The following is a 288,358-nucleotide window of genomic DNA, read 5'->3' on the forward strand; positions in this document are numbered from 1 at the left end:
ATTTAGATTTTAAATTATAATGTTTTAATTTTATTCATGAATTTCAGATTATCAGTTTAAATTGTTAAGCAATTCATCCAAAGAAATTGATTTTGTTCTGAATTTGCAAAAGTAACTCCTCAAGCTAAAGTCATAATAATAGACTTTATGGAGTAATTGCTAAATGTAAACACTATGTTAAATATTTTATATCATACAATTTTAATAAAATATTTCAATTTAGTTTATTCATATTAGTAATACCAGTAATTCTGTTATAGATGTAAAAATGAAATGTAACAATATAAAATATATTTATTCATAGTGCAGACAGAAAGTGGTTTGCAACTTCTAGTTTGTCATACAAACCACTGTTCTGAGTGTTATCCAGTTTCATTCTTGAGTTTGTCTTTTTCTGTGATCTCATCTGAAAGATTAACTGAATATATTAGTATTCATGTACTGCAATTATCTTTTAGCCACAAAATGGGCACGGATTATTCTATTAGGGACTTCGAGTCTGTTGCCTTTCACAGAACCCCTTTTTTCACAGACTTAAAGCCAAGTATAGATAGGACAGAAGCAAGTTAAGGAAGACCCAATATTCAGTATGATGAGAGACAAAGTCAGTTTGAAAAGAGAATAACTTCATCAGTTTTATACAGAGGTGATTCAGAAGTCTTCCAAAATGCACTAACTTTTCAGCAAAGTTTTTACAGATAACTATAATTTAAGCAAACAAATAGTGGGAAGAAAATTCTAGGTAAACATGAAGTGATGTCTGCTGAATTCCATACACTCACTCACCTGAGTACACCAGAGGAATATTAGTGCTTTGGTTTGTATCCTATCATCTTAAACTTCTACCAATGCCATGCATGAAACACTTTCTAAATCCAAGCATGAGTTAAAACTGAGAAGTATAGTTTCCACTGCCTGAGGTACATAGAAAAGTTTAAAAGGGTGAGGAAGATTCAGAGTCAACACAGACACCCTCCAGTACAGAAATCAGAGGGCATGGTGGGAAGTGTTGGAAATAGAGGAGGAGTTGCACCGACTTAGGTAAGGGATCCACCCACTTACACACATAGGGGATAGGTTTTTTTTTATCATAGGAAATTGTAAAAAAATCCCTTAAAAATTCTGTGCAAGAAAGTGCCTGATCTGATGCACATTTTTAAAAAATCAGTGTAGAAACAGATTTGAAAAGGAATTGATTTAGAAAGAGGGTAGGATTTGGAAAAGAGAACAGATGGGAGGTAGGAGCATTAGTAAAGACTCCGTTTTGATAATTTAATAGATATGAAGCTGAAATAAATTATCATTCGTGATAATATAGAAAAACAAGATTATTCTGGATTATATCAAGGAAGAATATGTTGACGTAGGGATCGGAGAATGAAAGGAAGAGTCTGACAGTCACTGCTGTTAAGCCTGTGGGTGGGGTTTCTGTGTGCTCTGTGTTGCTGTCACCAAGGTGCAGTTATTGTGTGGACCACGCTTTCTTTACACAAGAAAAAGGTGACATCAAGAAGTCAATTTCAGTCATACCAGTTCGCTTTAAATCTTTTCCTGTGCCAGTTTCACTCGTATCAGTTTGGTTAGATTGAAGCACTTGATCAAGGCCTCATCAATGGTTTGGTAATGTATATCACTCCTGTCTAAGGGGAGGCACTGCGAAATCACAGGATTGAGATTTGTGCATGTATGGTGTAAGATCAAAAACACACGTTTTACATTTTAGGGTCACTTTGGCTTTGGGGAAGAGCCAGAAGTCTCTCACTGACAGATCAGGTGAACAAAATGGAAAAGGAAACACTGTAATGGTTTTATTTGACAGAATTTGCAGGAAATGTTTTGAATTGATTCAGGACATTGAATCAATGTAACTAAAGATATGAAAAAGAACTGCAACAGCTGCCTCAGAAAATCGCAAGTACTGCAAGATAAGTGTGTTCAAAGCAAGGGGTAGTATTTTCAGGGGGAATTAATGGAAATGTATCTTTTACTGTAACAATTTTTAAAATTTTTATTTAAACATTAACCACTTTTTTGTAATCACATCTCATAATTTTGAGACAAGGGGAAAAAAAGAGGTTTACTGTACAACAATCTAGGCCTCTTTATGTCACAGCCAGCAGTCCTGGGGCTACCATTGTGCTACATTTTCTAACAGGAACTGGAATACCAATTACCATTTTTTAAACAATTTGAAATGTATTAATTGAGATTAATAATTTAACAAGCATTTGTTGAGCAAAAACTACTTAGAATGACCTTCATTTCCTTTTCAATCATTTAGAATCACCCCATGTGTCAATTTAGCTCCCCTTCTTATGAATTTAGAGGACTCAGTTTCATATTACACTGCAGCTATTAGCCATTCTTTGGCGTGTGTATACATACACATACAGAGGGCAACTTATAAATTAACTTTGTCTATATTGTATTTTTAAAGAGAAGACTTTAATTCTGATATAATTAAATACAGCCACCAGTTCATATCCACATCTATGCATCATCGAATTCAACCAACATATTGAAAATAATATTTTTAAAAATATATCTGTATTGAGCAGAGACATTTTCATTTCCATTTACCCTACACAATACAGTATACCTGGAGCTGGGCGTGTTGGCCCATGCCTGTCATCCCAGCACTAAGGTGTCTGAGGCAGGATGATCTGAGTGAGTTCAAGGCCAGCCTGGACTGCATATTGAGACCCTGTCTCAAAACACCAAAAATAAAACAAAATAAAAACCTGGTTATAGAAAGTCGTGCTGTATTAGGTATATGTAATCTACAGATGACAAAGTATAAGGGAGGATGTGAATAGATCATTTGCAAATACTATGCCACTTTGTACAAGAATGTGGAGGAGAATATCCTGGAATACATATCCCATTGGTACCAGGGATGATTTTAGAGTAATTTTTTTCCTTTATGACTTGGGTATTTGTTGGTTGTTTTTTGAAGACTCCAGTTTTTTACTATATAAAACACAATAGTATTCTTTTAGAAGTGATATTACTCTTGTATAGTAATACTTTTCACAATGAGATTTTTAATCTATCAGGTGTCAAAAGAAAGGTATTTGTTTTATTTTTCTTTTCATAAATCAATTTTCTCCACACATTCAAGAGTTCATTCTTTTCTCTTGATTTTGCAGTCACTTTGTCATAAACTAAGTTTTTATAAAGTTATATTTCCAAATCATATGTGTGGCTTTTCTGATTAGAACCTTGGAAGCTTTTATATAAATTAAATTGCAATTTTTTTTCTTTTGCTTAAATTTGATTAAATGAATAATTGATCATTTGAAATAATTGTAAATTTTTAACATGAAGTTTATTATTTTATATTTTTTCATAAAATACCTATTAAGCTTATACTGTGTGTCAAAACTATACCATCTCTGCCTTCATGTATTTTTAGTTCAATTACTTGTCCACTGCCACTCACTGAACAAATTATTATAGATGGATAAAAGTATGAAAGAGGCAAAAGAGAATTCTATCAGAATGCCCTAAGCTCCCTCCTGAGGGTAGGACAGGGCTCACTGCAGAATGGCTTTGCACATGGGAGGGTGAGTAGGATGTAGTCAAATGAGGGGCAGAAAACACAAGAAACAGGTTTTCAGCAAATGAAATACTATTTTGAAGGCCCTGGATTGTATGAAGCTTTTGGGTTCCTTTAACTCTGGGCTAAGTCTCTAATATAGTTGAAACAAAGAAAATGAGGGGAAATCAATTTTAGTGACACACTAGGGGTGAAATTCCGAAGATGCTTGTAAACATTAAAAAGAAAAACTTCACTATTTACCTTCTGCCTAGACTGAGCTTTATTTCCCTTACTTTCCTTAACATCCTTGATATTCTCAAAACATACCATGTATCTCCTTATGTTCTTGCTTCTTACTAATTCCTCTTTCCCCTTTTTCCCCTCATACTTCTCCCCAGTAAAATCTCAACACATCTACTTTCATTTAGTTCAACCTTTACTTTGGTCCTTAAACTTGGGATATTGTTTGCCATCAAATGGGTGTCACATGTAAGAGGACACATTATTTATCACCTCCACTAATATAACTTTCCCAAAGTTAGGTTTATTTCCTACTCATAATCTACCCAAATGCTATGCTTTATAAAAACACATTTTCTCATCTTTTTAAAATAACCGCCTAGGGCCGGGGATTTAGCTCAGTGGTTTCACCGCCTGCTACGCAAGCTCAAGGACACGAGTTCGATCCCCAGTACCAAAATAAATAAATAAATAAATAAATAACTGCCTAAACCATGGGCTGGCTCTAAGGACAAAGCAAGGTTACTCAGGTAGAGCACTTGGCATACTGGGTCCACTTCCTATGATATTACACCTTACTGAACTTCATGATCTTTTTATGATTATGTGATGAGGATCATCATCATCAACACCACCATCCTGTCATTTTTGTGAGGCTCTTTCCCAGGGTTTCCCTCTCTAGAAGAAGATACTTAACATCTCCAAAACTGTTTCTATCCATATGCACTTTCTTGTCTGTTTTTAAAATCATTCTTTGGTTGCAGAAAACAAATACAGTGATTAATCTCATGTTAGTAAAAAGATAGGAGGAGCATTTGTTCTGGATAAGGGGAGTGAGCGAGAGATCAGATCATAGTTAGACTTTCTCCAATATTTCTGAACTTTCTCTAACATTTTTTATTGTAGATATGATAAAAATATATAATGAATGTTTAAATTTAAAAAATAGTTTACGGTAAGAGACACAATGCCCCTAATGCCCCTCAAAATACTCTCCCTTGCTTTGAATGCATTCAGCCCACTCTTTTGCCACTTTCTGAAGTAGTCCTAGAACTGTGTTTTATAATTGTTTTTAGTTACATTGTGTAATTGACATGATGATCTGTATCAACTTAGAACATTTACTTTTCTCATCATTTTTATTAGGGAGGAGCCGGAAGTCTCATCAGGCTAGATCTGGTGAAAAATGTGGATGAGGATATACAATAATGTTGCTATGCACATGTCTTCTGGTGCAAGACACCCTGGAACAACATTCACTGTGTTTTTTAATCACATTTCTCAAAGACACGAAATAGGGCTTTCAGAACTGCTTCAAAAAGCAGCAAGAATGATGAAATAAGTGTGTATGAAATAAGTGGTTCTATTTTCAGGGGAGTTAATGGTGATGCATCTATCACTGTAGTAAATTTTAAATTTTAAAAATTTACCATATATTTTGATAGTACCACAAATATATCAAGATTTCTTAACAGAAACAACTAAAATTGTAGGAATAAAAAATTAGAACTCAATGTGATTTACTCACATGCAAAAGATATCCATGTAGATATGTATGTATACAAAAAGTAATACCAAGTTTACAGATGTCTTCTGTCATTAATGATTTTTGGCAGTTGAGATTTACTTTAAACTACAGGCATCATGACTCATGAGGTGTCTAGCTTTCCAGTTACAGAAACAAGGTCATAATAATGGAGGTCAAATGCACGAATTATGCTAAATTATAATCTAATATTATCTTAAAACCTCTATGTAGTTGTTTCTCAGTGTCATAGGAAATAGGTTCCAGAAAAACTTCCCAGTCAATACCAAAATCAGTGAAACCTAACATTCCTCATGTAAAATGAAAGTACTTCACTCAATCCTTCCATATGCTTTAAATCATCTGTAAATGAATTATAACACCAAATATGTAAACGCTATGTAAATAATTGTTAAACTATGCTGTTTAGAGAAGAACGACAAGAAAAAGTATCTATGTTCATTGCAAATGTAATTATTAAAATAAAAAATACTTACAACAGATTGACTCCAAGTCTGCAGAGCCCAAAGATATATAACTATATCTAGTTATATATTCCATGCTTGGGTAAATCCACACTTGTTTTGACATTTGATTCAGAAAGAATCTAAAAATTTTAGTTTTAATTGTTAAATTATAAGAATACATGGAAGTAAAAAATAAATTTATGAAAAACAAATTCTAAAATTGAATCATTTTAAAATTAAGCTTAAGAATGATTACTAGTCTTTAATAAATTAGTATACTAATAATGTATATTAAGTTAAATTTATAGTTCTGATATCAAAAATATTGTGTGTATAAGGTTAAAAAACATTTTTATCTCATGCTATTAATAGTATTTTATAGCCACATATAAATTATTATTAGTCAGAAATCATTGCTCAGATCAATACACAATGCATTTCTTGTTTAATTTCTAAAAAGAAACTTAGATAAGAGTAAGCCATACACAACCCTTTAACATGCTCTTCACCTTCTTTCATTTCTATTTCCTCTGCTTAGTGATAAATTGATTGCTCACTTCAGACACAGAATTGAGAACCAAGGGAATATGCCTAAGAAGTGATGTTAGAAGGTCAGCATGAATCATAGCAGCTAATTCAGACCTCTACACATGAAACAAGATAAAATAAACCACCTGTCCATAATTTTCATATTATATCAGAGTGAAGGACTAACAAATCTAGGCAATTATTTGATGTTGTGCTGAACATTGATTTTTCCAAAGCATGAAAGTTCATATGAGCATAAGTTATCATTTTATGTTGCTATGGCAGTACATAGAGAACTGCACACAAATTTGCTGCCAAGCCAAACACAGGAGGATTAAACCTGTGTCTTTAGGAGATGAGGAAATAGGAAATGTGGCAGGTGGCCAGAAGTAACTGTGTATGTGATTAAATATGAAAATAAAAGTTTATAATAAAGAGATTTAAGCATTAACAAAATATTGACAGTCTTAATTAGTAAAGCAAGAGACTGAAGGAGAATCCATTCTGCTCACAGTATTCAGATTTCACTTGAATAAACATATTTCAGCAATTAAAAGACTATTTTGCCCAAAGTCAAATATGAAAATCAAAGACCACAGACTATCAATAGGATGAGTGCTAAGGGGATATGAATATTTTTTTTCTTTTAGAATGGGAGCAGTCACCCTGAAAAGTAAGTGACTAAGAGAAGCACTTAGCATAAAGGGTTTTCAAATATTGTTAAAAGATCATATAACTTGAAAGAGTCAAAAGGTTCCAACATTTTAAAGACTATATACAGCACTTACATATTTTTCAATGCACTTTATGATAATTAACAGAAAAAAATTTCTAACTCCAGGGAAATAAATGAAAATACATTCTTTGCCCTCTATACCATATAAAACCTCCTTAGTAGCTTTATTTAGCTTTAGTGGATTTCACTTCTTTTTTCTCAGCATGTACCAGAGGTCTAAACCTCTATGATTTGTACCAGTGTGTTTACAGAATGATTTAAAACCTCTTTACACAGTTAGTATTCAAACATCATTAAATATTTAATACTGAAGGGATGCTAAAACTTATCTTCTTTTCTCTGAATAATATTAAAGAATAGAGCAGAAACTTATTAAAACTGCAGAATTGAAGGAGTAGCAACCAAAATAACCAGAAATTAAAATCATAGTTTGAGAAAAACTATGACTAATTAAAATGTACTGATATTTACTTTGCAAGTTAGCTGTTTTTATTGACAACTACATAAAGTCACCACAGGAGGTATTGAGTGGTATATGAGGGTAATAAACAAACATAAACATTAAATCTCATAATAGCCACTTTAAGTAATATTCTATTTTAGAGATGAATAAACTGCAACTAAGAGGGGAAAATTTTAAAGGCCCTAACAATAGTGTGAATGTGACTTACTCCAAGTATAACTGATTCAAAGACTTTTCATCTCCTTTTCCAATTTTCATTACTTTAACTGCACCATTGCATACTTAAACAGCATCTAAAACTGAGACCTGTACTAAGGATTGTGTTTCCTAAAAATTATGGCATCTATCCATGTGCCTGTGGTGGGGCTTCAACAATGCTATTTTCTGAAGTGAGTAGAGTAATGGGATAAGGAAAGAAAATGATTCATTTACTTTGGAAAATGCTACTTTGAGGTGAGCCACAGTGCTTTTCATACTCCATCTTGTGTTATCTCTACAGATAGGTTACAGAGTCGTGCTGAAATAGAAAACTGGAACATTATATGATGCTTTGAAAATGACAGAGCAGCTGCCATGAGTAATTCTGATCTATTAATTTTTGAAGTTCTTCTGACATCATTTAATTCATACTGCTTTCTCATAGATTCTTGATCAGTTTGTGCATCAAAGGAAGTATTCTGTTATATTGTTCTTAGTTCCAATTTGTACAGCTATTAGTTCTCAGTGTATTGAAACCTGTTAATATTGGAATCAACTGTACTGATTTACTATTTCATTACAGTAAATTAAATAAGATTTTTGAGAATATGTTCTCCAAACAGTAAAAAGAATAAATATAAATTATGTCTAACAGGTAAATAAAAGATGAATAGCATCAATAGCATCTTAAAATGTCTTTGATTTAAGCTGTTGTAACATAAAATGTTATAGAATAATTTAGACATGCCACTATCACTGGATAGTTTCTTTTTAGTAGTGTCAATTTTTAGAATATATTTATATATATAATATTTTAAATGGAACAATTTTTACCATTAGAAGTATTTATAAATCCAAAATTGAATATATGTATAAAGTTGATAAGCAAGAATATAAATTAATTTTCAAGAAAAAACAGATTTTCTTGCCCATTCTTTTAAGTGACCTTTCCAATTCTTAAAAATTTCAGATAAATATTTAAGTTCACAATAAAAATCAAGATATTTTGTTGTATCATTATGTGCCTATCCTAAATTTGGTATCCTACAACTTCATGTTTATAAAAATCTCTTTCAATTATGTCCTTAAAATTGGTTTGATAAAATAAATATTGCATGTAGCATCAGTTGCACAGATGAAATAAAATTTGCATTTGAATAAAAGTAGGTAAAATGATATCCCCTGAGTACTTCATTTTATAACAGTCACAGTCATTTTCAATAACAAGGTAATATTATCTCTGGCAGTGTTTCTCAGACTTTAGCATGCTTAGAATTACTTGAAAGGCTTACTTAATGTCTGGTTGGCCCTACTTCCAGAGTTTTGAGGAAGTCAGTCTAGGTCAGGAGAAAGGTTCAGGGTAAAGGCTAAAGACAAAAGTTTTGAACCTGTAATAGGTTCCTGAAAAGTGCTGGTGCTTCTGCCCAGATACCATCCCTTGAGAATCATTATGATAGACAAAGTTCCTAAAAGTGTTTAGCCACCACAGGATGGACACTAAGAATATGCAATCAGAAATATGGCTGAATTGATCAGATCGATGTTAATAACTCATTCTAGAAAACTCATAGTAGAAAGTGATTTAATTTTAAGAACCATTACTGATGTAATTATTTCACTCACCACAATTAGGTGAAGAACTTTTATGATATAAATATACTACTTAATATTTCTTTGGGTTGACCAGTTAGATTAATGTTCATCAAGATGTCTTTTCAGGTCATGAGTGGACTCTTTCCTCTAAGCCAGACCTAATTTTTTTAAAAAAATTTAAGCAATGAGAAAAAGTCATCAGAATGCTCAGAAACCAAACTCAGAAACCAACACTGCACTCTCCTGAGCATCTAGTCACTGTGACAGAAGGTGATGAAAAGAAAACAAACATGACAGTTATTTGTGTCACCACTCTCTGATAATTTCTAAGCTTATAACCTGACTGATTTTAGTGTTCTGTAAACTGTTGCAGTAGCTACTCACATAGAGCAATTCCTTTTAGAAGAAAAAACATTATTGAATATAAAATATAAGTCAGGTAAAGGTGATCAATCATTTGTTTCATTTTACACATTCGACCTTGATCATCATGGAGGGATATTAGGAAATAAGACTTTTATAGCTTATTTGTATTGCTGGATGTAGAATGGAATAAAAATATATATGTCTTTTTCTTTTACATTTTAATCTTTTTATTAAGTTTATTTATGCATTTTAGGTACACACATTCATCATAGATATGATCACATTCATCATAGTTTGTACCTGTACATGATATATCTTAATTCTTTTTTTCCCATTTTCCTACCCTTCCTTTAACCCCTTCTCCTCCTTATTTACCAAAACTTTGTTTCTAGTTTTTCCTTCTTTTCTTCTTTTTTCCCCTTTCTTTCTCCCTTCCTCCCCCTAGGTTTTCTTCCCATTTGAGCATTTTCTTCTTATTTTATAATATCTAGTATATATTTTGGTCTTTATTTACACTTTTGTTTTCTCACACCAGAGGAATGAGGCAATATTTACACATGTGTTCAGTTTATTTCTCGTAAGAGTATGATCTCAAGGTGTATCCATTTAGCTATAAATGTCTCCAACTTATACTTTATGGTTGATTAGTATTCTTTTGTATAAAAATACCACATCTTTTTATCCATTCATCAGTTGATGGGCATTGGGCTGTTTCCAAGATTGAGCTATTACATGCTGTGCTGCTACAATCATGGGTGTGCATATATAGCTGTGGTATGATGCTTTTAGTTCTTTTAGGAAGATATCCAGAAGGGAAATAAATGGAACCTCTAGTTTTAGGTTTTTGAGAAATCTACAAACTGATTTCAACAATGGTTGCACCAGTCTACATTCACACCAAGAGTGGAGAAGGGTTCCTTTTCCCACCACAGTCCACCCAGCATTAGTTATTGGCTAATTTCTTCATAATTGCCATCTTTCTGGAATGAAATGGAATCTCAGTATTATTTTAATTTGCATCTCTAGAATTACCAGTGATGTTGAACACTTTTTATATATTTATTTTCCATTTCTACTTCATCTGAGAAATGTCTATTCATTTCAGATGCCCATTTTTGGATTGAGTATTTAAGCTTTGGGGGTCTGATTGTTTTTTGAGTTCTCTATATATTCTAGATATTAGTTCTTTGTCTGAGGAACAGCTGGCAAATTTTTTTTCCCACTCTGAAGGCTGTCTCTTCACTTTGTTGATGATTTCTTTTCTGTGCAAAAGCTTGGTAGTAAAATGAGATCACAGTTGTTGATTCTTTGTAATCTTCCCTGTGTGATTGGAGTGTTATTATACAGATTTAATGCAAAGCAAATCAAAATAGCAATAAAGATACCTAACAGAATAAGAGAAAACAATCCTAAAATTTATTTGGAACGAGAAGAGACCTACAATAGCAAAAAATATTCTGGGCAACAAAAGTAAGGCAGAGAGCATCATAATCCCTAATTTTAAATTATACTACCAAGTTACTATTATAAAAATAGCATGGTACTAGCAAAAAATGGGCCCATGGATCAATGGAGTAGATTAGAAGATGCAGAAACAACTCCAAACACACTCAACCACCCTATTTTTGACAATGGGGCCAAACACCTTTACTGGCAAAAAGACAGCCTGTTTAATAAACTGTGACAGAAAAACTGGCTTTCCTCATGCCAAACACTAAAACTGGTCCTGTATTTCTCACTACACACTAAAATAAAACCCAAATGGATCAACGATCTAAAGAGAAACATTAAATCTGCTGTAAGAGAGAATAGGTTGAACTCTTGAAGGCAAAAGGGTGGGCAAAGACTTTATTAATATGCATCATTCTTTAAAGAAAAATATTGTGTTTGTTAATTTAAAGTAAACTATTATAATGTATTTTTGTTTATAAAGTCTGGGCTAGCAAATTAATGAAGGAAAACAGAAACTGTGATTCAAAAGTTGAGTAGAAAAAATGAAAATCTCCTTTAATAATATAAAAGCTAAATTGCAGGTTGATTATTGAGAAAGACCCAAAGTAGAGAAATATTTAGGCTCCCTAACATATTTCATATATAGCTGATCAGGATTTCGGAGAATCTCCAAACTGATTTTCATAGCGATTGTACTAGTTTACATTCCCACCAACACTATAGCAGAGTTCCTTTTTACCCTCATCCTCAGCAGCATTTCTTATTATGAGATGTTTCAGTGTTAGCCATTCTTTGTTGAATAAATTGGTATCTCAATGTAGTTTTTCTTTTTCTCTTTTTTTGGTAATGGGGATTGTACTCAGGACCTTGCGCTTGTGAGGCAGGTGCCGGAACCACTGAGCTAAATCCCCAGCCCTCTCAATGTAGTTTTAAATTGCATTTCTCTGAAGGTCAGTACTGTTGAGCTTTTTTTGTGTATATTTTCATTATTTGTTCTTCTTCTGAGAAGTAACTGTTCATTTCATTGCCCAAGGTCTAAGTTCAATACTTCCCAAATTCTATACTCCATTTTTTAAAAATATTCCTACATATGATAATTGGCTTCATTTATTCTACAAGTTTATCTTAGCTCTTGAAAAGAAAATTTTGTTTATTTTCAAGGGCTTTTTTGTAAGAATCTTTTTTATTTATGTCTTGTATGCTGAGTAACTAAAGATACCAATTCATAACTATTGTTATTCTCTAATTGGATATAAAAATGTGTTTTATTTTTCACAAAAGAAAAATATTTTAAAAGGTGGGGAATATGAAGAATACAACTTAAAATCCTAAAACCTGTAAGATTAGGAAACTTATAGTTGATACTCTTCCATAATTATTTTACTCTCTTCCTACTCCTTGTGATAGTTTATGTCATTTAAAATAAACCTATAATTCAGGCATTGTGGTGCATTCATGTAATCTCAGTGCTTGAGAGGCTGAGGCATGAAGATTGCTGCAAGTTCAAGGCCAGCCTGGTCTACATATTGAATTCAATGCTGGTCTGAACTACATATCAAGAACTTGCCTCAAAAACACACACAGAAAAGCAAATAGCAGTCCCAGCACCAGGAAGGAGGCTCCCCCGCTGCCACTCCATGCTCCTGGGGCAGAGAAGGTGAGCCAGTCCCAGCACCTGGAAGGAGGTTCCCCCCCCCACCATTCCACACTCCTGGGGCAGAGAAGGTGAGTCAGTCCCAGCACCCGGAAGGAGGCGCCACCGCCTCCATGCCACACTCCTAGGGCAGAGAAGGTGAGCTGCACGGGTGCCAGAAGCACCCCCCTCCCCGTGGAAATGAGAAGACACATAAACAAGCCTCAAAAACAGACTTCCAGGTCACCTACAGCAATCCCAAAGGGAAACAAGGTGGAACACTCTGATACCCAACCACCTGGACTCCCTGAACTAGCACCAAAAGAGGATCTGGAAAAAATGAAATAAAAATAATATCTCACATAACAGCAGGGATTGTGCCCATAGTGCAAGGCATGATTAATAAATCTAGAGAGGACATAGCTAAAAAAAATAGAGGAGCTGAGGAACATGATGGAATAACAACATAAGAAAAAAATTGAATCCATAAAACAAATGCAAACAGATTTCCAGGAGATTAAAAACTCCATTAAAAGTCTACATAGCAGAATGAATCAATGTGAGGATAGAATTTCAGATATAGAAGATAAGATTGCAATTAGTGACCAGGAAAAGAAAAAAATGCTTTAAAATTGTAAGGGAACATGGGAAATCAATCCAGCAGCTGCTACATGTTGCAAAGAAGAATAACATAACACTGATTAGAGTCAATGAAGAAACAGGAGAGAGTGCAGATGACATAAAAAACTCTTCACAGAAATGATGGCAGAAAACTTCCCAAGCAGGAGAAAAGAACTTGACATTCAGATAAGTGAGGCATATAGGACTCCAGCTAGCCTTGATCAAAAAAATTCTACACATAGACATATAATAGTTAGGATTCCAGAAATCCAACAGAAGAATAAAATTCTACAAGCAGTTAGAGAAAAGAAACAAATCACATACAAAGGAAAGCCCATCAAAATCACAGCAGACTTCTCAGTGCAAACCCTCAAGGCAAGAAGTTTGGAGTGATGTGTTTCAAGCCCTAGAGGAAAACAGCCTCCAACCCAGATTGAAAAAATCTGCAAAACTGTCTTTCAAAATTGATGAAGAAATAAGATATTTTCATGATAAAGAGCACCTCAGGAACTCATGAATACCAAACCAGCACTCCAAAAAATTTTAGACAATATCCTAGGAAAAGACAGTGAGGATCACAACCCCAGGAAGACCAGCAAAATGAATCCATTGGATGTGACAAATTAAATGCAAAGGGGGAGAATCAACAAAAAGAAAAAGTTATGACAAGGCTTTTAAAGCATTTAACTTCGTCTGCCTAATGAGTGTATAATTCAATCTTGTTATTGTTCATGATTAGCATTTTTCTGATTCTAGAGTTGCATACCTTTCCTTATGTTGTACTGGCTATTTATCGTCTTCTTATATCTACATTTTCATTGGGTTGTCTATTAATGAGCTGTAAGAGTTCTTTATATATTCTGGCCACAGTTTATATGCATTGTAAATGTGGTCTAAGTACTACTTTTCATTTTAATGATGTCATTTACAGTTCTAAATTTTGATGGAATCTCATTTATCAATTTTTTTTCTTTTATACATCATGTTTTTTGCATCCTAGGTAGTTCTTGCCTACCCTGAATTCATAAACGTTTTCCTTTATAATTTATCCTTAAAGTTTTATACTTTTAGGCTTTCATATTTAGGTTCATAGATCCATTCAAGTTATTTTTATGTATGGAAATGAAGGGTGGAGGTTAATATTTTATATACGGATACCAGATGTTCTAGTGTCATTTGCTGAAAACACTATTTTTCCTTGGCCCTTGAATTGAGTTTATATTCTATAAAATATTAATGTTAAATAATCTTTCAAAACTCAGTAGACCATACATGTGTGGTTCTATTTCTAGATTCTATGCTTTATTCCAATGATCTATATGTCTTTCCTTTCAGCAACACTGCCTTGATTACTGTAGCTTTAGAAGAAGTCTTAAAATTAGGTACTAAACGTCTTCCAACACTGTTTTTTCTTTTTATTTTTCTAGGCCCTTTGTACTCCTACATAACTTTTACATTTCAATATCCAATTCTTCATTTATAGCAATTATACATAGATCTGAATTTTTATATATACTTTGTGTTTTCTAATCCTGCTAAACTCAAATACAAGTTCTAGGGGCGCCGAGAGATTTCTTAGCAATTTCTCTGTAGATAATCATTTTATTGACATGTAAAAATTTTGCTTCTACCTTGCCAATCCTATCCTAATTGTGTCATTTTATTGCCAGACTACTTTTGGTTTGGGCCTAGGTTTCAAAGTTTAATGGACAGATGAGGAGTAAGCATATCTGCCCTTGTTCCCCACCTTAAGGAGAAAGCATTGTATCTTCTCCATTCATATAAGGCATTCTCGCTGGAAGTATGGAGTACATGTCTTTAATCTGTTGAGAAGATTCTGTTCTCCTTCTAGTATCCTCATGGCTTTTGCCATGGACAGCTGTGGAATTTAGTCCAACACTTTTTCTCCAACTAGTGACAGGATCATATGGCTTTTTCCTTTCCTCTGTTAAAATGATGACTTTTGGGGGTGGATCTTCCAATGCTGAACCAACACTGCCATCCCTATAATAAAACCACTTTCTACATACTGCCAGATCTGACTTCTAATAGTTTGTTTTGTTAAACAAATTTCTATCTATGTTCATACTTTTTTCTTCTATTACCTTTATCCAGTTTTAGTATTAGCACAATGTTGATTTCCTAAAATGAGGGGAGAAGAGTTCCTTCTTTTTTCAGCTTTAAATGTTTGATATAATTTATCAGTTAAAATGTATACAAGCCTGTAGTTCTCATATAAGTAGGTTTTCAAGCTAGGAATATACTTTCTTTAATAGGTGCTATTCAAATTTTTTATTTCCAGAGTCATTTTTATTAATTTGTATTCCAAGGTACTTCTTAGAAGTTGTCAAATGTATTTCAAAACAGATTTTTGAAATATGCTTTCTATAGCCTTTGAAATTCTGTAAAATCTGTGATAATGTCTCCTAGGTCTTGATATTTTAATTTTAAAAAAGTATAATTGATATTGTATAATAGGAAGCAAAGGTCTAAAGGAGCAGGGGAAATTGGAGGGGTAGGGGAAAGGAAAGAAAGGAAAAGAAAAAATAGGAGAAAAAGAAAAAAATGGAAACAAAATCTTTGCAAATAGGGAAGGGTGAAGGGAGTGAAGGGAGGGCAGGGGAAGGGGAAAAAAATAAGAACCAAGATATTCATGTAATCGTACACTATCTCAATAATGAATGTAACTGTATTTTATACCCAAAATGTACCAATAAACTTAATGGGGAAAAATAAAAATAAAAAACAGCAAATAAATAAAAATATAAAGCTATAAATTAATCTCAAGAGATTGACTCAGAAAACATTTAATACATTTCAAGATTATGAAAAGTTTTGCAATGACATCTTGATAGTGAAAATGCTTTGCAACACATCAAACAACCTTAATGTGTTGTCTGGGACTCACAGGACTAGTATTGTCTTCCACTAATGAGATAGGTCATAAGTATGGGTATTAATTATCTTTTTTTAAAAATTAATTTTATTAATTCATTATAGGTATACAATATAATGGCATTCATAATTGGAAATTTGCACCTTTACATAATCTCTATTGGTTCTTATTTTTCCCCATTCCCCTGCCCTCCCTTTAACCCCTTAACCTCTCCCTATTTACAAAGGCATTCTTCCTATTTTTTCTTTTTCTCAGATTAATTCCATTTCCTTTTTCTTTTCCCCTATCTCTCCAAGTTCCCCTTCCCCTTTGCACTTTTTCTTCCTATTTCACATTATCCATTATATCTTTTAGTCCTTATTTACACTTTCAGTTTCTCACACTAGACAAATTTTTCAGTATTTACACATGTGTGTTCTTTTTATTTCACTTAAGAGTATGCCCTCAATGTGCATCCATTTAGCTATAAATGTCTTTAATTTCTCATTTTTTATGGCTAAGTAGTACTCTATTTTATTAAAAAAACACATTTTCTTTATCCAGTCTCCAGTCGATGGGCGATTGGGCTGGTTCCAAGTTTTAGTTATTAAAAATTGTGCTGCTATGAACATGGGTGCACATAAATCACTGTGGTATGATTCTTTTAATTTCTTGGGGAAGATACCCAGCAAGGGTATCTTCTATACCCATCAAGGGTAGCTAGGTCAAATGGGACATCCAGTCTTAGTTCTTTGAGGTATCTCCCTACTGATTTCCACAGCGGTTGCATCAGTCTACACTCCCACCAGCAGTGGAATAGGGTTCCTCTTTCCCTGCAGCCCTGTCAGCACATGTTATTGGTTGATTTCTTGATAGCAGCCTTTCTTTTTGGGATAAGGTGGAATTGCAGTGTTGTTTTCTTTTGCATCTCTCCAATGATCAGTGATGTTGAACATTTTGTCATAGATTTATTTACTATTTCTACTTCTTTTTCTGAGAAATGTCTGTTCATATCACATGCCCATTTTTGTATTGGGTCTTTAAATTTGTGAGGTCTGATTTTTTAAAGTTCTTTATAGATTCTAGATAGTAAACTTTGTCTGAAGAAAGGCTAGTGAAAAGTTTTTCCCAAATTTTATATAGTATAAAAATAGGGAAATTGAACTTATGTACCATAACTTAGAAATTTTTTCTTACTCAAGTATTATACACTGAAGTATGCACCTTGAATATCATTTAGATTAAAAAAAGAAAGTCTTTTTAAATTTTATTCTGTATTTTTTGTACAAAATGGATTATTTTGTTTATTGCAAAGCACAGAACACACAAACCTTGTCAGGAAATTCTCTGTGTAAAACTTCCCTATCTTCAGAATCTTTAGTTTCAAAGAAAGATGACAAAATTTTTATGTTTGCAGGCATGATAATGCACATAAAATGAAGTCTTTTTTTCCCATATATTTATTATGTCATAGATTTGCAAGCAGTATCATTTATATACTTAAAATTAGAAATTTATTTTTTTTAAATTTTATTTTATTGGTAGAATTTAGGTATACAATATAATGACATTCATCATTGGAAATTTGTACCTTTACATAACCTCTCTTGTTTCTTATTTTCCCCCTTCCCCTACTCTTCCTTCAACCCCTCCATCCCTCCCTATTACAAAGACTTTGTTTCCATTTTTGCATTTTCTCATATTAATTCCATTACCTTCTTTCCTTTCCCCTACCCCTCCCACTTCATCTTCCTCTTTGCCCCTTTTGTTCCTATTTCACATTATCTATTATACCATTTGGTCCTGATTTACACTTTCAGTTTCTCACACTAGAGAAACTATTCGGTATTTACACATGTGTGTCTTGTTTATTCCACTTAAGAGTATGGCCTCAATGTACATCCATTTAGCTATAAATGTCTCTAATTTCTCATTTTCTATGGCTGAGAAGTACTCCATTTTATAAAAAACAAAACAAAACACATTTTTTTATCCAGTCTCCAGTTGATGGGAATTTGGGCTGGTTCCAAGTTTTAGCTATTACATATTGTGCTGCTATGAACATGGGTACACATATATCACTGTGATATGATTCTTTTAATTATTTAGGAAGATATCCAACAGGGGAAGAGCTGCGTCAAATGGTATTTCAAGTCCTAGTTCTTTGAGGGATCTCCACACTGATTTCCACAGTGGTTGCACCAGTCTACACTCCCAGAAACAGTGGAGCATTGTTCCTCTTTCCCTACAGCCCTGCCCGCATTTGTTATTGGTTGATTTCATAATAGTAGCTGTTCTTTCTGGAGTGAGGTGGAATTTGAGCATTGCTTTCATTTGCATCTCTCAAATGACCAGTGATGTTGAACACTTTTTCTTATGTTTATTTGCTATTTCTACTACTATGTCTGAGATATGTCTGTTTGTTTCAGATGCCCATTTTTGGACTGGGTCTTTAAATTTGGGAGGTCTGATTTTTTTAAGTTCTTTATAGATCCTAGATAGTAGACTTTGTCTGAGGAAAGGCTGGTGAAAAGTTTTTCCCACATTGTGGGTTGTCTCTTCACTCTGTTGGTGGTTTCTCTTGCTGTGCGGAAGATTTTAATAAGAGATACCCCTTGTTGATTGTGCTAGTTCACAGGCAAAAGAGGTTTTGTTAGTGTCTAAGAGTGTCTAAGTTAGTGTCTTCAAGAGTTCTACCTACCCTCTCTTCCAGCCAATTTAGTGTTTCTGTTTTAATATTTAGATCTTTAATCCATTTTCATTTTAGTTTACTGCATGGTGAGAGACATAGGTCTAATTTTAATCTTTGGCAAGTTGAAACCCAATTTTTCCAACATCATTTATTAAATAGGCTATCTTTCCTCCAATGATGGTGGTTGGCTCCTTTGTCAAAGATGAGGTGGCTGAGTGTGTCTGGAGTTGTTTATGCATATTCTGATCTGTTCCAATGGTCTTCAGCTCAGTTGCTTTGCCAGTACCATGTTGTATTTATGACAGTAGCTTTGTAATATAGTTTCAAATTGGGGACTGTGATACTCCCTACCTTGAGTCTGTTGCCTAAAGTTGCTTTTGCTCTTCTACATCTCTTCTTGTTCCAAATGAATTTGTGCATTGTTTTCTCAAGGTCCATGAAGTATGCTGCTGGAATTTCAATTGGGATTGCATTGAATCTATATAGCAGTTTTGGAAGGATGGCCATTTTCACTATGTTGATTCTTCCTACCCAGGAGCAAGGAATGTCTGTCCATTTTCTGACATCCTCTTCAATCTCTTTTTTTTCATAGTGCTATAGTTTTCAGAGAAGAGGTCTTTGATTTCTTTTGTTAGGTTTATTCCTAGGTCTTTCAGGATTTTGGATGCTATTGTGAAAGAATGGTTTGCCCTATATTTCTCTCTCAATGAGTCTGTTGTTCACGTACAGCAAAGCTATTGATTTTTGTGTGTTGACCTTATATCCAGCTACTTTACTGAATTTGGTTATTGAGTCTAGAAGACATTTGGTGGAGTTCGTGGGGTCTTCTATATAGAGTATCATGTCATCTGCAAATAATGAAATTTTGACTTTTTCATTTCCTATCTGTATTCTTTTTATTTCTTTCTCTTAACTAATTGTTGTGGCTAATGTTTCCAAAATTATATTGAACAGGAGTGGTGATAGTGGATATCCTTTTCTTGTTCTTGATTTTAGTATGCAGGATTTCAATTTTTGACCATTTTGTACAATGTTGGTTGTTGGTTTTACATAGATGGATTTTATCAGATTGAGGTGGACACAGTCTATTCCAATTTTTGTATAGTTTTTATCATAAATGCATGTTAGGTTTTGTCAAATCCTTTTTCTGCATATATTGAGATGATTATATGGTTTTTGTCATTTGCTCTATTGATACAGTGTATTACATTTATTGATTATTGTACGTTGAAACATCCCTGCATTTCTGGGATGAATCCCACTTGGTCAGAGTATATGAATTTCTTTGTGATCTTCTTCATTATCTTATTAAGGGTTTTTGCATCTGTGTTCATTAGTGAGATTGGCCTATAATTCTCTTTTTTGGTTGGATCTTTTCTGCTTTGGGGATCAAGGTGATGCTTGCTTCCAGGAATGAATTTGGTAGTATTGCTTCCCTTTCAATTACATTGAAGAGTTTACACAGTAATGACAGTAGTTCCTCTCAAAATGTCTTTTAGAATTCAGCAGTGAAGACATCAGGGCCCAAGATTTTCTTAGTTGGTAAGTTTTTAGTTATTTTTTCAATTTCATTGATTGATATTGGGTTGTTTAGAATTTTTAGGTCTTCTTGGTTCAACTTCAGTAATTCATACTTATCTAGGAATCTGACCATTCATTCTGTATTTTCCATCTTACTGACGTATATATTCTTGAACTAGGTATAGATGATCCTCTGGATTTCTGCTGGGTCCATTGTAATTTCATCCTTTTCATTCCTAATTGCATGAATTTGGGCCTTTTTTTTTACTTTTTTGATAAGGTTGGCTAAGATTTGACAATTTTTATTATTCTTTCAAAAAACCAATTCTTTGTTTCTTTGAGTTTTTGTATCATTCTTAGTTTCCATTGCATTGATTTCTGCTCTGATCATTATAATTTCCTCCCTTGTATGAGCTTTGGGTTTGTCCTGCTCTTCTTTTTCTAGAAGTTTGAGGTTCAACATCAGGTTGTATAATTGAGTTCACTCCTTTTTCCTAATATGAGTATTCACTGCTATGAATTTCCCGTGTAATACTGCTTTCATAGATTCTGATATGTTGTATTGTCATTGTCCTTTAATTGTAGGAATTCTTCTTTAATTTCCTCTGTGACCCATTGGTAATTCAGAAGTTTGTTGTTTAATTTCCATGTGTTCCTGAAATTCTTGCAGATTTCTTTTGCTATTGATCTCCAATTTCATGGCACTAAGGTCTGATAATATATGGGGAACATCTTCAATTCCTTTGCACTTACTTAGACATGTTCTGTGAGGGATTATTTGGTCTATTTTGTAGAACAATCCATGTGGAGCTGAAAAGAAAGTGTATTGTGATTTTGTGGGGTGGGACACTATGTAAACATCTGTTAAGTTCATTTGTTCAGGAGCTTGATTGAGTTTCAGTATTTCATTGTTTATTTTTTTGTCTAGTTGATCTATCTGTTTGGGACAATGGGGTATTGAGCCCCCCCCCCACTACTACTGTGTTAGTGCTTACTTGAATTTTCATTCCCATTACTATTTGTTTTATAGAGTTGGGTGCACTAGTGTTTCATGCATATATATTAAGGATTGTCATCTCTTCCTCTTGGATTGTTCCCTTTACATGGATGTAGTATCCTTCTTTGTCTTTTAATCAGCATTGGTTTGAAATCCACTTGATCTGCAAAGAGGATAGCTACTCCTGCTTATTTGGGGGTCCTATCACATGGAGTATTATTTTCCACCCTTTAACTTTCAGTCTAGGTGTTTTTTTTTTTTTTTAATTGTGTTTCTTTTATGCAGCATATTGTTGGATGTTGCGTCTTGGCCCCGTCTGTCAGTCTATCTCTTTTGATTGGTGAATTGTCACCATTAACATTGATGGCTATAATTGATACATATTGACTTATTATTGTCATGACTCTTTTTGTTGTAGTCTCTCGCTTTGTGTTTAATTTCTTTTCATGCCCAATGGATTCATTCTGCTGGGGTTCCTGGGATTGTGATCCTCATTGTCTTTTCCTAGGATATTGTCCAAAATATTTTTGTAGTGATGGTTTGGTATTTATGAACTTCCTAAGGTGCTCTTTGTCATGAAAGTGTCTTATTTCTCCATCAATTTTGAAGGATAGTTTTGCAGGGTACAAAAATCTGGGTTGGGGGCTGTTTTCCTTTAGTGCTTGAAATACATCACTTCACACGCTTCTTGCCTTGATGGTTTGTGTTGAGAAGTCTGCTGTGATTTTGATGGGCTTTCCCTTGTATGCGATTTGTTTCTTTTCTCTCACTGCTTGTAGAATTTTGTTCTTCTGTTGGGTTTCTGGAATCTTAACTATTATAAGTCTATGTGTAGATTTTTTTTTGATCAAGGCTAGTTGGAATCCTATATGCCTCACTTATCTGTATGTCAATTTCTTTTCCCCTGCTTGGGAGGTTTTCTGCCATAACATCTGTGAACAGTATTTTTATGTCATCTGCACACTCTTGTTTCTTCACGGACTCCAATCAGTCTGATGGTATTCTTCTTTGCAACATCTAGCAGCTTCTGGATTGATTTCTTGTGGTCTCTTACTATTTTAAAGCAATTTTTCTTTTCCTGGTCACTAATTGCAATCTTATCTTCTATATCTGAAATTCTATCCTCACATTGGTCCATTCTGCTATGTAGACTTTCAATGGAGTTTTTAATCTCCTGAAAATCTGTTTGCATCTGTTTTATGGATTCCATTTTTTCCCTATCTTGGGATTCCATCATGCTCCTCAGCTCCTCTATTTTCTTATCTGTGTCCTCTCTAGATTTATTAATCATGTCTTGCACTATGGGCACAATCTCTACTGTTATATGAGAAATTATTTCTGATTTCATTTTACCCAGATCCACTTTTGTTTCCAGTTCAGGGAGTTCAGGTGATTGAGTATCACATTATTCCATCTTGTTTCCCTTTGGAGTTGCCTTAGGTGTTCTGGATGTCTGGTTTTGAGAATTGTTTAAGAGTCTTCTCATTTCAACATATCCATCCTGCTGTGCCTTTTTTGGGTAACTTTTTGCTCACCCAGTGGTCTTCAATTCTCAGCAAGCCACCGAGCAGCCTTTTCTCTGCTGCTCATCACTACACTAATTCGTGGGTTCATAATGGTGCCCTTCTGGATCCCTGAGCTGACCTGTTGTCTGGGCAGGCTTCTGGCTGGGCCCTGTGCACAATTGGTATGGTATCTAGGTGTGCTTCTGGCTAGGGCCCCTATGTACCTGTTGTGTGGGAGACCTTTTGGCTAGGAGTTGTGCACCCCAGTTCCTGTTGTTTGAGCAAGCTTCTGGCTACAGTCTCTTCTACTTACTGATCATATTAGGGTGAACCTCTGGCTGTTGCTCGTGCACCTGTGCAGCTCTTTTCCAGGCAGGCCCTTGGCTTGGGCCAGTGTGCTTGAGTCTCTGGGGTTGGAATGAAGCCTCGGCTGGGATCTGCTTGAAGCCATACCACTCTGGTCCACACTGCTGGTCCCACAACTAAGGTGGTCTGATGTGCCTTTATTGCAGAGATTTTCTTCACTTTTCCAGTGGGCTTCAATTTTCAACAAGGAGCCTCAGAGAGGCTCTCTTTCTATTTTTCAGAAGGTCTATCTTCTGGAGCTCAGAACAATGTCCTTTATGACCCCTTCAACTCTGCAGTGTGGATCCAGGTAATGGTTCAGCACAGCTGCTGCTGGGGGGTGTGGTGTGTGTGCTGCTGTTGCTTGAGAGGCTCACCTCCTTGGTGCTGCAGCGGGCTCTTCTCTTCAGCACTTGATAGCAGTGGAATGGTGGCCCAAGATGCTCACCTCCTCCTAATTTTCAATTCCTAATTATTTGGTTAGCCCATATAGGAGTGCATTCCACTATGGAAAGCAACAAACACTTCTACTGTAGTAGAGAAAATAATTGATACATTCATATAAATGCTAATGATACTTCTGTGCACAGGTCCAAAGCTGTCACCTTCAGAAAAATGCATAGATGCAGAAAAAATATATACTATAACAACCATGGAAATATTTTATGATAAATTTAATATCTCCAGTCATACAACAGTATATCTAACCAATCATTAAGAATCAGAATTCAACACCTGATGATTTTATTTAATTATAGGTGAGCAAATCAGAATAAAAATAGAATATAATGTGTAAAAATGTATGGTCCAAGGAATACCAGTGAGGGAAAAACAGAAGTATAAAAGGGAGAAAGATAATATACTGAAACCGTTACTTTGTTTTAAATGAATGTTCTGTAAGTAATACATACATGGTTACATGAGAAGACTAGAAGTCTAATTGTGTGGGTAGCAATTTCTACTTCTGAAAAAGATGTAGCGCAAGAGATTGGATTTAATCTCATAGTTGATATAATTACAAAGCAAGGCTAAGTATATGAAACAACATGTCTTACAACATTAGACATCAGACAATGAAGCAAATTTCTTAATGCTAGATAACACATTAGGTAAACCTTAAAATTGAGTCCAGATATTTTATCAAAGAAAATATATGAATAGCAAAGCACATTTTAAGCATGCAAGTTCATTTGTCTTTATAGAAGTGCAAATTAAAGTCACTAGATGAAACTACACATTTAAATTTCAAAAACTAAAAAAGATTGAATGTATAAAATGTTGGTGAGGACATGAGGCCCTTCCAAAACTGTTACATTAATGATGGTTGTGATAATATTCTTTGTACTTATGTGACAAAATAACACATATTGGGTAATTTATAATTAAAACATATTTTTGAGTCATTGTTCTGGAGTCTTGAATCTCCAAGACTCAGTGACCAGCAACTATAGTGGTATGTTGATTAATGAACTTAATTCATTCCACAGTTCTGGCTGAGAACAGAGATGGTCATGAACTAAATAAAATTTTCCAATAAGGTGCAACAAGATTAATGTATTCCGAATCATATGTATTTTAGCCTAAAATATGAAAAAAGTACAGTACAGTATGAAGAGATAGAACATTAACCTTGCTTGAGGTAACTTCTGGCATGGAGGACTGGAATTTGGGTGGGGAGGAGGTTATTGTTTGGAAGGAGAGTCACCCCCACCCCATAAGGACATCAGGGAGACCTCCTTCATGGATTTCCTCTCTTCTTTGTCATTTAGTGGCAGATCACTTTTATTGAAAAATCTGTCTGATGTCATTTGTTTTTCCCATGCTGCATAACCCTCCAGAAATGAGAGACCATATTATCATCATCATATTCAACACTCTGTTTATTACAGTTATTTTGGAGCAGTGTTTCTCAAAGAAATCCTGATAACTCATTCCATTTTTTCACAATGGATTTTATCACATCACTGCTAACCTCCTCCCAGTCTTTCTCTGGTTCAGTGGAATGCCCTTCAAGAAGGGTCTTCTGCTGCTGACTCAAATTCAGCAAATTCTTCCATCACCAGCTGCTCCTCATGGTCCTCAACAAGCTTCTTTATATCTGCACTATCAATGTCCAGATCCATACTCTCAGCCACGAACACAGTTTCCTCCACTCCCTGTGTATCAGAACCTTCAAAGTCCCATTCAGTGACACATTCTAGCCACAGTTTCCTCCAGGCTGAGTTTATGGTCTGATATGTGACATCTTCCCAGGTTTTTTCAATGAGGTTGATGCAGTACAGGAGACTGAAATGTTTCTCCCATAGCTCTTTCAGAGTCAAGGATGTCTCTTCAGTGACATTAAAACAACTGGTGAAGAGCACCTTTGTGTACAGCTCCTTGAAGTTGCAGATCACTTGCTGGTCCATGGGCTGCAGAAGACTTGTCATGTTGTGGAGCAGGAGATTGACTTTTATGAAATCATACTCAGAGTACATATCATTCACCAAGTCTGGCAAGTGTGCTGGGGCACTGTCCATTAGAAGAAGACACATTTCAAGCAGTTGGTTGCCAGAAAGATGTTTCTTAATGGTGAGTACGAACTCCTCATCCATCCATTCCATGATCAATTGCCTTGTGACCCAAGCTCTTCCATTTGCCCTCCACATGACTGTTAGTCTGGCCTGATATACATTCTGTTCTTTGGATGGATGAAGGGATTGTTTATGGTGCTCAGTTAATCCTGAGATCAGTGTTTGCATTCACACACAACAAACAGTTCAGTCTATCTTTCATGGTCTTGTGCCCTGGCAGTGCCATTTCTTCCTGCTTGATATAGATTCTGTTTGCCATCTTCTTCCAAAAAAGCGCTTTTCATCACAGTTGAACACTTGTTGAGAGAGTATCATTCTGCCTTCATGAATTCCATTAATTCTTTCTGTAGGTTTCTGCAGCAGCCTTCTCAGAACTGGAAGCCTCATCATATCTTATCACACTGTGGATGCCACTTCTCTAGTAAAATTTATCAAACCACCTTTTACTGGCTTTCAGTTCCTCACTTGTTGCACTTGTAGAGATTTTGTTGTTGTTGTTGCTTGTTGTTGTTGCTTTTGTTTTCATTCATTTGTTTTTTCAGTCAATCACTGTGCAATTTCTTGTCTTTTTCACAGATCGTAACTTCACTAGTGCTATCAGCTGCAATACTAACAAATTTTTTTCCAACTCTTCCAGTACTTGTGTTTTCTGCTTGGTTAACACTGTTACTCCTTTTGCCACATCAGATCCTTTGATGGGATCTTAATTTTTCAAAATAGTCAAAAGTATCAATTTTCCCTCTTATACCTTAGGCCAGATCCATTACATGAATATCATTTGTATGCATTTCTGTAATTTCTTTCTTTAATTCAATGGTTATTTTCTTTAAAATCTCCCTCTTCTCACTCTTACCATTTCTGCCATGTGTGTTCTTGTTACTTTCTGTTTTGTTTTGGGTTTTTTTTTTTGGTGCAAGGGATTGAACTCAGGACCTTGCATTTGCAAGGCAGGTGTGGTGCCTCTGAGGTAAATCCCCAGCCCTGTTCTTGTTACCTTCAATATGACTCTGCACATTCTTTACAACTTTGTTACTTCTCTGCACATTTTACTTTCATTACCTTTCTGCACATTCTTGTATCCTTGATTTCCACTCTGCACTTTCTTTCTACCACCATGCTTGTTCTGCACTCTCTTTAGATCCATGCTTGGTTGAGTAATACTGTACAGTAGTATATGTGCCAAAAAGCACACAAAACATCTTCACAACAAGTGTGCCATTTCTATGACCATAACCTTGACTAGAGGAAGCCATGACCTCATGTCAGAGCAGGACACTGGCTGCATTCTGTGTTTGTGCAGAGAAAATGGCCATAGTTGTGTTCAGCATCCAATGGAGAGTTCATGAATGGAAGCCAAATTTTGCTGAAAGCTCATGTTTATGAACTGAATTTTTTAGGGACAGAAGCATTCATAAACCAAGGTTTTACTGTAATGAGAACTTCCTCCATGGGTAAAAGGCAAAGAAATGGTGAAAAAGAGAGCAAAAGGGACAAAACTCCTCCTTTAATAAGAAACTATTTCTATGATAAAAGCACTACTCATTCATAAGGGTAGAATTTCCATGGCCTAATGACCTCTGAAATTTCCACCTCTTAAAATCATCGCTGCCTTGGTGTATTAGTCTTTCATCACCTATGTATACAACTTAAAGGAGGAGATTTGTTTTCTTTTTTTTTTTTTTTTTTTTTTTTTTTTTGAGACAGGGTCTCACTATGTATTTCAGGTTGGCCTTAAAGTCACTATGCAGCCCAGGCTTGCCTGAAATTCACAATGATCCTCATCCCTCAGCTTCTCAAATGCTAGGATTACAGGCATACACCACCATACACAGCTTCACTCATTCTTTTAGAAGTTTCAGTCCATGAATGGTTGGCTTTATGGCAGAAATATCAGGCAGAAGGATATGTAAGAAGAAAGATGCCCACCTTATTGTAACCAAGAATCAGATAAAGAGCAAGGAGACCCAGAGAGAAAGGGGCTGGGGACAAGAATATCTTCTTCCATGTTACACCCACAGTAATCTACTTCATCCAACAAGGCTCCATCTCCTAATAGTATTTGCAGTATTAATCCACTGTTGAGTATAACATCCCCATGATCTAATCATCTTTGAAAAGTACCACCAGTGAACATGTGAGACTTTGGAGAAAATCTTAGAAATAAACATAATACCCGGCCTCTGGCCTCCAAAAGATTCATGCCCCCCATTTTATGCAAATTGCATTTAGCACATTTCCAAGTGTTTCCAAACTCTCAATACTATCAGTGTTGTTCAAAAGTCCCAACCCAAAGATTTCTTTGAGATTGAAGACAAACTCATATCTCTGAGGCACATTAAAAATTAAAAACAAATCACATATATCCAAGACTCAATGGCACAGGATTAGTAATCTCACCTCAAAAGGGAGGAATTGGCAAGTAGAAGAAATAAAACAAAATCAAGCAGGACAAGCTTTAAATTCCATACATTCATGCACAGCATGTAGGGTATATGATAGCAAAACATGAGCTCAGGACAGCTTGGGCAACTTCTCCCCTCCAGTCTTGCCTGTTGCAGTACTCATGGCATTTCTCTCAGGCTAGCTCTGCTCAATGACTACAGCTTTTCTCAGAAGATGTTTCATAGCCCTGTCATCTCCAGCTTTGTGGGTTATCCATTGCAGCTTCAGCTTCATGTATCACCCTCTCAGGGGATCCTCACAGGGACTTTGATCCTGTCACACATTGCCTAACCTCCCAGGGATTCCTTTGAAATATAGATGAAAGTCTCAGTAACTCCTGATATTTGCATTATGTATAACTGCAAAATCATCATCATGTGGATGATACCAAGGTCTGTCACCCAGCTGTGCAGAAGCCTGACCCCCTAGTAATATGACTGCAGTGGCCTTTGAGAGACCAGAAGGCTAAATGCAGAGAAATACATCTTTAGGCAGCCTTCAGTAAGCAGGGGAATCTTGGACTTTCATTTCAAAGCAAAGTATTTCAAAGCAGTTTACATCTCTACCACTTTGAACCATAAATGAGTGAAATCTAGCCAATTTTCTGGGATGCCCTCAAGGCATCTTTCCTATTGTACTGGTGCAAAGTACTCTTCTTCATTTAAATGACCCTTAACTCCTTAAAAATCACACTTCCTTTGGCTCCATCTTTACACATTGTTCTTTTCAAGCCACATTGCAAGTTCTTAAAAAATCTTTCAATTGTGCTTTTTGCTCCTAGTTCTCATCATAAATCTGCCTAAAACAAGCCAGCAAAATGCCCATGGCATAGGCTGAATATTACACTGCCTCGAGTTTTTTCTAACAGGTAAGTTAGTCCACCATCTATAAATTCAGCCTCTCATAAAGTCTTAGGCATAAACAAAATGTAGACAGAGTTTGTGGTTTTTTTCCAGAATGTTAAGATAGTAGCCACTAATCCAACTCCAGTACATTCTTCATTTCCATCTGAAACCTTGTAAACATAGTGTTTACTATCTGCACTCTTATGAACACTTTGGTCTCTGGAAGTGAAGTCATGCCAGAGTCATCCAGTAAGCTCTGTTTACAACATTCTAAGCTTTGTACAGCTCTAAACCGAGCTCTAAACCAAAGTTCTAAACCAAGTTCAAAGACTTCCGAACCAAATAGGTATAGTCACAGCAGCAGCCCACTTCTTGATGTCAGTTTTCTGTACCTATCAGCCTTTTATTGCTGTTCATCACCCAGTCCCTGAAATATATCACTTAAAACAATGTAAAGGTGGAGATGATTTTATTGATTCATGGTTTTAGAGGTTTGTGTCCAAGGCAGAAATGTGATCCCAAGGCAGAAATATCAAGGTGGAAGGGCATGAGAGAGGAAAGCTTCCCACTTGTTGGCAGCTAGGAAGCAGAGAGAGCAAGATAAAGCAAGAAAGCAAGGAAGGAAAAATGGACAACTATATACTCCTCCATGTTGTGTCCTTTGTTATGTACTCCTTAGAACTAGGTCCCACCTGATAATAGCACATTCAGCTATGAATATATCAATGGATTATTTCATTAAGAAAATAAATGTCACTACAATCTAATCACGTTCCAAAAGCCCCACCTCTAAAATCATTAGAATTTTTATGTTATTTTTGATGTAAACATAACCAATAATGATTAAATTTTCAGCACCTGATAATCAGAAGACACATTAAAGCATAGAAACAATAATATAAAATTTTTAGTTTGTGAAAACATTAGAAGATTCATACAAATTTCAATATGAATACATTAAACTATGCAGTCACTCTCTAGAGAATATGAATTCATATATCCGTACAAAATCTTTATTTTTACACAGATGTTAACAGCAGCTTTATTTGAAATAGCTAAAAACTGGTAGTAACTCAAATGTCTTCCCATAGAATTGTGGAATAACCATAAAATGAGATAATGCTTAACACATAGAGGAAGAAATTATATACCCAGGAAGATGGATGAGTTAATAATATTTATGATAAATGAAAGAAACAATATGAATGCAGACTATATCAAATACTTTCACATAAAATTCTGGAATTCCAAACTAGTCTATAGGAACTGCAATAATATCAGCAGCTGCCTATGGATGGTAAACACATAAAAGGATGAGAGACTAGGATTACAAAAGACATGGAGAAATTTTGGACCATTATGTATATTTGCACTTTTTGTTGTGATACATATATAAACATATATTAATTGTGCAATTTAAATATAAAATATATTATAGTTGAATTACACCTCAATAAAAGATTTAAATATAAAAAATTTGACAATATGAAGCATTTAGGATATGATCTGCATGTATTGGAAAAAGTCAAACACAGTGTGATGGAAAAGGAGAAATTTGGGGGAATTTAAAGCATCACAACCACAAGCTACAATGTGAGATCCTGGAAACCTTTGCTTCTACTTTTCTCCAAAAAAGGCCAGTGCCCAAAGTATTACACTTTGGAATTCATTAGAATAAAATTATTATTCAAGGGATATAAATACATTTGAAAATGATATTATACAATTGAAGTCTTTTCAAGGAAAAGAATTAGCAATAACTTGAACGTTAAGAGAATTATGTCAGATTTCTCTTCTGATTCTTTAGTATGACAGAGTTTACAATTCAGCAGTCTGAAGATAAGTGATATATGCTGGAGAATTTGCAACTTCTAATCATAAATCCCAGTGAAATTTATTTCCTTTGGTTACTTTAAACTAATACACGAAATGTGTAATTGCTGAAATACCACCGTCTCTTACTTTGCAGCATTTAGTCAGGAGTTTGGCTTTGCTGATCACATTGAAAGTCTAAGAACCCTGTACCTTGTAGGATTTATGTGACTGTTAAGCTTAATACCAAATTCATTGGCTTAAAAAATATATAGGAGATTAGAAAAGTATACTTCTAGCCATGTCTGGGGCAGATGGGAATGTGACCTTCATGATATATTTGCATCCTCCTCCTTTCGTCTTTGACACTGTTCCCATTCTCTGCTTCGTGGAATCATGAACTGAGCAGCATTGTTTCACCTTTTTACCATGGTGTTCCTGTATCAGAGTCAGAAAATCACAGGGGAAATGTCTAAAACTCTGAACCAAATAAACTATTTCTTTCTTTATGTAGTGTGTGCAAAACATTTATTTCCAGTGATTGCCTTGATGACTGATACAGAAAATTAGTGCTGAGAGTGTGGTCATTGTTATGACTGTACCTGCTCATGTTTCAGAAGTCTTTGTACTGATTTGAATGACGAGTTGTGAGATGTGGAATAGAATGCTATAAACAAAGCTTGATGGGGAACTCTGGTCAAAGACCAGAAGACCAGAATGCTGACATGGATATGAATAGTAAAACCTGTGCTCATGACATCATAGTTGGGAAAGCAAGCTCCACTGGGAATTGAGCTATAGGACATGTCTACACTTTACATGTGTCCTGCATCTGCAGGAGGCTGAATTTAAGCACTGTGGACTAAGTTAAGTGCTCTGGAAATTTTATGGCAACTACGTGCTCAGGTGTGGCATGAGTAGTTCTGGCTCTCTTAGTCATATTATAAAGAAAACTAGGAACATATAGCAAAGTAGAAATGTTTGAAAATTTTAAATTTGGGCCAAAAAATAAAACATATGTAAAATTGGGGTCAAAGGAAGTGTGGGTGCTGAAAAGATTAACTCCAGTAAAAAGAAACCAAGTATTTTGAACCAGGACATGAAGAAAGATTCATTGAAGGCATGACAGTAATTAGCAAGACCCCACACACGACAGGGTCAAGAGTGCAAAGCTCTCATTTGAAAAGACACCTTGACACCTTTTGTTCAAGAAGAGTCTCCTAAGTATGTGGTTCCCTAGGATCACCTTCCAAGCACTCACAGGCTGCTGGAGCTGTGGCCCAAGTGGGCTTGGCTACTGCTCACATTGATAGCAGACCTTGACATTATTCACATGATGCTGGTGTTTTAGGGATGCATATTACAGCAATTATGGGGTCATGAATGTTTCTACAGATATTTCAAATGAAGACTTGAATGGAAAGGAATATGTGCCTTGGAGGACAGTATCTGAAACTGTAGGATTAAAGCTGAAATTTCAGTGGTGAATCCAGGAATTTTGAGATGCCAGAAACCTGGAAAATCATCTGAAGAAAGATGCAAGAGCTGAGCAAATTCAACCCAAGAAAGAGGCCATTTGGGCTGCAACTGACAAGGACATGTGTATGAGGCCACCAAAGTCTCTGGGATTCGCATATCACTACCCTGTACCCTGGATGCTAAACACAAAACCATAGGGCTTAACGTTGTCCTGATGAGTTTTAGTCTTGCTTTGGCTAAGTTTCTTTTTAATCCCTTTACTCTTTCAATTTATAAGAGGAATGTTTGTCTTATGCCATTATATCAGAGATGTGCACTTTGCTTTTGGGATTTTAGAGGGGTTCATAGCTAAGAGTTTAATTTAAGACCTAGAAGACTCAGAAGAGACTTTGCAGTTGTATTTTGAGCAACATTAGAACTCTTGAAGCTTTGAGAAGGGATTATTGCACTTTTACTCACGCACAGGACAGTTGTATCATGTCAGGAAGAACTATTCACTTGTTGATTATTTGGAGATCAAGCACGGTTTAAGGAGATGTCTTTCAGTAACAAGTTGACATAGGTGAAATATGACAATTAAATTTAATCATCAACTAGATTGGTTCAATAGATACCTAAGTACTCAGTAAAACATGCATCTGGATGTATCTATGTTGCTCATTTGGGCATGACAATGAGTAGCACACGTTATCCCTGGCATTCTGTGGTACTGTTTCCTGTGTTTCTTCCAGGTCACCAAAAAGTGAAGACTTTGGATCTACTGTACTCCTCTGCTGTGATGCTCTTCCTTTTGAGCTATCCTGTCCTAGACTAAACCTCTGAAACCATGAACCAAATAAACCATTTCCTCTTTTAAATTGTGTGTGTCAGATACTTGGTCCCAACAATAGAAGAGTGACTGACAAAATTCGTAACAAAATCAATTATTGCTGTTAGGAACAGTTTGCAATATATATGACAGTGGCTGAGAAATAGAAGAAAATTCTTATGTTAGATGATTTCTTTGCCGTGAAAAATTACTTGAAAGTTATCTGTGAAGATCATAACCTATAATGCTAATTAAGTGCCTAATCAATAGCATACACTAATTAAAGACACTGATGGTCTTCAGGAGTTTTAAATATCTGTGCTAACACTTTTCTAGAATTTAAAATTATAGTGATCCCTAAAAGTTGAACTGAGATGTGCAGATATTTTAAATCAAGGTAATTTGGATAAAACTAAATGATGCAATCACAAGTTACTATAAGAGATTATAGATTTGAAAATTATGAAATTCTAACAGGAATATAATAAATTAATAGGAATTTTAAGGGAGCATCTGATGTGAAAGCAGCCCATTGTGCGAGGCCATCTTAAACTCAGTTCAGAAAAATTGTCATTCTTTTAGTAGTCACATGCTATTGAATCAGCACTCTCTTTAATTTTTCTTTAGGTTAAGGCTCATAGTTTATTACAAAGTATAGAAAAAAACAAATAAAAATGAAAAGAAAGGTATAATATTCAAACTTTCTAAATAATCAGGGAATATTTCAGAAATTAACAGAAAACATATAAAGGATACATTAATTCACAAAATATTGATATACATGTACTTCTGAGAAATTTTTGTAATGTGACTATAACATGTTCATGCTACTGTAAAAAGGAAGGAAGTTTCTCAATATACCCCAAAGATGAATTGAAGTTATTTTTATCTTCATTGCTAAAGAGAGAATCCAGCCACCTGAGATGAATGGGAACCTATTTATTAGTACATGTTTGCTATATATAATGATTGCATTCATTGTGAGAAAATGTGAACTTGTAAAAAATACATCTTAATTCTTTTTATTTCCTCTTCCTATCCTCTACTTCCTTCCTCCCTCTCTCTATAGATTCCCCTTCTAATTTCTAATGATTTATCTCCCTGTTTCCTATTACCTATCTCTTATTTGATCAGGGAGTAATTTGAATCCATGGAGCATGACAATAGGCCAAGCTCCTTCTGTTAGTATTTCTAAGACAGAGTTCTGGAACAAAAACACTAACACATTCATCATTAATTATACTGTTTGGAGCAAAATATTTTTTTAAATGTACCTGAAATAGTGTCAATATAGATCCAAGTTCTTTTTGCAATTTTTAAAAAATCTTGACACTGAATCTTTCCTGTATATCTTATAAAATAATGAATTAAATATTTTAAAAGATGGCAGAGAAAGATGAATTACATAGGTTGTTTTCCAATTAATCACTTTGATATAGCTATATAAATGAATGTATTTTAGAAGAGAAAAATAATTTTTCTTCTAATAACAAATCTTTTTAGATTACACTCTTGATATGGGGCAAATATAATTTTCAACTTGCTAGATGTCACCAAGTTTGTGTCCCCCCAAATTAAAGAATTAATTCTAGGTAATCCAGGAATATACACATTCACATTCTGTACTTGAACTAAATCTTAATCATTTTCATTATTATCATTATTATTTTAAGTTACACTAATTATGTTACTAATACCATTGGATTTATTATTCAATAAGCTGTTTTCTTTACTACATCCATAGGTGATTTGGGGATTCACTAGAATATATCGTTAATGTTGAAAAATAGAAATTTAAGAAAGATAAAAATGACTATTGTGTTTAAAAACTTCATTTTTAAACTGCTTCTGTTGAAAATTCAACAAGGCAAGCCCTAGTGTCATCAGAGGTTCTTTGAGCTGAAATTAGGTAGCTACTTCACCCTACACATAGAATATATAAGAAGGCTGTAATTGCCCCTACTCCAGTGACAGAAAAAGAACTTTCAGGACATGTGAGTAAGAAGCATAGGAAAGAAGTTTTAGGAAGAGAGTTAAATGCACACTGAAGAGTGGAGTGTAGTCATTCAGAGAAATGAATGGCATTACACTTTAAAGTTAAGAATAATTATGTGGCTTTTATTTTTTTATGTAATAAAAATCTTTGGAATTTGTGACTATATAGTGTTGGTCTTGGTTTAAGAGTTAAAGAATGGCCCACTCATAGGATGATAATGATTCATTCCAAGTGATTCTCTATGGTTGCTTTCAAATACAGTAATTAAGTGAAATTTTTTCCAGTTGTTTTTTGTTACAAGATAACTGAAAATTTCGAATAACATTTTATCTCAAAATACTTTCTCTGGGGCAGAGGGGAAAATCTCAGACGTTATATTGTAATCACATCCCACCCATGGTATAGTAAAACATGCCTGCTAAGAACATATAGAGGTCATAGTCACATATTTGAGTTCAAAAATATTTGAAGCTTACAAATCCAGATTCATAAGTATTATTAAAGACATAAACAAATACTTTATTTTATTAAAAAATATTTTCTCTTAAAATACTTATGTAAAAAGCCCTAAATGAAAGTCCCAACAAAATATCTCCTTTAACTACTAGTTAACCATATTAATAAAATGCCATATTATCTATTTTAGAAATCACAACTATTTAGAAATACTGTCAATTTGATTTGCAAAACTTCCAGACTCAGGTCACAACTCGTACATCAAAGCAATATTTGCATTCCACTTGTGGTCTAAAGTTTTTCATTCTGAACAATATTCCTCCAAGTGGTGCCTTTAGTGACAAGCAAAGAAAAAAGATAGTCAAAGCTATAACTAATAGTTTATATACTAATTTTCTACATAACTTGTTTGAACTTAATTTCTTTTAAAATACATGCTAAGTATTGTTGCTATCACTATTTCTGAAGTATACTCTTTCATCCATTCTTTGCCTGGCAATTTTTGACATATAAAAATACACATAGACACATGTATTTTTTAAATCATATTTTCAACCATTAAAACTTTCCCAGTCCTAGGATATTTCTTACGTAGTACAATTATATACCATCTGTGGCCATAACAATAAAATAAAAATACCAAAACATAAATCTTAGTGATATAGGGAAAAATGTAACTCCCAATCTAGTAGATGTCAGATATGCAGGGTCTGTACCCCCCAAAATAGAAGAATGAATTCTAAAGAACAGTGGAAGTTAAGAGTAGGAAAAATTTATGCAGTTACAAGCTCCTTAGAGACAAGAGGGTAATTGAAAGTGGGTTGCCACTGAGGTCATTTCTCTAATAACATTTTACAGAACAAAATTGCAAGGTGGGTAAAAAATCACAAAGTGAGTACAATGTATTGTCAAACAATAATCAATCAGTAAGATGACAAGGATAGCCTGCTTGGCCAATGTTGATCCATTAGGGAAGCAGGTCATGTGGCAAATGTACATGGAAAGAACAAAGGCATTTTTGGGAAACGATGGATTCTGATGCTTTGGTCAACTACTTGGGTGACTGATGTCTATCTGGACTTTATTAGACTAAGTGATACCAATTATAGTATAATTCCAAGTTACTGCTTGTTCCTTAGAGAGACATGTAAGACTGGATATATCTCTTTATCTTGAGGCCCAGTCTTCTTCAGATGTGCCTTCAGCCACAATTTTCATGACTTTATTTTTTCTGCTGACTTTCTGAAGGGCCAGTCCCTCTCTGACTGTGTATTAATTTTCATCTAATTTATCTTCCTATAATACTAGGATTGAATTTAAGAAATATTAACTCATTTTTATAAGGTGCTGTCACCAAGAAACTGGATCTTGATCCAGTGAGGAAGCAAACATTTACTTCCTTGGTCCCTGAATTATGCTCTTGATGAAATAACTCAGTCAATACACACAGGTCATGGAGAAGTAGACAGAATATATTATAAAGCAGATATAGGGGAGTTACACCTTCAAGTAAGAAAGTTGTCAGTGGCATGAAGGCATCTGTTCTAAGTTGAGTTTGGGTATCCTTTATGTACACAAAGGTTACTCTGAGTGTTTAAGGAACTAGGAAGATTATGATCCTCATCAACATTTTTACTTCAAAGTTACTTGGGAAATGCAAAATGCCTTTCTGTTCCTTTTATATGGTCAGTGTCTAAAAGGACAATCAAAAAGGAACAGAAAGGCATTTTGCAATTCCTCATCTCAGGGCTTTAATTATTTAAGGAATTTAGGAAATGGAGGTTGAGAAAGATTAGTTCTTAATTTAAGCCAGGCCCTAGACTAAGACAGGGGGAACATTAAAGAACACTTCCCTTCTTTATATAGCAGAGCTATAGGCTATTGCAAGTACAAAATAAGTAGACCTTGTTCTGGAGTTACCTGGCTAGGTTGTGGGCGGAGTTTAGGGATGACACAAACTGCTTAAACAATAGAGTATAATGTGTTAAAGTCATGGAGACCCAGATTACATCACAGGATCCAGCACTGTTCCTGGACTTTGGACTGATGAATTTACCTCTTGGAGGTGGAGTCTAGGTTCTTTCTGTCCTAAACAAAGAAGTGGTTAAGACAAGAACAACAGGTAGAAAAGTATTATTAAAGTTAGACAAAAGAAGCAAGCTCTGCAGATTGAGTTTGAGCTAAGTAAGAGCAAGAAAAGAAGTACACACTACAGCATGAGAGTGGGCTACCATGCAAGAGAGAACACACTGGCCAACTCAATGTGGAATTTACTTTTGTATCACCCACTCCTCAAGCTGATGTCAGGTGTAGGTCATTAAAAAATCTGCTCGGGTTCTCACAAGAATTCCACATGGAAGACTTTGGGAATTGTTCTGTGGACACATTGGGGGATCTCATCACATCTCCTTTCCCTGCCAGTTTTAACCATGCCCTACACTCTTGTCTTATTTCCCCTGAGAGACACATATCTCCCATGGGGTGCTGAGGAAGTGGTGATCTCTGTCTTTTATAGCTTCTTTTGGCTAGAAGGGGCTGTAGGCTCTACTTACTGTTGATTATGTGCTGTCAAAATACCTTGAGGTTTTATGGCTCACTGGCTAGGTTGGAGAAAACCTGTTAGAGGACAACGAGAAAAAAATTAGTGACATTGAGGTGTCTGTTTGATCAGAGAAAAAAACTTACTATCATCTGGGATGTAGAACCCAAAATTGAGGAGCAGGTCAGATTTTCACACTTCTTGTAGAGGACAAAGTATGGCAAAGAGAGAGATTTGATAAATTATTGAGAGCCTGAAAGCTATAGCCTTAGCAAGATTGTCCACATAATGGATCTAATTAAAAACTAGACCCTCAATATAGGTGCATATTTAAGTTGTGATGAGTTAGATCCATTAGTATCTCTACTTATCTGTGCCCAGAGAAATATGGGAGTCATGTTTACTGAAGACAAGCCTCAGATCTCCCAGAGGTTCTCAGGAATAGCTTTCTTCATAGTCCTGTGAAAATTTTACATACCATTTCTCACATAGGATTTTTATACCTTGCCACTTTTTATACTTGTCATTTGAGAAAAGACTAAAATGGTTCCTCAGAAACTGGGAATAAAGTTAAGGTCTTGAGGGGATGTAGTGCTGCTTCCTGCCTCCCAATCAGCTTTCTGATTTTCCAAGGAGACTACAGACCTATCACTTTGGGATCTCTTGCAGTGAATGAGAACAACCAGTTTGGGAAGATGGACTTTCTTTAAATGTTGTAAAATTTCTTCCTTGTTTTATAGATGATTGTTTATTCATCAACAAATTCCTTCTTTTGAGATTTCTGCATGTACCACCAGAAAGGGGTACTTGGGGTTAGTATAAAAATATACCTTCTTGTCTTTTCCTAATATCAATGCCAAAATAAGAGCTATTAGCTCTGACATTTTGAGCAGAAGTCCATGGGGGAAATTGGCCTCAATGACTGTTGAAAACTAACAACTGCATACTTCCATTAGTGAACCACAATTCTCCATGGTCTCAGAGGGGCAGATCATTGACATGCTGCCTACTAGCATAAATCTGGAAGAGTGGACAACTTACAGTGGACAACTTAAGGGCCTGTTGGCATCATAGAAGCAGGATTAAGAGTAGTGAAAGTTTTATAAAAATGTCATGGGTGTTTAAGACCATGGTTTGATACTTGGCAAGCCATTCCCCTATTAAGGACAAGTAACATTTAGTCTCATTTGGTTTTGATCTGATGAGGAGTCAGAACTTCTAGTTTCTGTCCTAAAATCTTCCTCTTTTAGCACAGCTGTAGCTGGTACTACTTTCAGAGAGGGTGGCCATCTAGCAGCCATTCCATCTAACTTTTTGAAAATTATTCCACTAGGCATTGTTCATGTTCTTGTTTTGAAGTCAAGACACCTAAAGGAATACCTCTCTTTTCTGACTTGTACAGGAAGAAGCATTTTCTTAAGTCAGGTATTTTATTATACCATGGAGCAGGAGCTATCTGTTGGTTAATTAGGTCAGGGAGACTTGGTGTAGTACCAACAAGCAAAATCCATTTTTACCTTTGCCAGAATTTGAGAATTACCCCCAGTTTTGTTAATAAATCTCATCCCAGCAAGAGAGTAGGACACCGTGACACAATTAGAAACTCATAGACATTGGCCTTCAAAGTGACAATTCTGAGCAGTAGTAAAGAATCTCCAAGTAGCATTCTCTTTGACTCCAGCTATGGCTACAGACCTAGAGGAGGGTTTTCAAGAGAAGTTAATCAAAACAGAATTCATTGAATTGGCTCACGCATAATATTCAGCATTACCTGGGATTCCTCACAGGAAATGTTGACATCCATTAACACAGGCATTGTAGGTTCCCTTGGGCCTCTTCAAATCAGGAAATAAGAGTTTTGGCTGGCCATTCCTCTGTCTAGGAGGAGAAAAAAATAAACCTTCCAGTCCCATGAGTCAGGCATATTGACTCCCTCACACTCACATCAGGGCGCAGGCAGTGGCTCGGTGCAATTGTCTTCCCAGTGTCCAGACTCCTTTAATTTGATCATCCTTGGGTTTTTCCCTTAGATGATTTTGGTGAGTTTAAACCATTGCCAATTGTGACACTATAATTCTAGCTTCTATGTTTTGATCTTTCTTCAGATGCCAATTGTTGAACATAGAAAAGGCCATGTCCAGCAATTGGGTCATAGATATCTAGAGTTGCATGTGAAATTTCTTCATTAAACAGATGGGAGAGATCCATATCTCTTTTAGAGACCGATGGGGATTTGAGGAGAAGCTCATAAAAGATATTAGTCTCTTCCTTGGGAGCCACTCTGAATACCATAATTTCTGGGCTTTTCCTGAGATAAAAGGTCACAAAATGCTGAACATAAGGCATTTCACTCCACCTTCTATGTTTTAAACAGAAATGCTTTAAATGATAGTCTCAAAACTTAAGATGCTGTCTTACTTACTTTTCTCATTGCTGAGACAAAATATTCAACACTCAAGGTAAAGAAAGAAAGCTGTATTTGGCTCACAGTTTGTAGAGGTTTCACTCCATAATTAGTTAGCTTCAAGGCTGGGTGCCATTACAGGTATAGCAGAAGGCAGACAGTTCAGGGTGGGAAAAAGGTAGCAAAATAAGCAAGGAGTGACTACAGCTCTTTCTATCCCTTATATATTCTCCAGACTAATTAGGTCAGGTAGCACTCACACCCTTAATCCTTGTGCCCTTGATTCTAGCATTGCACCATGAATCAATTCCAGCATCAAACACTCCAGACCCAGCCACCTCTGAAAAATCCCCACCTATGTCTGCATGAGGAAAAGGGAGGACATGTAGACACAAGCCATAACATTCCCCTCATCCCCTTCCCCAAGACTCATGTCCATTGTTTTACTCAAAAGGCATTCAGTCCATCTCTGAGAGTGGCCAAAGTCCTAACAGTTTCAGCACTGCTGAAGAATCCAAGTCCAAAGTCTCCTCTGAGATTTAAGGCAAACTCTTAGGGGCAAGGCCCTGTAGCAATGAAAAGAAAATTAAACACTTCCAACATTCAACAGCACAAGATAGACGTCTCCTTTCCAAAAGTTAGAAACAGAGAGATATCAAGAAATGCTACAACATGGAGAAAGCAAGACCAAAATCCAGCAGGGAAAATATTAAATCCCAAAGTTCTACTTCCAAATTCCCAGGGAATCTGTGGCAAGTTGTGAACTCGAAAGGCCTTGGGAAGCTCTGCCCCCATGGCACTTCTGGTGGTTGTAGCTCTCACGCCTTCTTTCTAGGGCTGACTCTGCTCTTGCCTTGGAGTTTTCCTCAGAAGTTCCACAACCCTGTCTTCTCTAAACTTCTGCACTTTCAGCTTCACACTCACAGCTTTTCCCCCTCCCAGGGGCACACTGCCTGGCCTCCCAGGCTTTCTTCTGAAATCTGGGTGTAAGCCTTCCTGACCCACACCTCTTGCATTCTGTATGCACCTAAAACCAGCACCTCATTGATGATCGCAGTGCCTGCTGGCAGCTGGAGCAGTAGCCAGGCTTCTTTTGCTCTTGGCTGCAGGGGTTGAGTACCTATGAACCAAATTCTGAGGAACAACTTTGCTAGGCCACTGCCATTCTAAAACATGGTGCTCTGGGGCTCTCTTTTTGAGGCTACAAAGTGTGAAGTCCTGCTGCTTCTTATAATATCTTTGGGGCATTTTTTGTGTATTCCTGTTCCTTCTCAGCAATCAGTATCTTCTCTGCTCTATCTTTGCAGTCCACAGCTTCACTGGAGCTTCTTTCCTGGCCAAACTCAAATTGTTTTAAATCATTCTGCTTGGCTTTCAGCTCTTGATTCTCAACATAAATCTGGCTAAAATCCCCCAACAGTAGCCATGCCACTGCCTCAACCTTAGACTCCCTTGAAATTTCTTCTGCCACATTAATTAGTCACCAACCCTCAATGTCAGTCTCAGGCAAAGTCTATGAACAAGAAGAAATTGCAGACAAACTTTCTGCCAAGGCATAACACACATCATCTGGAATCCAACAGCAATACAGTCCTTCTTTCCAGCAGAAACCTCTGGAGCTTGGTCTTTAGGGGCAGAGTTTTATCAGCTTTCTGGTCTTCTGACCTCTGAGCTAAGGCATTCCAGCTCTATTTTTTCATCCAACATCTCTGATCCTTTCCAGACTCTTCCAACAAGCCAGGCTCAAAAGCTTCTGAACTACATGGTCAGGTATAGTCACTGCAATGACACTGCTTTTCTGGTACCAAATTCTGTCCTAGTTATTTTTCTCATTGCTGAGACAAAATACCTGACACCTAAAGTTAAAAAAGGAAAGCTATATTTAGTTCACAGTTTGTAAAGGTTACAGTTCATAATTGACTGGCTCCAAGGCAGGGTGGCCTAACAGACAGGCATAGCACAAGAGAAACAGTTCATTGTAGGCAGAGGGTAGCAATATAAGTAAGGGGCAACCATAGCTCTTTCTATCCCTTATGTCTTATACAGGCTACCTAGGGTGGGTAGTACTCACATCCTTAATCCTAGTGCTCTTTACCCTAGCTAGCATGCAAAATGAATCAATTCTAGTGGCAAATGCTCTAGAGCCATCCACTTCTGAAAAAGCCTTACCTATGACCACATGAGGCTTGGGGTGGGGGGCACCTAGACACAAACCATAACAGCTGCTATCCCATACTTTTTGCTTGCCATTTCCTATTTCTTATTGAACACAAATCTTATTGCAATAGTAGATAAGCTATTCCTTTTTTTTTTCTTTTATTGGTCAAGATCAAATATTACCCACTGATCAAGGATATGGCCTACTGGTGAAATCAGTCGTATCAGTGGGACATTGTTCATGAGGTTTCCCATGGCTCATCTTGGAGCCTATATAGAGAAAAAAAACTAGGTCTTGGCTCCTTATGATGGTATCCCATGCAGAAGGAGACCCAATTTAAGCCCGCATAGTATACCTTGTGAAACTCAAGAATTTACTAGACAGACAGCACTATCTGAAACTAAGACGATTTGGCCTTAAGTCTCTTCAACCCAGGCTCACTAACTGGGTTGAAGAGGCTGGAGGCCTATAAAGCTACTTGAAAAATGATATACCTTGCATTAATATGATAGTAAAATTTTAGGTACTTTATTTACATCTGTAGAAATGAAAACCTCTATTTAAAAAAAATTAAATATCCCAAGAATGATTTAAAACTATACTAGCTATTCTTTGGTTCTCCATAGGCCATCAGACATATGTTTCTAAATTACCTGTATTTTGTTAGAAGACACAAGGAAAGGAAACAAACATGGTGGAACACACATGGCTGATTGAAAACAAGAAGGCAGACACATGACAAGGCAAGATGGCAGCCAGTCAAGTGATGAGACAAAATGGTGACCTTGACTAAGATAGCACCCAGAGAAAGAAAAAAACATCTAGGGGAAAAGCATGTGGTAGGCAGCTATTCAGGCAGGCTACCAAATTACCAACAGCTATTTTACCTCCCAAAGAATGAGAAACCTGAGCAAAACATCATGGGGAGAACAGAAACATAAGCTCAAAAACTCTATCTAAACTCTAGGTCACATACATGTTACTTGAATGATCTGTTCTGAAATTGATTTAACAGACTTTCTGGCTGTTCTTTACTAATTTTTATCTGCAACGAGTGATGAAAAAGGAGAGAAAGCAAAAAGGGGAGAAAATTTTAAAAACCTTCATGGCATCTTACAAAGAGAGAAAAATGTGCCTCAAAAGCCCTATATGCTTTCCTGGCTGTCTAAACCAAATATGTTACCACATTTGGGGTATGTTACTCCTTGAGGCAGAGCAGTTGATAGATAGACAGAGCACGTGAATTGCTTTTCTTCTAGGGGTAATTTCTATGTTTCTTCTCTCCTGAGAAAAGAATTGGTCAAGACAATTAAAACTGATAGCAAAGTTTTATTCAAATTTAGAAATGAACAAACTCTGCAGAGCAAGTTTGGGCCAAGTAAGAGTAGGAAAAGAAATACACCCTATAGTGTGATGGCTGACCACCATGGAAGAGAGAACACAGTGGCAAAACTTCAATGTGGACTGCCCTTTTTGTATCACCAGCTCTTTAGGCTGATACCGAGTCTAGGCAATCAAAAACCTACTTAAGCTCTCACAAGAAATACACATCCATGGCACTGGGAACTATTCTGCACATGTGTTCAGGGGTAATTTTATGCCTCTTTTCCCATCCAGTTTTAAACATATCCTACCTTCTTGTCTCAGCATGAGCAGATAGTCCTGTGGACTATATATGGATCCAATCAGAATAGTGTTTTTTTTTTTTAATTCTTCACTACATCTGGCCAGAAAACTGAGTCTCCCATTAGTCCAGTTTAAATCTAGTGCAAGGCCAAGTGAGTTTCTGATAGAACAATATTCCTAATTTTTTGAAGAAGGAGCCACTCCCTGAATTCCAGAGATTTAAAAAAAAAATCTTTTCCTTTATGCTCAGGTTGGCTGTGATTCTGTTCACTACCTTGTTCTTGTTCTTGCTCTGCAGAGGATACTTGTTTCCTATGTTCAATAAATGTATTTCCCAACTTCCTTTCCTGTGTGACATCCAATTCTTCGTTTAGGACACCAAAAACCTTAAAAGTATTTCCCTGGGATTCACAGTTAGGAAACATGGTGGCAAGATATCAGAATGAATGTATATAATGTGTAAGCTTAAAATGTTATTGTGCTCTATGGGATTGCTCTAGGTCTGAGAGCTAATGTTACCATAAGAACCAAACTCATTATCTCATAATATTGAAAAATGAAGTTGGAAACCAAAAAGAGGACATTAGGAGAATATTTAATGCAAATAAAATGAAGAAGAATAGCATCTTCGTTTTCAGGTAGGGTTCTTAGGGTGTGCTTATAAGGCTCCTTGATCGAGAGGAGAGTTTTTATAGATAAGCAGAGTACAGGAATTGCTAAATCGTCTAGTTGCCACCATCACAGGTAGATTTGTGGATTTAAAGTGTTTAATTGGAACTCAGGCTCTCTAATCCAGTTCCTCAGCAGGTACGGTTTAAAGAAAACTGAAGTTTCAAAGAAAAAAACTGGTTATTTTGGATTTTAAATTCCTCAAAACTCAGAAGCTTACTAGGAAATACCTTTACCTCCCTTTAGTAGGGAGTGCGCTCTGTTCCACTTCAGCTGGGCCTGTAGGTCTCTTATAGCTAGAAGAACAACACAGAGGCTGTGCATTGCCCCTCCCCAATCTCACATAGCGGAACGTACCAGAAAGCTCTGCCCAGCACCATGGGAGAAGTCTCTGGGTTTCCTAACCTAGAGAAGAGAGACAGGGGAAAGAAAGAAAAAAAAAAACAAAAAAAAAAAAACCTTTGTGACCTTTTAGAGAGAAAAAAAGACAACAAAAAATGTGCCCAAAGGGCCTTACCTGTTCTCCTGATTGGCTTGCCAAAAATGTTACTTGTTTCAGGGTGCTGGAGTATCCTTCTGGAGGTGGTTTCTAGGTTCTTTCTGTCCTGAGCAAAGAATTGGTCAAGACAAATGCAAACAGTAGTAAACTTTTATTAAAGATAGGAAAATAAACTGCCTCTACAGAGAGAGTTTGGACCAAGGAAAATTAGGAAAAGAAGTGTATCTGATGGTATGAGGGCTGCAAACAGGCACAAGAGAGCACAATGACAAAAGCTCAATTTGGACTGTCCTTTTGTTATCACCAACTCCTCAGGCTGACAAGTCTAGGCCAGTCTATCAAAAATATGGTCAAGTTCTCACAAGAAGTCCATGTCCAAGGCTTTGGGAAGTGTTCTGCATATATGTCCTGGGATTTTGAAATTAACAGGTCACACTTGCTTCCCCAGTGTTTTCTGCCATGCCCTAATCTCTTGTCTCAAAATCTTTCTCAATTTTCATTTATGTTTCTACCCACTTCTTGGAAAGGCCCCTTCTCCTTTGTGTATTTTTTAAAAAATTGTAAAACATTGTTTGCTTAGCAATTATCTAGTCCTCACATCTCATTCTGGAACTTTCTGGATGAAGGTCTCTTTTTGTTGTTAAGATTGAAATGACTGCCTTAACCGTGAATCCATCAGTTAATATATATATATAATATATATATAATATATATATAAACTGATATATATAATATATATAATATATATAATATATATATAAACTGATATATAATATATATATGAACTGATATATATATATATATATATATATATAAACTGATATCATTTCATTTAGAGAGAATTGTTTGCTTATTGCCAGAAGGCCTTTAGCTTCCTCCCATTCTATACAGTAGACAGGCTTCTCCCTGACTGTAGACTTTGACCTTTATTTCTTCAGAACCTTCATTGTAGAAAATTTATCAGTGTTAATGTTTTCTCTGCCCCTTTGAAATTTAATATCTTAAAGGGTGCTTCTCAGATTTACCATGCAGGAATGTCTTTCTCAAAGACCTGAGAGCCATTGATATTGACATTGCTGTAAGAAGGGAAGGGACCCATCCCCTAGTCTCTATAGGAGTGAGGGAGAAGCCTTACTACACAGTCCCAAGCTGTGAAAACTAAGTCTTGTCAAGAAGAAAGGAAACAGTTTTCTATTTGGGGGGGTAAAGTTAATTGGCAAACTCAGGTCCTCCTACCTCAGCTACTAAGGATTTGCCTGCTCTCTTTGTTTGGGGGGTATTATAAGATTAAACTTCTAACATCTGTCTAGCACAGCAAAGAGCCTTGAATAGAGTCTTGCTTTTGTAAATGTATTGTGCAGATTTTCTTTGAGAATAGTGTTAATAAGTCTGCAAATGATTAGTACTTTCACTTAATACCTCTGTACAAAGCTCTAAAATATTTTTGATATACATTTCCTAATAGGGTAGGAAAAGTTCTTTGAAGAGTCTAACTTTTAAATGTTATTATGCTTTCCTTAAAATGCAAAGATAACTATGGTTTTTTCAGACTTTTTAAAAATTACTGAAAATGTTAATGTATTGCATATATAGATTAATTCATGTAACTTCCTTACCATGTGGAAAGAGGAGAATCATGCCTCTAGGAAGGGCATATTTAAGCAGTGCAGGAGCAGTAGAGAGTATACTGCACAGTGTTTTGGGACGATACTTTTCGGATTTTTCCTTTTGTATACCAGTAATTTCAAAGAAAGTAGATCAGCACAGTGTTGTCAGTTTTCTTTTAAGGAATAACACTATAAAAACAACACCAACAAATTTAATATAATTCTCATTATAAAGGGAAGAACTTCTTAAAATCCCGAATTAGAAAGGCTATTATCTGAGAGTTAGGATCATTCTTTGAGTAAAGTTAAATGCATGCAGGCAATCATTTCATTGTTCTTATTACCTCATTTATAAGATAGTCACTTAGGATGCAAAACAATACATAAACTTTGAAATGAAAATTGCAAAAGTTATGCCAGGAAGAATTATGGGGAAAGAAAGTGATGAGATATGGCATTTGAAATGGAACTGTCAAGGAAGATAGGGCTCCCCTCCCTAAGTCTCTGCAGGAGAAGGGGTATGGGCTTAATTCTACTGGTACTTTGAACCAAGTGCTGAAAACTATCTCTTGTCATGAATATAGGAGAAAATTTAAAAAAGTTGAGCATTGGCAATATTAAAAGCAGTGAAGAATGATGAAGGATTACACAGTTATTGTAGACAATATTTTATTTATTTAGTTAGCTTATGAGTGAAGTAGTTATCTAGGGGAAGGGTCTGACATGGAGTTGAGTAACCAACCATAATAACAAAAATTTAAATAAAAATAGTCAACTAGGACTTTAGACCAAAAATAACCTCCTCAAACAATGTGAAATATAGCTACCCCTACTAAAGTTGCAAGTTTTTAAAAAATGATAATATAAAATGACCTTTTTTAAAAGAAAAGATTCCATTTTGTTATAAACATCATATGAAAAAACTGGGTTAAAGAACCTGAGTTCTAATTCGATTTTTTTTAACTTCGCAGAGCCTCCCATGATAGGTGTCCACTAAATGAGTAAGCAAATCCCTATTCCCTGCTTACAAGTGACTCTAGATTGAGAGGTCAAAGTGGCAACCCTCTTGGACCCCTTCTTGAATCCAGGAGCTTTTCTCTTCTTATTTCCAACAAAAACTCTTCAAACATCCTCCTTTGATTCTGAAATTAATTCTTCTACGTTTGCAAATCCATGAGCCTAATACACATAATAACAGTATGACTTAAGTGGCACTGAAATTGTTCTAATACATAGAGAGGAGATTATCCCTTTTCCAGTTTAGTAAGAATTTTACACTAATTTGAAAACTGACATCTCAGAAGACACTGAGTGTGGTGTCTTAACCAAGTTCTTGTGCACAAATAGTTGTAGTAATTTTATAAGTGACAATATAGGAGAAATGTAGCTCCCAACTTGCTAGATGTCAAATGTCCAAGTTCATGTCCCCTGAAAATTGAAAAATGAATTCTAAGGGATAATGGAGGTAAAGAGTAGGAAATGTTTATTGAGTGATAGTTCCTGAGAGACAGGAGGGTCCCAAAAGTGGGCTACTATTGAGGCACTTTGTCAGGGGTAATTTATACAGTAAAGTCACAATGTGGATACAATGTAAGTCAAACTGCAATCAGTCTATAGGATTACAAGTAGAGCTGCTTAGCTAATATTGATCCAAAAGGGAAATAAGAAAATAAGTCATGTAGCAATGGTACATGGGAAGAACAAAGACATTTCTGAAAGGGTTAGGTACAGATGCTCTGGTCACCCACTTGGCCAACTGAAGCCTATCTGGACTGACTGGACCAAGTGATACTAGTTATAGTATGATCTCAAGTTATGTTTATTCCTTAGGGAGGCATGTAGGCCTGGGCATTGCGTCTTTATCTTCAAGCCTGGCCTTCTTCAGGTGTGCTTCTAGTCATAATTCTGTGAATAGACTATAATTCCACTATTATAAAATTCTAGAAATGGTAAACAAGTACATAGTGACAGAAAAATCATTAGTTTACTAAGGTGGGCGCAGGCAGTGGGGAAGAGAGAGTGATTAGAAAAGATTTAATCGTTTATAAAATCTTAGCAGTCAATTTTTCTCTGGGTTTTGGTTTAACTGTACTTTCTAAATTTTGAAATTTTATTATTTCATTATCATTTACCTTTAATATTCTCTAATTTCTCTTTTGACTTGGTAACATTTCTAATTATAGGATGCTTTTCCTGATATCTTTTTATTCCTAATTTAATATTGTCACAGTCAGGGAATGTATAAAATTTTCACTATTTTGAAATATATTGGTCTTTATTTTATGACCAAATATATCCTCCAGCTTAATGAATAATAAGTTGAAATTTATAAAAAAAATTCCTGTTTATTTTTAAAATTTCTGAGTACAATTTTCTTTGGAGTCATTTAGGTTATTTTGGATTTTATTGTTGTTTATATTGATTATTGATTTTTAATTGTTAAAATCTGTATAAAGAAAGAGGTTTTTTTTTATAAAATGGAGTACTACTCAGCCATAAAGAATGAAAAACTAGAGTCATTTGTAGCTAAATGGATGCATATCGAGCCCATACTATTAAGTGAAATAAATAAGACTCATGTGTAAATACCAGATAGTTTTACTAGTGTGAGAAACTGATAGTGTAAACAAGGGTTAAAATGATTAAAATGAATAATTGATAATATGAAATAGGAAAAAAGGTCCAAAGACGAAGGAGTGAAGGGAGTGGAAGGGGAAAGGAAAAGAGGGAAAGGGAAAACTATGAGAAAAGGAAAAAAAAATGGAAATGAAATCTTGGTAAATAGGGAAGGGCAGAGGGGGTGAAGGGCACACAGGTAATAGGAAAAAAAAAAGAAGAACCAAGATACATCATGTACAGGTACAAACACCCAATGATAAATGTAAATGAATTGTATACCTAAAATGTACCAATAAAAGAACTAAAAAAAAAAAAAATCTGTATCTATTTCTCTAAACTTGTCCTTTGCTTACTGATACGGCATAGTAAAACCTCATGAATTCTAGGCTCTTGTGTACTTTCAGCAAAAAATCATAAGTGTACTCCTAATGATAAAAGAAAAAGTAGCTACATTTACTGAAGATAGTGAGAAAATGTGCTAAGAGCAGGTCTGTGTCAACAGAAACAAGAATGTGGCACAAACAGAAAAGTGGTGTTGGGAGTGACAGGAAAATAGAAAGCACACACAGATAAATCAGGCTTTTGGGTTGTAAAATACATGTACCCCAGCCCATGTACCTCTCCTGCGGTCTCTGGTTAAGATTGACAGGAATGACTGAAGTCTACTGAAAGTCAGGCCACAAGATCTAATAAGCATTTGGTCCATCTTGGAACTTTAAAGATTTCCTGGGTCTTTGTTATTTTTATTTCTGGTTATCTTAAAACAAGGAAATGGAGAAATGGCCCTTGGGTTTTGCCCAAACTCAGGTGAGTGGAGAGGAAGTGGTCTCCCTGTCCCAGTTGTGCTACCTGTACTAATTTCAGACTTTTTCTTTATATATTATTTATTTTAAAGTTCTGAATGATACATATTTTTGATCTTTTAATTTCTGGATGAATTAATATTTTGTTATAAGAAAATAGCACTCTATCTCGAGTAAGATTTATTCTTTGAAGTCTATATTTTTTGGTATTGAAATAATTGCATAAGCTTTAAAAGCAGACAATTTGCATATTATATCTTATCCATATTTTTAATTTGAAGCTATACTTGTTTTCATTCTTATTATGTAACTTTTATACACAGGATATAACTTATAGTTGCTTTTCCTATAAAACTTTCCCTTTTAGGATTTTTTCTAATCATATTTAAAGTATGATAATATTCAATTTAAATCAATTATTTTAGAATTGTATTCAGTTTATCAGTCTTTTTATTTTTCCTTTGTTGCTCCTTCTTCCCATTACACTGGCTTAACTGGCATCTTTTGTATTTCATTTTTTCTTCTTTGAGATTTTTATTTTTATCTACTTTTATCTTGTCAGAGATTGCATAAGTTCAATTATATTCAAATTTAATTAATCAGATTGCTACATTTCAAAATCTAAGCTCTACACACATTACACATAGCCCCTGATTGCCATTTCACACCTTATTCATGATGCTTCTTTTCCTTCAATAGATGACTCTCACCTGCTTTCACCCACTTTATTTCCGGCCGGGACCAAATCCCCTGCAAGGAGACTTGCCTTGGACTGAACTTTTGGTCAGTTCTTATAAAGAAAATCCTTTCCTCCTTCCCCCCTCCCTAGCCCTGCAGTAAGCTTATCTACAGAAGAGAGAAAGAATGCGTGGTTAGCACCTCTGGGTTACCAGATATATATTGTAAAACCAGCCCTTATAAAATGTAAACACACATCCCCTTATTTACTAAGGGTGGGTTCCATATGCGCTCTTGTGGTTGTTTGTCTAAACCCTTAAACATCAATCAAAAGCAGGAGTATAGGCATGAGATAAGAACATCTGGTGTGCTGAGACATCACACAGGAGTACAAATTTGAGATAAGACCCCCCCCCCCCCAGAGTTCACACACAGGACAGTTGCCCATCAGGACTGGGGCAGTTCAGACAAAATAGAGTCTGTTTTTTTTTTCTTTCTTTCTTTTTTTTTTTTTTTTTTGGTACCAGGGATCAAACTCAGGTCCTTGCCCTTGCGCAGCAGGCGGCGAAACCACTGAGCTAAATCCGCGGCCCAAAATGGAGTCTCTTAAGCTAATTTAGGCCTCTCAATGATATTAGCTGGATCAGAAGTTCACTGCTTTGATATTAGGAAGTAAATAGATTTTAAATCAATTGTGATGAGGTTTATTGAAATTTTGTTAATAGTGTCACCTCTTTTTATTCTAGATGCCTTAATTAAAACTATGTATTTGAAGTGTATGCTGGGTAATATTTATTGATTGGAAGAACAAATAAGACCAGTAATTTACTCTTCCTTCAAGAAATTTCTCATGTGCTTGAGTACAACAAACATCTGAAATTAACTTCTAAGTTTGTCATAATTGCAGTAAATGTATAATGAGAGTATAGATGTATTGGTCATAAACTTTAAGAGGGGATAATTTATACTTTAAACATGTTGTTCTATGTTTTCTAACTCTAAATATTATTTTTAAATTTTTTTATTCATTAAGTTTATTGGTACATTTTAGTTATACAGTACGATGACATTTAACATGGGGAATTTGTACCTTTACATGATGTGTCTTGGTTCTTGCTTGTCCCCATTCCCCTGCTCTCCCTTCAACCCCTCCACTCCTTCTTATTTACAAAGACTTTGTTTGCATTTTTTCCTTCTTTTCTCATAATTTCTCTTTCTCTTCTTTCCTTTCCCCTAAAACCCCCTGCAAAAAAAAGAAACCCAAAATACAAAAAACTTCCCCCCTTTGGACCTTTTCTTCCTATTTCGCATTATCTATTATACATTTTGGTCCTCATGCTTTCAGTTTCTCCCACCATAATATGTCTTAATCCTTTTTTCCTCCCTTAACCCTCCCATTCATCCTTCCACCTTCCATTTCGTGGTCCCCCTCATATTTGAAAAAAATCTCTTTTCATTTTTGTTTCAACTATCTTTTAAAATCATCTTTACTTCCCCTCCCTCTGTTTCTTGTTTCCCTTCCCATTTGAAAAAGATCTCTCTACTTCTTATTATCTCACTTTTATTTTGTACTTTATTTATATTTTGGATTTCTTTTTTAAATTTTAAAAGTATAACTTTAGTATCGAACATACATATACAAAAATTAAAATTATTCAAAGAAAAACAATGAAAGGGGAAAAACTATAATAATATTCAAATATAGTAGAACTCAACCAAAGCAAAACTGAAAAGTACTTAAACATTTTTCCATATAATTTTTAAAAAAATCTCAAGCATTAACAAGGCATCAGAGGATGGGGTGTGTTTTAGAAAGATTTTCAAAACTAATATTGTACAAATAGTGGTCTGGAAAAAAATTCTAATTAGCTAGAACACTCCACATAGGCCAAATTTATTTTTAATTTAAATTTCAATACAGTCATATGACACATGATGGAAGTATAATCTGAGAAATGTGTTATTAGGGAATTTCATCCGTGTATAGCAAAGTACTACACAGAGTGCCAGCTTCTAAGTTCAAACTGAGAAGGTATACGTCAATCATCTGTGAAGGCCCCTTGATATTATCCAAATATGCAGTTAAACGTGAGATACGTGAGGCTACCACTGGCACAGCAGCACAGTTTTACAGTAAACTTTTATATGAGTAGGATTATGCTCTAAAGGATGAAAAGCACAGCCTGCTATGGTAAGTACCTAAAATAGTAACAGTCATTTATCACACTATTGAGTACTGTTTACTATACATAGGTGTATGTGCTTCTTCTGGAAACACACCCTTCTCTCCTTTGATCTCAGTGACTCTTCCTTCCCCACCGACTGATGAGCTCCAGCCTAGTCTCTATCTACATCTCTTCCTACAGTTTCAAACACAATCTATATATGGATTCTTTTCAGATTTCAGCCTGTAACTCTGATCTCTCCCCTTCCTCTCCTGCTACCTCTACCCCTTTGAACCTTTACTTCCTATTTCAAATTATCAAATATTCATTTTAATCATTTTAATCCTTAATTACACTTCCAGTTTCTCACACCAGAGAAACTATTCTGTATTTACACGTGTGTCCTATTCATTTTACTTAAGAGAATGGCCCTCAGTATGCATCCATTTAGTTATAAATGTCTCTAGTCTCTTGTTCTTTATGGCTGAGTAGTACTCCATTTTATAAAAAAAACCACGTCTTCTTTATTCAGTCTCCAGTTGATGGGCACGTGGGCTGTTTCCAAGCTTTAGCTATTACAAACTGTGCCGCTATAAACATGGGTGCACATATATCGCTGTGGTATGATTTTTTAAAAATTCTTTTGGGAAGATACCCAGCAGGGTGATAGCTGGGTCGAATGGGAACTCTAAGCCTAGTTCTTTGAGGTATCTCCATACTGATTTCCATGGTGGTTGCACCAGTCTGCCCTCCCGCCAACAATGGAGAAGGGTTCCTTTCTCCCCACACCCCTGATAGCATTTGTCATTGGATGAATTCTTTACAACAGCCATTCTTTCTGGGGTGAGATGGAATCTCAGTGTTGTTTTCATCTGCATCTCTCAAATAACCAGTGATTTTGAACATTTTTTTATATATTTATTTGCTGCGTTTACTTCTTTTTCTGAGAAATGTCTGTTCATTTCAAATGTCTGTTCATTCTCTTGTATAAGAGAAATCATGTGATGTTTAAGCTTGCATGTCTTATTTATTTTACTTAATATTATTTTCTTTAGGTTCTTCTTTTACTTATGAATGTCTCAAATTTATCCTTCTTTATGAGAGAGTAATAATCCATTTGGTATAAAAACCACCTTTCCTTTATCTCTTCTGTTGATGTACATTAGGCTGTTTCCAAGATTTAACTATTATAAATTGTGCTGCTATCAATATGGGTATACATATATTTCTTCAATATGATGATTTAAACTCTTTTGGGAAGATATCTGGAAGGAGAATAGCTAGGTCAAATGAAATTTCTTTTTTAGTTTTCTGAGAACTCTCTATACTGATTTCCATCATAATTGCACTAGTTTACATTCCCACCAATAATTTAGAAGACTTGTTTTTCCCCATAGCCTCTCCAGCATTTGTTATTATTTGGTTTCTTGATGACAGCAATTGCATCTGGTATAAGATGAAATCTCAGTGCTGTTTTCATTGTCATTTGAGGTTGAACTTTTCAATGTATTTATTAGTCATTTGTACTCTTTCTGAGAAGTATCAATTCAATTTCAGTAGACCAGTTTGATCAGATTTTGGAGGGTCTAAATTTTTGAGATATTTACATACTCTAGATGCTAGCCTTCTGTCTGAAGAATAACTGGCATATTTTTCCAATTCTGTAAGTTTATTCTTCACTGTGTTTGTAGTTTCCTTTGCTGTACCAAAGATTTTGATATGATACCATTTGTTAATTTTCAGTATTGTCTTATGCTGTAGAGGTTTTGTTTACTAAGTCCTTGCTTATGCCTATGTCTTCAAGAATTTTACATATTTTATTTTCCACTAAATTGTTTGTTTTTACATGTATGTCTTTGATCCATTTTTATTTTAATTTAATACATCATGAGATGTATGGGTTGACTCACCCTTCTGCATGTGAATATCCAATTTTCTAAGCACCATTTGTCTTTACTCTAGTGTACGTTTTTGGTCCTCTTGTCAAACATCAGTATGCATAGGGTTGTTTCTTCTTCCACTCTTCTGTTCCATTGATCCACTTGTCAGTTTTGGTAAAAATATCATGCTGTTTTTAGCACATAGCTTTGTTATATAACTTCAGATCTGGGATTGTGATGCCTCTTGTTTTGCTTTTATTACTCAGGATTTTGCTATTCTAGGTCTCTTCTAATTCTCTATAAAATTTTTTGATTGTTTTCTCTACATCTTTGAGTAATTCTATTGGTATTTTTATTGGGATTACACTAAATCTATAAATTAGTTATTGAGGAATAACCAGTTTGATTTTATTGGTTTTGCCTATCCAGGAACATGGGCTATCTTTCCATTTCCATGATGTCTTCTTTAATCTCCTTTTCAGAATGATGTAATTGTCACCATAGAGTTCTTTCACTTCCTTGGTTAAGCTGATTTTTAAATATTTAATTTTTCTGGATACCATTGTGAATGGTACTGATTTCCTGTTTGCCTAATTTCTTTCTCAATAAGCTCATTATTTATGTCATGGAATAGTATTTGTCTTTGTATATTGATTTTTTTTTCCTCTTTATTGCTGAATTTGGTTATTCTAGTTTTTTGGTGGAATTTTCTAAATAAAGTTTTTAATGCTAGAACTTTTAAAGACTATTCACTACAGACTTGACAAAGATTTAGAATCTAAGTGAAAGGCATATTTAAAAATGGTTTACAAAGTGACATAGGATGAGCTCTTTCACAGTGATTCATAGAATACATCAAAAGTCAGTGAACCAAAATCTCACACATTTCAACATTCTACTTCTCCTTTGTTTTGCAAGTTGATTACTGATGTACATTTATTTTTGGAAGCAGTGTGATTCAGTTTTTAGCCTCTGGATTTTTCTGTTAAATTTACCAAATTATTTCTATCTGTTAGTATTAATATGATAAAAGAAATAAGAAAAGTACTCAGTGCATTTACTATGTGTTTTTCTTGCACTATATCTGGATAGTCAAATATCATTACATAGTGATTTTAGGAGAGAGTTAAAGTGTTTGTATGGACAAATAAATTTTAAAAAATATTTCACCCACAATTGCAATAGGAAGCCTTAATCTGAAAACTCAGTTATCTATACTAAAATAGGTGCAATGTCTGGATATTTCTGAATTACTCTTTTCAGAGTTTGTAAGTGATCTACAGGTTGATATGTATTTCTTTTACATGATTATTTGATTTTCTTACACTATTACATCATAATATTGGAAGTGTAGTTGCAGAATAAAATTTCCATGATGCACCAAACTCAGTTTATCTTTCATATATTTTAAAGAATGAATGTCAAACTTATTTCAAATTAACTTAGCTCTTCACTGGGGCTTGAGTGGGCGTATCCCATATGAAACATCAAAGAATGCAAGACAGCAAAAAGATCATGAGCCATGTAAATAATTTTATATGTCATGTTGCTATAAGCCAACATGTGAAATGCTCAGGGCCTACTAGAAATTGTCCTCTTATCTTATCTACTTTTTATCTCTTTACATACTTTATATTTAGGTTAAGCTTCAAAAAAGCAAGATTTTTTTGCATAATACAATTTATATTTTAGCTTCTTGTGTTCAACTTTACATTTTTTCAAAGTGTACTAAATGTAATAAAGCTAAGTTAACAGTTGTAAAATGAAAATAACAAATTGTCAACACAGTACACAGTTTTCTTAGCTATTCAGAAGTTATGGCACATACTCTATAATCATGAACCTGTGGTTATACAAAACATATTATTCAAAATGTGTTTTTGTTGCTTCTAAATTATGTGCAATTTGAAAAGAAGCTATTTTATCTTATTTAAGCTTCAAGTATAAAGTTTAAAAAACACATATAACATTTTGAAATTGAAATTCCAAGATTAAGCATAGGTGCAGAAAAAATATATTAATCAATCTTCCAATAGTTCTATTTTATGTATTCCTGTTGCCTCTTATGAAAGTAATTAGTATAATATGCAAAACCATATTCACTTTCTACAAACTAGTTGTCTTTTTTTTTGGTACCTGGGATGGAACTCGGGACCTTGCACTTGTGAGGCAGGCGGTGGAACCACTGAGCTAAATCCCCAGCCCCAAACTAGATGTCTTAAAGAGCAAGTCATATGTACAACTTCAAAAAAAGTTTAAAAATTGAATATAAGGAATTTCTTTCATATTAAATTCAGTATGTACTCAGAGAAACATGTATTTATGTGTTTTTGATGTGATGCAAAATTTAATCTGCAATACTATAAAAAGCTATAGTAAAATCATATGAATTTCATGGGTTACATCAGATTTAATATTTCCTAATAGTGAAAAAGTTAAGAATTTTAGAAGCTATTTGACAAATATGTTCATAGTAGCACAACTCATAACAGCTAAATCTTGTAAGCAGTTTATGTGTCCATCAATGTATGAATGGATAAAGAAAATGGTATTTCTATACAATGTAGTTCTACCTGCCATAAAGAAGGAAAAACTTGAATAATCTGTAGGAGAATGAATGCACCTTGAGACCATAATGTTAAACAAAATAGATCAGACACAAAAGTTTATATAGTGCATGATTTGAATTATATAAGAAACCCAAAATATAAATAAATTTCAAAGCAAAATAAGTGAAAATAGGAAAAAGGGTAATAGATTTTATGTGAAAGGGAAGGAGAGCAAGAGATGTAGAGATGGAGGATGGAGAAAAGGGGAAGGAGATAAAGAAAAAGAAATAAAAGGTTTTAGGTTCATATGCTCACTCCTCACAATGAACAAAATCATTTTTGTACTGCAAACATGTCCTAACACACCTTAAAAATAAATATTGTTTATTTAGAGTCATTTTCACTCATTTGACCAATTTTGGTTGAAAACACTTTATTTTTCCTGAATTATATGTAAACAAATTACCTTGGAAGACTGCAAAGGAGAAATCTCACACTGCAAAATATTTTATTACAGCCTCTGTTATTTTTATAACAATCTAGGGAAAATATCTACAAGTATCAATAATTATATCACTGAGAATAAAATCAGAAGTGGATTTTCCAAAGACATTCTTTAAGTATTCTTTAACTTACAAATGCAACACAAGCTGGTAGAGTCAGGACTGGCTCTTGGATTTCAACTTGTGTAAATGGCAAAATATATACATATACACATTCATGGAGAGATGCAAAGACTTGCATGTACACTTAAATGTATACATCCGTGTGTGTGTATATATATATACACACATACATGAGATAAACATTTGACATATACTTTCTTTTATTGGTAATTTTATTGGTGTTAAATATCTAAATAAATTCTAAATCCCAGTGGTTTGCATTATTTTAATAAGTAAAATAGTTCATTGAATTTCAATATCTGCAAGTTGCAGAAATAAAAAAGAAATTCTCAATATTATTTGAAATAACCCTTTAAATTGCCTTTAATGTCTGGGTTCAGGTGTTATTTTCTAACTTTTTAATGTTCACTTTTGTTTGCTTCTCAATTGTTTTAATATTTTAGTTTATTAGTACATGTGTCTAGGACACAATGTTTACATTCCTTGTAAAGTTGATAGGTGTACATAACACATCTTAATTTCTTTCTTCATCCTCTTTCCTTTCTCTCCCTTCCCCCTTCACCCATCTCTTGATCCTTTTTTATGTATATGTTTATAGTACATGATATTTATCTTACTTGGGTGGAGTTGGTACCTGTATGTCTATTTTAAATATAATTACTTTATAGAAAAATAATTTCTATAGCTTAGAAAATATATTTATTCTTATAGGCAATATTCCCAGCTCACATATTCTCAAATGCTTTCACTTGTTAAATTTTTTTTGTATATTTAATTTTGTTATCTAAATAATCTACATTTAATCAATAACACAAAAAATAAATGAACAAGTAATGAGAAGTTTAAAATAATGTCTTCTTAATTTACTTGCTATCATCTCTAACCTTGGCAGGGGTGTATATGTAAAAAAGAGAAAGAGGCAGATATTGTTCAAGTTTTTATTTTTCCTCAGATTAAAAAAAGTTTAAATTTATATTTAATCCACAAGTACTTACAGTGTCCTTGAATGTAAAATGAAATGTAATATCACACAAAGTAACTTATATTTCTCTGTGAGTATTCCCTGTAAAGAATGGCAAAATTTTTTGAGAAGCAAAAAAAAGCTTTGAACAGCATTTTTTAAAGTAAAAAGAACTCCATCACTAACTTCTCATTGAACCGGTCTGCAAAGAGACACAAGGATCCGTGCAGTTAAATACTCTGTTGTGTTTTAAGAGAAATTTAGTTCTCCTGGGTGATCTCAACTCCTCTTTTGAAGCAAGTGTGGTTCTTAGGCACCAGATCATTGTGTCAATGCTTTGCTTCTGAAATAGGTGGACTCTGAATTCTTTTGATTATTGCTGTTTCCAGAAAATTACTTTCTTGATATAATTGCCACACAATGCTTTCACTTCTTTCAAGACATTATAGATACTTAGAATGCCAGAGTCAATAAAATCTCTAAGAGAATGTAATTCTTTTAGAAGTCTCATTATTTGAATTTTTAAAGATTTGAGAAAGAATTTCATTCAATAGACCTAGTCCTTTCAGATTTTTTTAGAATCTGTGACACTGAGGGTTTGTAAATCTCCAGATATATAAAAATAAATAGTTAAGCATTAATTAAATATCTCCAAACTGAAAAAAAATATTAAAGGTGGATCAATTGAATGATGATGAAAAGTAATTCAAGTTTTCTCATTGTGCCTATCTATTGGTATATCAAAATTATCCTCAAAGACAATGTGATTTAAATGGACACATTCAAAACAAAAGATTTTGTTTTTAAAGAGTATTTTTAGACTAAAACTTGAATAGAAAGTTATTGGACAGTACTTTCTTTTGATCTTTCTTTCTCTCCATAGAAATAATGCAATTAAGTAGAGAAAGATGCTTTTTACTCTTAAAATTGGTTAATTTAACAGTGTATTAATAACTCATCTTTTAGTTTTAACTGGAAATCAAATTTTTGTCAAGTTACAGAAATGTGATACTATTGTCCCATCTTTGAAAAGCTCTCCTTTTGCCCTACACTCCCTTCTGGCTACTTCTTCTCATCAGCCTCTGAAATACAAATATAAGAACTGTAAACATCTACTGGAAAAGCCCAGTAGTAGTAGACTGGTCATTCAGCAATGCTGAGTTCAACTGTTCATTTAAAAAAGGAGAAAACACAACACATTTTTTTTTCGCACCAGGGATCGAACTCTGGACCTCTCGTGCTTGAGAGGCAGGAGGAGGCACTACTGAGCTAAATCCGCGCCCCAATACAAAAATTTTTAGGATGCACAATAAGCAGACATTAGATAAGACATATTATTGGAACTTGTTTTAAATGATGTGGGGAAATGTTGAAAAGAAGTTTTGATTTGAATTAGATGTTGTTAAGAAGGAAGATAAGAGGGAATAGTTGTGCGCACCGTAATTCCACCGTTTAGGAGGCCGAACAAGGAGGATGACCATGGATTCAAGACCAGCCTGAACTAGATACTGAGACTCTGTCTCAAAAAAAAAAAAAATAGTAAAGATAATTTACTTCTTGAATATCTTAATAAATCTTTTGTAGAATGCAGGATAAAGGGATGATATCAGCTCTAAGTGTGTTATAAACACTGATCATTAAATAATTGTTAAGAAATGATTTCAACTCTTTCAGTGAAAGACAGTAAAGATTTTAGTAGCAATAACTATATATTAAAATTTAAATCTCATATTTTGCTAGCCTTTAATATAGATAAAGTAAGCCTCTTTATGGCTTTATTTTGTGAAAGAACATCACATCGTTTAAAACTTTGCTAATATATAGTTTAAATTTCTTTAAGATATTTTAATAAAATATTATAAAATATTCCCAGGTGAGTTATTGATAAGAAACATTAAACATTTATTAATTGCTTAAATTATTGGGGCTTTTATCATTTCTTAATGAATAAACAAATGAGAAATAGGCCACTGAAAATTGCTATAATGCTTGTTACAGCAGCCATAGTTCTACAATTAATATTTTCTAAAGCACATTTTAAAAAATGTTTAATAAGTATATGTTTGTGGTGCATAGTAATTTCATTCAGCTCTGATACATATACAAATTGTACCTTCATCTGTTTTACTCCATCTCTTACTCCATATTTTCTTCACTCACCAGATCCCCTTTCTTTCTCTACAGTCTACCTATCTGTTTCTTAACATGGTTCTTTTAGTTATCCCTTTAAATTATTTATATTTAGGGTCTTTTGTATTAGAGAAATGATGCAATATTTAAACCTATCATAACTTATTTATTTCAATCAGTTCTATAAATAACTCAAATTTATCCTTTTTAATGGCTGACTAGTTCTTTGTTGTGTATATAGATCACATTTTATTTATTTCTTCACCTATTGATAGGTGTATATAGTCCCTTCCATGAGTTAATTATTGTGGCATGCTGCTATAAGCATGGTTACGTAGGTAGCACTGTAGTATGATGGCTTTAGCTCTTTGGGGAAGATAATCAGGAGAGGTTAAATGGAATTTCTATTTTTTGTTTTTTGAAGAATTTCTATACTGATTTCCAAAGTGCTTGTAGTAATTTACCTTCCCACCAACAATGTACACAGGATTTTTCCCCCCACATCTTCATAAGCAGTTGTTATTTCTTGACCCTTTGATTGTGGCCATTCTAATTGGAATAAGTTGGAAATCTCAGTGTTGTTTTGATTTGCATTTTTCTAATGGCAAAGGGACTCAATGTTTTTTTGCATTAATTGACCACTTGTATTTCTTCTGAGAAAAGTCTATTCATTTAGAAAATTTCTTACTTTAAATTATTACATATATTTTTACTAAGTGAATCTATATCAAATCAACAGATCCTCTATAGCAAAAGTAATAATATTTGTTATAAGCTTTAAAGATACTAATGACTGATTGATTTTTAAGATAATTATCTATTGCCAATTCATGTTCCATTATTGAATATGTATACCTGATGAGTCATCTTTTAGAATTTTACATAAAAAGTCATTAGCATATAGAAGAAAAAAGAAATGGTGGTTAACAGCTCTTCTGTAAACACCATACAAGCTACTTCAGGTCTGGATTGCATTCAACATCACTGCCAAGTCCAACTGTCTTACTTAGCTTTGTTTAATTACTTATTTTGATTTATCTTGGGAACTAAGATAATACCGACTAATATTCTATTTCCACTCTGGTTAAAGATTCCATTTGTTATTCATTAAATACTAAGAATATATTCTCTTCTTAGAAGAGGCTAAGTTGGCCTTCAGGTTGTATATTCATAAAGCATTTCAAAAAATTGCTTTCTAACTTTGGAAATAACTGCATTAGATTTATTTCTCAAATTTCTTTTTTTTTCATTAAGTTTATTGGTACATTTTAGGTATACAATACAGTTACATTCATCATTGGGAACTTGTACCTTTACATGATGTATCTTGGTTCTTACTTTTTCCCATTCCCTTGCCCTCCCTTCAACCCCTCCACGTTTCTCTATTTACAAAGACTTTGTTCTCATTTTTTCCTTTTCTCATAGTTTTTCCTGTCCCCTAACTGGCACATTCCTTAGCATTTTCTTTCATTTCTTGAAATTGCCATTTTTTACAAAATGCAGACTTATTACATGTATAACATTCTTCAGTTTGTGTTTGCAGTTTATGTCCTCCTTACTAGAGGCAGGTTATATACACGTGAGTCAGAAACAACACAACAGTGATGCAGTGTCCTCACTATACCTTATCAGCCAGCATTTGACAGTGGGTTTTGTTAATCATAGTGATCAACTGATATAATGGTTAAGATAATGCCTGCTGAATTTCTCTACTGTAAAAATATTCTTTTCTCTTTATAATTAATAAATATCCTGTTGGAATCAATCTTCAACACATATAAATAATTTGTTCAACTCAAAAAATTATACATATATTTTAATATTCTTTCAAGTCTTCCTATAATAATTATTTGTTCAGTATTTATTGGCTGTCATGCTATTAAAGGGAAAGACTTTTATTGATTCATGAAGTAAGTTCTTATTCATGTATATCAGCATGGATTCATGAATTTTTATTTAGTAGTTTAAAATCTACAGAATTGATATTCATTTTGAGATTCTAGTTGCAAAAGACAATCTGAAGTGTTTCAAAATTTTTGATAAGTATTCAATTTTCCTTACCTGATGTAACTACCAGTTGAATTCCTGGATATTTCTGAGTTAACATGTAAAGAATCTTGGTTGTTCTTTTCTATGGTAGAAAATGTGATTGAGGCACATTTCTATAGTAGCTGTTAGTGATTGAATGATGGGTACACTCTGACATATAAACTTTCCTACTCCAGAAAATTTGAATACAATGTACAGTATGATGTCTTCAGGAATATGCTTTTCTAACAAAAATGTTATTACTTGGCAACTATTTCTATGTAATATGGAAGCACTTCTCAAGAATATTGGCTAGTAGGTGTGTGTCATCCAGCAGTATAAATGCCACAGCCTGAACATTGGGCTGTTTTGAAATTTCCTCTGCCAGATAAATTCGTCTAAATCCTTAAATCTCACTCTCCTCCATTCTCAGAACAAGGGAAAAATACAGGCAAAAGTTTTTGCCAGAGGATAAGACACATGGCCTCTACTCCAGTTGTCAATGGGATTCATTATCAGATGAAACCTTCTGAGCTTGGTCTTTACTGCCTGAATTTCTATCAACATTCTTGTCTCCTGAGGTCTGACCAGCCTCTTCCATCAAGCTCATTTTATAACATTTTAGGGCTTCTCTGGACAGTATCTCAAAACCTTTCCAAACTACTCTTCAGAAATATTCCAGAGGATTTTGGAACACATGATCAGGTAGAGACACATCAATAGCCCCATTTTCAGTACCCAAATCAGTCTCCATCACTTTTCCTTTACTAGAATGAAATAATCAATATTCACAATTATAATTAGGAGAGGTAAATTTTGGTTAACAATGTTAACAATGGCCAATTGGCTCTGAGGTAGAATGACACAGTGAAGTAAAATGTGCTTAACCCATGGTGGCTAGGAAACAGAGAATGAAAGAATAAACCAGAAACATAAATATACTCTTCCAACTTTTGCCCCAGTGATCCAACTCCTATAAGACCTCACCTCTTGGCTCTATATTTGGCAATGGATTCATCTCCTGATGACTACACCAATTCCATGATCCAACCACCTTCCATGCAAACAAGAATTTTGGGGCACATGCTACATTTAAACCATAACAAACTGTGAAATAAAAGTGTTTCAGAACTCACTTTTGTGTGATGAGCACTTATCTCTTGATTGATGCTTTATAAAAACTTCAAAAATGAATGAGTGAATGGCTGAATTGATGTGGAAGAAGGGTTGTGACATGAATTATCACTAAATTGAATAATAATTTTCAACAAATAGACTACTTTCAACCTACATTTACTGAAATTCACATTAACAGTTTGAGTGGATTCAAGAACTAGAGACAAAGATATCTTTTTCTATTTTTTTCATATCAATAATTCACAGGATATATGTTATGGCAATTAATATAAGAAAACTTTCTTGCCTGTTATTGGCAGGTACATTTTTAGTTCTGTATTCAATTCAGAATATTCATTTTTAAATCATTACTTCTAATTCCGCCATCACTAACACTTCAGTCCCTCCTAAGCGTACATGTCTGAAAATTTATTTGATTTTTATATGCATCAATTAGTATGAAGGTGAGCAATATTTAAAACTTATCAAAGGTTTACCTATATCCATGTGATTATTTTAAGGGGTACAATGTGATATTTCCATACATATATAAAGCATGTAATGATCAATTCAGGGTAATTAGTACACTCATCACCTTTCTTGGTTCTCTGTGGTAAACTACTCAGTATCTTTTCATTGCTAGTTTTTAATATGTGATACATTGCACCCTATAAATTTGTAAATATTGTCAGTTACAATAAAAGTTTAAAAAAGATAAAAAATGTGACCATAACCCGACTTCACATATTTTCTCACCTAAACACATTAGAGCTTAAAAGATCATCTTTTTAAAGAATATTTTCTTCCCTGAGCACATATTAATCTGGAGGAAAAACAGAATTCTTTAATTACTCTTAACTACCTACATGACGGTCAATTCATACATACTTAGAGGGCAAAATTATAATATCATGACATTAAGCTGAAAATTCTGAATGATCATAATAATGTTAGGAGAAAAATGAACTTTGCCTGGTTCATGACCTTGCTAATCAGTTAATGTCTGTCTACTGAACACTGACCAATTCATCAAGTATCATTGTGGGTGAAATGCTGATAATAAGATGTGTCCTTAGAATATATGTGTAATAATGGTAAAATATACTTCACATAAATAAGATTTTTAAAATTTCCCTTAAGTAGTATTTCCATGATTTAAGACTTTTTGGTGATGTAATTATATATAATAAATGTAATAATGTATTTTAAGAACAAGAAACACTCATTTTAAAAAGTGCACACTTTCACTAATTACATTTATTTTATAGGCTATCTATTAATGTAAGTTCTTAGACCAAGGAAAATAGAACATGACCTTTTAAGACACTTTAAATTACTCTCATAGGCTTATAGGCACAAGCACACTCTACTGCTCCACCATGAACTAGGAGAGTAAGTTTTATCATTCTAATAAGGGAAGCAAGTGACTTTAGATACAAAAGCTGCACATGTATTATAAAATCCGGCCATGTTAAAAATAATTTTAGAATAAATCCCAGTGACACTATGCTCACTGATGTCTCTTCTTTTGTGAATCAAAAGGCAAAAAAACCCAAAAACCAAAAGTCAATAATCCTAGTCATGAACTAGAGCAAGAGCACTTCTCCTCACTACTAGAATATGAAGATACAAAGCACATCTTATCTATCTTTATGAAATTTACAAAGTTAGCAAAAGTCACCATAAATGGTATACGTGGTATCCACATTAATTCAAGAACTGAAGGATTGAGCCTATCCTCAACTCACTATAATTTATAACTGTAAGTCAAATTAATGAAATTATTTTATGAGGTTTAGGTTATAGGAAGAAAGTAGTGGTACCTCAGTTCATGAACTTCTCTCCACCATTCTGGGGGAAGAACTTGTCCCATGCTTCTGGTTGCAGCTGAATTGTAAGCATAGTATGCAGATATACTTGAAAGAGAAAAGAATTCTCACCATTATAATTTATGTCACATCCTTATCTTACTGTATCTTTCCAATCTAGATGAACCTCTCTTATATTAGAGGGGAAAAAAAGCCAGGGGTTTATTTTGATCTTCAATGTCCAAAAAAGAAATCCTCCAAAAGAAATCCTCCAAAAGAAACTAGAAAGAAAAGATTAAAAGCAGAGCTTATATTTAATTATCTTGCATTAATTCAAATTGCTTGGGTTTCCTGTCGCCTTTTCATATGTGTTCCACAAGTTTGGTAAAAGTACAAAATTAATTTTTAGTAGAAATGAAGCCTCACATATTCTTAACAGTATTTGCTAAACTGATCAATAAATTTAATAAATCAATAGAAAAAGGTACAGTTTGGTGTAAGGATAGGAATATAAGAGAACTGGACCAAGTAAAAGTGAGACAAATAAGACAATGAAACATGGTTAGAGGGAGCCTGACTGTCACGTTCTATTCTTGTTATTTATTTTCTTGTAGAGTGTATCTTTTAAAAACTATTTACATAGAAGGCTGTTTAGTTTCATCCAGTCTAGCTCTGAGGCTAACAGGTCTTTTGCATCGTGTCTAAAACTATATATATATATATATATATATATATATATATATATATATATGCTCTTCACTGCATTTGTATCTTCACAAATTAAATTTTTCTTTTCTAAATATGCTATTTTGTTCTATTGCCATTATACCACATCAGGGATAATCTATCTTTATTCCTCATGTATTAATCTATCTTCTATCTCTTTAAACTTCTAGATGTAGCTTTTTATGTTTCTGATACAATATTTGAAGTTTTTGTAGATTTCTGCCAACTGTCTCCATGATGGTTTGCCTTGTGTGCTTAGTGATTTTTGATGATACATTCATATTTGACTGAAAATAATATATGTTTACTAGGGATTGGTTTTTCTTTAAAATGACATTAGCATCTTCATGGGTCTTGGCTTAATGCATGGGTCTTCATGCTTTCTGGGCCCCAATTTATTGATACCTCAACTTCAAACTTCTTTTTCTGCTCTGTTCTGCTTTCCTTTTATTTAGAAAATGTTTTCTTTGGTAAAGGCACATGTCATCTTGTTGTTTTCATTCTTTGAGTCGAGAATTTAATTGAAGTACATGAACTTGCAGAAACCCTAAGAACATGCAGTTGACATATTGTGACATGGTCCTCAAATTGGTAGTAAATTATAAAATACTATTCATTAACAGTATAACTATTTCCAATTTCTCAGTAATTTTAAATACAGATTTTGTTATTATTTTCCCATTTAGAATTTTGAAAAAGAATAAATGAAAAATTCTGATACTCTTTTAAGGAAGCTAAACCCTAACTAAATTAGAGAGTGCAAATTTGTAATGAGGTGCAACTTCTTATTATTTACCCAAATGAAAACATCATTTATGGAAGGTTTAAATAGAAAAGACAATGGACAAAATGTCTTACTTGTTTTCTTCTTTCATTTCTACCATTTACATATTTACTTGGATAACAATTATACAACTACTCTGGGCTTCGACTGGGTATGCCCTTCTGGCCAAAATGATGCCTAAGCGAGGCACATTACTGGTTTATAAGAAAATTGAGAGTACCTACATTAGGACTTCCTGGCTCTTAAAATGATAAGTACATGGCGATTTTTGTTATGATAATTTTATATAAATATCAGTTACTCAGAATAACACGTCAAACTTTCATTACAATAATACTCATTTAATTTCATGTGCCAAGTTATGAAGAGGTTTAAATTAGAAGCCAATTAGACACCACTATTACAACTGAGAATGGTGACAATAGAAGTTGTCCTTGTATGTCGCAGATATTTTTGGTTATCCGAATTTGGGGAAATTATTTTTTCTATAGTATCTTAATATGTGTCAGTTTTTATATTCCAAAAATACAACACAACACACAACAATAAAACATGGCGATAAACAGCTCTCACATTATCACTGCTTGTTTTCCTACATCTGATTCATGTTAATTGTATACTTTATTCATGTTATTGTATACCTCTACATTTCTAAAGCTCTGAAATTTAATTTCCTGTATCTGCTTTAAAAATCTCGAATTCTTGAGAATTGATAGGTACAGCATGATTTGAAAAGAATCTCTTCAGATTCTGACCTATATTCAATCCATATTTTATACATCATATTTACTTCCATAGTTAATTGGGACTGGATTTTCAAAATTGATTGAGTGGTCAATCAAATTAGCATTTTTGAAGTCTTTTCATATCTATTTATTCAAGCGATTCAAGTAAGTAAAAGCTTTTCAATTTTTTTCTAGTGGAATTATACTGATATTTCAAATATGAATTAATAGTTTAAATTCAATTTATATTGTAAGTATATGAAGTATTTTAAGTGTATGAAGTTGTAATTTCTCTGCATTTTGAGGAATTCTGAAATCTGTAACAAAGAGAAACTCTGCAAACATCCATTTTTTTGGTACCATTTTCACTCTATTTAACTGTGCAGGTTGGATCTGATAGCTATAATTATCTTTGAAGCTACAAACAAACATGAAAAGTAATTTACTTCAATGTAACATTTAGCTTCAAATTGTGTGTGTATGCATTTACCTATATACGCACACATATAAATGTGTATACACACAGAATTGGAGGTTCTCTATGTATGTGTGCATATTATATACATATATGCAAATGCCATGTACTTATTAGATGTATTATTTTTAAAAGATGATTACTTTTATACTGATCAGGTACAATGTGAAACAAATTCCTGGTCTTAATACAGTAAACATATTTCTTGTACTCACAAAAGTTCAGCATGAAGCAGTAGGATAGTGTATTATATAATTTTTCCTGTTTATAGAAATGTAAATTCTTAGCACAAATTACATCAATTAATGAAATCATAGTGCAAGCATCAATGGATTTGAATGAGCATATATATGAACAAGTATTTCTAAACTTTGTCTTCATATAGATATCAATGTATTTTTAAATAGTTATTTTTGGTTTGACCATAAAACAGCCAGATAACTAATGGTTGAGAAGAGGTTTTATTGACAATCATTTAATGAGTAGAGAATCACTGACAAATAATAGACTTCAGTATATATTTATCTTTTGTTTTCTATAATTGTTTCATTTATAAAAGGCTAAGATATATCATTGTAAGATATTAGAATCAAAACAATAGTATATTGCACTCAGAATGTTTTTAATGATAAATCATAATTTTACTGTATTTTAGTACATTGAAGTATATGAATTAATAATTATGTCAGTTATTGATAAAATTATCAAATTGCCTACATAATCACTTATTTTTCTCTATTCTCAATGTCTGTATAGCTACCTATTCTACTCAATATTTTATTTTAATAATGTTATTTGGGTGTATTTTTATTTCTGCAGTGAGTCTGGAATCATCTAAAACTCTTTCTCTTCCATTCAGTCATCACAATGAATAGAAAGAATTGTTCTTTATTTGTAATTCCTTGGCATTGATCTCTAATTCTTTTAAATAATTGAATCAGCTCATGTTAGACCCTAAACTTTAAACACTTAAAGGTTTTAAAGTCAGATTTCAATTAATTATACCAATTGTCTCTCTTTCAATAATTTTTCCTAGTTTAAGGTTCTAATTGCATGTATTCTTCATCAGTGCATATTTCCTCCAAAAGAAATTATCAGTGCTTACCATATAATAATAAATACAATCAACCTTTTAACATAATTTTCATAATGTTTCATAAGAAGTCCTTGCATTTTCACAGTGTTTTACAGATTACAGAGTACAGTACCTTCACTTAATCATCTCACAAGCCTCAGAAATAGACAAAATAGTCATTAACTCAGTTTTAATCATGAATATATAAAAGTTTAGCAAAACAGAATAATGTATTAGGCTCAGCAAAAACAAGCCTGCATTGAGCCTCTGACCTAGATTCTGTAACCACAAACCAGGGTAATTTTTAGTACACAGCACTGATACTAAGAAGGTGACGTTCCATGGTAATTCGCAAATGATTGTCTGTGTTAGTCTTGAGTTCATATTCACACAATAAAAATAAAATGTGGCAATTACATTAACCAGTAAGTCATTTTCTGTTAGCTACCAAAATCCTTCTCCAAATATATATTAGATTGTCAAAAAAATAAAATACTTCTCCGTTTAGTCAGTACCAGATTTTCTAGGAAAATGATAATTACATACTGGTGTTAGATGATATTAGACTTATTTTATTAAGGTTGATTAAGACATACTTTGCAATATCTCCCACACACACACACACAGGCACGCACACAGGCACGCACACACACACAGCACAGAAGCACATATCCTTTTCCATTAAATCTGAGCCAGTAGCATTTATCATTACAATGAAAAAGTGTCAGAAGATTACATGTACATATGATCTTCTTTTGCTTAAAAAAGTATCCATAGAATTATACACTGCAGCGTTTGCCCAATTATAGCCTCATATACTTTCCATTTGGTCTAGGGGTGATCCCATTTTGAAAAAAAATCATTGAATTATATTAAAAATGCAAATGCTATTAGTTCTTTGTTACTCTTTATTATATCTAGACAGCTAATATGATTATACTACCTTTCCTCGCTAAGCTTTCATACACTGTTGTATATCTCACAATAAACATTATTAGTGATTAAAAGTACCTGCATATGTAAGATCAAAAACATAGATTAACAGAAAATAATTTGGCTTCTCTATTACCATACATATTCCACCTGCCTCCTGCCATGTCTTTCCAAAAATGGTTACAAGAGTAAGTTGAAGCTTTAATCAACTATAATTACATTAACTCTAAGTAAACTCTTAAATGATTATTTAAAAAAAACAATTATGGTAATTAGAACAGATTCTAAGTCAATAGATGTCAAATTAAAATGAAAATATAAAGATTAATATTTATAGCCGGTGCTTAAGCACTTTAAAATACTGAAGCTTAATTGTTTTGCCTCTTGCAATATATTTAAAAGTTTAAGTTCTTTTAGATTTTATATTTGAATATAAATGCTGACACTCTATTAGCTTTTGCATTTTTTAAGTATGTGGGTCTTATTACCAATACTACTCATATCATGTACAACTATTACATATGCTTGAGAATAATTGCCTATGTCTGCTCATCATCCAGTGTAGTAAATGTAATTGTGCATGAAGTTAAAATAATTTAAAACCTTCTCAGAGTGCAGAGTGAAAAGGCAGCTATCATCGCTTGCACACTCTTACTTCCTGTACATATCTTGTTATCAAACCACAACTGCAGACAGCCTTATGGAGCTTCATGGCAAAGAAAAAGAAAAAAAAAAACAAAACTTTACTAGGTCCACATAGTATTTGCTTGCCGAAAATCTACACATTGTTTACATTTGGCTAATGTTTCCTTAATGTCTCTGATTTGGGTCTGTTGCTGATCTTGAAATATTGCTTTATAAGAGAGACTGATCTGGGAATCAAGATTATAATTGACCTGAGACTTTTTCAGTAAGATTTGGTTTCCTTATTTTATGCTGGGTTACAATTATGCAAAAATAACAACCCACAATTGGTGTTTGGGAGTAGTTTCTTGACATAAAAAAGTAAAAACTGAAATGTAATTAATTTTTAAAGAAATACATTTTTCAAAATGCACATTATTTTGTGCATAATGAGTACATCTTAGTACCTCTGTATAGATTAAATAGACAATATTTAAATTAATTGATGTCCTAAATTATTGTTTGAACTTAAAGTTGTTAAGCTATATCTCTTCATAATATAATCATCCCTTTTTTAAAAAAATACATCCAAAGATTTTTTATGAGGAAATCACTTACTTGTGCATCCATATTTATAAGATAGTATAAGTTTCCTGCAAGTCATTGTTTTTTATTCTGTTCATTCATACTGTATCTATGACCATGAGGTCACTTTTTATAAAATAACTTAAGAACAACAGTTTTGATAAGCATCAACAAGTGATTAATTGAGAAAAAAATGGGTAGTGTGTGGTGATTACCATGGAGGTCTAGACATTCTCAACATGGCTGACATCAACCTACTCAAAAGGATTACCCTAAGTGGTCATGGAAAGAGATGTACATGAATGAATCTTGAGAGCTGGTTCTGACTGCTTCTCATCTAAATGATTATTTGGAGAAAAACAATTAGTTTAAAGATAGATTTCATCAATCATCTAATCCAATACCTTTTTTAAAAGAAATGAAAGCCTATCTCTGAAGGATTACATAAAATATTTAACATTAAATTTTAGAAAAAAAAGAAAAGCTAAAACCAAATTTTAAAAAATTTAATTCTACTGTAATTAATCCTAAAGTACTTTGGATAAATGCTATTGTAGTAGGGACTTTCAGACTTCTCAAGCAAGTATTGAACCAAGTTCAATACTATGTTGCAATATTTTACACAGAAATAACAATTGAATATATGCCAAAATTTCAAACTTGAATCTTTCTTTTCTCAATCTACTACTGGGAAATAAAATAAAAGGAGAATATGCATACATTTTAAAAGAAGAGACAATGTGGTGTATAATGTGACATGCTTTTTCTACAGTATTTCCAAACCTTTATTCAGTGATGTATGCAACAATCAGCATTTTTGAAACCATAATCTAAATGTACTAAACTATTTTATCTTCTTTCAGACAACAAGGGAATTATTAGAAAACTGTTTTCTCAGCACCTTGCTGATTTAGCAACTATATAATTCCTGAACCACAGCCTGGTTTTATTGAACTGGGTAAGTGTACTATTTTTTTTAATGTGGAAAACTTGCTCATATGACTAAATGAGAGAAACAGTTTCTTTTACACTGTTATAAAATTATTTTTATATATGCATATTCATAGAACAAGAAGCATATCTATCTTGTCATGAATCATCTAGAAAACTTTATTTAAATTAAAGGACTCTTTGTACATAGTCAAATTTATTGAATTATTTATTTTTATGAAGCTGAAGGCCACTTTCACATACTGCACTTCTAAATATGGACTTTAAATTCACATAATCCTACGTAGCTTCTCTTTATGTAATCAGCATATTAATATTCTGGTTCCAGAGCTTCCTTTTAGAATGAAGTACTTATAGAACACAATTTCCTACACAGCGTTCATTATCTGTAAAGTTGTTAGGAGCCCAACAATGAATTGTGTTGGTTTTTTTTAGCAGAATATAAGGGAAAAATAAATCCATTCTTACTTGATTAGAAGCACATTAAACAAGTACTAATCTCAGAAAAAATAAGTAGAAATATTATTTTGGTTAAAAAAAAGTCTTACACTGAGATATTCATCTCAAATTTAAGCACAAATGATTACTTGCAATTACTCTCTTCACTTTGGCACATTTAAAGCACAAGAGAAACTATACAACACTTGGCTAGTTCTTGAGGGAAACCTTTGCATTAGAATTTAAGATAAATTTAAAATTTCTGTTATATTGTTTAAAAATCCAGTCTTTTACTTAATATGTTTACAACAAAAGAGGTTGGGAAACCAATACTTGAACATCTTTGGAACGTACAGAACTTAATGGTCTTGGAAAATAAATCTTGCATTAAAGAAAATCCCAATTCCTTCTGAAGTCTTTCTAAAACACAAATACTATATTTCAATGGTTTGTACATTCTAATGGCTCAGAAAAACAATTTGTACGTCCTTGTGGCTGTGCTCCTCTTTGAGATGTGAATTGTGACAGGGCTCAATTGCTGTATGATTATTTCTCCATTCCATGCTTCATCTCCTTCATGTAGCTCGGGCTGGAGAAAAACCAGCAGGTTCAGATGAAATTCATACTATGAGGCAGTAAGATGGACCTGAATTTAGTGAAGATTGGAGCTCCAAAATAAATATAACACCATGTGTCAAATAAAAAATGAAAGATACTCTCCTGTACAAATCAGAAGAGATAATAAAAAAGTGATGAATAGACAGCAACTTCTTTTGAAAAAAATACCTACACAAGCATCTCAAAGCTATTACCAACTTGAAGAATCATCTGCCTTTTTTTGTTTGGGACATTCCATTAGTTATTTTGCCAAACAATGGCTTTTGTTGATTTACACAAAATTTCTACTGGCTTTTATTGCAGGGTTTTCATTTGGTAATGATATTCTGATAATTTATGTATTGCTAAATAGAATATTTTTTCTAACCAACAGCAATCAAATTCTGCAGAATTCTGTCATATTAGCAAGCTAAAAGCATTGCTATAAATTAAATTGTGCCAAGTTTTGAAATGTAAGAAATTTCAGGACTTTTTGACGGCACATTCCTCTCACAGAAATAATTCTATTCCTCCTTGCTGACAGTACCATGAAGGTATGTCTGGGGCACCATTGGCTCACTGGTAACACAGGCCACTATCTACTCATGGACGTTAAGTGCCTTTGCAGGTATATTAGAGTTGCTATCTATTCACAAACTGCTGAGAATTTCTTTTTATTAAAAAACCTTCAAATGCTCAGAGTCTGTGGTCAGTGCAGTCCCTTGGATAAGTCTAATGAAGATATGCTTCACCAAGGCAGAAACCTAAACAGTTAAAAATGGAGACATATTTACAACCATTTTCTTCCAACTCATGGAGTTCTTGCTTTCTGTGTGTAGTGTTTTTTGATGTTACCTTTTTTTCAGTACATTTCAAATTAAGGTTCTAGGGCTATGAGTACAAACTCTCTTGGCCAGGTCCATACATGTCTGCGAGACGTTTAAAGCGAGGTCCCCAGTCACTTAGGTAGTCATAATTCTGGTCAGAGTTTGAGCTGATGGAATCTAAAGAGCTGAGCGATTCTGCTACTGAGCCATTTCCTTCAAAGGCGTATGTCTGCAAAGAGTCGTATGGGGGAGCACCCGGATCAACGTCGGCTTCTTTCAGTCTTTCCCAGATAAATTCCCGAAAAATGACGTTATCTGGGATGCTTTTGAAAGTCGGCCGACTCAAGAACTGAATCTCTGGAGTCACATCCCTCCGGGTCTTGGTATCTCTGACGACGTTAAGGTTTCTCAGAGCGGCCATATCGAACGCTTCAGTGTCTTCCTCTCCCCCACCTTCGTCATCATATCTAACAATATTTTCTCTGATATCTCTCTCTTCATCAAAAATGAGGGTCTCTTTTTTCCGTCTTCTCATGGTGACGATGAGGAGGATCAACACTAGAACAATGAAACATAGAAGGGAAAATTTCAGTAAAATCACCAGCTGTCTCTCGTCATGGTGCTATTAGCTCTGATTTTGACTCACATATTTTCTTGCCTTTAAAAGAAAATGAATTTGCTTTCTACTTATATGGGTTTTCACAGCAGTGGATGCACTAAAATTGCTAAAAGCGCTTTAAAATAGAACACTTTTATACATCAAGAAACTTTTCCACACCTGTTCAGGATTGATGTCTTGCTCTAACCTCCAAAGTATTTAATAGAACAAATTGAAGGGCCAGTTCAGGATAAATATAATAATTTCAAAGACATGCAGCATGAAGCAATTTTTTGAACACCTTAATTGATGGAAAGGCAAAGTGACATTCATAATGTTTTGTGTCTAATTCAACCACTGTAATTTCAGAAGAAAACGGATTACAGTATTTGCTCAGGTTCTTTGAAGAAATGTCTAGTTCTTGTCTATGAAATTCAGCTGTCAAATAAAATCTAGCATGTCAGGCCATATACAAAGATGAAAAACTTCCCTATAATAAATTGAGTTGCACTTTCATGTATGAAATTCTCCACTTCGTTTTTGTGCATTTTACCTAGAGACAAAATATAGTTGGTGAGATTTTCCACATCAGTCAAAATCAGATTTAGGAAATAAACCACCCATATAGCATTAGGAGGTTTTTTTGTACATAGAAATTGACATTCAATCATTAAGCATGTATTTGCCTGAAAAAAATGGAGAATAACTACATTGACTATTCTTTGGCCTTACTGAACTGAATGCATTCTGAATTTTTTATAAAGTATATCATAATGATAAAGAGCCATCTCTTGGTACAAGTTAATAGATTATCTCTGAATTGAGAACATCAAGTTTCAAGGCTCCCTGACCTAAATTAAAATGGAATATAAAAGGAGTTCATGAATTTTGAAATTCAAAAATATAAAAAATATTAATTATCTTTAGTATATGTCTGTAATTATTTGTATAAAGTTAAATCTTTTTCAAAAATTTTTTTTTGCTTCCAACAGTGTAAGCTGTTGGAAGGTCTGGAGTGCCTAAAATGCATATGAAATGTATTATTGTTGAGGTTCATTATTCTCAGCAACTTTTTAAATGGAGACTTGAAGGACTGAAAGTGTAGCTCAGTGGTAGAGAGCTCCCATAGAGTGTATGATTCTGCTTTCTATGTCCTGTATCACACAAGCCAAAACCAAATAAATAATGGTGACATGGAATATTTACATTTAAAGTAGCTCACAAAATTTATACTTTAGCATTAAGAAGATATTTAATAGTAAAAATAAAAAACAAAAACCCCAGTAAAATTATAGAAAATCATGGATGGTGATGCATCCTTTTACCTGCATGTCAGTTTCCTTTCAAAAATGAAAAAGCCAAGTTCTCACAGTAATACCTCAGTTCACAAATGCTTCTGTTTACACACAATCTGGTTTTCAAACAAAAGCATTCAACAAAATTGTGTTTCTGTTCAGAAACTCCACATGGAGTGACAAATGCAACTACAGCTATCTTTCCCACACTAACACAAACACAGCCATTTTCCCCCAAATAGTAAATCTAATTATGTTTGTGCCCCTGAGGTACCACTATGTTAAATTTTAAATGAGATAAATGTATTAACTTCAATGAAGATTATACATTTTAAGTATTTGTCTGATATCTGCTTTTTCTTCATCAAAAGAATATAACTGATCGAATTTTTATTAGAAATATTTGGGAATACATGTGAAAACTTTTGTTTTTGATGGAACTTTCTTTTTCTTTCCCCTTTCATCCTGGACTACTCTTCTCTAAGTTTTATACTTTGCTGACAGTCTTCAGCTTAGTGATTGAGAAACATTTCTGAGTTTCTCTGTTCCTTCTCATTGCTATGATTTTTACTACATTTTCATGTTCTCAACTGCCTTCAAGGAAAGAGAAGATATGTAGTTCAAAAGCTATTGCTTCTATATCTTTGTGTCCCCTGTCATAATCTGGTACTTACCTTTCTTTCTATTAAGTTTATTATCCCTTCTTGTCTACTGATTATTAGGATTTCCACTGCTCCAAAGCTCTGTGGTTTTCAAAGCCTATGCTAGAACACAACAGAACGGGCTGCATCTTTGTTGTCAAGAAGGCCTAGAATAAATGTCCAGCCTTTCACATATCTGCTGGGGCAAGTAAATTTAACTGATCCTACAAGTATATAATAACAATCAATATCAATGTCCTTAGAGTAAATTAAAATGATAAAGGGATTTAGAAATTTAGAAATTTAGAATTTAGAGATTTAGAAATTTAGAAACCAGAGGTGGTAGAATTCCAAACATTTGCAGGTGTGCAATGGAAAAATGCTCATTGCAATTATTCAGCCTGCTAACAATATTCATTTAAATTTCTATGAAATCAGCATGCAAAATATTTTATTTTTCTCTAACAATAAATGAAGAATGAAATAACATAATAACTACCAAATACATGACTAGATATGTCTATTAAAGGCTAAATAGGAGGCAGAAAAGGTGATGTGAGAAATAAAGATCTACATATATGTGACCTTAACACCAGTTCTCTGGGGTATTTTGATGGTTGTCTTAGACAAATGAAACAACCTGTCTACAGTCAATGTAACTAAGTGCAATAACTAGGGATAAGTTGTGTCAACCTTGGCTTGCCTCCAAAGTCTTTGAACATCCTAGATCACATATGCTTAGAGCTTTCATGGAAGGTAAATGAAACAAAGCTCATTGGTTAAAAAACAAGAGTATACATTCCACTTACTCCAAGAAAGAGATGTCGGTAAATTTAAGACTCATGGATAAATAAAATATTTATTTTAGATTTACATACTACTTTAGTTTCAGAAAATTTTCACACAGTTTCCTCTAAATAAAGGAAATTCCAACACAAAGGAAGTGACATCAATTAAGATTTCTTAGTGGGAAATTTAAAAAAAAGTAGAGAAGAGAGCCATGAATAAGAAAGTGGTGATGGAGTAAACAGGGAAGGAATTTAAGAGTGAAAGATCTGATACACGTATTGGACAGCAAAATTGAAAGGGAGAAATGTAAAATTGAGGGGAAATGTGTGTACAAAATGGATGAACACACAAGCAGGGGGGGAGGTTTGAAGTGAAAGTTGTGTAATAATTAAATTCTCTTCAAATTCAGATCAATATCTAATTAGTCAAAACATTACAAAATTATAAATTTTATCTGTAATGCTGTAACAGTGAACTTTGTCATATGTTGTTATACGTAGGCATTATGAAGTACTTCTTTCTCATATTGGATTGTAAATATTTCCCATACTACTGAGAAACTTGTCTGCTGTCACTCTTCAGTACAAGAGAAACCTGAGTTATGTTAAGAAAAATTCCTTACGACATTAATATCCTTCTATCCTTGCACCACATACAAGACATATCAAAGATATTAATATCTTATGTTTTCCTTATTTTTCAATTGACCCTGAAGAAAAGAAGAGTATGAAGTGTTTTGGAAGGTTAGATGATGTAACATTTCAATGATGGTGAGAATATTACTTTCTAAATACTCAACCATATAAAAAAATAAATTTTATCCTTATTTACACTTTCAGTTTCTCACACTAGAGATACTATTCAGTATTTACACATATGTGTCCTATTTATTTCACTTCAGAGTATGGCCTCAATATGCATCCATTTAGCTATAAATGACTCTAGTTTCTCATTCTTTATGGCTGAGTAGTACTCCATTTTATGAAAAAACCACATCTTCTTCATCCAGTTCCCAGTTGATGGGCACTTGGGCTGTTTCCAAATCTTAGCTATTACAAACTGTGCTGCTATAAACATAGGTGCACATATATCACTGCGGTATGATTCTTTTAATTCTTTGGGGGAACATACCCAGTAGGGGAATAGCTGGGTCAAATGGGACCTCTAGTCCTAGTTCTTTGAGGTATCTCCATAAAGATTTCCACAGTGGTTGCACCAGTCTGCACTCCCACCATAATGGAGAAGGGTTCCTTTCTCCCCACACCCCTGCCAGCATTTGTTATTTGTTGATTTCTTGATAGCAGCCATTCATTCTGGGGTGAGGTGGAATCTCAGTGTTGTTTTCATCTGCATCTCTTGAACAAGCAGTGATTTTGAACATTTTTTCATATATTTATTTGCTGTTTTTACTTCTTTGGGAAACATCTGTTCATTTCAGAAGGCTATTTTTGAATTGGATCTTTGAATTTGGAGGGTCTGATTTTTTTCAATTCTTTATATAGTCTAGATAGTAGACCTTTGTCTGAGGTACAACTGATAAAAATTTCTTCCCATATTGTAGGTTGTCTCTTAGCTCTGTTGGTAGTTTCTCTTGCAGTGCAGAAGCTTTTTAATAAGATGAGATCCCAGTTGTTGAGTCTTTGTGTTTGGAAACAAAGTCTATGTAAATAGAGAAAGGTGGTGGGGGTGAAGGGCTCACAGGTAAGGGGAAAAATATAAGAGCTAAGACACATCATGTTCAGGTACAAACACCCAATGATAAATGTAAATGTATTGTATGTCTAAAATGTACCAATTAATATATAAATAAAAAATAAATAAATAAATAAATTTTAACCTTTAGATAAATCAAGTATTAACTGCTTTTGTGGGGTGTGAAGATAATCCCTGTAGTAAAAATATTTTCTGCCTAAGTAAGCAAAAGATCTTATATTTGAGGAGTCTTTGTCATTTATCTTTTCTGTCATGCAGACTGCACTTCTGAGTAGAGACAAAACAAAAGTTAGGCCTAGTAGTCTGGTTGTGATGAACTTATATTGTGCTGTTTGTTCATGAGTTTATACATCCATTCAGCAAAATTATATTACTTATTATAAATACTAAGTATGGTGATAAGTATAAAATTGCACAGAGTATCAAATATATTTCCATGTGAAAGTTACAATTCACTGGGGCAGATATTAATCAAATAGTAAAAATAAACAAATTAGAACTGTGATAATTATACCAAAAAGAAAACAAATCTTATGAAGATAAAAAAATTATGTTAAGGGAAGCATCCAGATAAGGATGACTGAATTGAGGATGACTGAAGGCTGACAGCCATGAGAGGGGTAGAGAAGGAATACAGTGAGCAAAGGTTTGAGGCCAACGTGTCTGGAGGGGAAAGAAATAAGGTCAGACAGGTAGGCAGAGCCTATGGTCCCAGGCTCAGCACCTTTGAAGGACTGCACGTTATATTCAGATTTTTACAAACATTATTAATTTGTACTAAAGATAGGAATTAGGGGAAAACATATGTGAGAAAAGAACTGAGAGAACTGTTATAAGTGAAAGTATAATGCTGACCTAAATATCTACATTTAGAATCCAGGTTTATAATAGTCAACATTTTCTAAGTGTCTGAAATATGTAAAAAATAATGCCAGATAGAGGAACAATAGTAATAAGAGATTGTAAGCAGGTCGAACAGTGCCGGTTAGGTGCACTCAGTTAAATATAGCAGAATTGTAATGGATTTCACTGTAGTAATAGACATGCATGAATGCAGAGAAGCATGCAGACCAGAGAGTATCATTCTCCCCAAAGGAATCAAAATACAAGAACTAAACTATGGGAAAAAATAGAAATCTAAAATCTGCACCATAATAGAAGTTAGTATTAATTTACATACAACTTACTTAAAATCTGTCACATTGTCTCTATTGGGCATTAGTGAAGTTTTACTAATTTTCTATTAATCTTTAATTGCATTTGAGTTTTATTAGTTTCAAATCAGAAACAACCACCATGAAGAAACATTCTTTCATAGCTCTCTTCAGGATCAATCTCAAACCTTCTCCTCTATCCCCCACTCATTAAAAAGCACAGAAACCATGAACTGGAAACAGTTTTCTGACATTTTCCAACCAATAATTATCTTCATCAGTACTCATTTTATTAGTATTTCCTTTTTGTGAAGTTAGCTTACAATACATGCCATATTCCTACTTTCTTATATGATGATTATTTTTAAGCCAGAGCAATTCTGTATTATTCTCAGAGACTAAAAAAACCAAAAACTTTAATGTTCTCCAACAGATACTTCTTAGTCTTTTTTTATATGCTGTATCTGTTGTATTTGACAGAGAACTCCACCCAGCAAGTTCAGCGTGGGTCAATCATCTTGAAATCATTCAGTGGCCTCTGGGATCCAGTTTGGAAGAAGGAGGAGGAGGAGGAAGAGAAGGAGGAGAAGGATGAAAAGTTGTTTTGATCTCTCTTCTCCAACAGTGGTTTGTTTTGTGGTTACTCTTCTCTGAGAAACACAGGACATCTTCATCAAGTTCTGTACTTGACTTTTTCCCTTCTCTCTTCACATTCTTCCTAGATGAGGCTAGGTGAGAGATCCTGCTACCTCTTGTATGGCAAGTGCTAATATGTCTGGCATCTTATTCTCCCATCTATCTCTCTGCACAACCAAGCCATGTTCTGAAATTTCTGCCCAAATATTTATTGATAATGAAATATACGAGCTTATTAAAACATACATTTTTTAAAGATGTTATTTTTCATTTTTATTTTATGTTACTACCACTTCTGTTTCTAATACAATTTTCTGCCCCAGTAACTATCACCCATTACTTTCAAAGTGTCTAGATTTAAGCTCTCTAACTTATAATTTGTTGCATACCTTGCCCTGTCATTATGGTTTAGATCTAAATATCTCCCCAGATCCTCATGTGTTTGGAAGGTGATTGGATCATGAGGATGCTATATTCATTGGTGGATGCATCCACTGTTGAGTTCAGTAGCTGAATGTGCTATTAGGAGGTGCTCACTGGATGTATCACCTGGGTGGATGTATTCTTGCCCTTGGCTCCTCTCTTCTCTCTCTCCTTTTTGAATCCCATAGATTGAACTTTTTTCCTCTGCCATGATCCTCTGAATCCTGTTTCTGCCTTAGCGCAAAAAAACATTCTCCTACTTTAAGTTGTGGGTATATAGTATTTTGTCCCAGTGATAGGAAATTGACTAACACACCTGCTTCCCCAAATAGGAAATAACAGAACCAGAAGCTTTCAGGTCATCTATGACTCTAACTTCTTCACTTTTTCTTTGTCTGAAACATTCGCTTATACCATATTTCAATCAAGCAATTTTTACATATTATGGCCCTGAAATATACTGCAAATACTGTCCCTCAGCTTACTACTCCTTCCTATGCAAAGTCCTCATCTACTTTGAATTCCTGACACTCCATTTACTGGACATGTGAACCTAAGCATGGTATCTTACCTCCCTCTTCTCCAAAATGGACATAATATTAATCTTTACCATAAGTACATTTCATCATAATTTTATGAACATTGAGTTTATATTCATAAAGTGCATAACCAAATAGTAAGCACTATTTCTGTAAAATAATAATTCATAAGAAGTATACTTGTACATCATCTTCAGTTCAGTTCCTATTTCCATGTGTCTGGTAATTGGTCCATAGAAAGAGACAGATTTTACCATCCACTCACATATGATTATGACAACACATTAATTAAATTGATGTATCTAATATTAATCTATTCTATCTGTTGGTTGAAAGAATAATGAATTAATAGAAATAATGAATCTTAAAATATGTAGCAAAGGTTGTAAAGAACAGACTATGGTAAATGGCATTTATGGGTTCACTCAGAAATTCTTTGTTTCCTATGTGCCCTGTGCTAGGGCCTGAGAATGCAGTGGCTAAAGAGAGACAGAGACATAGGTATATTTCACAAAAACATTGAAGCTGGGGTATAAGGAAAAATATGAATCTGAAGAGATGCAAGGAGACTATGGCAAGAAAAAGAGTGATTTGTTTGAAAATAATGGAAAACAAGGCTGCGCATCTCTTCCTACTGAGTGAGTGAAGTATCAGACAGCCTGATAACTTACAGTGGTGAGCAAGTGACAGAGCGTGGATTGCTTTTGGAACTTGAGAAACATTTGAGTTTTATGTCACTAAAGTCAATGCATCTGAAGTGTTTCAAGCAAAGAAAAATTAATTTGTTTTAAGAAGTGAAATGATAAAAAATATAGAAATACTGGTTGTGTTTGGAAAAGGATATCATCAGAAGTGACATCTGGGTTAAGTTCTCAAAGTTGAATAGAAGTCAACATGTCATTTTGTTCCAATCTATGTGTTTAGAATCAGAGATAAATGCAAATTCCCAGTAACAAAAAGCCAACATTTTAAGCACGTTTGAACTCTCTCTACCACTTATACTCACAGGGGATAAGTGAAGTTTTGTAATTGATATAATCTGACTGATAAAGTAGATGCTAACTGTAACATTTTAAAATGATAATAAATAAAATATCCTTGACATTTACTGATATGCTTCTTCTGTCTTTAGTCATACAGTTTTCATTTTTTTCTTAAGTACATATACGGCTACATCACTACTAGCCTGAAAATATAATTTAAGTACTTTTAACCTGTGCCATATCGATTTTCCAGAAAAGTTGAAAAGATGAACTGAATCTCGGATGAATATCCTAAAAATGCAGACTGTTAGGATAAGAGAAAATCAGCACCCAATAGCAATATCACTTATGAGTAACAACAAAAATAAAATCAAGCCAGGTTTGGTGGCACGCACCTGTAATCTGGGAGACATAGGCAGGAGGGTTGCAATTTCAAGCTCAACCTGGATAACTTAGTAAAACCAAATCTCAAAATATCTCAAAAATCTCAAAACATCTTTTAGATATTCTGGAAAGAATTATTTTGGGCAGAAGAAGTAAAGCAGGTTAGATCATGGAAGATAAAGCAGAATAAGTCTGAGAAAAAGCAAAGTATACAGTTTGGCTAAAGTACATAGTATGAGTAGAGAGAAATAGGGTTGAAGTAGGAGAACACGATCTGCATGATTGTGGTTTCCATATGTAGATGGTGGGGAGTCATAGAAGTATTATTTTAAGCTAAGGTGTGTCACAGTCACATTTGCTTTCAAGAAGCTTACCCTGCCTGCAGTACTGACAGAATGAATCTGATGGTGACTGAGGTCGTTTCCATAATTCGGGAGAGCAAAGATGGACACTGGAAAAGCAGCAGCAAAGGCAAAAATGGATTGATAAAAGAACTACAAAATAAAAATCAAGGATTTGTTAACTCTGGGAGATGGAGTGGAGAGAAGAAAAGGCTAACTGATTCGACTCAGAAGATCACATGAGTGAATCTAAACCATGTAAAGTGTCAGGGATGTATGAGAATTGTTCAGGATTTGAATTTTTCTTGAGATCGCTAATTTTAGCCATCCAATAGAACAAGGATTTTAAGGGTTAGCCTTGCTCGACAATGTTCTAGAGATTTGTGAATGATGAGCATAAAAGAGATAATTCTTCCATGTCTCAAGATAAGGAAAAGTTTAATTATATTTGAACTGAATCTTTTGTTTCCCGAAAACAAGTATTACAAAGATCTTCTCTGATAGTGAATGATTTCATTAGAGTCTGAGTTAAGACACAAAAAAATTTCCTGTAAGTACAATGAATATTTTATGCAAAAAGATAGTTTGTGTGTTGTTTTTACAGTTATATTTATATGTAAGCTCAGGTTTTAAATATAATTCTGTCTGTTTTCTTGAGGTTGGAAGTAATAGGAGGATACTATTAAATTGAACAGTCAGAGTTAATGGAACAAATGATAAAATCACTATGTGAAGCTGATAAAAGACAGTGCTGTCTGTGTATTTTCTGACAATGTGCAGGCTTATGGTACTCAGGGTCATTTAGGGATTTCTCAGAGACACATGGGTCATTCCTATTGGAAAACATATGGTAAAATACCAGGAACATTTACATGGCAGTCGTTCCTGTGTTTGGGTTCTGACTCTGATATTCATTCAACCTGCAATTTTGTGCATTTCTTCTAAACAGTAGTTTTATTATAGAAAAAGTGCATGACAGTGGTTGCACAGAAAAATTTTATGAAAATAAGATGATATAATTCTTGTACTTAAGCTAATGCCTATCTCATATATGAACTTACGAAATAAATTAGTTTTTTACTTGTCTTTCAAGCTTGTTATTTGCTACCATAAATTAGCTAACAATAGCCATAGCAATAATATCTGTATAACAATTATTATTTGTAGGACTACCTTGAGAATTATATTCTATCATTATAGATTACAGTAAGGAACAATGTATTACATAGTTCTGCCATTATTTTTCTCAGGAATTTAATGCATTTTTTTACATCAGTAACATTTATCACTTACATACTGAGCCAGAAAAATGTTTTTCTGTTGTTCAAAATCATAAGCAGCTATGTAACATGAGGCCAAATATAGTTTGGTATTTTGTAGGTCAGGAAAGAAAAATGAAAAGATGCATGACAAGTAAAATTTAAACTTCCCATACTAGACACATTAAAAAAGATTGAATTTTGTGCAGTGAATGGTGAGTTTTTTACAAACACCTTATACACCTCAGTTAAAGAAGCTGAGCCAGTCTAACTAATCCAAGATGTGTCTGAAGAGCAAAAATTGGGAAGAAATGTTATAGGACTTTGATTACTTGGAACCTAAGATCCAAATATGGAAAAAATCTGTAATTTAATTTAGTAAATTCAGTGGTGGCTTCAGTTTGCAGGAAAAAATATTTTAAGAGTAGAGTAATAGAAACTAAGTAAAATAGTCTCCAAATAGATTAACAATATTCGATATTAAAACCTATTTTTTTGAGACATGTTCTTCCTGTGTAGTGAAGGCTTTCCTGGACCTCACTATGTATCTCAGGCTGGCCTCAAACTCACAGTAACCTCCTGCCTCAGCCTCTCAAGTTCTGGGATTACAAACTTGAACCACCACACCCAGCTTGAAACCTAGTTTAAAACAAATCAGATGAAATTCTCTCTTAATTTCTTAAGAATCTATCAAAGTAATAATTTAATGTAACAACCATACAATTATTTTCTTTAAAGTGCTTTTGGTCTAGTAGAAAAACTATATATATATCAACAGATACAAATTTAACTATGAAAATTCATAATTAAATTTGTGTTGGTACTAGAAGTGAAGCATCATTTTTATTAAAGTTTTAGAATACTAGGACATCTTGCCATATATTATTAAATATTTCTGCATTAACAATAAAGCACCTGGTCGATCACTATGTTATGGAATTTGAATCTGGCAATTCTGTCTCCCATTTAGGTTGTGCTCAGTGTAAATGAAGGAAACCCCATTTCTAATTTTTTGGATTATCTCATTTAAAGAATTTAGATGTCAAAAATTCATTAAAACAGTAAGAGCAAGAGAGAATGGAGGAGAAATCAGGAAAAAAATTCTTCCATACAGTAAGAAAAATACAGATAAAGGTAAAGATTGACAAATCCAATTTCACTTAACATGAATTTTATATCTTGAGAAAGGATTATATATAAGCAATGATTTTTGTATTTTCATGAAGCATTTCTTTATCTATTTAACATTTAATTTTAATATTCATTTTATTTAATATTTATTTAATATAAAAGACTGATTGAGATTAGGGAAGTCTAGAATCTTACGCCTTCTGCGCCTCTAACTTGTTCTATGAACGCTTGCAGACCCTGATGTAACTGTGCTGCAGACTCCCCTCTGTAAAGCACAGGGGTTTGGGCTAGAATCAATTTCTAGGATATCTCCCAATGGTAATATGCTGGGAGATTCAGTATATCACCTCTGTAATGTTACAAGTCACTTTAATTTGTCACATAACTGCAACACACACCTGAGAAGTAATAAAATATGCTCTTTTTAGATTCCAAAGCCCAGAGGCTCCTATACTTTGATTTTTAATTGAACTTGATTCTCATTTCTCATCACCCCTCCTACAGCTTCATCTTGTTACTTTTTGTAGAAAAATATTTATAAGTTTGAAAATGTTTGTTACAAATAATGATCCTAGTGTCTAGAAACAATGTTTACACCATTTATTGAGCTGTTGTAAAGAATGTGTCATTTGTCCAGCAGAAACCAAGCATATCATACCCTAAACCCCATGTTTAGCCCCTATAAATACTGGATTTCATTGTCTTTAGCACTTATTGTGTGAAAATAGTCTATGACAGTGAAGAAAAAACAAAAAGAGTAAAAAGCCATAATCATCTGCTTTCACCAAATTAGAAAACAATGTACAAGAAGATTAAAATTCTGAGCTAAAATGCTACTGAGCAAAAGATACTGATTATTATATTGTGCCTCAATAATAATGAAAGCTTGCAGGCAGAACCTCCTGATTTAAAACTGTAGTGCAGTATAAGTATCTGTTTTTACTTACATTTTTAGACATTGAGAAAATTTTATAAAAAAACAAGTAAAATAAGGCATAAAATCTTGATTGTCAGAATAGAATAAGAACTGTTTATTGCTATCTTCCTGAAAGAATTAAAAGGATTATCCCATAGTGATATATGCACACCCATGTTTGTAGCAGCACAGTTTGTAATAGATAAATCTTGGAAACAGCCCAAATGTCCATCAACTGATGAATGAAGGTATAGATAGATAGATACATAGATAGACAGATATAATGGAATACTACTCTAGCATAAAGAAAGATAAACTTGGGACGTTTACAGCTAAGTGGATGTACCTTAAGACCATACTCTTAAGTGAAATAAATTGGACAAACATGTGTAAATATTGCATTGTTTCTTTAGTGTGAGAAATTGAAAGTATAAAAAGGACCAAAATGTGTAGTAAATATTGTGAAATAAGAAGAAAATGTTCAAATGGGAAGGGGCACAAGGGAAGGCAGAAAAGGAAAGGAAGGAAGGGAAAAGAATAAAAAGAGAAAATAAAGATACAATGGAAACAAAGCTCTTATAAATTAGAGGAAGAGGGGAAGAAGGGAGGGAATGGGAAAAATAAAAATCAAGATATATCATGTACAGGTACAAAAACCATATGATGAGTGTGATCATTATGTTTATCTAAAGTTATTGTACTAATAAAATCTTCATGATAAAAAGGCCATCCATTGGAAATAGAGAAGCTATGGTGTTTTCCCCCTGGCAGTTAAAGGGCCTTCCATTAGATGGCATGTACGACCATCAAGGTGACTTACTCAAGTTATTACACATGTGTTCCACCCAAGGAGCTTAGATATCTTTCTTCAAAAGTATGCAAGATTATGTAAAGCACACATTGTGAAGGAAGCAAATCTTGTCCTGGGTTGAAATGCTCATCAATCAAGGAGCCCCTGGCAAGCAGGATATACATGAAAGGCAAGGTCACTGCTTTGATTAAAGGATGTCAATGCCACATCCCCCTAATATTTTCATTAAAAACATCTAAACATTTATCAAGAATTTCTTAATGTACAACAGAGAAATTTATAGACCTTTATGAACCTAACTGGTGCTTAATGGTACAGTGCATACATTATCTACATTTTCTCATTCCATTCTGCAACCACATTTGGAATTGATAATCACATTTTGCAAGTAGACACTGTTAGAACAATCAGAAAGAAACTGGGTGTTAGAAGACAGATTATACAACTGAATTGTCCTAAAATCCTTTTATTGTGCTTATTAAATGGGCACAAATAAAATATTTCTCCTGAAACTAACATTTTAAGTAGAATATGACATTTCAGTCCTCTATAGGTTTTCATTTGTTCTATTTCATTAATGTTAGTGTTAACATTGCAAATGGGAAGGAATTAAAGAGAAGCTGGTGTCCCCCTTCCCATGAAAAGAATAGGATAAGGCATTTCTAACCGCTTAATAGTTAAGAAATATACTCAAAATTAAGAGCAGTCAAACTTACCTAAATTTTGACAAAATTTGACAACCCTACATGCACACACACAGTAATATTATATATATAATATATAAAATATATATATATATATATAATACCCAAGAATGGAGAATAAAATCAAATGAAATAGAATGAAAACCAAACTCTTATTTTAGTTACTTTGAATAACAGCTCGATGATTCTTAACGAATTAGAATTTTCAAGCAACCGCAAATGCTAAAAAGTCTAAAATAACAGACAAAAAGATTTATCTAATGTCAAAGAGGAAGAGAGAGTCTAAATAAAAGTCAGTATACAATTGGTGATAATCAAATATGGGGGAATATAGTTTTATCTTATTCCTTTTTTGCTATAGTTTAATGTATATTGTTTGTGATACACTAGTTAAATTTAAAAAATCTTCCACTCACTATGTACCTATTTTCTTGCTCTTCTTTTGAATCTGAATTTGCAAGCTAAAGACATTGGCATCTTCAACACATAAGGAATTTTTAAACATTCTTATGCAGGTTATTCTACTACTATAAAGTAAATATTTAATTTACATCTTCATTATTATGTTTTGGAACCCAGTAGAGCAATAAAAAGTTGTTTGCAATGGCTCCATTTTTTTTCAAATTTATTCTAGTCTTTTATATTCTAATCAGACTTTAACTGGGAATTATATGCCATTTCTAATAAATTTCTGAAAGTTTCTGCTACCTGTGTGAAGCTTTGTGAAAAAAATAGTTTAATTATTTCCTTCTAGATTTATTTGTTTAGCTGAAGTTATTGAAGATAATAACTTCTGCTTTTATGAGACTGTTTACATTGTATTAGTAAGTAGGTCCTAGCATGGTTAATAGAGTGATGAGTTTAGCTTCATCAATAACACTTAAAATAGATTGAATGTTCACTATATGGTAGACATTCTGTTCTCTACATGAATTATCTCATTTAATTCTCATAACCACCTCATGAGACCAGTTCTATTGTTTTCTTCTTTCATATTAGGATGCTATTAAAAGAGAATCATGACTCCCCTTGTGAACAACCAGTGTATGTTGGAGGCAGAAAGAGGAGTTAGTCTTATCTTGCTCCACAAGTCTAGTTTTTAAACAATGCTGAATTTCATTGTAAGTGCTGCTTTTATGATGATATATTATAAATGGATTTAGTAATTATATTATACCCCAAGAAAACATGCAGCACAATTTGATGTGCAAGAGTAATTTCTCACTGTCCTTGTTGTAGTAAGTTAAAATTTGAAGGAGAAAGTTCCTCTGAAATAAACCCATTACCCAATGGCCTTGTTGGATGCTTCCCAATTTTTAAAAGGATTCAGACTTCTCTTTTATGAACCTGCACTGCTAATATGAGTTATAAATCAAATTTAACTAAGTGATAAAATAATCACAGAAAATTAGAATTAAATATGCTAATAATTTTCTAGGAAAGTAGAACTTTTGCATTGTTTAAATTTCAGCATTTTAAATTTTGCAAATAATTTAAGAAAGCTACTTTAAATTTTTTGGAAAAAGTTGACTAATAAAGCCATAATTCTAAAATAAGCACATTTTCAAAACAACATAGAAAATGTTCTTTCTGAAGCCTTAGTCAAGTCTCGGGTACATTCTTTGCTGTATATTTTAATATGAATAAATGGCATAAGCTAAGCTTTTTAAAAAAAAATCTTGAAAAATATCACTTCTATCCATAAGGCATTTATCTTTGCTGTCTTTTGGAAAATGAAATTGACAACTATTTGGACTGTGTTATACTTTAAATATACTACTAGGGGCCGGGGATTTAGCTCAGTGGTTACGCTGATTGCCTTGCAAGCACACGGACCTGAGTTCGATCCCTGGTATCCAAAAAATAAAAATAAATAAATAAATAAATAAACAAACAAACAAACTACTAGGCAGTATGATCATCGAGTGTGTGTTATTTAATGAACAAATACCATCCAGTAGAATATTTTTATATGTTCTTAAAACGATAATCTAAAGGAAGGGTGAAAAAAAGAAGCGAGAAGCATGGTTCTTGCAACTGCTCCTCTAGAGCAAGCACTGAAAACAGTACTTACCCAACAATGTCAAGACACAGGCAAGTATCGCTATTAGGGCTCCTGTACTGAGGCCAGCAGGTAAGACATAGGCCTCTGCATTGCAGGTCTGGGCTATGCCATCTGCGTCACAGTCGCACACACGGATGGTCAGGGTGTTGGTGCTGCTGAGTGAGGGGGATCCACTGTCCACAATGAAAATTGGCAGATAGTAAACAGATTGCTCCTGTCTCCGGAAGCCACTTCTCTGGGTTAGTATTGAGGCTGTGTTGTCTAGGATAAAGAAAGCAAATGTATATAGCAAGATTTCTAATGGGATCAGTCTTCAAATTTTAAGTGCTTATGTTTACTTTTATTCCTTAGCGGGATAATGTCCTGGAATTGCAGATATTTATTCAACAATTCTCTTTGTGATTCATTGGAGAAAGACATATTTCTGATGTAATACATTTAAAGACATTTATATTATTCAGCACATAGCCAAATAAATAGATATGAAGTAGAGCTGAATATGAAGATGCTTGTATGTCATTTATTTTATTAAATGTAACTCTGTCAAAACTACATATAATACATCTTTTTACTTAAATATTAAACCATGTAATTACAGAGATGGAGACAAGAGGTAACAGATTAAATATTTCTGGCACATAATCATGTAGCACAAAAGAAATTTCCAATTCATTCTTTGCCAAGTTCCAAGCTCAAATAGGGAAATTAAAAAGTGTCACTGTGGATTTATTTAAATTAAGTCACAGTCTCATGTCATTTAATGATGACATATGTTCTGGGAACTGTGTAAGGACATCTGACCTTTGTGGGGGCACTTGTACATACAGTAACTGAGGTGGTCACACCTCCTAGGTGACATAATCTTATACAGCCATCATCATATATGTGTTCCATAATTTACTGAACTATTGTGCAGCACATGACTGTACATAGATATTCTGATTAAGAATCATTGTATAGCTTGTGAAAATTTTATATTTTTAAAATTTATATTTTATATTTTTACTCACCCAAATGGTGTGTGTGTGTGTGTGTGTCAGTGATAACACAGGTCTTTTGTGTTCAATTTATATTCAGTATTCTATTCAATCTGAAGATTACAAAAATTATGAAGATTTAAAAAGTGATCAACACATGCAATAACATAACTGAAATTTTTTATGAGAAATATACTTTAAAAAAGTCTGTTAGTAATTGCTCCAGATAACTTGTCTTAATTAACTGGAGAATTTATGATATTTTTAGAATTTATAGCAATTAATGAAAATACAAAGCACTAGAGGGGTGATTAGGACCATAACTTCATCTACTGTGCATCCTCCCCTCCCAAATAGTTTCAAAGGGTGTTTATCCAATGTTAGCATGACAAGATTAACATTACTGTGGATAAAAAGAATTCATTCTTCTCAAGCAGCACAAAATAGCAAGCTCACACTTAGATTGCAGAAAAATATTAACCCAGTTATTAATGAGACAGAAATAAAAATTTGATGATCATTTTCCTTCTGGTAGATTTTTAGGGGAACAAATATTTTACTTTAAAATATATAAATCTGAAAAAGTAAACATGGAGTTGTTGAGGAATACTTCTTTTTTATGTTCTTACACACTTACGAGCAACGCACTGATCTTTGCCTTTGCATCTTACCAATGTAGATGTTACATATATTTATAACTTAATAGAAAAAGTTTTATAAAGTTGTTGATTTGTAACCTAATGTGACTGATATCAAAGTAATACACATCCACACAATAAATTCGGAGCATAAGCTGAAATGGCTAATATGTGAGTTTATAAAAGAAAGAGTTTATAAAACTTTAATATTCTATACTTGCTCCCCCTACCATTGAAAAAAACATAAGAATTGGTTTTTCCTCCTGCTTATGTCTCCTTTCAAGATCAGGATTGGGAGCTCTAGTATGAATGTCCTTGAAACTCAGATATTTCTATACAACAACCATGGAGGAACAGGATCATGACACATGAATATATTCATATTCTTCTTATAAAGGTCATATATTCTCCATATTGTATTGACTGCTCCAAGAGCCAAGGATGATCCTTTCCAACCAAAATTAAGTAAGAGAGATTGAGATTATCCACATAGGAAACTACTTTCTTTTATAGAGTGACAACAGAGTTTTCAATAAGTAGAGAATGTGATAAGGAAAAAGTTATTATTTTCAGATTAAATTTTTGAGGCTATGGTTGGATTTTCTGCAGTAAAGCTGATTGTGGCCTCAGGCAAAAGCCCTCATAATATTCACCTTTTGAAAGTAAGTCTTTCCACTAAGCCAGCATATGTTAATCTACATAGTTCTATATTTTTTCTAATGAAACCAGATATGGAAAGTTGCAACATAGAAGAAAGTTCACATGCTTCCTTTAAAAGTTATAATTGTCAAAATACATTAACAAACAAAACCAGAATCGACTCAAAGTATTGGCAGAAATGTTTTTATAATAACGATTAGGAAGTTGCTAAAGCATTATTTTTTATTTAGCAGGGACATGTAATGTGGCAATAGAGAGAATTCTTTTATAAAACTGTATTTTTAGCATAATTAATATATTATTATTTTCATAGATTATCTTTATTTTTATGTAAAAATATTATGTTTGAAAGTATCAAGCCAAAATTGATTTAGTGGAACTTATTTTCCTAATGTCTCAAGTTGGATCTATGCAGCACAATCCTTATCAAGGTATTTGGTCCTTAACAGATCATTTAGTTAAAGTATTTGGTAAGGAAGAAAATGTCTAGTAGAAAAGAAAAAGTAAATAAATAGATCTGACTTTCCTCACTTGGCTTTAAGCAGAAAATGACTGAACTAGCAGCTTCTCCGTCATGATAGCAAATCTGTGTTAAAATTACTTGAGGTCTACATTGCCGTTTAATTAAATGTCCTTGCTGCTTTTATTTTTTTCTTTAAATACATAGTCAGCATTCCTGAGACAGAAAAACTATTTGCTTAGAGAGGCTGTACTTGCTGCCTCTGCAGGTGACAATATCTACCTTTGTTATCTTTCAAGGAAAAGTTGTGATTATTTGTTGCATCCATCGTTAAACTGAAGTAGAACTGGTGTCCATTGGATGGCTCATCTTTATCAATGGCACTGATTTTCTGGATGACCTAGGAAAAGAAAATGTAAAGCAGGAAGACATATTGCTGTGTTCTGCTAAGTATTCTGAGCCAAGACAGAGCAATTTTCTCCCATATAATAATTGCTGTCTTCCTGAATGAAGTGGAGGAATGGATCAGATGTGCCAATAGGAACCCAATCTAAACAGGGCTCTGGGAAACAAATCATGTCCTCTGTAAGGTGCACATTTAAACTTACTTTTGTGATTCTCATAAATAAGCTGTGCAAATTGATTAGACATTTTATTAAGCATCACAAGACACAGAACAACAGGAATGATCAAGACCTGGGATTTAGCTCAGTGGTGCAGTCACATGCCTTGCAAGGGCAAAGTCCTGTGTTCGATCCCAGGTACAAAAAAAAAAAAAAAAGAGCACTGAATAAGGAATGAACAAACCAAACTGAGATGGAGCTGCATTTCATTCTTAGAACCTCGGGTACTTACGCTGCCTGTAATATGGACAGAGCCAAAATAAGTTTAATGTATTTCTCCTTGAAAGAGTCTAAGCCCTGAACCATTTAAAAGCCTTTTATAATGTTTCCCTTTTCTTCCTGAGAAATTTTCATCACCCAATTAAACCAAGATTTGAAAGTCCTTTTAATATTAATTCATGCTGTATATCAAAGTATAAGTTTTGCTAAAACAAGCTGATTATGTGTTATCTTAACCTGGAAGATTTCAAAGGCATTGCTACTGGATATTTTTAAAGACATCACAAATGAGGAGTAAAGTGTTTTGAAGACTCACCTGGCCAGGTTGTGCATTTTCACAAACCATGGTCTCATAGTCCATGGCAAACTCTGGGGCATTGTCATTGATGTCAAGAATGGTGATGGCCACATAACCTCTTCCTACCTGAGATGGATTCTCTAACAAATAAGAAAATGTGTATCAGGCACTTTTATACAAATTTTATTATTTTTCTGTTATTTTACTAATAAAACTTACATGAACAGCAGGCAAAAATATACTAAAAATCAAACAAAAATTTTTGCATCTCTAAAAAAAGGATACATCTCAAATGAATTCTAGAATCATACCCTATATTCTTTCAAGGATTCACAGATATCCTGATCCACATGTGTGCATGTATGAATATTTATAGTATGTATACACATACATACTATACATATATGTATTTGTATATACATGGTATGTGTGTGTATATGGGTTTATATATTTGTACATGTTTTGCTATATGTTTATGTGATATTTTATGTATATGTATGCTTTTAGTCTTTGATAAAACCACTGTTGAAAGAATGAAGAATAAACCAAAAAATTCAATATTCTTTGATAACAGCTCATAATTTTATGGACATGCATTCATATTATATATACATGTATTGTAGCTGCATGTCTATAACTAATATATAATATATAATATGTGCATATGCATATGGTTATGCATTTTTGAATGAAGTTTTTATCAATGACTAAAATAAGATCAACACCAGATATTCAAATTTATTTGTCTTGGTAGGAATCAAGTTATTAGTTTTTGTGTGTTATTTTGCAAATTCCTCATCACCATAAATGAAATAAATAAACTGTGACCATAGAACCACAAATAGTTCTTGAAAGGTAATGTAGACCTATTATTTTATTCTGTTTTCATTAATTTGTGAAAATATTATCATATGGGGCAAATTAATATGCGCTTTTTCTTTAAAGCCTGGACATTTTGGACATTCATATTTTTTGTTCAAATCAATTAAGCAGTTGTTACAATTCACATTGACTTTGCAATCTCGCAACAATCTGTCTTCCACTCTCATTGTCCTCCATCCTAATACAATTTTAAACCTTACAACTTACGGCTCTCCATTGCAAGGACTGTGATGTTATGAACAGCATTTGTCTCTCGATCCAAAGATTTTGCAGTTGTAATAACTCCACTGTTGGCATCAATATTGAAGTATCTCTCCAAGTCTGTATTTCTGTCAATTGAATACCTAATTGAAAATTAAAGAAAAAATAACATTTATGTTTGATAAATTTTTGCTAAAATTATATTATTAATGGCATAGCTAGACACCAAATCTTGCTGACTCCATGATGTATCATGGTAGTAATGTAATACATACCTTATTTTAAAACTTCTGTATAGTTGTTCATTCATATTGTTAGAAATAGCCTTGCTTTTAGTCAAACAGTTCAAAATAAATATCATAGTATAGTTACATTTGCAGTGACTTTGCATAAGTCATTATAACTTCAAATTCATCATCATCATCATTATTATTGCTCCCAAAGTGTATTTATAATAGATGCCAGCCCTGGTCATGGTTACCTCCCTCTAAAATCATCATATGTAGATATATTCCCTTTAGCATATGCTTAGCAACATGTTTTGACAATAACAAGAACATACTAGCCCCCTTTTATTTAGTTAGACATATTTCCTTTTGCATATGCTTACTAACATTTTATGTTTGATATTACCAACCTGATATTAACCCCTTTTTATTTTGTATTTCTCACTCAAGGGTTTGACCAGGGTTTCAAAGACATGTTTCAAAATAGAAATCCCGTAACTAATTACACGACTATTTGATATGTAAAACTTTTTCTCAAAATATCCAAAATCCAAACATAAGTGAAAAATTACTGTTGCATTCTTTTTCTTATTCCATTTTATTATTTGTTCCATGCACAGAAATCACCCTCCACTAATAAGTCACCATTTCATACTGTTTTCACAGTCTTTCTAGTTGGGTGATAGGAAGGCAGTCATTTATAATGAAATGATTAAATGAACTAAAGAACAAACAGAAACAAAACATACATGCGCTTTCTGCATGATGATTAATAACTGATTCAATTACACTGTGAGCCTTCATACATTTGCCTCTGGCTAGGTCTTCTTGATCCACAGCCTAGGTTCAGTCATAGTTTCTTATATGCATACTCCTGGCTAATCTCTCTCACACATGCAGTACTGTTGAAAATTCTACGTCATGCAAGTTACTCTCTCCTCCCTCCTCCCTCTCTAGCAGTTCTGCATCTTGATGAAGGCTTATAACTCCTGCTACCAACATCTTTTTCAATTTAATTTGCCTTTCTTTATTTCCTCACTTCTTTCTTAATAATTCATATATCACTGGTCCTCATGACTTTCAATACTGTGTATATATAACACAAGTTGCACTTCTAGCCTAAGAAAATAATAATCATTTACTACACCTCATTTTGTGAGTTAAGAATATGAGAGTGTATTGATGGGGAAGACTTTTGTTCCTTATCTTCTAGGTGGGTGCAGTCAAATGTTGGTGGGGCCTGCAGTTATTTGATGATGAGGCTGTATAATCTCATTCCTGAGTGGATGGCATGTGAATGGCACAGATGGAAGATTGGTGCTGGAAAATTGGCTTCTCTTCATGTCACTGCCTGGGTGTCCTTACTGCAAAAGAGCTGGCTACTCCAGAGGAATCAATCCAAAAAATAGAAGAAGGTAGTGGCTGCAGTATGTTTATGACCCAGCCTTGGAAGTAATGTATCACTGCTTCTGTAGCTCATAAATTATGAGCCACATAAGCCACTAGAACCCAACTTGAAAGCTAAATAGACCAATACTGGTAGGTTTTTTTAATTCAATTACATTGGGTAAAGAAGTGATATGCTGGATGGTTTCCTTGATGTACTTTTTTAACATAGACTAACAATGAATGAAAGGCTATTAGTGAGTTTTATCAAGCTGTTCGACATGGTATTTCTGAAACTAATTTTGAACATAAGAACACAAAAGTACTGGCCTACCAAAGAATTTTTCTAATATTCCTTCTTGATTTTGGGATTAAAGCTCGAGTAAAGGATTTTATACATTATTTCAAACAATTCACAAAGGACAAAATTCACAAATTATTTATTTATACATTTATACAGTGTCTTGCTATGTAGCTCAGGCTGGTCTCTAACTCTCAGTGTTATTTAAATAATTTTATTTTTATATTATTATTAACATCAAACTAATAAGAATTTTTATTTTTGTTGTCCAGCTCTATGGATTTTAACACGCTGTGAATGATGCAAACACCACTGAAATAGGGATGCAAAACAGGCCCATAGCCTCAAAGCTCCCTTGTGTTTTCTCTTTGTAGTTACAAACACTTCTACCAGGAAGCTTTGGCCAACACTGATATACATGTTTCACATCATAGTAATTTAGCCTTTTCTGAGAGTATCACTGAATAAGAATTCTATAGAATGGAACCTTTTGGGCCTGGCTCCTTGCACTCAGACAGAAGACTAAGACTCACCCAACTTAGGTGACTGTCTCTTACTGTTATTATTATCATTTTAATTTAAGTGTCCATTCACTTTTCATGCTTGCTAGTGATCCAATAAATAGATCTATGACAGCATGTTTTCAGATTCATGTACTAAAATATATTTGGTTGGTACCAATTGTGACAAATAGAGCTACTGTAAGAATTCATACTTTTTGTTTCAACATATTTTCTTTTCTCTAGGGTGTGGAATCACTGGATTATGTTTTAAGTGTATGCTCATAAAAAAACTGAATACTCTTTTCTAACTTAGCTGTCCCATTCAGCATTCCCATTAGAAATAGATGACAGTTCTAGGTATTCTCACCAGACTGGGCTCTATAATTTGCATTTTTCTAGTAATAAACTATGTTAATTTTCTTGTGATTATCTGCCATATGCATCTCCTATTTTTAAGTGGACTGTTTAAGTAGGCTGTCCATTTTTAATTCAGTTGTTTCCAAAAAAATGTCGAGAGCTCTTCATGTATACTGAATACAAGACTTGTGCTGGATAAGTGATTTTAAATATTTTTCCTAATATGTAGCTTGTCCTTTTCTATTCTAATGTTACTCTTCAAAGAGCTCAAAGTTTTAATCATGATGAATTTTATTTTAATTAAAAAAAATTTTATTTATTTTTTTTCTGGTACCGCGGATCCAACTCAGAACCTTATGCTTGCCAGGCAGACACAACACCAATGAACTAAATCTCGGGCCCTCATGATGAATTTTAATGTTTTGAAGTCACATATAAAAATGTATGTGTGTATATTTTTTCTTTTAAGGGTGTTTTGCATAACCGTTGGTCATTAATACATTCACATGTAATCTCTTCTAAAATGTTCCATATTTGGCATTTTAAATATATGATCCATTTTAAATTTTGTTTAATATATGAAATATAGATAACAGTTTATCTGTATAAATTTGTCCAATTGTTACAGAGTCTCTTGAAAGCCTATTGTCTTTTATTAAATTTCCCTTGTAAATTTGTCAAAAATCAACTGACCATATGTATATAGATCTACCTAGAATATCTATTCCATTCCATTGAATTATGTGTGTTCTGCCTCACTTTGCCAATACCATAAATTTTGATTACTATAGCTATAACAAATCTTGCAATCCGATAGATTTCTCCATAATATCTCTTTTTTAGAATTATTTGGATATCTAATAGGCTTTGTACTTCCATAAAACGTTTAGGTTCATCTTGTCTATATCATTAAAATTAACTTCTGGGATTTAATTCTAATTCATTAAATTTAATTGTAATGAATCTGTGGATTAATTTGGAAACAAGTGACAATTTTACTACATTGACCCTTCCAAACAACGTATGTTTGTCTGCTAGGCTTTCTTTAATTTCTTTCATCAATAATTTGTATTCTTCACCATAGAGGATCTGTACAAATTTTGCTAACTGTATAAGCAGTTTTTTTTTTTGTTTGGACCCATTTGGATGATGGTTTTATTCATGCTGTTTCCAGGAAGGGATGTCAGAGCTGGACCAGTCGAGACCCTTGGAGGCTTCTCAATTGGCCACAGGGGTGCTGGTGGCCTCTTAAGGGTCCTCCATGTCAAGAAACTCCTGCTTGGGGGCCGCCGCCCCATAGTACCATGCGCAGGAGCCATCACTCCTCTTGTTACAGGCGAAGAACTTGGTTTTGTGGCCACTGAAGTTTTTCTCTGTGACCCAGTCCGTCCCGAGGCACTCGCCCGGGAAGAGATGTAGCATGGGATCATGGGACAGCATATGATCTTGCATTCACAGCCCATCTGGTTCCTGTGGTTCAGGCTCTTCTGGGCCGTGCTCAGAATGTCCTAGGACACCGTGAAGTCACAGAGGGTGATGTGCCTCTTGCCATCCCCCTCGGACTTTCCTGCAATGAGATACTCCTTCTTCCTGCCAACATCCAGTGAGACCCCACACACTGCCCAGGAGGGGGCCTTGTAGATAAAGTCTATGTCTTTCTCCGGTCCTTTGAACATCTTTATCTGCTTGATCTCATCCTGAATACTCTTGATGGGATTGTCATAGATGTCGTTCCCGGAGTCCACCCTCTTCTCACTGACAGCTTTGGCCCTGATCACTACGTTTGCATTGTCCTAGGTTTCGAATTACTGCGTGCTAATATGTAAAAATACAATAGATTTTTCTAAGTTGAGTTTGTATTTTGCAACGTGGCAAATCACTTATTGTTCAAGGAGAATTTTTAAAAATTTCTTGTCATTTTCTATGTGCACAACAATCATGTCTTTTAGAAATCAGGACAAACATTTCTTCCATGGCTTTTATTTATTTTTATTGCATTACTGCACTAGAAAATCACATTATGACAGTGATTACAAGTACTAAATGGATACTATTTTTTTTGTTTTTTGAATTGTGAAGAGCAAGCACTGATTTGTTCACCATTGGCTATAATATGAGCTGTAAAAATTTTTAGATAACTTTAATTAGGATGAAGAGATTTTATTCCTAATTTATTAAGAATTTGTTTTTATTCAAGAATTAATTTTGAATTTGGCCAAATATTTTTTCTGCCTCTATTTATGTAATCATTCTTTTTTTAATGTAGTTTATTACATTGAGGAAATATGAATGTATGAATGTTTTGCCAACTTTATGCCTTTTCATTGTGTGAAATAATTTTATAATATTTTGTTGCAAATGATTACATGAAGGTTTCTAATCTAACGTGATTTTGTTAGTGGGCATAATGTTGGACTCATAAAAATGATGGGATGCAGTTCCTGTTTTTCTATTTTCTAAAAAACAATGCATGGACTTTGCAATAATTCTTTTTTTTTATCCTTAGTAGAATTTACTAGTGAAACCATAATGAAATGGGTATTTCTTTTTCAGGAAGGTTGTAACTATAGACATAACTTTATGAAATAAACACAGGACTATTCAGGCTATTTTATTTTAAGCAATTTTTAAAGTTTACTGATTTTGAAGAATTGATTTATTGTACCTGGGCAGAAGTACTCATAGTATTCTCTTATGTTGGCAGGATGTCATGATATCTAACCTTTTTTTATAAAATTTATAATTTGTTCTCTTTTTCACTTATGTCAATGTTGATAGAGGATAATCAATGTTCTTAATCTATTTAAAGTAAAGTCTTCTGATATTATTAATTTCTCTATTATTTTTTATGTTTATATATTAATTTTTACTCTTACAATTATTATTTTATTTCTTCAGTTTGCTTTATGTTTATTTGGCTAATATGTTTCTAGTTTTTAGTCTAGGCCAAGGAATGATACAAGGAAAACTTGGTAAACTCACCACAAGTTTGGAAATAATTTTAATAGTAGTCTTCTCCAAAGCATATATTACTATTTGCTTTGCACTAGAATCCTGCATTTTTTCAATATTTTATATCTGTGTTCATTGTGAGAAACAGGGTGGAATATGTTTACCTAGAAGAGTATTATTTTCATTTATGTTTGTACATACATATCACACATATACATAAACACATAGAGATACTATATATAAATATTTATGCAACCAATGTATATATAGAGATAGATATCTCCTTTTCTCAACATGAATAAAATAAATACCTATGCACTCATATATCAAGTCAATACTAAAACCTTTTGTTACTCATGCTGTTAAATTTCTTAATCTCTAAGATAATACTTGCATTATTTTTATGAGCAAAAAATTCATATACATGTATATAAATGAATTTATATATTTTCCTATATGGCTAAAACCAATGTCAAAAACATTTGTTTATATTATCAGTAGTTTCAAGATCCTTGTTTTGGAGTAAAGAACATTAAAGTTGAGAATTCATTTAACAGTTAAATGCCTTCAGTCATTATTCTAGTCAGGGAGAAAACATTAATCATTAATAGATATAGAAATAATCTAGGCCTCTGTATATTTTTAAAGAAGCATGGGAAATCAGTTTCTATCATCCAAGTATTTCTTATTTGTAAACTACAAACTCTGAAGCTACCATTTATAGCTTATAAATATCTGTTCAAAGTTATAATTTGCATTTAGATATCATTAAAATATACAACCATGTGTATTTACATATATACAAAATGCATATATACACTTTGTAAGTTGACTTATTATGATTTCCTTATGTTATATCTTCTTTTCATTTATACATACATTCAATAATTGTTCTTCAGTACCAGGAAATAATTACAAAAATTAAAAAAAATACTAACCTAAATGACAAATCTTTATTAGGAATCCAGGAAGTTGTCATGGTAAAGGACAATGGAAAGAGTATGGGAAGGTGTGGGGAAAGAATGAATTGGCTTGAGGAGAGACAGCAAACTTTGACCACGTCAAGGAATAGGCAGACTGTCCAACAGTCCTGATGGTCATTAGATTTCTAAATGACAGGGCTTGGAATGATTCAGTATTATAAAGCCATTGTCTAGCAGCACTTGCAGACATGCCAAAAATTGGAGCTAAGGTATGAAATGTCTGTAAACTAATGACAATGTCTGAGAAAAATAATACCTTAGACAAGAGAAATAAGGAAAATATCAGCAGTTTTTAGAAGGAGCAGAGTAAAATACCTCTATCTCTGCTTTAGAATCCAGAAGGGCAGACTTAACCAAAAGAGAAGAAAGGCTAACAAACTGTTTTGAGAAGTATACTATTTGCATATCTGTATCCACTGCCCTGAAGACTGAGTAATGCAGTTGCAGAGTGAATTGGAGGCTGTACCTCAGGTAGAGCACAGGAGCTTTCCTAGTTAGGAACCAAAGTTAACTTCAATGAAATTTCTGATGTTGTTAGTGTATGTGAACTCACAGTAGTTCCTGTACTTTCTGCAAATTAACAGGCTAAAACTTGGCCTCCTTTGCTGTATGTTGGGGGCAACCAATTAGAGAGATCACTCTCATATTTTTGCAGCAACAGCAGTTAAGCTGCCTTATGTACTTATTATGCAGACATATCTATAACTCAATAGTCGCACTCAAACCTGTTACTGATATGTTGCAAACTGCTCTACAAGCCTGCACTATATTGTATTAATGCTCAATATATCTCAAGGCAGATTGATCAGCCTTTACTAAGCCTATCCTACCTTCTAAACTATCTTGTTTTCAGAATGTATTGAATATTTGAAAAATAGCTTAACATTTCTCCTCACTTTTCAACAAATATTTCAGGTCATGTGTGGCAGAGAATTTTAACGGCATGCCTAAAACACATTTTCCTTAATTCTTGTTAAGAGAGCCCTGTTTTTGTTAGAGGCAGTAATGTGTTCAGCTGAAAAACTACATTTTACAAGGGATTCTTACAGATGTGGTGCCCTTATTTCTAGCCTTTAAGAAATGAAATGTGAAAGACATTGTTGAGTAGTTCCTCATTATAAAACAAAAATGAGAGAGAGCTAATATTTTACCTGATATTTGATCATTGTCCTTTCCTGTTTTCTCTCACATAGGACATAAACACATTGCAAGAGAACCAAAGGTCGTCTTGTAAGCATAAGGTAAAAATGGCTTCATAAAAGAAGATAAGGCCCTTGGTAACATTATAGTGGCATATTATCAGTCCTTGAGTTCAGAGCTCCAGACTTCTCATTAAGTCATCAATGTTAAACTTTGTTTCTACTTGACAAGCACAATTTCTAACTATTGTGGGCTGGAATTATTATTGTCATATTTTGGTATTGAACACTAAATTATCACTTTTTTTTTGTACCGGGGATGGAATTTGGGTCCTTGTGCTTGTAAGGCAGGTGCAGTGCCACTGGGCTAAATCACTAGCCCAAATTTCACTATTAGTAGTTGCTAAGGCCAAGACTCAGCCAGGTATATCTGATCTATCTCTCCAGTATACCTATAAAATGCTTCCCAGGATGCTTATAAAAGAGGTGTTTACATTTTGTTTTGTTTTATTTTGTCTCTGCAATCTATAACTCTATCATTCAACTTCTTATTTCTTCCCTGTCTGTTCTGTTATCTAAACTCCTTACCATCTAAATTCATATATTAATTGATCAATGAAAATATTATAAGCATCCTAATTTATATGCCTTTCCTCATGTTGGTCACCCTATTCTTCTGTCCTTCCTCCTTTTAAATTATTTTAGTTCTATTATATATTGAGAAGAAGCTAATAGCATTGAAGCAACAAGCAATTTCAATTATAATAGAAGTCATGTGTTTTTTAAATAAACCCTGCAGCAAGGGTAATACACACATTTTTATCAAAGCTTCTTGCTCCATACTACCCGAAAACATAAAATTGAAAACTGAAGGGCAATATTCTAGTTATGAGCCTGCCACGAACATCCTTTACCGATTGCGGTGTTTATTCATCATTTGTATTGTATTTTGTCATCAGTAAAATGACAAAGCTATAAATTATTTCTCATATCCAGATTTAATATGTATTTTTCTGAATTTTCATGTGCAAGCTCTTCTATGGCTAAATAACAAGGGCTCTGGGAAAAACATTTATGCATGTGTATATCTTAAGTGTTTTGCACATCTGATACAAAGCGAATTCTGAATAAATGCTTTTTGTTATCACTGATGTTATTTGATAACCTATTGAGATCAATTAAAATGTTCTTCATATTCACAGGTGACATTCTTATCATCAACTATAAATTTGCATGCCAATGATCACAAACAGAATGTACAGGTTAGTAGGCTAGTTTAACCCATATATGTCAGCAGTATTCCAAAAATGGCGAAGAATAATGTAACCCATAATCATAGACAAATTTGAACAACAAAATTAAATGTACCATTTTAACTAGAGTTGTAATCTGTTATGAAGTTGGTTGTGTGTGTGTACGTGTGTGTGCATGAGTGTATGTGTGTGCACATGTGTGCATCAGAGTATAAGGCTAAGTATTGTACAGGTTTGATATACATCCCACTAAAATTTTGAAGGCACTTTTTTGCGGGGGGATTTTTTTTTTTGGTACCGGGGATCGAACTCAGGTCCTTGGGCTTGCAAGGCAGGCACTGGAACCACTGAGCTAAATCCCCAGCCCTAGGCACATTTTTCTAACTGTGTTTCCACAGGTATGTTTACTTAAAATGTAGAAATAATAAGCCCTGCCATTTAGTGATTTAATGAAAATTAAACTACTTCAAAATAAACTGCTGAATTCTGTACACAATGATAGGAGTTACTGTAACCTGCTTGTATCTTTATCCTCTCTCGTAAAACTCAGTTTTCCTTTGGGGACTTAAATCTCAATTTCACACACCTCGATGTAACAATCGAGATACTAAAACTATTTTGGTTTAGAGACAGCACATATGTCAAGTTAAGACAAAAACTCTTCAGGAAGCATGAATATTACACAGCCACAAGGGAAGGGTTGCAGCTGATTCATTCTACGTCGTTGCCTCCTGAAGACACTGCTTATTCTTTCTACTCATATTTATAGAGTACTCTTACTTCTCTTTTTGCCGAGGATTGGCTATTCAACTTTCCTTTGGTTTCATGAGGTTTGCCCAATTATTTTAATAAATTCCCTTTTTTCCCAGTTAAACACAGCCAATTTCTGATGCAATTAAAGGATGTTCAGAGGACAATTAAAGGTAAATAAATATGAGTTCCCCAAACTTGCAGCCTTAAATATAACTTCCCTTGATTTACATGAGAAACTTTGTATTTTCTGCTTTTTTATTAATCTGATCTTGTAGTACAAATCAGGAAGCACATAATTTTCAGGAAATTAATTGTATTTAGAATATTCTAAATACAATTCTAACTCAGAAAATCCTTTCTGAGAGCTGGCTATAACAGCATAATTCTGTAACATTGTACATAATGAAAATGGAAAATGGCTCAAATAAATTAAGTATTTCCTACTTAATGTTTTGAGAATTATCTCTGCATAGTAAATACAATATTATAAGAAAACACATTTTTTTCACATTACCTGAAGTTTTTTTTAACTTGTAGTTACAGTTATGTTAAAATGAACACCATTTGATATATAGCATGTAGCATGACTCACTGATTTCTGCAACTTTTCAAATTAACTGTTTTTATTGCTAACACTATTTTCCCATCTGTTACAAGCACACTATGTGTTTTAGAAAAAGTATACATTCATAAATTATTTAGCACAATATGTACAAATGTATGCATGCATACAAGTCACATAAAATACACACTAAATTATTCAAATGCTGCAATTGTGTCCATAAGACTTTATGATTTATCTGAAACATTATAAATGTCAAAAAGCCTACAGTTAACTATTATTCAACTATTTTTGAACATAAATATACATACAGTTCTATATTTAAATTGTTAAATATGCCAAAAATGATGCCTATTACTTTTTATTCAACTATCTTCACATCTGATCTTATTTGTAACAAGATCGTGTTTGGATTCATAGATTATTTTTAGCATTAGGCATTTGAGTTTTCTCAGTAGCCTCCAGAAATGAATTGGCTGATTTCATAGTTTAGCACTAGGGTCTTAGGAAATATCTAAATAGAGCATAAACAGATTTTGCATTATATTTTCTTGGCTTATCCACATCATGCCATCCCTCAAAACTCTACTTATGCTATCCCTTCTTCAATTGAAGTCTAATGTCTAGCCAACTTAGTGATTGTGATTTATCTATAGTTTTCCATTTTACAGCACTAACAGTTTTTTTATACTCATATTGTTTAATTTTATGGGTTTATGGGTTAATTTTATGGGTTACTACTTCGTCCAGACTGTCAGTTCCTGGGGAAAAATGTTTTAAGTTTTAAATGTTAAATGTTTTATTCATGTTTGTTTCCTATAAGCATTTTTCTCAGTGTCTTCCTGGACAGAGCAGGTTCTTAATAAATGTTTGTTGAGTCACTGATCAGTCTGCCAGTGCTGACATAAAGAATGGGTCCACAGGTCTCTAATATCTAGGCTGCTCTTGCATTTCTTACGAGCTTGGCTAAGAAACATAGAAGTCAAATTTCTGTAGTTCAAAAAGATGATCACAGGGGCCTGGGATTTAGCTCAGTGGCACCACATCTGCCTCACAAGTGCAAGGTCCTGAGTTTGATCCCCAGTACCGCAAAAAAAAAAAATAAATAAAAGACAATCAGAATCAACAGACTGTATCCTGTCCTTTTAATTTTAATAAGTATAAGCACATATTTAGTATTTAGGGCCAAACTTGACATGAGATGGTAATCAGCTTGTTAAACATAACAAGCCAAATATATTTGCCCTCAATCACCTTCATTTGCTCTAAATTTTTTTCTAAGCAATTTCATTTATCATCTAATTTTCACCTTTACATTTGAGTGCAGTTTTAAATTCCATAGGAGAAGAAGGAAACTAAGTGTACAGTCTAGCTGGATAGTGGGAAAACTAGAAAAGAAAAGGACTTAACATTTCCTGATCTTACTATGTGCTGCCAGCCAACCACTGGGTCCCAGGTTCACTTAAGATTTGTTCGATTCACGGTTTAAAGCATTATTTATATTATCTTTTTATTTAATGATAAAAACCTCCCAGTAATAAAGTAAGCATCACAATTATTTTTTTTCTTTTTTGCTATCTTATAAACTTAGAAATCTAAATGGCATCCTCTGATGATTGCAAAACTTCTAGAGCTTTCCATGACAACAAACAGCCTGCTGCACAACTGTGTCATTGGTTTGACACTACGTCCCTAGGACATTCAAAACTGCAGCACTGAGAAGAGAAAAAAGTCTTCAGAAAATTGAACAAGTATTAGCTCACATGCAGCAATCTAAAATGAGGACACTGGCTTTTTAAAATATATCATAAATGGGTATGAAAGGAAGAATAAGCAAGATAAAAGTTCAGAAAAAAGAAATATAATCTATGGAAGATTGCACTGCCCTTAATGAAAATAATGCAAAACAAAGAGATAGAACAAATATACTAGCATTAAACATGTGAAAAGCCAAAATAATGTTTACACATACCAATAATTTAATCCACTGGAGATAAATTTTATCTATTGGTGTGAAACTTATGTAAGCTAGTAACAAACTATAGTTTCAGGTCACCTTTAATACTTTTAAGAAAATGAAAACAAGGTAAATAAACAAAGTAAATAAACTAATGAAAACAAGGTAAATAAACTTTATGACTTTCATAAAGGTCACAGAGAGCTTTACTTCTGAAACCAATAGAATTTGGCCTTTGAGCAATCTGTCTCTAACAACAGTAACTACCCATTTGGGCCTAGTCTTTTTTTTCCCCTCAGATTTGTATATAGTATTACTGTTCCTTTTTCCAAACAAAATATTTTTAAAAATGCAATGGTTTCTCAGAACCAGTAAGATGACATGTACAGAGTGAAAAAAGGAAAATTTAGAACAAGTTATGAAATACCAATGCAATCAATCAAAATGTTTTTAAATCTCTCGATTTATTTTAGCACTAATGTATGATATATTTACTGTGCATCTTTGTCCATATCCTCAACTTCAGGCGAACATATTTTTCTTTCTACACATTAAATGAAATGATTGAAGCAGAAGTCATCCTGCCATATGTATCTGATTTATGCCTGTAAATTTACTGTTATTGATTGTTCATCAGGGTGGAGGCTTAAATGTTCTATCAAGACACGCATCAAGAATTCCTATGAATTCTTTTATTGCTCTATTTTTATAATAGCTTTTAGGCACCCATTCATCATATGTAACACTGTCTTTTTACCTGACTTGATAGCATGCAGATATCTATACCCTGGACAACAAAAAAGTTCAAGATTTTCCAGGTCAGTATGACTGATGGAAAAGTGCAAACATGAGTTAAGTAGCTTTTTTTTTTTTTTTTTACAGTGAAAGTTGAATTATTTCAAGGAAAAAGCAAAAAATTATTCTGTGTAGTGCATTTGTGACACAGCTAGCACACAGATCATATACTTAGATATGGTTAATAATGACTGCATAAAATGTAGTTCTTCATTCATTCCAAATTTATCATAAAGATAAAGAAATAATGTGCATGAATTCACACTACCACTTTACTAATTTCTACTAATGTTAAAGAAAAGAGAAGAAAAGGAGAGAATTAACATATCTTATAATAAATTTATTATATGAGGGGCAAAAACACATGAGATGTTCTTAACTGAGAATCACTGTCTAAATTTAAAATATTCAAATATCGTTATAACCCTTTTTAGTTAATGTCCAGATTTAGCTTCTAAGGATGAACTATTTTAACATATTATTTATGAGGTTAGCTTATAGTTTGAATTTAATTGAATTTATGACAATATGATTTTCCCTTATAGTCTTTATATTAAAACCAGACATTCATATTTAAAAGTGAAGTGTTTAACAAACTCAAATCAAGTAATACAATATTCATATTTTCAAGTAATGTTTATTTATAATATTTCACCCCAAATATAAGAAATATTTATCACACACACAAGCAAAAAACACATGTACACACACAAACAGACAGGCAGATCTAAGACTATGAACTATAGGTAAAGGTAAAAAATGGAATTCTGAAATGCTTACATGTTATAATTGTGTTAGTCCTAAAGAGACTATTTGGCTATAACTATCTTTCTAGTCTAAATATAGGGTTGCAAAAAGGGTATTTTACATAGTCTGTAGAAATAGGTGATGTATTCTTTAATTTTTATAAGTAAGTACAATGAACCAAGCAAATATATACTATTCTAACAGATCAATATGATCAATGTTTTTTTTGGGGGGGTGGTACCTGGGATTGAACTCAGGACTTTGTGTTTGCAAGGCAAGCGCAGAGCCACTGAGCTAAATCCCTAGCCCTGATCAATGTAATTTTAAATTAATCCCTGGTGTAATTTATACAATTACTATTTTAATACATGACTTTACCCTAAAATTAGGAGATGCATCACTTCATTTCTGGTCACAATTTGCTTGGAAAGAGTCTCAGGATAATTGATTGAATAGAAACACTGGCTAAGGGGTAGTGGATAACAATGATGACTAAAAATATTTCTACATAACAGTGGTCTTGGATAATTGAGTGAAATTTTGAATTAGCAAAATGTTGAACTGCTTGGGTCCTATTTTACTTCTACTGCTTTTGGTCAATATAAATAAAGTGGGTTATTATTTTCAATGAACAAAAAAGCCTCATAATATAGACACATGAGTTGTGAATAGAGGCATATTGATATAAAATTACAGAAAAAGAGAGCAATGTGCTTTTACCTCACAGGGCTGTTGGCAGAATCTGGGTCGTGAGCTGCCACAGTGCCAATGATATTCCCAACTTGGGTCGCTTCTGACACCTCCATGGGATACAAAGGTGAAGAAAACACTGGGGGCTCATCCACATCTTCTACAATTATCTTCACGGTGGTTGTGTCACTAAATGGCCCCAAGCTTACAAAGCGGAAATCTGCATCTTTATTTGCAGCTTCTATCCGTAGTGTATAACTTGTTTTGGCTTCAAAATCCAGTTCCTGTAAAGAAAGTTATTAGAGAAATCAAATTACCAATTAGATAGTCAGCAAAGCAGTGCCTTTCATTTATGAATGTCAATAGGCACAGAAGGAACCCTGCCATGAAAATGCACCATCAGCATTCAATACTACTACTACTACTACTACTACTAATAATAATGCCAATCAAGATCCTCCTCACTGAATTTTTGGCTCATTGACAATGTTAAGTGCTTTTGAAGTGAGTTGGAAGCCATATGTTGAATGGGGACATGCAAGCCTTCACAACAAAATTCGGAAGATATCTGACCAGGTTTAAAAGTATTTTCCAACAGAATGTCAAAGCAATAATACTCTCCAACCCTGTCATTCAACTCCCCTATTCATTGTCACACATTTAGAAGGAAAGAAAAGCATAGCTTCCCACAGGTTTTCTTATTTAAATGGCAAGTGGCTTGGGGAACTTCATTAGGATCCTGAGCTATCAGAGGCTCAGAATGCAGCTTTCAAAGCAGGGAAGGCATCCTTGGATTATCCTGCCTGAAAACACAGCTGACTCTTCTCCATGAAGCACCTGTCATTTCTACCACCATCATGTACTCCATCTTTCTTTATATTAGGCAACTGGCAATTATATTTTAGAATTTTTTTTGTTTCTAATTTTCTACGATGTTTAACATGCTAAAAAGTTTCTCAAAAAGAGTGACCTGGTCAAATCATAGGTTAAAACAGTGGTAAGGGCAATTAAATGCTGTACTACTTAAGCATATGTGGAAAAAAATAAGCTTTATATATATAATGCATAGAAGATGTGATCATCACATGCTTCTTTCTCTAGCAGAGAAGTCAAACCTTTCTTCAGTCTCAATCATGTCACTGAAAACTCTAGATTTAATGATTTAAAGCAAAAGCATTGAAATAAGAAGAATTTGACAGAAATACTTTCACATATTTTACTTAACTGTAAGTTGTTAAATTATTAAGAAAAATAAGCTAATGTGTAATGCTGAGAATTGTAATTCAAATTTACCCTTGCATATATGAGCAAATGTTTGTCCACGTATGAAGGCATATGTATATTCCAATTCATCCCTAGAAGGGTGTAATGTTAGTCAAAATGAATAAAAACATAGTAATATTAAACAGGAAACATATAAAACTACAGTCCATATTATGTCCTGTAAAACACAAAGTATAGCATACAATATAAATAACTATATATACTGTTATGTATAATATATACTACTTTATATAAAATATATCACACATATACATATACACATATACAGAGTTGTAATATCATAAATTCTACCTAAAGAGATGACATGGCTCATCTCTGGTTAAAACAAGAGTAAAATACATACATCAATATAGTAAAATAGGTTTGCAATCTCTAGATCAAAGTCCTTACTGAAATGTTTATTTAATATTTGCCTCATCCACTAGATTGCATGCTCAGAAACTTTCCTTATGATTATGATTCCCAGCACCTATCATGGTTTGGGGACAAGAAAGAGGCTCAATAAATTCTTCTTGAATTAGAGAAGACAAATTGAACTATACCCTTGACCTAAAGAATCCTCTCTGTCAAAGCAGGACATACAAGAAGAAAAATAATCAAGTTTATTTTTGTTCTTGAGCACAAAACCACTTCATAGAATTGTTCATGCGAAGTTTCATCTGAGGTCCCATACAAAGATGCTGGAGAACATAGTAAACAGTATTGTAAACATCTTGCTAACAAATTAAGTGATGTTTTATGAGGCAGCCTTTTTTGTTTGCTCATAAGGAAAGACTGTGTTCAGACCATCGGCTCTCAAGTGCAGAGAATCAGAAAGATGCAGGGGAATTTTCTAATAGCTCTGGCACCTCCCATGGGGACTTGAGTCAGCAGATCCAGGGTGAGACATGAGCAAGTGTATTTTTAAAAGCTGCATCAGGTAATTCTGATGCAAATCCTCTTTTAAAAACAACTTAGTAATTAAAATTTTCTTGAGCCTATACATAAAATCCAACTATTTGGGAAAAAAGACTAAAACAAATTATACTCATTTACCTCAAAGCATTTACTGAGATATCTTAATGTACTTGTGAATAGTTTGGGTAACAATTGTAGTTTGTTCTCATATTTTTATAAAGTAAATAATTATAATGGAAAACTTGTATTCAAATTAATAATAATAATATTAATAACAATAATAAGTATAGTAGGCTAAATTAAAAACCATAGTTATTTATTTTCAAATCAATGTGAACACACAACAACTGTTTATGTTTTCAATATTAACAATAAGTATACCAACTATTTCTATATTCAAGGAAATTATTCTCACTTATGAAAGAATAATTTAAAACGTATTACAGAAGTGAGTGCAACCATTTCATGGAAACTGGAAACTTTTTGTAAACATGTCTGAAAGGCAGAAACATGAGGTATAGACCTCTGGATGCTACAAAGACATGTAAAGAGACAGTGTTATGTATGATGATTGGGTGCCTAAAAGTTATTATGAAAATAGAGAAATAAAAGAATTCATATGAAAAGCTATGAATCAAGAATACAGAAAAAAGGAATTGCTACATAAAAAGTATTTTCAAGCATATCAGAATAAACTAGCAATTCCAGTTTTCAAAAAAAGGGAATGATATGATGGAGAGGATTGTTAAGCAAATTGAAGAAAATGTTCTTGCAATAAAATTTTTAATTTCTGTTTTTCTTTCTCATTATTGTTTTCTACATGCATAATACATTCTTCAGCTTTTAGATTTAATTATAAGGGTTATACTTGAAGAAACTGAAATAACAAAAGAAGATAAAGAGAGAAAATAAAGATAATATCTAAACAGCCTCTTTTCAATGTTTGATACAATATGTAATTGAAAACCATATACTTGGAAATTTAGCCCAAACACTGCCACACTGTAGTAAATAATAACAAATAATAACGAGAGTTAATGTGACCCAGGAATCAAAGCCACACAGAGACAGAAAAATACATGTTTCAATCACATGTAGGAAAAAGAAGTCCAAAAGTTGAACAAGAACTATTAGAGAAGGGGAAGATGACAGTGGGGAAGGGAGAGAGAGGAGAAGCATAGAGAGGGGAAGGTAAGGAAGAGTAAAAGAAGGTTGGACACAAGGCCTGATGTGTATGACATAGAAATGTCACAGGGAAACCTACGCATTTGGATAATTAATATACAGTAATCATAATTGCTGAAAACTTTAAAATAGGAACCATCTAGTAAGCACTCAGTTAATGTCTGAATATTTAATTTAAAAAGAACTATGTTACCTAGTTTTTTAAAAGTCCCCCAAATAAAATATAAATCACAGAAAATCCAAACTGCCAAAGCCACAGAATGATGCTGCCACTGATACGTGCTATTTTTTTCATCTGTCCATTGACAACAATGTCAGAGACACTAGAAGAGAGAAGCAACTATTTTGGTATATTTGAATTCAAACTATGTAGTGAAATTCTTTAAATTTATTATGACCAAGATGATGAAATTTCCTATTAAAATTATATCTAAATGAAGGGTCTAAAAATTTTCCTTCTTTTGTGTATTGTTTCTTGTGACATGGTCTCACTACATAGTTCAGCTGGCATTGAACTCACTATGTAGCCCAGGCTGGCCTGGACCTTGCAGGAATCCACCTGGCTCAGCTTCCCAAGTGCTGGGAGTATAGGCATACGCCCTCATGCTCGCTCAAGGGTCTGAAAGTTTTGTGTAAAGGGGGAGACAATGAATGTTAGATTTTGTAGGCCATATCTTTTATACTGCATATAAAGAATGAGCACAGGGCTGGGGATTTTGTTTCACCCCCTGATGCGCAAGCACAAGGATCCGAGTTCGATCTCTGGTACCAAAAAAAAAAAAAAAAAAAAGAATGAGCACAAATACCTGCCAATAATACTTAATTTATGAACAAAGAGGTTTAAATTATATATCACTTTCACAGATCCCAACACATTCTTCCTTTGATTGTTATCAATGATTTTTAAAATGTAAACTATTCTTAGTTCATGTGTTGAAAAAAACAGGAAGACAGTAGTTTGCCAACTCTTGATGGATGGACCCTAAAAGAGCGAGGCTAACATTTAAGGACGGCGGTGATTGATAACCATAGTATCCCTTCGGACTAACTGTTCATCTCTCTTCCTTTCCCTCCTTTGACACAATTAAAATGAACTATTCACTAAAAGAGCACATCATCTACTCCAGCATATATCACCTTGTGTCCCTCTTTCTTCTATAACTTTGTAATTACTCTTACTGAAGTCTTTTAGAGAACATTGTCTTTATGAATGTTTCCATATCCCCCATATAAGTAATAATAGAATCACTTTAAAGTAAGAGCCACCAATGAAGTATTTTTGTTTACATCTTTTACATAAATTTTGAAAAGGCAAAGTTAATATTTGCTTGAATTGAATATTTATATTTACTCAAAAATTTTTCTGTGGCAATCCTTATCCCCAAGGGAACAGTTTTTTAGTAAGGCCTTTCTTAAGTTTGGAGAGCAGAGGAATCATGATCGGTAAGAGCATCCTCATAATTGACAGGCCAGATAACTCTCTCCTTATGTATGTGAGGACACAGAGAGAAAATAGCTTTATATTAGCAGAAAGAAAGCTGTCACTGTAACATGAATCTGCCTTGATTTTGGATTTTTCATCCTTCAGATCTCTAAGAAATATATATATATATATATATATATATATATTTTAAAGTCAATCAACAAGAATTGATTGAAATACATGGTGAATGTTTAAATGAAAAGAAAAAAAATTACAGAAAGGACATATTCCCAAGAATGTTGTGATAATTGTGTTTGAAACAAGGGGATATATTTTCATTATCCTGAGGGGCATAAATGACAGTTTTTTTAGTGTAATAATTTTTTTATTTAAACATTTACTGTGTCGATCATCTCTCAGTGATCAAACATTTATCAACTTTTATCAAATAAACTATTACGTTGTCTTTATCTGCTTTATTCACCTAATCTGACACCAAGCAAATTCTGGCTGTTCCCCAAAGTCAAAATATTGTAGTCAGTTAAATTAGATAGAAATTAATATACAGTCAGAGAAAGATTGGGGCCTCAAAGAAGTCAGCACAGAAAATAAAGAAATCAGAATTGTGACTAGAGGCAAATCTGGAGAGACAGGCTTCCGGATGGAGAGGCAATAGCCAGGACTGCTAGGCAAACAGCAACTTGAGATCATATTGTAATTACCAGCACCTGGCTCAGTGGGCCCAGACAGACATCAAGTGCATAGGGAGGTGACCAGAGCAATCAGATTTATATTCACCTTTGTTCCCCAAATCCCTCTGTTCTTTCCATGTGCCCTTGTTACTTGACTATTTTCCTTATTGGATCAACATTGGCTAAAGGGACTATACTTGTAACCCTATGAATTGACTGTAGTTTGACCCATGATGTAATCACATTGAGATTTTGCTATATAAATTATTTCTGTAAAAGGGCTTCAGTGGCTACCCATTCAAGACCTCTCCTGGATATCCAGAAGTTATTCTTCTCTCCCTTACTGCCAATAAAACTCTCCTACCTGCCTCCTTTGGTTCAATTCTCAATGCTGTGAGAACATGAACTTGGAACATTTTCCACCTTATAGATCAGGAGTTATACTTTTCCTACATCAAAAACCCGGTGAAAGGTAAATGTTGGATAATAAAGAGGACTTAAAGAACTGGTTTAGAAAGTGGTAAGAATAATGGGATAAGTGTGTTTGAAGCCAGGGGAGAGTTTTGAGGATGATTAATGGCAATGTATCATTTATTTATTATGTTTTTAAATATTCACCTTATATTCTGATGATATCTTGTACATTATTTTTGTTATAGCAGCCTGACTGCACTAATACAGTGCTCCTAATTGATCTGACAACTAAATAGCAAAAAGTCCTGGAGAAAGTTCAGAAAGTTCATGTTTAAGAGATACAGAGATACTGTGTGAACTCGTAGGCATGTGTTTGCACTGTCTATTCCTTTTCTGCTTTAATAAGCAGACATACTTCATTCTCTAAGAGCCGGTTGGGCCATATGTCATTATGTCTAGGCACTTGTTAGCTCACCAAGCTGAAAGGATTATTATAAGTTATCAAGAAATGTTTACTGGCCTGGGATTTAGCTCACAGTTTTTGCAGCCTGCTGCGCAAGCACAAGAACCCGAGTTCAATCCATGGTACCAAAAAAAAGGAAAGAAATATTTATTACAGTGACTGGCAGAGTAATCACTGCATAAAGATTTGTCATATAGTTACTATATTCTTGTGCGGTTAGAAAAGTTATTACTATCATTTCTGCTACACTATGGGAAAATGGGAAATAAAGATTACATCTTTGATGAATAAGATTCTCATTATCTCTATGCACCATCCAGTGAAAGTACAGTCAAAATGAAATTTTTAAAAAATGAGAGATGAAAAAAGGACTACATCTTTCTCAACTCTTTCTTTTCTGGTACATAGGTCTATGATGGGAAAAGTCAGTTAAAATACTCAATATTGAACTTAAAAAATCTGTCAAAATAGTAGAGTCTTTATCAACTTTAGGTTTTCCAATTTTTAAAGCTAGGTGAAAATATAATCTTGAATTTGGGTAATGAGATCACTGCACTGTAATTTTCTTCTTCCATATAGCTGTGTGTCTGGTCTAGAGCCAAAGATGTTCTCATGAAGCTCAGTGACCTCCTTTTACATCTGCACTTTTGGCCAATGCCGTTGTTGATGTTTTAGGAATTCATCCAAGTTAAATCCTTCTGGAAATTTTCCATTCTGTTCTGTTTAACCACAGAATGGTGCCATCAGGACTGCTTAGTATGTATGTAAGTGTCTATGCATTCAATGTCTTATGCTTTATGTTGATTTTGTACAAAAGCTCATCTTTCTTGAAAACATTTCCCCCCTCTAGAGACTCCAGATGTCTTTTAGATCAAGCATATTCTGCAGCATTCAAGAGCTTCCCTACTTCTTGATCAAATGAATGTAAATCTTATGTTTTTCTAAGTGGCCTTAGATGTGACCATACAGCGAGAAAAATAACACTATACTATAACTATACTTCTATGATAGATTTATTCTAAGTTAAATTACTACTCAACAACTTAAAAGTGATCTACAACCTTGGATAAGGAATATCATCAAAAATAATTGTGTGCATTTACTTAAAACAAGATTTCTAAACTCATTCTCCAAGTATTTTCCAAAAGCAAAACACTCACTCTATTATGTAAAACTGCACTACTGTTCTTATTTTATTCCTTCTCTGGATTGCAACCAAGAAGCCTTTAGTGTTCCTCTGTTTGGACAAATTTAGACAGGCTTCCTCTGATCTCCCTTTTCTTAGAACATTTACTTTAGACAACTTGTCATTATAAATTCTTTCTCTGCCCCTTTGAGATGTAAATCTTAAAAGACCCTTGTCATTTTTACAACCTAGGACTCTCTTCCTCAAGGACCCAGGTGCAGTCATTTGGAAATGTAACCACCAAAGAAGGAAACCTTACAGCTCCCAGTTCCCATAGAAGGCAAGTGCCTGACTTCAGAGGGCTCCTGCTCCACCCTGTAAAACCATCGGGAATTACTGCTCATCTGGGTAAAGTCACTTACCAGACGCAGGTGGCCTGTTATTCCGGCTGCTCTCTCAATCTCAGCTATGAAAAGCTCACCAGCTCTTGTTTCACCAGTGTCAGATGTAGACTGGATCTTCTCTCTCTCTTCTAATATAATAACCTGGAATAAAGTCTTTCTTCTTCATCTAATTTTGTCTAGTGTAATTTTTGCTTTGACAAATCTAAATAATTTTGTCTTGAGTTTTTGTGAATCATGAAAACTACATCCAAATTTGGAAAATAAATTAATTTTATGGCAAAGGTAATAAAAAGATAGTACATGAAGAATAAATTCCATGCATCTATTTGGATTCATGCTGTTGATACACTCAGAGAGTTCTATGAATTGTGGAGCAGAAGAGATCTGGAGTCTAGCCAGATCTGCCTGTGTTTTTCCAGGGGGACTGACCCTTTCATCTCTGTGTCATTATACTAGACCTCAGATGCCTAAGACAGGGCACCAAAATTATTTATCTAACATTGCCTTGAATGCAATAGAAATTCACTGATTGTTGAATGAAAGAGAAAAATTAAAGCCAAATAAATTATCTGAAACATATCAAAATAGATCATAAAAAATTTACAATAGTCAAAAAAGATTAATGGGTATCTCTAGGTCCTTTTTATAATTTTTAAAGGCTCAATACTTTGTATACTTTAGCACAACTAATATGAGGACAGTACATAAAAAAATTCACATTTTGCAGACTATTTTCAGTACAGATAGTGTGGTCAATACTATATCATTAAAGTGAAATAAAGGTATTATAAGTAATTGCAGGAATGTTTTGAACTTAAAGCATTAAATTAGATCATGATAATACAAATAAAATTATATAAATGTCAGGAAGTATAATTTCCATCACTTAGCTACACAAGTTTCCCTTGACTTTAATAAGTACTTAAATTAACTTTTAATCTAGCCATAGATATATTTTAAAAATATATTCAAATAGGTATCAACACACTATATTCCCATTTGATGAAATTATTTTTTTTCTAAATCTTTCACTAATAATAAAATCTAGGCCATGCTTCAAATTGGTATATGGGCTTATTTACAAAGTGGTGGTATCATAAACTGCTAAATAATGTATTTTCCATTAACAGTACTTTTTTATCATTTTAACATGTTTAGACAATTGTAGGAGTTTTATAGTGTTAACACATAAACTACTCACAACTCACTAATTCTCACAATTACAATATAATATAAGATTTTTTATGTGGCCTGTTTCTAAAAATCTTTTAGACAGATCTGGTTATACAGTTAAGAAGAATTTAAGTATCTTTCTTACAAATATACAAGTATTAACATTGGCAGTGTGACTTTTACAGCAGTGGCCCCAGTTAAGTAAAAACAATCAGAATGAATTGGAAGGACAAAGCTGAAAGTATAGATGAGTAGATGAGAATGACAGAAAGTTAACAATGAAGGAAAGGAGAATAATCTCTATAAACCTGTTATAGGCAATAAGTCATGTATGTAGGAAATGTGATCTCAAGAAACAAACAGGGCTGTTAGCACCAAAGTATCTACTGCCATCATATGTTATTTTAAATTAAGTATAGAATGTGTGTTTCAGTCTTCCCAGATTCTAAACCATATTTATTTAATGAGTGACTTCTTTTTATGTTCTGTTGTCTGGATTAGCTTTCTCCCCCACAGAAATGTTTCCTGTATTAATTCCCTATACCTATGACAATAAATCCCCACAAACATAGTGGCTTAAAAATACAAATTTGTTATTTAATAGTTTTGGAGGTTGAAGTTGAAAATCAAAGTATGAACAGTGTGCATTCCTTCTACAGAGTCCAGGGGGAAATCTCTCCTGTTTCTAGAGGCTGTCTGTAAGAATTCTTGGGGCATAGCCCCTTTCTTCACCTTGGAAACTTAGCTCTCCAACCTTTGGTTCTGTTACCATATTTCTTTTTTCTATTTCTGACTCATGTTGGAACCCTCTTTTTAAAGACCTTTTGGTTAAACTGGGAAAAATCAGATCCACAAAAGTCTTCTTAGCATAAGCCCCTTAACTTAATCACATCTGCAAGTTTTCTTTTGCCAATCTAGGTGAAATAATCACATCCACTTATTATGCTACAGATATGCATTTCCCAGCATGTCCTACTGACTGTGTCCAATGATTTTCATAGAAGAGGTTTAGACATTGTCAGAGAAGCTGCCTACAAATTATGACCCAAAGAAGTTCCACATATTTCCTGGAAACTTTCATTAAATGGTGGTAAATATGAACTGGTCCTGACACATACTTTGTGTTTTAGGCTAATTGAGGAGAGAGGAAAATCATGGAAGTTAGCTGATGTGAGATGTGGTCTTGCCTTTGATATTTCATGCACATGTAACCTGAAGGTCATTTAGTGCCACCAAAGTAAAGCTGTGATTCAAAATGTTTCTCTGTTGTTTCTGTGGCCACAATAGTTTATAGCTTCTCTCTTATTATGTATTTTCCCCTCATTTCTTGAGCCTGAACTGTTCTTTTTCTAGCTTTGATCACTATAATGTGGCTGGAATTTTGTTACATCATGTCTTTTTTACTTTCTCACCACTGGATCACAATATCCAACACTCACTGTTTAAAGAAGGAAAGGTTAATTTTGGCTCAAAGTTCATGGAGGTTTCAGTCCATAGACTCCAAGGCAGTGTGTCACAGCAAGAGATGGCTGCTCATAGCAAAGCAAAGAGGAAGCAGAGGGATCAAGGGAAGAAAGAAGGAGATAGATCCTTTTAGGCCATACCCCCAGTTACTCACCTCGCCCAATCAGGTTTCACCTCCCAACATCATATTTAGCTATCACCTCATCGATGGACTAATCCACTGATAAGTATTATGCTCCCATGTCCAATCACTCCCTCCAAGACCAACCTATGAGCACACATGAATCTTTGGCAGGACTTCTGATATAACCTATAACATATTAATTGTGCATATCTACTTCTGGAGACCACACAGCTTGTTATTCCTTGTGTCTAGATGTCCCCCACAAAGCCTCATGCAGTCGTAGGTGGGGTTTTTCAGAGGTGGTTGGTTCTAGAGTGTGTGATGCTAGGATCTAGAGTGTGTGATTGCTAACTTTGACCACTGATAGATTTGGCATAGTTCTGGGTGTGGATAATGGAAAGGCCCACCCTGAGTGTGAATGCTGCCTGACCTAAAAGTGTGTAGCCTGGTCAGAATATAAGGGACAGAAAAAGGGCTACTCACTACTTTACTGCTTGCTGACTTGTTGTCTTCTGCTTGCCATGAACTGTTTCTCCTCTGCCATGCCACCCTGCTTTGGAGTCAGCCAACTATCAACTGAAACCTCTACACACTGTGAGCTGCAAAAACCTATACTCCTTTAACTTTGGATGTTGGTGATTTTGTCTCAGCAATAATAAAAGTAACCAAGATGTAGCTTCTGTAATTGCCTTTCTTGGCACAAACCCAGGTTAACCACGGACTGATGAGAGATATATTCCCACTGTCTCCTGGTGCTCCATCAAATAGACAGCCATCTGCATAGGGCAGAGCTACCAAACTGCACAGTAGCTGATTACTGATGCATATATGAGCCCACCTAAAATCAGCATAAAAATCACTCTGCTGAGCCATGGTCAATTTATCGATACACACAATAATGAGCTAAAGAAATGCTGTTATTTTTAAGCACTAGGCTTTGGGGCAGTTTATTAAGCAGCAGTATACAGTCAGTACCACTGTGGAGAGAAATTAGGTAATAATTGATGGCTTCATTTGTGGCATGTGATTGTAGCATACCCAAGGAAAATGAAATACAATAAAACAGTCTTGAAATGACAAATTCAGAAGTTAGATTTAGACATGGAAATTGTTTTGAACTCATCAAAAGCTCAAATCCCTTAATTCATTTTCTTAAATGCTATGTCTTATCTCTATTATCTAACATAGATGCTAGAACCCTTCAATCATATCTTCTACTGATTATATATTCAATTTATTTTTTATTTATCTGAATATTAATTTCATCAATATTTATGTTATAAATTTTTCTTTAAGCCTAAAAGATATAGGCTTACATAAATTTAAGATATCTTTAAAATATATTAATTCTAGAACAAAAAAACAATTTGCATTTTCTGAGTTTTTCTCTGCCTTAAATGCTTAACTTTTTCAGTTTTGACAAGGAATGTCTTCCCCTCACATTATGTATATGCTCCAAGGATATTTTCCATTGTTCCTTTAATTTTGACTGTTATCCAGGTGACTCCTAACTCTAGGTTTGTATTCTCGACCTTAACTTCCACTTCATTCATAATATACTTACCTGTGTAATACTCGTATGTCCAAAATAATATATTGCCAACCATACCATTTTTCTTCATATCCTCATTCTAAAGGAACAACATAATTACTTATTTAAGTACTAACAAGAAACATTGGTTTTATCTCTAAATTTTCCCTCCTATTTTCCTTTTGCAATCCCTAACTCTTGTCAGGTCTATTTCTTAGAATTTCTTGGAATTCTACCCATTGAAGCTGATTTAGAAATCAATATGCCATAGCAAAAGACAGAGGTAAGGAAAACTTATATATTATCTCTAACTTGTATTCTACCTAATAAATTTCATGATAAACTCACTGGAAAATGTCTTCAACACACACATGTTCTGAGAACACTGCTTCGATAACTGTCAAACTCAAAGAAAGTACAAAATATTTCCAAGTTAACAGAGTTTTTCTCTTTTGATCACTGTTTCTCATTTATTGAGATTTAGATTAATGTTAACTTTTTTAAGAGTGTTGATTCATCAATTTTCTTTATAAAACTTGAAATTCATCCCTAATTTGAACTCTCAAACATGTAAAATTTAACCAGATGATAAGCCTACATATATGAACGTAATACATGTGTAATGATGAAAATGATACAAAGATGTACTTTTTGTACAGAGTAAAAATGGCTGGAGTAGAGTGGAAATACAGTCTGAAACTCAGCAATCCATCAAATGGGAGTAAGTGTATTAATCTTTCATACCTCATTCCTTAAGCAAAAATAATCCAAATTTTATTCCATTTCACAGTCAAATGAGAGCAGTATCTTTGATCTGTTTTTGATAAATATGCATCTGTAGCATCTGAGTTTATTGAATAAAACCTTTGAAAAAAATTTAATGACAGGAAGAAATATAAACTGGAAATATCAGAGGTTTAAATTTCCTTTAAAATACATCAACAACATTTTAGGAAATAGTGAAATGCAATATTGGGTTTGGGATTCAACCTCTCAGTACTTCACAGAGCAAGTGAAGGATGCATTTTACCACAGAAAAGTTCATGCCATATTACAGGCCTGGACAGCTGTGCTGAAGGGTGAAAAAACATTGCAAGTTCTATCTGCTGCTTACCCACAGAGGACAAAGAAGACAGCCTTAACAACACCTCCACAATGAAACTTCATTATTTTCACTTCATTCAGCCTATTTTAGTGTGAGACGTGAGAAGATTATGAAGAAAACATAGCAGAATTGTCCCAAGGAAGCTTAAATATAATATCTATTTTAAAAATTCTAGTTTTTGTTTACTTATTTGTTTGTTTTTATGGTATTAAGAATTGAACTCAGGGCCTTTGCACTGAACTATATCCCCATCCTTTTCTTTTTTTTTTTTTTCATTTAGACATGGTCTTGCTAAGTCTCTTTGTTTCCCAGTCTGGGCTCTAATTTCTAATCCTTCTGCTTCAGCCTCTCAGAATGCTAAGATTACAGGGATGTACTACCACACTTAATCAATATGTTATCTTAATAGTGTGATATGTATTCCAGAGATTGGATATGTATTTATCCTTCATAGGAAATGCATTTTGAAAATGCTAGTTTGTTACTGTAGTGTAGCTCTATAATAATGCATTTTATAGGAGAAAAGTCTATATTCAATGCCAACTGAGATTTTGCATTACAAGGTGAAATACATTAAAGGAAGAATTGGCATATCACAAAGGAAATAAAAACCCTAAACTTTCTAAGTTGTAAATTATCATAGAGATGTATAAAAAGAAGGGATTCTAGGTGGAATGAAAAACAGAGTTTTCCCTCAAGTGGTATAATTTTTGTTTATACTCTGTGAATGTCAAATCCCTCTGCAACTGGTTATAAATATTATCATAGAAGCATTCATAAATGACCATGAAACAGCATATACATTGCTTTAACTGTCTGATACTGCTGTCTCATTATCATTTTTCATATTTATACTGTATAACTGTGTTTACTTGTAGTGTGTAGAAGTGATTAAATTATGAATAAATTTATAGGAACATCTATGCAAATCTTTAGTCATACTGATTCTACACATTTGATCATATTAAAATTTTTCTGTCAAACACTGGAGCTGTAATAGCATAACTGAAGGTAATATTTCATAGTTCTTTTCTAAATATTCTTTTTGGGAAAAATACCTTTTTAAAAAAATAGCTTGTTTTGCTGTTCTTTTTCCTGCTTCTAAGTGCATCCTATGTTTAATACAGCATTATATAAATGTTTCAAAATATGACTAATGATTTGCCCATATAAAAACAAATCTAATTATATATATTATTATGATTTAGATCTAAAATGTCCCCCAAAAGACCCATCTTTCCAAGGCGGTTGGGTCATGGGGATGCTACACTTGTCTGTGGATTCATCCGCTGATGATTTCATAGCGAATGTGCTGTTGGGAGTTGGGGCTTGGTTGGTGGAGGTGGGTCACTGGGGTGTCTTTTCAGAGCACATTTCTTTCTCTCTTCCTTGCTCTGTTTCTTTCCAGGTGGACATAAATGGAGCAGCCCTCCCATGCCAAGCCCTTCTGCCGTGTCACTTGTGTCTTGGAGCCAGCTGACCATGAACTAAAACTTCTGAAGCTGATCTAAAGTAAACCTCTCCTTGTTTAAATTGTGGGTGTCAGGTACTTTTGTCTAGTGATAGAAAAGCTGAACAACACACTTATGATAACACATCTCTTATGAAAAGGAAATGGACTATAATTGTATTACAGTATACAGTATAGAAAGGCAAGTTCAAATGTTTATTGAGGATGTGCCCAAGGTAAAACGTAATGTAATTCCAATAGAAATTACTTATCTAAACAGACACAGCAACTCTGTTATTCAAATGCCAAGTAATATTTACATGTTTAACAAAAAATTTGTCAACATTCTACATACCTGTCAACATTTATTTATTAAATGCTATATCCAGGTAGGTCCTCCAAGACCCAGCCACACGTTTGATTTTGTTTTACTTATTACAGTATTCTATTTTTTATTTTAGAAAAAAATTTAAATATAGTCAGGATGATAGGAATCCTCATTTGATCTTTCTTTCTTTCTTTCTTTCTTTCTTTTTGTTTTTAGACAGGATGCTTGTATGTTCTATTCAAAGATCCATTTTATTTTTCACAGATAATTTTACTGCTTTACACTGCAGAAACAGCACTGAAATTAGCTGGCTCATATACAGTTTGGCAGACTTCACTGATCGTAAAGGTTCTCTGGAAATGTTTTATTGAGGATGTAACATGGGTCCAAGGTTTACTGAAAGCCATATTAAAAAAACCTGAAAATCAAAATCCTGTCCCTTTAGGGCCGCTATTGGATGTTAGTTCAGACTGAGAAAAATTTGAGGCCAAGTTTTAATTCTGAGAAATTCACACTAAAGAAATTAGTTACTTGGCCAGGGATGTAACTCAGTGGCACTGCGCCTGCCTGGCAAGAGCAAGGTCCTGAGTTCAATTCCCAGTGTCTTTAAAAAAAGAGAAAAGAAATACATTAGTTACAAAAAAGTGAGCAGGAAATCAATTCTCAGGACATAGAAACCTGGCATGAACTTGGATTCGAGAGAAAAGTCTGGCTTTGTCAGGCTAGTAGATGTCACAGCATTAAGACAGAAGATTTCCGGGATGTGAAAGAAAGAGGGGTGATATGCTTTACACAACCACTAGTGGGCTGCTGCTCCTAGGGTTAGAAGTAAGGCCAAACGTTCACACAAACATCCTTATAGAATGACCATCCTGAAGCTATCCATTTAAACTTACCTTTAGAGCTGTCATTAATATCTTATTAATTTCAAAAAATTGTAATGAATTGTCTTAGAATTCCTAACTATATATTATCATTCTACAATAAATATTTCACTACTTCTTTTCAATTGGCTGTATCACTGCTTTATTCCCTTAGTAACGGTTAGGTTATTTTTAAAATAGTTGAAATCACAAAATAGTATTGAGTGTTGAACAGCAATTTATTGTATGTCAGAGGGATATAAGGATTGAGAAGCTAAGAGCAGGCTATGAGGTCAGGAGCCATTAAATTACTTAGGACTGAAGCAATGATGACCAACTTATAAGAAGACTGAAGGGGAAGAAACTACACAGCTCTGAGCTGTTACAAATCAAGAAGAAGCCAAAAAGAAACTGTTACGGGGAAGTCCTTGCCCAGTTATCTCACGGAGAAAGTGCCTTGTTTCCTCGCCTACCCGAGGAAAAGTGCTGTGCTTTCACTACACAACTCCTTGTCCAGCACAAACTGAAATCCTTGAGCCCCTTGGTAGACTGACCACTTAGCTGGCAGATGGAGTTGGAGTTCTCTAAAACAGTTTTACAAAGCCTTTGATATTGCCCCAAGTCGTTGTGGTCACAGCTAGGTTCATGAAAAAAACCACAGTATTTACAAAAATGAGATAGCATTACATTATTAGAGTCATTTCCCTTGTTAAAAGTACACCCGCACACACAAACATTTCCTTTCTTGTCAAAAACTTCTTGCACAAGAAATTTTATTGCCTTTCTTTATCTGTTTACTTTAAAGAAGGAAGAATGGGAGCTACTTTATGAACCTGAAAGACAAGTAACACAGAAAAGTTGGAGAGGAAAAGAGAATGTTTGAAGAGATGGAAAAGTGTGTTGCAGGAATTAAAAGTAGTTTAGTGTTTACTACTCTGTATCTTTTAATGCAAATAGGGAACAGTAAAACATGTAATACAGAAGAGTTAGACATTCAACACTTTGGCGTACCAGGAATATCTTTAAAATTCCTGTATGTAATGAAATGTGATTTTTTGGCTAGTTTCCAAATAATTTTGGCTAATTTCCAAGTAATTGTTTATGTTTTTATATTATATATTAGGATTAAATTTCTACTTTTCATTTTTTCATGGATTTTGTTTTTAGAATAAATTATTTTATCTTGTTTTTTATATGGTTCACTTTTTACAATTTTCTAAAACTTCTACAAAGTGTATCCAGGAATAGAGGACAAAATTTATTTTTCTATTACTGAATTAACTATTTCATACCAACTATATATTTTCTAATTTTTCATGACACCTCCATTATAATAGATATGCATTGAATAAAATTATTTTTAATTTTTATTGAATACTCTTAGTTCACTGTATATGTATCTTTAAATTTGAGCTTCAGTGTACTTTATTCCATTCCTTTTATTTTACACAACAAAACAAAATGTTTTGCCAACAGTTGGCCTATCCTACTTATTAAAACTTTTGTACAAAGTCAGTTACCAGCTGAGCTAAAACAGCAGCTGTCCACTGGAAATAATTGCAGAAATGTTTTGCTCATTGGCCTGAAATCAAACATATGTCTTACTATAACAACTAAATTATAACTTTCTTTATTGATGTGTTAATTAATGAGGAATGTTAATTAAAGTGTTATACACCTGGATTTGTATAACTGGTAAAACATCCCAGTTTTGGGAGAGGTACAGGTTTTTATAATTTTAGTATTTCAAATATTTCATATAATAAGAGTGTATTTTCATTTGATACCTTTTGACATGTCTTATTTTATCTGAACTCTTGACAAAAATCAGGTATAAACACTGAGTAAAGAGCTCATTTTCTCCATATGTAATTAATGTTAGAAACTAATTGTGTTAGAAACAATTTAAATAGCAAATAACTCTCGCTTTCAATGGTACTTTTTATTTAGGAAATTATCATAAACTTTGTATTTTTATTTAGGAGATTATGATAAGCTTCAGAGTTTTCCATGTTTTACCAGTGTGAATTTTTCAAAAATGTAGAAAATAATGTCTAGTTTACATCCAAATGCTTTGAGTTGAATTTAGGACTTCATTAGTAGAATAGTTAGGGAACAAACACCTTTCCAATAAGTCTCCAAAACAGCACATTTCATAATGCATCTAGTTACAGTGCTGTAGATAAGGGCTATAGGTTTATTCAGGGAATAAAATTGAAGGGTATTATTAGAAATGTTGCTCAAGTTTCCCTAGGATTGAGACCTAATAATAAATGCAGGGTTTTTTCTTTAAAAATACTACAGTGCTCACATATTACAATACTGCAGTGCTTCCATATAGCCACTCAGTGTGTCCAGTACATTGTTCTATCAATGTATTACAGACAGCTAAGTTAGGTAGAACTATTTTAGGCAGTCAGACAGGGCTTAGCCCTCGAGAGAGTCAGTGCAGAAGATGAGAACAATTACAATTGTGGCTAGGGGCACGTCTGCAAGGTCTGGAAGGCCAGCCCTCAAGACAAAGACGAAATGACCAAGCCTACATGCTTCCTGAGGTATAAGCAATAAATTACAGATTATACTATACTTGATATCACTTGGTCAATAAAGTCTAATAGATATCAGTCACCCAGGTGGGTGACCAGGACCTCCTAATCCATCCCTTCCTAGAAAGGTCTTTCTTCTTTCCATGTATACTTACAAAGTGATCTGCTTCCCCATTGGATCAATATTACCTAAGCAGCTATTTTCATAATTTTATTGGTTGATCATATCTTTAACACATTTTACCCACCTCATGATTCTGTCCTCACCTTGTGATTATGTTCTGACTTCTTCCTTTGAGAAGTAAGTTTTTCTTCTTTGCCAACTCACTTCCGGATCCCATCCTGTCTCTCAGGAACTATCTCTCAATAAAGTTCTTCTACTCTTAACCTCTTTTGTTCCTTACAATTCATTTTTTTGATTTTAGGGAACACAAACAGTATATCTGACATCTAGCAGATTGGGAGTTATAATATTTCCCTTATATCAAAACCAGAATGATTTTTTGGCAGTCTGGATGTTACCCCAATTGAAAGAAAAATGACAATAAAGAAAGCATTACCTTCTGTATAGTAATGATTCCTTCCTGTGTATCTTTGTCAACAGATATCTTGAAAATTCCCAATCCATCACCGTCAACAATTTTGTATTCCATTTCAGCATTTGCTCCTATATCTGCATCAGCAGCTTTAATTCGGGCCACAACTGAGGCTACTGGTAATGATTCTGGGACGTTATATTGGTAAGACCCTGTAAAATTCAAAATAAGGAATGAACAAAACTTTACCCTAAGGTAACCAAACAGACAGACACACAGACAAGGATTTGGTGCTTTTGTATCAATGTTGCTTAATTCATTTTTATTTTTCAATAGAGTAGATGCTAAAACTATGAAAGAAGATAGTAAGGCAATGTGAGACAAATGACAGAACTCATATAGCCTCAAGAAATGTGATTGTTCTGACTCAATAATAACTCTGTGACAGCAGAAACAGATGGCCTAAGGAAAAACAAGAGAAAATTCACTTTTCCTGTAGTTCTCCATTGTTGAAAAATATGCTGCCTTTAATAATAAAAAAGTTAAAATAAAATGTAACCAATATAGAACCACCAAATATAACTAATTGAATTAATTCATATAATATACACAAACAACAAGAGACTAGCTCAGATGTCTGTTGGACAAATAAAGCCTAAATATTTTTGACAGCTTAATCTTGGCATTTACTTAATGTCTTTAACAAAGGCATTTTCAGAAAACTGGAAAAGGAGGTATGAGTAGGACAGTATTAGTCTTCTTTTAGCTCATAAATTTGCCAGGTATAAGGATTGTGTGTGTGTGTGTGTGTGTGTGTGTGTGTGTGTGTGTGTGTGTGAGAGGATTTTATCTAGAACCTAGTTAGGGGACAATAGTCCACGAGCATAGGCAATATTATTGAAACAGAAATAATGAGAAGTAAAAAGAAAGAAAATCTATAAAAATTGTTCTCTTTAACCTTTGTAATAATTTCTTTGCAACTCTTCAACAAAAACTAAAGCAAAACAACAACAAAAATGTAGTTTGAAAGAAAGGTAAAGAAGGCAGGAAATGTCTCAGAATACATTCCTTAACCATTTTTCTCTAATCATGTACTTTGTCCTGTGTCCTGCATCTAATTCCATTTCCCTTTGGTGGTTAAATTGTGGTGCATTTGTTCTTTTGTATGAGGAGAGAAAAAGAGATTCTCTTTGAGAGGAATATATAGAAAGGATATTCATATTTATAGAAAGAAAATACATATTTATATGAAGGCACTATTTAGGTTTAGGCTGGCACTTGTTTGCTTTTATCTAAAGATTGTGAGTAGATATTGTCATTTTTTAAGTTCCTGCAATATATGCTTACCACTTCTTTTGTGTTTTCTTTCAAACATTTAGTAGTGACCTTAGTAAAAGTCAAACAATTTAAAGGTCAGAATAGTTTTTAAATTGTAGAGAATATCTCAGCAAAAATTAAAAATTCAATGGTATATCATGGTCTTTCCTCTTTCCTCACTTTAACAAGTAAAATAGTATCTAATAAATTGGAAACTATCTTAGCAAAACATGATAACTGAAGCTACTAAAATTCTCAGTACCAATTCTTATCATGCTAGGTTTAAAGAAAAGGGAAAGAGTTAATTTTATCATGAGCCCAAGATAACACATTTTCCTTAAAATCCCTTCCTTTTCCTCCATATTAAGCTATCATGAACACAATTAAGAATAGCACCCCATCACGAGTTGAATAAGAAGCCTTGAATTATTTTTGATATTTCCATGTTTGTTGTCCCAAACAAATAAGCATTAAAATATGTTAAAGATGAAATATCTAAAGAAGCATTCCTGAAGGAAAAAAGTAGTGGGTCTCATTGATCATAAAGAATACTTGCTTGATATTATTTGCTTCTTCCTGTTAGTAAGAAATTTAGTTTTACATTTTTATTGGATAGGTATCTTAGAGACACTTTAAAGACACCACAGCCTGTAAAATATTTTTTAAGTTTTCTTTAGAATTCTTAAAAAATGCCACATGAACAACAATTATATAAAAGAACAAATTTTTTAAAAGGCTATTAAAAAGAGACTGAGATGAAAGGCTTTCTTGCAAACAGAACACTTCTTCCTTGAGAATATTTTTTCCTTCTTGGATGAGTCAAAGCCACTTTGGTCAAAGAAGCTTAAATGAAGGCATGTGGTTCTAGTGCTTTAGATTTATTTCTTTTGAAACAGTCAATGGTTTCACAGGAAACAAGGTAGAACTATCAAAGGAATACTCAGTATGCATGAATTGGTTAATATAAGAAATGAAAAATAAAATTTTTATTGCTCTTCTTTAAGTCCTCAAAAATTAAGTAGTATTTTTTTCATTAAGTTTATTGGTACCTTTTAGGTATACAATACAGTTACATTCATCATTGAGAACTTGTACCTTTACATGATGTATGTATCTTGGTTCTTATTTTTTCCCCATTCGCCTGCCCTCTCTTCAATACCTCCACCCTTCCCTATTTGAAAAGACTTTGTTTCCATTTTTTCCTTTTCTCATATTTTTCCTTTCCCTTCTTTCCTTTTCCCTACCCCTCCCACCTCCCTTACCCTTTTAGACCTTTTCCTTCTATTTCACAATATGAATTATACATTTTGATCCTTATTTACACTTTTAGTTTCTCACACCAGAGAGACTATTCAGTATTTGCATGTGTGTCCTATTTATTTCACTTAAGAGTATCACCTCAATGTGCATTTATTTAGCTATAAATGTCTCTAGTTTCTCATTCTTTATGGCTGAGTGGTACACCATTTTACATATAAAAAACCCCCACATCTCTATCCAGTCTCCAGTTGATGGGCAATTCGAGAGAGATGCAGATGAAAACAATACTGAGATTCCACCTCACTCCAGAAAGAATGGCTGCTATCAAGAAATCAACAAATAAAAAATGCTGACAGGATTGTGGGAGAAAGAACGCTTCTCTGTTGTTGGTGGGACTGCAGACTGGTGCAACCACTGTGGAAAGCAGTATGTTTTGTGTGAGTTGATAGTGTATTACTAATGGGCAACAAGCCCAAAATTTAAAGAACATGCATGAAGAGGAGTCTTAGATTAAAAGAGTACTACACAAACATAATTAACAGTTTTGTAATATTCAAAAAGTGAATGAAAGAAAAAATGTATTATATTTAAGATAGAAATTTATATGATGGTTGTATTTTTCTTTGCTATGCTTATTCCATGGAGTGAGTTAATACTATGTCCCTATAAAGTAGTTCTGGTTGAATGCAGTAACAAAATGATATCTTTGAAAAATATTTGACAAAAAATCTTTTAAAAATTTTTTGGTTTTTGGGCCAGGGATTTAGCTCAGTGGTTCTGCCCCCTGCCTCGCAAGTGCAAGGTCCTGAGTTCGATCTATGGTACCAAAAAAAAAATTTTAATGGTTTTATTTTTGTTTTGGTAGGCTAACAAGAAAAGTGAATTAACAAAAAGAATAACTTACTTCGAGGAAAACGAGGTGGATTATCATTGACATCAGTTAGGGTCACAGTGACTGATGTAGTTCCTGACAGTCCGCCATTTTGACCAACCATATCCTTTGCCTGAATGACAAGCAAATACTGGTCTTTAGCCTCTCTATCCATGTTTGGAAGGGCAGTCTTGATGATGCCTGTAAGATTTCAAATCCCATTAAAGTGCAACATGTACCACTCCATTATAATAGCAATAAACACTTAATAGCAAGCCTTTCTTCAGTTGTCTTATGTTGTTATATTTACTTTAATTTTAATGTGTATAAAAGACTAAAGGGATATTATAGTTGTATATAGTACTACAAAACAGAAAAAAATAATGTAATGTATTCTTAATATTGTATGGAAAAATTATTTTTACATTTCATGGAAATACACGGAAATAACAACTTATTAATAAATAAAAGTAACCCCTTCTATAGACCTATGAAACATTATAAATTGCATAGCAATGAACTTATCCTTTCTTTTTCATGCTTTCCAATTAATAACGATTTATTATTGATTCCCAAGATACTAAGTTTCCAAGATAAGTAACATTTCTATGTTAAGCAACCATTTTTTCTTTAGATCTGAGTATTCTCAGACACATACACACACACATACACACACACACACACACACACACATACACATCAGCAACACATCCTTATGTTATACATTTTTTTTTATTTTTTTAATTAAATTCTTTAATTGGTACATTTTAGGTATACAACACAATCACGTTCCTCATTGGGAAGTGTACCTTTACATAATGCACCTTGGTTCTTATTTTTTCCCCATTCCTAGACCTCCCTTCACCCCCTCCACCCTTCCCTATTTACAAAGACTTTATTTCCATTTTTTCCATTTCTCAGCATTTTTCCTTTCCCTTCTTTCCTTTCCCCTGCCACTCCCACTACCCCTACCCCTTTGGACCTTTCCTTCCTAGTTTGCGTTATTGATTATTCATTCTAATCATTGGTACCTTTTAGGTATACAATACAATGACATTCATCATTGGAAATTTGCACCTTTACATAGTCTCCCTTGGTTTTTATTTTTCACCCTTGCCCAGCCCTCCCTTCTACCCCTCCATCCCTCCCTATTTACAAAGATTTTGTTCCTATTTTTCCATTTTCTCATATTAATCCAATTCCCTTCCATCCTTTCCCCTACCCCTCCCACTTCCTTCCCCTTTGCCCCTTTTCTTCCTATTTCACATGACCTATTATACGTTTAGTCCATATTTACACTTTCAGTTTCTCACACCAGAGAAACGAATCTGTATTTATACATGTGTGTCCTATGCACATCGAGGCGATACTCTTAAGTGAAATAAATGGGACACACTTATATTATACATTTAAATTATAGTTCTCTGAGTAGGACAATTTTTTGAGGCCTATCCTATTACCCTGTCTATAATTGGGAGCTGTTGCTACAATCACAACATTACAGAATTTAAGTAACACCTTCTTTGAATATTTTTGGCTTTTCACACTCCATTTATAATTATTCTTTGAATATTACAATGAAAATTAAAAAGTCATACCCTATGAGTTTTTTTGATAACTCTCTAAGACATCAATACTTTTCTAAGGATCATAATTTTTCCAGAAATATTTTATGTTTGTTCTTCAATACTTACAACTCTAATCTGTAGCAAAATAAGCTCTGACTTCACTAACACTCATTGACCACAAGCCTAAATAACCTTTGACTAGGAGTGGTAGAATTTAAATACCTCCACCTTTTTCTGTTTTCTGTTATGTGCAAATTTATTTATCATTCTTGTTAATCATCTTTTTGCACTCATTTTTTATTGATTATATAGGTTAATGGTTTTATTTTGGCAGATTTGTACCTACATATAAGATATATAAGATATTTTAATCATTTCTCTTTTTTTTTTTTTTTTTTTTGTATTGGGTATCAAACTGCGGGCCTTGCGCTTGCCAGGCAGGTGCTTGCTGTGCTGCTGAGCTACAACCTGGGCCTTATTTTAATAATTTCTTGTGTAACATTTTTAAAACTATCTTCAACATTTGCCCAATAAGCAAGTTTCATCTATATGAAAAAATATTAATATGATGAATTATTTTTGAAAAATGACCTATTCATTTCTCTTTGTCTCTCACTTGTCCTTCCAATATTAGTGAATATCAGAGAGCTACCTACCATCTTTGAAAATTTATTGGGGCGAGAAGGTCATAGGATCTCAACAAGCAAGGAAATGAATCATTGCAGCCTCATTCCCTTCTGGTTTGGGTTAGAGGTATTATATTTGAAAGGATCATTAGAATAGAAATCAGGGAGTTATCCACTTATTTTTCACACTTCTAATTCTCTCTTTGTAAGAGATCCCATAATCAATATTTTCCAAAGCTAAAATCATCACAAAATTTTCAAATTAATACATGTGGTAATGCAAAGATAATTTCCAAATGGCTCAACTTTAAACACATTTTCAACAATGGTAAAATAATTGAGAAAAATTGAAATTAAATAAGAGTATTCAGAAACTATAGTTGTATTAATTTTTCTAGACTTTACATTTAAAACTGTCTACATTGCAAAAAGAGTCACCTTACATTGAATTTTATTTTTATTTTTCCATACATTAAATAGAAAGATATTTATACACTCACAGAGAGCTCATTGCTAACACTGTGTTTCTCAACTGGTAAACATGAGTGTTTTCTAATTGGATCCCTATAATTCCTACAATCTGTGAGATTTTCAAGAAAGATAAAAATCATAAAATAATAACAATCAATTATTATATAAATCGGCCCAGGGATTTAGCTCAGTGGTTCCGGCGCCCGCCTCGCAAGCGCAAGGTCCCGAGTTCGATCCCCGGCACACACACACACACAAAAATATTATATAAATAAACTAAAATATTACATGAATTTAAATAATTATTAAAAAATTTAAATAATTTATAATGAGAAAAATATCTATCCATTAGGTCTTCAAAAAACAAAATGGCTTAGATGACAGATGTCTGAATAAAATTTTTCCCGTAAATATATCATCTCACTCAGTAATTCAAAACTTCTCATTTTCTTTTAATTAATGTTCATAAAAACATTGTGTACAGTAATTCAGAACTTCTCATTTTCTTTTAATTAATGTTCATAAAAACATTGTGTACATAAAACATTGGTATTTTGGTATTGTTCAACAATTGTCTTGTTTTTAGTCTGGGAAAACAATTCTTATGATACCTGAACGTCTTGTCAAGTGCTGCTGATTTCTTTAAAGTATATTTGGTTATGTTGGAATTGTCTTAAAATTTTGAAGTGTATACCATATAAGACAGATAAGAATCATTTCTGAAATTTATCACAATAAAGGCAACCACTTTCAGAGACTGAATTCTGCATACTTGGGCTTTGAATTAGCTTCAGCTGTCTGAATGAACTGAAGAGACCCAGGACTGGAGAGTACTCCTGCTGGGAAGCTCAACTGAATGCATCTACATCAAAACACTGATACTAGGTTGAGTGAATTAATATCCAAAATAAAACCTCAGTACTAAAAACCTGCCTTCTCAGAGATCTAATTAACTCTGGAAAATTCTTGTGTTAACTATTACCTGGGTTGAATGCATTCAATCTTCCAAACCTTTTAGGTCCTCCAATCTGTTCATTACAATGTTTAATTTCTATGAAGATTAGAGACATCAATTTCTTCATAACTTCTATTTAGTAATACAAATCAGGAGATCAGGACCATGAGTAAACTACAGCTATTTCTTGAGCCTATTGTAAAAAGTGAATAGATAACCCTTAAGATAGCACTACATTGAACAGGAGGCTCACTATACAATTATAAAATGGTGAAGAATCCATGTATTCTGTCCACTTGCTTTGCTTCTAACAAGATTAATCAGATGTCATGTCAGCTCCACTTTAAAGTACTTCAAAGATGGTAGATTTGTTTCAATAAGAACTTGTTAATGAGAATAGTAGATGTAACTGGTAATGAGTTGAATATGCATGTAATACATCAGTCTCTGGCAAAATGTAGTATTAATTCTTTAAAATAGCTCAATGAAACATAATTAAACTCTGGTTTCATGTTAAATCAATGACTGTGATGTTATTTATTTACAAATATGGTTCATGTTCAGGAAAGAATCCAAATGAAATGTTTTCCAAGTAAAGATACAGCTTCATATTTGAATACAATGGATTCAGCTGCTATTTTACAAATGAGAGCTAAGCACTCCTCTACACATATTTGGCCTGTGTAACAAAGATCATGTGTGAAAATTCATTCTGAGACTTAAATGCTACCTTTCCTATGAGAGCCTCTGCTTAATCTTTCACTAAGCATACTAAATGCAACAAATTATATATATTATATTATATCTTGATAACCATTGAAATTATTTAAATTGAAAAAAATGAAAACCTTAGCGTGTGGAGTTGATTAATAATAAAATGGTGGCAAATATATATATATATATATCTGAGATTGAATTGGATTGGGAAGATAAATACAGTTGTTCAAATAAAAAAGCTATTGGACCTAACACTTTGTGACTTACTTTTGTGTCACATATTCTCTTACATATTTGTAAATTGACAGAAAGGAATACAGACTAGAGTCAAGCAATACTCTTTATTACAAATATAGAAACTGGGGCATGATGAAATAGATCATGGACAAAGCAGTTTTAGCTTTTTAGGATAATAAATATTCAGGAAACTTGAAACTGTTTTCAAAAGAACTTAGAAAATAGAATGAACATAAATGTTTAAGGTATGCTTTCTTCTTTGAAATATACTCTTTAATGAGAGAGTTTATATATGAGAATATTAATTATAAATGAATTTAATAAAATGGGTTATAAAATAAAGTATTATTCAAATTAATCAGTGGTCCTCACCAAATATGAAGAAAATGCATATGCCTGGCTCTTTTGAGAAGAATATTGCTATTTACCTGAAAAAAATCTACTAGGGGGAAATATTTACTAAAATAATTACAATTTTTGGATACACATTTTATTTTACATAAGAGGTAAAAAATGAATATCTTCTTATTAAATTTATATTTCTAAATTTTGAATCTAAGTTTTGTATTATTTGGTTTGCCTATTTGTAAGTACATCATTTAATGGAATAATAAAAAAGATGGAGAAGTGCCAATAATGTCAAGGTTGGAAGCTTTTGGAAATCCAAAGGATGCCAGAGCTGGCAACAAATGAAAAGTCACTGAGCAAGAACTCTTCTTGCCATCTGTGAGGGAACTACTGAGAAAGCTTTGACAGGAGCCAAGGCCCTTCCGTGAAATGAGTCAAACTATAGAATGGAACACAAGCAAAAAGCCTTTGTGGATGTAACTAGTTATAATGGTACCAGTCGTATAAAGCTATGATAAAGAAAATATGTATGCAATTTAAATGCGGGACCATGAAGTCACAGTCCTTCTGTTTGAGAGAGAACTCTTAAATGACCAATGATTTTAGGACTCAATTCATTTTTCAAAACTGGCTTCATGGCTTGGAATTTGTTCAGTCAGTCTGACAACGGTAGTTGGTTTAACTTCTGAGGATATCTTGAAATCCATAATAATTTTAGAATATGGGTTCTGCTTTTCATTTTGAATTGCAAATTATTTAACTTGTCTTGCTCCATATCAAATAGGACCATAAATGAATCTATTTGCTTTCAAGTTACAGAACAGAAAATGCACCTTACGATAATCTTGTCTCTTGGTAATTTTGTGAATATTATGAAGATAGAGGATGCGAATCTCCTGTCTTTTTTTTTTCTCCTGTCTTTTTAATAGTGTGTTATCTGCTTCTAGTGCCATTTTATTGGCTTGTTGAAGTAAATTGTCCATGTTGCTTTTTGCAACTACACACATTCTGGTTTTGTAGTAGGAGAAATTAAGGTAGAAAATACAGTTACAGGTCATGTGGCCTGTAAACACTGCCACAGATAGAATATATGCTCTGAGATTTTAACTATGCTTTTTCTAAGCAGTTAAGCAAACATAAAAATGCATGTACTCAGTGATTGTCTAGCCCTATTTTTATTTTTCTTTATTTAGTATATTTTCAGGATTTGTTTTTCTGTCAAAAATTTTATTTTCATCTCCAGAACCCCTAGATTTGTCTGGAGAATACTATCATTTCTCACATAGACAAGAATCAGATTGACATCCCATAAGGAAGAATAACTGAAACTTTAGTTACAGCTCTATAAGCCCTGAAGGACTAAATACTTTCCACTTTTTTGTTAAAAACATGTAGCTTTATTTTTTTCTTTAAAAACTATGTTCTACACAGTATGATTTGAGAAGATAAAAATGCTCACAGTATCTCTGCACTAACTGTAGAAAGATGAGTTCCATTACTTACAATGATTTCTGTACTACAAAATAAAATTTCTCCATCTCACATTATTTATATCTGTAATAGATAACAGTAATATATCCTGTAACATATGATTTATTTAATACAGATCCTGAAATTAAAATTGAATTTACTTATTAAAGTATTAATGTATTCCTATGATGTATTCAGTTGGTCAACTCACTAGTTTTTCATCCTCAGAGCTCTAAGAAAATTCCATTATCTTACAGTAAAACAAAAAATCCCAAGCCAATCAGTAGCAACAAAGTGTTTAACTATTGGAATTACTACATGCTATTTTTGGACAGGGCACATAATACAGAGTTATAATTTTTGAGGAAATTTTCAGAAACTTCTCAATGTCTTTCTAGCCTGAAAGAAGCAGATATATAAGGGAAGGTGAGGGTTTGAATTTAGGTTTCTGAGATCTATCATTAAATCAAAGGAGCACACTTTCTACATTCATAGAATTCGTATCATAAATCACATACTTCCACTTACTCTTCCTTCATCCAATACTTGCTTAATCATAACTGTTTATTTTCTATTAGACTTTCCAAGGAGTTTCCAAACTCTACCATTATACTTCTACAAAATATGCAATGAGTGAGACTGAATTTACTTCTGCTGATGGATGTTACAATTGTTATTTCCAAAAGGGATTTAAAATATTTATTCCTGTAATAATTTGAGAATGAATTAACATTGTCTTTTTATAGATAAAGTAAGAATTGGTTAAAGAGAGTATTCACAACTATTCACCCCTTCATACACAGAGAAAAGCTGAATATATCAAATAATTATTTAAAAATCAAAATCAAAATGTTTCATGCTACAATCTTAATTTAAATTATTTCAACCTTAAAGAAAATATGACAAATAAGCTAATCAGATAAATATTCTATTCATTTACTTTTCCAACTCCAAAAGAACATTACCGAAGTGTAAGAAAAAAGTTTAGTTTTTAACTTAGCAGATCATTCTTTTCATTGCTTTAATTAATATCCCTGTAAAAACCATCCTCTAAAAGGTTAAATTGAAATAGTAACTGTTGTATTGTGTGACAGAGATGATTTCATTTGGATTTATATTTGAGCATGCACAATTCTTTATATGAATGCATAAAAGAAAACAAAAACAAAACTTAAAGATAAATAATGAACTGTTTATAAAATCAGAAGATAACAACTGAGATATTTTAAACACATAAAATTGATTTGTTTTAGAAATACAGAAAAATATCATAAACTATTATTTTAAAATGATAATTTCTTTATAGATTGTTATTTGACTAAAATTGACACATTAAGAGAATACAAATAAAGCATGTGCAATCAACTAAATTTAGTAAAGAATATCTAATATTAATTCTAACCCAAGATGCAAATGATAATTTTACAAAGAGTGTCACATGTCAATTTTTACCTGTTTTGGGTTCCACTGAGAAGTATGGCTGTCCTTGCAGAATGCTGTAGACCACCCGAGCACTGTTACCATATGTGGGATCATCAGCATCAGTTGCTGTCACTTGGACCACTGAAGTCCCTAGATGACAAGTCAGAAACCAGTAAATTAAATGTGTCCAAATAAAACAACACAGAATCACATGCTGTTGCAGATTCTACATTACGTTTACGTGTAAATTTTAGTTGACTTTTTTCATTGAACATGAAAAATTGATCTCGTGTTTTTTAACACAACCTCAGAGATAATAAATAATAATACAATCTTTGAAATAGTTAAAGAACATGAAAATATTTCAGCAAAAGTGTATCATTGATGATGCATGCTAGATTGGGAAATTCTCAGAACCAAACGGGACTGAGAGCTTAGGTATCTCACCCATCAATTCAGGTACCAAATTTTCATCAAGAGCAGTCTCTGTGAGAACTGATCACTGTCCAGAGGTAGCCTGAAATGTAAAAATATCTTGGACACCAAATTATCAAGGCTATCTGGCTGTTGTTGATAAAGAATGCCAGACAGAAGCTGAAATTTCACAAATTGTACAAAGAGTACTTGGCCCATTTAACTGGATATCATGTGCTTATCTCCTTGATAAATTTCTGGGTTTTTTTTCTAATAATTGATTTAAAAACAAAATATTAGTTAAAAATGTTAATCAAACCCTCTGAAAGGAGGAAACATGGCAATTTAAAAATGAGGTTACTAGTTGTTTTTCTATATTGAGTCCCAAATTGTTTCTCCATTTTATTATATATTCATTTATTCCATATGGAAAGAATTTATTCTGATCTATTCTTTTTATTTCCATTTGATATATAATCTTCAAAACATTATAGACATGTTTGCTTAGTTCATATACCTAAGCACATAGTATGTTACAGTTTATGTTTTTTCCTGATACAGAGGAGAAAATTCTCTTTCTTTGGATATTCTTTAAGGTTTCAGTTTATTTCTAATAATTTCCTGAATATAGTATCTTAAATTTAATATTTTCTTTAAATGTATTTTACATAGATCCTTTGTTTTTAAATGTCTGAAATAAGTAATGAATGTTCATTTTGTTACTAATATATACCATTTTCCATATTATGATTTACCTTACCAATTCCTTCTTTAAAAAATTGAGTGCAAATGATGAGGTTATCGGTATTAAAACTTTTTTTTTTTTTTTTGGTGCCAGGAATCAAATTCAGGACCTTGCATTTGCCAGGCAGGTGAGGCAACACTGAGCTTTATCCCTGTCCCCAAACCATTTTCTAATCCTTACCCCCCTTTTTTTTAATTTAATGAATTTAAGTGATTGTGCATTGTGGATATCTGATAGAATCAAGATGGTGAGTGTCTATTTTAAAATCCTTTTCAGAATTACATTTTATAATAGATTATATTTAAACATTTTCTCTGTAGTGCAACACCTTCAGCTTGATAATGGTGATATGCTTAAGTATTTATTTCCTATTTCATTTTAAAAGAAAAAAATTTTAAAACATTAAGAAAACTAAACCAGCAAATATTCTGTATATTATCTCTTTCTCTGAAATGCTGATCATTTAATTTAATACAAATAATACACAGTATATTATACATTTAGATATTATATGCATGCCTATACACATACTCACAAATAAATGTAAAAGTTTCATGCTTATATCTGCTGTTTTAGTAAAGAGTAAACTCTCCTAGGGTCTTACAATTGTTTTTAAAAAACATAATTAGTTAATATTCAATTTAAAAGAACTCTGAATATTAAGCACTAAAAGCCTAGTATACCATTCCATTTAGTGGCTATTGTAACTGTTTAATAAAAATTAAACATTTCATTAAACTATGACTCACTATAAATCTACATGACATATGTCAGGTTTATATCCACTGTAAATTTGAATTTTTAAAGTAACCCAGTGATTTAAATCAGTGCCTCCTAAATCTTAAAGATTTCTAAAGTCACTTTCTAAAAATTGTAACATGTTATTCAATCAAGTCAATTAAACTTACATGTATGCACAATAACCACTGTTTGATATTAAAGTAGTGTCATCAAAAATCAAAGCTATAGGTATTATTTGCCCTGTAAAGTGAGTTCACCTACATCAAACTTGCAGAGCTGTATTCTATGAAAGAGAGGAAAACTTTACTAGTTAATGAAGAACTCCCAAAATGCCCCTGAGAATGAGAACTATGAAGCTAAATCCAATTGCTCAGACAAACTTGACAAACACCACTTTTACTCAATATTACTTCTCTTTTTTTCTACAATCTCTAAAACATCATTCTTCCTAATGCTGGTGTTATTGTTAAGCAGTAGTGGCAAGAGGTCCTTTGAAGTGTGTGCAGCATTGAGAAAGTGTAAATATGCCTGTTTGGTCTTTGAAACGCTTATGTATTTGCTAACGTAAGAGTCTGCCAATGAAGTTCAGAATTTTTCATGACCACAAGTATCAATTCTTCTGTCTTACTTTCAGTTTGTATTTCTTCAGCACCTATAGCCATTGTGCCTCAAAAATATTTCCCTCTCCCACCTGATAAGAACTGAAATCTAAGGTCACTAAATTATGACCCTCGAGAGAGTACCCATAATATACATCTCTGCAATTTCACTTCCCTTTTTAGTAAGTATGTTGGTTGAGTATATGCATAAAATGATCTTTACTTAAAACAAAACAAATTATATTGGCTAAAATACCCATGTGTTATAATACAAGTTTCAGTGATATTTCAAATACACTTCCTCTTTCAATACTTAAAACAACTAATAAATGCATAAATCAGCTGCCCACTATTTCAGCCCCATATTTTATGATGTTTTTAAGATTTTCTACACTTAAATTTTGTACTGGCTGAAAAGTATTCCAGAACTACTTGAGTACATGGAATTTCAATGAGAATTTTTATTATTTGATATAAAGTACATATTAGAGGAGCTTTATTTGCCATTTTTCTAGCAATGGGGAAATGCCAAACGTCATTAAGTAAAACTGCCTCCCTTATTTCTTATATATCTCCAACTAAATATTACTTTACCATTACTATAAACTCACTATTCAATTTTCAATTGGAGAAATTACAAAAAGATCAGTGTTAGCATGTGATGGATACATATGGGTCCAAGCACACCCAGTATAAAGAGACCAACCAATTCAGATGTTGGTTTGGGTGGCCACTGACAGACTTCTTGATGCATGGATGACAGAATGATGTTTAGATCAGTGAATCATTATAGTAGGATCAGAGAAGGAAGCATAAAAATTAGCACCAGGCTGTGTGTGGGAGGACTTTATTTTTTAACTTCTCAGGTATAAATATAATTATATATTTAAAATAAATGAATATTAAACAGAAAAGAAGATGTAAGACCAAAGTAATTTCTTGAAGACATGGAGATAATTATGTAAAAGAAAAAATATAAAAAGTAAAAATTATTTCTTAATTTCCTATATAAATAAAACGATGTATTGAATGAATGAGTTATGGCTAACATATCTCAAATTTTCCCTTCATCCTGACAGTTGCCGTGCATATTAAAAATATGGTTTTTCCTCTGTAGTTGCTGACAATTTACTTTTAAATCCAAGCCACTGAAAATCTGATACTCGCTGCAAATACAGCACACATTTTACTTACCCACAGGAGACATTTCGGGAACTCCTGCCATGTATGGACCATCCAGAAATTTAGGTTCATTGTCATTAATATCCTGAATTTTGATGACAAATTCTGACTCTGGTTCCACGGGTTTGTTGGTGAGTCTGTCCAGTGCTTGAGCTCGGAGAGTGTAGTAGGCCTGTTCCTCGCGATCCAATCTTTTGGTAGCATGAATATCCCCCGTGTTCTCATCAATAATGAAAATGGAACTTGCCCCTTCGCCTGACAAGATGTATTTGATGGAACCATCTCCTTTATCAACATCAGAGTGAAGCTGGTGAAAAATTCATGCGAGATGAGATTAACTTACAAGAGAGTCAGCGATATGAAGGTATGTAAAAATAATTCTTATGTCAGGCACTGGGACATGGAATTTTACTGTTTTTGGAAAGATAAGCTGAATTCCTATTGTGCACAACAAAAAGACTGTTAAAATGTGGTGCCTTACACTTAAGAGCAAGACAATTTCATTTCTTTCCATAAACAGACTCATGCCCAGTGGTATTTTAGATCATTCCCAAAGTCAGGAGCTTGTAGTGTTAGTTTAGATGTGGCCTGGACTAATTTAAGTCATCTCTTCATTGAACACAGCAGAAATTCAGTAAACATGTATAACAGATTTGATTTTTTCCAAACAAAGAAATTTTCTATAGAACAATTGTAAATTTAGTTATATCATACTATTTAATATGTTCAGTAATCCTTACGTTCTTATGGATTCTCTCCATCTGTCCTTACCATGCTACCCCCTCCCCTGAAATTCTTTTCCATGATTAACCAACATAAAATCTAGTTACTAAATGTCTCCAACTCCTGCTCTGTATTTTAAAATTTGAAGTTGAAAAAAATTACTCTGCTCTTTAAAGTAGGAATTTTAAATCAATACATGCATAGGACTTCAACTAAAACCTTTCTTGAAATATCAAGAACTGAAGAACTGCATTAGATTTGCATGATTAACCCCAACATCAGCAGCAGGGGCAGCACCTACTGATTTGCATTTCATATCTGGAACTGTCCCTGCTGTATGTCAGAACATTATGTTGAACAGAGGAACCTCAGGAAACTCAGAAATAATTACACATTTTCCTGAACTTTGTAACCCAAGAAACACACTACTCAATCTGTCATTTCAACAATCTTTCATCTCCTTTAACTGCCGTCATTCTGGACTTTGGTTAATATGAATGTAAAAGCCCAATTTACCAAATAACAAGGCTTTTCACTGCCCTACAGAACTACATTTGCATTTCTCAAAAGACAACGTGCTAAAAATATAAAATATGGAAAACCACTCAGGAACGTGTGGGCACAGTGCATTTACAGCCTTCCCTGTAGCTGTGGAGGATTCGGCTTCTTGCACCGCGGATTTCTAACTGATTATCCCCTGCTCTCTAATAGTTGTGTTTATACTCTGCTTCATGGTACTTAAATAACTGATTTATCCTTTGTAGCTTTTAGTCAGGACTAAATAACGCAAGAAAAAGACTTTCTGACACAGTTATAATTTAAATTTTTTCAGGTTGGAAACATCTCATGGATCACTGTGCCACGTGTTTATCCCACACATGGGGAAGATGTGAACTACTTGAGACTGAATTACTTAATTTTCTCAAGTTTCTCTCTCTCTCTCTCTCTCTCTCTCTCTCGAGAGAGAGAGAGAGAGAGAGAGAGAGAGAGAGAAATCTCCTCATTTCAGAAAGGAGAAATATGAGAATTATTGTTCAAATTATTGACAACCTTGGTATGAATCACTATTTCTTAATATCCTCTTTAGAGTATCTTATTAATATTCAATACTGTTCCCATTAATCCTACTAGCAGGTAAAAAAAAATTGATGTAGAGAAAAGCTAAGTCCCCCAGCTAGCTGACTGTCAGACCTGGATTATGCAAACTACTGGTTGCTGGGAGATCCAAGGCCCATCCCCTACAGTGCTAACTTGTCTTTGGGACAGAATCCGCTGCCCTACATGGTAGGGGCACCAGGAGTTCATGCATCATTTGCATCAGTTTAAAGATGTTCAGTGTTTGGGGCTGGTTTCCATCAATGCCTTGTATGACTTCTTAGAAGAGTCTTCTCTTGCTATTATACAACAATGAACTCTACCAAATTTAGCAAAATCCTTAAATCCTGAGACAAATGTAAAAATAAACAGATGAAAATAAGTTGTCTTTAAACTGCTACTAACATCTCCCTCGACTCACTTTTCAATCCTAATCCTGCCTTCATCTGAGGTCCTATGTGGTTGCATCAGTGGGGACATGTCCGCAGGCTGCTGATAACAATGATAGGAAAAGTCAGGGAACATGCAGATATCCATAAGAAATACTAGTAATGATATGGATCAGGCCTTTCATTTAAGGTTTTCTGCTTCTCCAAGTCATACATAAGACCTCCACTTCTAGAATCAGCCCTTATGATTTATTTAAATAATCGCTGTCAACTGATTATTGTTTTCATGACATGGTGATACAAGCTCTTTGAACTAGTTCAGGTATGAAGAGAGAATAAATTTCTTCTCAATATAAAGCACACATCAAGTCCAGTCTGGGAACTTCAACCTGAGCTCAGATGTTGTAGTTTTACATAATGGTGTTGTTGGTTGTTTTCCATTATTGACAGAATAAGAGTTTAGAGGTAAAGGATTCACAATGATTTTTTCTCCAATCATTCAGGGACTACTATCCTGCCCCCCAGCACAGACACACATAATATCCTTTGTAAGGACCCCTGAATTTTTCCACCCTCCCCATCTCTGGGAATTTTCTCCCAGCTGGTACTATCATCAAGCTTGTAATTACTGCCCAAACTCACAAACTGAAGATTGCTTGGAATCTAGACTCTGTGTTCTCGCAAGGTTAGTGTAAACATCTGTGATTAAAAGCAATGACCAACTTTGAAATGCTAAGATGGGTACATAATTACCAGCTGCTTTCAGATATTTGATCTGTGAGATTATATTCATTATACTAATCTCAGTAGGTAGAGTGAAACCCAGGTTGTTAGTGAAAAGATCCTCTCTCTTCATACAAAAAGGAAGGCTCCAGAACAAATGGAAGAAAAATGTTACAAGTATAGAAATAACAAATTATAATCTTAAATTGACACACATGCCGCTATATACAGACACATACATGCAAATCTTTGTGAACTGAGAGTGCAAAGCAGAGCTGAGAAGGGTGATTCTCCACGGTAAAAAATGTATGCCTTTTAAAAATTAGTCTATTGTTTCACAATATGGTAAATGAATCAGAAATGAAATGAAAACACAACAAAGACAAGCATTTACACTCTATTTTAGGCAGAGTAGAACTCACAATATGTCTGTTTCCTGTGCAAATATCCTTTTAAAGATCATCCTGAAATTAGACTGCACAATAATCAACAAATGAAGTATCTCAATTCATTAATCATCATATAAAACTCATCATTCTAAAATGTTTTTAGAATTATCTGTTATGATTCCAAAATAAATGTTTACATTACATTAGAAGACTTTTTTTTTCAAATAAGGAGAACAGGATCCTAAGGTGAGGGTACACCAAATTATTATGTGAATCCTGTCTTTAATTGTGTATAGTGAAATGTAAGATATATCACAGTGGGTTGAACTCATAAGCTACACAGGCCAAGAAAGCACAGGACAATTTACTCATATTCTAAAATATATTTCTTAATAATCCATTATGGTTCTATCAGCTAAAGTTTGACAGAGAACCCTGCCTCAGTTTCTCTAGCATATCCAGCCTTTTGTTTTCATTGTTTCTGAACTGAAATCCTAGTTTAAAATCATAAAACTTTTCACTTGGCCTATTACAAAAGTTTTCAAATATTCAAATATTTTAATAGTTTATATTATTGAGGCTGTCATCATACTTGTCATACAATTATTTTCTTGAAAACTACAGTAAATTATATCACACCCTTCATCAGCTATGTTCTGTGAACATCAAGAGTATCTTTATCCCTTTTCTTAAACGGGAAGGGGAAGTGGAAGGGGTAGGGGAAAGGGAAGAAGGGAATAGAATTAATATGAGAAAATGAAAAAATGGAAACAAAGTCTTTGTAAATAGGGAGGGAGAGGGTTGGAGGGGTTGAAGGGAGGGCAGGGGAAGGGGGAAGAAAATAAGAACAAAGACAGATTACATAAAGGTACAAATTTCCAAAGATGAATGTCATTATATTGTATATCTAAAATGTACTAATAAAATTAAAAAGGAGTATCTTTATTGATGTGTGCTAAAGTGTGATACTGAGACCAGACAGCATCTCACACTTGCACAAGGTTGGATCCTGAAGATTTCTGGGATGTTCTCAGCACGTGACCCTGGCATGGCACTGACTGGGTGTCAGGCAATGCAGCTGCCCACTTCAGGGATCATTTGCTAAAATGCTTATGATCACTGGGCATGGTGGCACAAGCCTGTAATCCCAGCACGTGGGAGGCTGATGCAAAAGAATTGCCCCAAGTTGAAGCCAAGTCTGCTACATATCAAGTTCAAGGCCACCCTGAGTTACATAGTGTGATGTTGTCTAAAAAAAAAAAAAAATTCAAACAAAATAAAATGTTTATGAACATTTTAAAATTGTGGAAAGCATATCTTCACTAAAAAATACCCTACTGATTTCAGCACATTTCAAAGCAAAGGGCATATTTATGTGACCACTAGAACTCATTCTTTGGTGTTTTCAGCATGATGCTTAATCAAATATATTAATTATTTCCTATGAGCTATGAATTGAGCATGGGCCTCAATCTGAGTGTATACTGTCCCACTAGCTTCCCTGCCCACCACATCTCACAACGCATGCTTTGCTCTAACACATTGGACTAGTCCTACTAGTCCCTTCTATTTAGCACCTCTCCTCCACTGTCCTACCCACTAATTTCCATTTCAGCTAAATGTAACTTCCTTTTTTGCTGAAGCCTTACAATCCTCCATTTTCTTCCTAGATTGTTCAGAGTTCCTATGAAATAATTCATTTAATTATGTTTATATTGAAAGTCTACTTTAGTTGTTTTCATATCAAATTTCTTCTCCAATTTAGAAGCTCCTTAAGAACCTGGTTCTTTTTATCATCATATTGCACATTCCCAATAAATACTTTATTGGTATTAAATGTGGTGAATTTATAATCCACTTTGTAAAATGGCAGTATTTGTTTTATTCCAATTTCTGTCCTCTTAAATTTTAATAACACTAGAGAAGACAAAGCAAAGCACAACAAAACAATTATAAAGCATCCTACACCTCTGCATTTTTCTTCCTAATCCTCTGAACCAATGTAAATGGAGCTGAGACAGACAGTGCATAATGTACAAGGTTCGTTCATGAGAACATGTGCCAGGTTGTGCTGTACACTCACGTTTGCATGCCTGGGTTTCCAGAAGACAGTGGTCTCAGAGACACAGATACATTTTCTTGTTCCTGTTTCTCTTGCTCTTAAATAGTAAGGAGCAGGCACACACACACACACACACACACACACACACACACACACACACCCAAACCCAAAGTACAATGGAGTACAAAGATGTTTGAAGATTCTGGCATGCTCTTCGATGCCAGAATCCCCATTCCTTTCATTAATTTTTTGTATCCACTATTTGTTTTGTAATTTAAGATTGTAAAGTCAAAATAAGAAACACAGCAATGCACTGCAGTTCTCATTATTTTCTTACACATCTTTAGTCAGAAACAGACTAATATTAATCTATATCCTCTCTACCGCTATTAGTCTATACTTAAAGAAATGTGACAAATAAGAACTTACCACACAGAAGTAAAAGTAAACCAATCCAATACATGGATCAACTGTTCTTTCCTCTCTATCTTTCTTGAATTGTGTATTATTTGATATTTCTGTATTATTATTTCTGATTATCTTGTCTTTATTTTCCATTTAGCCCCTCCACCATAGTATGGAGGTAAATACATGCACACTTGGATTTCATTGCAGAACTGTGACCATGACTCCAGATATACAGTTTAAAGTGATTTACAAAAGTAAATTACTATTATAACGCCAAAGCACTTTTTAATGTTTGTGACACTGAAAAACATACTAAATTTTTATAGCACAAAAAAACCAAATCTAGACATAATATGAAAAGAGATATTTATTGTGCAAACTTTGACTGCAAGACAACAAAACTAAATTAATCTATAGCTTCTGTCATACTCACTGACCTATGTATAATGAATTGGGCAATAATTATAGTTTTGTTTTTTTCCTTTCAACGAGCACTGTAATAAGACAAAATGCAAAATGTGTAATTATATAAATACAAACTTATACTGCTGTTGCACTTGTGTACAAAAATGGAGTAATAATGACACTGAAAAATATTGTTTTGAACAGCAAATTGGTCAGTCTGAGAGCTTTATACTAAATATTAGCAAGGGCATCTAAAATGAATGATATATCACCGATTTGCTTATTTTTGATTGCTGAACTGTTAGGTTTAAAGTATGTTCCCCATTGATAAAACCCAGTTAAGTCATTTTTGTTAAACTTTTACAAGGTTATAGTCATAAGTATAGAGGGTGAATTTAAACAATACTTGGCAGAAATAAAACTTTAAATATATACAGTACATATACATTTTCTTTTCTCATTATGCATTTTAATAAATAATTTCCACATGCTATTAGCTGCTTTGTAATTATCAAGAGTCTAAAGAAATATTGCAGATGAAAACAAGTGTATAAGTCATTTCTTTCTGGTTGAAGTATTCCTAATTTATAATTATCACTGTGGTCCAGGATAATGGAACACAATTTACTCGTGAAGAATATTTGATGAAGATGTGTGATTTCAGAAGTTTAGATATTAATTATTATACAGAAAGTAGATATACTTCAGGGATTCCATAGGTAATGTTAAAATTGCCAAGAAAATCTTATTTTTAAACCAACAATAAATAGAGAAAGGATCGCTCAGTTGTTTGTATTCTTAGAAATAGTTCACAGAAATTCAGTTCTGACAAATGTTCAAACTGAGGTCTCCACTCACTTAGTAGCAGAATGATACAATTCTGAGGTCAATGCAAAGGACTCACAGGTATGGCTATTGAATCTCCATTCTACTCCTTATCGTGCTGTCCTGACTATGCCAAAATCCCAGCTTATTCATCAGTTATGGATCCATGTCTATAAATATACACTTGGGCTTAAATGTTAAAGTGAAGACAAAATGAAATAATGCCTTTGAAACTACTTTTGTAAAATAAAATTTTCTATCCATATTTATAAGCTCACAAACAGTGTTGGAATAAAAGGATCGGCCTTCCTGGGAGAAGAACTTGCTTTTCTTTGAAAAAGATGCACATCTGTGGTGGGGGCATGATTTCTCAGAGCTTCTCTCAGGGAAAGAGACACCAACTCAAAAAAGCATTCTTCCATCCACCTCCCTGAAGACAATTCCATACCATGAATCTCGCCCAGTCCTTGACTTCTGTTTACAGGCCCGATGTAAAACACTCACCCCACTTGAGAAATATGCATAGACTCAAATTCTTAATGATTAAAGCTAGAGCTGAGCCCTCATCCTTGTTCAGTGTCATGGTGAGCACTTCATAGTCTCATCTTTTGGTGCTCATAGATAAGACAATACCTGGGATCACTTACTAGTAAACTCCAAGAAGTGGGCCAGAAGCAGTTAAAAGAAAGTCCATGAGAAACCTAAGCTTTCTTTTTCAGAAGCTTTACTGTTAATTTTAAAATAGAGTTGGTTGAGCAGAAAATGTTCATAACTGAGTTACGTGGCACCAGTGAAAAAATGTATTCTAAGAACCTTGTCTATTTGTCCAGGTCAAGATAGTTAATGAAATTGAAAGAAATGACTTAGCAAATCTTTATAGTAATTTCACAAAATGAAATATGCCAATCCCAAAACTATTAGTGAAAACAATGGGAATTTTTTAAAAATTACAAATAATTAAGAGGACACAATAGAGTGTGTTATGTGTTCATTGAAAGAAAAAGAAGAGCACAAAAAATTATCCAGCTATGACAGAAATTTGGCTTCTCCTCATATATCACTAGGAGCTCTGAGCCTGTGGATAAAGACTTACTAGAATATTCTTTTTGAAAATGCCTAGGAAGTAATCTTCTAACACTCTTTACCCATTCTAACATCAAGGAAGGCTACAAAATACTCTTCATAATCCAGGCAGAGGTTCATCTCTAGAGATCATATGTAGGTCTGGCACAGATGTTTTTTTACCTGGCATTTTGGAGAAGGCATGCATGTACATGTTGCAGAGAGCAGCAGCAGAAATGTACTGGAAATATATTCTTTGAAATTCTTTGCATTGCATTGTCTTGTGCTTTAGCAACAAAAAACAATAATAATGCAATAAAACTATAACTTCAAAGTGTTCATTTGGGGAAGAAACTTCAAAACTTGCATAATGCAGAGTGGATTCTGTAGGGTATATCTTCAGTACCAGTGAAAAGGTGATGCAAATATATGGTGAATGTTTAAATAAAAACATTTATTACATTAAAAGACACATAGCCATTAGTTCTCCTTAAAAATATTCCCCTTCCTCCACGTCAAACACACTCATCTCATTGTATTGTGGTTGCTGCTTTCTGAAGAAGTTCTGGAAGTCCTTTTTCATGAGCGTTTTCATGAGGCATGATCAAAAATACAGTGAATATTAGTGCCAAGTGTCATCCAATGAAAAGGAATTTTCATAAAAATATAAGTGTATCTTCATTCACCTTATTCACTGAATTCAACACTGTACGACATTTGACTCTTCCTCGAGGCCAAAATAACCATGAAAAGTACACCTTTTGAATTGATTCAGGACATCAAGACAGCCACAACAGCATTACTAAAGACATTAACAAAAGAGGACTTCCAGAAATTTTTCAAAAAATTGCAAGAATGACAGAATAAATGTGTTCAAAGTGAGGGGGAATATTGTGAGAGATTAATGGTAACAATGTGTTTTACCATAATACATTTTTAAAAATTTAAACATTCATCAAATTTTCTGTTCAAACCTAATATAAGGATAATTTGTGTCCAATGTTACCAAATGGAAGCCAGAGTGTAGACGAAGTCATACATAAACAGAATTTGAGAGATAACAGAGAAACAGGTTGAGATAAGTAAAGGACCAAGCCCCAGAGGAAGATAGTTGAGTGACTTGCCCATTCAACGTTTATACTTTTTTTTTTTTTTTTGTACCAGGGATCAAACTTGAGACCTTGTGCTTGTGAGGCAGGTGGTGGAACCACTGAGCTAAATCCTCGGTCCCAACATTTAAACTTTTAATAAAATCTTGATAAAAATGATTTGAAGACCCTTCTCTATTGCAGACAGAGCTCTCCAAAAGAATAGCCACATCTAAGTTGTCTTGTTAAACTCCTTAAACTGCTCAATATTACTCCCCCCCTGCACACACAGGTATTTATTCTAAGAACATACCAGTAAACCCCCACAGAAATCCATCTCCAAGTCTGTTATCTGACCAGTAATGTACACATATTGACTCACTCAACAAGGGATAAATGACAGAGTTTTTCTGTGCACATCTGTATGTGTGTATGCCGTGTATGCTCCTTGAGAGCATAATGACTGAGAGCAACATTTCTGCAACTTGCTGAGAGAACAATGAAAAGAAGCAGCCGCTGAAGCACATGCTGCAAGAGGGCAAAACGCATAAAGGTTATAATCCCAGGCAGAGTACTGCTTATTTCTCTCACTAGACATCTGATGAACTCATTTTCCTTTACTTGCTTTAAAAAGTTTTGTTGTAGAGAAACCTCACACTGTGAGTCAACAAATCACAAGAGTGGTTTTCATTTAGAATGAGAAAGAAGCAAAATTGTCTTAGCTCAGTAAGCCCAGGGACCCAGCCTGCATGCACCCCTCTCCATTTCTGCACCTCTACGAGGAGTGTCCAACTGGTATGTTGGTAGGATGCTCCAGTATCACAGAATACAGCATAGACCAATCAGAATATCTCTCCATTGGCCAAGCTTTAATATTTTATTTTATTTTTTGTTAAAGTTATCTCTGTCAAACTATTGTATACTGCTGTTAAGAACCACTGATCTAAAAGGAAGAAGGAAGAAGAAAGAAGCAGAAGCAGAAGCAGGAGCAAAAGAAGAAAGAGGAGGAGGAGGAGGAAGAAGAAGAAGAGGAGGAGGAGGAGGAGGAGGAAGGGGAAGGGGAGAGGAAGAGGAAGAAGAAGAGGAAAAAGCAGGATATCTTAAGAAAATGTTTTTTTATTGTACTGATAATATGATTTTGAAAGAGAGGAGAGAAATAAGTTTATTAACTAAATATATATAAGAGAAAACAAATATATCTGCAAAATTTTGCTTAAAACATCCAGATCTTTGAAATCTTGGCTCAAAAACTTTTCTCTTACAATTTTAATAAATACTAAGACTTCCTAAATAAAAAATAAATATGGCTTCCATGTCAGGACCCTCTATGGGATATGGAATTTTCTCCTCTAAAATACAGGGCACATCAGGGTTAATAAGAGCATACTACAGCTCAGGTGACTTAGCAAGACAAAAGACATATTTTCTCAAAGCAAAACTTCATGAAGAAACAAATGAGAACAAAGTCTCTCCTGAACCCTCTCAGACCTTAATTAATGCAATCATACTGACCTCAATTTCTTGCCTTTCTACACATTAGCGATTTTGATCATAGTGTTTAATGCCTGGAGGTTACATTTTTTTCATAAACCAGAGTAATAAACACATTAAAGCAATAAGAAGAAAAAGGAAGAAAGCAAGTGGAGTAGAAGAAACAGACACATCCACCATAGAAATAGTCAATAGTTTGACTTGTGCGTGGGATATCTTCAAAGAGCTGCTGTTTTGCAGACTCTGGTAAGACATTATTAATTTTCCTGGGAGAGATTGGTGATGAGTGTTCTGTCTTTGTACACAGATTCTTCTGATAGTAACACAACCTGATTAATATCACGTACAGCGAGGTGACGACATCTCAGAGTGGAGGAGCAGGCTGACAGAGAATGGATAACACCTTAGCTTGATTGAGTTTTGCAAACTATGTTTAGCTTTCAAACTCATGAATTTCTTTCTGGTTTGTAATATGGAATGGGTTCTCTGCTTATTTCTTAACAGACACTTTTAATTTACGGTAAGACACCCCTCCTCTTCTTTCTATATGAGTGTCCAATATTAGACCTCTATTCTGCTATCCATTAATCCAAATAACTGAAATACAAGATAAATAAATGAAGCTTTTTAGCAACATGAATGCAACCACTGAAGAGAGTCAAAATTACTTTGAAACTGATTCAAGTCTGTGTTATGTAACATGACATAGAACAAGAGGACAGTGACCAGGGATCAAGTGTCTTGACCTTATCTAGTGTTGGACAAGGTGAGGCTTTCAGTACCTAAAAACCGGTGAATTGCAATCATCCTTCCTGTCAATGAATATGCGGTCAGCACCTAAAGTATATTGTAATTTCCAGAAACTGCACAAGACAGTGGTGGGAGCTAAGATCTATCTACATGGTATTGTTGTAATTTTAAAAAGTTTCTAAAATTATAATATAGAATTTGTGTACTTATGCAAGTGAAGGAAAATTAGTATTAGAATACATTCAGATTATTCTGTTCTCAGATAATTCCAAAGATGTATTTTGTATGATTTCATCTACTCTTTCAAAATGTGTGCTTAGTAGTGGCTAGGAAAGAAAGGTATTAAAGTATTTATTTCTAGGCACTTGGAAATGAGTATCTGTGTTTGCTTTTGTATACCAGTCTGCAATTTGGTTTAGATAATTCAACAGAAGAAATTAGCTTTTGATTTAAAATACTATATCAAGAACCTACACAAAATATCTTTAAAGGGTATGTCAATATAATATGTTACATGAACATACAGTGTCAGGACAAGTACACATATTTGAAAGGGCATATTGTGAATGGTACTCACTTTTAAATTATCTGGTATCTTATGCACAAATATAATTAGGATCACTTACAAATTAAACCACTAAGAAAACCGATTTACATTCTTTCTCCAAGATTTACAGTGTTACACATTTTCTCTCTGTATTTCATCTTGTCACATTATAGATACATGGTTTACATGAGTTATTCTACTTCAATTTTAACAACCCCAAACTCGTATCCAAGATGATGGTGATTTCCTGGTAGAGGTCTGCTACTGAGGATATTCTGTACAACAACAGTTAATTGTGTATTCACATTAATAAAGAGAAACTTTCCTGGGGTATGATGCTTCCACCCCTGTTGTAAATGTTGCTTCTATTAACTAAAATATCCTAAATATCCACTAAAAATGTGGAAATAGTGACAACTGAATCTCTTTTTTTACATGTCATATGATTTTAAAATATTGTATATGTGTATGGGCACTTGTAGTTATAAATCAAATACTAAAAAATACTAGTAATCATTGTAACTGGTCAACCTTGAACCGCAATACAATGTGAAATGAGACCATATTAATAATGATAAAATTATCACAGAAAAATCCCTCTACACCTGATCCATCCCATTCCAAGAATGTCGTTCCTCTATTCCTTTCTTAACTTTACCTTTCTTTACTTTAGATTTATAATCTCAACTTTCATCTAATCTGCTTCACAAATTGTCTTATATCTTTTTTATTCAAGTAACCAACAAAAACAGCTAATAATTACTGAGTATAATTATGTGTTATGCCCTGTAGTCATATGCTCTGACTTCTTCCAGCAAACATCTGTGGTAGACATTCCACTCCTAATTGAATACATAAGAAAATAATGATTTAAATACATTAGTGCTGTTGGCCCAATTTACATAATAATTTCCCAGGATTGAGTTTAGGTATTTCCAACAAGAAAGCCTGTATTCTTACCTGCTATTGTACACTGATCCTCCCCATTCCCCCTCCTATCCTGTATCCTCTGCAAAGAAATCTCTGGAGGAGCTTAGATTTTTGTTCCTCCATGTGAAAAATAATCCAAACATTAGTAGGGCAAAACATCAATAGAGCTACAAAATTTTTAGATTTATTTTTCTGGCCCCTCCCTGTTCAGATCTCCATCCACAATTAGTTGTGAATTACCAATTTTCCATATCTATATGTCCACCAATTCCATCTCTGTCTCTACCTCACACAGTACTAACCAGAATCAGATTTCTTTATTTCCAATATAGATTAACAGCATAGCAATATATACTTTAGCAAAAACACCTCTGTAGATCTTTTGCCAGTTTTCCATTATTTAATATCTCTTACACATAGTATTATATGGTTTTCACACACATCATTTTACAACAAAATAATCTTATTCCTCTCCAGTTCAAAATCATAGGCAACGCCTTACAACTGTCCACATCAAAAATCAGTTTAGTATTCAATGTGTTCAATGGTATGACCTCATTGATAATAATGCGCAACATAACATTATATATTATTGTAAAAGGAAAAAATAGTGCTATGATTTTAAGATATCATTTGCAGAAATAGGCATCATGATTTCTGAGGATAAAACATGATTAAAATATCCAAAGTAAAGCTGATACCATGTACTAAATTTTGGTTCTTATCTACTATTTCCTACCCTTAGTCCTTTCCTATTCTTCTCTATTTCCTATTCTTTTTGCCCTGAGAATTCAACAGGCCCTGGAAAGTGAAACCCTATTGCCCAGGAGTTTCAACACAACCAGAAACATCACATTCTACACCACAATTATACATATTTTAAATTTACTCTAAAATGAATATCAACAAACAAACAAAAGTGTCAGGAATACATGAAACAATACTGTTATATGCTGCTCAAAGAAATAACATGACAATAGGCTCAATAAATGCTAGCATTTTGTTTAGTACTATGACTGCATGAATTTTTCTTACACCATATTTTCAGATTATCTTATCTTTTCTACAAAAATCAAGTCTTTGTTGCAGACAAACAGAACGACAGCATACACTGGTGATTGGTATAGTGTGATGAGACATTGTAAGGAGTTATCACCATTCACAAAATATTATCTAATACTTGAGCTCCAGTCTAAAGACTCTATGGTAATAAGATTGTTTTTTCTGGTTTTTAATTCAGTGATAAATATTTAGGTTTTGTAATAAAATAAACATATTTGTAGTCATTGGAATTCCATATATATATATATATTTTGTTTGTTTGTTTGTTTGTTTGTTTGTTTTTTCCTGTAAAAGAAATAAAAAAATGTTTCCTAAACTTTGTGGGATGTAGAGTTGAGACACCCACACTCACCACATAAATGTTCAACTTATAAAGAATGATTACTAAATATTTTTGGTACATAAAAAGGGGAGAGTAAGAGAGAAAAAAATCAGTATAGTAGCAAGGGGTAAAGAAAAATAAATTAACTCTCCAAAGCAAGGTATCAGAGGTAGAATAACCAAGGGTAAAATGCCAAATAGTGATTTGCTAGGGTAATGGTCTACTGTACTCCCTGCTGCCACACTTACATCTAATAAGGGGTTTTACAGTATTACAAAATGCTAAATGTAATTGTATTGTGATGGAATTTGGCTAAGAGATGAGTTTGATGCAGACAGAACAGAATCTGTTTGCATGAATGAGAGGCTTTGGGAACTGGGCAGCAGTGGAAATAGTTAGGAGAGTTTTGTTGCTCTGTTGCTAGAGGGCACAGTGCTTAAGGTGAAACTTTGGGACCAGGTGGGAAAATCCTGAAACCCTACTGTAGAATGCAATGTTATTCATTCACATACTGCCTCAGAATATTCACATGTGATTCTATCTGTATTGTCCTCCTTAAAAAAATTAAATTGGATAAAGTATAGTCGAAAATGGCCAAATCACAGTCCAATGATTAGAAAGTGCCTGGTGTTTCACCAAGATTCTCTGAGGAGGATGACAGAGGAGCCTTTCCAAGGTTCACTGGACATGGCCTCCCTTGCAGCCACAGAGGACATATCAGTCAACTTATCTAGAGTACAAAAATCAGAATGCTCCCCCTGTCCCTTTTCTTGTTCTCCCTTCTAAATTCTTTAGATGTCTTCTATATATTTTGCCCCTCTGGGGAAAAGACTGTCTGGAGGAGCTGTTCAGAAGTTCTAGGGAGTGCAGCTTGAACTTCTTAGTGTCAATTTATAATGCAGAGAAGGCAAGCCTCAGGGGCACTAAGGAAACATACTTAACAGACCATTACAAAACAAATACTTAAACTAGATTTCTAAACTTAACATTGGAGTACAGTATAATCAAATGAGCATCCTTAGAAGAGAAAGCTGATTTCATCAAATGCCATTTAATTAAAAGCCAGAGACAGCAATTTAAAAGAAGCCCAAATAAAAACATGAAGAATTAGGACAATTGGAGAATATATGCAACCATTAGAACAGAAAGAATATGAGACTATAAAGTGCTGGTGTTTCACCAATAATTCTGTCATATTCTAAAGAAATTACAAAAGTAGTGACATGAGCACTGGACAGATTCCCAGAGTAATCACTAATCTATGCACATATACATTTCCTTAAAATAAATCTCCTTCTCCTGGGCTGGGGCTTTATCTCAGAGGCACTGTGCCTGCCTTGCAAGAGTAAGGTCCTGAGTTCGATCCCTGGAAATAAGAACAACAAAAATGTCTCCTAAGAATTAAGACATTTTTGATATCTGTAAAGAACAGAAAACAGGTCTTGGCATTCCCCTGCCATACTGTACCATTATTGGACGGGTACATGCAGTGAGAATCCACTGGATGCTTGGCATCAGGTTAAGTAGAGTACCCTCAGTAGAATACAGAGCATGGTCTGTAATGGCAGCGCTTTTGGCTTGACCTTAATTTCTTCAAAGAGAAAGGGAAACTAGGTATAATATTTGTAACCTTAAACAGTTTACATAAAAGTTAAGTGATATTCTGTAAAAGAACATGGCTCACAAACCACCTAATACTAATGGGCAGTTTTCCTAAAATTTGGACTGTATGATTAAGAATATCACAGGGAAGGAAACATTCCAGATTGAACTCTTTTACCAATTGGTATGTAAAAATGAATGCAAGTATTTACCCTACTAGATTTGTAACCAAGATCAACAAGCAAATTCTGAATTGAGAGGCCTTAATATTACATAGTTCACTTTTAACCAGGTTCTAGTAGTTGATTTCTCTACCTTCCATCTACTTTCAGAGATTTGAAAATTTCATGCATGAACATCTGCACATAGAATCCCTCAGGCAAATTCAAATTCAACATGACCAATTTAGAGCTCAGAAATATTGAATCTGTCACTGGTTGGGATTTACTGACTTTTTGGAAGGTGCACTGGCAGATGCTGTAGATCCAACCAGGAACAAGAGACAACTTCCTTCTCTTCCCCAAGGATCCCTCCCAACATACTCCAGCTCACATTGCATTAAGGATCTTCTAATTGCTCCTCTTTCCAAATAATTGTTATTCATCTCATGCCTTTATCATGCCTTTTTCCTCATCTGTCTTCACCATCAGCGGCCTGGAGTTTTCAGCTATCATGAAACTGGATTCCTACCTCTAGTCTTGTCCCTTTCAATGTAACAATTGCTTCTTCCAGAATTGGCCTTTTGTTTGTTTGTTTGTTTGTTTTTGGTACAGAGGATCAAACTCGGGTCCTTGCGGTTGCGCAGCAGGCAGCGAAACCACTGAGCTAAATCCCCAGCCCCCTAGAATTGCCCTTTTTTTTTTTTTTTTTTTGGTACCGGGGATGGAACTCTGGTCCTTGCGCTTGTGCAGCAGGCGCCGAAATGGAATTGGAATAGCCCTTTTTGCAATGAAATAAAGTCAGTACTCTCTCCACCTCATACCAAAGAATAAATGAAAACAAATATGACAATATTTGTAAGTAAGGAAATTAACTTCATTGCAGGGCTGACTCTTGTTTAAAAGCTGCCTCTCTACCTCTTTTGAACCATACTTTGTCATCTGACTTACTTATATATCTCTAAACAAATTTCATTTTCTCATGTCTTCATGCCTTTATATAAGCTATTCCCTTAAAACAAGAGTAGATTTTCCTCTTGCTCCATGTATTTAAGGGTCAATCATTCATCCTTCTAGGCTCAGCTCAAATTCTACCTCCTGGTTAAAGTCATGCCTGATGTTCTCACACTGATTTTTATATGCTCTGTTCAGTCTTCAACTAAAGATTTGTAAAATGTATTATCAGACAACACTGAGATGGTCTGTATTTTTCTCATTACATTACAACTTAAAGGAAGGAGAAGACTATCTCTTTGCACATTTATATCCTTAGCATATAGTCCCTTGTATTGACAGCTCAAATAATCAATAAATATTTGTTCAAAGTAAAAATCCTGAAAAATATACATAATTCCATAATTTTTTATAGAACCATTACAGAGTCTGAAATCTTTTTTCTTTTTTGGACTTCCTTAATCCAACCTAGCAAACCATATTAGCTGCAGATCAAATCTAAGTGTGAGTAGGGTAAAACTATCTAGAGTTGATTCTTATCTAAAACACTGACACTTATACAGTGGCTACCAATATGGATACTACCTTGTCAGTGAACACAGGTATAACTCTATTGATATTTCTTTCCATTAAGGAAAAATTTAAATACCATTCACTATTCTATTCTCTGCAATGCACACATGTCTGGCAAGTGTATTCACCAGAAAGGCATATCTGGTCAGTGTGACAATGACTTGAGAAGGCTGCGAACCTCTAGAGAGTCAATTACCCATGTATTGTTTTGGAATCCGGGAGACAATCCTCGTGATCTCTGCTTTGAGAATGATTATCTATAAATATTCTTGGTCATATTGAGCAGCACAACTTACAGTTACTATAATGAACATTACACACAATGTGACAAATAGGGTATCTTCCTACTTCTTTTCTCCCTCCTTTGTTCATTCCTTCCTTTCTTATCTTTCTTTTATAAATTTCATAAATTTGTGTGGGATTTAAGAGGAGAAAATCAGAAAAAGTTCTCCAAAGTCAACTCTGCTGCTGCTGATGGCCACAGTGGTTTTCTGTTTGTAAGTTTTTGCGTGTAAACTTCATGAATGATTTCAGAAAATAATGTAGAATTTTACAGACATGTTAGTAGTGATTACTGTAAAAAAATTTCTAGGTTTGAAAGTATTTGAGATTAAAGAAGCATGTTGTTGCTGGTGTATCTGATAAGGTTGCCTATTTTAGCTAATGCTTTTTAACTAGTCAGTTTTATGTCTAGAGACAAATAGTTTAACTTCACTGTTTACTTGATATACCTCAATCAATCTTGATATACAAGTTTACTTTTGGAATATCCTCAAACGAAGGATAGAGTTCAGTAAAAATTTAGTGAAAGAAGTGCCAGAAATCCTTAGAGCTAATATGTATTTTTCTTGTCTCAACTTTTAAGACAAGATTTCGGAGTTTTTACTTTCCTAAGATCTCAACTGCTAAAAAGTAAATGTAGTTTACTCTCCTCCACACTAATTCATTACTTGTTTTGTTTTAAATTTCACTGATTTTCTCAGAAAATATATTACCTGTACATCTCCTGAGTGTATAATCCTATTAGTGTCAGTCTAGTTAGATACTATGATTTCTTAGGTAGATATGTCAAGTTATGTATATTAAATTTTGTACATCACTTACTAGGTGTTAAGAATGCAAAACTAGAAGTCAGAGAGGATCAAGCTCAGTAAGTAGGTAATTATAGATCTGCCTTAGCACATTATCATTTCAGCTTTTGTGTATTTAGCAACTCAGTTATTCCTTCATGGCATAGAATTAAAAACTAAAGTAGCTGTAATCTCATTTATTTGGAGGCCTACACCCTTCAAATCTTCTGAGATCTTGACTAAGAATTCCTTAAAATATGTTGCTTGTATTTGGCACTTACTATCTTCATGCCAATAGGTAAATTCAAAGGCTCAAAAAATCCTTGTTAAATTACTTGAACTCGACCAAACCCAGCATCAGCTGTGACAGAAACAATAGCAAAATTCAGAGCAGTTAGTTGATAACCAGCTTCATCAAAGTTTTAATAAAACTTTCACACTGATGGGCACCTAAATACATGCTGCATAATTCATAAATTCAAAACATTAAATAAATATTTTGCCAGAAAAGCTTTCTACATATATAAAATCGCCACTGAAATAAAAAATAGAAGTTTTAATAAAAACTTTCCAAATGTTTCATGCATGACTTTCAGCCCATGTGAATGTTGGAAATAAAAATGATCCTTAATTAGTTTTAGTTCGAATACGTAAAAATGTGACAATCTTATGTCAGAAATAATGAGTTTTCATTGATGAGCAAGAAACCAAGGAAATCATCATCCCTAAAGCTATCATTTTACAGCATCATTTTAAGTAAGAACCTAATCCCATCACGGACATCATATTAATATACTCAATTAAACATTTTCTGTATAGATTTATGGCTTACTAAGCAGAGGTAGGTTTACTCTGAAGCCAGTAAAAGATTTACAGCCTCTTTTATGGGTCATTTCTAAGACACAGCAACAGCGGGGGAAAGCTGGTCCCCTTAGCAATATAATCATCATTTGGAACTATTGAAAACAAAATGTTGAAGCTATAATACCCACATAGTTCATGTTAGTCCAAGACATAACAGAGCTCAAAGCTGTTCCTGATTATCACTTCAAATGTTCAGCATACTTCTGATGCCGTATGTCAAAATAAAATGTTTAGTTTGAAAAGTATTTCTTCATTGATATCCATGATAAAATCAAGTAAATCCATTGCAGAATTACAGGACTGAATGTGTATTAAATGTTACTATGAAATATGTCTGTGACCACTTTGTGTCATAACCAGATAAAGGGAAGCTTTACCATAGATCACCCACCACCGTTTCTTTTATTCCAGGAATATCTCAGGGTTTAAGGAACCAAGAACTCTACATGTCAATGTAAAGGAAACATGCAGATGCAATGAACACAAGTATTTATAATCAATTTCAAATAGGATATTCAGTTTACTAAGATAATAAATTACAAATTCTAGCACTATACTAGTGATTGCAAATTTTATTTTTATGTTGAAAGGCTTAATTTTGTTATATGTTTTATTTTCTTGTGCTGAAAGGAATTATTCTAAATGAAAGTAATTCACAATGTTTTCATGTTTTTGCTTAGAAAATATCCAAATCAAAATATAATTAATAAGTAATCCCTCCATGACATATACAATGTTATATAAAACTAAGTCAACAAGGAAAATAATATATACTATAGTTAATAAATACCACTAGATGTTTTTCCATTGTCTTTACTCAGTTTTTATCAAAACTTCAGGTCTGCTACTATATTTTACATGGGTATTTTGGATTGCTGGTTAAGAATTTACTGTCAATATACCTGCTACTAATGTTCTGAGTCAGAATAATCTCACACTAGTATTTTAACCATAGATATTTTTACTAAATTGTAGTTAACAGAAAATATAATCTTCTCTACCACATTCTTAACCTATTATATGGAAATGATCTAGATATTATAATGTTTCTAGAGAAAATTATATTTGTTTCCTTGATCTAAGAATATATACGTACATATTTGATATGACATTGATTATATTTCATATGTTTGTTCTTAAAGTTCTACAAGAAATATGCTTTTCATGAAATAATACAACATTTTTTCAGCCTCCTATATCATATACACATGTGCAAGGAACGTAAAATCCTGCTTTGTCTTCAGAAAGAATTCTGGATATCCCAATGTTTTCAGACTCATAACTTTCAACTATTGCTGTTACTGCTTTAGCTTTAATGTTAATTTATTTTCATCATGAAATTTCTTTTCTCTGTTTGGTTTAGGTATTGGGGGTATCAGTTGCCTAATAATTGTTAATGTTCATAGTCTAAATGTAAATCACGTTTATTCAATATGCTACATAGTCAGTGTTAATCTCCATTACTCTTTCAACTACTCCGTAAAAAGTGTATATCCATGGTCATTCACAAACATTCACAGATCAGTATATAATTGGAGCATCCTTCTTCACAAATTCCCTACCAAAGTTGAACAAGAAAGCAAAGCTCCCTTGTTATGGCTCTCATATTTTGCAGTCTGTTTAGTGACCTATTTTTCTTACTGTATGTTTTTGTTTATGACTCTGTTATTTAAAATGGCTCCCAGGTATAGGCCCAAAGTTTTTTCTTGTGTTCTTAGGTATATTAAGGCTGTGATGTACTTTAGGGAGAGAAAAAAAAAAAAAAATATATATATATATATATATATATATATATGTTGAATCAGCTTTAATCAAGATGAGTTACAGTGTGTTGTTTAGAGTTCAATACTAATGAATCAATAATCAATATTAAATAAGATTTCTGTGACATAAACAAATATAAAATTGGTTAAGAGTCAACTAATTAAAAAGTTGGGAGTAAACGCACACGAGACTCTAACCCTGTATGCCCCTAGGAACAATAATTCATTATGACCTGCCTTAGTGTTCCTAGTGACTTTATAGATTAACTACTACATAGAGTGAAAGTCAACTGCATGTAAATAATTATTCATCAAACAAAAATTTTGTTCCATTTTAATACTAGCCTCACCCCTGCCCCCAGTTCTATTTCTGCCTGCAAGTAGAAATCAACCAGTAGGGTAGTTAGACAGCAAGGTCATTTTCCCTATTTAAGTTGTAGCTCTCCCTGTTAAATGTCAGATACAATAAAATGAGATGGAAGAATGGTAAGGAAAAAACGGAATAGATGGAGGAAGAGAGTGAGAAAAGTTAAAGTAAGAAAAGTTTGAATTGCATATATTCTGCGTTGTATTCTCTACTTTTCTAGTTATCCTTTTAAGATTTAAAAATACAAAATAATTTTTTTATAAGGGAAATATCTTCAAATTTGTACTAAGAACATTAAAACGTATAAAATGCTTAGAGTAGAAGCTGGTGTCTTATGCACATTTGCGTATATTTTCATATAATTTATTTTTTGTGGTCAAATTATATTCAATCTACTTAAAAATTTTCCACTTTCACCTGATTTAGTATTGAAAGCAATGATTCTCTTCTCAATATTGTTGTATCATCTACTGTGTGTGCAGGCAACATAAAACTGAACATACCTGAAATATGTATAAAAAAGGAAAAGTGAAATACTGGCAATCTATGTAACAGCACTAAGAATTAGCACCTAATCGTTTGTTCTTAGAATTCAGAATCTATTATCTGATAAACTGGCTATTATGTTCCCGTGAGACAAAATCAAAGTCAAATTTGGCACAATATTGTTAGCAAACACTTCTACATAATAGTCCACTAGAACTTAGATCCCCTATCGCTGTCTTTGTATTCATTTATCTATCTCTCCCCAAGGCCCCCTTAACCCTCCCCAACATCTGATAACCACTATTCTACTCTCTACTTCAATCATTATATATATAATATGATATATAAGTTATATATACGGTTATGTGATGATGTTATGATATATAAGGTATATATATGATTTACTTCACTCTACACACACATGCGCGCACTCACGTACACAAACACACACCAGGTATAGGTGAAAAATATGTGGATATTTAAAAATGTATTATACAAAGACACATTGCTATGAATTCTTCTTGTACCACACCCTCTTGCTTTAGATGAACATTTCTCCTAATTTTTGCCACTTTTCTGTAGCAGTTTTAGAAATCATTTTTGTTGAGTGTCTTTAGATGCACTGTCATGGCTGCCTCAATATATTGACTCCATTCAAAATGTTTACATTCATGGTCTATTTGACTTTGAGGAAGAATCAGAAGTCTTATTGTGCTAGATTCCATGAATAATTTGGGTAAGGGCACAGCATGATATTTTTTACCAGTCTTCTTTCTGTTGGATGGCACTCAGCACTGGTATTCACAGCATTTTTTTCATCACAACTGGTAAATATACTCATGAAAGAAGACTTCCAGAATTGCTTCAGAATGAGGCAAGAATGATGGGATCAGTGTGTTTGAAGTAAGGAATACTTTGTGGGGGATTTATGACAATGTGTTTTCTTCTTCACAATTTTTCTTTGAATATTCACTGTATACTTTGATTACACTTCATATTATACTAAAATGTCACTATACTTTGTAAATATTTATAATTATTATCTGTCAATAGATAAAGTTTTCTCAGATGTTCCCTCTGAAACACTGAAAGAAACCAGCATTTCTTCCTATTCCAACATCAATTCAGTTACATATATGTAGTTCACAATTCCATTAACTTCCAAAAAGTATTCATGAGGACCACATGTGAAGATGGGTCCATCAGCAGTACAACGGAGTCAGTGTTAGAGTTTGGGGAAGAAGGTCATCTTATGCGCTTCCCTGTCAGGATTTAAGTGAAGCAATCAAGGGAGTAAAGGGTGCAAAATTTAAGAAAGAACTCAATCTTAGTTTCAGATAAACACTAATCCTGCACTGTGTTTCCCTGAAAATGAAAGCTTTCATAAAATTGTGTCTCCTAGGGCACAAAACTTAAAGCTCACTCTCAGATTCATGCAAGTGCTGCTCTTCAGAAAAATGAAGAGTAGCTTGTATCCCTATCATAAACATAAAGTCACGTTCCTCTGTGCAGTTCTTTATACTTGGTTTTGTGAATCAGCCCATTATTTTAGGTAAAGTTTAGGATTTCAAGATCACATGTTTTTGAAAATCAACTTTGGCATTAGCTCTTGATAAAATTATAACAGGAATACTTAGGTATGCTCACCATTTTGGTATAGATCAGCATAAAGTAAATGCAAAGAAACACACATTGACTCTCTGAAGAATATGCAGATAGATTAAAATCACTGTATGACTGTTGACACCTCTCTGTGATGTGCAGTTACAGCTGAGACAAATGTGGGTCCAGAATTCAGCTTCTCTAAAAAGATTTTGTTGAAAAGACAACAAAAATGACACTTGCAATTATCATATTCTTACATATAGTTTTAAAATTACATAATAATTATATTTTGTTGAATACTAGTTATAAATGTGTGGTTTGTAGAAGAGCAATCTTATTACAACTCCAAATTAGGAACAGCAGGGAGTAAAGAGGAAGTCATACCAGCCTAAATTGCATAGTGAAGAGCTTGTGATGCTCAGTATGAGTCTCTACACTCCATCGGATACTTCTGTTTGGCTGGGCAAAATACACATTTATCAACTGGAGTGGGGAAATCTACTGAAGGGCTGAAGATTTTATCCCTGTAAGTCAACTGCAGAGATCATAATACAAGTCTCCTCTGAGCTTTTGGGTGAGTTTAACATCATTCTTTCAAGGAACCCTGAGGATTTCTGTTGATGATTGTATAGTGTTTGCCCCAAAACTTACGCAGTTTTCATCTGGACATAGTCAACCGCCGTGATTGTTTTTGTGCATCGACAATATTCATCTTTGCATTTTCTTCATCTTTATCCTTTCATGTCAGGGTGTCCTTAGCCCCTTTGTATCACATCCTTTGGATGGTTAATTCTAGCATGATGTCTTTTATTGCTTAAATTATGTAAAAGGGAGAAAATAGTCTCTAATCTTCATTTCCCTCTGTTGTTCATTGACTATATTGTCAAACAGAGCTTATCCAACCTGATCCCTTCGCAATAGCAGTTCTGAGAAGCTTGATAACATTTCCCATTAGAAAACACTTGGGTACATTTTCTATGTGCTGGTAGGCAATCAGAATTGCAAAATATTCATTTTCTCCTTGTTTGATTTTTAAAAACGTACAGAAAACAATTCCTTCTTATACAAGTACTTAAAGTACATCAAGATGGTTAATGCTCTTTCCCCAGAATTTGTAGAATTTCAAAAAATTGGTATTGATTCTAAACACTTATGCTGACAATGTTTCAATTCTACCATTTGCCAAACTAAAGTAAGAATTAGACTCATTTTTTGAATGCAGAACTGACTGAAGTATAAGATCATTAAGTCCTAGCAATAAGCTTGAGTCAAACTTTAACTGACATCCTGACCTAAGGCGCAGTATAAGGGAAAAAAAGGACCTTTTCTTCCTATTTCACATTATCTATTATACTTTTTGTTGCTTATTTACACTTTCAGTTTCTCACACCAAAGAAACTACATGGTGTTTACAAAGGGGAAGGGGAAGTGGAAGAGGTAGGGATAAGGAAAGAAGGGAATGGAATTAATATGAGAAAATGAAAAAATAGAATTGAAGTCTGTGTAAATAGGGAGGGGTAGAGGAGTTGAAGGGAGGGCAGGGAAACGGTGAAAAAAATAAGAACCAATATAAATTATGTAAAGGTACAAATTTCCAATGATGAATGTCATTATATTGTATACCTAAAATGTACCAATAAAATTAATTTTAAAAAAGAAAAGAAAAAAAGGACGGAAAGAAAATTAACTGAGAACCTGAGATTATCCAACAATCCTGTTTATTTGGTTCAGTTAAGCATGTCTTTCTTCAGTTGAATCCTAAAGGTATTGTAATATCTTGCCTGCTGAGAAACTCTTAAAGATGCATGATCTGTTGAGATTTGAAAAGTATTTAAAAATAGAATTGTCCTCTGATGTGTGTGTGTGTCCCACTCTTTCTACAAATGTGTGATTTGAAAAGCTGTCTTTGGTAATTTTAAATCCGATTTGATTCTGAATGTGTAAACTATTCTAATAGCACTTAAATCTTAAAAGTATTTTACATAAGATGTGATCAAAATATACAGTGAATGTTTAAATTCAAAAAAAATATTAAAGTGAAAGACATATTGACACGAATCTCCCGGAAAATACTCCTGACTTTGACCACACTTATCTCGTTGCTCTTGTCACTTTTTGAAGTACTTTTAGAAGTCTTCTCATAAGTGATTTTAAGAGGCACAATCAAAACTTCAAAGAATGCTGAAGATGAGTGGCATACAATGGAAAGGCAGTCATTTCAAAGCACTATGATGTGTCCTCATCCATCTTATTCCCTGAGCCAGAATCATGCACCTTTTGGCTCTTCCCCAAAGTCAAACTGACCATGAAAGGTAAATGTTTTGAATTGAGGGAGCCACAACACCATAACTAAAGACACTCATCCTAGGACTTTCAGAACTGCCTCAGAAGTGGCAAGAAGAATGGGATAAGTATATTTGAGGCAAGCAGAAGTATTTTGAGAGGGATTAATAGCAATGTGTTTTTACTGTAATATTTTTAAAAATTTAAACATTCACCATGTTTTGTTCACATCTTGTATATATAAATATATGTATATATGCACTTATATGCATATATGTATCACTCATCAATAAGTATCAAAATATGTTGCCTAAGTATTATTCAGCAATAATTTCCAAAAATGTATGTGTTCCAATTTCTGTTCCTACCTACCTTTATATTTTATAAATATAACTGGTGTCTATCCTTCTCATAAAACCCTTTTATTTAACATTTAATATTTCATATATTGCAGAGCTTTCTAACATTTGTTATCTGATTCAAGCTTGAGTTCAACTTTGTAGAGAAGAAAAATCTAGAATTACTATTCTTTTGTGATAAATGAGATAACAAGGAAAGATAATATAAAGGACTTGTCTGTGGTCAGGAAGCAAGCTGATATGATGAATCTTGCTTGAATTTATACTTGTTTTCTCCTCATATTTTTAGTTGTTTTAAAAATATGCTTTTAAAGGAAAACACCTGTCTAAGTGCATTATAGAAAGTAATAATAGAATGCAGAGAAAAAATACATAGCACTATTTTTAACAATAACACCAAATCCCTAAATCCTTAATGAATTGTTTCTATACATCAAACATGAAGCACTTTACATATTTCATCTTATTTGGTCCGAACTAGAACTCTACTGCATAAGATCTGCATGTTAAACCCATTTTACTAAGACTACGTTGAGTGAAGTGGAATCATGTCAAAGTTAGTAAGTGTCCTAAGACTTATACTCAGGTTTCCCCAAATTGAGAACCTGAGTTAGAAGTTAAAAATTAATCTGCACTCTTCAATGCACTGGCTTAGTGTCATAATTCACTACTACCTATATAACCCATAACCCTCTAAATTGGGTAACATACCCAAAGATGGTCATGCAACATGCAGATTGCGGCATCATTTCTAATTTTTTAAGAGAAAATAAATCAAAACAACTTCCATCTCACTTTTTTAAGCCCTTACTGGATTAGGCCCAATCCCCACTTCCTTTTATCTCTTATGCCGGACAGATACCAGTTGAAGATTTCTTGCCATATTTTCCTTTGATAGAGAAGGATTGGCCCACACACCGTTCTTTCCAGACAGCCACAGAAGCACCTGGCTCTTTCTCTGACTACCTGCTCTCCTTTTATTCCCTTCCATTTGCATGATACATGAGTATTTTTGAAAATAGAATAATAAGAATTATAGAGAAGATCAAGTGTGGAATTTTCATTATCAAGGTGATATAATCATCATACAAATCCAGATCTCTCTGTTGCTGGTCTGGGGCCCCACATCTTTCCGCATTAGAACAGACTGTCACAGAACTTGTGGGACCCAACAAGGAGCCAGGTTCAGAGCTGCAAATATTCTCAATGACACGTCAGAGGAAATCATGCTCACTTGAACACATCAGACCCAGTGCAGTTTCTCACTGCTGTGTCCTGGCCCCAGAGTTCTGCACTATATTAACAACTCCATAGGCAAGATCCCCCCCTGAAGGAACAAGCACACCATTTAGGAAAAAGGTTGTTTTAACTTGTAAAATAAGCAGAGATAGCTATAAGACCTAGACCTAAAGACAAAAATAAGCCAAAGTAAATAGCAGCTTCTGCAGCAAAATTTTCAGAGTGTGTCATGGAAGAAGAGTTATTAAATTCTGTTTTAATATTTTTGTGAGGAAAATAATTTTTGGAGAGATTTATTTGTGCTTTCATAGTTAATATTTAATTTTACTATTGTTTTCATTAAGCATGATCACTAGTCATTTTTGATTGTATATATTTCAGATCATGTCTTAATTTTTCATTGCTTACATTGTTTTAAGAAATGAAAATAATAAAGTAAAAATAATGCAATCTTGGTTTAGCATAGAATGTATATCAAATATAAAAAATATAAAATCTTGATTTTTTTGAAAAGTTACAGATTATCATAAATTACTGAGATTTAATTTTTATTGGACAGCTAAATATGAGGGAAGTACTGGAAATTATGTCACATATATAGTGCTTCAGATCAAGAATCTTCGAAGCACTCATTTAAAGTTGGAGAACTTCAAAATTGCTGGATGCTGCCTTCAAATATTTTTACAGCTAGATGTAACACATGGCCTAAAAATGGACATTGTTGTACAAGTGAGTATCTTCCTCCAACAATACTGCCTCCTGGTTCTGTGAGCTACCTATTCCTTCAACGCCAGCCAGGGAGCGTGCACAGTGGTGATGCTTGGACTGCACAGAATCTCTTTCCTCACAAGACTCTTTGGCTTATAGAAACATACTCTGTCCTTTACATACACTATTTTAGGGTTTTATAACGTATCATTTCAAACAAGTTAGAATTCATTCACTCTTAAATTCATTATTTCTGTGATAACCTTAGGAGGTTAGCATTCCTGTTTCTATATAAATTATAAAAATTAAATAAAATGTGAAGATACATTATTTGCTTGAAATAACATCACTTAGAAATGGAGAAACAAAAATCCAAACCCAGATCCTGGAAGTCTGAAATGTGTGTTTCCGTAACAACTGGTGTCCTCATTAAGCAATAAACCTGAGGCTGCCCTATCACACATTGGGAATATTGTACAAAAATATCCTGAGTTCACTAAACTGGAATAAATAAATTTTAAAGTCCAAAGCAGCTATAATGTTAAAGTATAATAAGACTATATTGTTTTTCTTTTTCATGAAAATATTTGCTATTTATATAACATTTAGTTTCAATATTAAGGAAACATGTAATTTGATAAAATCATTATTTTTGATTTATGTGTATATTATGACTAAAATTATATAATGTACCTTATGTCTTTTGCTAAATTCCAAGAGAGTTCATTATTCTGAAAAATAATAAGAAGCTTCTGAATAGCAGTTGAAGCCACTGAAGTAGCTAAAACTCTTTCCTCCTTAAAATTCTCTTTCACGTATGCCTCAGTTTCAGGTAGGTAGAGTTAAAAATGAACTATTGTGAAATATCGGATCTTATCAGTGTGTTCAGAGTTTATAGAGGGAAATCAAACTAACATAAATCAAATGTCACAGTGTGAAGACAGTAGCACTGAGAAAAATATACACATTATAGGATATTTATCATTCAAATATGACTTCTCCTCATAAATATTCACTGTGAAATCTTAAATGGATCTCAAACAGAATGCACTCCTTTGTCCAACTTTAACCCAAATTTTCACTCACTTGTGTATATTTTCCATTATCAATTGCACTCACATTCTCTACAAATGATCTAATCAATGGAAAAACCAATCTTGTTTCAGATCATTACACACCACAAATGCTCTACCAAATTCACCGAAAACCGCTGCCCTGACACAGGTAAAAGTCTATTTTCAGATGTTACAATGATTAAACAAAGAGATAACTTATCCTCTGATATAAAGCTTGTGTTGTTAATTTCAATGTCAAACTTTATACTATATCTCATCATTCAATGCTAATGTTATCAAAATTACTTTTTCAAAGTTGTATATATGCTCTACAGGGCAGACTTATTTTTTATTTTAGATGTGGCACAATATTTCTGTAGAGATTCCATGTCGGACTTGGGCTTTACAATAAGTTCACACTTCTCTAGCAATGTAATTCTCCTCTATTTCTTTAGCAGTCTATTTAATCAACTGATAACAATCGTAGATCTTTTTGGTTTCACCTTCTTAAGTACAATTAAATCAAATGACAATGACTAGAGCTCACAAGTATCTCTTTCTCCTGAGTAAGCAAGACATCAGAGTCACCTACCTAAAATCAGCCCCATAATCATTCCATGGAGAAACTTATGCAAACTATGTGAAGGATAGAGTAGATGTGAGATACAGAACTGAGTTTCTTAGATATGTTATGGGGAAGAACATGGAAGTTTTTATCTTATTTCTTTTTCATTCCAAAGAACCAAGTGCAGAATGTGTAATCTTTCCCTCTCTATACACATGCGGCTCCAATGTAGACCCTCAAATGACTCACAAATCAGAAAAATCTAATTTAAGCATGGTTTGACTAATTTCACTAGTGATCATCACAAATCTTTCAAATTCACATCTGTTGAACATTATGTATGTGTTGGCCAAATTTTGTTTGTGTATTTTCAGCTAAATACCTTAAAACATGTCAGCATTCTAACTAAGGAGATAAGTAAACATTCTAAGGGAGGCATTCTTATCAGATAATTGTGCACTGTTTACACACACAACTTGCTGGAATGATGTTAATCATTTTGGTTCTAGTTCTTTAATTACCATTCCTGAAACATAGTTCCATCATGAGAAATTACCCTTCTGCATTTATCATACAGAAGACAAGGATTCTAGCCTAACTAGAAATGTAGATGGCCTCATCACAGTCTCTTGTTTTTAATCCCCATATCTTTTAGCTTTTTCTTTCTAGTTTGTGTAGTGAAAGGGCAATTTTTTCTCTGGCTCTTAGTCTGATACCTACAACTAACTGAAGCAAATATGTGTAAAATTGTCTAATCTTTGCTGAAACCCATTTTTCCAGTATATTTTTTAAAGTACTGTGTGATCTTCTATTCATGATAAATAAAGTATAGGATATATAGATGCCTTTTATAATATGTAAATTTATTTTACTTTAATTCACCAGTATTCAAGGGGCATTTACTTCCAGGACCTATCTTGAAGCCAAAAGTCCCTGGGTGCTCTACCCTCTTCTCCAAAATGGCACAGTATTTTCGTCCACATTAGTCACATCCACTGTATATTTTAAATCATCTCTAGATTACTTATAATACCTAATACAGTGGAAACCCTATGTAAATAGCTATTAAACGTCATTGTTTAGGGAATAAGAACAAGAATAAAAAACAAGTCTGTACATGTTCACTACAGAAGCACATTTTCAAATATTTTTATCTATATTCATTTAAATTTGCAGAACACATGATATGTAACATTAAATGAATTACTATGTTCAAAATAACTTGTTATTAATTCATGTATATATTTTTATGAAGTAAACTAAATTTAGATACTTGGACTGAATTGTGCACTCTCCTCAAAATTTACATGGTGAAACCTTAACTCCCAAACTCCTAAATTGTAAATAATGCCTTTAGAAGGTAATAAACATTATATTAGGTAAGAAAACTGAGGTTCCAATCCAATAGCATTGGGAGCCTCCTTAAAAGAGGAAGAGATCTATCTCTTTTGGTATTTAAGAACATGGAGAGAAGGTAGTTGTTAGGCAAGAAAGAGCACTCCCCAGATAATGACCTTGATCTTTGACTTCCTAACCTCCAGAACCATAAGAAATAAATTTCTGTTCCATAAGCCATCTAGTCTGATATATTGTCATCACAGTCTACAGAGATGAATAAAATACTGTATTTTTTTATCTTTCTCAAAATATTACTTGTTTCTTTTATGACAAGTCAGTGTTAATTGTAGTTCAAATTGTTCTAAAGTTTCTGGGATTTGAAGAAGAGGAAATCATTTGATACAAACATCCAGAACTAAAATTAATACAAATTTATTATAAAACTAATGAGCCATATTTTGATGAAAGGTATATTTTTTTAAACATTTGTTGAAACAATCTCTTCCTACTTATTTCTACATGTATCAATTACTTATTTATTTTATTTCAAGTGTGTCAATTATCTCCTTTAATATAAAAACACCTTTCAAACTCATAAGAACTTCTGAAGATCTATGCAGTATTGAGTATGAAACAGAAATATTATAAGCTCTAAAAAGGAATCATTAGCAGTAATTACCATTACTGAATTATTTCAACATTAAACACAATTTTTCACTGTTTATATTTTGACTGTAAATATATTAAAATGAAAGATATTTGAGTGTAATTTCTTTTGGTATTTAATATATAGGAGTTTAAGAGTCCATTTTCTAAAAAGAATGATTTATTTATAATTATAGTGGTTAGGTATTTGGGACCCAAGTTGATGATATAAAACAGTTCTTATTTCTAATGCAGGATCAGTACAAAATATTCTTGGAATTTTTGACTATAAAGAATATTATTGCATAGTTCTGGAAAAAAAAACAATATCAATGTCACTGAGACATTCTAAGCTACTGTGATTTTCAGAAACATGACAAATTACTATATAAAATTATGCACATTCTTAACACCATTATACATTTTAATTTGGCCAATGGTATATAAATGGACAATAGATTATCTTGAATCGTCTGTTATGTCACCCTTACAACAGTGATATTATTTATTCCTATTTGTAGACATGGCTAACAAAATTTTACTCCTCTTTCCAGATTTCAAAGCTTCTGGATACTGCTTTTTTCAGTGGAGGAAACTGGAAGACACCATCTTAACCAAATGACTAAAATCAACATCACTACAAATAAGTCAGATCAACATCCTGTACCAACTGATATGGTGTGCTAAGAAGTGTAGATGTTACTTTTGCAGTACTCTTGACAAAAACACATCTCCTGAAATGTATTCATTAAAAAAGAGAAATGAAACAAATACACAATGTGAGATATTCTAGTAAATTACCAATCAAGAATTGTAACAGAAGACTGAAGCACTGTCACAGATTTGAGAAGTCTAAGTAGACATAACAAATTTAAAAAGGATGATATTAGATTGGTTCTCACCAGGAAATGTATTTTATTGAAATAATTAGCAAAATTTGAACATGGTCTATCGATTATTGTATGGTGTTGTGCTAGTGTTAATTTCCAGTTTTACATATTTACTGCCATTGTATAAGATTTGTGAAAGCTGAACTTGCAAACAGTATCTTACAATCTATTTGTACACATAAAATCACTTAAAAATAAAGTTTTAAATTTTTGCCTATTTTATTTTCATTTGACAAATGAGGAAATTAAAACTTATTGTTTATGAGCCTTGCTCAAAAGAATGACAAAAGTCAATCAGTTTCTGCTTACTAATCTTCCTACTCTGTGAAGTTTAACCTACTATTACTTTAAAAGACTGCCCTGCATTTTTTTAAAAGGATAAATCCTTTCTGTCTCTCTCTCTCCCTCCCTCCATCCCTCTCTCCCTCAGTCCCCCCTCCTTCTCTCTCACCTCTCACTCTCCCTTTCCCTCTTCCTCTTTCCCTCCTTCACTCATTGGAAGGCTGGATATTAAAGACCTTTTTAAAAAAATCACAAAGGTACAAACCCTCCTACCCTCATGAACATATGTATTCATGGATCCATCTGTTAGCTCCCTGGCTGAAGTTCAGCTCTAACATTTATTTATTTTTCTTTGTTATCTGGTTACCTGCTTTGGCTTATCAACTAGAATATGCACTAGATAAAAGGAATCCCTTTATTTTAAACTCTTAAATCTAACACACAATTTATCACATAGCTGCATTTTGACAACTATTTGAAAAAGAAATTAAAGAGATAAAGAGGAATAAAGGGAACAACAGACAGCAGATTTAGCAGCATGCAAACTAGAATTTTCTGTATACAATGTTAAGCATATAAGCCGAAACTAATGGTTTCTCTGGAAATAAACCTAAGATTTATAATCTACGTAAACCAAGAAAAATGAATAGGATAAAATTTCCCCCAATATAGTGCTTGTCTATATATCTTTAAACCAGGAAAGGCTGGATGACTGTCCTGCTGTTATCTAATTCTCCCACGTGCCTTAGCCATGAAGACTGCAGCGGGGTCTGTGGCTGTGTGTCAGTGAGCCCTGAACATGAAGCTTAAACAATTAAAGTTTACATTATATGGAAAAGCTTGAATCAATATTTCAGTTTATGTCCCCTCTTTTGCATTAAAAATCTAACACAAATACAACATAAAATCACAAATCTTGTAGACTAAATTTTATTCTTTATTTTTATGACCTCCAGTTATAAGCAAGTGGAGAGTGTGTATAAACGCAAATAGATGTGAAGGACAGCATTTTTTGATAATTTTGATTTAACATGGAGAGAAGGGGAAATTTAGAGCCTAACCTAAACTATGTACAATTAAGAATATAACTGAAAGTTCTCTGCTTCCTTCACCTTGTAGTTGCACCGTTCCATCTGATGAAGCCTAAGGGAATTACAATATCCATTTCTATCTTAAAATAGCACTGAAGGTACTTAACAGTATTGAACTGAAATAATTGTGGATTTCTGCATTTTAGTAGTACAATGATACATATTGTATTTTCAATATGGTAAAAAACACAAAAATGATAAATTATTGATTTTATGTTTAGAAAAATGTATCTAATACTATATAGTTACACTGGAATACTTCAAAAGTTAGAAATGACTGGTAGAAAGTATTTTTTAAATCTGAATTTATTTGCATTCCACAGGGCTAATCCATGTCCAAACTCCTTTTGAAACCACCAGGAGCTTCACAATTCTATCAGCAAGCTAACAAGAAGGCAAGAATAAGGGCCTTTACAAATTAACTCGGGTTATTAAGATATTATGAAAATGGGTTTTCTATACATTCTTAGGAAAACTAAGCTGTCCCTGTCTTCCCTTAACTGACTTCCCTGACTTTAGCCAGGATGCAAATTTAAAGTATATTTTCTCTGTTCTTTCCCCAGAGTCTATAAAATGTAGATCTTTTACTATGATAAATATGTTCCTCCCTCAGTAATTAATACTTGGGATTTATTTTTTTTTTCTGTATAAAATATAAAATTTCTCAGCTAAGGAATCTAATTTGTAATTCAACTTCTATTTTCATGATGAAAATTTCGTTTTTGGAACACTGAATGCAGCTTTAGAAATCAGGAGATAGAGAACCTCTTCCTAAGAGATGCTGAAGTGTAATGAAATGCATCAAAAATGATCACCAAAATTTTCAAGCAAGGTTCAATTTAAAGGAAAGTGAATCCTGAATACTGAATTTCTATGTATTTGATTTCTAAAAGGGTAATAGGTATAAATTCTCCCTGAATAAGAAAGGAAGAAAGGAGAGTAGCAAAAAAGGCAAGAGTTATGTTCACAGGGAGGGAAACCGACTGTGCAAGATGCAGAAAGTGCGCAGCTCAGTGAAAGTAACAGCCTCCAGCGCAGCCATGGGCTGGCAGCCCATTACATTTAGGAAAGATGAAAAACACCCAATACTAGGAACAGAGACTAGCTGGTTTTGTAGAGGGATTTTTTTTTTTTTTTGTAAGATGGTTAGGCTATGGGAAATGCCAAAGTGAGGGAAAGCCCCAGATGACTAAGGGCAGTGTGATCCAATGAGATGAGCAGAAAAATGTGACCTCCCATGGGGCAACACACAGTGGCAGCAAGAAAAGAAAGGATGCTCCACTCTTTTTCCCCACATGATGAGAAGAAAACAGGCATGACAGTAATTAAGATATACAGTCAGGGATGCATTATTGTTTTTTAAAACAAAACCCACTGAGTAAAGACTAAGGACTCCTTCTTTAAGTTTACACAGTGAAGGTCAAGAGTCAAGGAAACAGTGGAAAGCTGATGATAGAGGTCACACTAGCAGTCTAGCCTGAAGTCTCAGCCCTGGTGGGGGCTCACTCACAGAAGCATCCCTGGCTCCATCTGACAGATAGTTCTACTTTGTTCTTGGTTTATCATCTGTCAAGTAAACCCAGTAAATTAGCTGAAATAATGAAGTTGAAAGTCATATGACCACATCAACCACAGTGTTCTAATGATGAAATCATATTAACATGTCTCCAAATTTTAAGGGTAGAAAAAATGTAGACATAATTTCTGTAGTTCTAAGGGTACCCAAAATCAATCACTTCTTCAAATAATTGGAAGAAATATAAATAACATTTAGTACATAAAACAATACCTGCTTTAATTTGAGAGATCTAATATATTCCATATGACACATAAGATGATAGATTATCCATAACTGTCTATTTATAATGAATATATAGTAAAGTATAAAATGTAGAAAAGTATAAAATGTCTGTTAGCTGAATGCATATTCCAAATATTTTATAACAATTATTAATTAAAAGAATTGAATAGATGCCGTTATTCCCCTTTTACAGGCAAGGAGACTAAAATTTAATAATAGTAGGCAACTTATCCTAAGTTAATTAGCTAAGGGTCAACAATAAAACTGACATCAATCTAACATACACTGTATTTACCCATCATATGATCGAAATAAGCTCTAAAGTTTGTCAAAGTCATCACATACATCTTCCAGATTACCTAAACAGCTAGATATTGAGCAGATGACTAAAAGTGTGACCATACATATGTGAAAATTTCCAATAAAGTTTTTTATTTTCTTTTCATGATTACTTGCCTAGCCATTCTTCCCAATCTTTGTCTACAACTTTTAGTTCTCTGCTTTATAAATATTTGTCATCCTAGTTAGCACCTCCTTCAATTATATAAACAGAAGAATCAATTAATTTTATATACCTAGGTAATTAAAAATGTACTGAGGCCAAAGCTATTTTTATTTATCTTACTCAGGAACCAAACAAAAATTAACTTCACCATCTCATGTATACAATCTTTAGTACTCTGTTCTTTGTTAAAGTTTTTATAAAGAAATATAAATTGTTGGCATAAGGCCTTGTATTTTTCTCTCTGATTTATAAATCTTTGCCCTACCTCATTTTGTACTGAATTTTGTATTTTAGTTAATTAAAACTAAAAAAAAATTATAAAAATAATTTCCATCCTGAAGATTTCAGTGTGAATGACTGGGTTGCACACATATACTTCTATTAAGGGATCTTTTCTGATTCCCTCAACAAAAGAACTCCAAAATTTCTCTTTGAAAAGTAAAACATCATCTCACAATAACTTCATGTACATTTGGCACTTAAGTTACAAAATTTAGGAATTATTTGAGTATAAACATTCTGAATTATGAGAAATACTAAAAAAAATTTAAATTGCCTTTGTAGAATTTTATAATGATATTTAGCTTTAGAATACCAAGCTGAACCAGACAGCTCAACTTCAGACCTAATTAATAGAAATATTTTTGGTATTTTAAAAATTTTCCATTGTCACGAAAAGCAGTTTCACTTAATAGCTTCTGATTCTTTTTGAATTGCAGATCTGTCCATTGAAGAAAGTTGAATATATTTGTTAAATGTGCATTAAAAATAAATGAGATTGACAGCTAGATTCTTAGTCAATAAAATATATTATGATTACAGTTCTCTTTTTCTAAAAAGAATATAAATTACTAAAGGGTGGGAGAACATTTAGTACATATATAATTTATATGACCATACACTGCTGAAAGAGATTGGCTATGAAAAAATGCATGTGCACAAAAACACTTGTGTATTTATATATGCTTTCTGAGGAAAATGAAATATTATCATTGGTCCTAAAATAATCCTAGTCCATTGGCCTAGATATCATAAATTTATTTACATCTTTCTGTTTATAATATAGTACTAATCAGTATTTATAAAATATAGAGGCACAGTAAAGAAATAGTCATCAATATAATAAATATTACTTTGAATTATGTAAATGGCCATCCACAAAGATGTTTTCCCCCTTTCTTAAGGTTCAAATGAAAAAAATGACCCATGGAATAAATAATCAAGATTCTTTAAAACAGTTCAAAGTTTACAAACTTGTAGATAAATTCATCAGTTAGCTATGTTTTATTTTATGAGGAACAGAAGCATAAAACTGACAGTGAAGAGTAAAATAAGGAAGTCTATATTTCTTGCTGATATGCCCTACTTAGAAAACTTTCACCAGAGATAAGAAATAAATTGAAAAACTTAGGAAATCTTTAGAAATTTAAAAAGTCTGTAAACTGGAAAATGATATATGGATGGTAGAGTAAAAGTCATGTATAGGACTTCAGAGGAAAGTTTCCTGCCCACATACTCAGACAAAAGCAATCTGTGGAAAAAAATGTAAATTTAGCTACAATTAGCCTGTAAATACATTTACCATGAACAGCTCATCATTTGCCTATGTCATTTATAATTGACTAAAGCTCATGTTCATCTTTAACTAAAAGGAAATTTTAAAAAGAAAAAACAAAAATATCTATGAAACAAACTGTCACAAAAAACAGGTTTGTGTGTTAATAATTTAGAACCACAGGTTCAATTACTTCACTTTTCACTTTCTAAATCATAAGTGTATCACTTCTCACCCTTTTGGCTAAGATAGAGTATAGTATCTAAATCATAAGTATTAGGATATACTTGATATATAAACATAGATGCATGGATACATGAAGAGCAGCTAGAAAGTCAGTTGGCATTAGAACCTATTACTCTTCATCTCTTACTGAATAAATTTGTTCTACTTTCCATGGAAAGAGTTTAGCAGTGTACTACCATAATGGCAAAGCAGACCTCTGGGACTTCTCATTTGTTTTTAGGAATAAAGCATTGCTCTTTAAATTATGACTTTACTGTACTAGACAATACTCTAAATACAACTCATGCATTCTTTCATAGGAGTAATGTTTTACTTTGCATCCTCAAAAGCAAAAATTAGCAGTTCTTAATCCTAACACAGACATTTACAACAATCATTTGTAACTTTGAAAGGCCGAGCGCCCTACCTTTCCTACATAGAGGGGGTCAGAACCCATGTATTCTTCCAGTACAAAGAACTGATTCCACACCCAGCTGCGCTTGGTCCGGGACCTTCCTGATTGGAAATAGGGCTTTGATCTAGATCTTGAGAGCTCTGCTTGACTCATCCCAGAGAAGCACAGGAAAAGAGCAATTAGCTGCAATAAATGGCAGAGCTCCACTTTGCCCAACTTCATCTCTTTTTTTTTTTTTTTTTCTTTTTCCTGTGTAAGAAAAAAAACTTGACAAGAGAAAAGGCACAGTTCCAGCTGGCTTAGTAGCTCTTGCCTCCGGCAGGGTGTCAGCTGAGAGTCCAGAGATAATAATTTGTAGAGTGTTGGATTGGAAGATGTCACCGCTGCTGAATAGCTTTTGCCGAAGAATGGTGTAATAGGTACCTATCAGAACAAAGAGAAGACCTTGCATCAGAAACCAAAACACATTAAAACATTTAGCTTTCATTTACTCAATACTGAATTTCCCAAAGTATCATTTCTTTACTAATTAATATATTCATATTATATTTAGAAAATATCAATAACTATTGCCATGTTTTGAAAGTTACATAAACACTGCTGATGTAGAATTATCTTCATTCCAGGATACAACCTTAAAATTTCATGTTTCTCCTAGGACATTTTATTTGAACATATGGTTTATTTTACACAAATGTAGCGTCATCATTTAAAAAGTTATTTTAATGTTAGCCTTTTTTTATATTACAGACAGTTTCATTCATTGGTATTAGAATGCAAAAGCAAAGAAGCTCAAAGCAGGGATTTAACCAAATGGGAAGGACATATGCTGGTTTAAATCTCTTCCATGAAACTGCAAAGAGAAATAAAAAAGTATGAGGTGATTCAAAACTGGTTGATTGATTCTGAGTCACAGAACACCAGCTGTTTTGATGTGTTCTGATTTGACTGTGATCAGTTGAAAAACTTAGTAGTTTTCATTTTTAACTTTTCAAACTTATTGTCATGTATGCCATGTAGCATGTTGAGTTATGCTGCTTCGCTGACATTATTTGCTACACAACAAATATTTATTGAACATTTCACAGTATAGCTTGTGCATAGTAGGGCTTTCCTGAATAAACATTTATGGAAGTAAATTATAGTACTGATCAACAGATGAGTGAGAATACTAATCTATATTTGTGAGACCCATTGATTGCTGGCCTGCACCCAGGAGGTGCTTCAGTAACAGAGCGAAAGAATCCTTTTATTGTACTGTCTTTTTATTGTGGTCACATAATTTTGATTATGCAAGTTATAAAATCAGTTACCAAAAACATCCAAATATACCCCAAAACATAGAGGAATGAGAATTTATGACAAGGATGTTCACTATGTTTAACTTTGATTTGTGAATTCATTTCATTTACCATAAATAAGTCAACCATGGGATGATTAAGGAAGAGTTATGAATGTGTGTGTGTGTGTGTGTGTGTGTGTGTGTTTGGTTAACAGAGAAAAATATAGTTTTGAAAACATGAACCCAAAATATATATCCTTATTAAAGCTAAAAGTATAAAATCCTTATATTATAAACTTTTCCATCTTTCCAACCATCTCTCCTTTAATAAAAGTGCCTATTACTCAATAGACAAATATTTCTGACAATAAAGTTGCTTAATAAAATATATTTTATATATTAAATGTGAAAGAACAAAACACATAAATTTATTAATTATATCAAATAGTTCACACAACTGGAAGTACTAAGGTACATTGACTTTGAGTTCGGTAAAACCAACACCTACATTTTTAAAATAACTCTATAAAGTTTTGATATACCAGAGGGCACTTCAAAATGGTCAAGAGTTCAGCAAATCTATGTGTGTTGAGAAACAAGAGAATGAGTAACTTTTAGTGTAGTATATTATCTGCAGCCTGTGCAGTGAATGCAATCTCCCCAAATCCAGTTACCAGTGGCAACGTAGAGTGGGGCACAGAGAGGGAAGAGAGGGTTGGTTAGTGAGTGCAAAAAATACAGAGAGAACGATTCAATTCTAGGATTCTATTTCTTTTTTCTTTTTCTTTTTTTTTTGGTACCAGAGATCGAACTCGGGTCCTTGCGCTTGGGCAGCAGGTGGCAAAACCACTGAGCTAAATCCCTGGCCCAATTCTAGCATTCTATAACACAGTAGAATGAGTAAATAGCTAAGAAGACAGGGATTTGAATGTTTGATTACAAAAAAATTAATGTTTGAGGTGATACCTATGCTATGTTGATTTGATTATTACATGTTGTATATAAGTATCCAAGTATCTCACTATACCCAGTGGATATATACTATTGCTATGCATTAGTATAAGATTTTAAAAGGAGAAAAAAGTTTACTTTATTTAGAAATCATCCTAAAGGGCTACCTGCTTTAGACTTAGATTTATAAACAAGCAGTAGTGTACAGTTGCCCCCAGCTTAATTCAAAAGTTCATCATGCAGAAGTCTGAAAGCCTGGCTCTCCTGAGGTAAAGAAGATAAACAGTTGCTAAAACTAAGAAATAGCACACTGGCATATCGATTAGTCTAATGCCAAAGCAGAAATTACGAAGAGTGGCCATCAGTATGAGTGCCATCAGTTTGAGGTGGAGTTAGTTCATGTAGCTTCCTTCATCTAGTGGCAAACTAGGGTCTGAGAGATGTTTAGAGTTGCCATTCTCATTTCTCTAGAAAGAATGAACTTTCTCTTGAAAACAATGGCATTAATATTCTCATCTTTGATCCTTAAAACAGTGTTTTCAAATTGCAATATAGCCAAATTATATTATTTAGACTACTTTATGAATTGAGTATACTTGGTGACAATGAGTTTGTGTGAATATGTATTCCATTTATGAAAGGATTAAATAGCAAATGAGCTTTGAGAATTCAAATATCTTAGGAGTTATTGTAAATCCATCCTGATAAACACAAAAATAAACACAAAATATCTGCATCAGAGAAAGACTCAAATTATGGGTCTGTCATGTCTTAGCTATGCAATCTTAGATAAATAAAATTGTAAGAAGTTAAGATCCAGGATGAAGCCTCAAGATTTTCGACTATAAAATGGAAAAGACAATAATGGCATCTTCTTCACAGGATCAAATAAGCAAGTCATGAAATGCTATGGATGGTGCTTGGTACATTCCAAAGCAATTTAAAATAGTTGTTAGGATTACTATTATTATCATATATTTTAACTTTGAAACTGGTTATAATAAAATTAAAGCTTGTTAAGTGATGTTAGTTTTTGTTCTGTCATCAATATTAAAATATATTAGGTGGTTCTTTAAGTAAAATCATTCTTGATTGCTATAGCTGATGTCAGAGAAATATACGTTCATGAATCAAAAATCTACATAGATACAGAGGCACCAAAATATATATATTTATATATATAATTATATATAAAAATAATATATAAATATATATAATTTATATTTATATATAATTATATATAAAAATAATATATATAAATATATATAATTTATATTTATATAAAAATATATATATATTTTCGTAAAGACACCCACTCTGTAATGAGTTATAATTCAAAGATCGGTATCAGAGTTGGAGAAGTTTGAATTTACATAGGGATCCACTGAAGAGGAACAAAAGAAACATCAGTTGGACTCAAGATCAGATTACTAGAATCTTTGTACTGCAGAATCCCTCGATTGCTATACCTTGGATCCCCCTGGAATTTTTCATATTTATAAAATGAAGAGCTGGTAAAAATCCTATTGTAAAGTCTAACTTTTTCTCCAAGTATTACTTTTACAGACAATTATACAAAACTGATTGTCTTAGGTTTTTTTAAAGTGATAATGAAGTGCATACTGCTAATTATTAAAGATAAGGGGTAGGTATGTATGAGAGAGTGATGAGAACGTACAAAGAAGTGTTCAGTCTGTTTAAAACATGTAGCATGGTCTTTAACAAGAGATATTTATTTATTCTTCTGCCTCTTGAAGATTATTTCTCTTCCACACAAGATTGAACATTTATGTAAGTAACCGGGAAATACCAAAGAAGAGAGTTGTAGAACATGCATGGGTGACAGCTACCAAACATATTTGTGAAGTGAAGATGCCTGGAAGCTGAGTAGTATTTCATTTCAGTCAAAAGTTTTATAAAACAACTACCATGCACATAAACCTTAATGAATGGACACACTCCATCTTCGCACCGAACAGAACAAAGGTAGGCACATAACTGGCATTTATAAAATGTTTACAGACTGTTTGTATTCATTAGAATCTACTAGGTTCTCAATATAGGAAATTAACCATATAATAAATTAATTCTATGGTATGTATACCATGTTTTTGAATCAGAATCACTTTGGGAAACAATTCCATTGTATTTTTCTGCAGTGTTGGAAATACTTGCCAAACTCTAGAGCCAAGTTTTCTCTATTTTGTTTCAAGGTCTACAAGATTTCAGCAAAATACTTTAATGAATTTTGTGTACATTGTTAGAGGAAGAAATTATCCTTCATAAGGCAGACAAATGCCTCTCTGAGACCCTTTTTGGAGTACTGGGAAAACCAGACAATGGCTCTTGGATAATTGTAATTTGGAATTCGTTTCATAACATGTTTATCAACCTTTTTGAGGAGTTATCAACGCTGTCAGGAACATACATCTGAAATGGCAGTTGGGAAGATTTCTGGCTCCATATTAGCTCACCCTTGCTTCATCATTCTTCTCTAAATCCCTATTTCCTATTCAGTCACAACAGTTTCTCAAGGTAAAGGAGAGTGTAGCCATTCAACCAAATTTCTCCTGTTCTGAGCTCGGTTATCATGTCAGAAAGAAGAACCTGGAAAAGTTATTTTTTTTAAAAAAACCTTCAATTCTGTTTGTGCTTGTCAAAAAGAAGTAGGCAACACTTAGTTTTAAAATTTCTTTAGGCATTACATAAACTGTTCTATCAGTTTTTCTGTCTTCTTAAAAATATTAGCATATATAAAGGTACTAGAAGAATATTTTTACATACAACTAAACTTGGGTAGAGGATAAATCACAATTGTCAACTTTTCACAAGGGGCTAATTTGCCTCAAAATCTGTGCCCCCAAACTGAAACTCTGCATCCTGTCTGAGACACCTGCACAGTTCATGTTCTCCCTTTGTTCTACTTTCTCTTCTATTGAGTTTCCCATAGAGGAGTTAATAACACCAGGTATAGAGACCTTTCACCACGCAGGATGGTTGGCATCCTGCCCTGGTGAGAAGGTTAGGAGAGTGACCCTCTGGAGATTTGTACCGCGGACCTCTTCACTATTGCTAGCAAGAAAAAGTGCACAAATACATGCTGGCATACAGTTGAGATAACTTCTACAGACTCATGTCAACTTCTGGACAGTTACAAATGTGGTGCATTAAAACTCTGAGGGAAAAAAGAAAACAAGGAAAAGCAACATCTGTGCAGAGAAATGAATGGGGTCAACCACAGGTGTTTGCAAGAGTACTGGAGATAAATGGAAACAAAGTCTTTGCAAATAAGGAAGGGTGGAGAGGGGGAAAGGAGCACAGGGAATGGGGAAAAAGCAGGAATGGAGCACAGGGAATGGGAAAAAACCAAGATACATCATGTACAGGTACAAGCATCCAGTGATAAATGTGATCATATTGTATACCTAAAATGTACCAATAAATGAATTTAACCAAAAAAAAAAAAAAAAGAAGAAGAAGAAGACCCCCTAATGCCTAATTAGAATCCAGAAAATTCTCAACAAGCTAGAATGCCAGCCGGCATTTAATAAGGGGAAACTTAGTAATGAGGTAGGGGATGTCTTGCACTTGAGATTCAATAAATAAATAAAACAAAATAAACTGCCAAATGTGAAGAAAGGGGCCAGCGACTGCCTTGGAGTTCAGCACTTCAAAAGCTAATCAGACTGAAGCAGATTTTGTGGAAAAATGGGGTGCAAAAGTGGGAGCAGCGATCAGTTTCTTGCCTCCTGCCACTGTTCATTCAGAGGGATGTGAATCAGACACAATGAATGGCCAGACTGCACAGTGCAAGAAAAGTGTGAGTTAGCTAACAGACGGATCTGGGGAGACTTGAGAATTCTCCATAAATACCTAAAATTCTGGCACATGAAGAAGGATTGGGCTTGTCATGTATGGCTCTGAGTAGTGAAATCAAGATAGGTGGTGGATGCTTCAGGAAGAAACTGCAGCATTAGATAATGAAGACACCAAATGTATCCATTTGAATTGGTTTAATTATAAATAATGGAAATTCTAATTGACAATGACTTAATAAAATGTTCTATTTCTTAAAAAAAAAAAGAAGAGTACTGAAGATGGCTATGGAATAATGGCTAATGTGAAATAAAGTCACCTGAGGAGAAACTAAAATTGTCGTGTTAGGGATGGTATTTTAAGGTGATATCTTGTATTTTTAAAATTTTTATAATATTTTCCAGTTTTTCCAAACTGGTTATATTAAAATTACGAATAGTGTGAGCAGCATGACACACCTTAATCAATACGCATACAAAACAGTTTCTAGAAAATGAAATGTTAACTGGGTTGAAGCAAAAGGGGAAAAGAGTGGGTGAGAATCAGGAAATATTTACTAAACCAACATCATTTCTTTCAACTGAAATCACTTAATCATGGTATCATTTGGTTTCAATTATTTTTGTTCAACTAACTGGTAAAATTTATTTCAAACTAGATTGTTTATTATCCATTTAACCTTAATAGCTAATACTATTTTACCAAAATGAATTCATTACTATAAAACTCTCTCAGATTTTCTAGTTCACTTAGCATCCATGTGAAACCACTTTAAAAGTCAGATCAAATGACTATCATGTTCTTAACCAATTGATTTGTTCTTACTTAAAAGCAATAGCTGAAAGTCTCTTACTAACAAAAATAATGTTTTTTATGCAACAGAACATCAATTCTTAATCATCAAAAGTGTAAATCTTCCAGAATCTGTTCCATCTAAAGCCAACATGTTTTAAAAAAGACAAGTAGTATGAAATCTGTCATATTCAGCTAGTACATATGACCACAAATGTAGTTTTAAAACATCCATAATCAAGAATTTATATATTCTAGCCTGTTTTTAAAAATATACACACCACTATCCATATACTATCTAGAAGTAATCTGTGCTATAATATATATATCAATTATATTAAAAGGAAATATATTAGTATTTTAGATTTTATACCACTAAGGTTAAATTATAATGGGCTTATTACAGTTGAGTATAAATAAGCAGTGGCTTATCACACTTAAACATCATTACTTCCAAATTTTCTCTAAATTCTGGGAAGAGAGAGCAGATATTCAGGTTTCTTGGAGTTTGCATCAGAACTAGGTCTGAAAATATTTTAAGATATACTCTATGTATACCATGCTGACACACAGCATATTACTAGTTGGTAATACTGCTTCAAAGAAGTGATGCCTATTTAAAAAAAATTTTTGCAGTTCATCATTACGTGGAACACGACAGTCCAAAAATAAAGATTTGCATTTCCTAGGAAAGTAACTGTAGAAATGATGTTTGAAAACTGTCAGCACATGCAATAGAATGATCCATAACAGTTGATTGCTAAAATATTTCCAGAATCTAATTGATATTTCATTTTGTTGGCCATCTATAAAACATAATGGTACCAAAAAATCATGGTTATAACAATAAAAATAAAATGAGGGAAAAATCTTGTCATTAGCTATTGGGAAGAAATTCTTATGTCCAAGACTGCTTTAAAATTGAATTGCATTTTTAAAAGCACCATACTTTCAATGGATCTTAATGAAAATGAACAATGCACAAGTGGAAAAGTAGAAATGATACCATTCCACAGCAGTGGTTAGAGGGCACTGTGCAAAAATATTACTGCTTTAAAAACCACCTTTCACTTACAAGTTCTTTGATGTAGTTTGGGAAAACATCTGTCCTTTGCTGGATATTTTTACAGTGTTTGGTGTCTTTATTTAAATTTAATGAAGACATTGTCTCCTGATTCACCCAGTTTTTTCTTTGAGACCTTCTTCTACCCTTGGTTCCCCAAGATGGCAGCCACCTGTGACCACGAGGCCTTCCCTGTGATTTCTGTCCACAAGTTAGAGTAATCAGCTTTGTGTAATAGATATTACTTATTCATAGTTGCTTTTATTTATTTTTAAAGTAGAATTACTTAATACATTTTTGGAAATGCCTAAAGGAAAAAAAAAGATATATTGTAATGTCCTTCTATCCATGAGTGAGCAGATGTCAAAATTCAACACTAGAGAAAAGTACACAAGATCGAGGAGTCTGTAAGAACTCTGAAAACTCCTCACCTTCACTTGATTTGGAACCACGACATTACAAGCCAAGCTATTAAGGACAATGTATGTAATACAGTTAAAGAGAATGCCATTCAATATTGAAGAATGAAATGGTTTGGTTCTCATGAGGGATCACAGAAGAAGCATAAAGAACTCCTCACTTCTGCTGTTCCTTATGTTTGAAGATTTCCGATGTGGTAGAACAATGGATGGGTAACGTATTTGAACTGCAGCAGACTTTATGAAAACCTAATCCTGTCCCTTCTTTCTTTACTACAAAATAAAATTGAAATCTGTAAAATCTTAATGAAATGCCCAAAGTCACACAGCTGACTGCAATGAACATAATTTGATGCAGTAAGTATTGGTTCAAAATTGTTCATCTGACAATTAATCTTTTTTAAGGTGTGATCTTTGAAATTTATCATCTTTCCCAAAAGCCAAAAATTAGATTGGATCATATTCAAATAATTATATGATGAAGAGTTTTAATTTTCAGGTAGGAGATCATCATGACTACTAGTCTATAGTGGAAAGGTAGGACAGAGGAAGAGTAAATATGTCTCTTTTTGTAACAAAAAGTAGAAAATGAGCAGTATGCCTCCTCATTTATAAATAACTGACCATGAAAAACTAACTTCTGATTACATTATGATGTTAAGAAGCTAACTGAAAATTAAACAAGATTCACCAGATCCCACTGCATGTTTTAGAAACAGGGAATCATCAATTCAGGAAATTATCTCAAAATTATATAGATATAGATATACAGATATCCATTTTGTTTGGCAAAATAACTATGATTGCAGTGTACCCTCTTCTTAGGTACTATATATTCTAATTTTTGAGATGACAGACTTCTGGTCTTCCCATTATTATCACTTTAGATTTAATTCTGCTCTCTTCAGCTTCTAGTAGAGTAAACAGTACTATTTAATCTGGTGAATCTATATAGCATTTAAAGTTTGTCATTATACTCAATAATTTTAATGCAAATGAAAGAGATTTCTCTTTTGTACTTAAAATGTTTAATTTTTTTCATCTTAATTAGTGAGACTTGTGACTATAAGACATGTGATTTCTCACATAAAGAAACTGTGACCAAATCAATTAGTTCCCTGGGCCACATAACATTCCAACCACAGACCACAACCTCCTATAATTAACTGGCTTAAATATGCAGGCAGGGGCCCTGAAAATGAATCACATATCCTGTAGTGTGCATCTGGCTATCAAACACAGAAAAGAAACTTCTCTAAGTGAATTGCAGTGTCAATTTCAGCTAAGTACAAACAACCTCTGCCAGGATCAAAAGAATTGAAACAGAGGGGAACAATGGTTTGTAATTATCTATAAGAAACTTACATAAATTAAAAAGTAAACAAAATAATAAAGCTCAGTCCTTCTGAATAATTTATGTAATAACAAAGTGGTAAAATTATGCATAAAGTTCATTTTTCTTAGCCTTTTTTAAAAAATAAGGGATCTTGGCTGTATCAATGTTAAATTTTAATTTGCCCTTTTTATTTACCTTGTGCCAGGTGTGATTTATTCTACTTCAATAAAAGGCATCATGTTTCAAAAATCACTACACAGAAGACCAGAAAACAAACTGTTTCAGGATGAAAATATATATTACAATCTGAAATAATTGTGTGGACAGATGTCTGCATACTCATTTGTGGTTGCAATTTTACCAGTGAGGAGACTTGCAGAATGCCAAGGCAGAAGTGTTTGCAGGGGTATCTTTCTGCAGAACCAGCAAATTCCCAGAGGAGGCACTCATGTATTGCAGGTTATAGCAAGACCTGCTCTGCTTGTCACAGGCTGTGTCACACACAGGACTCTGATCACATGTCTTCTTTCCTTGTCCTTAGTTCCCCTTTATCACCCCATCAAGGATCAGCCGATTCCTTCATTGAAGAACAGCTTTCACCACAGTCCCTTTGCAATTAACTAATGCATGTTAGCTATTTTAGAAGTTTCTGGAACTCCTAATTTAAGCTGTCTTTGAAGCCTTCCAATCAAATAAAAAAACATTTTTTTTCCGTGAGAGAACTGTGATGTGATACAAGCTGTTAAAGCAATAAATGCAAAACCTTATAAAATCCAGGAAGATTGGAATCATTCAGCAGTAAATATTCACAATATAAAGCAATTTATGAACATAGTACTTTGTAAAGAATTTCTGAAAGGTTTGACAAAGTATTTGACTCAACACAAAGATGCATTCACTTCTTCAATATCTGAGCACATTCTGAGAAGTTTATATCATCTTTACCATTTTAAAAATGCTGAATAATATGAAGACTGACAAACAAATCACCCCTGAGAGGAGACAGTAGTTTGATTTTTGGACCATGCAAGGTTGAACAGTGGCCAAGGAAATGTGCTCTCCACCTGCTCTTCCTCATTGGACAGTAAAATTCAGAGTTAATTCAAGGTTAGATTGCAGTAATATAGATGCTGTACAAGTACCCTTTCATAAGAAAGGGAAAAGGGCTCTGTGCTATTAAATCAATAAAAGTAGACTTAAGAAGAGTTGTGAGTCTGTCAACTGATTGTTAACACAATTCTAATGACCTATTGCAGCTCTCGATTGCAATAATACCTCATGTTCTGAGAGCACAATGCCCTTTATAAAAGCTGCAAACCTTGAAGGCTTTTATGAGGGTGATGGGTTGTACTGCTGATGATCATTTTCTTTATTTTCCTTTCCATAGACAGACTTTCAGCAAGCTTTATTGCATAAGACTGTTAACACACAGATGCTGCCTCATTGCTTCCACCACACTAGTTTATAAGCAAAACTACCACCAGGTTGCCACTTTGACTACCTGCCTCAGTGCTTTTGCATCTTCATTCATACTTATCAAAATAGCTCTACAAAATGCAAGGTTTAGCAGTGAATTTCTCCTTTACATAAAGTAATAAGAAAAGAACTCTGGTTGAGGCAAAGCTTCCCTGTCCCTTTAGAAGAGAAAATATTTTGAGGTGAGTTTCTGAAGGCTTCCAATAAGAGTACTTGGCCCCGATTCTCTTTCCCCTCACAACTTGTCCAAAAATCATAGGCACTCTTAAAATTGTTTTCCCGTTGCTGGCAGTGCATCTGTGCAAACTTTCTGTTTAAAAAGGCTACTATTGCTCCAGAACTCTTTCAAAATACGTATTTTTGTGCCGTTTATCTGATTTTAAACTACACATCAACACTTAGCAAAGGGCAAAAAAATTGATTTTAAATATTTTCTTTTGCATAAAATCTCTGCATTACTTTGCCATAAAAATGATCTGCCACCTTTCTGGTAAGATAATGAAGGGTGAGTCTCACAGACTATTCTCTTAAATAATCTAACGGACAATATATATATGTATTTTTTTTTGCAAAGTAAAAGATGTTTTAAGAATACTCATGCTTCAGTGGGTGCATATCTGAAGTCCTGAGGCAGGTCCTAGTGCTTTCTCAACAGTTTGCCATTTGCCTAGTGCTAGGTGAACTCACTGCTGATCTTTACTCACCTGAACTATGACATCTAAGAAATCCGTGGGGTTAAGGATTTAAAGCTCGAAGGCACAGAGAACAAAGGTCCTTTGGCACTAATCCACGCGGGAAGGTTGAATACCAGCAACTAGCCTTGTACCCTGTGCACTCACGGAGAAGTCCACCAGGCATTCGGAGAAGCAGGGCCCCTTCCCCAGCTCACACCTAAGGCACAGCCCGGAAGAGGGGAAGGAGGACGCAGAGCGGAGGCAAACCCTGCGGATGCACCGTATCAGCAGAATACTAACGACAGGAAAAAGCAAAGCAACCTTAGGTGAGTTCCACCTTCACAAAAGGCCAGATGGTTCAAAGGACTGCTGCACACACAGGCACACACCCCTGTCCAGCCTCAGACCTCTGCAGAACCCGGCAGCACAGGCTGCACGGAGCTGTGCCCCCATCAGTCCGAGGTCAAAAGAGGGGCCGGCTGTGTTCCTCTTCGAAGAGAGCGGTGTTGACTGTTTACCACTGCATTTAAAGAGCGCTGGGATATGCTCTTACCCTGAACTACTTCTCGCGTCGCACCTGGTGTCTGTAAACACCATTTTCTGGGCCAAGTTCCCGCTGCTCCATCCGCATGCCTGTCCTGCCTGGCAGAACCACCTCTCACGGCAACACACAGTAACTTGGGAGCGCCCAGGGAAACTCCACGCGGATACCCCCACCCGCTTTCTGCTCACTGATTAGTCCAGCTTCCAAATGCGCTCTGCAAGGGCGCACTTCTGCCCAGTGGCGCCTTCCCCAGCCTCTAGTAGGCAGACACACTCACCTGGGGCCCCGCTGCCCTCCTGGTGGCATCAGGCGCCAGGAACCCAGGCGTTTGCATCCGAAAGGACGCGTGCTCTGTGGTCGGGCGCCCGCGGGCGCCTCGGGACACTGCGCGCGCTGCTCCGAGCGCGGAGCGGACTGAAGGCACCCTTTTGGCACCTGCTCGGGCCAGGAGAGCAGCGACTCTTCCTCCAATCACAGGGCGCGGGGACCCTGCCCGGGCCTCAGGCGCTTGGTCCCACAGTCTCACCGCTCGTGCCAGCGGCTCAGACACCAGGTCCGGAGCTAACGGGAGCGCGCGTCCCGCCAGAGGGCGAGAGGGCGAGCGCGGGAGAGAAGGAGAGAGCGCGCCGGGGCCAGCCGGAGGAGGCGCCGAGGCGGAGAAGGAAGCTCGCCCGCAGCGGGTGGCGGCTGTCAGCGCTGTCCGAGGCCAGCTCGGGAAGCCACTGAGACTTCAGTACCTCCTGGAGACCCATCGAGGGCTGTTGGCAAAGAACGCGAAGAAGGAGCCGTCGGCCGACACGCGCGCACACACACGCGCGCACACACACACGCGCACTCTCCTCCACCTCCCTCCTGTCAGATCTGTACAGATGGATTCCTTCGCAGGAAAATAAAGAAGCGGGTTGAAAGTAGGAGGGGCTGAGGCCCATCCGTCTCTCCGCAAAGTATCTGCATCTGAAAGCATGAAGCTGGAAGAGAGTTTGGAGAATCTTTTCAAGCTCCCCTCCCCCCCACCCCGCGTCGCATAGCCCGCCTGCTTAGCTCGTCTTGAAAGCCGTTGATCAATTGAGCTCCTGAGGCATGAAGGCAAAGCCATAAAACTAATCAGAACTTACAGTGTTCTTGCTTGATAGTTTTGCCCTTTCAATCTCCTCCGACTGCCCTAGTTCTACTTTCTTTACTTGCAGAAAATTTCCTTCCCTGCTGGGCTCTCTAATACAAAACTTCCGCGGCGTATGATTTACGCGCAGGGTGGGACAGAGGACCCTCGCGAGGTCTTTTATTTACAGGGCGCCGCAGCCACTCCACTCCAGCATGCGCTCATTTAACCTGAAGTCTGGCTATTCTGTCACGGGGGTTAGGAAGGTCAACACATCATGCCTAAGTGAGGTCCTTTGCATTTCCCCCTTCCGCCAATGGAATCTGTCCTCCTTCCCGACAGGCTGGCCCTTAGCAGTGATTCTTCGGACCCTGGGACTCGGGCCCGGGCTTACTCGCATCAGCGTCTCGGATTTCTTGCGCACTCGGGCGCATTTGCTCTTCCCCCAATCCAGCTTTTTCTGGCCATTCAGCTTGCTTTCTCTTCCCCTCCCCCATGGACTCAGCATTGAAAAATAAATTCCGTGGTAATAATTCTCACGGCAAGCTTAGTTTATTCTCCTGGCAAATGAAAGCTCCCGTGCCAACCTACTTAATATTAAATTTTAAAATTTACATGTCTAACTCCAAACCTCCTTGGATCCTGGCCTGTTTAAATGTTCTTCTCAAGGCTTATTTCCACTCAACTTTCAGGAATTACACAAACTCGGGATGATTAGATCAAACATCTTTATCTCCCCTTAGGTGATATTTTGGGTTTCTCCAAGTTTTCGCTTCTCTGTCAGGGGGAATATCATTCACCAGGTACCCAGCCATGAAACCTTGGCTTTATTTTTCAGCCCTTTGAAATTTTTTCTGTGTTTAAATCTTCCATTATTCAGACGCATATCATATACTCAAGAACATTACCTTTCCTGCAGACTTACATACATTCACTTTGTTTGCCTAATGAACTGGCTTCAGGGGTATAAACTTTTCTTCTAATTGTTCCTGACTTAAAAGTCTCAGGAAGGTAAAGATTATGCTTCAGCACCACCAAGACACACCACAAGTGTGGCCCAAACTAAATGTTTTTTGAATAGAGATGTGAATGTTTTTGTACTGTCTAGCATTTAATTCTAAACGTACTAAACTGCTTTTAAATTCTTTCCTGCATGGGCCATGCAAGTATATGTGGTTATATTGAGATTGGTAATCAGGCATTATGGCATCTTCCTTTACTAGCTTGTTTTAATAAAAGTCATCTCATATTAGAGGAAAGTATTTGAAAAACATTCCAATAGTTGTTTTAGCGATACTTTCAAGTTTTCTGCAATTTTTTCTTTTTTAAAAAAAAAAATTGTGCTTCTGCATAAAATAAATCTGACTGCAGATTCAGGCTTTCATCTTGAAGCAGATGTTTCCATCCTACCTGCCTTCCTTTTTAACAATTCCCTTAAACCATAACCTCTACAGGGATTCCAAAATGGGAATGTGGGTTTCCTTAAGCAAAATGTTGGCCCTGGTTTGAATGTTCTGACTCTAACAAGTTGCTCATGCAGTTGTTCATTCTAGAGAAAGGTCTGGGTTCCTCTCAACCACAAAGGCACATCATAGGGGAGCAAAAAGGAAATTTGGGATAACACAGACGGTAACTCAGAGACACTCTTCTGCCCAAGGAGGTCAGGAATGTTTCTTCTCTGAGGAGATAGCATTTAAACTGAGATGCAATGATGAGAGAAAGGAGACTGCATGAAGAGCTGAAGGAAGAATGATTTATGAAGAGGAAACAAGGAGGAAGCATTCAAACTGAAAGTGTTGGTACATGCGAGAAACAGGAAATACTGCAAAAGTGAGGAGAACAGAGATGCAACATGCTAGAGTGATTGCTAGGAGCCAGCTCTTTCAGGGTCTTCTAGCTCCTGGAAGATATTATACTTTGTTCTTCAAAGGAAGCTAGACATAAGGAATAACAAATGAAAGAAGAGATACACAGGTTTAAGCTGTGATTCAGTTAGGGCAAAGACTTGGTTTATTAGTTTTTTCTCTCTCTCCCCTCTTCTTTCCCCAGAACTTACAGTTAATTAGAAACCCTAGTTTTTTGAGAATCACCAATAAAAATTTACCATTAGTAGATGAATCCAAAGGCCCATCCAATTGTTTGAGATTCCATGAAATATAAGTATAGGTCATAACTCAATATACTTACTTGTAAAATTTCACAACGTGCTTCCTTACAAACCTCAAACTTATTCTACAATATTTCTAGTCATCTACATGTATTCACAAGTGAGGAAAATTTCTCAGCTGGATGCTTTCTTCGATGCCATATATAATGTTAATTGATGAATTTCCCCTTCTATTCTACCTAAAAAGTTCTTCTTTCAATTTATGTTCACCATCTTGATTAAATTAATAACAGCACCTGTACAGAACTATATTTCAGAGATATTGAATCAAAAAGTTAAGAAAATTTTGTTCTGACATAGCGAGGAAAATACTGATGTGGCAGAATATAAAAAGCTCTTCCACATGGCAAGCTCTCAAAAAGTTGAGCCTTTTATAGTCTCTTTTAAATTCTCTTCCAATATAAATGATAAATTATAATAAAATATATATGTATTATATAATGTTTAGCATTTATATAAGTTTTTATGCCATTCAGTTTATTTCATCTAATAATTTATAGATGCTCTTTTAGAAAGGAAAGGACCTATGATGAGAGATTCTAGTTTACTATAGTCATTTGCTAGTGTTGTATATGTTTCCTGAATCCTTGCTATGTAATCCACAGATGGGTGGACAGAAACATAAAAATGAGATGCAGCTCTCATTTTCAAGAGCCTTCCAATGTATTCCCAAAATGCAGAGGCTTATAGGTATCCAGACAGCAGGTGATGAGGTCAATGCAAAATATCACATGTGGGAGCACAAAAAGGGCCATGTGATTAAAAAGTCCTAAAAGATAAGAGAAAATATTTTTAATGCTCCAGGAGGACATAGAATTTCCACAGAGGAATTCTATGGAGGAAGATGATGATTATATTTGCATTAGAAGAAGGAAGCCCCTGGCAACCTTGTCAAGTCTACCATGGACTAGAGCTGAGGGAAATATTTAGGATGTTGCAGAAATCCAGCTAAGAAAGATGTCCTCAATTCTAGTTGTCCTCTTGTAATACATTACAATCCCTTTTATAGACTCAGAAAATATGCATACATTTAAAGAATTGTTGAATAGAGTTACTAAAATAGCATCGTGGAATCTGCTCTCAAATAACATCTCACTGGTAGCCACAGTCCTTCCTGGAATGCTAAACTAGAAGAATACAAAGTTGGTGCTGATACACTTTTGCTTCTTACAAGGTTCCTCTTTCATTACTCAAAAACTCAAACTTCATACAGCACTGAATACTTACTACTAATACTTAATTGAAGAGGCTCTTACTTGGTTAAAGCTTCCTGAAAATATGCATAGATTAAAGGAGCCACTTTGATACCAAAAAGTAAATTCAAAGATGCAGATGTTTAGTGAGGTCTGAGGAATATTTTCTTTACAGCCTCTTCTGGGTAAGGAGGAGAGCAATGGGTCTTTAAGGAGCCCAAGTCCATAAAGACCACAGGACAGGCTGTACTGTTGCATGAAGAAAGTGAAAAAGTCTCAGAAAAGATCTCTGTTAGGCTTTCAACTGATATTGGCAAGGATACAACTTCAGCTCTGAGTTTGCAAGTAACTTACCCTTCCCTGAACAACTGACAAAATTTTCACAGAAAGAAAATGGCAATGAAATGAAATGGAGTAAGGGTGAAAAAGAGAGGTAAATAATCGACTTTAGCCATGTGTTCAGTAAAGCAAATTGTTCCTATTATTCTAGCCTCCTCTGTATACTCAATGCTTTTTCTTGAGAATATCTGAGGTGTTCAGGGTCATTGGTTAACATTTTAAAGAATAAATTTAATTTTCTTCTGCTACATGTCAAATTTCTCAACATTTTCTTTCTGAAGAACAAACTCAAACAGATAAACATTTGATTTGGATTTGGTATAAAATGCCAAAGCAAGAGAACACTTACTTATTTAAATAGCATATGATACTACCTATGTGCAATTGCACCTCTGGATTCAGAATGGTTGGAACACAAATTACTTTTTAAAAAGCAGCTCAAATCAAAATTGTCAGAAATAATACAGAGAGGCCTGTGCTGTCTCTTGAATTATAGTTGTTCTATAAAAGCCTTCTAAAATCTTCAGAGAGAAAAGCAATAATGCAAATTTCTGCTGCACATTGCTCTATTTATCACTTTGTGTTAAGCCATAGAATCTTTTGAAAAAAGTGGATTTTTACAATAAAAGATCTCTTTTCACAAATATTTATTGAGTGTGTGTCATGCAGAAGGTTTAGTGCAGGAGCTATAAAGGAAAGTAAGGCCAAGACCCCAGAGAGGTGTTTGCACATATGTAACTTTACGAAAAGGAGATACTGGACTAAATTCAGTAAGAGAAAATGAAGCAATGAAGAACACGATTTTAATGAAGAAGATATATATATATATATATCCAATAGTGTGTGTGTGTGTGTATATATATATATATCCAATAATATATATATATATATCCAATAGTGTGTGTATGTGTGTATATATATATATATATATATACACACACATACATATACATACTATATACTATTGGACAGTCCTAATAGTCTAAACCAACAGAACATGAGTAGATTCATGAAACATGAATAGGTTGTAGACAGAAGAGAGCAGAGAATCAGGAAAATATTTGGAGGACTTTAATCTCCAAGAAGAAAAATGTTTAACGTATTTCTTTTAAAAATGAGCTTTTTATGTATAATATTCTTCTCACCTATAAAGAAAGGGGGCTCCCTAAGCAAACACTTACTTGTTCCACTTGTGTTTCTGTGAGACCCAGTTTTGCCCAACCCCCTCCTATTCTCTACATTTCTCTCAGCAGCACTAACCTGATTGCTCCCTGCATGTAGATCTAGAGACCTGGCTTGCCCTGGCTTCTGCAGATTTTATAGGTAGTGCCAGTCAATTATATTTAGAACTCTCCTAACACACATAAAATGTGCACAGTGGAATGATCCTACTTCCAGCAGCTTCATGGAGCCAAGAGTACAGTTCCCTGGTGTATGTGACTTTGGGGCAACACTCATATTCAAAAGAAAAATCCAAAAAGGGACAATGTGAGATGAAACTATACACATTAAGAAGAAAGCTTTGATGAAATGAACCATTTTCTTCGAAGGTGAATTGTTAGGAAGGTAACCATGCATATTAATATATCCCTCTTCATAAGAAGATACTTATGTTGAAGAAGAGCAGTAGTCTTTTATGACTTGAACTATTTCACGCACAAAGGTGGATTCCTAAGCAGTCATTATCTGTATGAATTAAACGTGTCTCTACTTTCTACTTTTAGATGTGAATGATTAAAAGCAAGATATAACAAATATTTCTTCTTCACAGTATCCTCTCCAGAAAAATGGTCACTCTCCACTCAAAATTAAGGGACAAGGGAAATCCAATTATAAAAGATTAAATGATAATACAATTCAAATTGATACTGTATAATATGAACAACGTAAGTAAGTAGATTTCAAGAACACAATGAAACAGTATTTCCTAACTTATGTATGTAATTGTGTGAGAATAAATTTTGTTGCAAATGAATAACCAATATTCTAAAATTATTTGTTAAGGGATTTTCACATTTAACAGTGACAGAGATCTTATAATGTCTAATTTAAAGATTTCTTTTAAAATATAATTGTGAATAGAAACAAGGGCTTGAAAGGGTTAATGAGTCTCCTTAACCAATTAAATTAGCCAAAAGGTGCAGGCACTGAAGATAATTGAGCTCAATACCTTATGCATGAAGTAACCTACATAAGATGTCTTTGAAGACACTTAAGCAAACGTATTTTATCAGTGAGGAAAATGAAATTCAGAAAGATAGAGGGATTGATTCATAATCTCTTAACAAATTTTGGTATTCAAAGAAGAATCAAAACACAGTAATAAAAGCTTGTTTGGTCCATGTTAGAATATTCAAAGCAGGATTCTTACAGACCAAGATATTCAGATAATTATTCAATAGTTTGCATTTCAAATATACCTAGGAAGACTTTTGTTTATATTTTCTAACTTTTCTAAGAATTGGAGTAAGGATTTGGTTTTAGACTTTCTCACTTTAAATTTGATGTTTTTTATAGCTTGGTCTGTTGTGATTTTCTAAAAATAAAAATTGAATGCATTTTCATAAGTAATTCTGTAGGAATTATTCTCCATCACATCTTCAAATTTTATGTAATCTTAATGTAAACCATAATTCTCATTTTTAGGAAAAAAACAGTAGAATGAGTGATTTACTTTCAAGTAAAATGCATATACATCAGAGGACTATAAAATAAAATTAAGAACATTTTATGGCAAGAGAATAAGCTAGTACTATAGTCCACATTGATTCATTATTCAAATCCTTTATTGTATGGAATATTAAGTACAGTAGGAGTCACCAAAATTAAGTAATTGAAAAAAACTATATGTTTTTAAAATACTATGAATATAAATTGTTCTGTTATTTCTTAAAAAACTATTAAGACATTCTAAATCATTTAATTTTCCCCTATGGATTAAGGCAACTGAAACACCTCTTTTGTAATTCACCAATGACAGATTATTAACTGACCTTGCAAATTTGCCTAGTTTGAGTCTCAAAATGTAAGTAAATGCTAAATGGAGCAAGGCAAATAATGTTTAATTGTTTTAGCTTGATTTAAACAAAATATTTCAGCAAATAGTTCCTCTGATTATACCCAACCTGCAGATAGTTTAACCCACACAATACTTTTCTTTCTTTTTCTGCTTCACAGTCTCAGGGGTTTCAGTCCAAGTTTTGCTGGCCCCAAGGAAGAAGTGACATGGTGGAAGAACATGGCAGAGGAAAGCTACTTTCCACATTGCAACCAGACATAGAGACAGACGAGGAATAGCCAAAAAGGAAGATATCAAAGACCTCATACATTCTCTAGGGTTATAACTCCATATTCCACCCAGACACACACAGAAGTGTGCTTTAATAATCTCCTAGGTATCTCTCAAGCCAATCCAGTCGACAAATTAGACAAAACATGACATTAGTTTTAAGTATCTCCTGGTATTTGTTAATGAAAGATTATATATACAAGATTTTATCTCTGACTTTTGTTAAATGTAGGGAAAGTATGGCCACATTTTTCCTTTGTGTTAGTGACATTTTCTTCACTGAAACAAAATAAAATACAACTTTAAGGTGGAAAGCTTTGGTTTTTTCCTCATGGTTTCAGTGGATTCAGTTCACGGTCATATTCCTCTAAGACGGAAATATCCACACAGAAGGGCATGGCAGAGCAAAGATGCTTGCCTCATAGCAGCCAGGAGGCAGAGCAAAGGCAAATATTAGCAGTAAGGAAGGGGCCAGGGACCAGATATGGACCCCTCACAATCAAGCCTCCATGAACCATCAAGACACACCCAGAGGTATGCTTTACTAATTGCCTGCCCAACTCCCAAGCCATTCAAACTGACAATTAAGCTTATTTACCACATTCTTTACTTTCATAGTATACAGTATGATTGAAATTGAGGACTGTCTTTCTTTGAGGTGGGTCATTCTACCCCAGCTCACCACAGTCAGGTTATTCCTTAATTTACTTGTGAGGCCTCTATCGGTATGACATTGGAATCCCCAATATTGAAGGTAAGCCTCACAAGGAGGCAGAATGGATAGTCTAAAGATTTTTTTCACCCACTCTTTAGGGATAATTAGATCTTATCATTTTAGTGTATGACAGCTGTCAGTTCTGTATATTTGATGCAAATGAAAAACTTCAGTAATAACTCATCTGTATTGAGCCACACTTGGGAACTTTGTTCTATCAACTGGAGCACATCTGCCTTAACATCTGTGAGTTTAAATGTGACCTTTCATCTGTTTTTCATTATTTTAATTTCTCCATCAGAATTCACCAGACTTGGCATTTTTAATGTTTTAAAAGAGATCATAAGATTTAGGTAAGTTTATCAAAAGCAACATGTGAAACTCTCTTAATTCTAGACTCCAATGTCTTCATAGGATACTTCATATGTTTAAAATATTTGCAAGGATTCTTTTCTTTAAAAAAGTTTTATCATTTATGCCCAGAATGTTCTTCCACATTTAGAGCATAAGGTCTTATTATATTCTCTTTTCTACCTTTTATAACTGCACTTTTGAACTTATTTTGCTAATTTCACTTTTGGTTTAAGAACAGAAAACCTTGATAATCACTAATGAGAATCATAGCATGCACAAAAATATTTTAGATTTATTTGTACATATTCAAATTGTATTAAACATGTGAAATGCAGTTAAATAAAAGGGAATATTTTAAAGACTTTGAGACATTAACATTTTAGTTTTGGAATAAAATAGATCTTAACTACCTTAATACATTTAAAGGGCATTCTAAGTAATTCTTAAATATATCATTAGTTGATACCTTTTTTTTTTTTGCACCGGGGATCGAACTCAGGTCCTGTGCTTGCAAGGCAGGTGGCAAAACCACTGGGCTAAATCCCCAGCCCCCATCAACCAATATCTTAAGTTGGCAGGAGAGTTTGAGTACCAAAGGGCTTATATATTTAAAAAATGTATAAGTACAAGTACCTTAAAGGCATATTTGTACAGCTTTATTATAATAGGACAAGGGTCACAAATATTGTCAGTACAAATTTATCAGTTTCTTGATAACCATAAATCTTTAGATTTTTCTATTTAATATATTTTCAAAATTATGTGAGGAATTCAGAAAGTATATATAAGTGAAAGATCATTACAACTGAGGATATTGAAATTGATTTTTGTTACTTTTGCTTTCTTTTCAAAAACAAGCTAGCAAGGAATATGCACACACACACACACAAACACACACACATACAGCACCATCTCACCACGCACACAAGCTGTATTACTTCCCATTTACGTGAAAAAATGGAATGAATTGTCATTTATGTGAAAACCGGAGTAAACACAACTGCTCATGAGTAACATCAGACAAAAGCAGGTAATTCTTCCTACACAAATATCTAATAAATATTGAAGTAAGTAAGCTAAAAAGAACAAATTTAAAGGAAAATAATTAAGACAAAATATTCATCTTGACAAGACAGAGAGACAGAAATGTAGGGAGGAAGAGAGCAAGGAAGGAAGGAAGGAAGGAAGGAAAAAAAGAAAGAGAAAGAGAGAAAGAAAGAAAGAAAAGAAAGCAAAGAAAGGAAAGAAAAGAAAGGAAGGAGAAAGAGAGAAAGAGAGGAAGGGAGGAAGAGAGGAAGGAGGTAGGGAGGTAGGGAGGGAAGGAAGGAAGGAAGGAAGGAAAGAATGCAGGAAGGGAGGAAGGAAAAAAGGGAACACTAAACCAACCAAAATTTAACAACTCCTTTCAACCACTCTGGCCATAGTATGAAACTTAACGGAATAAGAGCGCTCAAAAGTAACAGACATGAATGAATGTAAAGCATATATTCCTTTACACTTCTAATTAAATAAGTTTAAGATTTAGATATTGTGAGTAAAAGCAAGGAGGACTGAAATGTATCTTTTCTACAGTGTTGTAAATTCCATTAAGCACTGATTAGGAAAATATTTTTTTTCTGGCAGTTTCATCAGAAAAAAGAAGAAAAAACTTCTTTGTGCCCCTTTTGACAGAACACATAAAAGAACTCAACTATGTGTGGCAACTTGTCTACAGACCCTTCAGCTGAGATCATTTATTCTACCCTTTTCAATAGGATGTCAGCCCTCTTTTGAAACGTTATTGTCCTCAGCCAAGACGCTCCTGAAAGGCAACAGATGTTGCTAAGATTATACCGGCCTGTCCACTGTTCTGTTTCATTTTTAAAGGAAGGAAAAGGAGTGCAGGGATAAGAGACCAGGCTTCGCTTTAAATCATTGTACCATTTTACACTTCAGCAAATCTGTTTGCACATGCTCTGCTAGCCCGCCAGAAAGGGCTGAGCCTTTTACATTGAGCTTAGGGTCAATCCCGATGTGATGTTCAGTGGTCCTCACACTTCTCACACGAAGCAACTGCCTCTGAATGCCCTAACAAATTGAGGTGATTCAAGCCACCAGCAGGGCATAAGTTTAGCTTCCATTCACTGGAAAGGCAAGAAAAAGCTTAGAGCAGACCAACTGGGGTTGCCTACATTAAACTGTAGGATTAGATTTGATACACTGGATATTAAGACACGGTCATCTTGAAAAGTAGGGCATAATGACACGAGCAACTACAAGAAAATGATGTAAGTGACAATAAGGAAAAACAATACTTGACTATTTATTAAGTTACACCCAGTTATAAAATGCCCTGTATGTTTTGAATCCTCCTGGATCCTGAGGAATTCTCACTGGCACTAAGATTCATGTCTACATGTTACACACACAAGACGTATTAGAAACAGCTGGCTGCAGACTCTTTTTATAAGGCGAACTATCCAGGAGGCAGAGAATGATTTAAAGTAAAGTTATTGGTTGGGGGAAGATTGATAAATTGTCTTCTGGTTTAAGCACATAATTATGGAAGCATTTTATTTATTTTTTATGGAAGCATTTTAAAATTAACAAGATACATTTATCCCAAAAGCAAAATAGTAGAAAGAAATATGACCAAATGGAAGAGAAATTAATTAAATTAAAAGCAGCATAAGTTCTTTAAATGACACTACTCTTTTGAATGAGGGCTTTTGAAATGGTTAAACAAAGAATTTTGAATGTAAATGTTTCAAAGATCTCATATTTATTTTTAAATAAAAGGTCTCTAATCCACTCATTGAGATAAAATATTTGGAAAATATTATCAAAGAATAGATGAGGTTCTTTTATTTCTGCGATGCCATTATAGTCATTAACAGCGTCAATCTTGCGTTTCTCAGTCCCCAACATTTGTTACTGTGTTAAAACTCAGTGTTATATTACACGAGACTCATGCAATCCCAAATCTCATATTCAATAGCAGTGATGAGATTTTTATATGTAGAACTTTTTCTTTAGAATCATTTTCTTTTTATCTCCACTAGAACTGCTGGTTATAACATTCCTTATGCATGTCATTGGAGTTGAGTAGAGGAATATTACATACTCCCTAGGCAATAGATGAATTAAATTTAAATAATGATGTAAGTGATATTGGTATAAAAACAAAAGAAAAATCCAAATATATGAGAGATACTGCACATTTTAGACACACGGCTTATGTTTTGATCTAGTCACCTCATAAATTACAGGGGAGAAATTATTTTGGAAAAAAAAACTCATTGGCCTTTGCTTGACTGAGTGAAAATTGGCCTTTGAATGAATTCCATGGTCACTGAAATAAAGTGTGACCTCACTACTTCTGAAGAGATGATGATCTAACTTCTCCATAGTATTTACATTTGAGATCCATCTTCCATGTGTCCCTTTGTTTTTTCCTATGCATAGCTCTTTTCATGACTGACAATTTAAATATTCTGCACTTTTCTCCTTTCTTAATATATCTTAAAACTACTCTATGCTGAGAAATCATTTCCCTGAAGTCTGGAATTCACATGCTCCTTGGAATTTACTCACAAGTCCTTTTGTTGTGTGTTAAATACAAATAGAAGTAGTGCTTATTGATACATACACTATTTATAATGAAGATAGGGAATCATATCTCTGTTTAGGAACTTAATTACTCTGCTGATACCAGTGCTAATAGCTCCCTATGAAATATAAATTCAGTGTATTGATCTGTTAGAATTGTGTCAAGAGAGCGTATGGTGACACAATGAAATTTACAGTGAAATTAGCAGTAAGGAAGTTAGTTCATGACAATAAATTGTCATAGAAAATAAACAGAGACATTTGGCACACGGAAAACGGAGCCATTCCTACATTTTGAGGAAAACAAAATAACCTATCAATTCACTTCTCAAACTCCTGGGAGAAATACAAAGTAAAAAGTAAGAAGTTTGTAAAACAAAAACAAAATAGTTGACCTGCAGCTAGTAAAACAAGACAGAACAATGCATTAAAGGCTCACAAGTGTTTTTTAAGGATAAAATTCAAGTATTAACATTTTTAACCCATGTAACTCTAGGCAACAGGAGTGAATGAGAACTAGCATCTGCAGTTACAGTACACTAGCTAGGATCAAATTGCACCAGCTATCAATCTTCATGCTTCAGGGCAGAAGCTGCTCACCAGATGGGTCAGGAAGATATTCCCCCCTATGGTATAGTATTGTGAAATTAAGTGTATTGTGGGAGGTTCATTCCTCTTAGTGAAACATCTGGCATTGGCTACCAGATGAGATCTACATTCTGCCAGTTCCAGAAGGGTAACTCCTATTTTTTTTTTTTAAAGTATCTTTTGTACTAATAGAAGTCATATGATCCTTATTTTTATGTCATGGATGGCTTCTCAGTTCTTTAAGAATTTTTAGCTTTTCCTCAATATTAAAAGGAACAAATAAATAAGAGATGATTTAGAAATACCTTCCAAACATTACTGAAATTTTGTTGGCCTTGATAAAATAAATAATAAAGATAAAGAAGGGAAAATAACCACAATGCTTAAGGAATCAAGACTAGCATTAATATATCAAAATTGCCTTTTGTTTTTTTTGTAGACATCTGAGTAGAGTACATTTCTCAGCCTCATCTGAGATGGGCCAGTTGAAAAGCCCAAGTTTCCTTCAGTGGAATGTGCACAGAGTGATGTGTAGAACTTTCCCCCTTGCTGGGAAGGAAATCGGGCCTCTCCTCTTCTGTGCTTCGCTCTTCCCAGCGACCCAAATGCCCATATCCAGAGCAGCTTTGGAAGCCCTCTGGTGAATGTGGTAGACCCATTGCTGGCAGAGGTTCCTGTATGGTTTGGCTGCTTGGGACACTTTTACTGTCCCCACAACATTATCAGAGAGACAAATAATCTTTTATCTTTCTGGCTCATTGCCTTTTGGGTTCTCTCCATTATTACTGTTTGCCTGCATAATGCATAAACAATTTTCATGTTCAAATATTCTATTTCTCTTTCATAGAGAGTCAGAATCTTTGAACAATGTTAAGCATAGAATAAGCATAATTATCCATTTTTGAAATTTAAGGTTAGAAATCCTTTAAATACATAAAAAATTAAATTTATATACATAACATTTGTATGTATCACTATATTACTCATGAATATTATGTAATGATGCACATTAAGTCTGACACACCATAATTATGTTGCCATTCTCTTCTTGTTATATATTTAGCCTAAAAGGATGGGGATACTTGAGTTGGAATTCTAGCTATAGCAACTACTGGCAATATGACTTTGAATAAGTCACTGAGTCTAAGTCTTTTTATCTATAAAATGGAGGTAATCATAGTATTCACATTCTTAACCTTCTGAGAGTATTACATGTGACAATTTAGTAATAATATTTAAAATAACTGTTTTGTAAAAACTCAATAAATGCTCCAATTTCAGGTTAGAATTTAATATTTTGCTGTTACAATCCAGAAATAATATTTTCATACACACCAAAAATTCTACCTTGTAATCATTTCTTTAAAATGGTGATACAGTATTATTGACCATAAGATATTTGAATGAAAGTGTTCAGAGGTTATGTTGCTAGGTTTCTATGCTATGAGAACTGTAAAACATTTTCCATTTGACTTTCCTGAGAAAGAAATCTACATGCATGAATTTTTTACTCCTTCAGTCGTCCTTGTGAAAGTTAATAATGTCACTGTTCTCTTTCTGAATGTGTTATGTTCTTGCCTATTTTTTCTGGATTATTATATGCAAAACCATCATATAGCAAATGGTGTTACCCTATATAACTAAAATATTTGTTCTCTCTTTTATTGGTTTTAGTCTTTTCTTTCTATATCCTTCCCTTTTTCCTTTTCTACTTCTAGACTGAGAGTCATAAATCTCATACTAAACAATTTAGTATTGTACTTAGGGTGAAAGTCAACAAGATTAGAAGATCGCCTTTTTAAAAGTGAAATTGTAGTATCTATGCGATATGTCAATATCGCATTGTGCAACTTCTTACGTCTTGGATGTAATCTTACGATTTACACTGTTCAAATCATTTATGCTGGTGTGTTCTTCTTCGGAGGATATTTTAACAATTAATTTTAAATAAACATTGATATTGTAACTGAAAGCAACCAGATATAATGGTGATATTAAGTTTCAGAAACGTGTTGTTCAGTTTATATTTTTCAATTTTTAGTCTTTTATTTATGTATTTTTGCACTTAAGGAATTAAAAAATATACTATTTAATTTTACAGGATTTGTAGCAGCTGTCTCCTTCAAGTATCCTTGGAGGAATTGTTTTCTGCACATGTAGTCTGCACCCAGACATGTCACTTTCCATACCATGGGGACTTTCGCATGACTCTTCTTTGTTAAGGATAACAAAGGAGAATCAGGAAAGGAGAATCTAGGAAAATAAGTAATGTTGCAGGAAGCACTGACCTTGATAATATATATATGAAATATATATATATATATATAACATATATATTTTTTCCTTTACTAGTGGGTAAGTCCTGATGATCCTTAAACTTTTAATATCTGTACACTCTTCAAGTTATGAGCCATCAATAAATCTGTAAAAATTTTGATACAAATAAAGTTATTTAAAAAAAAAACTATCCTTAGAAAGTCAAATGGACACAAGAAAATTCAAATTGTATAAAATATAATAAATGAAACATTTCCATAAATGAGGCACAGAAAATAATGACAAGCTCAGGCACAGCTGTGGCCACCAGATGTGGATTTCATCCAGGAGAACAGAGTATGCGCTATGGTAACTCAAGTGCAGGACACCAGGGAGCAGCACCTGCAGTTCTGAGAGGGCTCTGTGTCTAGCTGAGAAAGGAGAAACTGGATCTTGTGGTTCATATTAGAGTTACAAAGGAATCATCATGAAAATGTCCAGTTCAGTTTCAGGATTGGTCCAGCAATCTGAGTTATAAGTACAGTGGCTATATGCCCTGGCTTTCCTGCTGAAACTCTTTTTATTTTTTCATCTCCAGTTTTCAAATTTGGTGAGTGCTGCATTTCACTTGCAAATATGATCTGATATTGAACTCTGAATTATATGTTCACCTTGGCTGTATGACAGTACTAGGTCAAACATGCTACCTGTATTTTATCTTATTCTGACATTCACTCTGCCAATAGTGGCAATTACTGCAATGTAATTCATAAAAAGCTGCAATCAATGAGATGTTGGAAGTCTGCAAAGAAGAAATTCTATCCATCTCCCTAGAAGCTTTGTAGGGTGGAACCCTCAAATTCATCATGACTCAAGGGTTACCATAAGTGTACGATGCTTAGAAAGCAGAATTACAAAAGGCAAGAATGGTCTCATGTTAACCCAGCTCAAAAAGAACGATGCACATCAGTTTATCAATTTATAATGAGCAATATAATTGGAGAGCCAAGCAGACGTTCCACCTGCAGGCATGCCACATGGGAAGCCACACTAAAATCAGGCTGTTATTGGTGAGCATGAAATCACAGTGAAGATTATTAATGATGTGATTTAAAGGGATGAATTTATTATTTACAAGTTTATTTCAATTTCTTATCAACCTGTCTTTCTTATTAATATTTTACTTCTTAACATATTTTAATCAAGTTTTTTTATTTTTTATTTTTCTTTTTGTTCTCCAATTCCTGTTTTATCTGGGATCTGCTGTTCTTACTGATTTCTTCACTTGATCGCTAATCAGTCCCTCAAGTGACATGGTGGGTAGGTGTCTTTCTAATTCTCAAGTCTTTCTGTCTCTACTACCACCAGCTTCCACTCACTGCAGCACTAGGATTCTAAGTAAAACATTTTCCAGAGATTGTGAGATGGGGAGATGGTGGATCATGCCTCACATAAACACCCACTAATTATACTAACTTAGTTTTTGATATATAAGAATTAGGCTGTCACATAGAAACAGACTTTGTATCAGAGTGAAGAGCATATGAAATGCTTTTCTGAAACAAAAGCAAAAACAAAAATAAAAAAGAAAAGAAAATATTAGTATTTACTGAAAGACCCTATGAAAGATTCCTATCTTCAGAGTACATAAGAGCAAGTGGGTTCTTAGAATTGATTTGGGGAATGTGGGTGCATATAAATGTCTACTCGAACATCAATTTAGCTCTCTGTATTGTATTATATCAAGTCATATGTTAACACAATTTAAGTAGTGTAAACAGCTTGGTTTCATTGGCAGGGGATATACAAAAAATATATATATATTTTTGGTACCTAGGATCGAGCTCAGGTCCTTGCACTTGCAAGGCAGGCGAGGGAACCACTGGGCTAAATCCCCGGCCCACAAAAAACATTTTTAAAAAATTGTAGCATTCACTTAAGACTTCTTTTGAATCTGCTCATAAGGTTTGCCTACCATATCAATGCCTCTGTGATTCAATTGCCTTTTTAAAAAGCATGATGGAAAACTCTTTTATGCTTTGAATAGCTTTTTAAGTTAAGCTGGTGTTGTGCCATGGAGACAGCAGATATTCACAAGTTAGTATTGATTTGGGGGGTTTGATTTGATTTTAATGTGTATATTACCTTTATGGAGAGAAGTTTATTATTAGGATGCTCAGCACATTTATTGTCCTCTCTCTAAGTATCTCATCTGCCAGAATGATGTTCTCTCCTTCAGTTACTGGTATTTCCAGGGTAAGGAGCCTTTGGAGTGCTATTCTTCTTCCTTTATATTCCTCACTGCCTTCTCTCAAAAAGGAAATGCCATTTTCTCTCCTGAGTTTCTACCTCCTTCTCACTTTTACAGTCAGTGCCCAGCTTCAGTCCTGTGTTGTCTTCAGTGGGCTAGACTGTGGAAGAAACTTCTAATTATTCTCCCCAACCCCATTTGCTTTATTCACTTTTTTATCCTTAACACCTAGCTGAGCAACATTTTCTTAAACTAGCTTGGATTATGACATCACCTTCTCCCCTATAGCTCCAATATCCTCTTACTGTTTAATTTTTTGGTATTCAGTACTACCCAACCTGGGCATGGTGGTACATACCTATAATCCCAGAATCTAAGAGATTGAGGGAGAAGGATGGCAAGTTCCACCTCAGCCTGGGGACTTAGCTACTTAGTGAGACACTTTCTCAAAAAAATATAAGAAAATAAAAATGGCTGTATATATAGCTGTATGCAAAGGACCTTGGTTCAATTTTCTGTCTCAGAAAGAGACAGAAATACAGAGAGGGAAAGAAAGAAAGAGAAAAAAAGAAAAAAGAAGGAAAGAAAGAAAGAAAGAAAGAAAGAAAGAAAGAAAGAAAGAAAGAAAGAAAGAAAGAAAGAAAGAAACTTTCAAAGGTCCAGGCACATTTTGCAATTTAACTCCTCTGCGTTTCCATTGACTACTTATTATTCTCTGAACACAGACAAATTTTTACACCAATTAACTTTGCTTATACTGTTTGCTCTCCTAATATATCAAAACCCCATTTGACCTTTAAGCCACTATTCAAATGTTATTTCTTTCATAAAATATTCTCTGATCAGCCTAGTGAGAGTGGTTTTTCCTTTGTGAATCCACGTTTTTTTGTTTCCTAATGTAAAATTCAAGCATTTACACTTTATGTGAAGATGCCTCTTTCTACCATGCCAACAATAAGCATAACCTCTTTAAGATAGTGAACAGGACTTTCAAGCTTTATATTTTACTGCTTAAATTATTGCAATGTACTTATACATAAAATGTTAGCTGACCTTATCATCATAGGGGCTGGAGAGGTAGAAATATTGATCTCAGATATTTGATTGATTTTGGCCCATGCACATTTTCTCTATAAGGGGATAAAATATCAGATTATTTTCTAAGCAGTCTGTTTACCCTGTGTCATTATATCTTGGAAGCATTTGACTTTTTTATTGTTAAAAGGGCTCACAATAAAGAGTTCACCTTGGTCTTTTCAGCAATGCTCATGCTTTTGAGGATTTGGAGACTCTTAGAGATGAACTAAATAGATTTTATGTAATGAGGTGGACATGATCTTTTGGGGGAGAGGTAAAACATTATGATTTAGATCTAAAGTGTCTCCCAAAGTGTCAAATATTCAGGGTGGGGCTTTGGAAAAGTAGTTGAATCATGGAGGCGCTATACTTATCTGCAAATTAATTCGAGTTCATTGCTAAATGTGCTGTTAGGTGGTGGAGCTTGGCTGGAAGAAGTATTTCATTGGGTGTATCTACCTCCTTGACTCTCCTTTCTTTCTTTGTTTCCTGACTGCCATGTTTTCTGTAGCTTTCCCACATCAGTTCCTTCTTCTATGCCTCTTCTGCCTTGGAGCAAGCCAACCATAGACTAGATCATCAGAAATCATGAGTTAAACATTTCCTCCTTTAGTTTGCTGCTATCCAGCATTTTGTCTCAATGACAGAAAAGTGTCTAATATTTGGGCAAATAACTAGTTGATTCATTATGAATGCTAAAAAAGTAATGGAACTAAGGGCAGCCTTATTGTATATTCAACCTGGAAAGGAGTTTCTTAGTCATTAAAATAAGTGATTTTATATGAGTGAGAAATTCCTTATATGATCCAATGATTTTTTTTTCAAATGGGTACTGTTTAATATTTACTTAATATTTTCAAATGGAATTCATACATAATGAATTTACTTATACACTAACAATATAGTCTATATCATATTCCAAACAAAATGAAAGAGAAATAAAAAGTAATTTATAATAAAGTGATGTGTATTTCAATATAAAAATAAATAGGGGTGGGTAACAATACTGATTAAACCAATGTCCAAAATGCCTACTGTAAAAAATCATTGATTTAGATGCATCTTGTAAGCACAGTGATTTTGTCTTTCTGTGGCACTAGAAAAACTACTCTGGACTTTGCGTGATGTATTCAATAATGAAATTAATTTCTGAATCAGAATGCCCTCTCCTTGTTGTTTTGTGTAAGAGCAAAGAGCAAACTGGGCATGGTTTGAATGCAGAAAGTAGAGGTCTTCTAGAGTGAGATTGACCAGAATGTTGGAAAGAAACACAAGGCTCAGAAACCTGGCTCTTTGCCTTAAAGAAGTTGCCTTTTCCAGTTTATTTCTTCAGATCTGAGTGGTAAGGCTGGCTTGTAGATAATCCTTTAATTGGGAATAAGAAAATCATGGGAACTGTTTGATTCTTATTTTTTCTTTGATCTACTTTCTCTGAATATTTTCATTTGAATTAATTGCAAGGAAAACTAGCAGTGAGAACGTAGCTGGCTAACACTGTTACTTTCAGTTTTGATGTTGAAGACTAGGTGTGGATGACAGAAACGCAGGTGTGAGACCTCAGGGACTCTTTCGTATTTGGGGAGGTCACTGTGGTCCCCTTGTCAAATGCAGCTTCCTAATAGGGCTTTACATAGAACTACAATCCATCCCCATGGCTTTTCAGAGTTGGTAAGTCTAATAGGTATCAGGTAACACAGTGCACTCTTTTTACAAGTGGGGAAAATAAGCTCCCATGAGATCACATGACTCCAAGACCATCAAGCTTATTAGTAACAAACCCTGGCCACCCACACACATCAGTTGCCTCCAGGCCCAGAGGTCTTTTCCTCATGACTCATTGCTTCTTCTTATTGCTGGCAGCTTTACCTCTTCCAGATTTGTCCCAGAACACAGAGCTTCTGCAATCTGCCTTTATTTTCCCAAATATTTTTTTCTTCCTATGAATCCCACCCCAAAGCATATATTTATAGTAACCAGTAGAGCAAGGAAAAATATAAAAAGCCATAAATCCTCACCGTGGTTGGCCTCCAGGATGTATACCTTTCCTCTCCCAATATATGTGTTCTTTATTTCCAATCGCTTCTCCAAGCCAGCTGGTGTGACTTGATATAGCAGTGAATTCAATTTTACCTTAGTCCCTGTGCTTTATTAGGCATGTGGTTATTGTTTTGTGTCTATTAATTCATCTGTACCACAAGGTTAGTAGTAATATATATACCTTCCGGTGTCTTAAAATAATCAGTGATATGAAAGCACTTTGTGAATTGCAGGACTTTGTGCAATGATAAACTATCTATGTTTCCTTACTTTCAATTTCACAGTCATAATAAACACATCCTAAAACCGAATCCACCCCAACCACTCATTTTTCTGACCAATTTGGGGCAATCTATCTTCACCTTGATGCCTCTTTCTCTGCTAAAGGGAATCAATTCTGTTTTACCAAATTACAAAAATTCGGTTAAGGGATGCTTCATAGTCACTTTCTCTTTTCTGGGACAAAGTACACAATACCTGAAACTTGATGAAGAAAGGTTTATGTTGGCTCACATCTTTAGAGGTCTTAGTTATTGTATGGCTGGCAGCAAGGTGGAAGTGTCTGGGTGGAGGAAAGCCACTCATGCCTTAGCAGCCAGGAATCAGAGAGAAAAGAGAGGAGCCAGGAAAGGAGACATACTTTACTGTGTCACCTCCCCCACTGACCTGCCTTTTCCAACCAGAACCTACCTTCTAACAGCAAGTCAGCTATACTACCCCAATAATTCAATCACCTTTCTAAAGCCCTACCTTCCATTGAATGAGGCTTTGGGGGTACAGCTACATAGTTACCACAAGAGCATATGCATCTTTTAGTATAGGACCAGGTAGATATACTTCTAAATGGAAGAGCCTTGTAGTATTATTGTTGTTATTATTATTTATCATCATTAGTACTACTATTATTATAAAACTTCATTTATTTTCTGGTTTTCCCCACCCATACCTTGATACTTCTGGATTTCTATGACATTTCTGGATGGTACCTATTTTTTCATATTTTAAAAATGCATCATATTTATTCATAGAGATATTATAGAACCATTCTCTAAGACTAATCAGCAGCTACAAATGAAGCAGAGGAAGAATCATGCAATGATATTATTTTATTCATTCCATTAAAATCAAATAGTGGAAAGTTTGCATATTGCACATTTTATTGTTGAATGTAACTTTTAGCAATCTTCCAACAATTTTATAGCCTAGTTAAGCAAAATAAGATTGTATACAGCAAAGCTGCATATCTTTTATCCTTACTGTGTATGTTGTTATGGACAAATCCCCATATCATAATAAAAGGAAAATAAGAGACTTTCTTCTGAAAAACTTCATCATAAATCTGACGATAAATAAAGGAAAATAAGCAATAATTTACAATATGCAAATGAGAAGAAAAATTCAAAAGGAAAATCATCACTCAATATTTTTTTGTTTCCAAATTGGTTATTCCATTATCCATGTACCATACTCATCACAATGAAAAAAAAAGAAAAACAAACTAATAAATCTAGAAACTTCAGTACATGTTTTAATTCCAATTTAATGCTGATATGTTTATGGTATTAACCTATTCACTTATTTCTATACTTGTTTCAAATATACAAGAGTAACGATCCTCCACTATATATCAAATGATTGTCTAAAGCCAACATTTTCAAATTGTCTGTAGATCACAAATGTCTGAAGGAATGAAACTTATTTCATTGACCTTTCAGGCACTAAATCCTTTAAAATTCTGTGACATAATAGCTTATTCCACTGGAATATGACATCTGTATAATGTACTTATTTAAATTCTTCAGAGTTACAAGCATTTTGCTCAACTAAAGAAAGTCAGAATAGGCACAAATTCTGCAAAAAATTTGGAGGTAGAAAATGGCTGATCTGTTTTTAAACACTAAAGTTCGCTCTTTCCCTTTTAAACACTCCACTGAAGGGCTAATTCCCACTCATTCTCTGTAAGTGATTATAGACACTAAACAACCACAATTATGTTGCTGCATATGAATGTGGTGTTTGATGAATGTAACTACAACAATCACAAAGCAATAGAACTAAGAAGAAAAATGTGATAAACTATCATTTTAAAAATTGCCACACTGAAGCGAAATTATAACATACATACTCAGAAAAACAAAAAATGCCCAGCAGATAGGGTCTTTTAGAGAGAAAATTTTATTATAAATGATCATAACTTTGTAATTTATGTTTTATTATACAAAGCAGTGATTGTGTCCAATTTTTAGACCTTATTGAGAAATAATTTTAGCACATATAAAGATATAAGCAATTACTAAGAATACTTATAAAGGAAATTTGTTAGAAAATCAAAATTCAGAGCTTTCTTAGAATCTGAACTTGAGCCTCAAATTTTGATTATAATAAATGAACTTTCAATTAATTTCTTTTAAGTAATCTGTATATACTTGTCCTTTGGGTCTGTGCCCTCTTACAAAGTGAGCACTTTTGCCCCACCCAGTGGTTACCTCACAAATAGCCTCTGATCCCCTTACCAAATTTTTTTTCCTGGTGGCTTTGGTTCTAGAAGCTGTCACTGTGTCTCACATTTGAACACGAGACTATTGTCTCTCTCAGTGATTCTGCCATCTGCACTGCACTGGGGGGAAACTCACACAAGTGCCAGCAGGTGCAGGCCTACCACTGAACACGCCATCGTGCAGGAAAGTCTACAAAACCAACTGTCCATTCATCCCAAATATCAAAAGGAAAAAAAATGCACACAGTTAGTGTAATGGAATGGAATTGGTGAGAGAAGGAGATAAAAGTAATGCAGCAAAAGAGAGAAAAAAAAAAACAAGGCATTTTCACCCTGTGCTAACAATTTGAATTTGGGCTATTAATTGAAACTCCATTTCCATTATTTTTAGATCAAAAACAGGCGTAATTTCCTTGCCTATCCATAAGTGTAAGAGGAAGGAGTGACACAATGTATGCATAATAACAGGGCAAAGGTAAAATCTCTACAAAAACTATAAGAAGATTTTCTATCTGTATTCTGTAGATCATAAATATGTTTCTCTCTGTGTTTCTCAAGTACAAACTCAAACATGTGATATTGAAAGTGATAAAGAACTGAAGGAAAGTAAATAAATAAATAAAATGCCTTGATAGAAACACTTTATCAGAAATTAGGGGCTATATCCAACAAAGGGTTTGCTATAAGATATCGAGATGTGTGACCACAATGGGCAATTTTCTTTTTTTGTTCTTAGATATTCTCTTTCTTATTGTTCCCACCAAATTCTTTTAATTTAGATAATTATTTAAAATGGTTTTTAGAAAAAAAATTTTTCATATTCTAAATGGCAGTCTTAGTAGAAAAGAATGCCACAATTGAAATCAGATCAGCACACTGAAAAAGAAAGAGAAAAAAGTGATAAAGGAAGAAATTTTCTTCTTAACCAGGTAGAATCCTCCCAGCATAGGTCTGTAGGATGTCACTCTATCAATAGCCAGCGTAAAGTTTCTCACTTGCTTTTCTGCCAAGTCTTCTGACAGTGCAAAATCTTCTATTATATCCAAGTCTTACAAGAAGATATAATATTCCTCTTCAAATCGAATTTCAAATATTTCCTTCACCCATTCATTCAACTAATCATGTGTGTGTTCTTTCAAGTGTGATTTCATTTTCTTCTTGACTTGTGGCAAACTCCTATCTACTGAAGACATCCCCCATGTGCATAAGCACTCACAACATAACGAGGGAAACCATACGTAAAACTGACTATGCTGAGGTAAGATTGAGAAAAGCCAAGGTTTTGTGGGAAATTCAAAGCGGATAATTTGTTCTGAAATAGGTACATCTTTAATTGTTATTTTTAAAATGTGTCATTCACATTAGTCTTAGAGATTGAGAATAATTTTCGGTACAGCCTCTGTCCATTATCAATGATAGCTTTTTGGCAACTTGATTTTCAGATAAATACATGCTTTTAAAGCTGAGATGTGAATTCTCCTGAGTTTTCTTAGAGTTTTTCAGGAGTCTGCTAGACAGTCTCTTATTAATTACATATTCGTGTGAGTTTCTGTTTTCTTTATATTCTTCTAAAAAACATTTATCAATGAATTGAATATCAAGAAAATGACAAGAATTCCATGCTCATTAAGGTAGGCATTAGATTACAAATATGTAAAAGAATGACATATATTACTAAATATTTTGTTTTCAAAAATACTGTTTTATACCAAACATTTATGCCCTCAGTAATTTTTAACAATATGGGGTGGGAAGAGGGCCACCTGGTGGATGACAGAAAGGGTAAGTGCCTGCAAGTTGGTACCAAAGAAGAGCAGAGCAAAGGATAAAGTCTGCTACAAGAGGATAAACGAAAATAAAATCTAACTGACCTAAAATCTAGTATCTAGGGGACATATGAGAGAAAAATAGACCACTCCTGAATCATGACACCTCACCCTCCTCCTCAGACCCCATGTACATGCTAATTTTGGAGAGGATTGGCCTAAGGGAGGGAGCTGGCCATTTGCCTATGTCCTGGCTGAAGGAATGGACTCACAATTATTGTAACTTCTCTATCAGGGATGGTGAGTGGTGAGTGAGACATGCAACCTACAGATTCAGAGAAGCCCAAATCAAGAGAAGAGGGCAAAGCAAAATGCCATGCACCCACATCCTTTCAAAAATAGTGCTACACAGCCTACAAGCAGTGGGACTGTGAGGAGAGGGAAGCCTTGCCTGACCCTGGAAGAAAAAGTTGCCTCTCACTCCACATACAATGGGAATGCTGTGTTTGTGTGTCATTTAGCACACTCCACAATTGCCCATTGCCAGAGGGGCAGTACCACAACTCTCAGGGGACTACAGAAGTCAAGGAGACCTGAGATGAGGACAGCTAAGTACTCAGAGTAGAGATTGGAGGAGGAAAGATCTACAAGAGGAGAGACAGAGGCCAGCACCCTGGTCAGAGGGTAATCTGGCAGTGCCAAAAAAGAGCAGGCACTCTCTTATTCAGCCATAATGCCTGAAATATTGTGATGTCCTGGCTTCACCACACACTGGCAAAACAAGCCTTTTTCTGAGCCTAGGGTTGACCCTAGGTTCCATGGCAGGGGCTGAGACAGACTGGCATCTGTTGTCTGAGGGACAGTGAAGAGGTGCCTGGGATGGTAGCATGCTAGACAAGGCTAGACAAGGCAATAATTAAGGAAATATTATGGAGGAAAGACACGGAAATGTCCACAATATTTATACCCAAAATCCATTAAAGCAACTGGACCCATGGAGGTGTGAGGAAGTCACATCTTGAACAACTGGAAACCAGGACATGTGTTCAGAAGGAGTGACAGCTTTTACAGATTTGGACAGGCAACTGATGGTCCACAGGGGGAAACTGCTTGGCTGCCTGCAATGAGTCTGTGGCTCCAGCATAAAGGGATCCGTTGTGGATGCTTTTGGTCAAAGCTATAGCCAAGGTGTGAAGGCTTTTATTTTTATTTCTGTTTTTATTTCAGTTGGTGTATGTTATAGTTTGGGTCTAGATGTCCCCCAAAACCTCACGTGGTCATAGGTGTGTGATACTAGGATTAAGGGTATGTGATTACTAAATCCTACAGTGAAAAAGATAAAAGGAGCAGAAAGACACTGTTAAATTCCCTTGTTGCTTTTGCTGCTTCTACCACCATGAACTATTGCTGCTCTACCACCCTGACTTGAAACCAACCAATTATGGACTTAAACCTCTAGGAACTGTAAGCCAAATACACCTTTTCCCTTTTAATTTTGGGTGTCAGGCATATTGTCTCAGCAACAAGAGAAAAGTAACTAACACAAAAAATTGGTACTAGGAGTGGGGTCATTGCTGTGATGCAACCTGGCCTTGTGGCTTAAGCTTAAAAGGCCTGGGAATCAATTTGGAAAGGTTTTGAGAGACTAACCAAAGAGGTACCTCTGCTGCACTCTAAACTATATGGGAGAGTCTGGTCAAAGGCCAGAAAATCAGAGTAATGTTGAAACGTTGCCAGTTAGGATGAGCCTCAGGAGGCTTCTGTTGAGGACTGTATTGACTGCCAGATCCCAGGTAGTGTATGTTGTGTTTTTGCAGGAAGGGTCTTCATTTTGATTGTGTTTAGACACATTCCCTGGGTGGTAAAAAAATCTCAGTGCAGTATACTGTTGGGATGGTGGCATAGTTATCATTGAGGGCTTTTGGGCACATCTAGTTGGAAATTAGAGTGGAGAACCAGCAGGGTGTTTTGAAGTGTTTGGTCAGAGGAGAAGCTCCAGTGGAACTATGGATTGTAAGGATGAAACAGGAGAACATGGCTGTTGAGAAGGAACAGAACAATGGAAAAGTGACCTGAGACCTTTTACCAGAAGTGAAGAGTGTATTTGGAATGCAGAAGATCCCTTGGTGTTGATGTACCTGTTGTCTAAATTAATGGGAGGCAAGGATTTTGATTTTAATAGCTCTCTATTAGAATTTTAATGTAGTAATATGATATTGATATATATGACTGAGTTTTAAGTGTTGTTAAATCATGTAAATAAATGGACACCCAAAGAATTTTAAAATTTGAAGCCATAATGTGGAAATGAATGCAATAGTTGTACATATAATTGTTACATTAGTGTAAATCTGAAGAGATCAAGATATGTTAACTTTTCACAAATTTGCCTCTAGAGACTATGGTTTAAAGAACTATGTCTGATTATCAAGTTGACCAGAGGTAGATTATGGTAGATTAACTAATGTCAACTTGTCACACCCAGCTGAACTGAATCTGTTCGGACTGGGTGGGGAAGACCCACTTGAAGATTGTTGCCAATGGTTTAAAAGAGAACTGGAGAGGAAAATCAAAGATCATGGGCTATTGATTTTCTAGGAGAAGCTTGCTGTGGGTGGTCTTCCTGATGTGAACTTGGCTGTTTTCATCAGAAGAGGAGCTCAGGTCCTGGCTGTCACTTGGAATGACTGCTGTTCTCCTCAGCGGAGGTTTGATCTTCACCATGAGCATAATTTTGTGGCTCCAGTGTAGATCCTTCAGCCTGATGGCACAAATCCTTCATGCCACCAGCTCAGATTTTCTGGCTTCCACCACTGGCCTCTATGCCTTCCATGTACAGATCTTTGATACATGCAAGCATGAGACATCACCCTGGGATTCAGAGCACTGGCTGCACTCATGGAGGACATTGCCTTAGATACTAGGCCTTTAGTTGTTCTTGTGCAGGACCTTGCTGTGGGGTTGAGGCCCTTGGCTGGATTCTTTGAGTCCCTAGTGTGTGATCTATCTCTTGCACTCCTTTGCATTTTACTTTTGGGATGAATATTATAAAATAATCCTATAAATTATCTGTCCTGTATTAAATCTATTTCCCTTGCAATAATGACTAAAACAGTGTACTTATATTCTTCTTGCTTCATTTTATTTGGATTAACTTGGTTGGTTGTTTTCTGTTTCCATTTATTTGTTCTTTTGGTTATTGCAATTGTTGTGTTATTATATTTTATTCTTTAAAGCTCCCTCTTTGAACAGCTCCATCTTTTCCAGCTTCTTTTTTAAATTTGTAGCTGTTTTAATTCCTTGTTCTTTTCTCTCTTATCTTCTTTATTATTTCACCTCCTTGCTTTCCACCTCTTCCTCTCCACTTATCTAATTGCATATATCACGGGCCTGAATAATACATTAAAGAATTAGACTCCAGTAGAGCTACAAATTGAACAGTGCCATTCACAGGCATATCAGGGTAATCCTTAACATAATTAGACTTAGAGGATCCAAACAATATTAACAGGTTCTGACAATCCCACAGCATCCCTCAATCTGTCAATTCATGTATATCAAGATGCATACCTCCTACTGCCTACACAAATACTCTTTCAAACCCTCTCAACACCAGCCCTCTACCGTAGCTATGAAAATAATTCCAACAGAGTCTGGCCTCCTGTCTTTTTTTTTTTTTTTTTTTTTGCCTATTGACATTTCTCTTACTTCACTCTCTTCCCAATGATACAACGTCTCCTTTTTTTCCCTTCCTCCATCCTTCCCCTCATCCTCTGCATCCTACATGAACCACAAATAACAGTATAATATAGTCTGTATGGGGGATGGACAAATGAGTGAAATTATCAAAACAGGCTGTAATATTTATGATTGACATATAGTTGGATCTGTAGATCCTGTTATGATCGATAGAAATTCTCTCCTACAGCCGGGGATTTAGCTGAGTGGTTCCAGAGCTTGCCTTGCAAGCACAAGGTCCCGAGTTCAATCCCTGGTACCAAAAACAAAAACAAAACAGAAATTCTCTCCTTACAAACAGTGGTAGAGTCCAGCCCAATAACATGAATAGGTTGAAGTGTTAAGCAATACATGTAGTTTCTAAACGAATGAAGCCAGGAACACATCACTGGAAAACAGATGGTAAAGAATGAGATTTTCATACCAAAAAAAATTCTCTTCACTCTATTTGGTCTAATCCTTCAGCTTGCATCACACACACACACACACACACACACACACACACACACACACAGAATATGCAAAGAGAAGAAAACAAAATTCCTTCAATATTCCAAACTGCCAAAACTGATTCAAGGGCCAGCAATGGAGATGAAATAAAACACAAGATTGCTGAGCTGGGTGAAAGGAGTACAGATAAAGAAAATAAACTCGTTGAGCTCAAAGATGACCCTAAAGACAATGAAACTATCAAACAAACTGACCAATGCGGTTCTGACAGAAACAAATAAAAAATTAAATGATTTGACTAAAACATAAATGACACATGTATCAAAAAAGTAGACTCCATGAAAATGTGCCAAACATAAATCACGGAGATAAAAAATTCTATTGAATTAATAAATAGCAGAAATGACCAAAATGAAGATAGGGTTTCAGTAATTCAGGACAAAATGGAATCACATGATGAAATAGTTAGAGAAACCTTAAAAACAGGAAGAGAGCAATAATTCATCTAACAATACTAGATGATACCAAGAAGAATAGTTGGAGTTAAAGACAAGTTAGAAGACAACACATATGGAATTAAAAAATCTGTTTAGAGTAATTTCCCAGAAAATTTTCCAAGAATGGAGCAAGAACTCAACATATAGGTTATCAAGGCCAGAATTCCAAATAATGACAAAGAAAAAAGAACCTCCCCACAACAAGTCATAGTCACAGTCAAATTTCCAAAAGTCCAAAACAAAGAATCTTAAAATCTGTCAGAGAAAAGCAAAAAAACAAAACAAAAAACAAAAAACAAAAAAAAACTTGCAAAGGTAAACCCACTAGAATTATGTCAAGCTTTGCAACACAAACTTTAAAGGCCAGAAAAACTTGAAATATTTCATCCGTAAAAGTTACCAGCTTTCAACACAGACAAAAATATCCCACACAACTATCTTTCAAAATTGATGAAACAATAATGGATTCCATGACAAAGAATACCTTAAAAATTCATAACACTAACCCAGCACTTCAAAGAATATACAAGCATAAACTAGAAATAAAGAAGCCAACAAAGCCAAACATTAAATAGAATAAATATGTCAAGCAAGGTAATGACTAAAATAAAAGCAGGGAAGGATAAAGGGGTCACCAATAGAAAAAAAAATTCAGTGACAGGAATATGTCAACACCTTTCAAGAATAACTCTCAATGTAAATGGCCACGATTTCTCAGTTAAAAGGCACAGACTGTCAGACTGGTTTAAAAAAAACTCAACAGTCTGCTGCACTTAAAAGACTTATTTAATCCAAAAAGAAATTCATAAACTAAAAATAATTCATAATTCATAAAATAACAAGTGAACATATCTAGAGTATTTTACCCTACTATAACAGAATATACATTCTTTTCAGCAGCACACAAAACTCTCTCCAAAATAGACCACAAACTAGTCCATTAATTCTGCTTAAATAAATACAATATAATCAAAGTAATCCTATATATAACATTAGATCAAAGAGTATGAATCTAGAAATCAACTTCAAAAAACCACATAAATTTTACAAACACCTGGAAAATAAATACTATATTCCTGAATATTCAATGTGTTACAGAAGAAACCAAATAAGAAACTCATTCTTAGAATGAAATGATACTGCCAGTATAACATACCAAAATATATAGGACACAATAAAATGAAAATTATGAAGAAAATATGTTTCTGTGAATGCTCACATTATGAAAACAGAATGAGCTCAGTTAATTAATTTAATGATGCCCCTCAAGATACTAGAAAAAACTCAGTCCAAACTCAAACCCAGTTACAGGGAGAGAAATGATACAGATAAGTGCAGAAATTAATGAAATTGAAACTAAAAAAGAATAAATGAATTCAAGAGCTGGGTCTTTAAAAGAATATACAAAATTGACAAAACTTTATCTGAATTTAACAAAAAAAGGAAAAAAACATAAAGAACGATGCAATTAAAAATGACAAAGCAGGGTTGAAGATTTAGCTCAGTGGTGCTGTGCCTGCCTCACAAGCAGAAGGTCCTAAGTTTGATCTTCAGTACAAAACAAAAACAACTCCAAAACAACAACAACAAAGGCAAAAGCACAACTGCTAAGATCTATAAGAACACTGGTAATTACTATAAAGACTGCAGTCCAACAAACTAGGGAATTTTGAAGAAATGTTCAGATTCCTACATACATAGGAATTAACAAAACAGAAATAGAAAGATATAAATATTCTGAAGAATCCAATACAGCAAATAATTAGAGGCAGGAATAAAAATCCTCCCAACTAAGAGAAGCCCAGGAATAGAATATACTTTGCAAAGCAAGCCCAGACATATGTAATTATTTGATCTTTAATAAAGGATACAAAAACATATGTCCAAGGAAAAATATCCTCTTCAGCCAATGCTGATGAGAAAACTGTATATTTACATGCAGAAAATTGATTATAGACTCATCTTTTTCACCATGTACTAAACTAAAATCAAAATAAATCAATAATCTAAATATTAAAATAGAAACATTTAACTTGCTGGAAGATAAAATGGTAACATTTGAAGTCATAAGAGTAGGCAAGGACTTTCTTAACAGAACCCCAACTGCCAAAGAAATGACATAAAAAAATCAACAAATGGGATTATATAAATTAAATATCATTTCCTCAGCAAACTTAACAACCAAGACAGTGAAGTGACAATCTATAGAGTAGGAACAAAATTTTTCCAGCTACTCTTTGGACAGAGGACTAATATTTAGGGCATATATAAAGAACTCAAAAAAATCTCGACACCCCCCAACATAAGAATCAATGTAAAAGGGCAACAGAAGTGAATAGATACTTCTCGGTAGAAGTACAAATGGCCAATTCATACATGAAAAATATTCAACATCTCTGGCCATGAAAGAAATCCATGTTAAAGCAATATTGAGGTTCCATCATCCACCAGAAAGAATGACTACTTATCAAGTAATTAAATAATAACAAATTCTGAATAGGCTGCCGGGAAAAGGAACCCTTGTACATTGTCAGTGGAAATGTAACCTAGTATTAGTGTGAAGATTTTTCAAAAACTAAAAAGAGAAATTCCATTTGTCTCAGCTATTACCTTTCTAGGGATCTTTCTGAAACAGTTAAAGTCATGATATTATACTGCTACATGCTTATCAATGTTTATAACTGCACAATTTATAATAGCTAAATCTTGGAAGTGGCCGATATGTCCATCCAAAGATGAAAAGGTAAAGAAAATGTTATACTCTAACACAAGAAGTAATATTGTATGTAAAGAAGAATAAATTTGAGCCATTTGTAGGAAAATATGTGCACCTTGAGAACTTAATGTTAAGTGAAATAAATCTGGCCACAAGCTTAAATATCACATGGTTCCTCTTATATGAAAATCTCAAAGTATAAATAAATGAAAGAGCAAAACCAAAGATAGATAATACAAAACAGGAAGATAGATACCTTGCAAACGGGAAAGGGGTCAAGAGATGTAATGAGGGGAAAGGGGAGAGGCAGGATGGGAAGGAGGGGTAACAAGAACTATGATGTGTTGTGCATGTGAACCAGCTCCCCCAAATGAATGTGACTCTACGTACCAAAAACATGTACCAATGAAAAGAGAAGATACAAAATAAGTAAACAGATGAAATGAATCCCATACTTTAGTGTTACTTATGTAATAAAAATTATTTTAATCATTATTTATATTTTTACTATGGGTTCTAATGCTCACAAAAAACTAAAAGAGTCATGGAATATAATTTACTCTTATTTTATTCAGAATATTATATTAGATGAAATATTTTGCTATTTACTTATCACAATTATATTTTTATAAATCTAAATTTCTAACATTATTTAATCTAATTCTTAGTTTGCATGTCTGTTGTTGCTGTTCATAATTTGTGAATGGGGGATTTACAAAAATTATATATATATATATATTCATAACAACATGTGTCATGCTAAGAATTTCAAGTGCACTGTTCAATATCATTATTGTATTGACTATATTGTATAACCATTATCCCTACTTTCCAAGCTCTGTGAGAACCCCAAAACAGTCTATCACTGGAGAAAGGTTTGCTCCCAAAATAATTGTGTTATTTTTCTTTTATAGTAATGTCTGCGGTCCGTGGACCATGGAGCACCTGTGCATATTTTTTAAATATTTATTTGTGATATCTATAGGAATTTTATTTGAAGTACTAAATCTATAGCAGTTTAATTTAGGTAGATACAAACTTAATTTCAATGGCAGACACAACACCTCTACAGCTACAACTTTATGATCTTGTCCTCAGAAATCATATCTTTGCATGTTGAATCAAATCACAAAGATTTATACTTTTTAATGCATTTGTCTTACGCAAGAAATTTAAAATTATTTATTTCCTATTTCTACTGGGATCGTGGTTGGTGTTTTATAATTTCACATAATCTAATTTTACAGCAAGATTCTGTAATTTGAGAAAAAAGCAGGCACTCAAAATTTTACTGTGGATTAAATCTCTAATGCTAATTGCTTTGTTATTTTTTATAAAATCAGTTCTTAAAACTGAATGGTCCTGAAGTACTTTTTTCTCACTTTATTGTTTTACATATAATGTCATGTTCATTTCCAATAATCACACTATTATATGCACCCAAATGAATTGAATTATCCAGAATGATGAAAGCTTAAGTATTACCAGATAATATTTTTCTATTTAAGAGGAAGTCACTTTTAATTTATTTCACAATTTGTTAAATAGATAAAGAGAAAAAATGAAAACAGTGCTACTTAACTACTATTAATGATTCTATCATTGACTTTTCAAATGCTGAAGTTTCTCCCAATTCAAATTAATAATTATAATAAGTCTTCTTAAAGGGGAAATTAGTACCATGTCCAGACTAAGATAATTGTTCTATTCTAAATATACTTAAATATTTTTTAATTTTAATTAAATTCAAGTAGAATTTTATATTATAGTCTAAATTAAAATATTATATATGTATGTATAAAGCAAATAAATAATATATAAATCAAAAAAGAAAAGTTTTAGTATGATACCACCCATGGGATATAAATACTTTTCTTTATGGTTTTCAAGACTAAAGGCACATTCTCAATGATTTTTAGCATGAAGGCGATGTTTAAATCAGACAGGGTGTCATGAGTTTTGTGAAGCAAAAAAGAACTTTCATTTAGGTAATGATTTCATTTATCACCTTCTCCTTTCCAAGTATAAAATTTTCAGTCTTACTATTATCCCTGTATTTTTTTAAATTAATGTAGGCCCTATCACTAGAAGGATCAGGACAAAATACAACAAAATTAAGTTTGTGAGTTTGAGGATGAGTAAGAATTTTCTTCTGATTTTTTAATCAATTGATGAATTAGTATTAGCTATTACCATTTGATACAGGTATATATAGTGATTTTCTTAAACAATCAAGTTGTGCTAGCAGAGCTTAATACTTCAAGTTAGTGTTTGATAACATTTACATATTTAATTATATAGATCTCTACCTTTTCATTGTTTGTGAAAACACACACACACATACTTGCTTTACTCCCAGCCCAAAATGAACTTAATAGTATAAAACTTTTGTATCTATTTCTTTGTTAAAAAACTCCTCAGTTTTGTGAATACAAATGTAACCTTTAAAATATTCAGCACTTTAAAAGTAGTAAGATTGTTACTAATACTGTTAATAAGTGTTAAACATACCTATCCAGTTAAATCAATGAGCTTGATGTAGCAGAAGGTGCATACACGCATCCATGGATGTTGGTGTCCAACCTGCTATGGAAAAAATTAGACAAAAGTCTTTCAGGGGTGAATCTTGGCAGCAACAGCCAAACTCCACCACCCTGGGGTCTGATACTTAGACCCCCACCTCTTGCCTCATCCTTGCCTGTCACTCTGCTGATTACATCTTCACATTTACTCTCTGTCCATTCTTTTCCAGTGCCAAGTGGTGGTTAAATGAGAGAAGTACAGAATTTGTAACAGAAATCACAAAGCTTTTGGATTTATTTTTTTATTAAATTGTTAGAAATGAATATTTGCCTGTCTTTTAAAATTGTTATTCAACATTTTTTGGGTTCTAAGTTATACTAGCTGCTAGATATTGTGTTACAGGGGTCCATAATTTACACAGAGTTATTTACTTAACATTAAAATTTTTTAAACATTGAAACATCAGTCTAACTCCACTAGTTGTGATCAGGACATTAGCCCATTTTTTATTCAGGTTGGCACAATATTTGCACACAGTGTACTGAATCATCAAGGAAATTTAATAACATGTTAAAAGTTCCTGCATTTAATTTCTTTATCTAAGAATAAAGTAGTACCGAATTGGTGAATTATCAATTTCCCATTCAGTATTTAGTCAACTGTGAGTATATGAAAGTCTCTAAAGACCAAAACTTGGTCAGCTCCTTGAAGTTAAAGCAAATTAAATAATAAAAATGAATGCATCTTTGCAGCATTCTATGTACTATTTAAACACTTTATGAAGCTACTTTATTTTGAGCATCCATTTATAACACTGTAGTCCTATTAGTCAGTATTTTACTTTTAAATGACCTCTTTTTAGCAAGGTGGGGTAAATTCTGTAAATGATACTTTAAATCAACAAAAGGTGATATTTGTAGCAAATTAGAAAGTTTACATCAAGTTTTTAATACTTAAACTAAATATTTCACAATGTAACATTTGATTATGTAGTAGTTTATAATAATCACATTATTTTTTACTAATTCAATTTCCAATTTTTTTCTAATTTGAGGCTATATTTCTTTAATCAAAGAAGTGTCAAATTTTAATAATTCACATAGATATTTATGTACTATAGGTGAATATATTATATGAGTACATCTTTATTTTTAAAACCATGTGTATTGTAGATGCAGGGAACAAAATATACACAGCCAAGCCATATCTACAAATAAGTATTCATGCACCACATACAAAATACTTAGTATTTAACAGAATCTTTTATCAAAATGCTAACAACATGACATCAGAAATAGTGCACAAGCTTTACATACTTTCAAGAAAATGAAATACATTGTGTATGAAAAATAATTTGAGTTAAAGAAAAATTTCTTTAAAATTAGAACACATTCTCATCAATATATAAATTTATGCATTAAAATGTTATTTAAATAGTTTTAGTCAATTTCAACAATTAATTCTACAACCACACCAGACATAGCTAGTTAATTTACTGAAAATAAATGATTGAGAAGTCAGACAAAGAATGAGTTAACCAGAGTTTTAACTGAATTTCAGCCAAACAGATGAGTCATCATGAAACACATAGTGTCTCAGATTCCTTAGGTAGACACAGACACTATGGAATCATTGAATTCAGGCAGGAGAACTACACAGTTACTCATACACCACTGACAGTGTTCTCCCCAAATCCCTACATTTGCAAGCTACTTAGGTGATGTGATCATATTCCATCAATTATTCAGTTATTCTGAAAATAATTTACCAAAAAGAGTATATGTGCTACGTGATCTAAATGATTAATTTAAAAAAATAACTAAATGCTTTTGAACAATGATGAAATATATACTAAAAATCCCTGATTAATATTAAAGTGGAAAGTAAAGTATTAAAAGAAAATCATCAGAAACAGACCTATCTATTTTAATAATACATAGAGAGCACTATTTAAAAAAATTTCAATACCTAAGAGCAGTCCTATAACAATTGTAAAATTTGAATAAATTTATAAATATACAAGATATGTATATAAAATATGATATTTAATATTTTGGAAAAATATAAACACTTGTAAAACATAAAAACAATGAGTAAAAATTTAAATAAAATACACATAGTGGGATATTGTTCCAGTTAATTACTAATTTGGAAAAATTTTATGTAACAGTAAAATATTTAAGAAAAAATTGAACAGTTTAATCACATTTGGATTTTCAGAAGTCCATGCCATCGGACTTCAGTCATTTAATTCAAAACTTAATTTTCTGTAGATTGTTTTTATAGAATTATTATAGGCTCTAAATTTTTCTGAAAAAAATAATTTAGATTTGAGAAAGTGAACAATTAATTTCAGCTCATATACAAAGAGATCTGTTACAGTATTCTATAACTTTTTAAAAAGCATCTTTGCCTAAAATTAGTAGGCAACTAAAATATGTCTTTACAACTCTAAGATTCAGAGGAGTTAACTTGATTTTTTTAACTAAAAAGTTTTTGTAGCAACAATGAAGGACAGTAGTGAAGTTTGCAAACCCACTCAGCACATTATGTAATAAATAATTGGGTATTTCTTCATTTAGGACTTTGCTATTCCTTCAACAATGCTCCTCTTTGATTGAGGTCTTGTTCAGACAAAAACTTGAGCATTTTGGATACCTACACATTCTACTTATGAATAATTATATTTGATTTTATAAATGGCATTTAATGTAAGGAACACAGACATCTTTTGAGAAAATTTTACAATGCTTAACAAACATTTAATTGATGGGTAAAAGCAATTTTCTCCTAAGCAGATGGTACTCCTTATTTCTAAGGCGTCAAAGCGGGGTGCATTTTTCTCATTCTTTATGTCACCACTCAATGCACACACCATCAATTAAAACAAACCCTAATGTGAAATTCTATCTTTATAAACTTGGGATTTATTATATAGTCTCACTTTTCATATTGATATGAAAATTTATGAGCACTACCCATTTATATTTTCGTAAAAATATTGTAACAGGAATAACCTCATAGATTAACGAAAATTTCAACAATATGTCCATAGATGCTTGGTCTTGCATACCCTAATCCTTACATACTGAGTTTAAGAACTGAAGTGCAATAATACTTACTAGTCAGATATAAAAAATAGGTGAGGCAGGAAGAAAGGGTGAAGAAAGGTAAGCAAAAAGGATCAAGATGTGATATCTACATGTACTAACTCCCCACAAAGAAATTAATTATTACATATCAAAAACATGTACTAATAATAAAAGGAAGAAACATATACTATGGCAATATATAATTATATAAAATTGAACTTAATATATACATTTTCCAATACATTAACATAATTTGAAATAAGCGATGACAACTTTATAGCTACTTTATTATTTAAATTTTAAAATCCATTTGAGAGACATTTATTATTGTTATTCATACTCATGAAAATTCCATTACAGGAAAAGTTACTAAAATTTGTTTTGTTTTCTTTTGTTTTTTGGTCCCGGGGATCGAAATCGGGTCCTTGAGCTTGCACAGCAGGTGGCAAAACCATTCAGCTAAATCCCCAGCTAAAATTTGTGATTTTTATGTAAAGTTTACTAAACAAGAATTTTAAATTTTAATTGCTTCATAATTTATAAATGGACATTTAGATTACTTTCAGCTTTTGGTTATTGTATTTTACCACAAAACTTGGATACAGCTGTTTAGTGTTTACAGAGAAATCACATTTTTTTGATGAGTGATCTGAATGTAAAGATTTTATTTTGGGGGCAATCGCTAATTTCACACCAACAGTACATTATTTAATGTAAAGGAAACAAGTCCTCTTTTACCTTGCTCTTTTATCATCACCTACACTTTATAAGTGCACACAGATGTGGTTCCTCTCAGTGGCTTGTATTTCAATTTTTTTTTTTGTATTACAGACTTTTCCACCTATTTAGAGAGATATTTGAAAATCATGGCAAAAGAAGACTCATTTAAATGATTTCCTTGAACATTATAGAACTTCTGGTTTCATTGATCTCTACCCCACAGATGTCAGGAACATTTGTCTATCAACCCATATCAAATAGTAGCCATCCTCTAAATTGTCCAACTGCTCAGAGATGTGGTATCTTTTCAATTGTGAATCACTTGCTCAACAGGAAAGAGATATCTTCTACTCTATATTAAGAATAAATACGCGTTACTTGTGCGCCCTTCACTCCCTCCACTCTTCCCTATTTACATAGACATCATTTCCATTTATGGGGAAAAAATAAGAATCAAGATACATCATGTACAGGTACAAACACCCAATGATAAATGTAAACATATTGCATACCTAAAATGTACCAATAAAAGAACTTAAGACTAAAAAAAAGAATAAATATGTTCAATAATAATAAAGGCAATTTCAAATTTTTGTGACAGAAAGTGAAGTGCATCTTATCTAATGGTAACCATATAATTTGTGAAGCAAAGTATATTCTGAAAGAGAGGGGCATGATTTGAAGAGTTGAGAATATCTGACCAAGCCATACTAGTATGTGTTTTTCATAGCATGGCTCAGTAAACTTGCATAAGATAAAAGAATGCATATTTTGGATCTATTTATTTGAACTTATTCCAGGTAACTACAACTAATGTAGAATAGAATCAGAAAGAAAAGTTCAAGATATTTACGAGCAGAAGACACTGGAGTTTGTGCTGGACAAAAAGGAAAAATGAAAAAGAGGTAGAGAAGAAAAAAAATAAAAAGAGGAAGTCAGGGTTTGGATATGTCAAGAATGTTGAAAACCAAAAATAAATGTTATGAGGTTATGAGTTATGCGATTTGGGCCACGTGTTTGTTAGGGGTAGTAGAATTTACGATTTCAGAGAAATTATGCTGCGAAATAAAATCATTTTCTGTGTTTTAAAATCATTTTCCTCTTACTGTTCTACATTGTTTTTCCATAATCTTAATGTGAATATTTGATTCTGTTTTCTTTCTTTGGATTGAAGTGTTGTCTAGCACATTCATTGTTTCTGGGGAAAACCATATCCTACCCTATGTTTGCTCACTGCCCATCGGTACACTTCTCTGGTGGCATCACAAGACAATTGGTCGGCTAAAGCTTTCTGATCTCAGATTCATGCCCAAATTGGCAAGTTTTCATATCGCTCTAGCCCATGTAATAAGAAAGACCATTTTAACATAGGTCATTTGATAGTAATTATTTGTTGTATAAAAAAATTTTAAATTCCAGCCTTTTCAATGGAGAGAAAAATGCAAGCAAGGCTTATTTTTTCATTTGTAGGTTGATGATAGAGTTATTAAACTCATTTCCTAGTTGGGAAATATTTATACCATGGAATTCCATTTGACAAAGGAGCAACAATCTCATAAAACCCAGAACATCTTCTTTGATACTATGTACAAAGAATTCTTAAGAAACCATAATCTTCAGCAGATACGACTAGAGACACTCCTATCAGTGACCTTGCCTAAACATTTAACATGCTTGGGAAAATATTTTACAGGACAAATCACATTACACCAGTCAGTGTCTCTGTGCCTATGCCTTTCTTCAAAATCTTACATTATATATTATGAAAGGTACTTGACTATAATGCAACAGCAGGAATGCGGCTGGACTATCTGCCCCTAAGATTCTTATAGCTGTGCAGTAGGAGGGCAGCTTTCCAACTTTTCTGTTGGCATACACTCTGGTCTCTCACCACGGGGAGGTTGTGGCACAGAACCAAAGCATATCTATACCATCTGCTCCAACTGGCAAAGCTCATGTCAGCTGCCAATTGTATTTCTCTACTCAACGCCATAGGTCTTGTACTTCCTTTCAGGTTATGATAATATATTAAAGCTTTCAGTGTTCTTGTGAGATTTGATGTTTCTGCATCATATGAGCTGTTTTAAAAACTTGTAGGAGCTTAACATATATATGAAATTAAAATTTATAAGAATAAATATTTTATTTAAAATGTCTTATTTGGGGTCTCTCTCTCTGTCTCTCTCCTCTCTCTCTCTCTTTCTCTGGGTGTTTGTGTGTATGTCTGCATATGGTGCTTGAGATGGAACCTAGGGCCTCACACATGTTTATCAAGTGCTTTAACTTGTAGTTATTTGATGTGGATATTATCAACTTTTATCAAAATCATCTTTTTGTCTACAATAAAGTTTTCTACTAATGTTTTCAAATTTAAAGAATTCTTCTCTCCAAAAAAATCAATAAATATTTTTATAGGCTTACTGTAGTTTTAAGTTTATTTCAAACATGTGTAAGGTTGAAGAATTGGATACCCTTTGCTACAATTATATTTCCTACCTTGTAGAATGTACAACTTTGTGTGTATTAACTTGAACTTTCTATATCCGTCAACTGACACTTATCGAAATGTCCAGTATCTCCAGAGCCTAACTTCCATAATTAAATGTTAGTTTTCAAATTACTTGACCTACCTGAAATATGTGATAGAGTAGATTAAAATATCTCATCTTTTGAAATTTCTTTTTCTCATTTGTCCTTGCCCTTAGTTTAATATTTATGTTCCTGAATATTATGTCTTTGTTTCTCTTTTCCTTCATCCCTTCAGTACTTTAAATTACTTTATGGATTGAATTTACAATGGTACTCAAATATATATCTCATGTGGAGTTTCTCATGAGTCTCACAATTTAAATATGTCCTAAAGTGAACTTATTTAACCACCTCAAAATGCCTGCACGTCTTATGGCCTTATTTTGAGAAGATTCCATCACTAAGATGAGCACTAACATGAATATCACCTGGGACTCATTTTCTCCCACATTTCCATTATTGTTTGATCTCTAAACATGATTTTTTTCTTTCTCTTTGCTTGCTTTTAAAAAGAAATTATTGACACATTTTAGGTATACAATATAATGACATTCATCATTGGAGATTTGTACCTTTACGTAATATATCTTGATTCTCATTTTTCCCCCATTCCTTAGCCCTCCCTTTAAACCCTCCACCCCTCCATATCTACAAAGACTTTGTTTCTATTTTTTCATTTTCTCATATTAATGCCATTCCATTTTTTCCTTTCTCTCTACCCCTCCCACTTTCCTTTCCTCTTTGCACCTTTTCTTCCTATTTCACATTATCTATTATACATTTTGCTGCTTATTTACACTTTCAGTTTCTCACACCAGAGACCTATTAGGTAGTTACACATGTGTGTCCTATTTATTTCACTTCAGAGTACTGCCTCAGTGTGGATCCATTTAGCTATACATCCAGTACATTTTCACTTTTTAGCTAATCTACTGTAATGATATCTTCTCAGGTGTCAAAACCTCCAGAAATAACCTCATCATTCCTTCTTTGCTTTGCTATGATTCTGAAGAAAAATTAACTTAATAAATAAAAAGTATTTAGTCACATTAGTGCACTGATTAATCCATATCAAATGGGTCCTGTTCAAGTGAGAACAGCTTTTGCATTTTTTAAAAAATTAAAAATGAAAGACAGAAAATAGATGTGTGATTAAGAGAATAGTGCCGTTATTGATAGAAAATAGTGTTTTCATTTTCTGTGGCTAGGTGTATATAATGGTTGAGTCATTGCTAAAATAGTAATTATAAAAGAAATTTGAAATTATAAAATATGAAATTATAAAATATGAAATTATAAAGGGAGAAAGGTACATATGCATCAATTAAGACTTTAAAGAGTAAATCCATGAAAGAATACAAATATAAAAACCTTATATATGTAGGTTAAAAACTAGTAGGAATTATATTTAAAGCAGATGGCTCATTAAGTATTGCTTTGAGGTAAATACAGACAGAAGTTTGATACTCAGAAAATAAATTATGATTATGTAACAAAAATTTATTTTGAAGAAAAAATAATTTATGAAACAGAATTACTTCATATTCTCAAGAAGAATTATCTGTAATGAAGTGATGTAAGCTTATTTGAAATAAATATTTTGTCAAGTTCTACATGCATATGTGATTTTTATATGGTAGTATTAATAAATAGTTATATCTTCCTGGAAAGTATAGTTATCTTTCCATAATCATGGAGGACAGGTTTTAGGTTTTCCCATAGACATTGTAATCCTCAGGTAGTCAAATATCTTTTAAAAAGACATAATATTTGCATCTAGCCAACACATAATCCCTTATATAATTTAAATAACCTTTAGATTACTTACCACATAATACAACTTAAATGCTATGCAAATAGAACCATATTATTTTGTTAGAGGATAATGACAAGAAAAAGAAGAGTGTGTACGTGTTCACTACAAATACAGACATCACATGCCTAACTACATTTTCTATCTTATGTTGGTTGAATCCATGATGTGAAACTCATGGATATAGAGAGCCGGATGGAATTATGAAAAATGCACAGGAATATATTGATATACAGATTAATGCCCAGAAAAATACCCAAGCACTAATGTTATAATCTGTATATATGCTAGCTACATGAAGAAATTTTTAAAAATTAAAGCAATAGAAAGAGTTAAAGAAATGAGAATTGCTAATATTAGGCTGTGGTCTTGAAATACAATTTACCACCAAATAATTAGAGCTTCTTGGATTAATCACTACATTGAGATATGATAAAAATAAAGACTAAAATTTGCCTTGAACATCTTGCTATGCTAGATGATTAGACTCCTGTGGTCGCATTAAAAGCATTCAGAACTAGACATAATGGTACATGACTATAATCCTTGCATGCTGTGCATCAGCGGCAGAAGGATTGCAAGTTTGAATACAGCCTGGGAAACTGAGTGACTTAATGAGAACCAGGCTTTGAAACAAAATAATTTTTAAAAGCCTCAAGATGTAGCTCACAGCAAAGACTCTGGGTTCACTTCCCACTATCTTAAAAAGAAAAAAAAGCAGGGCTGGGGATTTAGCTCAGAGGTGCTGTGAGCGCGTGGTCCCAAGTTCGATCCCCAGTACCAAAACAAAAAAAGAAGAAAAGCATTCAGAAATGAATTTGATACAATTCTTTCTTGTGAAATTGGAACATCTTCACTTCAATAAGAATAAAATGATGCAGATTACATTACCCCAGTATAGTTAAGTCCATTAGTTCATCATGAAATATAAATAAACTGATATTGATCAATTATAGAGAAAATTGAGCATCAACTCATTATTTTAAGAACTGGTAAATAAAAAGAATGAATCAAACATTTTTTGGATGGTTTAATTGCCAAATGATAATGTATGCAAGGATTCTCCCAAAAGAACTAAATGGAATGGTAGGGATAGATATGGTCACTTCAAAATGAACTGTAATAAACTAGATGTAGAAATATAGAGGAAAAAGTATCAGTGGCTACTAACTTCATACGAATGAGAACCAAATATGATGTGTCTCAAGATGGGGAAAAAAATCTGCTTTGCTAAATTGTTCTGCCAAAATATACTTGAACAGAACAAGCCGGTGCATTATTTTATATGAAGAAAAAAAGAGAAACATATCAGAACTATTTATAATATATTTAGAGCAATTTGATAGAATAACACTATGATTCAAATGGTTCAAAAATTGATGTTTATGTATCTTCCTCTTTTCTCTCATTTTATTTTATAATAGTATTAGATTATATAATGGCCCCATTTTTTCTCATCTTTATATACCATGTGACTTTACAGATTTTTCCATGAAATAATCTTGATTTAGCAAATGAAGCCTTAGCACGTATGAGAAATGATGAAAAATGCTTGCATATTAAGTATATTAAGTCATGGCTTCTCATGTTTTTGGAATACTAAGATTGCTATCCAAAGAACATTATAGGTCAGACTACATCAAACAGAGAGAAATCAGGCCAGTTGAGATTTTCTTAAACCAGAAAGCCTGGTAAATTTGATATAGGTGACAGAGCTTATCCTAAACTACCCAGCCCCAGGTAATGAAACCTAGAAAGGAGAGACCCAGACAACACAGAGAATCATGAGAAAAATAATGCTTCTTGTTTTAAACCACTATACATATGTTCTATACCAAAAGTTAATGGAAAATAATTGGCTCCAAAAGAAGATACAGTGTGTTCCATTATACAAATGTCTGTAGATTAAGTTGACGAGAGAAAAATTAACTCATTTATATTTGAAACCCATTAATTTGGCTGCATTGCTGTAATGAGATATATCCTAAAGACAACATGAATCCATGGAAAGAAGGGGAGAAAGAGAGAGAGAGAAGGGGAGGAAGAGAGAGAGAGAGAGAGACGAAAAGAGATGAACTTTTGTTCCGGGAAAGAGAATACTTATACATATAAAATCAAGATATATTAAAAAGTTATGATTATTAATTTCATATCCAGATTCCCTCTTTAAGATTCATATGCTCACCCCAACTTCCAATGACCTCAGCTGGTTCCTCAATGGGAATTGCTCTCAGCTGAGGGGAACTAACAGACTCTGTTTCCTTCCTGGGAAGTGAGAGAGTGGCTGTTACTGTACTTGAAGGCTGCCCAACAAAAGGTTGCAAAAGTTCATTTGGGGACATAAATGAAGGAACAGCACAGCTTTCGATTGCAGAGTAGACCTGCATAAAATTTCAGTTATATGCTTTGCATGGGTCAGCTTCGTACTTTGCCTGTTCTTGGATCCCATACATTCTTATAAGGAACAGCTCCTACACGTATTTTGCTATAAATATTCTACATATAAATTTATGTCTTAAATTCTATTTTCAAGGACATTCCAATCTAGGACAGTTGCTACCAGAAACAGCCTTAGTAAACAAATTCTAAAATGGGATTTAGGAATGAATCACTAGCTAGACAGCTGGCAATGCAGATTCTATCCATACTAGTAGGTAGACTGTTAATAGTCTATTGCATGTTATTCTAGTGTAGTTTTTAAAATACTCCTCAGAGGTGAAACACTGATGAAAGAAGATGTTATGGAAAATAGCTGAAACTTGAGAAGCATAAAGAAAAATCTAACCTTAAGAAAGGAGAATCAGGTCTCTGCTGCTTACTCATTAGTAAAGAATGAATGTTTGAATCAGAATGATTAATCATCATTTCAAAACACAATCTTAAAGCCCAAAGCCACACTAACAGCAGTAAGGAAATTATAATTTCTTACAGCCTGACAATAAAGAGAGAAGTCCAGTTTCATGACTTCCACCAGGTTTTCTAGTGAATAGGGAAAAGTACAGCCATGAAATCTGTGTAGAAAATACATAGGCAGATGCCACTGAAAAACTTCTCTTCATAAAGTTTTCTGAATTCACTGGAGTGTCTGAAGTGGTCTTCATAGAAAAGAGTGCTATCACTCTGCCTTGTGAGAGGAGCACTGAGAAGTCAGAAAATAGGTGTTCTCATGGGCCAGGGATTTAGCTCAGTGGTGCTGCCACTTGTCTTGCAAGCACAAGGACCTGAGTTTGGTCCCTAGTACCAAAAAAAGAAAAAAGAAAAAAAAGGAAATAGGTGCTCTCAAAAGATGGGGTGTGTCTCTCATTATCCAATCCCATCCCCCTCCTGGAAACTAAAATAAAAAGAATTAAATCCCAACAATCTCACTGGGGATAGGCTGGATATAGCCTGGGAGAAGAGTCTGTGCCCCCTAAAAGTTTCATGTTTTGGATTAATCATCCAGCATGACCTAGAGTAATATATATGATATTAGACTCTGAGATATCTGAGTCACATGATGCAGAATATAATGTTGTATTATAAAATGTACATTCTGGTGAGACTAACACCTAGAATCTTCACACAATGAATATACTTATTGTATTTATTGTATGTATATATTCATTTCACTCTTGTCATCTATCCAAAAGTAATGAAAATGTGTAAATTAGATTCCTCAGATTGCCATTAAAATCCCTGGACAAACTTGTTGGCTTAAAACAGTAGCAATGTACTCTTTCACAGTTCAGAATCAGTTATTCTCACCCACTTTAGTGGGAAAAGCCAAGTGTTAGTATCTGAGACTATGTGCCCATAGTTAAAACAATGAATTGAAAACAATACCTCACTATAAGGATGACAAAGATTAGAGCCAAATTAAATTTTTTAAAAATTGTGTTGTAACAGAGCTTGTCTTGTCCCAATTTTATTTAGATATATGGCCCCTACATAAAACACAAGAATAACAACAAATATAGTGATGAAATGTGAGAAACAGAAGAAATCATAGTCTCAATTGGACTCTTATGCCCAATGCCAAATCTTTTATACCTTAGATAAATAGAGCCTCCAGCATGTGTCAGCCTTTGATCTGAAAAGTTAGCTCTTTCCTTTCCCTGAGAAATAAGGATCAAAAGCAGTTTGTGTATAGGGGAGACAGATAAGAATCCATACTTACAGTCTTTCCTCAGTGGTACATATAGTCTGCTGCTCTTTGTCTTCTTGCCATTTTTTTTGAATATTGATTCACTATATCAATGACATAATATAATTCAAACAATGAGCATGCATTGTAAATTATGGTGTAGAATCTGAGGGAAATGCTGCAGAATATTAAAGCTTTCATACTCTACTGAAATTTTTAGGACTCCAGTGCTCTGTTGAATTTTCCTTTCAATATTTTACCATTAAGAAAGAAATAGATGCTTAGTTAAATTTTTGGTTCAGTAAGCATAGTGCTCTACCTATGTTTTTGAAGCATTGCTTCAAATAACTTACTGGTTTCACAAAAGTCTGCCAACTTTGGGTTTCCAGGAGAGGACTCTGTAGCTGTTTTTTGCCATAGGTTCATCAGGTTGGCAGGTACTGATGTCCACGATGGAAAAATATGGTATTTGGAATTTATTTTCATTCTCTAGTAGGCAAACTTGACTGTAGCATCTTTATATTTGTGGAGTAATGTCATGCCATTTACATGAAAGAAATATATATTATTCTAAAAACAATAGCACATGATATACTATTAGGAATGGGACAGATGAATTAGTGACCAAGAGATATTAAGTGATCGCGCATCTAGAGCTCACTAGCCTGCATTGTTTTCTTAGATCCACCAAATGAACCGTGTGGGAAGGATTCAACAATTCGTTAAAATATAGAAGAAGAATATGCAGAGAAGTGGGAGCACAACTAGACAGCACAATATGCTGGGCAATCAGATGGCTCAAACCTTTGTGGCATCTGCCACTGTTATTCCAGTCCCCATCCCTAGGTCATGGTTATCACCAACAACTGGAAGTTTCCTATGCACAGTTTTGTGGGGGGCCTTGTCCCCCCTTCCCGCTAGTACTCTTGAGTGCCTTTTACGGGCATGTCTAAGCCTGCTGCAAGTCTACCCGGCAACAAGGAAGTAGCCCCAGTACCCTCCCCTTGCTCCCTCCCTCTAGCCCTACGGTATATATGTTGTAACAGCTTCTGCAATAAACAAGACTTGATCAGAAACCTGTCTTGTCTCCATCTCTCGTGTTCCCTGTCCTTTGTTATTCTCACCCCCCCTCTAGGGTCTCCGTTGATTTACCCGCGGGCCGGGACAAGTGGCGCCCAATGTGGGGCCAGAGAACGGGGGGATCCAGTGAAGAACGCTGCTCGGGGGCCCAATAAAATAAAATAGAAAAAAGAGGATTGCGTCTGACGTGAACCTGCCGTCTTTCCTGCACCTCGGTGAGTTGAGCAGCGATTATGGGACAGGGCATTAGCTAGCATGAGTTATTTGTACAAGGTCTTAAAGAAACTTTACAGGCACGAGGGGTAAAGGTTACAGTCAAACAGTTGTTAAAATTTTTTAATTATATTAGAGATCTCTGCCCTTGGTTTCCCGCCGAGGGTACCATTGACAAGAAGAGATGAAAAAGAGTAGGGGAGGCCCTTAAGGATTATTATGCTACTTGCGGACCAGGAAAGGTCCCGATCACTACATTTTCTTATTGGAATCTTATTAATGACATTATCTCTCAGAAAACCAAAGATCCGGTGGTGGCTCAAGCCATCCAGGTCGGTGAGATAGCTCTCCGATCGGAGGAAGGGTTGATCACTCTCCCTCGGAGTGAGGAGTTTGTAAATACCCTGCGGGACGCCAAGATGGTGCCGAGGCCCAAGCCCCTGCGGGACGGGACTTCCTCAAAAAATGAGGAAAAAGACTTGATGTCTTTTGATAGCGACAATGACTCAGACAAGAAAAAACAAAATGTTATTGATGAGGGTTTACAGGCGGGCTCTGCCTCTTCCAAGCCTTTTAAAGAAAAGCTTCGGCGCTCCTCAGCTTCTGCCCCCGCTCTTTCAGCCCCTGCCTCTGACCCCGCCCCGCCTGTTAAGGAGGAACCGGCCTTGTACCCTTCCCTCCGCTGCCTCAGACACCCCCCCTTGCCACAGAACGAACCGGGGGAGGATGACTGGGCCAATCTTGAGGAGGAGGCAACCAGATATCATAATCCTGCCTGGCTGCCCGTAGTCCAAGGTCCTCCTCCTTATGTTCCAGTATCCAACACTCCCAATGCGCCCGCTTTGGCATGCCCTGCTGTTGATCCCCACAAGGAACTCCGGGACAAGATAAAATTTCTAAAAGAACAAATAAGATTAGAAAAGGAACATCAAGAACTTATTGCCCAGCTCAAAGGCTTAAGAACAGGCAAAGCCCATGAAAATGTCCCTAGAGAAGACAAACTTAAGCCACGACCCCCAGTTAGAGGGGTGGCCCCTGGGGTGCCATCCGGGTCGGGAGTATCCCTGAAACTTAAAAATGCAGAAGCCTTTCCCGTAACTAAAACTACTGATGCACAGGGACAGGCGTGGAGACACCACAGTGGTTTCGATTTTAAGGTCATTAAAAAATTTAAAACGGCTGCAGCTCAATAAGGGGCCACTGCACCTTACACAATGGCCATTTTAGAATCAGTGGCAGAAAATTGGCTCACCCCAATCGATTGGCTTATGCAGACTACCGGCTCCTGGCCAGTTGCTCTCGCTTCTTATACAGGCTTAATAGACAATCACTATCCTCCAAACAAACTTATTGACTTTGCCAATAGACATGAGTTCATTTTCCCAAAAGTCACTTCCTGTTCTCCTCTAACAGAAGCCTTATTAGTCTTTACAGATGGTTCTACCAGGATAGCTGCCTATGTGTGGGACAATGACATTGTCCACTTCCAAACCAGCTGTTCTTCAGCCCAAATAACCGAGCTACATACAGTCATAGCAGTCTTTTCTGCATTCCCTGAACAAGCCTTTAATCTCTTTATTGACAGTGCCTACATTGCCCAATCTGTTCCCCTATTGGAGACATGTGGATTGATAAAACAGGCTTCTCAAACTGGTGGTCTTTTTATTCAATTACGAGATCTAATCAGAAAAAGATCCCAGCCTTTTTTATTGGGCACCTTCGTGCCCGCTCTAACCTACCTGGCCCACTTACAGAAGGTAACCGGTTAGCAGATCTGGCCACAAGACCTCAGGCCTTTGCCTACTCACTAAGTATTGATGCCTCCATTCAGATTGATCAGGCACAGAAGGTGCACCAGTTACATCACCTTAGTGCCCACACGCTTCCCCTCATGTATAAACTTACTAGAGAACCAGCTAGACAAATTGTTCAAACCTGCCCTACGTGCACCCTCCATCTTTCCACACCTCATCTGGGAGTTAATCCTCGTGGCTTAATTCCAAATGTCCTATGGCAAATGGACGTCACACATTACCCTGAATTTGGAAATCTTAAATATATACATGTCAACATTAATACATATAGTGGATTTGTATTTGCCACCCTACAATCCGGGGAGGCTACTAAACATGTAATTGCCCACCTTCTAGTTGCCTTCTCAGTACTTGGATGTCCACAGCAAATTAAGACAGACAATGGTCCAGGCTATACCAGTTCTGGCTTCTCAAAGTTTTACAAACAATTAAAAATAACACACATAACGAGAATCCCATATAATCCACAGGGACAAGACATTATAAAAAGAGCCAACCTCACACTCAAAATTACATTAGATAAAATAAAAAGAGGGGAATGGTACCCTATCAAGGGGTCACCTAGAAACCTGATATCACATGCACTATTTATTCTTAACTTCTTAAATTTGGATGCCAAAGGTTTATCTGCAGCTAACCGTTTCTGGCAACCAGAGACGCAAAAACATTTTGCCTCTGTGATGTGGAGAGACCCCCTGGACCACTCATGGCATGGGCCTGACCCCGTACTCATCTGGGGCCGAGGGTCAGTGTGTGTTTACTCCAAGGAAATGAAGTCAGCCAGGTGGCTTCCAGAACACTTAGTAAAACAAGTTGATAAGCGTGTTGATGATGCCGATGATCCAACATTGTCCAATTTCAACCAGTTAATAAAGGTGTCTACAATTACAATCTAATAATCATCAAGAGTATAGTATAATTCAATTTGGCTAGTTATATTTGGGTGCACCCTAATTTATACACTGTATCATATGTTTGTCTATTGTCTGTTGTTTGTGTTCATACAGTTGAGCTCAATGTTTCCCTTCCTCTTCAAAGGATATTCACCTATTGTTAAATTGACTTATAGATAAATATTATTAAACTAAAGACATGCTTTTCTTCCCAGGTTGTTAATTGATCAAAGTACCACTGAAATTTATTTTATGAAAGTGACGTGCATTGTCACCCACACGCAACAATCAAATTGCAATTAACAGTTATAAAATAAAAAGATATATATTCTTAATTGTTTGTCAAAACGATTATAGATGGGAACTCCCTTTGATGAATATAGAAGTGGCCACCCAGAAAATGATTATTCTGGTCTTAATTCATTAAAGGGACCCCCTAGTAAATTTTATATTATATAATATTATGGGAGACATATCACAATGAATATTATCTAAATATGTTATAAATTGATTGTATTGGTTGTCCTTGATATTTAAGCACTGAATATGTTGTTACAAAATGTTTACATTGGTTAAGTTCTGAAAATGTTATTGTAATATGCCCACATTGGTTATCTTCAAAAGCTTAATCAGGTTAGCCTAACTCTCTTATCTACAGCCCAGCCTTGTTTACATAGCAGGACGAAATTTTGCTTACAGGTTAAAAAGATGACATCCCTGAATCTGTTGCATGGTCTGTTGCTGTTCCTGGCATTGACAACAAAAAGTGGATTTCAACCAGTTAACAAACAACAATTGCTCATTGCCCTGTATGGTAACCCCTGTGACTGTGCTGGGGGTTCTGGCAGGGCTGCACCCACAAGTTACACTCGTAGTACTGATTGTGGTGACAAGATTGCCTACTTAGTTTATGAGGCCACATTAGTGGGAGGATATAACCAAAAATGGAAATGTGTCACTAAGCCCAAAATCATACCCACTGTCAATGGCAAACCAGGGCCATGCCCTGCCGGTTGTGTCATGGCCGCAGAGATGCATTCTACCTGTTACACTGAAGCCCAACAATGTACATATTCCGACGGAAAAATATATTTGACTGCTGTTCTACAAAGAACTTACAGGGGCTCCGTTGGAGGTGACTGGGATTTTCCCAGCCCCACTGGATATCCTAAATTTGGCCAACCCTCCTGCAATGGCAGTCCCGGCAAAGATGTCTGCTGGCCGCCACAGGCCCCAATTCATGTATCTGATGGTGGCGGGCCTTCAGATCAGCTCAGGGAAGAGCGAATACAAAACAACTGGAGACTATCATCCAAGAGATGTACCCCTCCCTAAATTATCATCCACTGACCCTTCCCAAACCTCGAGGCCCAGACCCTGATGCCCAAACCCTGAGTGTCCTAGAGGCCACTTATCATTTGATCAATACATCTAACCCAGCCTTTGCTGCGGATTGTTGGCTATGCTTGACTCTTGGCACACCCCTGCCCCTCGCCTTGCCAGTTGTCGACCAAACTGACTATGCCAACAGTTCTAGTTACAATTGCAGTTTTTCTCTGCCTTTCAGGGTCCAGCCAGTACAGTTCAATGCCTCAGTTTGTTATCTAAATTCGGGCCACAACAATAGCTTCGACATACGTGTTGGAGTCCAAAATTTCTCTCTCTGCTCGGTAGTGCTTAATGGCCCTGCCGCCATTTGCCCTGCCCCGGGTCATGTGCTCGTCTGTGGAGGGAGCTTGGCATTCACCTCCCTCCCCACTAATTGGACTGGGCTGTGCGTGGTGGTGACTGTCCTCCCGGACATCTCCCTTATTCCTGGAGATGAGCCAGTGCCCTTGCCCAGCTTTGACTATATCACTGGGCGACATAAAAGGGCCATCTCACTGGTCCCCTTGCTCGTGGGGCTAGGGGTGTCCGGTGCCCTTGCCACTGGCTTTGCTGGCATCGGGGTGGCATTACACTCCTATGCCAAATTATCCAACCAGTTGATTAATGATGTTCAAGCTCTCTCCAACACTCTTACAGATATACAAGATCAGATCGATTCTCTGGCTGAGGTGGTCCTTCAAAATAGAAGGGGCCTGGACCTCCTCACGGCAAAACAAGGAGGGATTTGCATAGCCCTAAATGAACATTGTTGTTTCTATGCCAATAAATCTGGGATCATCAGGGGAAAAATTCGCAAACTTCAGGAAGATTTAAACAGACGACGACAAGAGTTCATTCAAAATCCCCTCTGGACTGGCCTCAATGGTTTCCTCCCTTATCTCCTCCCTTTGCTGGGACCCTTATTGGGTTTACTTCTGCTCATTTCCTTGGGGCCCATAATATACAACAAAATCATGGCCTTCCTTAGAGCCCGGGTAGAGACAATAAAAACAGCACCCATACAGGTCTACTATCATAGATTGGCAATGGCTGACCAGGACGAATGCCAGACCGTTGATTAGGTCCTTGCCATGGCGAAGTGTTCTCACCCCACCTGGTGAGTGGGCTGGCAAGCCAATGACGGGCAACTGAGCAAGCATGCCATGCAATGAGAGAGCCCTCGTGTGCCGCCTAAGACAGGTGCCAGAGCCTTGATTCTCTGGTTAACCAATGACGGGTAAGGTGCACAGTGCAGACACGTATGTCGCTCTGACCCAAGACAGGCTCAGCCCCCGCAGGCTTGGCTCTCCTGACGCCTTTCTAAAATTATAATTTTAAAGGGAGGACCTGTGGGGGCCCTTGTCCCCCCCCCCCCGCTAGTACTCTTGAGTGCCTTTTACGGGCATGTCTAAGCCTGCTGCAAGTCTACCCGGCAACAAGAAAGTAGCCCCAGTACCCTCCCCTTGCTCCCTCCCTCTAGCCCTATGGTATATATGTTGTAACAGCTTCTGCAATAAACGAGACTTGATCAGAAACCTGTCTTGTCTCCATCTCTCGTGTCCCCTGTCCTTTGTCATTCTCACCCCCCCTCTAGGGTCTCCGTTGACTTACCCGCGGGCCGGGACACAGTTTCATATGACAGAGAAGGAAAAAGTTAAGTAAAGTCCACAGTTGATTTAGCTTACTGTGTTGCGCAACAAAATTAGATGAATTGATGAATAAGAGACATTGATGAATGTCTTAGTTACTTTCTTCATTCCAGGAACAAAATACCCAACACTCAGAATTTAAGAAAGAAGAATCTTATTTTGGCTCATAGTTTGTAACAGTTTTCATAGCCAACTGGTTTCAAGGCAGGACAGAGGGACATGGCAGAAGACAGCTGCTCACAGCACTGCAATCAGCAAGCAGAAAAAGAGTGAAGGGAGGACTGGAGTTGATGTGCCCTTGCAGGCACAGTGACAAACTCCTGTACCATGCTTGTAGCATTACATTTAGCTAAAAACTAATCAATGGACTGATCTACAGATATGTGTCAGACCTCTGCAATATAATCATCCCCTAAAAGCCCCACCTATGAGCACATAAGGCTTTGAGAGGACATGTAAATGTGAGCCAAAACAATAAATTGCAACTCCACTCAGAACAAGAACAAATCTTCTCCATAGGAAGATTTCTTGATGGTATTTTTGATTACTCTCTTTATGTAGAAAGAAAGTAGATGACAGCATAAATATTAACTGAAGGACAGTAACAAATTATCTAGTTGTTTATCAGGCTTTTAGAGTTCAAAAGATTAGAAAATTGGATATAAAGAGATATGTGTAAAAGACAAATAGATGGATTCACTGTGGTTGGAGGCAAGTGTAAGTTTCTTTATATCATACTAAAAGACTTTAGTTAGCAGAAGAAAGATACTGTTAATGAAAAGCTTAGTTATTAGAAATTATCCACTCAGAAGGGAATACAAAGTACACAATTTCAGTTGTAAGATGAGCAACCCCTGAGAATCTATTGCAGATCATGTTCACTATATTTAATTATATTGCATTATACACTTTAAACTTCTTGAGAATTTGTTTTAAACAGTCTAACATATGAAAAATTATGTGTAGTTATATATATATGAGTTAACATGATTAATTATATGTGCATGTATATATACAAATCATGTGTGATTTAAAGATTCTGAGAAATGCATTCTGAAAAAAGAATCATTAAGTTATTTCATCAGTGTTAATATAGCAAACTGTACTTACACAAATCTAGATGGTATAGGCCAATCACTTTATATGACTTTGATACAATCAAGAAACACTATAAAAATTAGATATATGAGACCACTGTGGATATAGCCAGGCATACTGTTTCATACTAACATTTTTAAATAAATAAGAGTATACTCTAAAGTTATAATATATACACTATAGGATAGTCAATATATAAACCAGCAACAAGGCCCTTAATTTTCATCATTTCTCAAGTATTATATACTTTATATAACTATATGTGTGCCTCACTTTTATACGCCTGGCCATGAAATAGGATTATTTACATAAGCAGCACCACAAACACATATGTGACATGTTGGACTACAGTATTATGATGCATATAACATCACTAGGAAATAGGAAGCTTTCAGTTTGTGGTCACCTTCATATCTTCAGTCTAATATGTCTTTATGAAGTGTATAATTTTATATAAAATTATGTTTTATACATAAATATATAAATACATCATTTATATATTTAATTATGCACAAAAATGCATTTAAAATATTGCTCTCCTTAAAGTCACTATTTTGGATCTGGTACTTCCTCTGATCTGTTTCTCATGTAGTACATGACTCTACTTATTTATTGTTATACAACATCCCATATTTGCTGCTTGCACCTTTGCATTTTCAAGATAATAAGCAAATTCATACCGAAAACAAAAAAAATTCACGTCATCATTGGATCTTAGATTTTACTGCTTCATGAAAGTTTAGCTCAACTTTCTTTTCATGGAGGTGATGTCTATGTGGAGAATACTCTCTCCTTCCTAAAAGTTTGAGAGTGCAGTATTTATTCTCATCACACTCCCTTATACTAGTCCAGATTTCATAGAATTTAACACATTTGTTTCATAGGTTATGTTGGGCATTGAGCTAAATTTCTTGTATCCCCCCAAACTGAAGAAATTTTTCTACACTTTCTTCTTTTTATTGTTGGCATTGCAGTCAAGAAATAATGAAATAGAAACAAAGCATATAATTATTTTATCCAGAAATCTACAAATAATATTTACCTCTATATATTTTACTTTTATACATAAATAAAGTGAATCAACATGTTTTCTTTTCCTAATTCCACTTACATATATGTGTAAATAATGGCAAGCATATTGATTCCTCAAAATTCAATTCTATGGATAAATGTCAGTTATAGGTTGTGGGAGGAAATGAAGATGCATTTCACTTACAAGTATCTACATGTAATCTTTGCTTATACATCACCTTTATAAGAATATGATACTGTTTTAGTAAATCAGAAAATTATACCATTGAAGACTTATGGTAATCTACATATACTACATTCATTTAGAGAATACAATTAAAATTTTTTGCTATTATATTTCAATGACTTAAGACTTCACTTTGGCAATCTTGTCATGTACGATATTTGAAATAATATATGTCAATTTATGAAGAAATATATTCACTCTTTCTCATATCATAAAGATAATTATTTTGTTATCTTAAAGAAAGGGTAGTCTTAAATGCTATTTAATATTATAATAAATTGTTCCTTAAAAAATTATGTGATTGTCATTTAATTAAAAATTAAATCATCAGTTTGGTACATGCATATCTGTTTTAAACTCCTTAAAGTTATTGGTAAATTTAAATTATATCCTTAATATTGCAGCCCACTATTATCAGATCATTGAAACTATATTGTTGTCTAATGGTTAATAACACTGTTTGTTCAAAGAGAATTTCACTGCTCAAAAAACAAATGTTTTATAGCAATATGCATGTTTATTTTATGATGATCAGTGAATGTTAAAAACTTTTCATGTTTATAGTTAAAGGATAATCTGTTACTTCTCATTTTTTTTGAAAAAGTAGAATGTTGAGTAATAAATCATCTGTTCATAGAGATGGACTAGATTTTGAATTTGATTCTTAGGAAATATTTTATATTTTTTAAACACTATTTTTCTTCTAAATACAATGTCCATCCACAAAAGCAAAATATTTGGTTAGACTGAAGATTATCTGTCCCTAAATACCAATATTACAGTCTGATAACTTCATAATTTGTGAATTATTCCCCCAGTAACAATTTATCTAAACTAGTACTCTTAATTTTTTGTTTTTAAAATGACAGATAAAATTGTACATGTGTTATATAAAATATTGTATTTTGAAGTTTATATATTTGTAGAATGAACACACATCTAATTACTAAATGCATTGCCTCATATAGCAGTCATTTTTGTAGTGAGAATTCCTAACCTCCACTCGGTTTATCTCTGTGCTACCATTTACTCTAGTGTGTACACAGTAGCCAATTTACTTCTGTAGTGAAGACTGCGAAATCTGAACATAATGCTCAGGACTGAGGCATATTTATGTTTACATGACTGTGCATAGCACAATGACTAGTATATTATAGGGTTCCCCGGATATACTTTGAAAGGCAACAAAAATCAATAATTGAAAGGACAAAAGAATGAGTGAAGAAATAATGGTATAAATATTGATTATATAAAATGTAATTATTGGTCCTCTATATTTTCTAATATTGCACAACAGATTAAATACCTTCTTTATGTGTTTCTTAAAATTAATTATTTCAAAATGATAAGTGCTTCTAAATAGGCCTATTGATTAAAAGAAAATGGTTTTAAGTTGAGAGAAATGTAATATTTTAAAATAATGATTTCTACTGTATAATGAATTGTTTTCTCATAAATATCAATTCAGTGTATATCACTGAAGTTATTCTCTCTCTCTCTCTATATATATATATATATATTTATATATATATATAAACTTTTAGTACATTTGTAATCATGTATGAATAATACAGCGCTTCCTTCCAGAATCCGACTGGTTTCAGTAAGTATATCGGTGCTTTCTGTTCAAGAAATAAGGAGAGGGAAGGAAGAGAGAGGGGCAGGGAGGGAGGAAGAGAGAGAGAGGAATGATTAATGAGGTCACAGTGAGAATGACGATAATTCCTCAAGGTTAGTACTAATAAAACATCACCTGTACTTTGCTTCACATGGTAAGTATACTTCTGCATTATTTCCTCAATAAAATTATTAGAAAATTTGAAATAGCATTTATTTTAAATTTGAATTAATTTCCAATAGGAATGTTTTTATAACTCAAATGCAATCTCGATTTTAGAGAAAAGGGAAAAAGCATTGCTCATCTTCCAAACTCAGCCAGCTCATCCTCATCTCTGTCCTCAGTTGGCATCAGGCTTTTCTCCACCAATGAAGGCAATGCAGCCTATCTGAAATCTCTGTGATTTTATCCACTGTTAAAATGCTGCCTAATTCAGCTTTAAAAAGAGAGAGCTGGCTTACTCATTTGAATAAACCCTAGTTTATTATAGGCAGCAAGATGATAAAATAAAATCCCGGATGAATCCAGTTACAGAAGAGATCTATTCATTTACTCTATGAACTTAAATGAAAGCTGTATCCACATATGAGAGTCTTTAATAATACTAAACTTGATAAGATCTTATATTTTTATGACAATTCTGTTTTCTTTCAGACCTACAAATAGACTTGTTTATGTATGGCAGATTAAAAAATAAAATAAACTTTTCTTACTAAAAATATTAAATTTGTCTTTGACAAATTAAAATGCAAAGACAAATTAAATTTTTCTTTGAGAATTTTGTACTTAAAACAAAATAGCATGTATTTTAAATCAGATAGACAAACATTTGTCCAAGTCAAGTCTGTATAAATGCAATTCATCCCTCAATTTTTCTAAAGATGCTGACCTGAAATTTTATTTCTATTTGTTGACTGAGAATGAGACATTAGATTTTTATTCCTGATGGTCTTTATTTATTTGAATGAACAAATTAAAAACTGCCATATTACAGTGCATAGGGAAAGTTGATGTATTATTTAACCATGATCAGAGAGTTGTCCAAGTATAACTTACTCAGGGATCGGTTTCTGAAAAATAAACTAAAAAATGAATTTTCAGATGATGAGCATTCACAAGATATTAATTTAATTGGAAAAAAGATGCTAATTTAATTGGAAAAAACCAAGATATTAATTTAATTGGAAAAAATACAATTCAACTCTACAAAACAGCACTTTTCTTGGCATATTTTTTGAAAAAATACCTATGTAAAAATACACTGAGGAACTAAAAAACAGAACTTACTTGATTATTTACCAATGAGTAAACTTTGGTGGGTGTTTCTTTCTTCTTTTCTTTTTCAGTTTAGAAGCATCACATGACACTGTACACAAAGGAATATGCAAATCTGTTTTTTTTCTAAACTTCAACAGATATTTGGTATAACTACAATTAACATATCATTTAAAACTTACAGGAAAATTATAAATAAAAAATCAAAATACAATTAATGATAGATAACATGAAATGAGGAGATAGATCTTTTGCAAAGGAGAAGAGGACCAAGACATGAAAGGAGGAGAAGAGAAGGTGACATAAATAGAGTTAAGATGCGCTATGTGTATGTACCACCGCTCCACAAGGAATCTAATCATTATGTAATACAAGCATGTACTAATAAAAATAAGTATTCAAATTCATAATCACATCTGAACAAAAGGCATAAACTGTGATAAAATATGGTGAATCATTAATTTAAAAATATTATTGCACTAAAGGACACATTGTCATTAATCCACTTCAAAATACCTACTCTTGCTTTGAACAGACTTATCACACAGTTCTTGCCACTTCCTGAAGCAGTTCTAGAAATCTTTCACATCTTTAGTTTCTGTGTTATGGCTGTTTAGATGTTCAAGACTGATTCAAAGCAGTCATCTTTCAGGGTCATTTTCACTTTGGGGAAGAGGTAGAAGTTCCATGGAGCCAGCTCTGATGGATAAGGTGGATACGAACACACTGAAATATTTTTATAAGGTTGTCTTTTCATTTTATGGCATTTTCCAACAGCATTCACTGTATTTTTAATCACACCTCATAAAGGCACTCATGAAAGAGGGCATACATTACTGCTTCAGAACATGGCAAGAAGGATGGAATAACTGCATTTGAAAAGAAGGGGAATATTAGCACTGTGTTTTTTCTTAATTTACAAATTTAAGTATTCACCATATATTTGGATCAACCTGGGTACAGCCATTGAATTCTAATGCCAATTAAAATTGAAATAACATAAGGGAAGATAAAAAATTCAAATAACTCCAAGCATAGTTGTTCCTTAACAGCAAAGGACTTGCTTACAATGAAAAATCTTCACTGACAAGAGGGAAATGAAGGAAAGAGTTAACATGATGATGTGGATTAGGTTAAAGTGAGCTTCAGGGTGTATGGGAGCATCAGTAGTGGGTATGGTTCCTTACACTGATGAAAATTTATATGAACACACTTGCATTAAGATCTTTATCATCACAAAATCTTGGCCTCAGTTCTATTGCAAGATTTGCCAGTGAGGTAATCAGGAGCTTCCATAACACTTTGGAAAATTCAGAAAATTAAAAAAGAAAGAAAGAAATGGGAAAAAACCCACTTTCTTCTTTTCTTTGAGCTCAGTTGTCTCACATTTTTTTTTTTTCAATCTTGACTGCTTCCTTGATTCAAAGCACTGTAATTTCTTCCTTGAAGAAGCAACAATTTTATCAGCCCTCTGAACCAGAAACTCCTGAGGAGGTTTGAATGCTCTAAAGCCAATTTGATCAAATAATTTTCAATAATCATAAATTATGAGAGAACATGCTCATTTTAGTATCATCTCTATAAATCAGTAACTTCTCAATAATTCAAGACATTCTTGATGGGCTTTTTATTTTTGTAAAGCACTATGCATAGGCTTACTATTTGTAAGATTTACCTTCTTGTTTGATAAATGTCCTCAATGTTTAATAGCTTCATTTACAATGTAGTCTTTATTATTTGAATAGTAGATAATAGTCTATTCCCCACTATTATTTTATATGCCCTCAAGTTTCTGGAATGATATATCAAAAAAGACTTAACCTCCACTTTTATATTCTCCACTCGAGTAAAGAGACTATCTTTGGACACTTAAATTTCCAACACAGTTTTTCTTTTTACCTTCTAATATAGTCAGAAACCAATACTATTTATTTTCAAGAAGCATTGTTTTATCAAATTAGAATATTTGCTTTGCACTCACTCCTGTTGCCAGAACCAGTTAAGATAAACTTCGGTTCCTTCAAAACCTACAGCCAAATTCCGTTGCCAGGAAAGCAAAGTGCAACTTTACTTTCTACATAATCCCCTTCACCTGGAAGCTTCAAATCATGTAGTCAAGAATGATTTCTAAATGCCCAGCTGTCTCAAACTTCCATTGAAATACAATCCTTCAAACCTTCTCTGTTCTACCAAAACATTTTTTTCAGTCTTCAAAGGCCCTCTTACATTTGCTGTTCCAACAAGATTCTCTATGGTGTCTATGTTGACTATGGCCTTTCAATTTTCTTAACAAAGTTTATCTAAAATTTAAAAATATTACACAGTACTCAAGTGATCATAAAACCACCCATAATCAATAACATGTATATATGTTTCTCTACCACATTTTTTTCCCTAGGGCATGAGTTTATTTGGGCTTCATATGCTCACCTCTCTCTACTTAGAGTTTTTTTTTCCTTAGGTTCTTTTATTGGTACATTTTAGGTATACAATTCGTTTACATTTATCATTGGGTATTTGTACATGTACATGATGTATCTTGGTTCCTATTTTTTCCCCATTACCTGTGTGCCCTTCACCCCCTCCACCCTTCCCTCTTTACATAGACATCATTTCCATTTTTTTTCTTTTTTCATAGTTTTTCCTTTCCCTCCTTTCCTTTCCCCTTTCCCTCCCTTCACCCCTTCATCTTTGTCTACTTAGAGTTTTAAACTTTGTATGACTTTTCTTTAAACTTAAGAATGAAGGGTCTATAAATATCTTAATGCACAACTTCAAATAAAAAAATAAAATCTTAAAAGGAGAATTGAAAATATGACTACAGCAATACTATAATGTCTCACTTGAATTCACACAATTGAAAAGTGTTCCACTGCATGAATGTGTCAAGTCATTGGGTTTGGGGTAAATTTCACAAGTTACGACAATTGTATGTGGACAGTTAAAACTGTAATGGCTTTCTATGAACTATATTTTGTTAGTTTCTCAGTGAATTCTGAAAGCAAGGTGAAAAGCATTTAGGTAGGATGAAGTAAATTTTGACCTTCTCAACTTTTAAGAACTACTTGTAAACTTTGACATGTTAGAAAATAAACAAAACCCATACATAATGGATTAGGAGCTAAATGATCCATTCTTGGGTCGACTACAAGCTTCTCGGAAACAGGATGAAGAGTGACTAGAGGATCTGAATGTTTTCTTCCAAACCTGACACTTTCCAATGTATTTAAATATAAGGTAATTTGTTATCTACAAAATTTGAGAATTGATCTTACTATAAAATATGTTTTTTTTCCAGTTCTTACATGTTTAGTAGGCAAGGAATAATGTAAAATGATCCTCTCACATGTAAATCTCTATGTCATGGCTTCTCAAAAATCAGATTTGTTTGTTCAGCAAAAAGTTTGCTTTCATCTACCATTTTTGTTCATATAAATTGAATATATATTATTTAAAATGCTTTAATTTAGTTACTCATTTTGCCTTGATAATATTTGTTTCATTTGATTTTCACATGTTTACATCTTTCCTCTTGAACAGATTATAAACTTTGAGGAATCATGAATTATATAAAATTGTACTTTCTATGTCTCATAGCCCCAGACTATTGCTGAAATCAGTTAAACCTCTACAATTTTTTGTTTCTTCATTTGACGCAAAATTGTTGCTTATAGTATGTGATTTCTAAATTCCATACATCTAAAATTTTATGTCTATACATTTTTAAATCAATTAACTAGTCTTTTTTATTTTAAAAGCTTAAAAAAAAGAAAGCTTTGTCTCATGAGATAGAGATTATAATAAATTTATACTAAGGTTTAACATTTTACTTCTTAATGAGAAAAGCACACTGCCATTTTATGCTCATTTCTCCTTTATTAGAGATGTTTTGCATAAATCTACTAAAGTGATACTATGTTGTTTTGTCTTCCATTCAGAGTGATCTAAATTATATAAAGGAATTAGGTATTTTTAAATGCTTCTGGTGCTTTATAAACAGCATGGCATAATGCCGATCACCTGATAACCAACAATAAGGGATATCATTCAAAAAAGTCTTTTCAATTGGATTATTACATCCACACCAATTCTCCTGGGAAATAATACCAAATGATAACATTATTAAAATGGTGGATTCTTTTCAAGCAAGCCTATTCAGGGATAGTATTTCAGTGTTTTCCAATTGAATACAGAAGAAATTGATTGAATTTTTCCTCAGTGCTTGCAGTGCAACAGCTCAGCAATGATTTGCTAAAGGTCTGTTGTGGCTCTTAAGAAGGCATTTTATTTAACAATAAATGTTTAAACTTGATGTTATTTTACATGTTTCCTGTGGCTTTAAACTATGCCAATAGAGAAAGGTGGGAAAGAGGGAAATGATTTTAAAAAATACTTTGATGTTTTCATGTGGTTTATGCCTTGCAGGTAAAATATTATGATCTTGAGGTAAGCAGTGAGGATTTTTTTTTGCCCTTAAACTATCCAAACATGTAGTCTTTCTCCACATATCATACTTCTTATATCTTATTATGAATTATCTCATTATGTTTGATTTGAGGGAAAGTATATGGACTAAATTTTGTTCTCCTTGAAATTCATATATCAAATTCCTAACCCTTGGTTTATCAAAATGCAAGCTTGTTTAGAAAAAGAATCTTTAAATATATTATTAAGTTAAAATGAGTGCATAATGGTGAGCCCTAGTGCAATATGAAGAACACCTTCATAAGGACATGAAACAGGGATGCAGAGAAGTACACTGAAAAGAATATGTGAAGCAGGGAGAAGACAACTATCTAGAAGCCACCGATCTAGAAAGGCTCGAAATAGATCCACTCCCCATGAAATCTATTACTTTTGGTCTTAGGTACCAGAGTTATAAAGAAATCAGTATTTCTTGTTTAAGTCAACTGTTTTTTGGTGCTCTACTATCACAGTTCTAGGAAACTAGTACAGAGCATAAAGTAGTATTTGCAGAAATTTATAAAACTAAAATTATGTAATAATGAATGAATAGCAGAAAATTAGGCAAAAGGATTTATGTCTAAAATATAACTAAAAATGTACTACTCCAAAAATACATTCTATGGTTAACTTTGAATATCATTCATGGAGAGAAGTTATGAGTAAGCAAATAATCAACAAGAATATAGAAGCCTGAGATAGGGAATAAGAATTATAAGAACACAGTGACTGCATTTTATTAGAAAAAGAGATCTTGAAATGTAACTTAAAATGAATAGAGTAGTATAGGTTCAAATGCGAATGCAATAATACATGCTGCAGACCTAGCAAAAATGAAATTTTGAAAATGACTGCACAAAGTTGTTGAGGGGTTAATGTTTTGTGATTAAAAAAAGCTTAAAAATTTGGGACAAAGTAGAAAAGTACAAAGGTGTTAAAACTACTGAATCACTTATATTTTATTTTGAAGGAATCAGGAAAATCTCAATAATCTTGATTTAATGTTGAATTTTTAGACCTAGTTTCAAGGAAAACAGTTCCATTGATATTTTGGACCGATGTGTAATGAAAGAGGTGTAGACTGAAAACACATCCTCAAAATTCTGTTTTTGGAAATTCTAAACCTACACAGTAGAGTATTTTCATTTTGAAATTTTTAATTACTAATTTTGTTTTTCTCTCAAGATATATTGAACTTCAAACATGCAAACACACTGCTTTTTTCATATGCTCAGTAGTGTCTTGGTCTAGTTCAGCTAATGCTTTAAGGAGAGGGAATAAAACACCTTAAAGTATACCATATTCCCTTTACCTTTATATGGGGAATAAATTCTTTGGATAGAAACTGGTGAACATCAAGAGATTTAAAAAGGCATGAAGATGATTTAGATTACGGTCTCTGAGGATCTCTTGAAGATGTTTAAAAAATACTGCTTGGAACTTACTCTTGAATTTCTTGATTTGGCTCTTCTACAATTTAGAGTTTGGGGGTGGGGATTTAGCTCAGTGGTTCCACTACCTGCCTCCCAAGTGCAAGGACCCGAGTTTGATCTCTGGTTAAAATAAAAAAAAAAATAGAATTTAGAATTTGGGAATTTGCATTTTTAACAACCCAAAGTAACATGGATGCTGTTGATTCTGGAATGCTGGAGAAATGGTACTAAAATTAGAAGGCAAAGTTAATAGAATAGAGCACTTTCTAAAGGAACAGACTACTTTTGAATTTGTCTTTATAGTTTATACAGCATAATATCAAAGAGACTCCATGATGAGATTAGAATTACTTTCTTTTAAACTTTAAAAAAAAATCATTCTATCCTTTTATTTCCTTACATTGTTTTCTTCTCTTTATCTTCCCCTTCCTCTTGCTGATATAAATTATTATATCTATGATTTATTTTTCCCTGATTTTTCTAAATTTAGGATAGCCAAAATAGTCATTAAAAACATGAAATATTTTTGTCAATTCATATTTCTTACTCTGTGTTTCAGAAAAAATATATTTAGTGTATTATTCACCCTTACTTTGAACTTATTGATAATTACATTAGTTAAATATGGATGTTTTTTAGATGATTACTTTCATTAGCTTAAAAAGATGCATACTTCTAAGTGTGTTTTTAAGAAATTGGTATGTAATTAGAAACATTTTATTCCAATCAAGAACAATTATGCCATCATGTATTAGAATAACAATGTAGATTTAGGAACATATTTAACATTAATTATTATGCACTACTTTATTTTATAGGTACCTACAAGTTCTTTATTATATGAATATACCAAAACATTAACAAGTAGCCAAGACTGGCCTAGCAATGTTCTTGGTACTATATTTGGTTTATATGATTTTAAAGGAAATATTTCAATACTCCTTCATAGTTTAAAGTACATTACGCATATAATTTCACAAAAATTTCTATCCTGAGTAATAGAAAGAAACAATATAATAAAGGTTGTCAATATTAGTAGTTTAAAAAAATACTCTAATATTCTATATTGTTAATCTTAAAAGTACTCTAGGGTTCTATATTTTTATTCTTTAAACTATTGAATATGAAGTCTTCTTGAAAAAAATTAGGTGTGCTTTGAAATCCAGGTAGCAGATAGAGCTGTCAGAATGCTTTTCTTTGATACTCATCTTCTTTGCTATTGCTATATGGAAAGGTACTCATTTCTGAGAAATGGTGAGCCTATTGCAATTCAACGAAATTCAATTATTCATAACTCCCATATGTTCTTGTAACTGACAGGGAGGAACTTTGTAATCTTTATCTTTTCTGAAAAGAAATTTAAGACAGTAAGAAGTAATAATCACTTGCATTAAATGATTAATTCTTTGTCTATTTATGATATTTTTGTGCTGAAATATTTGTTGGAATTACCTGCATTGTTTGACATCAAACAGTGAGGAAGTATTCATATTATTACACCTGGAAGAAGTTCAAAACCATGGGAAAAGGAGAAGCCAGGATTTAGTTACTACTTCTAAAAGCTGACAGAGACATAATTGGAGCCAGACATGGTGGTACACACCTGTAATTTTAGCACTCTGATAAGTAAATACAGAAAAATCACAAATATAAGCACAGACTAGGCAACTTGGTGTCTTAGAGAATATTTTTCACAAAAATAAGTCAGTAAAAAATAAATAGGGCTGGGAATGTACAAAAGTGTAAAGGTCCTCAGTCCAATTTCCAGTAGAAGAAGGAGAGAGGGATAGTTAGGATGGAAAGAGAGAGAAAGACAGAGGGAGAGAGAGAGAGAGCGAGAATTGCTTAATTCATGGTTGTAAAAAATATTTGATTAAGTTGGGTCTTTTAGATGCAAATATTAGAATATTAGTTTCTGGATAATCAAAGGTGGGGAAATAAGTAATATAATTGTTTATGATCATTTAATGTATGATCCTTTAAACCATTTATGTTTAAATTTTCATTAAAATTGTATTGTACATTGTGTATGTTCTAAAACAAGTATATTATACATTCGTATTTTGGAGATTTACAACTGTCTAAGCAATTCAAGTATCACAGTTAGATATCCATTTCATTTTAAATCAATCAAAATTCAAAGGGAAAACACAGAGATGGTAAGGGGTGGTCCTGGAATTTCATTTGCTTAGAGAATCACAATTGAGAAACTTTTTCTATGAATTATGTTTTGCTTGCATTTAGGAACTAAGACAAAGAAAGCAGAAAATATTTTTAAATTATAGGAGTAGTAAAACAAGTTTCCCGAGTGTGTACATGTGTGCACTCATGCTTAATTCTGCCTTCACCAAGAAGTTTTCATTAAGGGCTTTGTCAAGCTTATTCTTAGATATCATATCATAAAGAGATTTGTTAAAATACCGTTTTGACCACCCTGCTACAATGATGAGACAAAATGCTGTTACATGCCAAAATATGAGGTTAGTATTTCAACTTTGGTAGGATATTTGCATTTCTGCTAAGTAGAATAATGTTCTTCCAAAATATCTACATCTCCACATCCTAGAATCTCTAAGTCTTATTAATATGCTAACTTAAATACTATATTAAGTAGGCCAGCCATAACAATTACCACAAACTGGATTACTTCAAACAACTGATTTTTTTCTCAGAGCTGTGGAGGCCAGAAATGAGAAACCAAGGTATTGGCAGGATTGTTGACTTCTGATGGCTCTAAGGGAGAGAATCCACCCCATTTCCATAGTGTAGATTGGTATCTAATACTGTTCTGTCTCTTTTAAAGAAATTCCTATTAGATCTAGGGTCCAACCATAATATACAGTCATCTCCTCCTGGGATCTTTACCTTCATTCTCAAAGACTTTTATCCCAGATATGGTAAAATTCCAAAGTTTTAGATGGCCGTGTCCTTTGGGTGTTAATATTCTACTCACTGAATGCAAATTTCGTGAAACTGCAAATATGGTTAAGGTTTTTGAGATGATGACAATTAACTTGGATTACATGAATGGAGCCAGTGAACTTTATAGGATACAGATAAATCCAGAGTCAGCATCAGGAAGGGAGATGTGACCATGGAGGCAGAGGTAAGAGAAAGCGGAATAGAGAGAGCCTGAAAGTGATTAGAAGCTGTTACATTGCTGGCTTGGAAGTTGGAGAGATAGCTTCATCTAGAATCTGAAATAAAATAAGGATGAAGATTTTGCTCTAGAGCCTCCAGATGGAACAGAGCCCTACTAGAGATTTTATTCTAGGACTTTTGACCCACAGAACTATAAAATAAATTTGTAAGATTCTAAGTATCTACATTTGTAGTAACTTTTTTTACTTTTTTCATTTGTAGTAATTTGGTACTACAGTAATAGAAAATGTACATTCTTTCAGAGATTCATGTAATCAAGCAGTATCTATTCACTGCTTTCATATAGGAGGAATTCTTACAAATCATTAAGATTCAAATTCCTAACCAGTATGGATAAAATATTCACCAATGATAACAAACTATTTACTGACCTAATTTTAAAATAATTGTTACCGCTATTTATAATTAATAGTATTTTTCTTAATTCATATTTATTTGTGACACAAAATAGGTGCAGAACTATGAAAGCTTTAAATGTTTACTGAGGACAAATTTTATGTGAAAAAATAAGCCTATTATCATTTTATAGCTATTGGCTGCACACCTGATAAATTTGGGTTGTCTCTGGACAGCAATTATATGTTTTATCAGAGCATAGTGCTAACTTAATACTAATTGTTCTATTTAACTCCATGTTGTTCTTTAGTGTAGTGAAGTTTTACAATTAGAAAAAAAATCCATTGTACTTTCAAATATGACAGGTTTTTGGTCCACAAAAATTTCAATTTATCTGAGCAGTAACATTGCAGCTAGCAAAAATTTTAGCAAGTTTACTGCTAATAAAAAAAAGAAAATACCCTTGCAAAATTTACCACAATTGTTTACTTTCTGAAAATGAGCACTAAACCATTTGCATAACATCTGCACTGCTTGGAGGGCTGAAACACTAAAGCAATTAGCTCTGTGTTCTATAATGCATGTTGCAACTCTAGCAACGTTGAAGTTGAGCTAACTTAATATTAAGTTAGAAGAGAAAAGGCACTTTATTTGCCCTTTACTATTAGTGTTTCTTTAAACCACTGATCATAGTAAATGTGTTAACAACCTCATTTTCAAGACACTTCCAGAGAGCATCATTTGAAGAAAATTATCTTTAAGAGACATTTTTGATCTTTTTAATGTTTGTTTATATCTATTTTATATAATTGAGCATAACATATTTTATACAATCATTATTTATGGTCAATAGATCTGCAAATCTTTTTCCAGAAATTATAAAATAATTTATAATAATCACATGCTGGAATAGCTGTTTTACTAGATTAGATACATTGACTGTTTTATCTCAAATTCCACATGGTTTTGAATTATATTTTTATTTTTAAGAAAAAAAAACTATAGTGATGATGTCTTGTTTTTGCATAGTCACACTGATATGTTTTTTACTTTCAAATACATTTAAATTTACAATTTTATATTTCTTTTGAAAATCCCATTAAATTCTACATTAAAATCACTCTGATGATATCTATACTGCCTTAAACTTAGATATATCATACATACCTACCTCAGTATATCATTTATGCCATCCTCAGTAACTCAAATAAAATATATATGAATATTAAAAAAGTCTTATCATATGAGAAAGATAAAATCTATCTCACAGTTGACCAGAGCAGCACTAAAAAGGCACAATCATTAGACAATGCTAAGTAAATATTATGCAGAATAATAACTCATAAAAGTAGATGTCACCCCACTCCATTCTGGAAATAGTGAGGCTATGGAGACCAAGAATGGCAGCTTCTCAATCTGAGGAGGGGAGGCAAGGCTGATTTGGGTAGAACAGGACAAGTGATTAGGTAGGGATTACTGAGGGGAAGAAAAGAAAAAAACAAGACTGCAGATGGCTAGATAGGGAGTTAGAAATGAAAACTGTGCACAGATCTGGAACATTGGAAGATCTGTGGTATCTCAGTTCACCAACTTAATTTTTTTCCACTATTATGATCACAAACAGAATTGGACAAGAACCACATCAAATTCAATGGTTAGGTTTAATGTTCATATTATGGGGAAATTTAATTCGGATCTTGTCCAATTTGATTTGGAAACAGAATCATGGAAAGATTTAAGTTTGTGAACTGAGGCACCACTGTATACCCAAAGAAGAAAAGAAGAGCATATCCCTTTACCAGGGGAAAAGTAAGAAAATTGACAAAGCCATGGGTCAATGCTACAAATATCTAAAATAAAATAAGCTTTGCTTGAGGTGGACAACTGTAGTGGCTTTTCTGTCAGGTTTCAAGTTTGAAATTCTACCTTCTACATCGTGAAGAAAAGCTATAACCCTGGGATAGCTTCAGAGGAAGCTGGACATTCAGGACCAGGTGATACTGTGACTGACTGTTAACCCTTTCCTCTGCGAATGGGGATTTGGGGTGAACATTCACACCAGACACATATAGTAGCAACTTTTATTCCATTGACAAAATTCCTGGTTTCAGTAGTTAGTTTTATTTCAAGTTCCTGACATTGCATCCCAAATCATTGGCCATTGCCTATTTCTTGCTCAGGTTGTCCTTTCTAGCCATCTAGCCACCGTGTATAACTAGATAATTCACTGAAGGCTAACCTTGCATGTGACAGTTATTCTGTCACTACTATCTTGAAGCTGGTGCTTTCTGTGAAACAGCCATTGCTAAATTAGGATCACATGATTCTACTTTCGTAAACTGATCCGAGGTGCTTTCTTTAGAAACCCAATGATCAATTGTGGAAGTGGTGTGTACCCAGTCTTGCAGCAGAATGAGATAAGCTGGTGACTCTATTACAACTTTGTTAACTCCAGAACTTACCAATAAATCATGCTCAAGATCATTTTCAAAAGACTATAACGTATTGCTCAGCACACTCAAATTTGTTTCTAAATGAATCAAATGACAACCAATTGATGCAGAACAGATCTGGTGAAAAGACACCTGGTGTTCCCTGATTTAATATTTAATTATTTTGAAGCTCCAGTAGCAAAGCAAGCAATGTTTGATGGAAGTACATTATTTCTAGGGAAAGAAGCCCCAACTAGGCTACAAAATTCTATATGCAGGCAATGTGGCTGAGAGATAATAGGAGGAAATTCAGAGCACTTTGGAAATTTTTTTTACTCTGGGAGCTTTTCTTATTCTCCTTGAAAATAGTAGAAACTCTGTAATTTGTATGCATACCATGCCCAGACACGGGTAGCCACTGAACAGTTTATGATAGAGAGTAGCAAGTACAAGACCTGTTTTCTGAGGTTTGCTTTTAAGGATGGAGATCAAGGGACTAAACAATCTGCCAGGAATGACATCCAGGAAATAGTAAATAATTTACAAAGCATTAATTAAATGTAATTAGAAAGTGTAAGAATGTATATCAACACATTTGTTAAAATGAATGAATTCATTTTATAGGTACTGTTATGCTGTAGGTTTAAAAGATTGGAACAGTCGTAAACAATTCATCTTAGTCAGTTTTCTAAAGACACTACTTGTGCAAAAAAAATAATAAGGAACTATAATAAATTGAAAACTATTGAAAAAATTGCACAAGTCAAATGAATCCCTTAAATTCTGTTGACAAACCAAACAGGTAAATGGAACTTCCAAAGACTGAATAATCACCATGTTGCAAACATTGCTCCAAATATTATAAAGACATAAACACATACAAATACACATAAACATGCCTACAGTTTACCTCATGAATCTCATTGAACATTTGTACTAAACACAGTTGTGGGAGAAAGGAACACTATGTTTCAATCTCATTAAGGTAAGTATAAAAACTATATAGAAGATGAGGGAATTGAGGGGAAGAAGACCTGAGAAAGAATTGAGAGGTACTACTCTGCCATAAACAAAGATAAACTTGAGTCATTTGTAGGACATCGAAACCATAATATTAAGTAAAATAAGTTAGACACGCAAGCTTAAATATTGCATGATTTCTCTTGTATGAGAAACTCAACGTAGAAATAAAAGGCAAAAAAAAAGATAATAGCAAGTAGGGCGATATATATTTCTTAAGTGGGAAAGGGATCGAGAGATGGAGGGGGTAAGGTGAGAAAAGGGGATGAAAATAGGAATTAAATTGTAGTATGTATGTGTACCAGTTCCACACAGGGATTGTAAACATTGTCTCCTGCAAATATTTTCTAAAGCATGTGTTATACACCTTCTAAAACATGTGTTATACCCATGATGAATAAAATCATTAATACTGAAAACATAAATAGCAATAATATAAAATATATATCACATTAAATCTAAACTATCAAAACATGTCTTAAAAATCTGACCATACAGTATTTTTCCATTATAGTATAAGAGGATGAGAAGTAGGAAAGGACAGCCAGGTGTGGTGCACATGCCTGAAATTCCAGCACTTTGGGAGGCAGAAACAGGAGGATTACAGCCTGGACCACTTAGTGACTTACCGAGACCCTTTCTCAAAAATAAGAAATAAAAAAAGGCTGGAAATAAAGTCAATGGGAAGGCCCTGGGTTTAGTCTCCAGCATCACACACATGTGCGTGCATGCGCGCACACACACACACACGCACACACACACAAATAAAAGAATAATCTGACATTAGAATGCATCTATTTTGCTATATTAACAAAATAAATTATCTACATTAATGAAAAAACTAATTTGCTAAAACTGATTTTCTATTCATCTATTTGTGACACCCTCTGAAGTATGCAAGAACTCCTTTAACCTGATAAAAATGTACATTAAACACCCTGCTTTATATGGAAAAGCACTACAGTGTATGTGGAATGAAGTTTCTGTTTCAAAATATTTTCTTTTCCTAATTCATGAACACTTGCCAGCTAAATCATCTCCATGTCATATAACCCTATTTTCAAATTTAAAGGAGGTTAGAAAGTGTGTGTTTCAGTGTCTTTAATTTCCTCTTAAGAAAACAGGTCTGAGAGGACATAAGTGATTTGTCTTAAATTAGTCAACTTGTGAATGGAGAACCTGGACCTAAAGCCAGTTGTCTGTGAATGAGTAAGAGAAAACAGTCAGTGGAGAAAATGCTGGCTAATGTCATCACTCATTAGAACAAAACAAAATCAAGAAAGACATACATTTGTAATTAATCTTCTTTTTAATGCTTTACATATATCAATGGCTACCCAATTCAGAATTAACTGGAATCATATTTCCAAAACAATAAAACACAAAGAAATGCATAAAATATAATCTTTATTTTATTAAAATGATGTAATATCAAACTATGTTAGTAAGCATGTGTTGTTAAATTTTTTAAAAAAGTATTTCTTACTATATTAAATGTGTGTGGTCCAAAAGGTTATCGGTTCTGTTCACAAATTATAAACCAAGAAATGCACAGTGCAAGTTTCCTGTGAACCAGAAACTTGAAACATTGGGTCAGAAACCATTTAGAACAATAAGTATTTGGCAGCAATGAATAAATCATGTCCTTTAATAAACTTGCAAAATAAATGAAAATAAGTTAGAAAGATGTCTTGTAAGGCACCTTTATTTTTCCCTAAATAAGGCTGCTGCTATTTCTTCAGTTAATTTTTGTTATACTAGGTTTAAATTTCTAGGTTGGGATTTTATACAAATTAAATGAGACGTTAGAAATGCGTAAAATTAAGTAACCTATACAGATTTTAGTACACCGAGGAGGTCAAATAAAATCCACCATCAAACCTACTAGCTTACAAATTGTTACCTATCTTAGGCTATGGGAATATTGAATTAGCACTTGCAATTAAATGACTTTTCATATTCATTATCTCTTGAAAAATCATATGGGAAACTCCTTTTATTTCTTTCTTTTGACTTTATTTCATTTTATTTAGTTATTCATTCATTGAGTCATTTATTTTGGCTTCAATAGAATTTATAAATCATAGTCATCATAACTTCATTTTTTAAAAAGGTATTGCAATAGAGTGAGAGACAAAGTAAATGTTAAATCTATAGCTCATAGGGAGTGGTAGAAAGAGAAAAAATTTACTTACTGATGTAAAAAAATGATTGCTCTGGGTAGATGTTACAAATGTCAGAAATGTTTATTCAATAGAGCTCAATGAGATAAATGTTTTCAACATAAAAAATATAAGGACAAGAAGTAACAAATGTTAATTAAATTGATTGTGGTAAATATATATATATATTTTTATTCTCAGAATAAATAATATTCATCTATATTTTAGTATATATTTATTTGTAAATAAATCGTATAAATAAAATATTTGTATGTTTATAATTATATAAATATTAGAATTTATATTAGAAATTATAATTCTCAGAATAATTAACATATATAGAATAAATGATATATATTCCCAGATTATCCTGTTATACACTTTAAATATATACAATTTTTATTGTGTTCCTCATAGCACTGGAAAAACATTATTGCCAAATATATTTTAAATTCCATGGCAACTAAATTATACAATATTGTAGATGTGAACATAACATAGATAGGAATAGAGGATTAAATATTCTGGTTTGCTAAAAAATTGGCTACTTTCATAAATTATTACACCAGACTAATTCCCATTTTTAGTAACTTTGCTAAGGAAGAAGGAACTTAAAATGCAAACTAGGGGTAGGGATAGGAACTAAGGGGGCTAATAGAGCTAAATAAAGAAAACAAAAGAAGTTTTATTTTAATAGTTTAATAGTTTTTCTTAAACTATTACTAGAAGCACATGACATAATTTTTAAAAATTCAGAAATATATTTTTAAAATTTGACAATAAAGCATTCAGTCTTTCATTTTTCCGGGTTGATGATTTTCCACGGGAAATGTCAATTCAACCCCTGAAGGTCACAGCGTGAATTCCAAGACAGATGAACTAGTTTTTAGACATGATATTTAACACTAGATGAGGCACTGTTAAACACTGATCGCTCTTTTCTAGCTTTCCAGTTACTAGACAAAAAAAAAAAAAAAAAAAAGAAAAAAAAGCACTAGATCAATGAAAATGAAGTAACTAAAATCTTATTCCAGTCAATTTTCCAAGACCATAAAATTCTCCTCAAAATTTGTAGGCACTTCTTAAAGAGCATTAATTTTTCATACCCCTGGGAAATTAGGGACACATAATATACTCAGCCCTAGTGGACTAGAATTGTTAGTGCACTTTTAGAAATGTATTTCTCTTTGGAGAAAATTGGGCATTGGGAGAATACAGATGTGAGATTCACCATTGAGTGTCTGATTTCAATGCAGAGCTTTTTAGAATGACTGGACAATCAGAAGCATCTAGATGCTTTTAAATTTCAAATGTATATACTATTGCATGCTGATTTTAAAGTTTTATTCACTGTGCATTAATATGCTGCCACAAATTTTTAGTATTGTACTTTCTAAAACTATAAGATCTTTTAATGTTATTATTGTTCAGATATTTTGATGTACTTCCTCTCAGCTCCTGCTAAATATTCAATAGGAACGTGGTGTAGAATGGAATTTTAGTATTATACAACAAATAAAGGGGATTCAGTAACTGAATATTAGTAGAATATCTTCTTCTCTGTGAAGGTATTTTTCAGTGTATATTTCATAAAGTCAGAAAAAATAAACTAAAAAGTTTAGCCTTTACTGTTTCTAACCAATCCCAAAATGAAATTTAAAACATCAGTACATATAAGAATTTCACATTTTAGAAATTTTGATTATGAATGAGTGTCCAAAGTTGTGAACATCATTTTCCTTAAAAATAAATGCAAAATTTATCTCAAAACCCAATATTAATAAGGTTATCAAATATGATTTGTCAAAATTATACTGACATTTTCACAATAAAAATAAAATTTATTGTACCAAGGCCATTCATCCATGTTTTTTGTTACCTTAAATATTTTTAAGATTAACTGCTTTTGTTTGTTTAAATCATACACTTCCAAATATCTTTATAGAAAACTCTAAGAATAAACAAAAAAGTAAGGAAAATACTGAAAAATTTATTAAAATTTTAAGATAGATTTTAAATAAGTCTAAATTATACTTACTTGAATCTCACAATTCACAATTATAATATATAAACCTTAAGTTAAATTTTTAAAATTGATTTAAAAGTAAAACTGAACAGAAACCTGAGATTATTTCACATAATGTATTGGTGTTTTAGGATTGACAATCTTTACCTACAACTTAATTCTAATGAGGTTTTAAAATACTGGACTCTATCAAGTTGATAGATACTCTCTTGCTCTTCATAGATGAAATGAAACACTGTGACAATCTTTTGCAAAATAGAAGGGTTCATTGTGTTTTCTTAAGAGTCGTGGCCTCTGAAAACACATTTCAAGGAATTTTGTCAGCTTCACTGTTATAAACAGCTAGTGGTAGAGGGCATTGCTGATATAAAGAATGGTGTTGGGGTCACATTTTCAATTATTTTTTAGTTTATTTTTCTAACTACAGCTTCACCTCTGTTTGGCTTGATCTAATTTCTTTCATATTACAAATCAATACAATTTTGTGTTACTGGTGCAAGAGGCTAGAGTGAAAAGTTAGAAGTTTATCAAAAATATTATCCATTTAAATTTATTTACATATGTGATGTTATGGCTCAAATTAGAATTACACAATAATATAGGACAATCCACTCTGTCAATAGGTAATAAGTAATTGAATATAACTTATTTTAATATTCCTTCTACATAATCATGAATAAAAGAGATTTTTAAAGTCAGAAAATGTGTTAGTCATTAATTTTAGATTAATTTTTTATCATTCCATTTATGTATACACAATTTATCTTTCATATAATTAACATTTTGTTGATGAATAGCATAACTTACATTATACAGATAGTAAAACAAATATAATTAGTTTTCTCTCTGATTATCTTCTATTCTATTCTTTATGTTAGCTCCCTGATAGGGGATAGTCACATGGAAGTATTTCATCTAATCTCAAAGAATAAAGACAAATAGTAGGGAAAAAAACATACACTTGGCACCATTGCTAGTAGAGGAAAGGACTCTATGTCACCCCAGGGAAAAAGGAGAAGTGCCATCATTCAGTTCATGAACTTCAATACCCACAAAAATCAGGTGTTCTATGTTACAAGTGAAGCAATCTTAAGTGATAGCCTACAATAAGACTGTAAAAATTGAACACCATGTCACTTATTTTCCGTAAGAAAATTTTTAAGTTGTTTGTTTTTTGGACTTAACTACCTTTAACTGCACAATAAAATATTCTTTAAAAACGTATCATTCATTGTTACATGTATTCATAGCTCAAATATGTATTTGAGATTTTCTATTATGAATAATATACTATTCTTACTTTACCTGAATTCACACAGGAGTAATTCTCTACAACACTACATTTCATTTACTTTTTAAGTATGTAACTCTGGATATGATTTGAATATAATGAAAATGCTATGAAATGCACTTTTGTTGAACAGCATAATAAACCTCACTTTAATAACCAGAATGTAATTGAGTCATTTGTTTTCTTGGAGAACAGTACATGCCTGGTATCAAAGGCAAAAGAGCTCTAAGTGTACCATTTCTCCTATTTTAATGTCTAACCAAGCCCAAGAGATAATTATAAGTTATGACACATATAAGCTTGTAAAAACTGAATTCATAGCACTATATTTATGCTTTCTATATAAAAATACTAAATGCATAGAAGCTTAAGGGTGCCTTTATTTTACAACCTTACTGGTAAGAATTGCAAAAAGGGCATGTAAAAATGGGATAGATTCTGACATCTTGGGGAGTTATGAAGAAAAGTACATAAAATTATAGTGTGAAGAAATCTGAAAAAAATGCTTTATGTTGTTGAACACTGACAAAACCTTGATTGAAAGATTGTACTTATTCAAATCTCTTCAATTTAAAAATAATAATTACTTTTATTTTGCTTTGTTTAAAGTTCCCACACAGGTATGCTTGAAACATTCAAAAGATACTAAAGTAGAACCATTGAAAGATATTTTAAAAAAACATGATTTGACTATTCTATGGGCTACCTCTCTTGAAATCTAGAAAAGTTCTCTGTTACTATTTTCTTAATTTTTTTTTTTTTTTTTTTTTTTTTTGGTACCGGGGATCGAACTTGGGTCCTTGCACCTGCACAACAGGTGGGGAAACCACTGAGCTAAACCCCCGGCCCAGTATTTTCTTAATTTGAGTGGCACCCTTAAGAAACACTGTCCTTTCGGCATAGTCAAAAATTCTCTCCTTTGAACAAAGCTTTAGTCAGGTCTTATGAGCTCTCTGCTTGGCTACCCCTAGCCTGGAGCTTCTTTCTTTGTCTTGTAAAATCCAACTGGAGCAAGTACCCTGCCTAGAATGTTTGTGGAAATATCCCACTTTTGGCATCTAACCAATGTCATCTCACCCTGGCCTGCCTTCTACAATAATCACATCCTGTCAGTTTAGGTAGGAACCTCTTGTTCTTGATAATTTTCCTTTGGTTTTTCCATCCACTGATCCCTATCCTACTCCTTGATTAATTTTATCAATTAATTTAAAATTCCCACTTTTCTTCGTTGGAATCAGGGCTGAGTCTGGTACTGCATCTCTTCCCTGATACAAAACCTGTTGCACTGGTTCTCATGCTATCACAGGATTCTCTGGAAAAAGAGAGGCACCATGCCATTCTTTACAGATGTCATGAGGAATTTTTTTTTCTTTAATACCATTATGTGGACTCTAATTGCTTTCATTTCAAAAAGAATTAATTGCAATCTTTAAAAAGCTAGATATCTAAAACTAAAACTGTCTGGCTTCATTTATATCAGGGCTCCAACAACTCTTATTCATCATAAATTTACTATACATTATGTGTATTGTATAGTAGGAAGTAGATGACAGTAATTGTACAGACTCATCCAATTTTTTCTCTGATGCTCCCAAATTTACTTCCTTCCCTGGCTTCCTTTCTCAATAAGTAGTACTACTGTTTCTACTGCCTATCCAAGCCAGAAACTGCAGGAATATCTTTGACCCCTCTCAGTACCAAATGTTTAAAATTCTCTTGTTTACTTGGTTGCATTTGGAACACCACTTACTCAGCCTGAATTGCTCAGGCCGAGAATTCCAGCTTTTTATAGAGATCATAATGGAAGCAGAAGAAGTCATGTTTTGAGTTCAGACCAGGCCTGTGTCTCCTGAATGCTCTCAGGCAGTGATGTTCACCCTCTCTTCATACTGGAACCACTGGGGAGGTGTAAAAACATATGGATGTCCGAATCTCACTCTGGAGGTCGTAGTTTAATTGATCTGACGTGTGACTGAGGCCAAGGGCTTTTTGAAAGGTTGTCTAGCTGGTTCTAAAAAGGAGAAAAATTTAAAAAATGACTTCACTTAGTTTGTAACTGTCTTGCAGAGAGTTATGTGAATTAATGGTTTGGAGAGGGCATGTGGGTGGGGCAGAGTTGAGAAAATATCAGGCAGTTTTGCTGTATGACGTGTCAAATGGTTTTCTTTTCTGTTCCTATATCAAGTAAAATCTGTGAAATGTCTCCTTCTTGAGGGATGCCTATACATTGGCTGAGATGAAATTCTACCTTTACAATATCTCATCCCTAAGGCAAAAAGCCTGTGGAAAGCCCCGCTATATCATCGTTGTTTGTCAGCTTCTTGCTTTCATTTCAGTTTTTTTGAGAGGAAATGTTTATTTTTGTTATCTCTGCATTTGTTATCTCTGCGTTTATAATAAGCTTCACAAATGGATAAAATTCATTAAATGCTTGTTGAATGAATATTGAATATTGAAGAAAGGGATGTTTTGTAATTATTTATAACTGTGTGATTAGTTCAGTGTTCATTAGGAAAAATAAACAAAGCTATTCCTCATGTATATTGACTTTTCTCCTCTTGCCTCACAGTTTTAAAAATGAAAACTCTTTTCTAAAATTTCAGCTAAATTCTTTTGAGACTCAGTTCTCAGCTAGGGCCTCTTTCACTTCTTCCTACATCCATTTAAAGATGCTTCTGAATTCCTTACTAAGAAAGGTCATGTCAAGGATAATAAATATTCAGTGAATTTTTGGAAGAGTTAGCCTTGATGAAGCTTCCCAGATTTGAGCATTTCATCTTGGCTATCTTGGAGCTATTATCGAAGTCATTCCTGCCCTTGAAAAGAACCATCTGAGGTTAGAGGGTTAGGACTGGGAGCGGTGCCAACTTACTTAGGAGAGAGATTTTCCTTTACCGTAACTAGGACGTTTCTTTATCAATATATAATTATAGGACCCTCATGTAGTTGGATCCTCCACAGGGATGTTTTCCTCTTCCAATTTGGAAGCCTACCTTGGCTGTTCCAACTGCCTCTTTCCTATTCTGCTTCCCATTATTACTCTGAGTCCTCTTGCTGGTCACCCTCTTGCATATTGATGGATTTTCTGTCATCTCCGTAACCCATATTAATAGTTTTAAGAGATTAATCATTTAAAGCTCTGCTAAAATCTTCTAGTTTGAGAGTCATGGGTGCCAGTAGTCACTGTCCAGACTGTACTGCTATCATCGATTGATCCGAGTGTCATTCCCCTTCTTTGAAGTCTTTGGCTAAGGTCCTTTAGTTCATTACACCAGCTGTCAGTGGTGTGTTCATTATACCGCTACTAATGGAAATATTTGCCTGTAACAACCTCCATCTCCATCTGATACTTCAGTTTTGATCACAAAATCTGATTCTTTAAGATGTTCTAATCCTCCTTAATCCCACTAAATTTATCCTTTGACATAATTTATAACTTTATTTGCAGTCCGCTTTCCTCCCAAATTTTCCTACTGGTGCAACTGGTTTCTTGTTATATTATTTCAACAATTGCCCTATTATCATATTCAATTTCCTGCAGACAATATTTTTCATTTAAAAACAAGCTATTTTAAACTCTATATTTGTCTAGAGCTACACTGTCTGAGATAGTAACCATGAGCCACATGGTCTATTAAACACATGAAATGTGACTAATCTGAATTTAAATATGCTCTATGTATGAAAAATACATTGGAGTTTGATTATTTAATATGAAAATGAGAAATAACATTAATTATATTTTATATTAATTACATGTGCAAATGATACTCTTTTTGGATAAACTTAAACAGATATTATATATTTGAAATTAATTTCCCCTTTTCCTTTTTACTTTTCTCATATGGTTACTAAAATATTTAATAAAATATATATGGCTTGAATTTGTAATTTACATTATATATCTGTTAGGTAATGCTAATTTACACATTTCAAGCTATATATTTCCTTTATTGTCAATTCCTGATTATTGAACTTAAAAATCATGCAAATAGATATTTCTAATATGTCTAGCATATCCTAAAATGAATAGCATTGCTTCAAAATATCTTTTCATTTGTCCCCTAGTGGGGTTAAATTCTCAGTTACTTCTTACCATACATTTAGCAAATGTACATTGGGTGCCTATGAATCCATCAACATGGGAGTTGAGTATGGTACTGTGAACAACAGATTAATATCCTTGCCTTCATGATGGAGCCACACAACATAAACATTTTGTTAAAAAATTCAAATGGCTAGTCCACCTTGAAAAGATGATTTAGGGAATGTGAATAGAAAATATCAAAAGATGAGTACTGTCCAAGTGTTAGATATGGTGGCCTAAAAGTCCACATTGAATTGAATCATTGAAGAAGTAAAGAAACTGAGTCATACTTTCACACTTTATAAGAAGGAGTATTCAGGTAGAGAGAACATAAAATACAGAGCCTTGAGCAACATTGGATTCTGCCCGGTAATCTCAAGACTGACCACTGTGGCTGAAGCCAGGTAGCTGACAGACAGCAGCAGACTGGTCAGAAAATTAAGTAGTGAAGAGTGGGTTTAGACACTAGACATTCACTGATCAAATAGGACACTATGTAGACGTTTAAGCCAAATATTTGAAGAGTTCTGCCCAGAGTGAGAACATAACCATGCATAATTTTAGCATCATTTTGAATATAGCATAGAGAAAAGGGAAATGAGATTATAGTCAATGATGGGAAACAGTTGTGATAATGCAGATGAGAGGTAACAGTGGCTCACAGGTGATAACAAAAGAAAAAGTGCCTCCACTCAGAGCGGCAATGCAAACATCTTGGTTAAATATCTCTTCCCACATCCCTTCCTAATTTATCTACACCCTGCATGGATCTTAGGCTTTCCCTTTTCTTAGAGAAAAGGCTATGCTATCACCTAAATTTCGACCTTTACCCTTTTTCTGGATTTAGTCCACTATCTCTTTATCAGTTTTTCCTATTTATTGCATCTTATGTTTCTGCTATCTCTATTTTGTCTTTCTCTATTGATTCAATAAGTGTAAACCTAAGAATATAAAGTCTTTCCCAAATATTCACTGTTTTAATGTGCCTTGTTACCTATAATCTTTTCATTTTCTCCGAGTTTCGCTTCCTGAACATTTAATCTACAATTCCTATCTCCTGTTTCCCTCCTAACTATTAATTACTCTAATCACAACAATATGATTTCAGTCAACATTTTACAGGACAATTTTACTGATCTTAGGATATCAAATTTAATAGATAATTCTGAGTTTTCACCTTTTTGATATCTTTGTGGAATTTTATAGTATTGATGATTTCTTTTGGAATTTGGACTTTTTTCTGTTTAAATGTGTATCTACACTAGTCTGAGAGCCACTGAAAATGAAGACACATGTTCTATTTAATTCCAGTTAAATATTTCACAATAATTCAATTTATATTTATTTATAAATAAATAGGTAGGTACTTGTATATAAATATTCAAACTCAGCTTATATACAAAGATCTCGTTCCCTCTTATTTTCTTTTTCGTCATTGAAAAAATTCAGATCTGAAAAGGTCTGTGATGCCTTGATCCTCAAATTAATAGAATCACTTATCTTTGCTCATGAATAGTTTAGAGGGCAAAGGTTTCCTTGCTCTCAAGAGAAGAAAATCCACTTCTATTTTAAAATAAAGAAAAATTAGTTTTTAGGCCTTACTTTTGTATTTTGGATAAAAATATTTACGTTAGAAGCCATAAAGCAGATTTAGAAGCAGATAGGTGAGGGACGTGCTGCCTGGGAAGTAATGAGCTATTGGTTGAGTTAGTTGAGTTAATGCGTTGAGTCACTGGGCATCGAATGAGGTGCCCAGAACATCGAGTCCCGTTCTTCTCATTGGCCAAGATGCCAATTTTAATTTTCACCCCAACTAGAAAGTCTCCCACCCCAGGTTTTGATCATCACAAATGTCCCACTCTTTGTCCTTATAGTGAATTCAGGTTTGGTCCTAATCTGAAGACCCTAATGGATGTTACTGCAATGTTCAGGGTAACTGCACATCCTCTAAGTTTGAGAAGGGCTGGGGAGATGGGGTTGAGCCTTGAGTGCAGTGGTACCTGTGAATATACATGTGGAGGAGCAGATGGATCCCATGCAGTAAATGAGGTCCTGAGCTAGGAAAACTGTGCCAAAGGTACTTGTGTGTGAGCGTAGCTGTACCTGCAGGAACCTCCTTTCAGTGTCATTGTTCAGATCATTCGTAGGACAATTTTCATCTGTGTTTAGCTCTGAATCTAATGTTCCGTGGACAGACAGACACAATTTTTATAAAGAGGGCTTTTTGCACAGAAGAACGGATTAAAAGATATTGAAAAAATAAAAATATTTGTTAACAAAATATTACCATATTTTTAGGATTTGAAGTGGATTTAATTGTTTTCATTAATTTAATATAAAGAAAACAAAAAATAACCTCCCCAATATCAAGGGAAATTTTATCCAGACAAAGTAGAATAGAAAGAAAGGAAAGTAACAAATCATATGTGGGATTATCAATTACTGAGTGGGGAGGCATGACATAAATACCTTTAAAAATTTGTGTGCCACGGAGAATAATTTTCCACTTAATGAAGACAGAAATGTAGGATTTTCTTTGGATTCCTATAATTTAACTTTCACTATGTTATTTCCCTGATGATCACTGATTATTTTATACCTCTGCTTAATTTATAACTATAAAGAAGTTAGAAATAACAATGTGAATGTTTTGATCTCCATAATAATCCCAGAAATTTTGCTCATTGTTATTTAAAAAATAACTATGAACTTACATAATATGACTAAAATGTTGGAAAAAGGGATAGCTCTCAGCCAATAAAATTGGATTTTTGAGTCCAAAAGCCTGAAGGCTTAAACCTACTATTATTTCTGGGCTAAAAATCGATTGAAATCCCCACTGAGGACTTTTTAAATTTTAACCAAAATTTAAGAATAGAGATATCTCTGGTGAAACCTAGATTTATTGCTTCTTTTGAAAAATTGAGCTGACAAGCTGACTACCTTCCTGTCTTCCAACATGAAAACACCTGGCTGGAGCTGAGTAGAGGCTGTAATTTGGTAACTTCAAGATCCTTGTGGATGCTCCACCTTTATAGTCTTTCTGTCCTTTGATATCTCTTCAGTCACTATTCATTAATAGATTATATTCTGGGTTGGAACAGTATCAGTGCTGGGGTCCTGTCTCAAGAGAGTCTCTTTGATTTTTCACTAAACACCTGAACTCAGTGAAGGTAAAACAAAACAAAAGAACAACAAAAAAATATATGCAATTGAGTTGAAGTGTAGGACAATGAATCTCCATGGGTCCAGCCTTGTAAATTAATCCTGCTGGTAAGAAAACCACTCTTCTTCTTTGTGGGGGAAACTCTCAATAAACGACTACATCATAATCACACTCCACTTTCTCTTCTGCTCTATGTTCACCAGAGAAACAGGAATAACCAACAGAATAAACCCGTCCTACAGATAAGACAATTCCTCCTTTGTCTTTTCCTTTCCTGTTTTTTCTTCCAATGCTAGAAGAGAAAGGCCAATGACTTAAAAGAGAAAGGTAGGGCACACACACCAATATAAACCATCGAAAGTCTTGTCTTTAGCCCGTAGTTTGGAAAGAGAGAAAGCTTTTGAACTAGTAAAGTAATTGTAGGTTTAAATTGAATATGATTGTATTTTAAACACAAAAATAAGACTATAATGGTAGTACTTGTGTCTAAAAAGCAATTCACCAAAAATGCTCTTAAGAGGAGTAGGTTTGTACAGCTCAGAAGAGAACAATAAAAACAGAAAATACAGAACTGTTACCTGTTGAAGAATATTGATAACTTTTCATCTCTGCTTTGACCGTTGATTAGTCTTTTGATCGAATGTTACTTGTAATGATCAGTCTAATTACCCTACCAAAGCATTAGAGAGATATATTTGTTTAGAACAGTACAACTATTTGTAGTATGTTTAAATTAAAATTATTATGGCATATATTCCTAATTACTGTATACTACAGGTAGTGACAAACTAATAATTAAGGCTTGATAATTAGTAAACTATAAAACTTATCTATGAACAAGCACACTTTACTTAAAAAGGTATTTTATTTTTTAGAATAAAAATTTATATTTAATATTTGTAATGGCGCAAAAGTAACCTGTTATTAATAAAGCATTTTACACTGAAAAAATAAAAATAATATAGTCTTGATATAATACTGTCATCATAATTGGTATCCTAAATGCTCTGTTTTGTTTATTTTTATCTTACATGTTTCTTGTAAAATTTTATAACTGTTAATGTAAGATTCTATAGGAATATTACTTCTAACTGAAAACCTAGCCTATATGTATAGGCCACCACCTACTTTATGTTTACAATATCCTGATAGGCAGGATATTAAGATCATAAGCATTATAAGAAGATTAAGACCTACTGGTCCCACTTCAAGGCAACTGCAACTGAACTTCTAGACGTTCAGTGACTGAGGCTTGGAGATCAAAGCTAAAATTGTTAAAAGGGCTAAAAGGACAAACAATATTTTCTCCTGCCTAGATCTGCTGCAAATCAGAACTCAGGTAGTGTTGGGAAACATTTTAGAGCTTTCAAGAATACAAACAACCTGCTGCAGTGCACATGTCATTGGTTTGCCACCGCTGAAGGTCACCCATCCCTGAGGAACAGCCTCTAGGAGATCCGATTGGTGACTCCACTAAGGACATGGCCTCTCAGCTTTAAGCAATTATGGATATGAACACTTTTTTCAATTATTTCACGTTGGTGGTTTGTCAGGGAAATGTAGTAGCTGCCCGGTGGCAATGCAAAGAATCACAACACTTTCAAAAACTTAATAGCATTGGCAGTGAAAAGAATTAAAACCCTTAAAAAAATGTAATAGCCAAAATCTGCTTAAAGTCATCCAAAAACAAAGGGATTCCAATTAAAGATATCTCAGTAAGTAGTTGTAAGACAGCAACAAACCTTCAATATCCAGCCCTTTCTTTCCTCCCTAAGTGTCCCAACCCACCTTCTCTAAAAGATATGCACAGAACTCTTTATTATCTAATGCCGAAAGTCTTCTGGGAGCCAGAAGAGAGAGGAATCCTCAGAACTGCAATTGCGAACACAATTTAGAACTCTATGTAGGGCCAGGGATTTAGCTCAGTGGTTCCGCCGCCTGCCTCGTAAGCACAAGGACCTGAAGTTCGATTCTGGGTACTAAAAACAAACAGACAAACAAACAAACAAACAAACACTCTATGCAGGTACTCCCAGAAGATCTGCAGTGTTCGAAGCAATCAAGGAAAATGACATTCTTCAGATAACCTTTTTTTCCATATCCTCAAACCCTTATGAAATCCTCAATATCTCATCCTAAGTGGAAAATGATTTCTCTCTTGGAAACACTATGATCTTCTTTGGCAGTGTATCTTGATCTAAATAAACTCTAGCATTTATATATATATATATATATATATATATATATATATATATATATATATTGCTTTGTTTACATTCTATTTCCCATTATAATTTTTCTCAATTGGGGTAATACTTTTGTTTCTACTCATGTAAACTTTTTATCATTTTTCCATTAAGAATTAAATTTCTAGTGTTGTACAAATTTTGCAATTATTCATAGAGTTCTTCCTGCATGCTAGAGCATAACACACACAAGAAAAAATTCATCTACTCAGCATTTTTCAAATTTGGCTTCACTTTTCATCAAATTGTGTACATTTATTATTATGTCATTTTGATGATTATTTTAAGAAATAGAATTAATTTCAAAGTGTTATAGAGAAATTTCTCTTATTTGGCTATATGATGATTACAGACTTTAAAAAAATATGTTTTTATTATCTTCCATGGAGATTAGCATTTAAAACATATGCCTGTCTATCAAACACTTACTGAGGGAAACAATATTTTAAGTTTCATCTTTGAGAACAGACAGAACTAAAGTGGAACTAATAAAATTGCAGCTGCATTTACAGTCCTTCATTGTGAGTGCCTCCAGGAATAAATTCACACCGTATTCACATGGTCATACACGTTTCCTTAATATTTTTTAAGTACATGATTTAAACAAAATTATCTGTGATTTTGGTTCTTTCCATTATAGTTTCCTTCCACCAATTTATTCTCATTTGGGACTGAATGACATCCACCAACCATTATCAGACGGAAACTAAACTGGGATATCAGAATTTGGAAACATAAATTTTGTAAGTTTCAACAACATAGGCCAGAAATTGCAAACTCCTGGATTGAGAGTACATATGAATGTTAAATTTACTTAGTGAAGTCCTGAATGAAAATGAAGGTAAATAAATAGAGCACAAAATAAAAGTTACAATGAATTGAAATAATTCTGACACTCAGATGCTAATTGAAATAAAAAATAATTTCACATTATACCAAAGTAGTAACTCATGTAAAGAGGTAAATTTTGAATGGAAGTAATTAATAGGATTTTGTATTGTTTCATAATCCAACTAATGAAGTGGAGTGAATCATATAAACCTGTTGAAAAAGATTTAAATTTTTGGTTCACATGACATGAAATAATGAGGTAGCAAGGATACCCTAAACTTCGTAGGGCTTAGGCAAGGACAATAGTGACAAAGTGGCTAAATCAACTTCAGCACTATTTAATTTGAGATACTGCAAAATAAAACTTGAAGTGCTACTAAATCTACATATTGCATGTGAAAATTACTAACTGTAATTTCTTCAACTTTGAGAAATTTCTAAAATATTCTTGAATTTTAAAATAATAAGGAACCGTTGGAGAATATGAAATAATAGTAAAAACTGCTAGATATCATTAGGGAAAACCACAAATGGTAAATTACCCTTTTTTTCTGTGCAAAATTTATAAAATTGTTGTCAAAAGATGCCTTTAAAGAATATGGAGTCAAATATTTGGGGGTAGAAGTATTACAGAAGGTTAATTAGTGAATTTGTATACTTTCTGATGTTTGTGATATTTTTAGTGCTCAGATTTAATTTGGTGATATAAATCTTCATAATCTCAACAACTACTTATTTTATGATTGATTCTGCATTTCTAATTTTTTTTATTTTCTTTCGTTTTTTTGCAAGTCATCTTACCCCTGAATTGGTATAAACTTCAATGCTCACAAATGTGGATTTGAATTTGTTTTTGCTTATTTTTCAGGCTAAACTGACCATATTAAAAACAATATAGTGACAATATTAAAATGTATCAAAAATGTTATTTTGCCTTAAAATGTGTGAAACATTTTAAAACAAGAGATTATGCAAGCAAATTTGAATGCAGTCAAAATTAATTTACTTGTTATTTATTAAAATTAATAAGCCTTTTCTTTTGAAAAGATTTTTTAAACAGGCAATTGTTGTTTTTAAATTAATTTATGAAAATATGCAGTGAATGTCAACTCTGTGTGAAGCACTCTTGAAGATCTGTAAGCATAATGCTCAAAGATATCTCCCAACTCCTTCTGCACATGTGGTGTGGGAAGAAAATTAAAGAAAAATAAATGTAATTATTGATAATCACAATGAAGACAACAGGCAATACCTTATGATAAAGCATAATTGAGAGAAGAATGTTGTATTAGGTAAAATGGTAAGAGAATCTCCCCAAGAGTATGAGTTAAGTGTCATACCTGAGGGACAAAAAAGAGGCAGCCAAAAACAAACAAACAAACAAGCAAAAAACTCAGAAAACACTCTTCAATAATTAAAAGCAAGTACTGAGTCCACAATAACATTCTGGTGCTTTAAATTTTAGGTCTGCTTCTTGGTATTTGGTGAGCTTTCCCTTTGCTTAGAGAATATGCCTGATGTACACATCTTAACAGAAGAGATGGTTTATTTGGTCCTTGGTTTCAGAAGTTTCAGTCTGTAGTTGGCTGGTTTTATGGCCATGGGTTTGAGATGAAGCAGAACATCATAGTTTGGTTGTGGAATAAATCTGGTCACTTGATGGTGGCTGGAAAGCAAATCAAGGATGAATATCAAAGAAGAAGGAGCCAAGGCCAGATACAATCCCCTAGGTCATGGTTCCATGACTCACTTCCTCCAATTGGGCCCAAACTGCAGATGGCCCTTTCAGCTCTGAACACTTCAACAATTTAACTGATTGTTGAGGTTAGTGCTCTCACAACTTAATCATCTCCTTAGTGGCTTCATCCACTCAAGTTGACAAGATTAACTGGCACAATATTCTTACCACCTCCTAACTTACTTGGTTTTTAATAAACACATTTTCACATTTCCTTTATCCAATATGATATTCTTCATGAAAGATGTTCAAAAGGATTGAGAAATACCTACAACATATTCATTTTGTCTACCACTGATTAATTAATGCCTCAAAGGAGACCATTAGAATCTTGTAGAAAATGAACTTCTTTGCAACTCAATATTTATTGCAAATTGATTATGAAGAAAAAGATATGATGATACCTGACAACTAATCATTAATCACTAGCTAAAGGAAAGACCCTATTAGAACTGTAACAAGACAAATCATGACTTTACTGCTTTTTGGAGATTTTTTTTTTTTGGTACCAGGGATCGAACTCAGGACCTTGCACTTGTGAGGCAGGTGGCAGAACCACTGAGCTAAAGCCCCAGCCTTTTGTTTGCAGAAATTTATACTTGGAAGCTTGCTGAAACAGCTCTTGGAAAAGTAATGGAGCAATTCATCACCTTCATATTTGGTAATGTATCCTAAAAAATGATTTCACTTAAGGACAGACAAATAAAGGATACCATTTAAAAGGAAGTAATGAATTTGGAAAACCAAAGATATTTGAAACAGAAAAGCACACTATGAGGATAATATTCATTGCAGAGGCTATTAATATGCACTTTGATTTGTCACAGAGTATATAGGGCAAGGTCTCTTAAGTCAGCCTGTCTGAGTTACAACATGGATTTTTTTTCGCACTGAATAATCATTTAAACTCTCTGTTCCTCAGTTTCTCAACAATAAATGATTACAATAACATTGGTGCTATAGGTTTATTATAAGTGCATAATGCAACTTTTTAACAATAGCTAGCTCTTACTGTGAGTTCTTTGATTAATTGGTTTTAAATGATAGATCTTCTAACTTTTTGAATATTTTAAATAAGTTCAAAAAGTTAAAATATATTATTTTCTGATGGTTGATAAAACAGGTTACTTCCAGGCTATAGAATTATATTAACGTTCTTCTGAGAAACCTAACCAATAGGGGGGGGTATGTACATACAATATTATATGTAATCTCTAAAATATTATATTATAAAAGACATTTCTTATAAAGTAGTGTCTTGTGTCATTAAAGAGGCTAAGAATTCATGCAGTCTGCCATCTGCTAGTTGGAAGCGTAGAAATGTGGGTGGTATAGTTTGAAAGCCTCAGAGCTAGGGCACCCATGATATAGATTCCCATCCAGTCCTGAAGTACTGAGACCCAGGAGGACTAGGGGCAGAGAATTCATGATTCAATTCAAGCAAGTAGGCAAAGGGAATGCAACAACACTCTCTTTTTTACTTTGTTCAGGGCCTCAAGGAATTGAACGTCCACATAGAACTAGGAAGTTTTTTAATGCAGTTCTAATGTTCAAATGCTCAGACACACCCAGAATAGTGTTTAGATTATTATCTGCACATCTCATAGCTCACATAAAATTAAGACACATAAAATTGTTACATAATTGACACATAAAATTAACTGTCACAAGTACTAATTTTAATCTCTTTCCTTTTATCTTCTTTCCCTTGGTTATATTTAAGTATTTAAAATAATTTCAACGAATATACATACTACAGTGAATTTTAAATGTAAAAAACAGTAAAGTTTGTATTTTCCATTAAAAATCATTTTCAGAGAATTGATGGACTGAAATTTATTACCATATTTCAACAGTGCTTCTGGAACAGTTCTGGATGATGGAAAGTACATAAACATAATTCACGCTATACCCTGGGGCCTCTCCTTTGTGGATCTTATCCTTCACTATACCATAAGCTTTCAACCCTAGGTTACAGCTTAGATCTGGTCATTATCAAAATCAAAACTCTTCTAGAATCTATTTTGAAAATATCCCTCTGCCTAGTTA

At 33.9% G+C, this 288,358-nt stretch overlaps 1 protein-coding gene and 1 pseudogene across 1 annotated transcript; both read right to left on the bottom strand.

Annotated features, from left to right (window-relative positions):
- Positions 1-62,466: 62,466 nt before the first annotated feature.
- Cdh7 (cadherin 7) lies at positions 62,467-197,778 on the bottom strand. The gene is made up of 12 exons (XM_004858458.4): positions 196,510-197,778; positions 183,892-184,302; positions 145,223-145,517; positions 141,560-141,679; positions 133,749-133,916; positions 130,292-130,479; positions 111,290-111,543; positions 96,661-96,797; positions 95,590-95,711; positions 94,714-94,831; positions 91,706-91,957; positions 62,467-75,872 (listed from the first exon to the last, which is right to left on the bottom strand). The coding sequence occupies exons 1-12, from the start codon at positions 196,564-196,566 to the stop codon at positions 75,379-75,381; spliced, it is 2,616 nt and encodes an 871-aa protein (XP_004858515.3). The 5' UTR covers positions 196,567-197,778; the 3' UTR covers positions 62,467-75,378.
- On the bottom strand, positions 96,872-102,488 carry LOC106010562 (metalloproteinase inhibitor 2 pseudogene; annotated as a pseudogene).
- Positions 197,779-288,358: the final 90,580 nt, after the last annotated feature.

Source organism: Heterocephalus glaber, unplaced genomic scaffold, assembly GCF_053883595.1.
Source record: "Heterocephalus glaber isolate CG9 unplaced genomic scaffold, H.glaber_assembly_v1.0 deba00000331, whole genome shotgun sequence".
Lineage (NCBI taxonomy): Eukaryota > Metazoa > Chordata > Mammalia > Rodentia > Bathyergidae > Heterocephalus > Heterocephalus glaber.

Excerpts from the sequence above, each read along its gene's own strand:
- Cdh7 (XM_004858458.4), bottom strand. The coding sequence starts at position 196,566 with ATGCAAACGCCTGGGTTCCTGGCGCCTGATGCCACCAGGAGGGCAGCG. Across the intron at positions 94,832-95,589 it reads AAAATGCACAACCTGGCCAG|GTCATCCAGAAAATCAGTGC; the intron begins GTGAGTCTTCAA and ends TTCTTTTCCTAG. Across the intron at positions 75,873-91,705 it reads CTGTGTCTTGACATTGTTGG|TGTTGATCCTCCTCATCGTC; the intron begins GTAAGTACTGTT and ends TCATTGTTCTAG.